At 39.5% G+C, this 263365-nt stretch overlaps 4 protein-coding genes and 1 long non-coding RNA gene across 6 annotated transcripts; 2 read left to right on the forward strand and 3 right to left on the reverse strand.

The window, feature by feature from the left end:
* Positions 1–20725: 20725 nt before the first annotated feature.
* On the reverse strand, positions 20726–33508 carry LOC129731650 (keratin, type I cytoskeletal 9-like). The gene is made up of 2 exons (XM_055691812.1): positions 33316–33508; positions 20726–22081 (listed from the first exon to the last, which is right to left on the reverse strand). Exons 1-2 carry the CDS (start codon positions 33340–33342, stop codon positions 20831–20833), a joined length of 1278 nt encoding a protein of 425 aa, XP_055547787.1. The 5' UTR covers positions 33343–33508; the 3' UTR covers positions 20726–20830.
* On the forward strand, positions 24755–26375 carry LOC129731651 (uncharacterized). Its single transcript, XR_008729054.1, has 3 exons — positions 24755–25127; positions 25203–25488; positions 25573–26375. It is a non-coding gene; the product is annotated as an uncharacterized LOC129731651 (long non-coding RNA).
* A 56468-nt stretch (positions 33509–89976) lies between the features above and the next one.
* On the forward strand, positions 89977–236928 carry LOC129726939 (MAM domain-containing glycosylphosphatidylinositol anchor protein 1-like). 2 transcript variants are annotated; one of them, XM_055684230.1, is made up of 19 exons: positions 89978–90886; positions 146479–146846; positions 190623–190746; positions 191042–191156; positions 192165–192258; positions 192707–192820; positions 204822–205025; positions 205189–205482; positions 205625–205755; positions 205857–206016; positions 220606–220705; positions 227246–227357; positions 227443–227524; positions 227799–227940; positions 234564–234748; positions 234913–235151; positions 236073–236196; positions 236271–236320; positions 236384–236928. In XM_055684230.1, exons 2-19 carry the CDS (start codon positions 146750–146752, stop codon positions 236687–236689), a joined length of 2673 nt encoding a protein of 890 aa, XP_055540205.1. In that variant the 5' UTR covers positions 89978–90886; positions 146479–146749; the 3' UTR covers positions 236690–236928. The 2 variants fall into 2 exon arrangements, with proteins under 2 accessions (XP_055540206.1, XP_055540205.1); XM_055684231.1 differs by lacking the exon at positions 236271–236320 and having other exon boundaries at positions 89977–90886.
* Positions 236929–242046: 5118 nt separating this feature from the next.
* Positions 242047–243216, reverse strand: LOC129728524 (uncharacterized). Its single transcript, XM_055686969.1, has 2 exons — positions 242815–243216; positions 242047–242436 (listed from the first exon to the last, which is right to left on the reverse strand). Exons 1-2 carry the CDS (start codon positions 243085–243087, stop codon positions 242047–242049), a joined length of 663 nt encoding a protein of 220 aa, XP_055542944.1. The 5' UTR covers positions 243088–243216.
* A 4117-nt stretch (positions 243217–247333) lies between these two features.
* LOC129726944 (uncharacterized) lies at positions 247334–248247 on the reverse strand. Its single transcript, XM_055684247.1, has 2 exons — positions 248068–248247; positions 247334–247993 (listed from the first exon to the last, which is right to left on the reverse strand). The coding sequence occupies exon 2, from the start codon at positions 247959–247961 to the stop codon at positions 247368–247370; it is 594 nt and encodes a 197-aa protein (XP_055540222.1). The 5' UTR covers positions 247962–247993; positions 248068–248247; the 3' UTR covers positions 247334–247367.
* Between the last annotated feature and the right edge of the window lie 15118 nt (positions 248248–263365).

Raw genomic sequence — 263365 nt, forward strand, 5'->3', positions numbered from 1 at the left:
CGTTATCGATATTTTTTCCACGAGCTTGTAATTACAGGAAAAAAAATTTATGTGACATCTTTGCCGCTTTGTGATCGGTGAGTGAGCCAACTTCAACAAGACAAATAGATATAGAAGGAAGTTGAATTTCTACTAAATCGTACTCAATTAAATATTTTATAGAAGGTTGTCTTTTCGCGCATTAAAGAAAATTCGCTGTATTAGAATGAAAGGTATTCATCAATGGTCCAGAAACCAACTTTAGGTGAAAATTAAGTATCTAACTTTTTTACTTTTGTAGATAGAAAACCTTGTTTTACAATTTTATAGCTCCAATAATTTTAAGTAACTTTGTAAAATAAAGTTTTTTTCTAAAACATTGCTATAGAGCTCTAGACCCAAATTTTCTCCTAAATTTGGTTTCTGGACCATTGTGAATGTTAAAGAAAATATTTTTTCTTCTAAGATAGAGTGCTGCAAAGAAATAATCAAAATACAGACCCCGTTCGATTTTGGCAACACCTCAGAATTTTTTCTGTTGCCAAAATCGAACCATGCCAATGATGAACGGTTTTTTTCATGACTTTTTTGACTTTTTAAATGGTGAAAGACGACCTTAACAGTAGAAATGGCCACCAATGAACTAGTTTAGTTCCAAGTCGTTTGAGGTGTCGCTTGATGAATATGGGCTGACGACCTAGATACTTGATATTACCACCGGAACCAAAACACCTTCCTTTTGGAAGATGTTGAGCTTAAATTGGTTAAAACAAATCAAGCAAACTACAAAAGTAAAACGAGCTCAAATCAAACATAGCTTCTAAATAAAATTATAAAATTATTGTGGTCCTACGTCAACTATGCGGTCGTGTCTTGGTTACCACCCTTCTACTATTTTTTGCCGGTTCGACGGTTTTTCATCCTGTACAACGCAAGTAAACTTCGTCAGTATCTCCATGTACAGCTTTATAGATCGTATTCTGGCCAATTTGTTTTGCATATAGTCACAATTTGACGTCACCGCCTTCTTGTAAGTCAATAATCCAGCTCGTTTTTAAATCGATTGTTGACAACACTTTCAGCTTGCTTGCGACATCTCGAAAGAATATCGTGTAATGGAATGGGATGAGCTACAAATGGGCAAAAAGTAATGAAGTGAGTAAGTGAATGAATAAGTAAGTAAGTAAATAGATCCTTTTGATAAAATAGTTTATTTGTTTTCAATACTTTTTGGAAATTTTTCAAAATATAAAAAAACAGGTACAGAGTTAAAACGTACAAAAAAATAATTTGAGGCACTGTGCATTTTATTTTTATAAAATTTAACTTAATCACTTTTCCCTACATTTTCTGCGTGGAAATATCAGCTAATTAGAGGAACGATGTGGGGGCAGGGAAAACGTCGAAAAGTTCACCTAATTGTATAATTGCAAGCAGCCCACCAGCAGCCGTACAGCGCAGCTTGCTATTTGGCTTCCTACGCAATTTCGTGCCTCTAATTTGCTACTATTTGTCTCTCGTCGTCTTCTGCAGCACTATCAATTTGCAATTCATTTGATACATGAAAAACGTTTCGCTGTTGCAATTACCATTCGCTTTCAATTGATTGTACCAACTTCAGTGAATAGGTAATGCGATCACGGAAGATGTGTCACTGTGATGTAGGTGAATTTACTATTGATTTTCGAACATGTTTTGTGATAATAATTAGCTTCACGACCTTTCCTAAACAAACAAATTATTTTTTATTCGATGTTTTATGTCGCATTCAAGGAGTCTTCAAACTAAACGAGTATTTTACTAGTATATGATTCAAAACCTCTGTCCCTGACTGTTTTTTTTTCAACTGGTGACCACTTGCAAAACTGTTAGACCCGTTGCATTATTCTGCGAAATCAAGTGCGCTCTGAAGCATGTTTTCTGTCATTCGAATGTTGTTTCCCTCGTTGCCTGGTTGTGCGCTTCAGAGCGAAGTGCCGGAAAATGGAAGCGGCCCCATAAGCACCGTGAAAATTGCTGCTAATTTTTAATTGTGTCCATCATTGATCTTCGCCGGTTTTGAATTAATTGGCCAAATACAGCGGTGATGATTCGCTGGTGGCCAACTGGCGGAACGAATTCATGCCGTGAGAATTTGGAGCTTTAAGCACAAGCGTTGTACTGCGGCACTTAAAGGAAATACTGAGCTGATGGCTACAAGAGTAGCTACTGCACCGTGAGGTGGAAGTTCATGGGTCGCCGATTTGGAAATCATACATTTTGGAAGCACCTTGTGACGATACTTGAAAGGATACTGTCAATTATCAACAAGGCCCAGCTGAGGATGTTTTTAGATTAGTTGATGTCAACTGATGCGTGCCTCATAACGTTGTTGTCAGGTTATATGATGGTAAATAGTTTCATAGGTTATCTATTATAATTCAAATAAAACTTCAAGGTTTTGGAGCATTGTTGCAATAGTAATGTGCTATTTCTATTACACGTCAGCTAGTGATTGCCATATTTCGTAGTTTTATCTTGCACCAAAAGATTGGTTAACAGTTCACCTCGGTCGTCGGACATTCACCCAGTGGCGTCCATTGTCGACGTTAAACAGTTTTGTTTCTTAAAAGTTGGAAATTAAAAGGTCACTGCGTTACTCTCAGCATTTAACCAGTGCAGAATTGTCGCGACACCTGCATAATCGCCGACAGTGGCTAATTGTCTCACTGTAAAAAATGTAGATCTTGACTCGTCGCGAACGTGAAACACAAAAGCTTCAAGTATCAATTTCTCAATTCTGACCGACAGTGTGCTCCGCACAAGTCTCGTTTATTTTGTTTTGTTATTTGAACAGCTGGTACAATGTTCAAGCTAAGCAGATTGCTATCACGATCACAACTGAATATATCACCTCTTAAAGAATCGTTGTCAAGTGTGAGAAACACGTATTAAATTAATTATGTTTGCGTTGCGAGTGATGCAAAATATTTTCCCACTATTTAGGTTTTAGTTTATTGATTAGCTAATATATCCGTTAAAAAATTACCCTTATTCTTGTTCTCGTATACGATTCACAAATTATCGAAGGTATTCTTGTACGCTCATTAAAAGTTAGAGAATATTTAAAGAAAAACAATTAGAAAATGTAAACGTTTTAAGTTTTCTTATGAAGTTTTCCTTTTAATCTCCTGAGAACTTGTTTTTTAAAATTGAATGTTTAGTTAAAAAATAAAACAGCCAGCCAGTAGATCAGTTCCGTTTTTTTACTATTTTCTTCTAAACACATCCAAGCGCAGTAACAGAAGTACTGAGGTGAGCAGTAGTAAACAAATAAAGGATACTAAATAGATGGCGATCATTATGACGAAGTTACCTTAAATTTTCATTTCGTCTTCTTCTAGCAATCCGTTTCACCCCCGCATTCAAATATAACAGCATCCCGACGGGTATCCATACCAAAAAACGCTGACTCCGAAGGTCCCTGCTCTCAGCCACGCATCGTTTTAGGCACGGTTTAGCTCGGTTATGCTGCAGTCTCTCCTTTATGGTGGTTCAGTAACAAACTTGACCTTTTTTACTTGCAACGACAAGCTGTGCCGGAGAATATAGATATATCAAACTTACACGGGATGGAATGAGCAGCGGAGTTTGCTTCTCGAGAAATTAAGCAATATGGCATTCTTAAAGCGCATACTTTGCGGTAATTTTCACGCATCATGAACGAACTTTTTGCCACGGGTAATTTCCCATCAGCTACTATGTATTGTGTGACAAAATGAAATAGTCAATTTATTTTGTAAATAATTTCAAATTTTAATTTTCATCTAATGTTGTGAGCCATCCAGAGGTAATCGTGAAAAATCAGAACACAAAAAATAAATTTTGACCTAATTTGTTTCCGCATTATTCTACAGTCCACTGAATACCTTCTACAAGACGCTGTTTGCTGGTCATTCAACAAATGAGAAGAAACTTGCCCGCGACACCGTAGCGATGTCTTTGCAAATATGAACGTATGGCGGCGGCATCGCATCGGATGGCGGGTCTCTATCGGATGGCGGGTCACCGGTGTGGCGTTAATGATGACAATGACTATGCGGTATATTTGGACGAGTTGGGACTTTTTCGTCGCGAATTAGATTGGCAGCCTCGCTTACTGCTTCATTATGAACCAAAAGTGCGTATAACGATCATGTTCAACATGCTGCTAACTCGGCTACTGTACACTGATAGACCGTTAGAGGTTATGTTCAGCTGAAGGTTACATCTAAATTTTTATGGGTTTTTTACAATCATCACCACCATCATCATTTTGCAGCTTCCCGTTTTCAGACTTGTCCAGCGAAGGGCTCGTAAGGGTTATAGAAAACTGAATAGGCTTTAATCATTATTCGATCGAATAGTCAGTGTAGAAAAGGTCACGTGAACCGACTAATCGAAGAGGTGGGCGAGTAAATTGATTTTATTCCTTACTGTTGAAAATTAACTTCCATCCGAATCTCGCTAAGGATTTGCTTCGTGTAATAATGTTATGTTGAACGCTGATAGAAAAATAACAGGTTTATGATCTACAACTGAAACGAGAAGGCCGTATGTTCATGTCCAATGCTTTTAAACGTTTTGATTCTTGAGTAATCGTGTATACACCAGAGCATATTTTCGGTTCTGGTTCACCTATTTTAACAAAACTTCGTTACAATATTCCCAAAAATTTGTTTTTTGCATACCCTGGCAAAATTTGACTTTATTTCTTGTTTTGCATATGTATAGCAACAACAATATTTTCGATATTGGTTCTTATTCAAGAACCATGGTGCAATAAAGGTAAAATATTAGGAATTCAAATGAATTCTGGCAAACTATATTACGACGGTTCACAGAGTTCTCCAAGAGCTGCAGTTCTTGTGAACAATGCAGTAAATTGCTATCCTGTGACAGAATTTGTAAAACGAGATATTCGGTTATGGTTCAGGTGCCAACCACCAGGGGGAATACTGAGGTAATTGTTGCTTCGGCTTATTTTCCAGGTGAAATAAATGACGCGCCTCCTTCTGAGATTGCTTCGTTTGTCAAGTTTTGCAGAGACAATAATAGGGCATTCATCATAGGCTGGGATGCCAAAGCTCACCATACAGTTTGGGGGAGCAAGGGCGTCAATGGTCGTGGTGAGTGCCTATTGGAGTTTCTCTCGTCGAATAATATTTGCAATAAAGGTAACAAACCAACATTTGCAAACGCTATCAGAGGTGAAGTTTTGGATCTGACGCTATGCAGTCCAGCAATTTCGGAGAAAATTGCTAATTGGCATGTGTCGGATGAAACCTCACTATCTGATCACAAGCACATTTTGTTTGAATGTATTGGTGTGAAACCATCATCTGTTACTTACAGAGATCCTAAAAAAACAGACTGGGATCAATATGCACAATATTTGCGGAAAGATTTACCTTCAAATTGTAGCAGAATTGAAACAGTTTCAGAACTGGAATCTATGCAAATTCAGCTAAATGGAATGGATAAATGCATACAATAATAGTTGTCCCGCCAAACAATCGTCATCAAGTAGGGACGTGCCATGGTGGAACAAATGGCTTGAAAGTCTTCGAAAAAATAGTCGGAAACTTTTTAATAAAGCAAAACGTACTTCAGACTGGGCTCAATATAGAAGCGCCTTAACTGAATATAACAATGAAATCCGGAAATCTAAAAGGAGGTCTTGGGTTCAAATGTGTGAATCTATAGAAAGGACTCCAGTTGTTTCCAGATTACAAAAAACTAAAATAAAACGTCACGAGGGAATCTATCCTAGTGGTCCTCGTGATACCTTAAATCTAATGATGGAAACGTATTTTCTCGGTTCTATTGAAATCATTCAGACCCATTAGTCTTTCTTCGGTTTTGTTGAAGACAAAAGTGCTGAATGATTTCATTCATACATCTTACATGCAAACAAAACCGCTTTCAAAGTTCCAGTTTGCCTATGAAACTGGAAAATCCACTATCACAGCGCTTCATACGCTGGTTATGAAAATTGAAAAGTCACTTTCAGCCAAAGAAATTGCTCTGTGCTCTTTCTTAGATATTGGAGGTGCTTTTTATAATGCGTCCTATTCTTCAATGTCTAGTGCAATGAAGAAAAAAAGATTTCACACGAGTATTGTTAACTAGATTCATATAATGCTTGCGAAAAGAGAAATCACTTCTGAGTTGAGAGGTTCGTCTATAACGGTAAGGGCAACGAAAGGATGTCCGCAAGGATGTGTTCGTTCGCCACTTATGTGGTCTTTGGTGGTGGACGATCTTCTCCAAAGCTTAGAAGCAAAAGGTTTCGAAGTTGTGGGCTTTGCAGATGACATAGTCATCTTGTTAAGAGGAAAGTTCGAAAACATAGTTTCGGAAAGAATGCAGGAGGCTGTGAAGTATACCCAGTCTTGGTGTATAAAGGAGGGTCTCAGCATTAATCCGACAAAAGCTGTAATCGTACCTTTCACTAGGAAAAGGAAATTCAATCTGAAAACTCTCAAGCTTGGAGGAGTGGATATTCCATTCAGTGAATAGTTTAAATACTTAGGAGTTATCCTTGATGCCAAGCTAAACTGGAATGCACATCTTGACTATGCAATCGACAAGGCGGTCATTGCATTATGGTTGTGCTCCAAAACCGTTAGAAGAAAGTGGGACTTGAAACCGAAAATGGTGATGTGGATATTCACATCTATTATACGTCCAAAACTGACCTACGCTGCGTTAGTGTGGTGGCCAAAAACCAAAGAGTCCACCGCTAGAACAAATCTAGATAAAGTTCAACGACTTGCGTGCATTGCTATAACAGGAGCAATGAAAAGCACCCCGTCGAAAGCTCTTGATGCAATTCTTCATCTGCTGCCGTTGTACGAATACGTGCAACTAGAAGCAGAAAAGAGTGCCTTGAGGCTCAAAAGAACAAAAACTATCTTGTCAGGTGATCTTATGGGTCACCTGACTATTAGGGTGGGTCAAAAAATAAATGTTAGCTCCCATGCACTTTTCGTGTTTCTTATGGGTCCCATAACAACTGTGTAACTTTTCAAATCGATCGGTGAAACGCCCGATTTGCGCCCGATTTTTAAAGTTTCCATACAATTTTATATGAAAAAATCCACTTTTTCAAAATTTATTCTCTATATATGTCCAGTGGGCTCCTAAAAAAATATCAATACATGATATTTGTAGGAAATTTGCCTGGAAAAAAACTCTTCTGAAGACCGTAAGGCGCTACGATGCTTGTAGAACCAGCTATTCACCCCAAACTTATTGAATGACTGACGGACGGCTCACCATTGAAATTTTCCAGCAACACTGCTACAGCATGCTGCTATTGCAAACTTGCTTAAGTATGAGAAATAATTTCGCGTGGAATTAATTTTCAAAGTGTGATTATTGCTCACAGTATCTTCGGGGAAGTCTCCAAGATAAATTTAAGTGATATCAATTCTCATCACTTGGTTGAATTTGCAACAGCAGCATGCTGCAGCAGTATTGCTAGTAAAATTCAATGGTGAGCCGTTCGTCAGATATTCAATCAGTCTGGGGTGAATATCTTTCACAAGCAAGGTAGTGCCTTGCGGTCTTCAGAAGAGTTTTTCCCAGGAAAATTTCCCATAAATATCATGTATTGATATATTTTTAGGAGCCAACTGGACATCTCTATAGAAAAAGTTTTGAAAAGTGGTTTTTCCCATATAAAATCGTATGGAAGCTTTAAATATCGGGCGTTTCACCGATCGATCTGAAAAGTTACACAGTTGTTATAGGACCCATAAGGAACACAAAAAGTGGATGGGAGCGAAAAAATAACGGCATCGCTTTTTTCCCATATAACAGTGTCCCAGTCTACTGACTATACTGAACTTTTTTAAAAGAGGGCCAGTGATGAGTATGAATGGAGACTGGATGACGCCTCAGGACAATCATGATATTCTCTACAAGTTATGCGAAACGTCGCGTACAGACTGGGAAGTCGGAGTTCCTGATGTCCGTCCCGGTTCAACGATATTTTTCACAGATGGCTCAAAAATAGGTACCAAAACTGGTGCAGGAATCTTCGGCCCAGGAATTAATGTTTCAGTGGCAATGGAACACTGGCCAACAGTGTTTCAAGCAGAGATTTTTGCAATCCTTGAATGTGCGAATGTGTGTCTGACTAGAAAATACAAACATGCAAATATTTGTATTTTAATTTATGAAGAAAAAAAAAATTTGTATTTTCTCTGACAGCCAAGCAGCGCTTAAAGCACTTGATGCTTACAAATGTACATCCAAGATAGTCTGGGAATGTATTCTCACATTGCGACAGCTATGTCAAACAAACTCAGTAAATTTGTATTGGGTTCCAGGACATTGTGGCATTGGTGGGAATGAAAAGGCAGACGAACTTGCAAAACAAGGACAGTTTATCACAGTTTATCGGCCCAGAACCTTTCTGCGGTACATCCAACTGTGCAGTGAAAATGGAGCTTAAACGCTGGGAGTAACGAAAGGTGATAACCAATTGGTTGGATGTCAAAAATTGTTCCCAATCTAAAAGATTTAAAACACCAAACGAGAATCATTCGAAAAAGCTCCTAGAGCTCAACAAAAGAGCTCTTTGTACATATGTCTGCCTAGTGACGGGGCATTGCCCGAGTAGATATCATTTAAAGAACATTGGCCGGGTTCAGGATGATATCTGTCGCTTTTGTAATATGGAAAGCGAGACATCGGAATATCTACTGCGCAGTAGTGGTGAATTATTTAAACGCAGATCAAGGTTTCTTGGCAGTGGCTGTTTACAGCCCAAAGAGATTTGGTGTTTAAATCCTGGGAAGGTGATTGGCTTCATAAACCATATTTCACCTGACTGGGAGCGTGTCGGTGCAGGTACCTGATCACTCAACAATAGTGGTCATTGTATTTTGCAAGGGGATACGTATAGCAATTGACTGCGGTATATTACAAAAGTTCACATCAATGGACAACGTAATTCTAATTCCCCCTATTCCCTAAGATGGTGTCGCTCATCTGCACACCTGCTCTTCGTATTGCACCTTCCAAAGCTATACTGAAAAGCAGCCCGTCACCTTGCTTCAGACCAGACCAACGTCACAAACGCGCAAAAATTCGCCCGCCGTCCTGTTGCTAGAAGTGAAACCTTCTAGCGTAGTTTAATTAGTTATGTTGGTAAACCATGTTCAAGCATAATTTGCCACAGCTTGTTGCGTTTCACTATATCGTACGCCACCTTAAAGTCTATAAACAGATGATGTATCTTCAAGTTGTATTTTTGAAACTTGTCGAGGATCTGTCTCAAGGTAAGCATTTGGTTCGTTGTAGGTCGTCGCCCTCGAAAATCGCGTTGGTATTCTCCAACAAAGGCTTCCTACAACGGCCTTACTCGCTGGAACAGAGCAATGGGAGAGAATATTTTAAAAACATAGTTGAGGACAGTTATGCCTCGATAATTACGACAGTCGAGTCTATGTCTCTTCTTATAGATAGTGCTTATGAGTCCTTCCCATCAGTCCGCAGATAGTTCTTCCTCAGACGGTACCCTTAGGATAATCTGATAAATTGCACTACACAGCCGCTCGCTCCCGACTTTGAAAAGCTCAGCCGGTAAGCCGTCCTTCCCAGCGGCTTTGAGATTCTTTAGCTTTTTGCAAGCATTCTACACCTCGTCCAATGTTGGTAGGTTCACAGCTTGTCCGTCCTCCACAATTTCTATCCTGTTTCCCTTGACGACTCTCCTACCTTCCTTACCGTTCAAGATCACTTCAAAATGTTGCTTCCAACGCCTGGCCACCTGCGACTTATCGGTAATCAGGTTCCTCTCCCTGTTATTACACATGGCAGGTACTGGCACGGTCCGGTTCCTGATTCCGTTAATCGTTCTAAAGAAACCTCACGTTTCTTACGGTGGTGAAGCCTCTTTTCGGTAGTTCTTGCCTCCTGGCATCTGACGCGTCACACAATTAGCTACTGCTAACGTGTTGGCGTAGGCCCGGTTCTTCTCTTCCGTTACCTTTAGATACTCAGCATCGGACCACCACGTGTGATTCCCGTTGTCATGCTCATCAATTCTCACACTGTTTCGCTGACTGCATCATGGATGTGCTTCCACTGCTCGTTCAGGTTCACTCGAGCTGGTTCACCGATCCGTCTATCAACTTTCCGAATATACTCTGCAGCAAATCCTTCAGCTGATAACCTTTGGACGTCCAGACTATTTTCCTCGCCAATTTCGATTCGAATACGTTGGACAACCGGGCGCGGATCTTACCTACCACGAGATAGTGATCCGAATCGATGTTTGGCCCTCGAAAGGACCGCACATCTATGACGTCTGAAAAGTGCCGGCCGTCGATCAGCATGTGGTCGATCTGGGGTATCTCCAGGTGTGATTCCGAATGTACAATGTACTACAGATGGCCATTCCCCTGGCCACGGCATAGTTCACAAACCACAAGGTAAGTGAAGGCTTTTCCTACCAATAACGGGACGAAAGAATTCCTCTCGTCCGACCTATGCATTCATATCTCCGAAGACGATCTTTATGACGTGTTGTGGGCAATCTCCATATGTTTTCTCAATAAGCTTATAAAACTTTTCATTTACAACGTCTCGGTTTTATCGGTTTCATTTGATCACGTATCTCCATGTCACATATTTCCATGTACAATTTCATATCGTCTGCATACATGAGTACTTTGGTGCGTTTCAGTACAAGATTGACATCGCCGACAAACATAGTAACTAATAAAGGACCCAAATGGGAACCCTGTGGAACTCCAAAAATGACTTATATGGCTGTCAAGGTTCTACCTTAAAAACAAACCAGCTGCGTTCTTTCTGATCGGATTTGATGTTGGCTTCTACTTTTGCTATAAAACTCTTCTATGCTGCTTTTTTTAAACATTATTAATTTATAATTATACTAGCTGAATGTACCCGGCCTTACTCGTGTAAAAATTTCTGCTTTTCTATAATTTTCTATATTTCCATATATTTTTTTCCAACCCATCATATCAAATAATATTTCTATTTTAGTTATAAACTTGCTTATATACCACCTTTTTCGTTGATTAACAATCGATGCGTGGGCATGCCAGTTGGGTCGAGTTCAAAAATTCCGTTGGAAAATGGATTGCCTCATTCGCATCTTCGACGGTATCGGTTAACTTACAATAAACTCAAATTACACTGAAATTACATAATCAATAGCCTAAGCTCACCTCTGATAGTTAAAATTGTTGCTTGCTATGTCTTCTCGTTTTGCTCATCCTTATAGTTAAATATCAGTCTTCATGAAATAATTAACAATTTGGAGATACGGGGACTATCTCCACATTTTCCTCAAGTTTAGAATAACTTTCAATGCAGAAAAACAACCCTCATTATACCAAACGTTCGGACACCAATTTTCGGTTTTAGGGAGTCAGCTCTGACCTATGAATTAATATCAGGGAGTATTTGAATATTTTTCTTCTTGAATTTGAAAATAGCGTTGGACGCCCGTTGTCATTTTTTGAACATAGTTCTCTTTCTAGAAATATTGACATTATTTAACCATTTTACTCAGCTTTACAGAAAGCAGAAATCGCGGAATTGATTTCCAAACAACGTTTCAATATTACGTCCAAGCCTTCTTCTGTATTCTAGTAACCTTTCCAGAAAATGTAATCCGCCATGTACGATTCAAAAATTTGCGCCGGACATGAATATTTGGATTCTGGACGTCATCTTGATATCGAAAATATACATATTGCAGAGCATATATTCGTTTTTCACAAAATTCTGAAACCGAAAGTCGCCATATTGAATTTAAAAAATGTCGTTGGACTTTTATTTCTGGTTTCTGAAGGTCGTCCTGGTTCCGGAAATAACAATGTTTGGAGGTTTGTAAACGTTTTCTACAGTTGTATACAGCTTCCCAGAAAGCAAAAGTCGCCATCTTTGTTTTAGAAAAACATCAGACATCATATTCCGGTCCCGAGACATCAACTGCTGGCCATGACCGACCGAGGGCATGAAAGTTATCGTACCTTTTCAAAAAGTTCCCATAGGACACTAAAAGACCTGACTTTCTTATAAATTAAGACCCCCTCCCTCTATGATAGCTGCCCCTTTCTCTTTTTGACATCATGTTCCGATCTCTGGAAATCAATTTCCGGCCTCCAGACATGACCAAAGGCCTAAAAACTATCGTATTCATTCAGAAAGTTCCCATAATACATGAAAAAACTTGATTTTCTGATCAATTAAGACCCCCTCCTCCTTTGGGGGTTGCTCCTTCCTTTTGCCAATATTTTTATGAACACTTCCTTTGTACAAAGAACACGTATGCCAAGTTTGGTTGAAATCGGTACAGTCATTCGAGAGTTATTCTGGAACATACATACATGCATACAAAACTTTTTTTATATGAATAGCTGGATTTTAGAAGCTCTTATCTTGTTTTATCGATACTCTTAACCAAATTTTTATTCGGTAATAGTTGAGCTTCAGCAACTTTTCCAAACATATTTTTTATCCAAAACGCTAGATTGGACTCTCTGTTATCAAATTATCCAAGCAACATATCAAGAAATCGTTCCAAAAACGGATCAAAGCAGGATGGATGTTTTGAAACACTTCTCTAGAAATATTTGCACGAAAACCGGTTTTCGGCTGTAAACAGACGTCACTACGTTTCAAAAAAGGCCAATATTGGGAAATATATGATCGATTTTCGTATGACGACGTCATTCCGATTCCGAAAATACCCATATTGCCAAGTATATAACTCAATTAATAATTTTCGCAGGTTTCCAGAAACCGGAAGTCGGCAATCCAAGTTTCAAAGTATCGTCAGACACCGATAGCCGGTTCTTAAGAGTCATTTCTGCTCCGAAAATACCAACATTGGGGGGTTTGTGAGTGTTTTCCACGGTTTAAAATGCTTCCCAGAAACCGGAAGTCGCCATCTTGATTTGAAAATGGCATCGAACATCATGTTTCGGTCTCTGGACATCAGCTTCCGGCTTTCAAATATGACCAAAAATCCGAAAATCAACAATTTTCAATGAAAGGTTTCCATTATTTATGAAAATTTATTACTTTTGACCCCCTCCTTCTTTAAGGGTGACCCCTCTCCCTATCCAATATTTCTATGACAACTTCCTTTGTACAAAGAACACGTATGCCAAGTTTGGTTGAAATCGGTTCAGGCCTTTGAGGATTATGCTGGAACATACATACATACATACATACAAATCTTCTCTTATATATAAATAGATTTTGTTTTTTTTTTTTAATTTTTTTTTAGTCTTAAGGTGCACATATTTTTCTGAAAGCACAAAATTACTTTTTGTGCTTGCCATGTGTTTGGCATGCTTACACTTTCCTCAATTTTGCCGAAGACATTATAGCAATCAAACAAACATTATGGTATTCATATTTTTTTGGAAAACTAACTTTTTTTCGTTTCTCCATGATTAGACAATCATAATCGTTTAGCAAACGTTCTGTATATACCTTTTCAAAAATAAAAAAATTAAAATGAGCTCTGTGAGCTAATTTTGGATTGGTTTTAATTTATTTTATTGAAAACATTTTTTTTTCACAGTGTTTATTTGTTTTGGAAAGACAAAATTTGCATTAAATAAGTTGCTATCAGTATGTACTGCCGCGCATAGCAAGTCCGTCCCATTCGCGTTTCCACTAGAATTGAGTTAATAAGAGAAAATGGTCGCTTACTTTGCATAGATTTGTAACAATAAACGAACTCAACAACATTGCTCTGAAAAACTTTGGAAAAACATATTGTCTCATCTTTTAAGAGGCAATTCTAGAACTAATCAAGCAAATGGAACCAAATTGGAAGTGTGAGGATTTTAGAGCATAAGATATGTTTGTATGATAATTTGACACCCCACGAAGGGGTACCCATGCAAATATAACGCATATTTCATTCAATGTTCCATGGAAAATAGATTGAAATGATTGCGATGATGCACAGAAACCTACAGCAAGCGCAACAAAGAAAAATCTGAATAGAATGCTAGACAACTGTAGTGAGAAGTAAAACTTCAAAGGCACATTGCTTATTATTTCACAAATCAAGGTTGTCAACATTTATTATCATTAGCACAAAATTTCGTTTGAGGCAAATCTACGTTACTTTATACAACTTTGCTGAAGACATCACAACAATCAAACGAACCCTTCTGACTCTAAAAGTACTAATAATCATCAATACCCTTCTTACATAAACCTTTTTGATGAATTTGTCGTAATTCAAGAAAAAAATACCAATAGCACGATATAAAAACTTCAGCCCATAAGAACATCCGCGCAAAATTCCTGCCAGATCAAAAAGAGTCGATTAAAATGGTTACCCCGTATTTTTTGTGGAATCGCACACATTGAGAGGGTCTCCTACGAAAGGCAGAAAATCAAAAGGCAGAATCAAGAAAGGTAGAATCACGAAAAGCAGAATTACGGAAGGCAGAATATTTCATAAGGCAGAATAACGAATAGCAGAATCCTAGAGAGCACGAAAGGCAGAATCAAAAAATGGTCTATTTTCTTTTTAACAAAGCACACTCGCGGCCTTTGGCCGACTCTATTGTCCAAGTATATGCTGTTCTCACTCGCTACCGCTCGTTCGGACTTAACTAAGGGAAAGAAAACCTGTTTGAACAATCCTAGAAAAACCAGTAGATCAGTTGTTTGTATGCGAGAGGCCGCCGCTTCCGACGGCGGGTCGGCGGCCAGCTCGGACCGTGGAAACCACGGCGGCTTTGTGCCGCCTCGGTTCGTTGCCCTTGATTATGCGTTTTCGCCGCATGAATTGTTTTATGTTCATTATAACCAACATGCCGTTGAGACTAGTGTAAGTTATACCTAACAGCGAAAAATTACTCTCCGCGATGCCGTGAGAGTCTTTAGGACCTGAGCCAAACCAGTTTGCGCGTTTCGGATCTAATTATTATGTTTGATTTGCACATCCCATCAAAACTGGTCATCGCTTGTTACCAGTTATTATGTCTGGTAACTAAATAATATTGAATAATTAATGTAAAGTAGCATACTTTATACCGTGACTAGGATTCGCACCAATCACGCACTTGGCTATCGTGAGTCAGGTTCTGCTACCAGTGATTCTGCCTTTCGTGCTCTTCGAAATTCTGCCTTTTGAAATATTCTGCCTTGTGTGTACGGTCATAGAGTTCTGCCTTCCATGATTCTGCCTTTCGTGCTTCTGCCTTTCGTGATTCTGCCTTCTGTGGCGAACCCCATTGAGATGCACGTAAAAAAGAAAGATCGACATGTGAACTATTTATCTTCAACGACATGCAAAAAATTAATCGACATTATGGCAGAGAAAGTCTTTGAGAAGAATACAGAGTGCATCCGTTAAGTCAAATATTATTGGCTTTCTGTTGATTCGTCGAGCCCACATCGACTAATTGATGGTAGTTGTGAGGTACAGGGAGGAAAATAAGCCCGTGGAACGATCTTGAAACCTTTATACCACAATATGATCATGTAGGCATGAAAAATCCCTACGCTTTTATTAGTTATCTTATGTTGCGCGTATTTTTTTTAAATTAATTGGAAAATGTGCTGCTAATACATGCTCAGTCGCGGTGTTTTCATTGGCGTAACTACAGGAGGGCTAGGGGGAGCTGCAGTTGATCATATCATTACTAATTTTGCTTCTCAAAATTGTACAGTTGGCACTGGAGGACTGGGAATCGGAATATATATAGTTTCGTAAGCTGTCAGTGGTCACGCACACGCCAAACGCAAGTTACTAAAACAGTTGCATCGGCAAAAACCGCCAAAAATATAATGCTTCGCTGAAGACAGAGGAAGATGATTTCGGGATGTAAAAGGAACGTTGTGTCATAAATATTCAGCATGTCCCAGAGATTTGAAAATTAGGTTGTTAAGTGATGGCAGAAGACAGTACCTACACAGTAGCTTTATGAATACAGATACAGTATAAGCTTACACTATTTGTCATTACTTTGAAACATCATGTCAAGTTTGATTGAAGGTTTTTATCTTATAGACTGTTCCGAAAATTATAAATACATCTTCTTTTTTGAATAAAACAAAAAATACAGGATTTTTCGGGTCATTTTATTCTGAAATATAGATAATAAGTGTTTTCTTTCCAGTTTCAATTCAAGTTGGGATTATTTTTCGTAGGACACGCGAGTTCTCTAACTTTTCTCTTAACACTACTCATAAGCTTATGCACAGTGTGTTCTTCTACCATTTTTATCACTTTAAGCCAATGTTTTTTAAATTTTTCAACATTGTCCGCTGGTTTGACATATTTTCTCAGCTTTGCCTTGGTCAAAGCCCAAAATGTTTCAATAGGACGAATTTCAGGGCAGTTTGGAGGATTCATCTCCTTTGGGACACATGTGACATTATTTGTTTTATACCACCCTAGTGCATCCTTAGAGTAATGGCAGGAAGCAAGATCGGGCCAAAAGATTGGTGGATTGTTATGCTGCTTAACCATGGGTAACAACCTTTTCTGCAAACACTCTTTCACGTAAATTTTACCATTCATTGTGTCATTCGTAATAAATGGACGAGATATTTTACCACATTCACAAATGGCCTGCCAAACCATTACCTTCTTGCCGAATTTTTCGGTGTAAATGGCTTTCACTGGTCCAGGGACATCCTTTCCCTTCGGTGATGTATAAAATTGCGGTCCTGGCAGAGTCTTATAGTCCAGTTTTATGTAGGTTTCGTCATCCATGATAACACACCCCATTTTTTGGTCAGAAGTTTGTCATAAAGCTTCTGAGCTCTCGGTTTCACAGATTCAGCTTGTTTTGGATTTCGTTTTGGCTGCTTCTGCTCCCGACGGGTCTGCAGACCCATTCTTCCCTTGGCACGCATAACGTTACTCGCCGAGGTTCCAAGCTTACTCGCCACATCTCGTACTGATACTGAAGGATGCCGCTTGTAGTATTCCTTAACCTTTTTGTCCATTGTGGGATCAACAGGCCCGGGTTTTCTACCACGTCTTGGGGCATCAGTAAATGTGCACTCTTCACAATACTTCCGCAATGCGGTTTGAACTGCTCCGACACTTATACCTTCTTCTCTGGCTAATTTTCTTATAGAAAGATTACTCACGGTGCCCCATTTGTGCACAATTCGCTTATTTTGCTCGGGAGAAAGGCCACGAATTTTAAAATTTCGCACTAAATGTTAGAAAAAATGACTGCATTTGTTTCTTTTGGATGTAAACAACAGGACGCAGCCAACGTTTGGTTGAATACTGCACGTTATTTGAAATGACGGTTGATCGTAAGTGTATTTATAATTATCGGAACGGTCTATAGATGTTCGAAATATCGCCATATAGTTTTCGATTTTTCTAAAATCCAACATAGGTATTATACTACAAATACCAAGCATTTGATTTGATTGAAAAAAAGAACAAGACAAATTCCAAAATCGAGGTAAAAACCGCTTAAATTCCGAAATTCGCGTAGAAAACTTAATTTGCTAAAGGTTTCCAATCATTTCTGCTATATACTTAAAAAAAATAAACAGCAGTGTTATTTTCACCTACGCTCTGAGCTGAACATAAAAAAAATGTAAAACAAACGATCCTCAGACATTCTAAAAAAGCGATTTTAAAATAAAAGGCCATTAAAAAGAGCCGCGACATAAACGACTGTTCTGAAAAATCAGGCGTTTCATGCGCGAAATTGATAATGTGTGAGGTTATACCGGAGTATCACAGAGTGATTTGAACTGCCCAATAATGATTAGGAGACATCAGTACCCAGTTATTCTAGGCTTTGCCATGACTATTATAAAGCACGGAGGCAAACTTTTGCACGAGTGAATAATTTCTGAAGTAGTTTAGTATCGTGGGCAACTATTTTGCAAATTGTTATGTTTTTATCAATCACATTTGTTTTTGTTTGTTTTGTAAGTTTTACTTGAAATGTAACATCATAGAATTTAAAAATTGAACTCTTATTTAAATTATACAGCTTAAACGAAAATTAATAAATCATTAGAATTTTTTTTCGAAAATGGTCAAATAATGGAAAAAAAGGTTGTGTGTAGTGGTACCGTATGGGAGGCAATATATTCATTCGTCTTCAAATAAACGATCAATCCAAGCATTTTCATAAAACACTGAAAGAATGATATTTCTCACAGTTAAGGTTAACATTTGAGTTTCAAATTAGCATTGATCATCTGCATCGAATTGTCGAATTGTCATAGTTGAATCTTGATTCCAGACTAGAATTTTCGATTAAGCATCATCATTTTAGAATAACTACCAGTATTTGTATTGAGTTTAAGTAATAGTCCAACTTGCATTTTTAAAGTGGCTAGCTACTACGGGTCAACTAGTTTCTAGATAATAATAATTTGTTTCATCGACCACACCAAAATAGTTGTGAATCTACTTCAACTCATTTTTGCCCTACCTTTCTGTTTCTTCCTCTGCCTTCATTGTTCAGTTCATGTCACCACTAATCAAATATTTCCCAGCAATGAAAAAGAGAGAGAACAGAAGAGCAGATATTCGGTAATTTTTTGTCGACTTCCTCCAGCTACTGCTGCAGTGCGAAATCGGATTCCACGATAAATAGAAAAAGTAAAAAACAACTTGCTATACCGTTTTTGCATTAAAAATAAGACCCCCCCTAAGGTTTTCCCAAGTTACGCCAATGGGTGTTTTTTAAACTTCCTTCAGAGCCTGTTAAACTTTTTCACGAGCTTAACAAGTCGGTTCAATTTCCTGACCAAGAACCTATTTTCTGAGCGAAAGTAAACTGTTAGCATTACTCTATGGATATTCAGATATTAAAGTTACGCTTTTCTTCATAGTAGTCAACTCAGGATACGAAGTTTTTTGGGAAATTAATCAAAATGTGTCTTCATGAAACTGCCATCTACGCACAATTCTGCTGACACCATATTTAAAAAACATTTCATTAAATAAACCAGCCCCACAAAAACCGTCTTCGTCATTGAACCCTGTCGCCAACTCAATTTTAAGTTTGACTGCGTTGAAGCCAAACGTGATAAAGTCGGTGAACACGAGGCTGCTTGAATAAAAACGACCGGATCTCAAAATTATCGAACTGCAAGATCAAGGTGGAAGAATGTTCGACTAGATGAGCCAGATCAATCTACTCAAACGGAAACCGAACAAGGAAAAATTCAAATCAGATGCATACTGTCCGATAATAAATCAACTGAAGATTTCATTGGCAAACCGAGCAGACTGCAGAGACCTACAACAAGCAGGTAATTTTAATCTTGGTTCAGAAAGGGCTAACGACCTCATTCACCATGTATCATTTGCCAATGAGAGTCACAATTTGCTGAATGAGCCAGTCGAAACATTTCAGTTTGTTTTTTTTTTATTGAAAAACAATTTGCGATCATCTTTTCCCAATGCAGGAATTGAGTTGCGGAATTACTTGAGCATAATATTAGGTGCACTTCAAAAGCTCAAACCGGAAAAAAAGAAACATAATAGCTATTCAACCATTCCTGTGAAATTTGGTGTTCTTAGCCCTCACCGTTTTATCAAAGACTTAAATGAGTTTTCTTCCTTTTAACCAAACAACTGACATTTGATCTAACTGATCATAATTTCGTAAAAGAATTTACCATTTGACAAAAAAGAATTAAATTTCGATACGAAAGTGGAAGCCTTCTCCCAAAATGTTTCAAGAATTTCAAACAAATATTTGGTTTAAAGAAATCGATGACATATTGAACATGAAATAAAGCATATTTCATGCCATTGTTGTGCCCCGGTGATATTTCATACTTTTGTCAATTAATCGAAAGCTATTGGAAATTAATATATGTTATTTCATTAAGGAGATAACTTTTGAGAAGAAAATGCACCGATGTATGAAATGCTGGTACTCGTTAATTACTGACCTTATCTACTTGTGCTGCACGTATTTATACCCACAAATATGTGCGCAGCTAAAGCTTCACGACCATTACTTTACAGCAATGTTTACATTTGACATGTTGAATCATACTCAGGAGGAGGTATGTTTTCTTGCCAATAACCTTTTCTCAAATCTACCGATTCTACTCAATCGCAACATTACTGATAGACCCCATTCGGTGGCTTGACCAGACCTCTGCCGTGTGGATGTCGCGTTCCTCGTTATTTCGGTTCACGGCGATATTTCGTCTCTTCCTCACATTCCTATGTCGCCACCACCACCGTCGGTCTCCTCAGAAGCCTAGAAGTGTATTTATCCACCGAATGCAAGTATCACTCTGCTCGAAGTGTTATTATTTATCTGGCAAGTCATAAAAATGTGAGCAATATAGTCGTTATGTAATGAAGAAGTCTAACGCAAATATGTAGGACAACAACAGTTGCCGCTAGGTTAGAAGAAGCTGTCCGGTGCTTCGGTGGTCACCTTATACAATTACCCCCGATGCTTCAGACTGGTGGGGTTAGATTAGTCAACAGCATTCAGTTAGAAGTGTGAAATTTTAAATTGGCAAAATGATACAGACTGTTGCTTAACCGAAAAAAATGCTAATGAGCCAGTGCGATCGCATTTGCATGGCAATTGATGCTGCAAAGCTTTTCATTATCACCACACAGGGCTTCAGACAATCAAGGTTCAGCGGTATTGTTCCAAGTGCCGGATAAAAAAATGTCTATTCTGTGGATTACCGAACTGGGAGTAGATAAATTAGATTAACTTCAACATGGGCGCACTGGGTTGGAAAACAATTGTAGTATATTTACAGTCATGTAACAAATTAATTGTAAGTTGAAATTATATATTCTAAAGTTTTGATTTAGTAATGACAATTCAAATCACCAACCGTGATGGTGATGATGTTTGTGATGTTTATTAAACGTTTTCTCGATAGTTATTGTTTTGCGTAATCCACCGCCGCCACCACCACCACCATGTCCACCACCATATCCACCTCCACCGTATCCCCCTTGTCCTGCACCGTTGAATCCGCCGTTGAATCCACCAGAACCACCACTGTTGAATCCCCCGGAACTTCCGCTGGAAGCGTAACTACTTGCACCAGCATACGCAGAAGCATAGCTTCCGCCGTAAGATCCGCCGCTCGAGCCACCACCGTTGCCTACAGCTACCGGAACAGCAACCGGTCTATCGACAGGAACTTCTTTTACAACCGTAACTGGAACTTGCTTTTCAATATAAACTGGGTACGGTCTGTCAACAGGAACTGGAACCGGCTTTTCCACCACCACTGGATTCGAATGAACTGGCCGATCAACATGTTTGGTTATGGTAATCTCTTTGGTGAAACCACCTCCGTGACCACCTCCATGACCACCTCCGTAACTGGCACCACCATTTGCTACAAAGCCATTACTGTTGCTTCCGCCATGCCCAAAGTGTCCACCGCCATTAGAACCAGTGAAACCAACTGATCCACCATGACCACCGGCATGTCCTCCGTATCCATTAGAACCTTCTGCTGGAGCCGAATGTCCTACATGACCGCCGCTTCCACCCTGTGCACCAGAGCTTGCACTAGCAAAACTACTTGCACTTGCACTTGCAAAACTATTTGAAGAACCACCGGAATGTGTTGCCGTGGAACCACCCGAGTTTGGTGCGTTCAAAACTGTTGACGGTGCATATCCACCCTGACCATGACCATACGAAGGTGAGTAACCGCCTTCGGAGTTTCCTCCAAAATCTCCACCGTGACCGCCGGTACCAGTAAACACGCCTCCACTGGATCCACTGAAGGCACCAGCTGAGGCACCAGCTGAAGCACCAGCTGACGCACCAGCGGAGCCACTTCCACCTCCAGAACCGTGTGGTTGACCGGAACTACCACCCACGAAAGCTGGCCCAGAATAACCATTTGAGCCAGAATATCCTCCTCCTCCTCCTCCACTACCGCCGCTACTGCCACCGTGACCTACACCTAGACTTCCACCGAAACTCAATCCGAAGCCACCACCTCCGAGAGAAAAGCTACCCCCTCCGCCATGACCACCATCTCCTTCGGAAGTGAGGATTAGTTTTTTCAACAGGTGTGGCGTTCCGGATGCGAACCTGAGGATGCAGACCACCTGTAAGAAAGTAAAAATATCATTGGAGTTATTATTAAAACTATACTAACTTCTCAAAAACTTTTAAATTTTGCCAAAATTTATTTTATAGCAATAATTGTTTTTCATTTGCTAGAAAATTAACGGCAAGAAATCTCAATTATGTTTTCTTGTTTATCCCATAGCTTTTACTCAAGCAACTAAATATTTCAATATCCAAAATTAACAAATTAATAGTAAAGATCATATACCTAGTGTTTGACGTTTTTCTGAATAGTGTATTTCCATCAAGAAAAAAAAACCTTCAGCGAGGTTTGTGTTTAACTTTTATTTCTTTGCAAAGGTTTTTCAAAAGAAGTCAGTTGATTTATCGTGGTTTTGAAATATGCTTTGCTAATAAATTTAGCATTTCTGTACAAAAGTTTAATTTGATTTACAATATTCATTTTTTCAATGTTAGTTCAAATCTTGATTAATTGCTTTCAATGTTTCAGCAGTGGTCATTTTCGATTGGTATTTTGTTTGATTCACCTCCCATCGTTACCATTCGATGATCCTGCTAGAGGTTGCCTACGGTTAGGCGAAAATTTCATTACCGTTACTATTATGTGCAACTGACAGACAAGGTGTAAACAGTTAACACTGACTAGCACGAAACTACGTGATGCCACATTCTACTATGACACTACAACGTTTTGATTGTAAAGTCATCAAACTATGAAAAATTGTTTTGTCAGTTTGAAAAATGCATCAAATTTCCAATTCAATTCCAACAAAAAAGCACCATTGGATGTTAATTTATCATCATAAAAGCGATGCTGAAGCATGACGCGAGATAATGAGAAAAGAAATAAACTTGTTCAACAGTATTGTTTTGATTTTTAATTTACACACTTGTTTGACATGGCATGATGTTGTTTTGATTTGAGACGTGTATATTCTTTTATGAGTGTTAGTGGTGCTCGTGTATAAATCATATAAAGTTAAATCACAAGTTCTAACGGCGATCACGCCTTTTATTTTGTATGGAGAAGGTGTCATTACGCCGTGTGTATAACTGAGCCTTTATTGAAAAAATTATAGTACTTACTATATACGTATTTTATCACAATCGATGCTGTTACATGGCGACACCATTATGTTTATTACCATGATTAGAATACATCTTCTACATTTGTTATATGATTTCTTAGAAGGTTTCTCAACATGGTACTTATTTTTAAACGGTTTGAAAACACTTATCACATAAAATTTATACGGATTTTCAAAGTGACAAAGCCCTTGTTTTTAGAGGAAATCGCCAATTATACCTTTTCGTTAACGTCTTAAATGCTATTTTTTTCGCTTGATTGTTTTGCACGGTTTCTAAAAAAAACACGCTATGGTTTGTCGAATTAAAACAATAAATTTCATAGCTCTTTGAACTGAAATTGTTTTAACATTTTCCCAGTTTCCCAAGTTTTCCAAACAACTGGGAACCAACTGGAGAAAAAACAAACTGCAAACAAATAATTTTGATTTGATGCAGGCTTTTCAGATTGTTTGTGATAGCTTACTGGAACAAAATAGAATCCAATAGTAACTTCAGTAAAAAATTCTAAAGATCTAGTTATCGAACGGAAGGTGACATCCTGTTCTAAGGGTGTGCGAAGTTTCATGGAATCTCGAGTTTCCCGAATTCTAAATACTAAACTAAAATCTAAAGATCATAGACTGAATAACTAAACTTATCGAAATTGTGCACATATTTTAGTAGGTAAACAGTAACAGCTCATGTTTTTTTAACTTTTTCTTCAGCTTTTTATAACACTAGACTAGGTCCGGAGTACCTTCAAAGTTTTAGTCTTTATGAAACTTTGGGAAATCTGGAGTTAACAATATTTTTCTTAATTTTCGAAAATTTTTCACTGAAGTAAACTTTCAATCAGGACTGAAACATTTCAGCGTTTCTGCATAAAAGTGAAGAGTAGCGATATTATTCCCGTGTTTTTTCTGCCATCATGAGGAAATATTTCGCTTTCATGCAATGTTTATTCTCTCTTCCTTCGTTTTTTCGGCATTCGTAAGAAAATGAAAGCCAAATCATCCGTCAGGCGCAGTGAAAGTGTATTCTTTTGATAATCACAGTTCAGAATTTTCTGAAAATTTAGAATTCTTAGAGTTTCATTATGTGAACTGTAAAATAATTTTAGCGCTTCATTATGATAACGACAGCATGCATCACGTTGATAACGGCATTTTTACGCTGTACCAAAGAAACGGTGTGTGACATTTGGATGGATTTTCAGAATATTTTATTTCGTGATCGTTAACGATGCGCGTAAATTATTTCATCGGAGTAATCGGCTGTGATTTCCAGAGAATTACGGTAGTCAAATAGCTTTTATCAGCCCTACTCTAAATATCTCTAAATTTTTTATTTTTAATAGATGAACTTAAAAATAAACCTAAATTCTATAAATTGTAATTATTTCATAAAGAATTTCGAGACTTTTTTTCCAATTTCGGAAACATCGATAATTTGCATAGCCTTACTCTGTCCCATATAACTAGCGACGGATGAATGGTAATTTGAGTTTTAGGTGAAAACTGATTTTACTGATTTTTGAAGAAGTAGGCACTGCCTTGAATTCCCCGAATCCTGTAGTAGTTGCATTGTTTATTTGAAAAATATTCGCGGCCTTGAGTCACGGTGAAACTTTCATAGTTCTTGAAATATTGGAACACCTTCTATGTATTTGTACTTGATGATATAGATTACAGCGAAGTGCGTGCAGTCGTGGACGATACAAAATAACATGATCGATCCCATGTCGGTGATCCGAGTGAATAGTTTCCAACGGGCGTCTGAAACGTTCTTTAACAACATCAAATGGCTCCCGGCACTGTTTTGTTATAGCACAATCCAATCAAATCCAGCTTTTTTACAGGACCAGTTGTCATCTCGTGTTTTGTAAAGTTATTCAGTGCTTGTTCACTTACATACGGAGATGCCACAACTTACTTATCTCGGCTACGCTCTGATAATGACTTTCCAGAAAAAACGACATCCAAATTTGGCAAGTGGGTAAGTGCTCGTGGAGAAGACGTGAACGTTTGTCTTAGTTCGTTTTGTCAGAATTCAAAGGAATGCATTTCGCAGCAAACGGGTCCAAATTTCGAGCAGTTTAAGATCCATATGTACTGACAGAACTAGCTTCGGCGGCGGCATGCGATGCTCTCACCAAGTGGAATCAAACCGACAGATAGGCCAAGTCAATTGTCATTGAATTCGTAGAGGATGAAATCTCTGAAGTTTTTCGGTAGAAGTAAACGACAGGTGAAATGTGGAGAGCTTGAGAAGAAACCTTTGCAAAAATATCCGTTTCAAGCCAAACGTTGCGTAGGAAGCAGTTGACGCGATTACGGAATCAGGAAGGAGTCCCTATGTAAGCTTATTTCGTTGCACTTTATGATCGTGTCTGAAATCTCAAGACAGCTCAATTATAATTATTCTTAACCTTACGCGACAGCATTGATTTCCCTGGTGACGGCACTCGGGAGTCTAGCGGAGAAGGATGGTAAGGCAGCGACTTCTGGCCAGAGAGAGAAGAAAGGCAGACCACAAAGATGCGGTTTTCGACGGAGGTAGGAAGAAGCAGCAGGAGAAGTTTACCGGCAAGTGCCATTGCTGTGACAAGGCCGGGCACATACAGAAAAACTGTCGTTTGAAGAAACCGGAAACAAGTGCCAATACGGCAGCCGATGAGAAGCTGAAGCTAAAGATCCTTTCATTATACATATGGCCAAGAATTATGTAGTGTCTCAGATATAACATAGTAGTGTCTAGCATACGGAAAGTTTGCTCGCGGTGGCCAAGACCGTGCGGTGAACTGATAGGTGTAATGTTATTGCCAAATTTGGATTTCATTTCCTTTGGGTAAGCAAAGATAAACGAAGCCGAGATAAGTTCGTTGTGGCATCGCCGTGTGGTTCATACAGTCAACAAGCACCCAAAGATCCTTACAAAAGCCGGAATGGCGACTGAATTTAAGTAGAAGCTAGATTCGATTGGATTTTGCTATGACAAATCAGTGCCGGGAGCCGTTTGATAGTGTTAAAGATGATACGTACCGCCGTTGGAAACTATTCATTTGGATCACCGACATGGGATGGATCATGTTATTTTGTATCGTTCGCCTTTCGCTGTAATCGCAAGCGCAAATACATAGAAGGTGTTGCAATGTTTCAAAGACTATGAAGCAAAAGCTATATCTCAGAGGCAGATAAAAATCTCACCGTGGACCAAGGTCACGAATATTTTTCGAATAAACAATGCAACTACTACAGGGTTCGAGAAATTTAAGTTCACACGCCACACAACAATGAGACGCTGGTTGAAAAGCTAAGACCAATTCTCGACTACTTTGTGATAAGGTCGTATGTCTAAACGTAAACAAAACGAGTGAGAGTTATATCCCTTGTACTTCACAAGCACTAATCATCTCTCACTCGTTTTGTTTACGTTTAGACATACGACCTTATCACAAAGTACTCCAGAATTCTACTTGATTCAAAGATTTCCAAGCTGTCGTGGTCGGAAAGGGCTCTGGTGGCATTGTACCACAGACAAACAGACGTACTACGAGATTTATTTTCGTGGATCAAAATAACGGTCAATTGGTGGCGCTAATGTGCCTTTTCCTTCGAACTCAGTTGACTCAGTATTCGAACACCGAGCTGCCAAAAACAGCAGAAAAACTGAAAGCGTACTTTTTGCGGAATATGTCCAGTAGCACAAGTTAGTCGGAACCACAATTTTCTTAGAATTTTGTATGCAGTGGTACGTCTGTTTGTCTGTGATTGTACCTCCTGAACGGTTGCCCTACGATGGCTTTGGCTTGAAACGTAACCCCTGGAGAAAAGTAGGAGAGCGTAAACTAAACTTTGAAAAGATGCAAAGTTAAGGTGGTATGACATGGATCCCCAATTGGCAGAGAAAGAAATTAGACTACAAGAGCCGGGAGATGGTAATGATTTGCTACGCACCGAATGGATACCGGTTTTGAGACAAATTGGCGAGCAAAATTGTCATTGCACGAGACGTCTTATACGATGAGCAAATTGAAGTTGGATCCCCATCTTTCATATTCTAGAGGGGAAGGCACCGAACTATGCTGATGATAAGATGCCACCTGAAATTTCTATTAATGAATCCGATGATGAAGCTCCTCATGATTATCCTGGTCTCCATTATCATGAAATTTATGCACTAGTAGCCAAGCTGACGACGATTCAAACCTCTCTAGCGTAGCAGTTGTAGCTCCTAGCTAGCTCAGAGAATTTACCACAGGGTCGTTTTATGCTGTCTGTTCGCTCTTCGCGTTCACGTTCGCTCTCACCCATACACTCTTAATTGTACCTACCGCGTGGGAGTTATGTTCGATGTAAGCAGACGATGTTTATAGCGAAGGTGTGCCACTCTAGAGTTAACAACGTCGCAATAGGGGAAATGGCTCAAAGACTGCACTAGTCTCAATCTCCGTTCGGACGACCAAAAGGCGAGGACTGAAAGCTCCTTTCTGAGCTCGGTTACCGTGGATCAAGATTATGGCTAAACACACGCAATGGATAGTTTTGGTATATATAAAAGCAATCAGTTCCTATCCTAATACAAAGTTAATTTTCTCTAATCTGGACAAACATGTAACAATTAAACAAAATGGGGGGGTGGTACTTGCGCTTTACTCCTGCCGATGTTGGTGTCCGGTTCCGCTTATACTTATATTTGCTGCTGGTCGTCTCGTTCGTGCCGACTTAATCAACCCGGTATCTCTATACACCGGGGCCGCTGTTGCCGTCTGATGGGGATGATGATTACTGCCGCCGATGGATGCTGATGACACGGCTTGATTGCCCTGTTGGCTACGATCGCCAACGCAGGCGTGCTGGCCCCTGGACAAAACCAACGCCTTCCTACCTGGTGGAAACCGCTTCCGAAAATTGTTGGGTGGTGTAACTTGCCGCCGGTGGTGTAGTTGTGGTCTGGCTACCAATAGCCCAAAAAGGCAAATTTGCCTCACCAGACCTCTCAAAAACCGCGTGCTGCGTCGACTTGAACGTTGAACCTGTCCTGGCCAGACCAACCCCTCCGGGTATTTGTTGAGAGCTATGAAAAAAAGGCCCCCAGTGGACCTTTTTCCCGATGGCTTCAATCTCTCCGTCTTTCGACACTATGCCTACGAAATTCTCCTCTCTATTGCTTCAGAAATGACTTTTTACTTCTTCTTCTAACTTTACTTTCTCACTTTAACTTCTAACCTCTAACTGCTATACCTATCCCTCGCATGTGCTATGGCTATCTCAGTCCTTTTCCGAGTCCACTTAACACACGCGCGCACTTCTATTCCTTGTGGTGGTTGAAGATCAAGAGACCGGACTCGTGCCCAAGTCGAGCCTCATAAGCCCCTAACTCTGGCTTGGAGACTAGAATCTCCGACTTTGGCCGAGCTCTGACGTTTCTTTTGCTTCCTTTTTCTTGGCAACCCTTTTCTTATAACATCATCTGCGAACAACCGAATACGTACATCGACGATGTTTTGGAGTCCGTTCACAAATTATTACCAGTACAGATAAGAGTGCATGGATGTGATTCTGACGTTTCTCTCTGAGTGTACTTCAGTTTAGTAAAGCTCTTTCGCTGGTGCCCAGGTTGGAGAGAACGGTACACTGGGGCAAATGAGCTATGTGGTGGAGCTACGTGCAATACTTTCGGAACCAACCGGTTACACAGTCGCCGTGAGAAGAACACTAGTCATACACCGGATGGATGTAAAGACGGGCTTTCTGCATGATGAACTTAACGAGATACTATTCATAGCTGTACCTAGAGGTATCGAAGCGGATCCTGATACAATTTGCTTGTTACGTGCATGGTCTCGAGCAGCTTCCAAATGTACGAAAGATAAGCTGATACAATTTCTGTCGAAACTTGGGTTCAAGAGATCGTACCTATTATGTACCCAGACCGACGAGAGGGAGAACGATGATGTCCACCTGGTTACATACCTGGATGACCTTTTGATCATGGGAGAACACTTCGAGACGGTAGAAGAAGTGAAGAAAAAAGCTTCAAGATGACGAACTGCGGTATTTCCTTGGGACTTGTGGGACTTTTAGTTGGATTCGCTGATGCTGATTGGGCGGCGGACACAGTGTATCTAAGGAACCTTTTGTCACAGGTTTACGGTAACACAGCCTCGTGGTTAAGTAAGAAGCACGGCATTGGGCGCTGGTGTGGCTGAAGCGATTTGGCTAGTCCGTCTTCTACATGATATTGGTGCTGAGATGAGTAAACCGGTGGCGATCTTTGCGGACAACCATGGTTCCATATGGATAGCTCGAAACATCTCTCCGTGTGTTGTAGGATTCTGTGTAAGTTTTGGGGCTCATCCGTTGATTCAAATTTTCAAATTTTAAACTAACAACTTTTTGCTATTTGTACATCTACAGCTATTTGTACATCCACAGTGTAGTTCAGTATATATTTGTAACAAAATTTATCTACCACCACTTGACGAAAACCTGTTGTGATTGTTTGTAAGTGTTTAAATACTGAAATAATTTATGTAACTAATTATTGCTATATGTACACTGTAAACTGTAGTTGCCCTAATGACGAGGAAATATACCTTCGAAACGTTGACCTAGAGAAAAAATAAACTTGTTTGAAAGCAATCCGTAACCAAAATTGCCATCACAAGGAATGATCGCCAGGGCTCTCAAACTACCGAAATCGACTGTGAATACCGTGCTCAAACGTTATCGGGACACTGTAACAGTGTATCGCGCTAAGCAAACCATACGTAAAAGTGGAACATTGGACCGAAAATTACGAGCGAAAGTCATCAAGGCGATCCGGAATAATCCTGGGGTCTCCCTCCGTGATTTGGCAAAAAGGTGAAATACAGCACATAGGACAGTTCGTCGAAACTGTATGCGAGCAGGATTACGTTCGTTTTATGCCAGCAATCAACCCAACAGGACGCTGAAACAGAACCTAGTTGCCAAAACCCGAGCAAGAAAGTTATACGAGCAAGTCTTGACAGAGTACAACGGCTGTATTTTGATGGACGGTCGAAATTGACATTGGACAAATCCCGTCTCGGAAATTTTACCTTGCTAACCGTAAGGGGAATGCTCCAGGTAGGTTCAAATTCGCTTTCGCGGATAAATTCGCCCCTTAGTTGATGATTTGGCAAGCCATCTGTAGTTGTGGAAAGAAGACAAAAGTTTTCATCACTTAAGCAACCATGAATTGACAAGTTCACAAGGAGTCTTCAGGAGATAGTCGTTCATCCAGTCACACGAAGGCCCCATGAAGTTCTGGCCCGATCTAGCTAGCTGCCACTACTCCCGGGATGTTTTGAAATGGTACGAGCAGAATAATGTTAATGTTATAGAAAAAAGGATTAATTAAACTGCCCACAGTTTCGTCTCATCGAAAGATATTGGGCAACAGTCAAGCGTAAATTGGAAAATTGTAGCAAATCAATCAAAACATTATCTGATATGGTAAAGTGGTGGAAAAAATGGCCGATTCCGTTGATGGTGCCACTGTGCAGAAATTGATTCGACGAAAAGTTCGATAATTAATCAAAACATAATTTTTCTTGTGTTTTTTCCATAAAGTTCAATGAAAACTCTGCAAAAACATATTTTTACGCATTTTGTACGTTATTTCTTAATGGCGAAATTGTAAATTGTATGCGCCCAAATTCTAAATGAAACAAACCTTACCAAAATTAGGAAGAACGACAATTTATATCATCAGAAAGTTGGTGGAGCTGCCTTTCTATAACAATGTTAATTATCAAAGTTTTCACATTGCTTTGAAAAATTGTATAAACTTTAGTAAAATATCTATCATCGATCGTTTGATTTAAGCAAGCAAAGCCTTGGTGCTACATTCCGATTCGGAACACGACCTTCTGTTTATTATACACAGACTTCGCAGCCAACTGTTAAGTGTACAGGACAATTGCGGGGCTAGCGCTACGATCCTATTGACACTAATAGTCTCTCCCGAGCCGAGACACGAACCTATGACGACTGGTTTGTTAGACCAGCATAGTACCGCGAGTATAAGTAGTTTATTTATAGTTTTAAGCTTTTATACGGCCTCAACACTACGTCCTTCAACGTCTCATCCATTTCTATCGAACTTCCGTAGCCCAAAAAATAAAAGTATATCATTTGCACACCTATGAGAATTAGTGCACTAAAGATTAATGCCGGCGGATTACCATCGGTTAACTTGCTTACACCCATTCAGGCGATGGGTTAACGTTTATAATACCTAATAGCTATGAGTCAACATTTTTTTTAACGAACCACTGAGAATTTAAGCTGCGTACGTGAGATGTACTCCATTCAATTCTGCCCTGGTGAATGAATACTAATTGACAAATTGGGAGAGAATTTCGCGACTTATGCGGTGGATGATTTCATAATACGAGTTCCGACCGTTGATGGGTGTAGAGACATTATTAAAATTCTTCTTGTGGTCCGATATAAATTTGTCCAAGAGATAAAAAGGCTGAATCATAATTTTGTGTTGATTGAAACAGAGTCCGCTTACTATACAGTTCAGCTTGTTTCATATTATTCATTATATCAAACATGATCATATTATTTAAAAGATTGATCAGCTGATTACTTTCCGTTATCGCACCTACTGCATTATACGATACTGAAGGATAACCTCTGATGCAGTTCATCCCACACAAAATAACCACCCAAGCGAAGTCCTCTTCGTGCAACTGGTTATGAGCAATCTCTCAATAGGTTGCAGACAGAGGAAACTTGAAAGCGACAATATCAAATTCAACTCTGCCATCTCAACGTGAAATTTGCTTCACATAATCAAAATTCATCAGATGATAAATACATTAGTGAAATCAATTTTCCCAAAGCAGCAGCATAATTTACAGTATATTTCACCTCAGGTAGTGGCACTGGGATCGGTTGCTGCACTGCAACTAAAGTAATTTGTCCGGAGTGCACTTGGTGAAACTCACCATCAACTCATTAGCGTGGAACAAAGATCAAAGTGTATACTCTTCCTAGCAGCAGGAATTCAACGTGACGCCCGTCAATCAGACAGCTATAATTTATATCACCACACAAACACAATCTGTTGAATTAAATGTCCCTTCATACCCTACGTGTGGCCACATGCAGGTTCACGCATGTGTGTATGTAATGGGAATTAATATTCAAAAAGCTCATTTGCTGGCATTATTGTTGCTCCGAAAGATGTAACCCGAACATATTGTTGAGCGGTCAATGGAAAAATAACAATTTGAGGGACACGGTTTTAAGGGACACAATTATAACTTGGAAATGTAGAGGATGGCTATTACCGTTAGCTAATATCACATGTCCGTGAAGTTATAACAACATAATTGCATGAATCAAAAAAAACTTAAGTAATTTATCGTGAGTTATTGATAGTTGTTGAAGAGGGTACACCCACGACGTCGTGGGGAGTAAAACAAGTAATGTTACTATAAAAAGACTCTCTGTAGTTGTAAGAAAATTTGAATGGACGGTTTCGTTATTTTTATTTTATAAGCTTTGCTTAGTGCGAACTATTTTCAAATGTTATCACCAGTTAAATGTTGATTCTGTAATAAGTCAATTATTACACATGTGACCTCATAATTTGAGAACGACTCCTGGTGATCGTCCCGATTTCTAATATCAAAATTTGCTTCCCACCGTAGCATTAGGCTTTGAACTTGAGATTGAATAGCGATTCGGCAAACTTTTGTTTGCACCTTTTTTAATATTTGGACTCTTTTCAGTGAGGAACAATCTTCAAATATGTTAAATATTATTTCTAAAATCCAAATTTCATTCAGTACATAAACATAAATTTCGTGATTCAACGCATTTCTAATTGTAAGCATACTTGTAACCGTTTCTTTGTTTCAATCAAGAGCAAATAAAAAATTAAGCTTTAAACATCAACTAAAACAGTTGATGGCTTACCATACAACTTCCTTTACACAGGTAGATAGTAGATGACAAAGTTATTGAAAGATTTTTCGAAGTTCTTTTTACTACTGCACACACTATTGTTGTTTTAACATCCCGATATCACGACAAAAGGAAATGCATTTTCCCAGTTAACCACTAAAATTTCCTATTATGGGATGTTTCACTATCAACTCAACTCACCAATAGGTGAAGAAAAAAAAAACTCAACTCACCAGAATAATGTTCACCACTAGCGCCATAGCGTTGTGCGAAGATTATCACTCCACGATATCAATAATGTCGTTAACTAACGTTGCATTCACTTTAATACAACCAGCGGTGTAGTGTGACGGTAGAAAACAATGCGAGCTTCTCACTCTACTGGACAACGCGACTGTTCCGTAACGAATCACTAGTCGGGAAGAACATTATTGTTCTTTTATAGAAACTTACATATCCAAACTTTAGAACCATTAGAATCCGTCAGTCGCGGGAATCGACCAGAGGGATAGTCGCCGCCGTTGAAGACGTGAGCGAAGCGTTCGTGTTGCAATTATCATATTTATAGCATCATCATCATCATCAACACCACCCTCCAATCACATTGTAATGCAACACACGACGCATATCGACTGGTCCGGAGCAGTATGGCGTCATCAAAAAGTAGTTTCACAGCTACGGATGCACCCGGGGAGAGTAGAAGGCATAAAGGGAATTGAAAATTGGGAAAATCCGATCGAGTGATTTATTCTTGTCGTCGTTGTTTTTTATTGTAACTGGGTGTACCGTACCGGATTATTGGAAAATCATTCTCGTAAAGCTTGCTTTCATTGTCTGGTGGACGCTAGTGCTGGCGATCTATAATCATCCAGCCACTAGCAAGCGGTAAATTGCTCATTCACGCTTTAGTTGCTAGTGAAATGGAAAGTTGCTTTTCCCCTCTCTTAATGATTAGTAACTTCCCATGTTTCCATCTACATTCTACTAGTGTATCATGTTGGTTTACCTGCTTGACATTTTGTCAAGTCCATAAAAAATTGGGAACACTGCCTACTTAACTTTTGTTAGTGTTTTATACCCGTTTACCCTAATGAAGAACATGAATAGGATGAATATTGGAGTAGTGATTTACGTCATAAGATGAATATGGGAGCACTGTAAAAATATATTTCCATTGCTGACCAATTCTATAAGAACAGGAAAGCTTGTTTTGTTCATTTCTTTAATGATTTCGTGGAAATTTGATGTCTAATATCATATTATATTATAATTATTAGTAATATGTACATTTTTCGTGAACGTCGACTTAATGAGATGGGAGGAGTGAAAGGAGTGAAATGAGTCCTCACAAGTTTCTATATCACGCCTCCACGAGTTAGACTATTTTCATAGACTGCCAGCTGAAACATAAATACAACTGACAGGATCATACATACACTGGGGTCGCTTTTTACGCGGGTTGTTTTTATGCGTTTTTTTGAACGTGATATTTTTACAATAACGCGGATTATTTCTACTCGATTCGGAAGATTGTTTGTATGCGGTATCTAATAAGTTTAGTATAAATATTTCTAATCTAATCTTTTGAATGCGGTACAACCAACCGCGTAAAAAGTGACCCCAGTATACATACAACTATAGCGACTTCAACGTGCTCTGCCCACACGAAAGAAGACCGACAACGACAAGGAAAGGATAGTTGTCCGCAACGAGACGTTAAAATCGTCACTGGATGATAGAAACGCTCAGGTGGAACGGTTGCTGGATCAGCTAAAACCCCGCCACTTCGACATCGTTGCGCTCCAGGAGCTTTGCCGGAAAGGAGAGAAGGTACGGAGGATTTGTGGCCACAGGGCACTGTACTACCAGAGCTGCGGCACAACCAATGAGCTGGGTACCGGCTTTATAGTGCTGGGCAGGATGCAGAGTCGTGTGATCAAGTGGCAGGCGATCAGCGACAGGTTGTGTTTGTTGAGAATAAAAGGCCGGTTCTACAACTACACTATCCTCAATTTGCACTGCCCTCACGAAGGAAGACCCGATGTAGAGAAAGAAGAGTTCTATGCACAGCTGGAGAAATTCTACGATAGCTGCTCGCGTAGAGACATCAAGATTGTCATCGGGGACATGAACGCGCAGATCGGTAGGGAAGAAATCTACAAGCCAGTGATCGGCCCGCATAGCCTGCACACCGTGACGAACGGCAACGGCCAGAGATGCGTCAACTTCGCAGCTTCCCGAGGACTGGCAATCCGAAGTACCTTCTTTCCCCGTAAGGACATCCATAAAACCACCTGGAGATCACATGACCAACGTATAGCAAATCAAATTGACCAAGTTCTCATCGACGGCCGGTTCTTCTCAGACATTACAAACGTACGTACGGTATCATTGCGCTCAAAACTGTCGACCGTATACCACGCGCGACATTGCCGAACCCCGCGGCTCAACATTGAGCAGCTCCGGAACTCCCAGGCTGCGGAGGAATACGCGCAACAGCTTGAAGCGGTGCTACCCACGGCGGAGGGGCTGGGTGCATTGCCTCTCGAAGACGGCTGGTGCAGCATTCGCACAGCTATCGTGGAGACCGCAACGGCGACACTAGGAGTGGAAGCACCGAGTGGCAGGAACGACTGGTATGACGGGTAGTGCGAGGCAGCGGTGAATGAGAAAAACCGGACCTGGGCGATATACCTGGGCAGGTCAACGAGAGAGAACAAGGCCAATTACAAACGGGCACGGAACGACATGACCAAGACTCTCAGACGAAAGAAGCGCCAGCAAGAGGATCGTGAGCATGAGGCGCTGGAGCAGCTGTACCGTGCCAGTGAAACGCGGAAATTCTATGAGAAGGTAAACCTGTCTCGCAGAGGCTATGTGTCGCAAGCCGACATGTGCAACGACGCGGATGGGAACCTTCTTACGGATGCCAGCGAGGTGGTCGACAGGTGGAAGGAGTACTTTGATGGACACCTGAATGACGAAACAGTAAACAGAAGCGGAGCAGAAACTGACCTAGGAGCACCAGCAGCGGATGACCGAGTACCAGCCCCTGATATTCACGAAGTTCTTTGTGAGATCGGGAAGCTGAAAAACAATAAAGCCGCAGGCAAAGACGGATTGCTGATCGAGCTCTTGCAACATGGAAGAGAAGCGCTGGCTAGAGCGCTGCACTGGGTCATTTCCAGGATTTGGGAGGAGGAAAAACTGCCAGACGAGTGGATGGAGGGAGTCACCTGTCCCATCTACAAGAAGTGCGACAAGCTGGAGTGCCGCAACTACCGCGGTATCTCGCTTATCAATGCCGCCTACAAATTATCACCTATCACCTTTAACCAGTCGTGGGTCAGTACCAAGCGGGTTTCATGGGAGCCCGTGCCACCACGGACCAGATCTTCTCAATCCGACAGATCTTACAGAAATGTCGCGAGTACAACGTGCCCACACATCACATCTTCATTGACTTCACGGCGGCCTATGATACAGTCGATCGAGAACAGCTATGGCAGATCATGCACGACAACGGATTTCCGGATAAACTGACTCGATTGATCAGAGCCACCATGGCGCAAGTGATATGCTACGCGCGTGTTTCGGGGATACTCTCGAGTCCCTTTGAATCGCGCAGAGGGTTGAGACAAGGTGATGGACTTTCCTGTTTGCTGTTTCACATCGCCCTTGAGGGTGTGATCCGGAGGACGGACATCGACACGAGGGGCACAATTTTCACAAGGTCTGTTCAGCTTCTGGGCTTCGCGGATGACTTCGACATCATATCACGTAACTTTGCAAAGGCGGAAAAAACTTACGCCCGACTGAAAGCCGAAGCTGGACGGATCGGACTGCGGATAAATGCGTCGAAAACAAAATACATGCGAGCGAGAACAACATCAGCCTCCCAACTCAAGTCTCTGTAGACGGTAATGAGCTTGAGGTGGTCGATGAGTTTGTGTATTTGGGGTCACTGGTGACCGCTGACAATAACACCAGCAAAGAGATCCAGAGACGCATCCAGGCAGGAAATCGTGCCTACTTTTCACTTCGGAAGACACTTCGATCGAATCGAGTGCGACGACGCACGAGGTTGACGCTGTACAAAACCATGATAAGACCGGTAGTCCTCTACGGGATCGAGACAACAACGCTTCTCGCGAAGGACCTCAACGCTCTTGGAGTTTTTGAACGGAAGGTGCTACGGACTATCTAGGGTGGAGTACAGACGGACGACGGAGAATGGCGACGGCGCATGAACCACGAACTGCAACGCGCTGCTTGGAGAGAATCCCATTGCACACCTGGCGAAAGTTGATAGGTTGCGGTGGGCCGGTCATTTCGTAAGGATGCCGGACGGCAACCCTGTGAAATCACTTCTCTTCAGCAACCCTACCGGCACCAGAAATAGAGGGGCGCAGGAACTGGCGAAACACAGCCCAAAACCGAGCAACATGGCGACAAATTCTTGATACAGTACGAGCCACCACGGCTCTCGTCTGAATGGTAAGGTAAGGTAAGGACGGGATAAAATGTACATATCTGTGATCGGGCCGAACAGCCTGCCGCATCAAAAGATACTGGCCAACAATGTGTGAGCTTTGCAGCTTCTCGCGGTATGGTAGTCAGAAGTACTTTCTCCTTCCCCAAGGACATCCACAAAGCCAACTGGAAATCACCTGAGTTGGAATTCAAATGGTGAGTTGACAACCAGGTCCTCACAAGTCCCTCTCTCACACCTCCACGAGTCATACGATCACAATAGACTGTCAGCTGAAACATGCTAAATGAGAAGGTGTGATACAATCATTGGCATGTTAACCATATTTCGGCAGTAAAGGAAATGCTTCATCCCGACCACCTGTTCAACAAGATGGTGCGACTCAAAACAGCGTCTGTTCTCCATGTTATAGACGGCTGTTCAACGTCCTGGTGAGAGCATTGGACTCTAAACAGTGGTGTCACGATGGTACTCCGGCGAGACTAGGGGTTGGTACAAGCCAGCCGTAAAAACATTCAGTACAGGAAGCAAATAATGTTAATACGGAACAATCGGTGTAGACCAAAGTCGACTTACGGTTGGAAAATCGAATCATGGAGCTGCAAGTCTCTTAATTTTCTTGGGAAGTACCCGCATTCTTTCCGGCTCATTGAAGGTCCGCAAGTTCGATATTGTAGCGCTGCAGGAGGTATACTGGAAGGGAGTATCGGTATCGGTATGTACAAAGATGGCTACACCATCTACTAGAGATGTGGTAATATACACGAACTGGGCACAGCTTTCGTTGTGATGGGCAAAAAGCAGAAGCGCGTGATTGAGTGGTGGCCAATTGACAACAGAATGTGCAAGTTGAGTGACAGAGTTCGTTTATTAAATGTTCGCATCATCAACGTGCACAGCCCTCACCTAGGAAGTAACGACGACGATAGGGACGCCTTTAACGCGCAGCTGGAGCGTACATAGGATAGCTGACCAAACATCAAAATCGTTATCGAAGATCTCAACGCCTAGGTTGGCCAGGAGGAGGAAGTCAGACCGGTTATTGGAAAGTTCAGTCCACACAGGCTCAAGAATGAAAACGGCCTTCGACTCATTGACTTCGCCGCCCTCCAAGTACATGGCTATACGTAGTACCTACAAGCATAGCTGCGCATAGTGGTACACCTGGAGATCACCACAGCAGACTGAAACACAAATCGATCACGTTTTGTTTGACGGAAGGCACTTTTCGGATATTATTGACGTCTGAACCTATCGTGGCGCAAGCATCGATTCTCACCACTATCTTCTAATGGTCAAAATACGCCAAAGACTTTCGGTTGTTAACAACATCCGATATCGTCGCCCGCCACGGAGTGACTTAAACTCCCCGAAGTCACTACTGAGTACGCGCAAAGCCTTGAGGCAGCGTTGTCGAATGAAAAGAGCTTACCGTCCCTCTGGAGGACTGCTGGAGTACTTTGAATACTATTAACAACGCAGCGGAAGGTTCTGTTGGTTTCGTCGAGAGGAATCGACGTAACGACTGGTTCAATGAGCAATGTCAAACGAGTCTAGACGAGGGGAACGAAGTGCGCAAAAACGAAGACAGCAGACTAATTTTTTCTTGGACAAAAAGCACCGTCTGGAAGAGCTGGAGAGTTAGAAAATGAAGCAGCTGTATCATTCTCAAGAAATTCTAAAAGAAACTATACGCATTCCGCGCAGGCTTTGTGCCGCAAGCTGAAATGTGTCTGGATAAAGATGGAGAGATCTTGACGGATGAACGTTAGGTGATCGATAGGTGGAAGCAGTAATGAACAATGAACAGTTGAATGGCGCAGGGCCAAAGAAGCAATACGGTAGGAGGAACAACTTTGTCAGCACAGAGAATGAGGGAGACATACCGCCCCCACGATAAGTGAAGTTAAGGATGCTATCAAGCAGCTTAAGAACAACAAATCAGCAGGAAAGGATGGCATCGCAGCGGAGCTTATAACGCAAGGCCCGGATAAGTTGGCTTCCTGTCTGCATCAGCTGATACAGAAAAGCTACCGGAGGAGGAGATCACGATTCTCAATGCAGCTTACAAACTGCTCTCCCAGATCATCTTTCGCCGTTTCTCGCCGCTAGCACAATGGTTTGTGGAAAGTTATCCAGCCGGTTTTGTGGATAGGCGATCAAAAACGGAACAAATCCTTACGCTGCGGCAGATCCTCCGAAAGTGTCGTGAATACCAAATCCCCACGCACAACCTGTTCATCGATTTTAAAGCCGACCGTGTAGAGCCCTGAGAAGTTAGGTACTAAAATGGCTCTTCTGCGAAACTAACAAGACTGATTAAGGCTACGATGGATGTGCAGTTTGGAACACGCAAGGGGCTTCGACGAGGCGACGATCTTTCCTGCCTCCTGTTCAACTTTGCGCTTGAAGGTGTTATGAAACGTTCGGCCTTTAACACACGATCTTCGATGAATCCAGCCAGTTCATATAAACCTTGTCGCAAGGACGTTCCAGGCGGTTTCTTAACAGTACACCAAGCTGAAAGGCGAAGCACAAAATGTTGGATTGAAGGTAAATACGTTGAAGACCAAGTATTTGCTAGCAAGGGGAACCGAGCGTGAGACGGCTCAAATGGGCAGTAGCGTTGTGATCGACGGAGATAAGTTCCAGGTGGTTGACATATTTGTATACCTTGGATTATTGGTAACGTTAGACAACAACTGCAGCAAAGAAATCCGCAGCCATATTGTAGCTGGAAGTAGTGTCTACTACGGACTTCATAAGGACTGAGGTCTGCTAAACTAAGTGCACCATGTACAAGACGCTCGTTAGACCGGTAGCCTCTACCATGGACCAAGTGCATTGGCGAAACATTGTAACGCAGGTAAAGTTTTGAGGGATATTTTACCAAGAAAGTTTTGAGGGATATTTTACCAAGTATCTAACGACCCGATATGAAAGAGGCGACAAGGCGCGCAGTGAGTAAGGTGGCTCGATCAAGTAAAAGACGACCTGCGGAAACCTCCGCAGACGACGTGATTGGTGCGCTATAGCCATGGACCGGATTGTATCGAGATTTTTTCGAACAGCAAAAAACACTGCGGCCTGGAGTTGAGGATTGAGGTAGAGGTAAGAAAAAAGTCCTTGGTGTTTTCACTGTAGTCAACGCGAACAGCTTAAAGGAGTTTTCGAATTTGTTTACACAGTTTAGCCGTCGTGAACAAATTACTTAACCCTGAAAAACTTGACTTCATACCCTCTCTCCTCTATGTAACGATAAATAACGTTTTATGTGACATCCCCCCCCCCCCTCTAAAATTACGTGATACTACATCACATTTCGAACACTCAAGCTATGATGTAACTTCTTGCACTAAAAAATAAGAAAAAAATGAATTTTCTCGTCGTTATTGAAGTTTCAACATGTTGGTTTTTTTTAGTTTTGTTGCAATAAGGTATTTTTTACACAGATTCAAATTCGTTTTATTTATGAAATTATCGAGAATTTAGAACTCGGCTTTGATTCAAATTTCGAACACTTCAATGTAATCACTAAGGGATAGATAGGTTAACCGTCTCGACACTGACTGTCACTTTTTTCAACGCCTGCTGGTTCTCTGGAAGTGGTCCTACAGTAAAGAGCTACCTATATTTCACTGGGTATAGAACATTCCGAGAAACAACGATATGGTATGCTTAATCATACTTTTGATTATTCTACCAATAATAATGTGATTTTTATTTTGAAATGTTCGAAGTTTGAGACTGTTCGAAGTTTGTCTCAAAACTAATTACTTATTACAGCTGCATATTGGCTAGACATAAGCACAAATTCCGATTAATAAACTTTATGAACTGGAAAAAAACTCTAGTGGGGGAGTTACAAAAATTATATCTGAAGCAACTCAAACCAAAATATATTTTTGTTTAGTTTTTAATGCCAGTTATAACTACTAAACTTGCACAGTTGGTTGATCTCATGAAATGCTAGTGATTCCCAGCAGTCTCATATTTTAAATAACTTAATTTTAGTCAATTTTAGCGAGAATATTTGAATAAAATATTACAATCATTCTGAACATCGCCCATAAAATAGTAAAAATTCAGATGTAGAGTACAAATTCAGATTACAAGCCTAGTGCACAAGTTAAGCATGGACTCTACTTTACAATTTCTAATTAACTATGACGATATCCGGTTTAGGGACGTAAAACCAAATTGATTGAACTGTCTGGCATAAAACGAGTTTTGTTTTTTTAAAGGCAAAGTTACAACAAAACACATTTTGCAATGCACGAAAAGCCCCAATACGCTTCCATCTGCCTCACGATTCTGTGGGGCACCACGTTTTATCTTTCGATAGTGATTCAATGTACTGTTCAATTGATTGGAATCATGTAAAAGGTTTCTTCGTTTCGTAGAAGTAAAGCTAAGCTCGTCGGTATGTGGAAAGTGTCAGAAAACACATAAATTATAGGCTCCGGTAGTAGTCTACCCCGATGATGGATGAACTAGACTTTGTGCACGGGGGGCTAAGGAGATGATGGGCGTTGACGTGTTTTAGTTCAAAGTAAAAAAGTATTAAACCGGTTAACCAGCTCTTGTTCGTACTTAATCAGTTGTTTATCTGGGGATGCATTCATTGGAGTTTCGAGACTTCATTACCAGATTGATTAACTTGAGAGATTGGAATTTCGATGAAAAAGATTTCATTGCTTAACTTTTCGCATTGTTTCAGGGAGGTGAGTAATTGGGCTCAAACCACTGTATGAAAACCGACTTCGAAGGTTCGGAACAACTAAGTTTAGCCAATCTGAGCTTTTAAAAATTGACATATATTTCATACACAACATTTGATTAGTTTGGCAAAAAGAAGTTAAATTAACTATACAGTACAAATGGACACTTTAGTTTGTCTAAAGAGATTTCGAACAATAACGGAGTTTTTCCTACACTGTTTTTCAATTTAGAAACAAGAACAAATGCAACAGAAACACAGTTTGTTCTAAAATAAGATGCAAAAATTGGTTTTAATATTATTCCAAATGATTAATACAAAAGTTGGCCCTATTTTCCAAGAGCTAGTACATTTCTTGAGCGTCTATTTGCAGTACCGCCCCCATTTAGATTAGTGGTAAATAAAAGTAAAAAGTAATTCAACTCAACGTATGAATTGATTCTGCTGCCAACACTTTGTTGGACATCGAAATTGAAAATGCTGCCCCTTTTCTTTGGACATCCTTCCGAGGAGGTAAAACAAATACTAGATTCCGGTATACAGTCCATCACTGACTCGGGGGCAAACGGATGGTAAATTATTATTTCACTTTTGCCCTTTTGGTCCGGAGTAGCCAGCAACAGAAGCAGCAATAGTAGCAACATCAAACTAAGTCAAAGAACGATTCATCATCGTCATCATCGTCGTTCGCCATTCGGACCGAGGTTACTCAAGGGGAATGTTTTAATTTCTGGTTTTTCATTTGGTTTCCTCGCATTCAAATGCAAAAATGCTTGCATTGATTACGTATTTACACAGCAAGATTGCTGCCACATGATAGAAGACAAACAGAGCGTAAATGTTGAGAACATTGTTTATTTAGAATTTCCCGCATGCCATGCAGCAAGCAATTGAAGTTTGTCACTAGGTGCATGCGATTAGTACAGTTTAATAGAAATACTGTTCGAGAATTGTTCTAGCAAAATTAAAGTTTTAAACTGGGTGATGTACCGCATATTGCAAAGAATCGATTGTCAACATGAACGATGTTTACATAAAGATGATGACATATTTTAAAATGGGATAGTATCAAAGTATGACGTTATTTGAACACTTGTGTCGATCAGAACCGGTTTTCATAATAGGACCTCTGAGCCCTTTGGTATTATAAGTTTTAAAACACTGCCATTCAATATAATTGGAAACCGTATCAACTGTAGATAAGAAGAGGTAATTGTTTTAGACGACTTCAATTGCAAACAAGGAACCTTTTCATTAAATAGTTTGCCTTCAAAAAGTTTCGATGTCAGGCAAACAAAATTTAATTAATTGATATTGCACTTATTGGCAGCACTGGTATGTGATGGTGTCCAAGCGTCATCTGTCGAAGTTAAAGTTGTATATTATGCAATTTTATCATGGAACGAGCGAACAACAATTCGTCCCCTCAATGCTGAAACTAGATAACTCGAAAATTGACGTTTCGAGAATTTGACCTATTTTGGTGATGACAATTCAAATGCCATTTTAAATGAATTTCTTTTTGAGCGTCTTTGTAGAATGGAATTGATTATTGAGAATAGGTTATGTTTCCATTTAATTCTACTACAAAAAATCGAATACCCTTTAATCGAATACCGTCCGCAGATACGTATTTCGGCTGCTACATTTAACCATCATCAGTGCTTATGTGGACTGTTGCAACGGTCCACTTAAGCACTGATACTACAAAAACATTTGTAGTATAATTAAATGGAAACATAATCTATTCTCAATAATCATTTAAAATGGCTCAGACTTCCTGAAACACATCCGTATCATTTCAGGTCTGTTAAAGCAACGATAAAATCAACAAAGAGCCGAGTTATTCAGTTTTAACACAAAGCACACTTGTTTTACGTTCACATATCTAGTTTTATAATTGACGAATAACACTTTTTCTTGTAATCGTATTTAAACGAGTTTTGGATATGTTATAGAGCTCGACGCGATAAATATGATGCCATACCTAACTCAGAACCGACAAATTTCGAGTTATCTAGTTTTAGCATTAAGGGGACGAATTGCCAATCGCTGCAAATTTACTATGAAAGTTCGTGCTCTGTGTTCCGTCAGTTACGATTATTCTATGGTGGTCAAAATTGACCTGGTGAACCCACAATTCAGATGTTATTATCAAATTTCGTGTGATGATCAACCACATACATGAATTCTAAACGCGGTTTGTGCAACCGGTCAAACAGTGAAAAAGTACCTGACTAACATGGATATCCATGTCAGGGAACGGCAGTCCCGTCCACTAGTCTCAGAGCTACAAGCAATGACGTAGCGGTAGTGGCTAAATAAGATGGATAAATCGATTTTCCCGGCGAATTGTGACGTGGCGGTGGTGATGAACGACGAGACCTATCTCACCCTGGATGACAACGACCGGCAGGGCAGATCACTTTTTACTTTCCCCACGAAAAAAGTAAGCTTCGAGATAAAGTTCATTTCACTCACCAATCCCCAAGAAGGTGCTACTGACAATCAATGAGAAGGGGATGTCAAAGTCGCTCTTCTTTGGAAGCGATCGTTAGAGGAGATGGAGCGACTGAATATTTTTTGCAAGTAGGCTATTATAATTACCTTTCATGGGAAATATTTCAAATTTAATTATCTGTTCAAGGTTTTTTTTATCACAATCTGAAAAAAAAATCCATTTTTAATGCAAACGTTACGCAAAGCTGGAGAAACTCTACAATGGCAACTCGCGACGAGACATCATAATCGTCATCGGGGGTTCATGTCTCCAAATCGCTAAAGAAGAATTGTACAAATCAGTGTCCGGCCTGCACACCCTATACACCTAGAGCTGTGGTTCCCAACCTTTTTGGTTCCGCGGCCCCTTTTGCTAAACACAAAGAGCTCCGCGGACCCCTTCGTGAGGCACAGAGAGCTTCGCGATACCTTTAAAGAATTTAAGATACAGCTTCTGCGATTCGAATCTGCGTTTTAGTCTCATATCGTCCTACAAGTCTAATTTGTTTCACGTATTGGTCCTAATACTCAAAAGAGTAAAAAATCTGCTTTTATAGAGATATCTGGAAACAAATTTTAGTTGCTCGTCAAATTTACCTAGAGCTTCGCGCCCCCCCTAGATGAGTCTCACGGCCTCCTTGTCGGAACGGCAACGACCAGCGATGCATTAACTTTGTAGCTTCCCGAGAATTGGTAGTTCGAAATACCTTCTCTATTCGCAAAGACATCCGCAAAGAGAACTGAGAGAACACCTAACCAACGTATAGCTACTCAAATTGAACACTAACATTACTAACGTACACACCAATGGTGGAGTGGATATTGACTCGGACCACTATCTAGTTGCTGTAAACTGTTGATCGTGTATCACGCACGGCATAGCTGAACCCCATTGCTCAATATCAAGCAGCCTCGGAACTCTCATACTGCGCAACAGTGCGCAACAGCTCGAAACGGTACTACCCACGGTGGAGGAGCTTGGTATATTGTCTCGCGGTGAATGAAAATAACTGGGTGAATATACCTGGGCGACCCTTACTAACACGCAGAGAATCCTGAGTAAGAATCCTTAGGATACCGATTGACGGAATCGCGAAAGGAATCGCAAAAACGATCCGGAGGATTCCCACGCACGATTCTAAATCAAGAATCCTAGAGCCATATACAGGGCATTCCTGAGGATTCTTTTTCAGGAATCCTTTTCAAGGACGCTCACGAGCTCACGAATCCAATGTGAGGAATCCTAGAGAATCTATGCGAATCGTATGTGTTCGGCCGGGAAGTCAACGAGGGAGGAGAACCCCAAGTACAAACGGGCACGAAACGACATGAGCACGATTCTCAGACGAAAGAGCAAGACAATCATGAACACTAAAAACTCGAGCAGCTATCCCGTGTCAGCGAACCTGTCTCGCAGAAGCTATGTGCCGCATATGCGACGACGCGGATGAGAACCTTCTCATGGATGTCAGCTAGGTGGTCGGCAGGTGGAAGGAGTACTTCGATGGACAAGCTCACAAACACAACGAGCCCACACATAACCCACTGACTTTGGCATTGACGGAGGCTTATGATACGTGCGTTTTTCGGGGAAACTCTCAAGCCTCTTTGATTCGTGCAGAAGGTTAAGGCAAGATGATTGACTATTCTGTTTGCTGTTCAACATCGCCCTTCAGGAGCATGATTTGTACAAGATCGTTTCAGCTTCTAAGCTTGGTGAATGACTTTGTCACCATAACATAACTTGGTGACGTAGAACGGCAGTACACCTCATTGCAAGCCGAAACCAGACGAATTGGACTGCGGATAAATGCATCGAAAACGAAAAACATGCGAGTTAAAGGCTGCAAGCAGAACAACATCAGCCTTCAACAACAGAAGCAGAACAACATCCAGCCTCCTCAAGTCTCTGAAGAAGGCGATTAGCTTGAGGTGGTCGACAAGTTCATGTATGATCAATGGTGACCGTTGACAGTATAACTAGCAATAGCTGGAAATTGTATCTACTTTCCACTTCGGAAGACACTTCAATCGAATCGAGTGCGACGACGTACGATGTTGACGCTATACAAAAACCTGATAAGACCAGTAGTCTTCTACGGAATCGAGACAACAACTTTTCTCGCAATGGACATGAACACTCTTAGAGTTTAGGTACAATAGGGGCTGCGGACTATCTACGGTGGAGTACAGTACAGACCGAGGACGGAGAATGGTGAAGGCGCATGAACCATGATCTACAACCGCTGCTTGGATAGTACCCCATTGCACACCTGACGAAAGACAATAGGTTGGGGTGGGTCGGTCGTATCGTGAAGATACCGGATGACAACCCTGTGCAATCGCTTCCCTTTAGCAACCCTGCTGGCACCAGAAATGGAGGGGCCTGAGCAGGGCCGGCGTTTCATGTGGGTAGTATGGGTAGTACTACCCAATCGGAAAATATCCGGACCTATCGAACAAAACCAAAAAAAGTACTGTTGCGAGCGACAGATTTTTTGATGGATATCGTTGAGCGAGAGGTTATAAATCTACAGACTTATGTACAGTTGTAACGTTATTCAGAGAAAAGGATTATTTTTATAATTGTCTCATTTACGATAGAGTTCTTTATTTCATTTAAAATAGAGTTCTAAAGTTTTGTTTTCTCGTAAAAATTTCCCATGCCAAGTTTGAGCGCAATCGGACTTTGGGAAGTAGAGCCTCAAAGCGCTCAAAGTTACATTTTTTTGATCGATGAAAGAAATGTTCGAGCTGGGAGTGTCTCTTGTGTGTTCTGATGTATCTCGAGTCTCCCAACGCAAAAGTTTCCATGTCCCTGAAATTTAATTTTTGTTTTTAAAATATTTTTTTATGAAACAACATCAGTTCTCGACATTTCATGCATTTCTAAGAGATTTGCTATAAAAACTCTAAACTACATGTTTAGGTTGGTCAAAAATGTAAGACTTTCACGACTGTAAGTGAAACCCTCTCAGAAGTTCGATTAGGCTCAAATTTTGAATGGAAACTTTTTTCGAGAAGACAAAATTGTTGAGCCCTAATGAAAGTATTGAAAAAAATGCTCAAAAGAGGGCGATTTTTCATGAGTTTACCTTCACACGCACGAAACTACCCATGCAGCATAAATCATAGTAACCCATGAGTCAGCAGAAAAAAAAATGACTCAAACTCTAACCATAATGGCGAAAACAGTGAATCTACTCCGTTCAGAAGTGTGCGCGATCAAAGAAGGTTACCCTGTCGCGTCGAAAACAGAAATCGTACGGGGGACGCCGGCTACGCTTGTTCCGGTATCTACAACATCTTGGCACTGCTGGACTACAATCAGAGTATCGAAAGAAGACCGGTTCCGGACAGTCGACGACCCTGAGCGACAAGAAGCTCTAAAGAATGCTAAAGAGGAAAACCGAGGGGGAAGTGGCTACATCTCTGCGTACGCTTTATCGGGAGGTCGGTTCAACCGGCCAAACAGTGGAAAAGTACCTGGTGAACATGGACATCAGAAAGCGGAAATCCCTTCCATTGGTCTCGGAGTTGCTCGATGGTCGAGTCGATTTTTCCGGCGAATCGCGACGTGATGATGGTGGTCCACGCCGAGACCTATCTCACCCTGGATGACAACGACTGGCAGGGCACTCCATATTTAACTTTACCCACGAAGGAAGTGACATCTGAGGTGAAATTCTTTTTACACACCAAGTCCCCAAAGAAGGTGCCGCTGTGGCTGACAATCAGCGAGAAGCTCCGCACAGGCCGTGAACGGGGAAGTTGCGTCGTTTATCAAGAAATACTGCAGTGGCGAAGACGCGGTGCTCTGGCCGGATCTGGTGTCGGCCCACTACTCGAAGCATTCGTTGGAAGAGATGGAGCGGCTGAAAATTGATGCGGTACGTGCAACGTTTCCCAGCTGCATCCCATCCAGAGTTTCTGGACAAACCAGAAGCGTGAGACCTACCTCAACAATCTTGACGCGAAAATTGAGGAGGAATTGATGAATAGAACGAAGAAAGAACTCAAAAACATGCCTACACGCATGTCCACCATGGAGAATGTTCCGGTAAACTCTCGGAAAGCCACTCGCAAGGGCGTGGAATTACTTTTGCAAATGAGCCTATATAATTGCCTTGTATGGGAAATTAATGGGAAACATGACTACTGAACGAAATTCGAAAATCTAATTTCTCTTAAACATTCCATTGGCACCCTATTGTTGATGCACTGTCGACTTTTCGTAAAATTTTGTTCAGGTATCAGAAGGTCACCCCCCCCCCCCGGCTACACCTTTATCACCCATGAACCTTCCCTATTCCTCACTACCCACTCGGGAAAATAATGTGACGCCGACCCTGGCCTGAGACGCATAAAAAACAACAAAAAAAAAGCCCAGAACCCGAGTAAAGTTGCACAACAGCTGCATTTTTCTTTTTAATACATAAAATAACACGAAAAATCTATGGGATGGGTCCCACCTGCTGGACTGATAATATCTATATTTCTTTCGAAAATTTCACATTTACTGTTTGAAATAGAAATAAAAATAGCTTGACTTGCGTTATAGTCATTAAAAATAAGAAAGACAATAAAATAACTTCATAATTTCACTAGTTCCGGCTTGGTCCAAAATATATCATTTGGGGCCATCCACATACCACGTGGAAAGCTTGGGGGGGGGATTGGCTAATGTCCATGGTCCATACAATTTTTTGTAGAATTTATATGCGTAGTTATCCACGGAGGGGGAAGGTGGGGGAAGTCAAAATCGTTAAAAATCTGTCCACGTGGTATGTGGATGGCCCTTTACGAAAAGTGTGGTCACATAAGCTGTAATGACCTAAAACGTAGACCGAGCACTTGTTTATCCGCTATTAAGATCATTTTTAGCTTTAGTTTTTTATTTATTGAAATAAAATTTTCCTGATATAATGTTTTGTTCTCCATTAGGTTTTTTACAAGAGTGACTTTCTCAAGAGTCTTATACATGGTTGTGATATTTTCGCTGTTTTGAGAATTTTCTCGTAAATTTTAAATGAAACGTATTTCACAATCTCTGTTATGAAAAAATAGCTGGAGAAAAGAGGAGCTCTAGAGCACCATTTTTAATTTCGTTTTGCTGTATTAACCCGTAAAGAATTTTTAAAACATAAAAAAACTCGTGAGCGGAGAAGGGTTTTTTTTTCTCCGTGTTGGGTATTTTTGTCACTGCCACCAATTTGATGATATTTTGTGACTTAAAGGACATCCATCTGGTGTTGAGGTACGATGCTGTCGTTCGAGTCCCGGTTCGGGAGAGACTGTTGGTGTTAGTAGGATCGTAGCGCAAGTCCCGCAATTGTCCTGTACACTAAAACAGTTGGCTGCGAGGTTTGTGTAAAATAAACAGAAGGTCGATTTCCGATATGGAATGTAGCACCAAGGCTTTGCTTTGCTTGTGACATAAAGGGGACATAAAACGGAATGGGTTACATAAAGGGGAAAAGAGGAAAGAGCCAAAAATGAATTTGAAAGTAAAAATTTATTTTGCGTCTTCAAGAATGGAATGCATTTGGTTTATGAATACTCACCGTGTTACATCTATAGTAAATATTCAATTAACGTAATGTATACTGTTTGATAAAAGTCAAGCATCTTTATTGAACTTAAGAGATAGACAATTTGGTTGTGTTATTAGTGAATCATAATAATGGGAAAATGATTTGTTAAAGCAAAACCGGATACAATAAGCACTTACTGTCGGCTCACAATTCACTTGTAGGCTTAATAATTAATGCAGACCTGAACTAATTGGTTGTTGAGAACGTGATAACTATAAAACACACGTAATTACATCTCCTTTGCAATTATTGAAAATAGCAATCGTTTCAAATCCTACTTCTAGAGGTTGTATTGTGTGAAGCTTATAAAAAATTAAAGTTGCATTGATAATAAAATAACAAGGCATCGCTAGCCATAAATAAATGGTTTGTTTACTGTAAATCCAAATCGTTCAAGATTCGCTTTAATTGAACAAAATAATTTGATAGGTACCCAAAAACCGTGGGTGCAACAAACGTAAATAAACTGCAAGTACGTAGCACGCCTCAGGCAAAACGGTCGGTGCCTATGAGTAATCGTTCTAATTAGCAACCTCTATAGAACGTTCTATTTACCCTAGCTTGGAGTCCTGTCTGACGTGTCCTATTTGCGAAAGATGGGGTGAATGATACGTCGTTTCTACATTTGCCTTTGTAGTTTTGCATTCAAATCGCTCTCGATTCCTACTTTCTTTACTGCACTCTCCACTTCCGATGCAGGGCTGAGCCTGGAAGTTGCGGCCATAATCACAAAAGTATGTGAGTCCCGCTGAGTAAATAAAAGTTCTCGTCACAGGCGGAAAGTTTTACCGACTGCTATCGCAGTGCACGCCGGCAATAAGCTTATGCAAAAGCGATTCTCACAGCTTCGCAACACAAGAACCCAACTAGGCTGTAAACGTGTAGCACCAGATAGAGAGAGAGAAAAAAAATACCCCGGCAATGCCAAGAGGATTCCAATCAAAAGGATTTTAATCATTGGAGTCCTTTTGAGTTGGAAAGGCGACTGCACTTTCTTCCTTCAACTGGGTTTTAGTGTTTTGCGTCAGATCATCGTTGAATGTCCAACTGCTGCAGGTGCAGGATATTTGCTTGCAACGAGTCCCTTTCCCTGTTTGCGAAGATATTATCAGGTGATGTAATGGTCTGGGAAGGTTTTTGTTCGCTTGTTTCAGACTGTTGGCACATGACGGCAGATTAAAACCAATAGGTACCGTGCTGGATCGAAACCCGTACAGTATCGAAATCCGCACACCTTGATGTTTTTCTTCAGTTTTAAGCATTATAAAAATGAAAATTCATATGATAGTTACATGTACATGTCCGTTGAGCTGTTGTCCTTCTGTTAGATTAAACTATGCGCCAGTAGGCTATGAAATAAAAATATTGAAAATGAAAAATCAATCGTGTATCGGTTTCAGTTGTCATTTCGTTGTCTCGTTAGAGAATTTACTAAGGAAACGTTCTTCAGATGAAAAAGGTTTTTCAAGTGGGATATGAGTGTTTTACTCTGTGAATCTTTTTGAAATTGATGGAGAAGGTAAGTCTTTGTCATTTTCGGGCTGTATATTGTCTGGTAAATAGTGTAAATTGTATTTATTCAACAAAAACTGTGCCGTACGGATTGTGATCCTTGTTAATTGCTTGAATCGAAATCCGTACAGCGTGTGTATCATGCCTATATTGTTGAACTTCCTTCTTGTTTTCAGCATTTAATGGAAGAAAACAAGTATAAATATACGGCAATCAATTTCGAAAGAGCTGTGACTGAGGTGCGCAAGGTAAAGTCGTACCGGGAAGCTTCGAAAGGTTCCGGCGTTCCGATTACTACGACAAGGCGTACCGCAACGAAACGCTACGAAAATTGCACTATTTCAGCTGATAAAAAAAATAGAAAACCGTGTGAAACTTTTGGAACCAATTAATCCTCAAAATATATATTTTCTTAGAATTAAAGATAAATTATAAATAAAAGATGTACATTTTTGTACTTCTATATCTAAACGGATTTTAATTCATTGCTGTATGGACTTAGATCCAGTCTATATCACGTGTGTGCGGATTTCGATTCTAAAGTGTACGGGTTTTGATTCAGACAAAAAACTGTGTACGGATTTCGATTCAAAACATGTTCTATTTAAACATATTTTTTTCGAGTTTCGGAGTGATTTTAATCATTTTGCTTGAAAACAGTGTTAAAATATAAGTAGATCTATAAGTAAACATGTCAGTTTACAGCAATATGTGATTTCTTGATTTTCTATTGACCGTCGAAGATTATCATGTGCTTAGGTGTTCGGATTTCGATCCAGCACGGTAGGCGTCGGAAGATGTGTTACACATTTGCACTGGATAAAGTCGTACCTGTCCAGATTGCTCTACTCAACTTCGCTCGTCCAAATAGATTTGCATAGCAATAGAGAAATTGTTTTGGAAGCAGTTGTTCCCCATAGCAATACTTTTTACTTCTGTAACATCAAAACTAACTCTTTCACCGAATTTGATTATGACTTCAAAATGGAAGTGCGTCGAAGCCATAAATGGCCGACTTCAAGCCACCACGTGATCAACTTCGAACTTTCAAATGCTTACCACTCGGTAATAGTTAATGCATCACTTGTAAAACATATCATCATGTTTGTTATGTTGATAAAAACATATAACAGTGTTTTCATAGATAACGCATTAACTATCCCCGAGTCTAGTGACGCTGAAAATTCCTAGTCGACAACGTGGTGACCACTTAGTGGCTTCTACACACTACCACCTTAAAACATAAATTAATATTACAGAATATACGTGTAAATATAATGTAACAGTCTAAGCATATTTGCAACCCAATGTAATCAGTGTTTCGCATTATTTTAAACCAATTTAATATGATGACACTGATTCAGCGATTAGAGTGAAGCACTCATACCAATAGCTATTTATGTATATATATTGTTGCAGAAATAAAAACGCACTGGATTCGCAAGCAACTGACATCTTTTGATTTCGCTGAATCAAAGTTGTTAACAGCCCCAAGCCAAATAATGTTTTTGCTGTTTGCGTTTCTAATGCTCGTCAAAAAATGAAAATCAACTTGGAACTCTAAACAGGGCGTTATACTTCAAGGGGTCATTTTCTTTTTACACGAGAAAAGTAAGGAGCGTTTATTTTTTTTGACGTAGAACTAGGATAAGAAACGGATTATTCAGAGATCTACTATTTTCATCAGTCGAAGAAGTCGAGTTGTTGATGACGGTGAGCATGGTAGCTTGTGTACCACTAGTGTTCTTATATAAAAGCTTTTTTTGTGTGAAATCAAGTGCTTTAGGTGATCTAGTGCTAGTGATCCGACGGCAAAATTGGATATTTTAACGGATAAGTAGAAGTGTCTTTGCATGCTTTTAATTTATTCTGTTTTTTACCGATTTATTTTATACCAGCGCCGACCAACGCATCTATGTTATATAGACGCTACGGCTGCTGATTGAAATTTCATTGTTGTGTTTTTTTTTTTTCATTGTTCATTTGCCTTTACCCTCCGTTGCTGCTGGACGAGTCCAGCGTATTTGTCTGCAGCAGGTTCGGCTTGTTTGCAGCGGGAAGATGGATTGTGGCAAATGTGGTAATATCATTCGCATTAGCGACGATCCAGTTATTTGCGTCGGTAAATGCAAATCTCAGTATCACAGAGTTTGCACGCCCCTTACGAAAATAGCAGCGAAAGTCGTTAATGATGATGAGAATATTGTGTTTAAATGTGTTTCGTGTTTATCAGCCTGTGATGACGGTGGGAAAGATGATGTTTTGAGTGAGTTGACAAAGATGAGAGATGCCTTATCATCTGTCTCCCAGTCGCTCACGAATAATCAAAACAAAATTGAAACCCAGATAAATGTTGCTGTTTCTAACGCGATCGAAACTATTTTGAAATCTGTCAGCGATTCTCTTCGTGAGAGTCTGGCAAACATTGAGACCAGTGTTGCTAGAAAGCTGGATGATTTCAAAAACCATATAGTCTTAAATACCGATCGCGATAGAAATAATGGTCCAATGAACAGAAAAAGGAGTCGAAATGAGAGAACGGTTCACTCTGAATCGGACTCTAACCCCAGTAAAAAGATGGTAATAGTACGTGATGACGAGGTTTTTTCGAATAGTATACCAACATACGCGAATGTTTCGACTGGGAGTATGTCAAATAAATTACAGAAAAAGGAAAACCGTAAGGCTCGGCCGGTCATTGTGATCAAACCGGTCGAGACTTCTCAATCTAGTGAAGATACTAGATGTTTTTTGAAAAAAACTTTAAATCCAAAAATCCACAAAATTAGGAATTTTAGAAACGGTAAGAATGGCTCGATAATTGCAGAGTGTGCAGTAGGGGATAATGTTGAGGTTGTTAAAAAAGACATTGAAAGCAATCTAGGTGAACGATATAATGCTGTTATTCCCACAATCCTGAAGCCTTAGTTGAAAATTGTGGGAATGAGTGATCGATATTCCTCCGATGAATTCATAGACTTGTTAAAAAGTCAAAATGATAGCATCGGCTTTAAAGAAGTAAAGGTTATTGCCGAGTATGAAAATTCACGCTGCAAATATAACAAGTTTAATGTGATAATCGAAGTTGATCAAGACACTTATAACTGCCTAATGAATGCTGGAAAAGTAAGCATTGGGTGGGACAAGTGTTTTGTACGAGAGGCCATAAATGTATTGCGTTGCTTTAAATGTGGCGAATTTGGTCATAAAAGCACAGAGTGTGTTAATCCTGAGACATGCTCTAAGTGCAGTGAAAAGCACGAAACATCGGAATGCGCTTCTACTGATTATAATTGCGTAAATTGTTTAAAACATAAAAATGAGTTAAAAATGAATTTGGACGCGAAACATCCAGCATCAAGTTCGCAGTGTCCAGTTTTTCGGAGACTGTTTGAAAAAAGGAAAAGCAACATGTTGTCAAGTAAATAGCAGCTGAAGAAAATGCAATGTGAGAGGAAATTAGAAATAGTTTATCTTAATATTGCTGGTTTATCCACAAATTATGTTGCTTTGCGGCATCTTGTGTAAACAAAACGACCAATGTTAGTATTGCTGGCTGAAACTCACATAGTGGAAGCTGATGCATTTGATCAATATAGCATTCCGGGTTATAAAGTTGCTTTTTGCCTTTCACATTCCAGACATACTGGTGGGGTTGCTATTTACGCCAAGGAATCAGTCAAGTTCAACATTCTATCAAACGAATCTGTTGAAAACAATTGGTTTCTGGGAATATCAGTTCAGAGGGGCATGACGATGGGAAATTTTGGAATAATCTAGCATTCCCCCAGTTCAAGTGACCAGCGTTTTTTGGAAATTTTAGATAACTGGTGGGAAAATTTTGTTGATTTGAATAAATTAAACGTAATTGCTGGTGATTTCAATATTGATTGGCTTGGTGAATCGAACTCGAATCAATTAAAGCAATTAGTCGGTTTTTTCAATTTAAGACAAACAGTTTTTCAATTTACAAGAATTTCCAGACACTCTCGTACCTTGATTGATCATGTGTTCTCAAATTTTGATAATGTTCATTCCATTACAGAGGCCGATTATAAAATAACAGATCATGAGACAATTTGTATTTCAATTGAAAACGATCAAAACCGAGAGGATGAAGTAAAAATAAAGTGCTGGAATAGTTATTCGAAACAAGCAATGTCTCAGCTTGTTTCGAGAAGCTTGAATTTTCATCCAATAACTGGAAATTTGGACAATAAAGCAGCTGTTCTAACCAATACGCTGGAAGAGTGTACCAAGAATTTAGTTTTGGAAAAATTTGTTGAGTTACAAAATTCGAACAGCTGGTACTCTTTAGATCTTGTGCGTTTAAAACGTAAAAGAGATAAATGTTATAAATTTTTTTGTAGAAGTAATGCTAACGATGATTGGAACAGGTACACCGCGGCGCGAAACATATATTCACGCACCTTGAAAAAGGTTAGATGTGCATATATACAACGCAAAAATAACAGCAAAGAGTTATGGAAAACTTTAAAAAAATTAATGAAAAGTAATAATACATTATCACAGCCCATAACTTTTAATGGTATTGAGGAAAACTTCGCGCGAGTTATTGCAAATAAATTTAACAGTTATTTCGTTGAAAGTGTTCAATCGATCAATCAAAGTATTGATGTGGTCAATGAACCTGACGAGATAATACAGCCGATCCATAATAACTGTAGATTTGATGGTTTTCATCCTATTACTTTTGCAGAGTTGAAAGATATTTGTTTCTCTTTGAAGAGATCGGCTGGTATCGACAATGTCAACGCAAAAGTAATACAAATTGCTTTCATGTAATTGGACACGACCTGTTGGACCTTGTCAACGAATCTTTACAAACAGGGCACGTGCCTGAAGTTTGGAAGGAATCTCTTGTGGTTCCTATCCCCAAAATTACTGGGACGGATAAAGCCGAAGAGTTCCGCCCCATTAATATACTGCACACATTAGAGAAAATTTTGGAGCTAATTGTTAGAGGCCAGCTAATGCATTATTTGAACAGTAATAATTTGCTAATCCCAGAACAATCAGGTTATCGAGAGGGACACTCTTGTGAGTCTGCATTGAACTTGGTGTTAGCAAAATGGAAAGAGAAAATCGAGGCTAATGAACCTATTTTTGCGGTGTTTTTGGATCTAAAACGCGCTTTTGAAACAACTTCTAGGCCCTTATTGTTGCAAACATTGAAGCGCTTTGGTATCGTAGGGACAGCATACAAATGGTTTGAAAGCTATTTGTGTGCTAGAACTCAGAAGACTCGTTTTTATGATTCTGAATCAGTTTCCATTGCTAATACACTGGGTGTACCGCAAGGAAGTGTTTTAGGGCTCATATTGTTTATAATTTATATTAATGACATGAAGCGAGTTTTACGGTTTTGCGATGTAAATTTATTTGCCGATGACACTGTTCTGTTCATTGCGGCTAAAAACCCAAATGATGTTGAAACACTATTAAACCAAGATTTACATTATCTGGCGAATTGGTTAAATTTAAAAAAACTTAAACTAAACATTAGCAAAACAAAATATTTGATTATTTCTTCGGCCAACTCCAGACCAGACGTAAATATTGCAATTAAGGGTGAGACGATTGATCGCGTGAATGAAGTAAAATATCTTGGAGTAATCATTGATGACAAGTTAACTTTTAAGTCTCACATTGACAACGTCATCAGAAAAATGGCTAAAAAATACGGTATTCTGTTTCGTTTAAAAAATGAATTGACTGTTAGTAGTAAAATTTTGTTGTATAAGTCAATCATTTCACCACATATAGACTTTTGCTCATCCATCTTATTCCTTGCAAATAATACACAAATATTAAGATTACAGCGGTTACAAAATAAAGCAATGCGATTAATATTAAGATGTAATAGATACACTTCCTCAAGTTTCATGCTAGACGCGTTGCAATGGCTTTCTGTGAAGCAACGAGTATATTTTTTGACAATGGTGTTTCTTTATAAAATTTTTAATAATATGCTGCCTCGATATTTGTGTGATCGAATTGATAGAGGAAGTGATTTTCATAGGTACAACACTAGAAACGCGGAGGACGCTAGAACACCACACTTTTTTTTAGTAGATCACAGAACTCTCTGTTGTACAAAGGAATTAACTTTTTCAATTCGATGCCCAGACAAGTGAAACGTGCAGCAACAATGGCGGAGTTTAAAAGGCTTTGTATTTCACACATAAAATCTGTTTTGTAGACAGATTTCAACGAACTTTTTGTAAATTATGGAGAAGATTGTAATATTTAAGTTTTTTTTTGAAGTAGAATACTTCTCTCAGGAAGTTCGGCTACATAGGGATGTGAAATGAAAATCTAAAACTGGAAAAAGTGAGAAATATGTCCAATTTCAAATGCAAATAAATCGGTTAGTTTTCGATGGATTCACTTCGTTTTTGCAGCAATCGATTAGAAAATCTTCTAAGATTCCTACCAAATGCATGAAATTGCAATTTAATTATTCGAACTATTGTACTATTGAAAATTCTTAAGCCTTGTCAAAAAACAAAATTCGACCTCTGATTGGTCGTTACACGATTGCTTTCCCAAGCACGGTCGGCATAGTTATGGACCTAGAAAATTGGGAATGCATCATTTGGCCTATTTGAAAGCTTCATCAGATAATAAACAGACATTTCATTTGATATTAAATTGAACAACTGAAATTTGAAGAACATAAATGAATATTTGAAGAGTTAATACTTTCTCGTTTTGCGCTATAATCCAATGTTAATTATCTTCATCTACATGCATACTCTGACTATTATTACGTGTTTGCGTCGCTTAGTGTTTGGCTACGGTCATGCAGAACGCAAATAACGGTGCGATGCGATTCGGCAAGACGAAATGTGTTGAAATGTATAGCTCTACTTCGCCTTAAAAAGAGCTGTACATTTCACCACGGTAAGGCGAATCGCATCGCGCCGGTATTCGCGATCTGCATAACCGTAGCCTTTGTTCCGTTCCCGTTTAATGATGTCGTATTAGGGGTAAGCGGGGTAAGGCCGCCCCCTTAAGCAATTCTGTTTATAGAAAAAAAAGTTGCGGCTGAAATTTCATTTTTTCTTTGCTAAGAGGCTTTTCAATTCAATACCCGCATCTAAAAAATTAGAACTGAAATATTTTCGTTTATTTTCCAGCTTTTCTTGCAATTTCAAAAATGCATTGAAAATTTGCAGATCTTTTTCATGCGGGGTAAGCCCGCCCACCAGCGGGGTAAGACCGCCCATCATCTATTGAGGATAACAAATATTTTAAGAGCCAAAACGGTTGATTTTATCGGTATAGTGTCTTTGGCAAAGTTGTAGAAGGTAATTTTTTTCTATTAAAAAAAATATACACTGTGAAAAATCTGAAAAAAAAATTTTTTCTGAGTTTTCACTTTTTTTTTAGTTTTTAACTATCCAAGCTCAAATCAATGTTTGGGCACCTTTTTCTGGTTTTTACAATAAATAAATTTTACAGAAATGTGGTTTTTCAAGATATATAAGTTATAATATATCTGCCTTTAAGCTAAAAATAAATACTCATTAAACCTGTCTTTGGGAATTTTTCGAAGAATTAATATATGTAGAGTAATAAAAACAATATTGAATTTTTTTGCTAATATTTTAAATTTTTTAATGTTTTTTTTTTTGTAGGACAAAATTACTATCTGAAACTTTACCAGCGACTCTATACTAATCAAACAAACCGGCCGAATAAAATCTTCACAAAATTTAAGCTATTAATTTTTTTTTCTCCACGATTCATCAACCATCAAAGTTTAGCTAACCTTTTGTAGATTTTTCAGGCAAAAATATATTCATATAATCAATTTGAATTATATTTTTCAAAATTTTATTTTTTATTAAATTTTTTCATCTTTCCTTTTTTTTACAGTGCACACTTTTTTCGGAAGGGCAAAAATACTATTTTCTACTTTGCCAAAGACGTCATACCGATCAAATAAATCGTCCTGGCTATACAATTATTGTTGCTCATTAAGACAATTTTTACACAAGTTTACTTCTTTCAAAAATTAGTCTTGTTAAAAAAATATTATTAGAAAAGTCGATTAACATCGTTGTCTTATGTGGCTTGAAATCGCTTTACTGATCCTGTCAATGTTCCCTTTGTAGTGTCGCGGCATTTGGGTCTTGAAGTAAAACAACAAACAGTTGTATACGTGGCGGTTCTACCCCATGTATAGTGGGCGGCCTTACCCCCAGTGGAACATTTTCATACTTCACCGAAAAAGCAGTCAAAATTACAAGATTACTCACGGCTTTCGATATTTCCGAAAGAAGACTTATTTAGGCAACCGATTAAACGTATATTCACAATCGAAACAATAGATTTTAAGACAGTAAAGCCTTAAGTCCCGTTGCCGCAAAACACTAGCGCATTGACCGGTTGCCAGCTGAAATGTTGTTTTTGATTATTTCTGTGACCGTTCGCGCACTATCAAAGCGGAAAGCGGTGCAAAATGTTATGTTATTATATTGTAACATGTCTATTGAGGAAATTTTTCAATTATTATATAACTTGGCAGTGAAACTACGGTGGGCGGTCTTACCCCGCAGGGCGGTCTTACCCTGTTTACCCCTAAATGTGCATATTACAATTCGGCAGCACTTCAACTTCTCATTTGCACAAAATTTAAAAATATTCAATGAACTTCATTCAAAACATCAAACAAAAAGAAATTACAATACTGCCAATGAACGGTCAACGTTTATTTAGAAAAAATGACTGACACGCAAGCAGCCGGGTTATCTTTCTTGTAAAAGTATTCTACTTCAACCTTGCGGTCGTGGCTTTGCATACAACCTTCTTGTGATTTTTTTAAATTTATCTGGTACACTAAGTTATTATGTTCATTGATGATGATGGATTTTTGTTTGAATATAGCTAATAATATTAAATAGTAGAGTTAAAAAAATGAGTTGACTACACATGTTAGAGCCACGCGCGCGTAGACTGACATAGACAATCTGGATACTGAGTACATCAGGGTTAAACCCCTGGAATTGAAACAAAAGGCATATCGGGTTGATAAGTTGCTTTCTGGTTTGTAATAGTATATATATCTTTACCAAGATTTTTAATATTTATCTGTTTACACGATTTATAACAAAGGGTTGGGAGAAAAAACTGAAAAGGCTTGGGTTTGCCTGTGGACTGTAAAGCTCGTTATCGAGAACTATAGTATCATAGGATCTCTCTCGTAGTTCTGGATCGTTATCCAGAACCAATTCTGATTAGTTAAAGCTCCTAAATGTTAGGTTCGATTCCTAACCAAATCCAGATAATTTTCGGGTTGGAAATGTTTTGGATCAGCCTTGGATCAATGATGTTATTGGAAAATCGCTTTTATTATTTTCAAATTATTGGTATTCATTTGAAGGGTTACTATGTCTGTATTAATAACCAGTCCGTTATTTGTTTGCCTACTGGTTACATTGTATGTCTCTAAATAATCTCTTTCATAGATAAATCGACCAGCTCAAACCGATGTAGGGGTATGAGGTGGGACCATCATCATCATCATCAGAAAACGCGCCTCAAACTCCCGAACTTTGATCAATATCGGTTACTTCAATGACAGGAATGAAAACAATAGTTCGTCAGAGTCTTACGAGTACATGAAATATCGTTCACACCTGAAAATTTTTGAATAAACATCAGTTGAAAAAAAAAATCAACCATAATTGTAGCCTAGGCGCCATTTCGGTGCTTGAGTTAACGCTTTGTAAAACAGATGAAAACTGCTTAAAATACGTTCAGAGGGATTCAAATAGTCTTCCTTAATTGGAAATTTTGATTGATTTTCGCAAAGCTTCTGAGAGAGGGTGTTAAATTGAAATTTACAACAATTCTATTAGTGTTTAAAAGTTACTATTTGTAATTTATCACACGAAATAAATAAGTTATAATCTATCAATCCATCTATTTATATGAATGGCCAGTTTTTTATGTATGTTCCAGCATAACTTTTGAATGCCTGAACCGATTTCCACCAAACTTCGCATACGAGTTCCTTTAACACAGGCCGTAGTCGTAGACGTACTGGAAAGGGTGATCGGTAACCCCCTTGCCTAGGTTTATAAAGAAGTCAGAATTTATCGAGTATTATGGGAATATACTCTTCGAATTCGTGGGTTTTTGGGAACTTGGTCATGTCTGGTGGCAAGAAGTTGGTGTCCAGAGACCAAAACATGATGTTGACGTTTTTACATAAAACCTAAATTAATCCACCTAGCGGTCAGACTCAGCTTTTCTCCTTCAAACTGATTATTTGTAAAAAGAGATTTACATGAATGCTTAAATCCAATAAAGGTATTTATATTCACTCTTTAAAAAATTGATGTTGTAATTGAAGTATAAAATATGAAATTTGACGTAATGTTAGTGCTTAAGAAATAGCGAAATAAAAGAAATTACTCTTAATTTCGAACAATTTAATCACGAGCGATACCGGGAACGTTCAAATAGTACGATACCACATTTAAATCATGTTGAGGCCATATATATTGATCAAAGAGGGTATAGTGTTGAACAGTCTTTGAATTTCTTTTCTTTCCAAAACTCTTGAACAGTATATCGAATTTTTATGAAGTTTGTTATTTATAAGTTTGAGAGATGACTCGTGTGTATGACACTAGTTATGTTCAAATAAGTCGTGTAATACTTGAGATAATAGACTTTCGTTGTTTTACAAATTAAAATATAACGGTTGCTTAAGTTTGATTACAATCAAATGAAAGGGGAACGTAAGGTAGAGCCAAACTTTGAAACCACGTATTCAATCATAATTCATCAGTTAACCCTTAACTAACCCGTTCATTTGATAACAATATTGTTCAAATCTGTTGTGTAGTTTCTAAGATAATGAAGTTTAGTGAGTTTCACATTTCGATACATTACAGATGAAGTTACATTCCGATTACAGCAAAATTCGATAGGGTGTTATGAGGCAGCTATACCTTTCATTTGATACTAATTCTGTGGAAATCGGGTCAACCATCTCTGAGAAAAGTGAGTGAGCCCAAGTAGTCATCAGAATATGTTTCTTTTCATAGCTGGATTTCACATTTTTAAACATAACAGGAAAAGTAATAATACGTTCCCAAAAAAAATCATTAGGGTCTTATAAGGCAACAAGACTATCCATATGACACTGATTTTATGAAAATCGGTCCAGCCATCTCTGAGAAACATGAGTGAGATTCAACACTCTCCAGAACACGTGTCTTTCTGTAACTTCTGAACCATATGTTCAATCTTCATGAAATTCAAAAGTTGAGGGTTTTTAGGTAGCCCGTTCATTTGAAACCAATTTTGTTCAAATCGGTTGTGTAGTTTCTGAGATATTGATGTTTCGTGATTTTTACATTTTGATACATAACCTCTAAACTAGAAATCAGATTACAATAAAATTCAATGGGGTCTTATGGGGCAACTAGACCTTTCCTTTGCAATTAATTTCATTGAAATCGGTTCAGCCATCTCTGAGAAAATCGAGCGAGATTGGGAGAGCGTTACACACACACACACATGCAGAAAATGCTCAGCTCGTCGGACTGAGTCGAGTGGTATACGACATTCGGCCCTTTTGAGCACTTTTATGCCTTTAGTTTTTGCAGTGATTGCTATACCTTTCTAGGAGAAAGGCAAAAAGTGAAATGATAGAAATGACTTTTAATTTCAACTTCAATCCCGAGCAAGGCCGCAAACATTGAAATAGTACAATATGAAATTTAAATGGTATTGAAACCACATATTTTCATTCGTTGTTTTGCTTTCGTCTCGATTAGACGCAAATTGTTTATCTCCGTGTGATTCGCAAAATAACAATACACGAGTTATCGTATGGGTGTTTTTTTTTCGATCATTTCTTGTGCAGTGCGATAACAATAGTCTGCAATATATCGGCAGAAACATCTTCTGCACACTGGTAGGGGCAGGCTACCCTGCCAGTGATCTGATACGCAGCTGATATATCAGCAAGAACAATTCAACCACACCGCTGTTACCCCGCTAGCAGCACGGACCACCATACGATCGAACGAGTGGAAGTCAACTACAAGTGGCATCTACAAGGTCGCGTGTAAGATACGGCCACTGTGTCACAACACGAAGCTGGATCGTCATTGTTTGTTCTGCGGAGACACTCGATTGATTCTACTATCAGCCGTGAGGTCGTGACTTAGACGTTCGGTGAAGTATTCACTTTAGTTTTTTTATCATTATTATTAATATATTACTATCAATATTATTATTATTAATATTATTATTATTGTTATTATTATTATAATTATTATTATTATTATTATTATTAATATTATTACTATTGTTATTAGTATTAGTATTACTGTCTTTTATTTTATTTTGATCCATTGTAGTTTGAAAAATTGTTTTTAAAATTTAATATCAACTACTTGTTCCCCCCCCCCCACATTCGAATATTTTTCGTTTGTGTGCGGTAGAGCGTAACGCTCCCGCAAAATGGACGACATGCAGGTGCAACTTTTCCTGGATGTGGAAACAAATGGGGAAGAAATTGAAATTTCCCCCAGCAGTTCTCCCTTACCTTCCCCTGTACCACCCCCGCTACCTAGCCCCGTACCAAGGGTACCGGAAATACAGGTAAAAGCTTACCCAGATGCCGCTAGCGGTCCCTACGTTGTTTACTTCCGGCCCATAAAAAAACCTTTGAATATAATTCAAATAGGCAAAGACCTGGCAAAACAGTTTTCGGCCGTAACCGAGATTACGAAGGTAAGGCCGAACAAACTGCGAGTTGTCGTGAGTAGCTTGAAGCAAGCAAACGAAATTGCTAGCTACGAGCTCTTTACAAGGGAGTACCGCGTGTACATCCCTGCCAAGGACGTGGAGATCGACGGTGTGGTTACCGAAGGAAGCCTCACGGTCGATGACATTTTGCGTCACGGGGTTGGCTGCTTCAAGAACCCCCTGATTCAAGATGTAAAGATACTGGATGTCAAGCAATTGCATTCAGTATCAATCGAAGAAGGGAAGAAGAAATTCCTCCCTTCGGACTCCTTCTGTGTAACATTCGCCGGATCCGCACTGCCGAACTACATCTCTTTGGACAGGGTTCGTCTGCCTGTACGCCTGTTCGTACCGCGGGTCATGCATTGCCAAAACTGCAAGCAGTTAGGTCATACAGCCACCTACTGCTGCAACAAGGCACGCTGCAGCAAGTGCGGAGGCAATCATGCTGAGACCGCTTGCAGTGAGGATACTGAAAAGTGTCTTTACTGCGAGGGAACTCGGCATGACCTTTCGGCGTGTCCCGCGTACAAACAGCGCGAGGAACATATTAAGCGTTCTCTTAAGGAACGATCAAAGCGCTCTTTTGCAGAAATGCTTAAGAGGGCTGAGCCACCCTCGACAGGAAACATCTTTTCCTTTTTGCCAACCGATGAGGGTACATCTGACGATCCCGTCGAAGGGTGTTCTTATGCCTTGCCAGAGGGATCTAGGAAGAGGAGAATGTTCAACTCTCCTAATCTTTCTCGCAAAGGTCGTAAGGTAACCCCTAGCGGAATGACCAATAAGACAACACAAAAAGGAAGCGGTGAAGAAAAACCGAAGCAAGTACCACCCGGTTTTAATTTCAAATCAAACCAGGAGTACCCACCGCTTCCTAGTTCACCAAAAACCCCTCGTGCACCCATTTCTCGATCAGAAGACATAAAAGAAACACGGTTCATAAAATTCTCTGATATTGTGGACTGGATATTTAAAACTTTCAACATGCCCGATCCCTTTCAAAACATTCTTCTTGCCCTTCTCCCTACAGTGAAAACAGTTTTGAAGCAACTCACAGCAACTTGGCTCGTCATTTCAGCTATCGTATCTTTCGATGACTAATACGTCAAAAGAGGTTAGGAATTTTGTCACTGTGTTACAGTGGAACTGCAGAAGTATCATCCCCAAATAAGATTTATTTTCACATTTGATAAACACATACAATTGTGATGCGTTCGCGCTCTGTGAAACTTTTCTCAATTCAAATGACCAACTTAATTTCCACGATTTCAACATCATTCGTCGAGATCGAGACTCACACGGTGGAGGGGTACTTTTAGGGATCAAAAAGTGCTATTCTTTTTTCAGAATCGACCTCCCCTCGATCTCGAATATTAAAGTTGTTGCCATTCAAACGAATATGAATGGAAAAGACCTTTGCCTTGTTTCGTTATATATTCCCCCATCCGCGCGGATTGAACAGAAGCAACTCCTTGATATAGCGGAATTGCTTCCCGCACCTTTTTTGATTTTGGGAGATTTTAACTCTCACTGTTCGCTATGGGGGTCGCTGTACGACGACAACCGATCTTCTATAATCTGTAACTTGATCGACGACTTCAATATGACACTTTTGAATACTGGGGAAGCGACACGTGTACCTAATCCTCCAGCACGTGAAAGCGTGCTTGACCTATCCCTCTGCTCGACATCACTAGCGTTAGATTGCCAGTGGAAAGTAATCAATGATCCCCACGGTAGTGATCATCTTCCAATCGTTATATCAATTGCTAATGGTTCAACTCCCCCGAACTCAATCAATATTTCCTACGACCTTACACGTAATATTGATTGGAAGCGTTATGAGTCTATTATAGCGGAATCTATCGAGACTCATGAGGAACTTCCTCCGGAGGAAGAATACGCGTTCTTAGCTGGCTTGATAATCGACGCCGCGACTCAAGCTCAGACGAAACCGATACCCGGGGTAACGATTAAACAGCGCCCTCCCAACAAATGGTGGGACAAAAAGTGCTCTGAGCTGTACGCGCGAAGGTCCGCGGCGTATAAGGACTACCGCGAGTACGGCACTGTCAACCTACTTCGAAAGTACGAGGCACTGGGCAGGCAGATGAAGAGCTTAGTAAAGGCGAAAAAACGCGGATACTGGTGGCGGTTCGTAAACGCGTTATCGAGGGAAACAGCGATGAGCACTCTTTGGGATACCGCCAGGCGCATGCGGAACCGTGACGTTTCGAATGAGAGTGAGGAGTATTCAGATCGCTGGATACTCGATTTTGCCAAAAAGGCCTGTCCGGACTCTGTACCGGAACAGAAAACCTTTCGCGACGCGTTTTTAGTAACTACGGAAGAGCCTCCATTTTCGATGTTGGAATTTTCAATGGCTCTCCTGTCGTGCAACAATAAGGCTCCAGGGTTAGATAGAATAAAATTCAACCTGTTGAAGAATCTACCCGACTCTGCAAAAAGACGCTTGTTGAATTTGTTCAACAAGTTTCTTGAGTTAAATATTGTTCCGCATGACTGGAGGGAGGTAAAAGTCATTGCTATTCGGAAACCCGGGAAACCTGCCTCTGATCACAATTCATATAGGCCGATTGCGATGCTCTCTTGCCTCCGGAAATTAATGGAGAAAATGATCCTCTTACGGTTAGACAAATGGGTCGAAACAAACGGTTTACTTTCTGATACTCAATTTGGCTTTCGCCGGGGCAAAGGGACGAACGATTGCCTAGCGTTGCTTTCTACTGAAATTCAACTCGTATTTGCTCGAAAAGAGCAAATGGCTTCTGCGTTCTTGGATATTAAGGGGGCTTTTGAATCTGTCTCTGTAGAAGTTTTAAGCGCGAAACTTCATTCGCAGGGACTTTCACCAAATTTGAATAACTTTTTGCTCAATTTGTTGTCAGAAAAGCATATGTATTTCTCACATGGCGATTCGACAACTTCCCGAATTAGTTACATGGGCCTTCCCCAGGGCTCATGTTTAAGCCCTCTCTTATATAATTTTTACGTCAATGACATCGATAAATGTCTTGAAAATTCATGCACGCTACGGCAACTTGCAGACGATAGCGTTGTATCCATTACTGGAAGCGAGGCTAACGATCTGCAAGGACCATTGCAAGATACCTTAGAGATTTTGTCTGAATGGGCTCTTAAGCTGGGTATCGAATTCTCTCCGGAGAAAACTGAGCTGGTCGTTTTTTTTCTAGGAAGCATAACCCAGCTCAGCTGCAGCTCCTACTAACGGGTAAAACAATCACTTAGGTTTTAGTCGCTAAATTTCTCGGGGTCTGGTTCGACTCTAAATGCACCTGGGCTTGCCATATTAGGTATCTGACACGAAAATGCCAACAGAGGATTAATTTTCTTCGTATGATTACCGGAACCTGGTGGGGAGCCCACCCAGGAGACCTTCTAAGGCTTTACCAAACAACGATATTGTCTGTAATTGAGTACGGGTGTTTCTGCTTCCGCTCCGCAGCAAACACACATTTGATCAAACTGGAACGAATACAATATCGTTGTTTGCGTATTGCCTTAGGTTGCATGCAGTCGACCCATACGATGAGTCTTGAAGTGCTAGCGGGTATTCTTCCGTTGAAACATCGTTTTTGGAATCTCTCTTACCGGTTGCTGATTCGATGCACAGTTATGAACCCATTAGTAATTGAAAATTTCGAGAGGTTGGTCGACCTTCAATCTCAAACCAGATTTATGACCTTATGTTTTGACTCTATGGCTCAAGATATTAATCCTTCTTCATACGATTCCTCCAATGTCGCACTTTTAGATACTTCTAATAATGCTATATTCTTCGACACCACCATGAAACAAGGCATTCCTGGTATCCCGGATCAATTGCGACCCCAAGAGATCCCTTAAATTTTTTCCAATAAGTTTAAACATGTTAGTTATGATAAAAGGTTTTACACTGACGGATCTAATCTAGATGAGTCCACTGGCTTCGGTGTTTTCCACGAAAATTTTACCGCCTCCTACAAACTCGATGATCCTGCTTCCGTGTACGTCGCAGACTTGCTGCCATTCAGTACTCTCTTGGGATCATCGAAACCCTGCCCATAGACCACTACTTCATCTTCACAGACAGTCTCAGTGCCATTGAGGCTCTGCGATCGATGAAGACTGTGAAGCACACCCCGTATTTCCTGGGGAAAATACGGCGGTTTTTAAGTGCTTTAACAGATAAAAATTACCGGGTTACCTTAGCGTGGGTCCCTTCTCATTGTTCCATTCCGGGCAATGAAAAGGCTGACGCTTTAGCTAAGGTGGGTGCTATCGATGGCGATATTTATGTAAGACCAATTGCTTATGGTGAATTTTATAGCATTTTGCGTCAGAAAACACTCAACAGTTGGCAATCATCATGGAACTCAGATGAACTGGGACGGTGGCTACATTCCATTTTTCCTAAGGTATCGACGAAAGCATGGTTCAAGGGGTTGGATGTAGGTCGGGACTTCGTTCGCGTGATGTCCAGACTTATGTCCAATCACTATACGTTAAACACGCATCTCTTTCGTATAGGGCTTGTAGACAGTAATCACTGCGTTTGTGGCGATGGCTACCATGACATCGAGCATGTTGTTTGGTCGTGTACCGAATACTGTGGTGTTAGGTCTGAGCTTATAGATTACCTTCGGGCCCGAGGAAAACAACCGAACGTACCCGTTAGAGACATTCTGGGAAGCGGTGATCTCCAGTACATGACACAGCTATACGGGTTTATAAAAATGCTGGCATTAAAATTTGATTTCTTTTATCTATTTGCTAGAATACAATTCTGTCACAAACTGAAAGAGAATGATACACCCGGCTGGAGACACTAAAACGAAGACTCGGCATCTCTATGTTTACGCAGACAACTCAGACCAAAACTGCTCAAACAGAACATCACTGGTTAGCCACGTACAAATGAATACATTCTGTAATATAAAATAGTTAAAAACAAAATTGTAGCACCCCTCCTCTCACCTTAAATCTCCAACAGCTCGTAGTCGGCCGCGAGAATAAAAAAAGGCCTCCCTCTTTTCCCTGCTAACTTAGAATTTAAAAAAAAAATCTACTTGGCTCAGTTAAACATAAATTGTATCGTGCCGTGTCAAATAAACTATTTAAAAAAACCACATATTTTGATCGTAGCTATAGTTTTAAACAGTCTGCGGGTTTCGTTTCTTTCTATAACTTTCAAACCACATGTTTCAATATTATGAAATTCGCCAAAACTAAAAGTTTGATTACAATGCAATTCAATAGCAACCTAAGCGGCAAATAGACCCTTCATTTGACACCAAGATAGAAAGAATCGGTCAGACCATCTCTGAGAAAAGTGAGTGCGAAAGAAAGGTGCACATACACACGTACACACCCACACACAAACATATACACCTATACATGCATATATGCAGAAAATGCTCGTTTCGTCGAACTGAGTTGATTAGTATATGACATTCGGCCATTTCAATCATTTTTCTACCTTTTAATTAGCCAGTTATCGTTAGGAGAAAATCAATATGTTTACTCTCATTATGTAATTTCACATATTTATGAACAACGGACACAGTTACAATCCTATTGCAATGGAATTCAATAGTAAATTATGGGGCAATTAGACCTTTCATTTGACACTAATTTTGTGAAAATCGGTTCAGCCATCACCCAGAAAAATGAGTGAGTTTAAACAACCTCAGGATAACTTTTCTTTACATAACTTTTGAACCATAAGTTCAATCATAACGAAATTCAAAAGTTAAGGGTTCTGGGGACAGCCCAATCATTTGAAACCAGTTTTATTGAAATCGGTTGTGTGGTTTCTGAGATATTGATGTTTCGTGATTTTTACATTTTGATACATAGCCTCTAAACTAAAAATCCGATTACAATAAAATTCAATAGCAACCTATGGCGCAACTAGACCTTTCTTTTACAATTAATTTTATGAAAATCCAGGCCAGGTTATGGTTATTTTTATACATTGCAAGTGATTCAAAACAACCAATGTGTTCTTTTTACGCAAGAGGTGGTCGTGGAAATATTGGAAAAAAGAAGTGGTAACCCCTGAAGAAGAAACTAATTGATGAGAAAAACGATAAGAAAAAAATAATCTTTATTGACGTAATTTTGAAATCCAATTCGCAACTTCCGAACTCTGCGAAACTGTGTAAAACCTAAAAATATTCTAACACTTTTTAATATTGATACTTATAGAACCAGGACTATGCTCTGAAACTGGAAACCGCCATTTTGAAGCTTCAGATGGCGACTTCAAGTTTGCAAACAGCTGATAATGCTCAGATTTTCGTAAACAGGGTGACACGTAGAAGAAAATAAATGATGCCTAGAGATTGATAGTGGTGACGAACGATATCAAGGACCAGGCACCATTGATAGTGGTGCTACAGACAAATTTGACACACCATTTGTATCAAATACTTTTTTGAGAAATGGTTTTTATTTAGAGTGAATCGGTTTTTCCGGTTTTACACGTTATTCACCGTTATTTCTATCGATAACTATTGGCTTTTTGGCTCTTTCATGTTTTGGGAATATCTAATTGAAATTGAAAAAATGTTATTTCTTTGGTTTATTTTGTGATGAAATATAGAATATGATAGCAAAAGAATAACAAAAATTATTCCAGGTTCAGCTTAACACCACCTAGACCAGAAAAGTGATGAATTGAATTATTGAAAACACTTATAAACGCGAGAAAAACAACACAATTGACTTCAAAGTCTACTCTAAAGTGATTTCTAGCAAACCAAAATTGGAGTCCAAACATAAAATAGACATAAATCAAACAAAAGACCAGAAACAAAAACGATTCAACGGTAAGACAGTATGGCTGAAGGCTTTTGCAGAAGTTGAAGAAATGAAAACTTCTTTACAGGTTAGAAGAGATTGAAAAAATAACAAATACACCAAGGTAAAACAAAATGCATGAAAACGCTCGATCAGCCAACTGACTGAAAACATTTAAAACAGAAGGTAAAAAAAATAACTTCAATTTAATTCAACAAGTTCTCAGGAAAACAGGAAAATCCTAAAAATTTAACATGAGGAAATGGTCGAAGCCTGCTATCACAAATTCATCCCAAGCTACCCTCAAAAACCTTAAAACGTCTCTTAAAGGTAGAATGAAGCATTCAAAAGTTTATGCTGAAATACATTCCCAAGATTCAGAAGAAACCAAAAAGAAAAGAAATTTGAATATAACTGTAAGTGACCAAAACACGTTGAAGGAAAAAATTAAAAATATGAAGAACGCATCAAAGGTGAGAAAAATCGGAAATAAAAAGAATGATACATTTTTCTCGAGCCGGTTTAAAGCTTTTCTAAGCAAAAGAATTGTTCTAAATTTGGTCCAAAAAAAATTACCTACTTTAATTAAACAGTTGAAACCAAAAATAAATACTACAAGGTATACAGCCCTAGGGTTTGTATGAAATGGTGACGTAGGACTAAATGTATATGTTATATGCTGCGCTAAACTGTTCATAGGCAACACTACCGTTTATTTTTGATGGTCGTTATTGTAAAACTAACGATGCATGAATACATGAAAATTGTACACTAGTAGTAGTTGCGAGAATTCTCATAACTCTTATCTTCAAGCATCTATAGTTCTGAAAAAAAAACGATCCCATAATCTTCAGTTCGAAATTCGTGCTACAGAACGCTGATAATCGCACCATCATCGGTGGCATTGAATATTTTGCTTGGCCGCGCATAATAAAGTTTGCTCTCCGCTGTGCCCTCCAGTAGCTGTGCCAGCTAAATATTCTGCAGCGTACGATAGTAACTGTTGCTGCCGTATGCAAAATAAAGGTAACATATTCCGCAGTGCCTGAAAGGTAACTCATATGCAGCTCTCGTTTCTAAATGACGCGTACCTTTAACAGCTGCACTTCACTCGCTATTGTGTAATAAACTAAACTGAAGCTGAATTCTCTACACGCAGTCTTTTGTATCGAGTTCAGAGTAGATTTTTACCATTAGGGCGTGGCCACGCAGCTTAGAGAAAGACAAACAAACCAAAACACTTTGTTGAATCAAAATATGTAGGCAGTGGAGTTTATTTCGTCCATGTTATTGTTATCTGTGCTCGGAAAGCAAGCCAATAACGAGGGAAATGTATGGGAAAGCTTGACCTTGGAACTTTTCACCTTTTTCCACCATTAAGCAGTAAAGCAACAATGTTGAACATTATATCAAATAACTGTTACACATTTTATCTATCCACCGACATATCAATGACTAAGATGCATTGAGTCGTTCGCTTGCTATAATTGTTTGAAATCTGACGCAACATTCGCCAGTTTCATTTTCAAATTTCACAAAGTGTAATCTAGTATAGAAAACAAAGACGTAATCCTACGTCAGAATGATCTTAAATTTGGTTCATATAAATAAAGTAGGTAATCCTAATTCTTGAGAAAAGGCCAAAAAAAAAAGATTGAAATTCAAATATTAGTTTGATGAAAAAAAAAGCCAAATCAAAAAATTGATTCCCAATTTAACCAAAAATGGTTCCATAGATGGATAAGACTAATGACAAAATTAAATCAAAATTGAGATCACAGCTTAGCTAGGAGTGCCTCAAAGAGTTAGGACAAAGTTTAAGAAAAATTATATGGGTAATGTCCACGGTTCATACATTTTTTCTAGAATTTATATGGACAGTCCACGGAGGGGGAGGGGGGGTCAAAATCGTTAAAAATCTGTCCACGTGGTATGTGGATGACCCCTTATGAATTTTTGACATAATTGAACGCCCAGAAACAATAGAGATAACAATGATGCAGATTTCATTCTAGAACAGCAAATATGTTTGTCGGTTTATTGCAATACTATTGATATAACTAGTTGGCCCGTATTGGCTAGCCACTTTCAAATGCGTTTTGAACTATTAAAAGTTGGTATTTAATCTAAAATGGAAATTTTATTTTTGAAATATCGAGTCGAAGTTCAAGATGTAACTATGACACTATCGACAATTCGATTCAGATGGCCAGCGCTGGTTTAAAACTTAATTATCTAAACTGCGATAAATCCTTCGTTCAGTAGATCGTGAATGGATTGCTTACTCGAAAACGAATCTGCATCTCGCTTCTTATACGGATCCACAGCACAGCTGTTTTCTCCAATATCTAAAGACTTTTTCTCCATTATTTGATTATTTTCGAAAAATTGTTTTCTAGCGAATTAATTTTTTTCAAAATTTCATAACTTGCATAATAGTGCATTTTCTCAATTTTTTTATGTTACATATGTTACATTCAAACTAAACTTACAAAATAACTAAAAATGAATGTGATTAAAAAAAAAAAAACAATTTACAAAAACCATTGCTAATGAAAAAAAAAATGGATTGCTCAAGAAAATATTCACACATGTAAAAGTTTGTCTCTGCAATTTGTTATTAACAATAGCAAAGCTTGGAACAACGAAGTACTGCCTGTTGGCTTACTGTAGCGCATTTGCGGGATAGTAGATAAACCTATGTTTAATTTTTAAAATTTTGAAACTTTTATGTCGATATATCAAAATATTTTAAATTAAAACTGTTGATCAGATTTTACATAATGTTAAAAAATAATGGCCAATAGCTTAACCCGATCCCGGCGCAGAGAAATCAGTTTTTACCTCAAAAAATGAATTTCAAACTCTTATTACTCATCAACTATGAACATAATTAACACAAACTGTATTGCAAATTAAAGATCAATCTGTACCTTACTGAATAATTTCATCGTGAAAATTTTCAAGTATAATTGTTGAACTTGAATCAAAGTTTGAATGTCACTCGTCGGAAATGGGTTTATCTTATACTCTTTTTGTTAGTTTTTTTGAAACAGCTAAAATTTTCACGTAAAATAAGGGATACTCCGTACATCTTGAACGTCGTAGTATAAGAATTAATTTGAGGTACAATGGGGTAGCATGTCTTGTGTAGGTTAAATGTCTTTTCTATTTTTAAAAATATCGTAAAAAAATTATATTGCTTTATCTTTGAGTACAACTTCTTGAGAACATTTTGGTAAATTTTGTTAGAGCTTTAAGTAATAAGGAGAAAGTTGGATAGATTTCAAGTGCGGCTTGTCACGCGCCATAAGCTAAACTTGAAACTCGATATGATGTTTTGCATAAAATGGCTTTGGCGAGTTACAGCCGGTTTTCTTCAATTTTTTATAAATGTTCGTTATTAACGTCTTCGGTCGTAATTGATACTTTTAGTAAACAAACAACTTTTTGCTATCGAATAACTGTACTATTGAAAAATTACAATTTCAATGCAAATAAAAATTGCTACACACTTTAAAAAAACCAAATTGCTTATTTTCTCGAGCAAAAAGGTTTATTTTCTTGACTTTATTTTCTTGACTTTATCATAGTCTATCCTCAATGAACTACAACAGGTACTGCCTTATTCCATCACTTGACAACCTAATTTTGATGGTAATGCCATGACATTACAGAACTTATTGGACATGTAACTATAAAGTAACGTTCTAATCAACTGACAGTGGTTTGGCTAACTTTAAATTTCATTTACATGCTTGATATCTTTGATACTATGTCATTCTTACATCTTAGAACTGCCTTCCGCCCTTTATTACGTTTTTGGCGGTTTTTGCCGAATATTAGTTAAGACGCAGTTAGCTTTGATTTCCTTACGACTGGCTTCATACCAGGCGAGAGGAGGTGAGTGGAGGACTAAAAGCAAAGGTAACTTGTAGCCAGAACAGGAGTGTTTGCGTTGCTACCCACAAAAAAATAACAAACTTTAGTGTACCTCAGCTTCAGAGTTTGCTTGGGAAAAAGGCAATTTGAGTAACTTTCGTTTGTCGTGCGCGTGACTGAAAGACAAGCAAACTATATATATATATTCCGATTCCTCATAATCCAAGCTTAAAAACCACAATGGCTTCGATTTCAGAGATCACAAAATCTAGAAAAGAACATTATGATTGTAGATTATGAATTAACATCGAATACTTCCTATGAATTGTAGCTAAGTTCTACAAACTTGCTCTCAAGAAAATATAGTTCAGAATTATACAGGAACGCGTTAAATGCTTAGTTTCAGTATAAAAGTTACTTGAATCATACGTATGATTATTTCAAGAAACCAACAAAAATCTTTATAAAATCTGTGAGGATCAAATGCTAAAAGATTTCATTGAAATTCATATAACTGCTGTTGAAAGTTGTCAGTTTGAAATGTATGATTTGAAAATGAAGGTTTTTCGCAAGACTTAAGGATAGGGGAGCTCCGTAGCCGCAAGGTTACAGAGTCCGCCTTGATAAGCGGATGGTCATGGGTTCGAATCTTAGTAGAATCAGGCCATTTGGTTGCCAAAGGACTTTAGCATGGGTTCATTTTCAGGCTTCCCACCAAGTACCTTTCCTTCAATATGAATTCTAGAGTACTTCTGTTGACTCTCCTTCTAATAAAAATAAGTCCCTGTTATAATAAAACTGGGTGCGTAACGTATGAAAGTTCTCTCCAGGGAATTGTAGTTAGGCGATATTGTTAGGAGGGACAGAGGCTCGGTGTAGTAGAGTAGTAAGCTTGAAACGAGAAGGTAAAACTTACACGGATATGAATGATAAGCGTATCACTTACTTCAATAGTGATATTTCCAATAATATAAAGTGCGGAATACAGAAAACACTTGGGCAATATCACAATAGATCTAATCTCTACTCGCAGTGATGAGCCCACACAGGAAAAAAAAAGACTTAAGGATTTTGGCTTTTTAAAGTGTATTCGAGACCGTTACTCTTTTTCAAGGCCTAGGTTGTATGGTAAAATACAAAACAATTTCAGAACTTTATAAAACTTGCTGCAACAACGAGAAGTGGGATAACAGGAACACCTGTTTGCACTGACTTTTAAATTAAAAAGCAATATTTATTATACACACAAGCGTAGTGTATCAGGTGAGAAAGCAGCGGGCTTAAATGAGCATTCCGGTTCTCTCTGAAATATTTTGAAAACTGTGCTATTAAAAACATTAAAGGTTCATTAAACCACACCAGTTAGGACGCACTACACAGAATATGAAACACAGCACATATATCTTTTACTCTAATTTCTTTTGAGAAATAAATAGCGGTTGGAAAAAGAGAGAGCCAGATAAAAAGAGAGAAAGGAAGATAGGAAAAATGAATGATAGGAAAAAGAAATGATCCAAAATGTAAAATAGCTTATGTTCAAACATTCTGATTTAAATATTCCAACATTCAAGCAACTGATAACAAAAACTCACTTAGCATGATTTTTGAAAAGGTTTTGAGCTTCCACTTGCACTTGGATACACCAAAATCGGATAATGCGTTCTGTAAGAAAGGTGGGATTTTTTCTTGTTTTTCTTTGTTCTATTTTGATATACCACACAGATGAACTACATATTTATACCATCACAAGCACATAATACACATTAGGGTGGGGAATCGTTATATGGAAAAAAAATCAAACTTGATAGCAGAAAGCCAGAACCAAGTTTTTTTTTGTTCTATAATGGGGCCCCAAACAATCCTAAACATATCGGAAGTTGATTGGTTTTGTCTCCGCTTGGCGCATTGCATTTCAAATTTATATGGAGATTTGTATGGTGAAATAAACTTTTATGCATTTTCCATTCTAAAGAGCTCAAAATGGCTCAAACCATAGGTTTCAAAACTTCAAATGGAAGGTTTTTTGATGCCTCACAACTTGGCCGAAGACATCAAAGAGCTAGGGTGTCCCAAAAAAAAAAATACTGGAGCTGTTCGAAGTTAAGTATGTCGAAATTTATGTTGCAAATCTTTTTTTCTGCCAACACTGCCAGTGTACCGGCGTCAGTCAGATTTCCATCAGAAGTAACCTCTGAAACACGTTGTAAATTCTTTCTACGCCTAGAATATTGACCTAAATTTGTTTGCTTGATCCAGCTGAGTGTACAAACTCGTAACGACAGGTTACTTCTGATGGGAATCCTACTGATGCCGGTACATTAGTAATGTTGGCAGAAAACAAGATTTTCTGCCTTTAAATCGACATACTCGACTTTTAACAGCTATAGCTCTTCTTAGGGCCATTCTAGCTCTTCAGTGTCCTTTGCAAAGTTGTTAGGCATCTAAAATACTATACTTTAACATAATGTAGTGTATTATTAGAGCATTATTGAGCTCTCTAGAAAGGTAAATGCAAAAAAGTAGGTTTTCCCATATAAATTTTCATACAAATTTGAAATGCAATGCACCAAGCGGAGACAAAACCAATCGACTTCAGGTAAATTTGGGGTTGTTTGGGGCCCAAAAAGGAACCAAAAAAACTTGGTTCTGAAAAATCGATCACTTTTCCCCACCCTAATACACATATACACATATATACAGCCAGTATTAATGTAGTTGAACTGAGTCGATTGGTATACAACACTTGGCCCTCAACAGATTCATTTGGTGTTTAATCTCCACTCAAAAATCCACTCGTTAGCTTTCTGGGGGAGCACAGCAGCTTTCATTTGCATATAAGATCATCAAAATCGGAAATTGCGTTCCATAAGAAAGGTGGGTTAGTATTTTGCGGCACATACATCTTTTTTCTCCTGTAGGAGCCTATGACCACTGTTACCATTAGTTAGATATATTACATACACATATGAGTATGTACATGAACAGACATTGCTCAGTTTGTCGAGCTGAGTCGAATGGTATATACGGTTCCGCCCTTGGGGCCTTGGATCTATTTTGCGTTTTTCGACCGATTTTATAACCTTTGTTTAGTATAACAAAGGTGAAACGAGGAGGCCACAAATAGAATGATTTCAAATTTATCTCAAATATAGCTAACAACGACTCTAAAACCAGAATATCTGTGAAGTCTTCATTAAAAGCCTGTATTTTTTTGGCAGATTTCCATCCAAAAAATCACAGGAGGGTTGTGTGCAAAGCCACGACCGCAAGGTTGAAGTAGAATACTTTTACACAGCTCTACTTACGGCTATACATTAACCTACGGCCGGGCGAATCGGTTCACGCCGCTTTTCGCGTTTAGCCTGGCAGAGGCCTAATGCGCACGGCCAACACAATAGAAAGGTGTTTTTACATTGAAAATTAGACACGGCTTTACTGGAGTAAGTGTTGGCAAATGCATCTACCGCTATTACCGCCGCTATCGTAACGAAAAATGACGCGCGTCTAAGCACACCCGAACTGTTTCGCCGTGCCGCTTTCATTTACTTCCTTATAACATCCGCCTCATGGAAGTACCGGCTGCACCTACCGCTGAGGCTGTTACCATACTGCTACTGGTACCCAAAACTATTAACTCTTCAAATTAAGTGTTTTATTTGTCCTCAAAAGAACAATATTTCAATTCCATATCGGATATAATGCAATCGCATCTCTGTAATATTACCAACAGTAATATTCTTCTGAACAAAATGATCCAACTTTTCCATTAGCGGATATGCCGGCTGATGTACGGCAAATATCTCGCCCGATCGCTCGCGTTGGCGTTCGTTCTCAGGCAGAGGCCTGAGACGTGGTGACCAACCACAGGGCAAGTGATTTGTTTGATTTGAAGGCAGCCACAGGCGCAACCCGGACGGTTCATCCAGCTCACCTTCCGACTGATGAATGTGGCTAGTTTTTCCAGAAACACTCTTTTACCATTACCTAATGTTCTTCAGACAAATTATTCGAAAATTCGCATATGATTTTTGTATCCAGCGAATAAACACCGTTGCGCTCTCACACACGCAACGGTTTTAACCCGTATCTTATTGCGGTTTGTAACATCAAGCGATTTCGTTTGCTCGCTGTTGCGTGTTGCATCATGTTGCAACTTGGCAGCTGGGAGACGACGAAATTCTGTTCATGCTGATTGATTAAATCGACTTCATATTAGCTCTGCATAGTCGAACTAACTGCTTTTGTGAATGCGTTCTAACAGGGCAGTTTATTATTCAAAGTCGGTTATGCTGATCGCAGCCTTTGCGCTGCCCCTACCGTGGGGGGTTTACGAAATAAAGTAAAAATTAGACAACTACAACAGAATTTGATTGCATCCCGCACATAATGTCTGCTTTTGCTGATGCCAGAAAATTATTAACCTTCAATTATTTGTTTATTTGCCTTGAAAAAGGCATTTTGCGGTTCAAAACCGGTTGCTGATCGCAACCTTTGAGCTGCCCTAACAGTGGGGGAATTAAGATACACGGACAAATGGCACTGTGCTATTTCACATTCAGTGAATTAGACGGGCGCGACAGATTTAAATTGCTAGGATCCAACACAGGATGCTTGCTTGCGTTGTCAAAAAATTATTAATTTTCAATGACTTGTTTATTTGTCTTGAAAAAGGCATTTTGATTTTCAAAATTGGATTTCCTGATGGCAATCTTCATGCTGCCCCAACACGGGGGGAATAATGGCAGTCTAGCGACACACGCTGAGAAGAACCGCGCTGCTCCTGAGACGTGGTGACCAACCACAGGGTTAGTGCTGTTGCTAAGGAAGGACGACTGCTGTTTTCGCTGTCTAGAACTATTATGAGCGGCTTCGGCTGTAACAGGCTCTTATATAGGCCAAATAGCATGTTTTCAATTGCAAGGTATATGATTCTGTCGACCGTGCTTGGGAAGCAATCATATAATGACCAATCAGAGGTCAAATTTTTCGTTTTGACAAGGCTTGACTATTTTCAATAGTACAATAATGCGAATAATAAAACTACAATTATCTTCTTTTGGGAAGAATCTTAGAAGATTTTCCAATCTATTGCTGCAAGAACGAAGGAAATCCATCGAATACTAACCAATTTATTAGCATTTGAAATTGGACATATATTTCACTTTTTTCGGTTTTAGATTTTCATTTCATATCCCTATGTAGCCGTCCACGTGTACATCACAACTACCCCCTTCCTCTTCCGTAAACAAGCGTGGAGATTTGCGTACCCACTATTTCCCCACAAATTGTCCTCGTGGAATGTGGAGAGCCCTGTAATAAAAATTTGATATGAAAATTTGATTTATGATAAATTCTAAAGTAGGTTAGGAAAAGTTGCTGAGGCTAAGGTATTTAAAGTAAAATTTGATCAACAGAATCGATCGAACAAGATAAGACCTTCTGAAATCTACCTATTCAAAAGCGGAAGTATACGATCCATCATCGTTCCGTAACAGCTAAACCTGTCGCTACCAAACTTGATAAAGGTATTTCTAGACATAAGACAATGGTTATAGAATGGTAAACAAGAGATTGATCCCGGTAGACAAATAGTAAAATACCCTTGTGTCACGTTAAATTGGTTTCAATTTTGCGCGACTCTATATTATAAAAACAGACTCTGCTTTTACGTTTCACAAGACTAGGGATACCATCTGGTTGAAATTAGAAATCAGGACACCTTTTTTTCGGTACAAATTTAAGCTAAGCTGTTCTTCGAAGTTTAAAATAATATACCACGTTAAATGTGATTTGCACTTCAAAAACACGAAAATACTTCTTTACTTGTTCAACATACTTCTCAAACGATCTAATATTATTAAGCAGTTTTGAAGGTATAGGCAGATGTTCAGCACATGTAAACTTTTTCAGATTAAACTTACCGTTTAGATGGGACTGACTGGAAAGTCGAAAAATAAAAAATGTGATTTTCTCTGGATGTTTAGGGTGAAATGAAGTGTTCGGGTATTTTGGATATTGATTAAGGTATGTTTGGAGATGTATTTTGTGTGTTCGTGTGTGCAAGTACCGTGAGGTGTCCTAATTCTGCGCGGCTCCTAATTCTGCGCACTTCGTACCAAAATGTTGATGCCGTTTAGTGAGAAAAGAAACAGTTAATATATAGGAAACCACTAATTTTTGAAAATCTGCTTTTGATTGATATTTTTTTAACATTTTAATACGAAGTGCGCAGAATTAAGACCGCGCAGAATTAGGGCGCCTTACGGAATAGTTAGTATTACGTTATTGGCACCGTTTTTCGTTTTTCAGGCGGTATGCGTGCATTTCCAAAATATCAAAAAACTTTAACGATGAAAAAAGTTCATATATGCGACTTAAACTGTTAAAGCTTGATAACTTATACGAGCTGTTTCATTATTTAATGCCACTCTACAACTTCATATTTGTGATTTAAAACGAAACTCTAAGCGATATATGAATATACACTACGGATTCTTTTATTACTTAGTGCGACTTCACAAGTCAACATTAGCAAATTATTTCAGATATTTATTATAACATGCGATTAAATCACATTTAATAAAAAAATAAAGCGAACAGTACAATTATTTATCCCTTGCTATTCATATTACAAGGAATAGCAAATTACAAATGTCAGTGTTTCATTTTTACCATTCTTTTCTTTTTCCTCTGGGCACACGCTGTAATATTTGGGTATCCATCCGGACTCGAACCTCGAACCCTTAGATTGTCAAGCAGCATTCTTTCCACTCCTCCGTGGTCTCGCTGTCGGAAGTCTCTGAGTTTTGGTAATAACTTTCTAGTTTCATCGTATAAATGACCAAAAGATATCGCAAAGCATGAATCTAAATAGATCTTGTATTGCGAGTTAGTTTATAAATTTCTGCGGGAACTTCCGTTGTTTATAATTCGGTTGAACTGTCATGGCCGCTCGATGAGCTGTGTCATTTGTTTAAACAAAATTGAGTGATTTTACCGCTTTCAACAACAATTGAAAGCAAGTTTCCAACAAAGATATTATGCTATTATGAACCGAGTTGTCCGCAGATGTTTTCTGTGGCTAATTTTTTAAGGAGCAGCAGCTGCGGGAAGTGACTGAGTTTATATGTGATACGCTGTAATGCGGATGCTTTTCGATTTTCGCGCATATTCGCCAGTGTGTGGATTTACTGCTAGTTTAACCAAGCATTGGAAAAGTTAATTGGTTTTTAAATCCGGATTCATAACCTATTTGTCGCAAAGATTCCGCAAAACAACGTTATATGCGATTAAATATTCACATTGGTCATACAAGGTAATGATCTATCGTAGTATCTTGTGCGATGTAAGCTGTGCAAACATTAGCGGCATCTAGTTATCATAAATTCAGTCGCTCACGGTGTCACAAAATGATGCCTTTTGCGACTGAACATGAGACTTTTTATTTTCGCGTATATTCATCACTTTGCGGAATAAAAGTTTGAATATACATGATATGAGTTTATCTGTATTGCTGTGCGAGAATGTTACACTCATCGCAAGAATTTCGCAAAACAACACCATATGCGCTGAAACACTTGCGTTGCTCATACAGCTATACGATAGTGATGTACCATAGAACTTTATACGAGGTAATCCGTACAATCTTATGCGATTTTAGATTATCTAGGCTTGTTTTCATGAATTTAGTCATTAACGGTGATACAAAATGATAGCTTTGCGACTAAATTTATATGCAATACGATGTGCTACGGGAGATTTTTGCTTCATACGTATAATCATCACTTTGTGGGTTTACTACGAGTTTGAACAGGCATGATGTGAGTTTATGTTTATTACTATGCGAGTATGTTACATTCACCGCAAGAAGTTCACAAAATAGTGACACACAAAGTAGTGACCGTTGTGTTCTAGAATCAAAACAATTTTGATTTTGAAAAATTCTGCATATTATTATCACACTACAAAATTGAAAATCTTATGAAAATCAGGACAAATGCCAGGAAATGAAAAGTAGATCAGGACGTCAAAACAGGGCCTCAAAGTCAGGACATGTCCTGCTAAATCAGGACAAACGGTATCCCTACACAAGACGTCATTTCATAGGTCACTGCAATCAATAGTGATAAAATTAGTGACATCTTAGAACACATTAAACGATAACTTTTGATAAAACTAGTTTTTATATAGTAACAAAACGGAGTAAACGGGGAGGGAGGACTGGCAACATGGCTAACAAAACAAACGCACATTAAATCGGTCCGTAAATTTTTCATAAAATTCACTTGTATTTTCGCTCTGGAAGTTATAAAAAGTTGAAAAATCTCAAGTTTATGGAGTGTCGCGTGTGTAAGATACAAATTAATTATAGTGGAGTGAAAATTAGAAGATCAAAAATGGAATTGATTATGCATTATAAATTGACACAGAAGATATAGTTCGCTCGCCATTCGTGTACGCTTTCATTTCTACCAAGTGAACGGTAGTGTTAGTGAATTGAGAGTGAAGTGGAAGCCGTAAATTGAGAAGAAATGGGCTCTATCATACGTCCTCTCCTGACATCGATTATAGGATTGTGTTTGTTTATTTCTTTTTATCCCCCATTGAGCTTTGCACGCAGCAAAGAGCAAACCTTTTTGCTTCAGCTGGCTCGTAAAATGCAACTGGAGAGACAGGAATCAGAAGCTAAGTATTGGTGTTGATAATATTTTACATTACAGTGAAACTGTGAGGCTTGAAACATCCTGGACGCCGGCGCGGGCGGTCCGGTAGGATTCTTGCCGTAGGTTGGTGAACAGATCTACTTACGGCTGTTTATTGAGCTGCGGCGGGAGTCTCGCCCGATCGCTCGCTTTGGCGTTCGACGTGTTTCAGGCCTGACTACCTATGTTAACGCACACAACTTTTCTTCCATTCGATTTGAACAGCATAGCGAGAGAGAATTTGTTTTTTTCTGCCTTTTGTGCTGCGTGGTGATTAGTGCATTCGTGTACATTTGTGTTGGCTGCGTGTGAGGCGTGAAGAGAGATGATGGTTGCTTGGATTGAAGTTTGCTTGTGTGTGTGTGTGTCGAAACATGATGAAGTCGATGCGAAGTGTTGCCGTGTTTTCAACAATTTGCTCGGCATGCGTGCGCAGTAGGATTGCTCATTATTTTCATTTTTCATGAACCTGAAACTAAAATTCAATTTATGATTTCGTAGCTTTTGAACGAATAGTGTACTCTTGGATGATTATGTTCAATTCGTGTGAGTCGGGCCAACATGAGTCCACACTGTCAAAAAGCTTTGCTTAGCTCGGTCAAAAAATATTTGTACATATACACTTTTTTGAAAAGTTAAGTTGGAAACATACAACACGCCGTCCATGATAACCGCATTTCAATTGTGATCAGTTTGGTATTTTGCTAATAAACTTAGAACTCTACTTTGTTTCGTATCCATATTTGCCTATTTATAAACTTGTAGTAACTAGTAGTAACTAGCATTGATCTAACATTTGCTTCCTTTATTTGACCGCCAGGTGTCAGTTTTGATTAGCATGCAGGCGCGAATAAATTATTATCTGGTGGACAATTGCGACTGATTCTGATCAGTAGCTCAAGCTCAGTAGATCAAGCTCAAATTCAAGCTATCTGATCCATTCCAAGTCTTTACGTGTATTTTATTCGATGGTACGCTCCAATTTTATGATTTAACTAGCTAATGGACGAATGTTGCAAAACCTGAACAACATTTTTTAAATTTATTTTGAAAATCTCGTTGGTCGGTATAACATCATACCATGCGACTGAATGTTGATGGCGATTGTTTTGGCATTTTGTAAATGAACTTCTAACTCTGTTTTGTTTGATATGCATATTGGCATTTTTCTAAGTTTTCTTGCTTTGAAGGCATGCAACTCTGCCAGTTTTTATACTCAGTAGGTATTATAGTTTATATAAAATTTTCCGCGAAGTCCACGTTTTAGGCAAATATTCTTAGCCGGTAACCCTGGTCGGTTTTCTTCCCCGAACCGCATTATTACTCAAGACAAGAATGGTGCATGAGTAACCTAGTTTTACATTAGGGTTTGCGCGCGGTATTTTGACCGCGCTCAGTGTGACTATCCTCATACATCGGTTTCGAAGTCCAATAACCACGCATCAATGATCTTACATCGTACAACGCTCGGGTGTGCCTCGTATTGGCTCTTTGGTCAGAGACTTTTCCCCCTTACGCGCTTTGTCGGTTTTTTGAGCGCTTATCCACTATGTCACGAAACAACGCGGTATGATATTTTTCACTGGTACCAGTAGTTTGCTTAGTTTGCGTTTGGCGTGCGGTTGTTGCGTTTTACGAAATCCATTCGTTTCAAGGTAAATTTAAAAAGCTCACAGGATGAAACGCGAAGTTTAGTGTGATACAAACTGTTAACGATTGGTAGGTTGCCGAAGATAACTAGAAACTTCAATTCTCCTGTATGCCGATGCAGCGATCGTGGCGTGGTTCTATTTATATCGTCTGGTGGCCGGTTGCCCAGAGACCGAGAAGTAACCATATCGTGCGCGAATTTGTATAGGAAAGATCGCTCCATCAACCTCGATGGATCCAGATCAATTCCTTTCCACTAACACTAATTCCTTCCTTTGATACTTGTGGATGATGCAGAGGATTCCTCGGTCTCTAGTAGCAACAAGTATTAAACTAACATTCCCGATATCCCTTCCTCGATTGATCTGCGTTGGGCGTGGCCAGCTACGTTATTGATCAGTGAAAAGAAAGATCACCAGGAATTGTACACTGAAAATGGCTTGCTACTCCTAAGCACCATTTTAAAGGTTCTTTGTGCAATTTCAGCTGATTCTGGTCAATCGCGGGCAACACACGGGCGATCAAATATGCTATGCTCAAATATGCTATGCTAGTAACAAAACGGAGTAAACGGGGTAAATGGGAAGACTGATTTTTTTAGCTCTTACATGCCCGAAAGGGGTACCCGGGTAGCGACAAATTGAAATTCTTGTAACTTTGACAATTTTCATTCGATTTTAGTAGTTTTAGCACCAAAAGATTCAGTAACTTCTCTACTTCGAAATCAGTGTCAACGGTGCTCAGAAAAAATTTTCCCATTTCCGGAATCCGGTTTTTTGAAGACATGTTCCAAAACTGAGAAATTTTATGAATATTTGAACAGAATCTTACAATTGAGTAATTCTCTCTGTAACTAGGTTACTAAGTGCACAAGGTCTTTCGAATTTGTTATAAATGCGCAAGATGCAATTAAAAATTGGGTGACCTACCAATTGAACCAATTTTCCGAACGAAGTTTAAAAATGATCAATGCATTCCACGCAATCAACGAAGTATCCATATGTAGAAACTCTTCCCTCCAGATTTATTTTTTAAAATGCGATAAATTTCCAGATATACATGAATTTAGGAATGGATTGCTGAACAAAATCTATTCGAAATTGGCTACTGGGTAGAAATTAGTATCAACTAGTTCGAAAAAACTGTTCATTTGAAGAGTTCGTAGACAGTTTTAGTAGACAATGCTTAGCTCATTTTCTGACCCTGAGGTAAATTAGCATAAGCAAAATGAAACTTTTTAGCATTATATCGTATTGTTCTTATAAAATCCACAGAATACCTTTCGATCTTAAACCAAATGAAGCCGTTGTGTATGCAGATTTTGCTGAAAATTATAAGTCAATGTCAATTTTTTGTTTGTTCTGCTTGGATTCAGACGATGTGTTTGTGTGTATCGATAATATGTCAGAAAACTTCATATCAATAAAGCAAAACATTTATTTTCTGAATAGAACAGTTGATTTCATTACACACCCATACCTACAGAGGCAATTCGTGGATTTTGAACCTACCAGTTCAAGTTTAAAGCAGTAATCACAATAATGTCCGCAGAAAACGCAAGTCATTATTCGTTTTGCGCTATTTAAAAGTAAAACTAAAAAAATAGTATATAAATAATATAACTAAAAACATAGTAATATTTTGCATGAGAATTTTTTTTTTTGTTTGGCGTCTCCGTGTGCATTTCACAGGTTGCACCTAGTTATAGACAGGTTGCTCCTGATACAAAGTTATTCCCTGGATGAAATAATCAATCAATAAAGAATTTCATCCTAAAAATTACTGCTCCTTGAAAAAGTAAAATTTAATTAGCTGTAGCATGGTAGAAGCTTCGTCGCCCAAACTGCAGCGGATTTTATTATGAATAATTCCAGCTGAGAACGGGACAGCAGACGGGACACAAACCCGCAATCTCCGATGTCTCCGGCATAGTGTTCCGTCTGGACGAGGGAAATTTTTTCCAAGTCTACATAATATCCTTAGCCCGTGTTCATTATTAGCATCCTTGAAAAAATCACATACATTGCCTACTTCATAATTTAGAATAGAGAAAAATTTACCTTCGATTTCTTCGGATTCGTAAAATGTAAATTCTTTTCTGATCGTCATTTCATTTTCTTCTTCATTCATTTACTCTTCTCAACAGTTTCAAATATTGTTTCTCTAAGAATTTTAAAGTTATTCAGTAATGTAAAACTAAGTTTGGCGATGTGAATGAAAATTGAAATAAAAATCTGCATCTGGTTTAGGTAATATGAGTGTCGAAATTAATCATATCACTGGATTCCTTCATTGAAGTTTTCCAAACACTGTTAAATTTATCCAGTGTTGTAACTAGATCATATAGCACAGAAGATCAAAACAATGGTCGCAGTGGTCCAAATCTTACAAAAAAAAACCTCATAAATGCAAAACATAATTATGCAGCGATACGTCTATAGGTGCAACCTGAGACGTTGAGCGAAAAATAAATCTCAAATCCAAATTTATGTATACATTCAATTATTTTTCAGCTTTATTATTTAGTAGTACAGAGAGAATGACTTGTGTTTTTTCGCGGTCATGATTGCCATCATTTCCCCAAACTATGATTTTCAGAATTTTGTACCTAGTTGAACAAAAGTAGGCTCAAAGACCACGAGTCGCCCTTAGTTCGTATTATACCAAAAAAAATAAAAATACCGTTTTTTTACCGGTTTTATCGGTTTTTATTTTTATGAATACCGAAATACCGGTTTTTCGAAAAGTCCCTAATACCGACCACCCTACCCCGAACCTATTTTAAGCAGTTTCCATCTGTTTTGCAGGCGTTTTTTTGCAGCACCCGAAGTGGCTCCTGAATGACTGCAATAGAGGTCGATTTGTTTCAAATGCTGTTTTTTCACAGATTTCTTTGTGATTAACGGTATCCCTTATATTCGTAAGACAGCTAGACAACCAAAGTTTTCGTTTCCATCATTGAAATTGTCGATATTGATCAAAAAGCAAGAGTTTGAGGCCTATTTTCTGCGACTGATTGAAATAGGCGCTACTGCTTAAGCCGTTCCTTACCCTATTTTTAAGATAAATCTTTCAAACCAAGTAGCGTGAATTTTTGTATATATGTAATAATCTAATGGCAAACATCACACAATATGAGTATTTTCGAAATCGACATGATGCCCAGAAAATGACACCTGACTCTATTTTGAAATCCAAGGTGGCAACTTCTGGTTCTGGAAAACAGTCGAAAATGGCTAAATACCACCTAATATAAATATTTCCATACCTGGGATGATATAATGCATAAATGATGTTTCAAGATTTTGGTTTTTGGTTTACGGATGTTTTAAATTTGGTTTTATGGACCTAAATTTTCTTGGTTGATGTTACTTGTTTTCGTTCCTTTTTTTGTTTTTGGTCTTTGGAATAAAAATTTGTTGGAGAATTAAACAACAGTTAACCGTTTTCTCGCGGCCAGAAATCAGTAAAGTAATTGAGTAAAACTATTATAACAAATTAACTATTTGCACAATTGCCACACACTTTATTGCACAGGAAGGATAGATCGTCATTCAAATTTATAAGTTGTTGAACTATAATCACAGTCTAGAAGATAAGAAATTCCATACGATATCACCTGCGAGGAATGGATTAATGGACAAAATATAACATTCATGAAAATACAAAGTCGCTGCAAGTCGTTCAACCAAAGTATAAAGTGGCGGATTTTTAATATTTTGAAATTTGATACATATTGTTTCAAAGATACTTAAACTTATTCAGAGCTTATTCTTTGCATCAAAATAAAACAAACATGCTTATTATGGTAATTATGCTTCATCTCACCACGCGAGCTAGAGTCATCATTTTCAGTGTACTACAACAGAGCTGTTGCACATATCACTTTCATGCTTACCACCGAAACATGAAGGACATCGCATGAAATAAAGCGAAATAAACTGCACCCCTTCTGAATAGTCAAAATGCCAGCTCTTCTCAAAGGGGAAATTCCGCGATGTCGCTGAAATTTTCCGTGTACCAACAGAGTTCATTCACTGTGCTGGCGTTTTTCCGTGTACGAGTGTAAGGTCCTGCCACTCCGACTGTTATCCCTGCTGTTGAAAATAACGCTCTCTCGCCATTTCTGCCACTCTCAACTCTCCAGCGGATCAGTGAAGTTTCAGGCTTCTCTGCTCATCACGAGGATTGACCGACGCAGCGATTCGCGAAGTTTACCCAGAGTAACATCTCAGTTTTTCTACGGCTGCTGACGATAGCATATCACGCACAACGGAGCAAGTGCACGCAGGCAAACAGGACGAAATTTTTCACCGATTCGCCAATAACACAGTGCGTCCATTATAAAAATAGCTTGCTGTTGTACATAATAAAGTGCCCTGAGGGTTTTCTTCCGTTCCTTTTGCTTGCCTTGGTGGTGGCCGGTTTGTACTGGGAACAAGTGCGGAACACTAGGAATAGGAATATCGTTGGGGGCAGTGGGAAAAGTTTTCCATTTCGTAAAAATAAATTCCCTCGCATGATTAGGCCGCGCGACGCGTCAAACTCGCGGTGTTCGGCTTCGACAGAAACAAAGTGCGTTTTTGAAAGGTGATTAGTGAATCGCTGGATTACTGCGGAGAGACCGACCGATACTCAGTACTACCATTGGAAGGTTTAGAAAGGCAAAGATACGGCGTACAGTTTTCGCAGTTTGTGAGTGAGGAAGGACGTTTCGAAACGAAAACAGGAAGGAAAAGGCGTGCTTGCATACGGATAAGCAGTGGAGCCTTTGTAAGCATGCAAAGAAAATTTCGCCATGCAAAAGAGCGATGACAGCACAGGTTTAGCTTGTGGAAATGTGGAAACGTGAATAAGGTTTTTTTTTATTTCCCGTCACTCTCGTTGTTGGTGTTACTCGCCGAGGTAGTATATAGCAACAGTACAGGAGGAAGTTCTACATATCCTTAGTACACATCGTGGTGAATTGTTTTCGCTAGTACAACACGAAACCGAAAGACCGCTGAAAGTGTGTGAGATCAAAAGTTTGGCTTTTTTATTTGTACGCATACGAACGGTGTAGCGGCGGAAAGGTGAACCGGCTCCTGTATGCGGAATCACCCGAGCGGTTTGAAACAGGAACAGGTAGGTGTATTGCATTGTAATAAAAATAATGCACGAATATTTAAGACGACCGCCCCTGGGTTAACCACGCAAGTAACTGTAGCTTAACGAGACAGATGTTGAATTCTGTGTTTGTTTAGGTGTGGGAAATTTACATGTTACCGCGAATTGTAATAGATGTAAAAGGTACCGTAGATGAAAATTCTTTTTTATTTTGTTTGCCCGGCGAGAATGTTTCTTGAAAATGTTGATTCGGTTGAAGAAATTGTTCCTGATTGTGATATTAAAGTATAGAAACTACAAAAGAATTGAAAAGATTCAGGAGTAAACCAAAACAACCGTTTTCATTCTTATACATCCTAGTTGTTTAGTGAACAGAACCCTTAAGTTGAACCGAAAAGCTTCGGCAGCAATACTTATTAAGCGAGGCAGTTTTACGATTCCTAATCAGTTGATTGGCTAGTATAGTCACTCCACAATGTCTGGAATGCCAAAAGTGACTTATACTGATAACTGATTTATTTATATCAGATAAACACAGCGAGAAATGTTGGCGATAAAATATTCCCTGGATGACTGATCCACGGTTTTGAATCCAATGCTTAAACTTTTGCGTTTCAGTAATTTTTTATAAAATACTGGTTTAGTTTCTGTAAATAATAAGAACATTTAGTTTACAAAGCTACGAAATATTTCATTTATGTTTACGAAAACTATTGATTAGTAAATATTTCCATCTGAATCCGGTAGATCAATAAACTATCAACCGCCCTCATTCAAATCTGTCGGAACAGTTCAATAATTCACTGGAGCCTGTAAGATTATCACTCAATGGATGTGGTCTGCTGACCGCACCCATTGCCAAATCTATAAGTGAATCTCATGTAAACGAAACAACACTGATGTTCTAGTCGTACTGGGTTGCAATATGGCACGTGCCTCTTGTTCTGCTTTATGGAAGTTGTTTATAAACGTGTTGGTTAACTCAATAACATATTTGGCATTCGAATTGGCAGATTCAGTGCTTTCGGCCGGTAGCCCAGAGTATCGAAAGATTACCAGAGAACGCTTGAGCTAGCCAAATAAATGATGATGTGGAATCTTTTATTTAGATAGTCTTTTATATGTACAGCAAAAGCAAAGCCTAGATCTGCCAATCTGAAACTGGAGTTGACATCACAGTCGACAGTTAGTATTCAAAATCATAAAAAGTAAAAGTGCTGTGAAATTTTTAAAAGGTTTAATCTCTAAAATTATGGACCATACATACAAAGCGTCTGTTATTTCGAAGATATAATATACACTGGAAGAAATACCTGTGGTGCAGTTTAACAGATGAATCTCAGACACAATTCTAGAGAATTGTTATTGGTATATTGGCAGAAAGGATGAAGGCTCGGTATAATGGAGAAGTGCGCTTGAAACGAAATGGTAAAACCTGACGCATAGGCATAAATATAACACATAAATATAAATATAACATATTCATAATTACTATTTTGTTATTGAAGATGTTAAATTCAATACGTAGAATTAGTGATTTAAATGACTACAGGCAATCTAAACATATAAAAATGTAGCACTGTCTGCTTGATTCTTGGAGACTTGGAAACTACTGAACCGATTTGCGTGAAAATTTGCATTTATGGCTTTTTGGGACCGGGAAAGGGAGGGCTCCCGTATAAACATAACATAAACGTCAACATAACTCGAGCATTAATTAGAAAATTCAACTATATTTAACATGTAGAAGTCTTTTAAAAGCAAGAAATATACAACATACAATATATTATTTCAAATAGGGCATCAGCTCTATTATCGTCAGGTTTTACGTATCATCGTCAGGGGGGTAACTGATGTCCAAGATTGTTGATTTTTTGTATAATGTATTTTGTTCTTCATGATGCAGATCACCTTCCTGCGAAAAATTACTTCTCTATACCTTCATAGAGACTTCATAGAGAAAGAAATTGAACCAAATTTGACATGTAGAGGTTTTTGAGAGCAAGAAATATCTCTATGGTGGTTCGACTCCCCTCACGTAGCGAGAGCACACCATTAGTTCGTTGAAAAAGAGCATATTTTATTTATATTAACTTTTCCTCTTACATATGGATCATTCCATACGAAGTGACCACGGAAAAAAATTAACTTGGACACGACCATCACGGATTTGGCTCAAAGCTGGGGGAATTATTCATCTAGGTTCACTATGAAAAAATCCCAATTTTGGTGTCGATTGGAATACCCCCCGCTCTGTGGGACCCCCCTCTTTGAGACAAAGTCAGGCAATTTTTGTTCAAAATTCCGTTTTTCTTTTTCTTACAATTCATAGATGTAGGACGTCCGCAAAATACTGATAGATTATTTTTAAAGAAAATAAACCAAGGAATCCAAAAAAATATAATTTTTGACTGGAAGTGTTGCCAGATATATTATTTTTGTATTTGAAAACTAAATTTATGTGCCAATCTCGAGATATAGCATTTTTACAAAAATGGTTTCAAATTTCGTAATTAGTTTTTCGTAAAAATGCTATATCTCGAGATTGGCTCATATTACCACGGGGTGATAAGTGTTTCTTACGTAAAATTTTCCAAGAAACACGATGAAACCTTCAAATTTAAAATAAACTCAGCTACATTTGCCGAAAAATGCAAATTTGGTTTTTAACATAGAAAAATAATCTACCTGGCAACACTTCCGGTCAAAAATAATATTTTTTCTGGTTTCCTTGGTTCATTTTCTTCAAAATTCACTCATCACTATTTTTCGGGTGTCTTACGGCTATAAACTATAAAATAAATTAATTACGAAATTTACAACCATTTTCGTAAAAATGTTATATCTCGAGATTGGCTCATATTACCTCGGGATGATAGATGTTTCTTACGTGAAATTTTCCAAGGACACGAAATTATCAAATTTAAAATAAAAATGGCTGCATTTGCCGAAAAACGTAAATTTAGTTTGCAAATACAAAAATAATTTATCTGGCAACACTTCCAGTCCAAAATTAATTTTTTTTTGGATTCCTTGGTTTATTTTCTTTAAAAATCATCTATCAGTATTTTGCGGACGTCCCACATCAATGAATTGTAAGAAAAAGAAAAACGGAGCTTTGAACAAAAATTGCCTGACTTTGTCACAAAGAGAGGGGCCCCACAGAGCGGGGGGTATTCCAATCGACACCAAAATTGGGATTTTTTCATAGTGAACCTAGATGAATAGTTCCCCCAGCTTTGAGCCAAATCCGTGATGGTCGTGTCCAAGTGGAATGTACACTTCGTATGGAATGACCCATATAGTTTCTCAACATTGTTTATCTACAGTTTATGAAAGATTTTCCAGCGTGATGCAGTACTTGTTCTTGACGAAAATTGTTTCGTTCAGCCTAAGCGCCCGTTGTTTCACGCTGGCTGCCTATGTTTCTTTTTGGCTGCTAATGTTTCTTGAACGTCTTCAGCTCCAATCTTCCTTTGGCTCGTGAAACGTTGGACTTCGAGGTAGTTTTTTGACCACACCGCGAACTAAGGCACCTTTTACCTTAGAAAAAGCTTGTTCGGGTTTGTTGTCAAATTCTTTTTCTCGTCAACTTCGCAATACGCACCACTTCTAGACAAACGTTCTCCTGTTGCGCCAACTTCCTGAGCATTAATCCTGGTGGTGCACTGTACCATCGGTGTACGATGGCACGTCGTTCTTCAACGAAAATCTTTCCCATCATTCGATGTGTGCATTAAACTTTGCTGTGAGCTGTGTTCGGTTTGACGTTTAAGTGTAAACATTGAGCAGACAGACTACGCAAATAAAAATGTGTGTTCGAATAACAGCGTTAGAAAAGTTTGCACTTTTTTTCTGGTACAGTCTATAATTTTACATCTTTCTAAGTAACATCCAAGCTTTTCATATAGATTGGCTCACTTGTAAAAATCAGACGCTAAAAAAATTGCCAAAACCTACGCCAACGAAGAATAAGGATATCCCCTTTTAGATTCACCGACGAAAAACGTAAACTATTAGGAAGGAAGGGGGTTTGGTGAACATTTATGCTTGAAATTTGTGTATACTAAAATCTGACGGAAGAGGAATGATCCTAAATGTGTCTACGTGGTTTAGGGACAGCCCTTTCATAAAATATCCCCTGAATATATTTCAAAATATGACTAGAGCTAATTTAAACATATATAAATACAGCTATGTCTGAGGACTAGAGCTAATTTAAACATATATAAACACAGCTATGTCTTTCAGATCTTTAGAGACTTCGGAAATAGATGAACTAATCGGTGTGAAAATTTTTATTTAGGCGTTTTCGGGACCGGAAAAGCAATTGCTGCCATGCAAACATAATACAAACTTCTGCATAACTCGAGCACTAATCAAGCAAATTGAACCAAATTTGACATGTAGAGGTTTCTTGCTCTCGAATTATTTGTATGGTGGTTCCACACCGCTCCCTCTTCTGGAACGGAGGATTCCCTCCACTCGGAATGCAAAATTAACGATGGTTTTTTTTTACGCGGATTCTGGAATTCACGCGGTTTTTTTACGCGGATTCCGGAATTTACAATTAAGCTACAATCAAAGTTTAGATGTCAGCTGATGCCGTACGGTATCACCCGCCGGGAATGGGTTAAGCAGTCCCATATTAGTCTCAAAATTTTCATTTTAAATAGCGAGTGTGTGCTTTAGATTTGCACTTTTCTAAGTAGTATCCAAAGTTTTCTTATTGATTGACCCATTTGCGTAAAACGAAGATAAAAAATATTTTCAGAGCCAAGCCGGTTTGTTTAATAGGTGTAATGTCTTCGCCAGAGTAAATAGTAGTTTTGTGCTTCCCAAAAAAAATATGCACTGTACATTTTTTTTTGAGGAAAAAATCGATAAAAATTAAGTTTTTAAAAACGCATTTTCTTCAATGGCGAAACAGTTGCCTTTTTCTGAAGAGGTTTTATATTTGAGAGGATTGAGGAACCGTCCGCCGGGGTGAGATTAAGCCACGGGGGTGAGATTGAGCCAAAACGGGAAATGTTTGTATGTTAAATTACTTGAGATTTCTAGAACCCAATACCTCAAATTCAATACTTTACGAAACATGACATATTTATTCACAACTTCAAATGGTTTATAGATTTTATCAGTGAACTGTTTCACTTATAGACCGTTCCGATAATTATAAATACACTTACGATCAACCGTCATTTCAAATAACGTGCAGTATTCAACCAAACGTTGGCTGCGTCCTGTTGTTTACATCCAAAAGAAACAGATGCTGTCATTTTTTTCTAACATTTAGTGCGAAATTTTGAAAATGCGTGGCCTTTCTCCCGAGCAAAGAAAGCGAATTGTGCACAAATTGGGCACCGTGAGTGGTCTTTCTATAAGAAAATTAGCCAGAGAAGAAGGTATAAGTGTCGGAGCAGTTCAAACCGCATTGCGGAAGTATTGTGAAGAGTGCACATTTACTAATGCCCCAAGACGTGGTAGAAAACCCGGGCCTGTTGATCCCACAATGGACAAAAAGGTTAAGGAATACTACAAGCGGCATCCTTCAGTATCAGTACGAGATGTGGAGAGAAAGCTTGGGACCTCGGCGAGTAACGTTATGCGCGCCAAGGGAAGAATGGGTCTGCAGACCCGTCGGAAGCAGAAGCAGCCAAAACGAAATCCAAAACAAGCTGAATCTGTGAAACCGAGAGCTCAGAAGCTTTATGACAAATTTCTGACCAAAAAAATGGGGTGTGTTATCATGGATGACGAAACCTACATAAAACTGGACTATAAGACTCTACCAGGACCGCAATTTTATACATCACCGAAGGGAAAGGATGTCCCTGGACCAGTGAAAGCCATTTACACCGAAAAATTCGGCAAGAAGGTAATGGTTTGGCAGGCCATTTGTGAATGTGGGAAAATATCTCGTCCATGTGTGAAAGAGTGTTTGCAGAAATGGTTGTTACCCATGGTTAAGCAGCATAACAATCCACCAATCTTTTGGCCCGATCTTGCTTCCTGCCATTACTCTAAGGATGCACTAGGGTGGTATAAAACAAATAATGTCACATGTGTCCCAAAGGAGATGAATCCTCCAAACTGCCCTGAAATTCGTCCTATTGAAACTTTTTGGGTTTTGACCAAGGCAAAGCTGAGGAAATATGTCAAACCAGCGGACAATGTTGAAAAATTTAAAAAAGATTGGCTTAAAGCGGTAAAAATGGTCGGAGAACACACTGAGCAAAAGCTTATGAGTAGTATTAAGAGAAAAGTAAGAGAACTCGCGTATTCTACGAAAAATAATCCCAACTTGAATTGAAACTGGAAAGAAAACACTTATTATCTATATTTCAAAATAAAATGACCCGAGAAATCCTATATTTTTTGTTTTATTCAAGAAAGAAGATGTATTTATAATTTTCGGAACAGTCTATAAATTATGTTTCAACGTACAGGGTGAAAAACATGCGCAAATAACGTTACCCAAAAATGTCCCAGGCAAACCAACCCGATCAAGAACTCACATCAACTTAATGCTCAGTTGGTACGTTAGGATGTCGTCTCGAATGTGTTGAGGAAATATTATGCATTGAATCTGTGTTGGCTCAGGAAATTATGTTTTTCCAAACTGTACACTTTTCGAGCCCTTTTGGGGTGAGATTGTGCTAAGCTATAATGAACGGTCCAGTGTGCGGAATTCACATTCACGACAAAATTATATCAGTATACACTAAAACACTTGCGTTGTTTACATAGGGTATGTTGTCTAGCTATGGTATTATTTAAAATAATGACTAAAAGCTTGAGAACAGTAAGCTAACAACTGTTAGATGGAATTTTACAATTACTGATATTGCTTATGGAATGTAACAAAATTTGTACACATATTCTATATAAACTGATGAGTTTTAAAACGAGGAAGGAGGGTTTTGGGTACGTTTCTAGCGGTTTTAAGATCTCCAATGGAATATAAAGTGGTCAATGACACATAATAATTGAAACGAAAAGTTTTCTCAGGCCTTATGTCCTATGTCCTAAGCTGTCTGGAGACGCCACTGTGTGTATAGAGACTGTCTATAAACCATGTTCTCATGACTGGTTACTCCAGCTATCGATTTGATCCAGTCATACATTTTTCTCTAATTCATATGAAACGTAGTTTCTGGTCAACCCCCTACAGCCCCTTAATAGTCCACGTTGTTTATGGTCGTCCCTATACTTACTGTTTTATCATGTTATTCATGTGAATTATTCGTAGATACACTACTGTTCATTTAACAAGTATTGAATTCGACTTTTTGTTTAACTTAACCATATTTGCGGCAGTCGTTAACTAAACATTTAAGTGTGCATTGGCGTGATTTGGATGAAAATCATTGCCATAAATGAGTGCATTACAAGCTAAGGAACAAAAACGTGTAATTTTTGGCACAATCTCACCCCGGCAGACGGTAGTAAAAGTTACGTATACTTTATATTGCATTATTTTTTTCTCTGTATGGACTCAGCACTGCGACCAAGAACATTTTTTCTTCACCTATTATTTATTTGACACGGCACAAATAGACAGAATCTGAAACATATTATCTATTGTGATATTGCCCAGGTGTTTTGTACTCCATACTTCATATCATTGGCAGTATCACTCTTGAAAGAAGGTGACTTGCTTATTAATTCTGTGCAAGTTCTTCGGGCCACTGCTCCCTTACACCGATCCTTTTTCACTCCTGCTAACATCGTCAATCCAAATTCCCTGGAAAGATCTTAACAAACTTGCCCTTTCTGGCCAAATTCATTGTGAGAGGGGCTTATTTGGTCGAGAGGATGGAGTCTTACCAAACCTCACCCGTTGTGTCAATATCACCTTTGTTTGTATGCCTAAAAGGCATACTGGTATGCCTAAAAGACATACTGGCAGAAGCGCCACTGCGACAGGAATGATTTTTTTTTATTTACAAAAAAATATTTGACAGTTACCTATATCTAGTGTCTTACATTAGAAAGTGTCATATAAACTGAGAGTAAATTCCTTGTCCCCGCTGCCGACTTACTTATTTACTTCAGCAACCTAGAGCCGTAGTGGCTCGTGCCGTATCAAGAATTTTCCTCCATTCCTTGAAGAGAACCGATTTTACCGCACTGTCGTCCGGCATCCTTTCGACATGCCTGGCCCACCGTAGCCTCCCGACCTTCGTCAGGTGTGCTATGGGAATCTCTCCAAGTAGTGCCTGTAGCTCGAGTGGCACCTACGCCACTCTCCGCTTTCGGTTGTACTCCACCAAATATTGTGCGCAACACTTTCCGTTCAAATACGGCCGGTGCGCGTATGTCCTCTGTGAGCAGCGTCACGGTTCCGAGTCCATAGAGAACTACGGGACTAATTAGGGTTTTGTACATCGTCAGTTTCGTGCGGCGTCGTATGCTTCTGGATCGAAGCGTCCTGCGAAGGGCAAAGTAGGCTCGATTTACAGCTTGAATGCGTCGTTGGACCTCCTTACTTGTGTAATAGTCGGCGGTTACCAGAAATCCCAAGTGTAAGAACTCCTCTACCACTTCGAGTTCGTCGCCGTCCATGACCACCGTCCGTGGGAGGCGAATGTAAGTTTTTTTCCGAGACTCTTCCTTTCATATACTTGGTTTTCGACGCATTTATTTCTAGTCCAACTCTTCTAGCTTCCACTTTTTGTCTGGCGTAGATTGCCTCTGCCGTCGCTGAGTTTCTTGTAATAATGTCCAGGTCTACCTTTGCTGAAAATCGTGCCTCTCGTTTCGATGCCCGCCCGTCGGATTACACCCTCAAGGGCAATGTTGAACAATGTGCAGGATAATCCATCTCCTTGTCTCAACCCTCTGCGCGCTTCGAAGGGACTCGAGAGTCGGACACGTAACACATCACTCGGTCTAGGGTAGCTTTGATAAGTCGTGTAAATTTATCCGGAAAACCGTAGTCGTGCATTATTTGCCATAGCTGGTCTCGATCGACTGTATCACACGCTGCCTTGAAGTCCACGAAAACATGATGTGTGGGCATGTTGTACTCTCGGCATTTCCAAAGGATCGGAGAGTGAAAATTTGAGCCCGATTTATACTGCCCTACGAATTCTTTCGCTAAAGGAGATGGACGGCGGAGTAGGATTTTGGAGAGAACTTTGTAGGCAGCGTTGATTGGCGTTATGCCGCGGTAGTTGCTGCATTGTAGCCGATCGTCTTTTTTATATATGGGACATACAACACCTTCCATCCATTCCTCTGGTAGTTTCTCTTCCTCCCAAATCCTAGAGATTACCCAGTGGAGTGCCGTTGCTAGTGCCTATTTTCTGTGTTTATAGAGCTCTGCCGGAAGCCTTTCCTTGCCGGCGGCTTTGTTGTTCTTAAGTGACTCAATTTCCCGTTCGATCACTAGGATATACATAAGGAACTAGGACACTACTGTCGTGTGTAGGCACTCCAGGGATAACTTCCCTTCCACCCCATTCCGTTGCTCCGCTATTGAGGTGCTCATCGAAGAACTGCTGCCACCTATCAACCACCTCGCGCTTGCTTGAGGTCAGGTTTCCCTCCACGTCCCTACACATATCTGGACTCGGTGTGTAACCTTTACGGGATTGGCTCACTTTTTTCAAAAAACTTTCGTGTATCGTTAGCCCGAAACAGTTGCTCCAGCTCTTCACGATCTCTGTCCTCCAGCTGGCGCTTCTTCCCCCACAGAATCGTGGTCAACTCATTTCGTGCTCGTCGGTATTTGGCCACGTTCTCTCTTGTGGCGATGCTTAGATAATTTTTCCATGCTCTTTTCTTCCTCTCCATCGCTTGTTGGCATTCCCCGTCAAACCAGTCATGGCTCGACGTTACCACACCTAGTGCCGCGGATGCGGCCTCTCCTATGGCCGAGCGTAACTGCCCCCATCCATCGTCGAGAGTCGAAGCACACAACTCTTCCGTGGAAGGTAGTGCCTCCTCGAGTAAGCGCGCGTAGTTCTCGGCAGTCTGCGTGGTCAATTTGATTTGTTGTCTGGTGGTAAGGTGATCTCCAGGTAGTTTTGTGAATATCTTTGCGTGGAAACAAGGTGCTTCTAAATCACTAGGCCTCGGGAAGCTGCGAAGTAGATGCATCGTTGGCCGTTGTCGTTCGTGTCGGTGTGTAGGCTGTGAGGCCCTCTCACCGGTCTATATACATCGCTTCCCTACCAACCTGGGCGTTCATATCCCCGATGACGAACTTGATGTCTCGTGATGAGCAGTCATCGTATGTTGCCTCCAACTGCGCGTATAACGATTCCTTCTCGTCGTCAGGTCTACCTTCATGCGGGCAGTGAACGTTGATGATGCTGTAACTGAAAAAACAACCTTTAATCCTCAACAGACACATTCTCTCGTTGATCGCCTTCCAATTGATCACGCGATCCTGCATTCTGCCCATAACACAAAAAACCCGTTCCCAGCTCGTTGATTGTTCTACCACCACTCTGGTAGAACTGGGCCACTCCACGGACTTTCCACACTTTTTCACCTTTGCGATAGATCTCCCGCAGAGCCACGATGCCGATCTTCCGGGGTTCTAGCTGCTCGAGCAGCACCCTGTCTTCGCGCACAAAATTTAGCGACTTGCAGTTCCAGGTACCGAGTTTCCACTCGTGGTCCGTTTTTCGTTGCCTAGATCCATGCTGAATGTTCCGAGATGTATTTTCTTGAATGTTCGAAGTGTAATTGTTTAGGTAGGTTGCCTTACTAGGGCTACGCTACCGAGTCTCGTGATGGGGCTGCCATCTTGGGTGTAGCGTTCGAGACAGCACGTTTCTTTTTTCAGCCGCCCGCTCCGGGTCAGACGCTGTTATGAGCCGCCCCTAACCTGGGAAACAGACGCTCAGAAAGGCTGAGCCCACCTCCCCCTTCCCTGTCAGCATACGACCAAGGTCCCACCACGGGTTGGTTACCATGATCTTCGCTTGGTTACTCGTATCCTGGCTGGTACCACGGGGAGGTAGGGATAAGAGTTGCTGGGCAGAATGCTATGGACCACAATGGGGTCTATTTTATGCCAACTAGTACGGATTGTACGGAGCGTACCTGCTCTGTCCAGCCGTTTACCACCGACTCCGAGCTGAAATTGATGTTATTGAAAATTAAAACTTGATGTTCTTCAAACAGAAATAAATAGGCAGCATATGTGGTGTGTTCCGTTTTGCCAGGATATCACAAACTGCTGTGTCCCATGGTTGAATTCCTTGTGCCCTGTGACCTGGTGTCACGGTAAACAGTGGAACGGTTGTATTTTGTAACTGGCCTCGATTGCTGTACCCAGATCCTAGGACGCTCAAACTAATTTATGGAGTTGAGAGACGCAAGCCTCAATTCGGTGTTACATGGTTGATGAAACCAGTGACTCTGTTAAGGTTGCTGCTCCATACGTGATGAGAGGTAACTTTCAAAGGAGTTGATCCTCGATGAAGCAAGAGTCCACGAAAATGGATCCATGAGCAAATGCACTGAGTGGGGTTAACCAACCTTTCTCGAAAGCACCATTAGGAAGTTGTGTTAAGAGTCACTTGCGTAAGACTCGATTGATTTGCATCACATTTTCCCGAACAATAAGGACTACATCTGCAGCATAATCAATGATTTCGTAGCTAAGCTTCGATAGCTTGTTATAAAACATGTCTATGACCAGTGAACATAGAAGAGAAGAAAGGATTCTTTCTGAGTATATTCCTTGATTACTTTTACTGTGACAAACATATCTCCTACTGCAGCTGTGATTCTCATTATCGAATGCATTGTTTGAATCCAGCTCATTGTAGTATTGTCGACTCCTATATTTCGTAGAGCCGTATGAATAGATGCAAGGACGTTTCATCGAAAACTTCCTCAATATCAAAAAAAAAGCGCAGACCGCTATCTTTTCATATTTTAGCAACTTCTCGACCATCATCACTAATAAATGTAGAGCGGTTTCAGTGGATTTACCCTGTCTTGTCTTTTTTGGTATACCTTTGAAACAAACACCAACTGAACGCTCCGCTAGCTGTCCGGGATATGCCCCAGAGTGAAGCTGCCTCCAAAAATGGTTGAATAGTTCCGACATGATGATTTCGGCCAAGTTTGGCAGAAAGATTGGTAGAATGCCATCCGCTCCTGGTAACTTGGTGACTGAAAAGATCTTATTGTCGAGTTGAACAGTCGACGAACAAGTACCGCGGAATCATGTGACGTCTGAATCTGAGTCGTTGGTCTGAATCCAAGGTTCTGTAAGTCTTCGTAGTTTGATCCGGAGATCAATGGCGCGCCAGGAAAGTGGAACCGCCAGTATTTCTCTGGTAGTGACAGTCAAACTACTATCTTGCTTTTTCAATTATCCTGAACCATATCGCCAATTACAATTCCCTGCAGAGTATTATTATTGCTCTGGTTAGTTTTTCTATAAGGGAACTTATCTTGTAAAGAGAAGGCCATCATAGTTCCCTTTGCAAAGAGCTTGCTGCCATAGCTCTGGTCAATTTTACAAGAAAAACTTAAATTTTATTCTACCGAAACCTCGTTACTCCTGCCAATAACGCGTCATATTCACAATTCCCCGGAGAGCACTACTTTAAGTTTTATTTTGAGAGAGCTATATCTTGTCAAGAGGAGAGTCGGTTAGGATATTGTAGAACTCAGCGTGATGTCATTAGTAAACCAGATTTGTCTTGAATATCATCACGTCTGCCGATGTGATTTTCCAATAGTATTGAGAAATCTTAAAATCATTTTTCTCCTTTGCTTGATTTGAATCATGGGAGAAATATACGAAGAACGGCAGTATTAGTATCAAATAAAATCTGCATATTTTGCAGAAGAAATTTATTCTAAAGCGAAAATCATCATCCAAATTCAACAAAAAGAGCCTGAAAACGAAAACCACTCTCGAAGCCATGGGTAAACAAATTTTCATTAGGCACCCGCCGTTCATTCTTCCTCGTTTGCCTAAAAAGGTAACAAACATCCATATACATTAATCGAACGATAAGCAACGAAACGATATAGGCTCTTAACCTAAACAACCCCATCACTTCCCAGCTTAAACCAGACCTGCTACAATCGATTCTTCATCTCCTACCTTTGCTACTTACATTTTTCCAAGCAATTTTCCCATAATATTTAATGGATCATTGATTTGGAAAAGATTTAATAAATAAAATTTTTGAATGTTTCCAAACGTTATTACGTGATTGAAATTGCAAGTCAGAGGAACGCCGGGAGCCCTGGTACGACGGTGCCGTCAAGTTTACCCGTTCATTGTTGTCGTTTTTAACTTTTACAGACGACCACATCTGCGCCGTCCTTGCCGTGCTTGGCAGTGCACCAGCCAGGAGCTGCTTCGCCTTCCAGGAGATGGTGGGGTGGTGATGGCGGCAGGCAGATTCGACGGAAATCAGAAGAAATAGCGAGCAAACGTGCGGTCGTTTTTCCTCCAGAACGGTCGCTTCCAGACAGGGGTGACGGATAGGGATATTTGCTTTCGTACATTGGGTTCTCAATATATAATGTCGCAAGCATCCACTGGCGAATGTTGCGACGATTCTGGTTGTTCGAGCTGGGAAATATTTGAGAAAGAACGATGTGAAAAGAGAAGGATGATTTCTTTTTAAATTCTATATTTAGTCACGTTTTCGAAATTACTCATTGCAACCAATTGTTAAAGTTAAGAAAAAAAAAGTGAAACCAATTCCACAAGCCACTATTATGCAGTTCGTTTGCTCCGTTTTCAGGGCAACCTATTAATCAACAGTACGTTAACGCTTCGGAGAGTTGCTCTCTGGTTTCCGGTTAAAATGGAAATTTTTCCAACCAAAGCAACCTTCAATGATGTTTTTTATCAGAATTATTTACTATTTATGAGAAGTCAACGAAATAGTATGGAAGGTATATACATCAGCTGTCGACAAGCGAAGGCGAAAGGAAACAATTGAAAAGGGTTGAAAGTTTCCTCATTCATCGCCCACACTATTCCTTTAGTTTTGCCAGGGACGAGGACAAGTTTACACTTTTCTGCAAATTGTGCTTCCTCGTTGTCAACTCTTGGTCAGACAATCTCTTTCTACCGTCCAGGCCTTCAAGATGGAGAGATAGAGCTAGGCATGCGGCACTCATTTCGAGATTGGAAAAGTGTGGCTTTTCCGCACCAAAGCATTCCACATTCTCCGGGGCAACTGGAAAGACGATGACGACAAGGGCTCTAGCAGTGCAATCACATGATATATATGTAGTTTATTGTGCCACCAAACGCTACGCTAGTCTTTCGTTTTTTTCTTTTTCTTCGTTGTTTCCGTATCTCGGTTATTTGACAGAGGGGCACTCGTAGTAATGGACTTTTGTGAGGCAGCCATCGGAGAGGAGAAAGAATAAGATAAAATGGACCTCATGAGATAAACAGTTGTCATTGTGGTAGGTACACCAGGTATTTTGTGAGTTTTTCGGTTCAAATGACACTCGCCAACCCGTAATAAAAGTTCACCTTGACCTTAGGATAAAATTTAAAGGCAGAGGAAAAAATTTCTCCATTGGCAACGGTCGTTGGTCGTCGGTCCACTAGTCCATTGTTTTATGACAGTCATACAGGATGCTACACATACTGTTGGTGCTGTTCGTAAAAAGGCAATATTGATAGAAGTGAAATCGATTACTGCTATGAAACCAAAATTTGTTTCAGTGCGATTTTCTGCTACATACGGATTTTTTTTCTCCGAGATGTTTCAATAAAAAGTTTCTTGGATTTCTTGGGTTGGTTCCATGAACAGTCGAGATTTAAACATATAACTAGGTTGCTAGACCAGTATCCTTTCTTCCTATGTACTTCCGTTGTTGAGAAGCAACGATAACCTAACACAGAACGAAATTATTAAATTGATTGATAATTCGCTTGGTTCGGGAGGATGCTGTCTTAATGTCGAAAGGCGAACACGGTGCTGTTTGATAAACTGTACATCGTTAGAGGGGTTATAAATTTGCCACAGACGGAAGGCAATACAGCATACACGTTCACAGCCACACTGAAGTCGACTTCATGGATTGGCCAAGTGCAATTGCATCAACGAGATGAACTGCTCTTCTGTGTGTCGTATCAATATTTATGAAATTGGTTAAAAGAGAGGTTTTTTATATACAGTTCTCAACCGTATGCTCTCTTTCTAACCTGAAATTGAATTCGTTCGGTGTATTCAATTTAATTCAATAGACGCTTATTTGTTCGGAATGGTCTATGCCGAGCTGCAAACGAAACAGGTGACGACCAAGATGCTTTTCGTTTTGGTAAAAGCAATTTTCGTTCGTTCAATCGATTTTGTTTCATCGAATAATGCATTCTCGGGATAACAAGCTGGAAGAATGCGGTTCTTAGCTTCGGATGATAGCGATGAACAGAGGGATTAAATCGACTAAGTTTAGGTGAATGTATGTTGGTTGGAACGAACGGTGAGTGGAAGGCAAAGCGCAAATTGTTCAGATATCGGCTGCTATAACTAGGAAAGAAATATCCAATTATTCCTAAACCATAGCCGCTTGCTTTCCTGTTGCGTGTTTTGATGTACTCTTACTACAATTGTGTTGATGGTGTTAGTGAAATCACGCTAATCTTATTATTTTGGAGGAAATGTTTCCTCATTCAGTTACGAGTGTTCCACTTGAAAACTTTACTGAAAAAGGATAGTTTTAAGATGGTATAGATTTGTATCATCGAACTCTTGTATAGTAGAAGTATGGCCCCATTATAGATAGTAGGAAAAATGCGATAATCAAAGCAATTCTCAAAGGTGACACAAAAACAAATCTTCACATGGAGCAAAAGTCTGTTTTGGACTAGACAATCAACCGAAAAGCATACAGTTTCTACTTTCACTAGTCCTGTCAGGATAACCCTCTACGTATATAGCAAACTATTTGACCGGAAATGGAATATAAAAACAAGTGTTCTCCAATCTGAACGCAAAACGGTATGCTGAGAAAACCCCTTGTTAGTATGATGATGAAGGCAAAGAACAAGGCTAGCAGAAGAAGAACTTTCTTAATTACAAACACCTATGTGCTGTTTAATCACTGAAGCAAAGTACAACTCACCATTAAGAGCCTTTTATGCAAATCTGACCCTTCCATCATTATATCGGTTAGTGCAATTGAAACAGTGGAGGGTTCACTTAGGGGAGCTTAAGGGATATTTTCGAATATGGGCTGAATGTGGCTGTTGTTAGCGTTACGTCTTTAACTACATATACATGCTTTTGTGTGAGCTTTTTTCCTAATAGCTGATAAGACAGCTAGGGCGACCTTTTTCTGGAGCAGTTCGATTTTTGTTGGTCTGTAGTAAGAGTAACAGAGTTTGACGAAAAAAGTCGTTGCATTCATGGTTAAGTTATTACCTAAGCATTCCGAAAAAGCATACGTAAAAGTCCAAAGAAAGTCCAAACGTTGCAAACTATTCGAAAAAAGCTCCAAATATTTATTCTGCTAGAAGAAAGTTCAAACGATTACTCTGCTGCCTGAGCGCCATTGGAGTTTTTGAAATGAAATGTACTATTTACGATGGAGTACTGGTGGAAAAGGAAGAATGGCGTAGATGCGTGAACCACGAGGTATACGCGCTGCTTGGAGAGAACCCCATTGCACATGTGTCTAACGTCAGTGGATTGCGATAGCCTGGACACGTCGCAAGAATGCCGGGCGAGAACTATGTTAATAGGCTTTTTTTAGCAATGCTTCCGGTACCAATAATAGATAGCACAGCATCCTCGATTAGATTGAAGGCAACTTGCGAATACCGAGACCCCTTAGATCCTGGTGACGAACAGCTTGATCCTGTTAATATTTCGCACATAATGAGACATGTCTTATAGTAAAAAAACACATATCATTTTGCGGCAAATTTATTGACTTTGAAGGAAAAATACAGAAAAAAATATTCGTCTGAGTTTCGGATGAATTCACGAACTCTTCGTTTTATTCCGCCCAACATCTTCTGTACAGCGGCACTGTCAACTCAATTCGCCATTTTCTTCCACCATCTCTGTATCAGCTGGTTTTCCTTTTCGTCACTAGAGGCACCACAGTAAATAGGTGAAGTGAGAAAACCGCTGTCAGTAAAGCAATTCCCAGGAGCCATAATCCAATTCGAAACTCAGCCTTCTGTTCATAGCGTCTCGTATTCTCCGTGGTTTCGATGAACAAGTCTGTGTTGAGGACGAGTAGACCTTCTACCGGGTACTTGTGACATAGCACCGAAGAGGTTAACTGAAAATTCATATATTAACGGTTATTCGATCGTGCTCGAAAAGGGTGATTAATTTTATTAATTACAATTTACTTATCGTTAGACTAATTTCTTTACAAACGGGTTTTCACGACAGATTTCGCAAGCGAAAATTTACGCTTTTTCACTTGTCAAATTTTTCACTTCGCTTGGAACTGTAAACTTTGCTTAAGCCTTTAACTCGCAGTTCGATCTCTCTATAAAATTAACACCATTATTCGTAACTAATTCAAACGTCGCCAAAAATTTATATATGGGTCATTCCATGTCAAGTGTCCGAGGAAATGTATCGACCATCTCAGATTTCGACCAAAATTTGTGAGTCGATGTATTATGGGTCGAAACTTATAAATACAAAGTGTTGTACCGATTGGTGGACCCCTCGGCCAATGGGACTGCTTCCACTTTTTGCGAATTTAGCAAAACTCCTTTTTTAATTTGCGGATATCTCGGGACCCAGAAAAGCTACAGGTGATATTGACATATCATTTCAAGGGGTTTTAGATGTAGAATCGAACTACGTGGTAAATTTTTTTCTGAAGTGTCGCCAACATTGCAATTTTTCGATTGAAAACTTAATTTACAATTATTCCGAAATACCCCCCCTTCGATTTTGATTGACTTTGATGATTTTACATAAGAATCACTTATCAACGAAAAACAAATGGTAGCGTTCCAGAGATACAATATTTTCAAAATCGCAAGATTTTGGAATTTGCTTACGCACGAAAGCGCTTTCACATAGATTGCTGCTATTATAATGGTATCCTAGCAGGCGTTTGTGTAATCGAAAAGATGTTACGTAGAGGAGCAAATAATCCCTGTATAATATATGTATATTAAACAGGATACGCAGTATGTTGGTGTACGGTCCTGCTGGAATCTCCGAAAAGCTTTCGTAAATTCGGGGCAGCAATTTTCACCCAAACCTCCGTTTTATAATAAACAACATTGATTTTGACGCCTCTGTCGATGATAATCAGTTGAAGCTCACATCGCTTGCAAACTGCACCCCAAGCCATCACTGAAGTTGCATGGAATCAGGGAACACTTTTTTGGGACTCTAGATTGTTGTGTCTTGCTTACTCTAAAATGTTGTCATTTTGTGCATTGTGTGGCTGCTCAAGTTGGGCTCCTTCGTGCGTGGCTGTTCAACGTATTTAAATTAGATCGAAGAGGAAGATACCTCTAAACATCCAAAGGCTATCGACGAAAGGAGTTGCTGCAGAGTACACTCGAAAAGTTGAGGGACGGATCGATGAACCAGTTGAAGTGGACATGAACGAGCAGTACAAGCATATCCATTCGAAGGTAACAGAAGACAAGTTGGAAAAAATGGACAAGCTAGGGATCCGCTAACTTCGGACGAGATGAAGAAAGCTTAAAGAAAGCTGAAGAACCACAAAGCCACTGGGAAGGACAGTTAACTCTTTAAAGTCGGAAACGCATATAAAATTTTCTTCAGCATCCAGTTCCATAGACTGAGGCCGTTACCAGTGCGGTTCTCGAGTGAGATGCTCTACAGCGGATCAGATGTTCACCTTGAGACAGACAAGTTTTAAAAACACAACTTGCAGACACATCATCACATTCCGCGTCGAACACTCGACAGAAACGGACGTGCAAAGTGGTCGTTCTATTACAATCCGGTCCGTGTGTACGAATAGCCAAACAAAAGAGTGTATTACTCGCGCTAAAGGCCAACTAGATTGTGAGTTGTGTCGCTACGTTCTGTACCCGGCTCGCAACTTTGGCTGTATTGGTGCAAAATACCAGCTGCAGTTTTGATCTGTGCACAGTGAATAGATCTTTCTAATTCAAGGCCATCAGTTGACAGTCGAGTCGTGTCGCTGTGCTGAGTGCTCTCACACGGCTCACTGCTGGTGGCTGTATTGGTGCTGCTGGCTGCTTTGGGTGCAGCTTCGAACGATCGGACAACCACTGCTGGAAGGAAGAAGTAAATAGGTACGTGTTCTTGTCGGCGCTAGTGCGCTAGTGCGCTACATTTAGCGCGATGGATATAGATCTCTCGCCTCCCGTGCCACCATCCCCGAACCCCCCTGACCCTGACCCTTCTGTTACCCCCTCCCCTGTTCATTCTCCAGTCCCCCCTCGCCCCAGGCTTTACCCGGACGGATCTCAACAGGGCAGCTATACTGTTTATTTTCGTCCAAAGGCAGGAGTGAATTCAAAGCGATTAAACATACTGCAAATTTTTTAAAGACCTGACGAAGGGGTACAAGGCCGTGACCGAAATTTCCAAGGTCCGACCTAACAAGCTCCGTGTCGTGGTCAGTGATCTGGCACAGGCCAATGCTATCGCTTGCTCTGAGCTCTTCACACGCGAGTATCGCGTTTACATACCCGCACGAGACGTGGAGATCGACGGTGTCATAACCGATTCGAGTCTGTCTGTCGAGTGTATCCTAAAAAGCGCAACCGGTTGCTTCAAAAATACCGAAACACAGGCGAAGATTTTGGATTGTAAGCAATTGCGGTCCATGTCTCTCGTCGGCGGTAAAAAAGTTTACACTCCGTCAGACTCGTTTCGCGTTACGTTTGCCGGATCTGCACTCCCTAGCCACGTCTCGATCGACCGGGTTCGTCTGCCTGTGCGATTGTATGTACCCCGTGTTATGAATTGCACCAATTGCAAGCAGTTAGGCCACACAGCCGCCTACTGCTGCAATAAGGCACGATGTAGCAAGTGTGGGGAGACTCATGCGGAAGATTCTTGCAGTGTTAATGCTGAAAAATGTATTCACTGTGGGGAAAACCAGCATGAGCTCTCCACATGCCCGGTGCACATGCAGCGCAGAGATAAAATCAAGCGGTCACTTAAGGAGCGTTTAAAGCGTTCTTATGCTGAAATGCTGAAGAAGACCGTCACCACTTCTACCATAACATCGAACCCCTTTGATCTGTTGTCCTCTGATGAAACCGATTCTGACGATTCATCAGCGGGAACATCTTATGCCAATCCTGGGGAGTCTAGGAAGAGGAAAAATGTAAAAAACCGAAGCAAACTCCTCCTGAGCTTGCAAATTTAAAGTCCCAGAAGAAGTTCCCAGCAATGCCAGGAACATCTAAAACTCCAGTTGTTCCTTTTGCACATCCAGTTGATGAAACAAACTCTGGATTAGTGAAATTTTCTGACATTGTGGACTGGATTTTTGAAAATTTCAATGTACCCGATCCAATTAAAAATTTTCTTACAGCATTCCTCCCAACAGTTAGATCATTTTTGAAGCAGTTGACTGCCCAATGGCCCCTCCTTGCAGCGATTGTATCCTTCGATGCCTAATTCAACTGCGTATATGAAGGATTCTATCTCTGTCTTACAGTGGAATTGTAGAAGTATTTTACCAAAAATTGATTCGTTTAAAGTTTTGATAAATAAAAACAAATGCGATGCATTTTCCCTTTGTGAAACTTAGCTTACTTCAAATATTGATCTCAACTTCCATGATTTTCATATTATTCGCCTTGATCGAGACACCCCATATGGAGGAGTACTTTTAGGGATTAAAAAGTGCTATTCTTTCTATCGTATTAACCTCGATTCCAGGCATCGAAGTTGTCGCATGTCAAATGACAATACAAGGTAAAGAGCTTTGTATTGCCTCAATATATATTCCTCCCAGAGCACAGGTTGGGCAACGGCTGCTCTTTGATTTAATAGAACTTCTCCCCTCGCCACGTTTGATCTTGGGAGACTTCAACTCTCATGGTGTGGCTTGGGGTTCCCCTTACAATGATAACCGCTCCTCTTTAATCTATAACCTTTGCGATGACTTCGACATGACTATTTTAAACAACGGTGAAATGACACGTATCCCGAAACCTCCAGCGCGCCCAAGCGCTTTGGATCTATCCTTATGTTCGACGTCGCTACGGTTGGATTGCACATGGAAGGTAATCCTCGATCCTCACGGTAGCGACCATCTGCCTATTCTTATTTCAATTACAAACGGGTCAACTCGCATGCGACCAATTGACATACCGTATGACCTCACACGGAATGTCGATTGGAAGTTATACGAGGAAATGATTTCAAAAGTGGTCGAGTCGATTCAACATCATCCACCACTTGAAGAATACAACCTCCTCGCGGGCTTGATTCTCGACGCCGCGTTGCAAGCCCAAACGAAGAAATATCCCGGCGTAACGATCAAAGAACGGCCTCCCACTCCGTGGTGGGACCAAGAGTGCTCCGATGTCTACACGCAGAGATCCGACGCGTTTTTGGCCTTCCAGAAGGGAGGTATACCTGGCGACTATTTACTGTATTCGGAGCTTGATACCAAGCTTGAAAGTTTGGCTAAAGCAAAGAAACGCGGATATTGGCGTCGGCTCGTGAACGAGACGTCGAGGGAGACATCGATGAGCACTCTTTGGAACACAGCCCGTAGAATGCGGAATCGCGTAACGGTCAACGAAAGCGGAGTCTTCAAGTCGGTGGATATTTGATTTTGCCAGGAAAGTATGTCCGGACTCTGTTCCTGAGCAAAACATTGTTCGCGATGCGTCTCCGGGCCACGACGCGATTGAATCACCTTTTACGATGGCAGAATTTTCAGTTGCCCTCCTGTCCTGTAACAATAACGCGCCTGGGTTAGATAGAATCAAATTCAACTTGTTGAAGAATCTACCCGGCAAAGCCAAGAGGCGCTTGTTGAACTTGTTCAATAAGTTCCTGGAGCAAAACATTGTACCGCAGGATTGGAGGCAAGTGAAGGTGATCGCCATCCAAAAACCAGGGAAACCAGCTTCTGATCACAACTCTTATAGGCCGATTGCAATGCTATCCTGTATCCGGAAATTGATGGAAAAAATGATACTCCGTCGTTTAGCCCATTGGGTCGAATCAAATGGTCTACTATCAGATACTCAATTTGGCTTCCGCCGTGCCAAAGGGACGAATGATTGTCTTGCGTTGCTTTCAACAGATATTCAGCTGGCGTATGCTCGCAAAGAACAAATGGCGTCTGCGTTCTTGGACATTAAGGGGGCTTTTGATTCCGTTTCTATTGACATTCTTTCGGGTAAACTTCACCGACAAGGATTTTCTCCAATTTTGAACAATTTTTTGCACAATTTGTTGTCCGAAAAGCACATGCATTTTACGCACGGCGATTTGGCAACTTTTCGCATTAGCTACATGGGTCTTCCCCAGGGCTCATGTTTAAGCCCGCTTCTTTACAACTTTTATGTAAATGACATCGACGAATGTCTGGCAAACTCATGCACGATAAGACAACTTGCAGACGACAGTGTAATCTTTGTTACAGGAGCCAAAGCTGCCGATTTGCAAGGACCATTGCAAGATACCTTGGACAATTTATCTGCTTGGGCTTTACAGCTAGGTATCGAATTCTCTCCGGAGAAGACTGAGATAGTAGTTTTTTCTAGGAAGCATGAACCTGCTCAGCTTCAAACACAATTAATGGGTAAAACGATTTCTCAGGTTTTGGTACACAAATATCTTGGTGTCTGGTTCGACTCTAAAGGCACCTGGGGTTGTCACGTGAGGTATCTGATGAAAAAATGTCAACAAAGAGTGAATTTTCTTCGTACAATAACCGGACAATGGTGGGGAGCCCACCCAGGAGACCTTATAAGGCTTTACCAAACAACGATATTGTCTGTTATTGAATACGGGTGTTTCTGCTTCCGCTCCGCAGCAAACACACATTTGATCAAACTGGAGCGAATACAATATTGTTGTTTGCGTATCGCCTTAGGTTGCATGCAGTCGACCCATACGATGAGTTTGGAGATCTTAGCTGGAGTACTACCATTGAAAAACCGCTTCTGGAGCCTGTCTTCTCGTATTCTTATCAAATGTGAGGTCTTGAACCGTCCCGTGATTGAAAATTTTGAAAGGTTAATCGAACTTAATTCTCAAACCCGTTTTATGACATTGTATTTCAATCACATGTCCCAAAATATTAACCCTTCTTCGAATATTCCAAATCGTGTCGACTTATCAAATACTTCTGATTCTACTGTGTTTTTCGATACATCCATGATAGAAGAAACCCGTGGAATCCCGGATCATTTACGCGTGCAGCAGATCCTCAAAATTTTTTCCAATAAATATCGAAACATCAACTGCGACAATATGTACTACACTGACGGATCACTTCTTGATGGGTCCACTGGCTTCGGTATCTTCAATAACAATTTAACCGTCTCCCATAAGCTCGATAATCCTGCTTCTGTTTACGTCGCAGAATTAGCTGCAATTCAGTACACCCTAGGGATTATCGAAAAAATGCCCACGGACCATTATTTCATCTTTACGGACAGTCTCAGTTCCATTGAGGCTCTCCGATCGATGAAAGATGTTAAGCACTCTCCGTATTTCCTGGGGAAAATACGGGAACATCTGAGTGCTTTATCCGAAAAATCTACTCAGATTACCTTAGCGTGGGTCCCTTCTCACTGCTCGATACCGGGTAATGAGAAAGCGGACTTTTTGGCTAAGGTGGGCGCAACAAACGGTGATATTTATGAAAGACCAATTGCCTTTAATGAATTTTTCGCATTTGAACGTCAGAATACGATCATCAGTTGGCAAAATTCTTTGACCAAGGGGGAACTGGGAAGGTGGTTACATTCCATAATCCCCAAGGTATCGACGAACCCGTGGTTCAAGGGGTTGGATGTAGGTCGGGATTTCATTTGCGTGATGTCCCGGCTTATGTCCAATCACTATAGATTTGACGAGCATCTCCGTCGTGTTGGGCTCGGGGAGAGTGGTATCTGTGCCTGTGGTGAAGGTTATCACGACATAGAGCACGTTGTTTGGTCATGCCCTGTATACCGTGACGCCAGGTCTAGATTAATAGCTTCCCTGCAGGCCGAAGGTAGGCAGTCGGCTGTTCCTGTTCGTGATGTCTTGGCAAGCCGTGACCTATCCTACATGTCCCTTATATACGTTTTCCTGAAATCCATCCACGCCCCAGTTTAGTCCTATCCCCTTCCGCCTACATCCAACCAAACGACAAGAACACGTTAAGACCCCGGATCCGGAAACAGCAACTAGACCCGCACGATACTCTCAGGCCCCGAGGGAGACAACCCAATATGCCAGTCCGTAATATCTTGGCCCAGCAGCGGAACATATTCAATATGCTGCTTACCTATGGCGATGGAAAACCATCAAACAACAAATCAGTGCTTTTCATGCAAAACATTCTAGCTTAAGTTAGATTTAGTTTCAGCTCGTAGTCAGCAGCGAGAATAAAAAATTTGCTTTTAGTTATTAAGATACTTTAGAAAGTAAGCTACCAGATATAATTGGCGCCGTTAAACATTGAATTGTATTTGTGCCGTGCTGCCTGTGATCGCATAATTGTAACATTCGACATTTTATGGATTTCGTGCTTTTTATTGGGAAATGCTTAGAATAGAATGTACTTTTTACATCTGGAAAAATATGCTTATGTTTGTGTGAAAAAAGTCGTAAAAAATACCAAGTTGTTTTGTCACATAGCGTAAATAACCGCATAATTGTCACACTACTTAACTTTTTCAACTTTTTTGTCGAAAAAGTTTCCATCCAAATCCACATCTGCATCCTTTGGAACTCGGAAGTTATTCTGGTCCGGTAACCAACCACCGGTGATCCGTTTCTGATGTTCAGCTCATGCTTGTTGAATACATGAAAAACTTCTTTTTCCATGTGATATATTCCAAAAGTAGCTTGAAAGTGACGGCATAAATGTATCATTGCAAAAATTTCAACCAATTTGACTTCAAAAGTAATATTCAATGTATACATAGTGTAAAGTAGTGCTTTCTTCATGATACTAAGTTTAGTTAAAGTGTCTATTTGCGAGAATATATTAGTAACAATGCATTTAAGGTCAAAATATAAAAGTGCGAATTGCTCGAACAACCAATTTTGCAAATGTTACAAATATGCGATTATGGGCAGCGTGTCAAATAAACTATAGATGAGGAAAAAAAAGACGCTGATCCTCCCGGTAGCGCTCTGCGGACATGAACCGTGAATATGGAGCGCCTGGGTTCTTCGAGCTTAGAATCTTGCGATCAATATTCGATGGCAAACAAGAAAGTGGAGTGCGAAAGCGGACAGATCGATGACAATTTTTTTAACTGAAGGTTGCCCTTTTCACCGAATACCTTCACAACTTTGACGACTTGCATATTGTAGCCCACCGGATCTTCTACGGGTCTCCAAAGAATATGTCTCCTTGTACATTTTGATGATTTTATAAACGAAATTTTGTTGATTCCCACACGATTTATAATGTTTGAACAATGTGTAAAGCCGGTCACCGGCTAAAAACCGCTTCACTGCGACTTCCCGAAATTGCCTTTTACGCGCATCAAAACCAAATCACAACTGACAGATAACCAACAACATGAGTATTTGTGATTGCATACGTAGAGTAATAACTTTCATATTATATACGAAAAAAATGGGAAAGACACACGAAGCTTGTATTAAACACGATGTACAAACGCTAGGTAAGTTCATCCAGTTCGCACAGACAGATGTTTCGAAAGTTATGCGACTAAAATTTCTGAAATCCAACCTTATAAGATGTTGATTCCTTTTTTTAACTATGTCATATCATAAATATTTGTTATTTTTGCCGTGTCTCTGTTATTTCCTTTTGTTTATTATTTCTAATCATTTTTTGTTTTTAATTTCTCCAACACAGTCAAGTAAATATTTTCAAAGTTATTTTAGACACAATTAAGTCACCTTTCAAAACATTGCGTTTTTCTGAAGAAAGTTACTGAGCTTCAATATATAAGATTATCGCCTTATTAAGATCGGAAACGTGACACATTTCTGATGCAGTCTAGAGCGATTAACAAACAAAAACCTTTATTGTAGACTCAAGTTTTCTAATCTGACATACTGTTTATTTGACACCGACTTTATGGCAAACTTTTAGTGTATAGGGCACTTGCAGTGCTAGACTATATATTTAAGAAAAAAAAGTTGGACTTCCAAGCCTCGAAAAACGATTGATGCTTCCCATTATTGTTCATTTTTTATTGGTCAATAAATATAGTTCTATTATATGTGTATCACAGAGTCGAACAAAAGAGGCACTGCCAAGTAATCATTCAATGTAAAAATCCGCAGCAATATGTCGCCACATAATTTCCCCAGTAAAATCCATATGTTACCTCATATTTTGCACCATATTTAATATGCAAACTTTGCCAATCACTATTCATATCGGATCCTGGTGTGTTCACGAGCGGCATCAGTGCAAACCGCAAGGGTTAACACTACCGTTTCCATCAACTGTCTATATGTGTGGGTAATATGTATGTGTGTGAATGTGTAAAGCGGTCTTGTGTGTCTGGTAGAACAAAAGCTCCTATGTCTTGCCAGGCTCGGTTCCTCTGTTGGTATGCTAGCTCCACTAGCAGAGCCCACTTGTCACATGACTAACGGCTTCCACATTCGGCCCCCCAACCGAGCGAAATCCTACTGGAGCTCCGAAGGGTTCTCCTCTTCTCTAGTTGACGCTCTCTATTATTGAATGGAATCGTTAACCGAACCAGTGCACAAAAGAAAGGTAATTGTAAATCAAAATGAATCGTTCTACGTGACCGCCAGTGTCGATCGTCAGCTAAGTAGCCTCCTCACTTCAGTCGCTGCAGTAGGTCTTGGACCACCGAGAGCCTTCGCTAAGGCGGAAGTGTAGCATTCGGGCTACCAAAATACAGTTTCTATCCGATTCCGATTGTCACCCAGTTAGCTCCGAATGGCACGTGACGGTTATCAATTTTAACATCTCTTTTTTTTCATTGCGAAAAGGATGCGCTGTGAACGAGGATCAAATTGGATATATATGGATTGTACGGAAGTTGAGCTGGATGTGAAAAATGGAGTGCACTGAACCTAGAATTGCACAGTCAACTTACTGCTACGGGTAAACGCAATCATCGACAGTTTTTGTTAGGTTTATAACTTTACTATGAGGCTTCTGAAGAAAGAATTTCCGTGTTTGACCACTGGAACCTGTGCAACTTGGGCTTCGTAAATAATACGTGCAAATTCAAGTTACCTTATGAGAATTCAATTGGGACGTAAAAAACTTAAGTGCTCACAGACAGCCTCGACATGAGACAACGAATAGTATTCAATAATATAGTGCTAATTACATAAAGAAAAAAAAAACAAGACATATATAGTTTTACTTATTTACGTTTCTTTAGCAACTATTCTTATTACTAAGAACCTCTCATCACAGAGTGATAAAAACCTAAATTAATCCACCTAGCGGTCAGACTCAGCCTTTCTCATTCAAACTTATTATTTGTAAAAATAGATTTACATGAATGCTTAAATCCAATAAATGTTTATCCACTCTTTGGGTTCTAAAGTATTGATGTTGTAATTAAAGTATAAAATGTGAAATTTGACGTAATGTTAGTACTTAAGAAATAGCGAAATAAAAGCAATGACTCTTAATTTCGAACAATTTAATCACGAGCGATGCCGGGAACGTTCAGATAGTACGATACCACATTTAAATCATGTTGAGGCCATATATATTGATCGAAGCAGATAAAGTGTTGAATAGTCTTTGAATTTCTTTTCTTTCTAAAACTTTTAAACAGCATATCAAATTGTTATGAAGTTTGTTATTTGTAAGTTTGAGAGATGACTCATTTGTATGACACTAGTTATGTTCAAATAAGTCGTGTAATACTTGAGATAATAGACTTTCGTTGTTTTACAAATTAAAACATAACGCTTGCTTAAGTTTGATTACAATCAAATGAAAAGGTAACGTATGGGGCAGCCAAACTTTGAAACCACGTGTTCAATCATAATTCATCAGTTAACCCTTAACTAGCCCGTTCATCTGATATCAATATTGTTCAAATCGGTTGTGTAGTTTCTAAGATAATGAAGTTTCGTGATTTTCACATTTCGATACATTACAGACGAAGTTACAGTCCGATTACTGCAAAATTCAATAGGGTGTTATGAGGTAGGTAGACCTTTTATTTGATACTAATTCTGTGGAAATCGGGTCAACCATCTCTGAGAAATATGAGTGAGTCCAAGTAAGTTGTCTTGGAATATGTCTCTTTTCATAGCTGGATTTCACATTTTTAAACACAACAGGCAAAGTAATAATCCGTTTGTAAAAAAAAATCATTAGGGTCAAATGGGGCAACAAGACCTTTCATATGACACTAATTTTACAAAAATCGGGCCAGCCATTTTGAGAAACATGAGTGAGATTAAATAGTCTCCAGAACACGTTTCTTTCCATAACTTCTGAACCACATGTTCAATCTTCATGATATTCAAAAGTTAAGGGTTTTTAAGGTAGCCCGTTTATTTGAAACTAATTTTAATCAAATCAGATGTGTGGTTTCTGAGATATTGATGTTTCGTGATTTTTACACTTTGATACATAACCTCTAAACTAGAAATCAGATTACAATAAAATTCAATAGGGTCTTATAGAGCAACTAGACCTTTCATTTGCAATTAATTTCATTGAAATCTGTTTAGTCAGACCATCTCTGAGAATAGTGAGTGCGAAAAAAGGTGCACATACACACGTACACACCCACACACAAACAAATACACCTATACATGCTTATATGCAGAAAATGCTCGATTCGTCTAACTGAGTCGAGTAGTATATGACATTCGGCCATTTGGATCACTTTTCTACCTTTTAATTAGCCAGTGATCGTTAGGAGGAAGTCAATATGTTTACTTTCATTATGTGATTTCACATTTTCATGAACAACGGACAAAGTTACAATCCGATTGCAATGAAATTCAATAGCAACTTATGGGGCAACTAGACCTTTCATTTGACACTAATTTTGTGAAAATCGGCTCAGCCATCTCTGAGAAAGATGAGTAAGTTTAAACAACCTCAGGATAACTCTTCTTTACATAACTTTTGAACCATATGTTCAATCATTACGAAATTCAAAAGTTAAGGGTTCTGGAGACAGCCCAATCATTTGAAAGCAATTTTATTAAAATCGGTTGTGTGGTTTCTGAGATATTGATGTTTCGTGATTTTTACATTTTGATACATAACCTCTAAACTAAAAATCCGATTACAATGAAATTCAAGAGCAACCTATGGCGCAACTAGACCTTTCATTTGCAATTAATTTTATGGAAATCGGTCCAGCCATCTCTAAGAAAAGTGAGTGAGAAAAAAGAGGTGCACATACATACACACACACACACACATACACACATACATACATACAACAGAAAATGCTCAGTTCGTCGAAAGGGGTCGAGTGGTATATGACATTCGGCCATTGGGACCACTTTTATACCTTTGGTTGTTGCAGTGATTGCTATACCTTTCTAGGAGAAAGGCAAAAAGATATTTAACTAGTTAAATTATTCTGAATGCGCTGAAAAGCACCGTTTGTGTTATGTTGCTATGCGTATTTAGTTTGAAAAGGCTGCGATTACTTCGAAACTTTTTGCCCAGCAAAGCGAAGGAATGTAGAAAATGTTTGCTTTCCACTTAGCATCTTCATAGAAAAAACGCTGTCCACTATAAAAGGCATGTCGTATCTTGCCAACATTTTTGTTGACTGACAGCTTATCAAGCTATTATAAGGCGGATTCCGACTGAACTATGACTCAACAAACTGTTATTCAACAGTATTGTATTGTATCAACAATAATTTCGATTTGAATCAAGCAAAGCCTTTCATTTGAGGAAAAAAAAACCGTTATTTGCTCCAAAATTTAACTAAAACAATCTGCCCAATGAATTTATTCGATAGTATCGAATTAACCAAGTTCGGCTACGCACTAGTTTTTGCCATGGCTTTCAACACTAATTACCAAGTGCTGTGTGTGTCGACCGATGATGATGATGACACACCGCTTCTGTTGTTTGATTTTAGGCTCATATTCCTGTTAGGCATCATGTAACCCGTCAACGAGCCTGGAATAGCGGTTCCTGTGATGTTGATTGTTATAATTATTGGCACGTTATTTGGTTGATTAAAATTGACGCATCGAAAAAGTAAACAAATTTCCCGCTTAAAAAAGGTTATAACGAAATTCGAGCAATGTGCGACTCGAGCTGCTGGCCGTTCGGTGTTGCTGTAGGACGATGCAAACTAAATGAAATTTGCGCTCGAGAAAGAACCGGCGAATAAACGGCGGACGGGGAATGATCAAGCTCACACCAGAAATTCCAATAATTCACAAATCAATTTAGTGCAGCGTCAATTTTAATTATGAGCGCCAAAACGATGAAAGTAAATTACGTAATTATGGCAGCCGAGCACCGCTCCAATGACGATGTGTCAGCAGCACGGAACGCCCGGTAGATTTGACGATATGCTTCGCTTTTTTCCTGTTATGCCAAGTTTTTCAAGCTTGACGTATTGGTGCTGAAAGCCCGCACGGAAGTGTGCTTGTCGGAAGAATGTCCATCAAAATATGACCTTTCTGGACCGAGGCTTGGCTTTGGGCGAACAGCTTGAAATCGAATATGCGCAATTGTCTGGTAGGCGCCGTCGCGTTAATTAAGATCGACGGAATTGGGATTGCTTTGATGGTTTGGGTAGAAGATGCCGTTCTTGTGGGAAAGTGTGATAAATGCTATTTAAAAAATGTTCTTTGTGAAGAATAATGATTGCTAGCAAGGGGCAAAGATTTAGGGTATGGGCTTTATTCTCAGGATACCAACAATCGTTCCCATCGACTGAAATCCAGAATACCTCGATTATTTCCCCTTTTTGACAGAACAAGTTTCTTATACAAATTCTGACGAGAGGAACGTATAATTGTCGTTTATTTTAAAATAATACATTATAATACACGTTTAGTGTCATAAAAAAGGATGAAAACACGTACACACGCATGTCACTTACTTTTAGTAGTGATATTTTATTAAATCACCTCTACCTTATCCCTTTCCGACCGGGTCCATAAAATTGCTTAGAAGGTGACCTAAACAAAACCTTCTCTCTAGCTTTTTAAACGTTCTATTTATTGTTTCATTGCATACAACGCACTAACACCGTTAGTGTTGACACTAACACCGCAGCTGCTACGAAAAATTCAAAACCGGAGCAAGCAATTGTTTTTATATAAGAATTGCGTCGATTTAGGATTTGTTATCTGTCATTTTTTACCTACACAATTGTGTGGACTCGGTTGGAAAGGGTTTCGACTAAATAATATTCAGTAAATTGTTCGAAATGAAATAATACTACTGTTAATAACTGCTGGAAACCCGGATGTATAATTTTCGGAAACCTCAAGCGACCGGTCTTTAGCAATATTTGTACCATGTGTTTGATAAACAATAAATAGAACTGAGCTGGAAATATAAACTGAATTTTTCTCTCATAGCAACATTAAATTACGTTTTTTTCATTACCGCAATTGCCGAAGCCATTTTTCTAGAGCATAAAAATACACCTAGCTCTGAAATTCTCATAATAATTTCTGTTTTGATGCATAAACAATGCATACTCTTACAGTTTTAACCAATTATTTATTCATAATCGTAAAAATCCTATTCTTACTTTCTGTTTACTTTCTTCAAATTGAAATTAAAAAATTTCAACAAGGATCGCGGATCTGGCCTTCCTCTCGGCTCGCACCTTCCGTGATGATTCACCGGAGGAAGTGTAAAAACTGTTGTAAAGGCTAAAACGGAAATAATTTTTATTTTTTTACGAAAGTTAGATTGATATATCACCTTCCGCTGCTATGAAAGCAGAGGAAACCGGCCTGGAACCTAGGCTCGACATCTTTTGAACCGAAATGTTGTGAAAATATATAAAACTTTGCGGGAAGATCTTATACCTACCCGATAGAACAAACGTCAGCGTTTCTGTACATTAGGATTTTTGGGAGAAGCATGTATGCTTATGCCTTTTGGCCTGACTTTTTGGTCTGATAAACCGAACGACCACTTGATTTTACAGTACACAATACCATTTAGGGGTTTTCGTTAACCGTAAAACGTTAGAAACTCAAAAAAAAAAAACTGTTTGTCAAAAATCCTCACTGAATGTCGAACGTAAACTATTGTTGTGACGACACAACTTTTTATTCGTCACCTCTGATCGCCTATTGAAACCTTATCTGCCACTCCTTTGTAATATATTTTATTGAGCCTGTTTTTTGTTAATTTATTTCTTGCAATACACACATATTCTCAAAAATCAATTCCATACTAATAAGACGCTCAATAAAAAATATATTTGAAGTTTCTCGTTCCTGTTTCCTACGTATGTTATATTTCAAAAATTCACATCGTTGGTGGTTGTCTGTCAGTTGTGTTTTATTTTCGATGTGAGATGAAGCACTTTCATGGAAAAACCGGCTTTTGCCCGATGACCACCCTTGCACAACATTGAAACGTCTCAAATTTTACCATATTTTCAACGTAAAACTTTCAATATTTTCAACGTAACACTTTGAACCAAAATCGAGAAGCAAATAGATTTACTCTCAAAAATTTGTAAAAATCACAGGAGGGTTGTGTGCAAAGCCACGACCGCAAGGTTAAAGTAGAATACTTTTACACAGCTCTACTTACGGCTATACATTAACCTACGGCCGGGCGAATCGGTTCACGCCGGTTTTCGCGTTTAGCCTGGCAGAGGCCTAATGCGCACGGCCAACACAATAGAAAGGTGTTTTTACATTGAAAATTAGACACGGCTTTACTGGAGTAAATGTTGGCAAATGCATCTACCGCTATTACCGCCGCTATCGTACGAAAGCGCTTCGTTTCATGTGGGGAATAATATCAACTACGAAAAATGACGCGCGTCTAAGCACACCCGAACTGTTTCGCCGTGCCGCTTCCATTTACTTCCTTATAACATCCGCCTCATGGAAGTACCGGCTGCACCTACCGCTGAGGCTGTTACCATACTGCTACTGGTACCCAAAACTATTAACTCTTCAAATTAAGTGTTTTATTTGTCCTCAAAAGAACAATTGTTCAATTCCATATCGGATATAATGCAATCGCATCTCTGTAATATTACCAACAGTAATATTCTTCTGAACAAAATGATCCAACTTTTCCATTAGAGGATATGCCGGCTGATGTACGGCAAAAATCTCGCCCGATCGCTCGCGTTGGCGTTCGTTCTCAGGCAGAGGCCTGAGACGTGGTGACCAACCACAGGGCAAGTGATTTGTTTGATTTGAAGGCAGCCACAGACGCAACCCGGACGGTACATCCAGCTCACCTTCCGACTGATGAATTTGGCTAGTTTTTCCAGAAACACTCCTTTACCATTACCTAATGTTCTTCAGACAAATTATTCGACAATTCGCATATGATTTTTGTATCCAGCGAATAAACACCGATGGTGCTCTCACACACGCAACGGTTTTAACCCGTATCTTATTGCGGTTTGTAACATCAAGCGATTTCGTTTGCTCGCTGTTGCGTGTTGCATCATGTTGCAACTTGGCAGCTGGGAGACGACGAAATTCTGTTCATGCTGATTGATTAAATCGACTTCATATTAGCTCTGCATCGTCGAACTAACTGCTTTTGTGAATGCGTTCTAACAGGGCAGTTTATTATTCATAGTCGGTTATGCTGATCGCAGCCTTTCCGCTGCCCCTACTGTGGGGGGTTTACGAAATAAAGTAAAAATTAGACAACTACAACAGAATTTGATTGCATCCCGCACATAATGTCTGCTTTTGCTGATGCCAGAAAATTATTAACCTTCAATTATTTGTTTATTTGCCTTGAAAAAGGCATTTTGCGGTTCAAAACCGGTTGCTGATCGCAACCTTTGAGCTGCCCTAACAGTGGGGGAATTAAGATACACGGACAACATGCACTGTGGAAGCTATTTCACATTCAGTGAATTAGACGGGCACGACAGATTTAAATTGCTAGGATCCAACACAGGATGCTTGCTTGCGTTGTCAAAAAATTATTAATTTTCAATGACTTGTTTATTTGTCTTGAAAAAGGCATTTTGATTTTCAAAATTGGAATTCCTGATGGCAATCTTCATGCTGCCCCAACACGGGGGGAATAATGGCAGTCTGGCGACACACGCTGAGAAGAACCGCGCTGCTCCTGAGACGTGGTGACCAACCACAGGGCTAGTGCTGTTGCTAAGGAAGGACGACTGCTGTTTTCGCTGTCTAGAACTATTATGAGCGGCTTCGGCTGTAACAGGCTCTTATATAGGCCAAATAGCATGTTTTCAATTGCAAGGTATATGATTCTGTCGACCGTGCTTGGGAAGCAATCATATAATGACCAATCAGAGGTCAAATTTTTCGTTTTGACAAGGCTTGACTATTTTCAATAGTACAATAATGCGAATAATAAAATTACAATTATCTTCTTTTGGGAAGAATCTAAGAAGATTTTTCAATCTATTGCTGCAAGAACGAAGGAAATCCATCGAATACTAACCAATTTATTAGCATTTGAAATTGGACATATATTTCACTTTTTTCGGTTTTAGATTTTCATTTCACATCCCTATGTAGCCGAACTTCCTGAGAGAAGTATTCTACTTCAAAATTTGACGGCAAATTGGACAAATGAGAGAAATAAAATGAATATAGGTTCACCAAGCTATTGAGATGAATAATGGAGCGATTACCCTATTATTTTGCAACAAATTTACAGACCTTTAAAAGAAAAATACAGAAAAAAATATTCGTCTGAGTTTTGGATGAATTCACGAACTTTTCATTTTATACCGCGCATTATCTTCTACACAGTGGAACTGACGACTTGATCCGCCATTTTCTTCCACCATTTTCTTCCACCAAGCGTGGAACGACCGCAGGCCTCCATGCCAGCAGATTCGTCGAAGAGTGCTGTACGGTGCCGAGAACTTCTTAGCCAAATCTCGCGAGAGGCAATCCCAGGGTTCGTCCGAACTGCTCTGCAGACTTTTAATCGTAGCTGCTTGTCGATCGTTCCACTTCTGCGATTGCTGTGATCAGCGCGATCCAGCGTTAGAGTTTCATTCAATCGTTTAAGCTCGCTGTTTACGATTGATTCGAGGATTTTGAGGCACTTCGCAATTTTTGCACCTGACCACGTCCGATTTTCAACGTGAATGTGCAAATTTTCTCACGTTTTTCACGTTCCATCGTCGAAAACTTGTGATCAACTGACTCAAATTTGATGAAACTATCACTAAACAAACCTTCCTTAACACTACGCTGTCATTGGTTTCTAGTAACCGCCACTAGAGGCGCCACGGTAAATAGAAAGCTGCGACCAAATATTGAGCGGATCTAACTTTAGCTTGTTTCGTAACACCAAAAATAATTAAGGGCTTTATTTACTTAACGGTAAGCAATCATAGTAGCACGGTGATTCCCATTTGATTTGCACTCGTCTTTCTTCAGGGTTCGTCCGAACTGCGTGAGATATTTCTTGTTGTCACCGTGAAGTAAGATCTTAAATAAGTCACTCACAACCTAGCTTATCTTGCCGACGCACAGTTCGTTGAGTGTATGGGAACGCGGGACAAAAATCAAAACAGCAATTCCAGTATTTTTTTTCAATTGGTGTGACACAAAAAAGTTTAGTACCGAGAGCTACTATTTGCATAATTGACGGATTTCAAATACATAATCGCAAATATGTCTCAAAAGCCTTTTTTTTCGTACAGAAGCATTTTTTGTACAGAAGCAATTTTCCAAGAATATTATCCATTTCGAGGTAAAAGGCTTGAAAAGCATATTCAAATAATTTCTAGGCGATGTGAAAGCGACCTAAATGCCATAACAATTAGTTTTTATTATTATTTTTTTTAATTCCCTTTTCATTATGTTTACAAACGGTTTACTGTTGCAAAACATTTTGACATCATTGATCCAAGAATTTTTTTTTGTGTTTTACACATAAATTACGTGTTATACATTAAAAAGGAACAGATGAACGATAAATTTTTCACTTTTGGTTCCAGAGGTATCATTTGAAAACGCGAATTCCGGTTGAAAGAGCAAACTTGAGCAATGGCAGTGGCTTCCAAAGTTTGATGGAAATTCCAAATAAGGGGAAAACGTAAAATTCAGAGATGTACTTTGGGGTACTGTTTTGACGATCGATTTTAAATAGAAAATATCTTTTTTCTCTGAGCATAAAGAAGCATGACCAAGAAGTCTTTAACTTCCAATTGCACTACGTTATGTCTCAATAGTAACATTTGAAATGTAGTAGTTACATACCTCTACCGTTGCCATTTTGGTTTCAACTTGAAAAGATATAGAGTATATTGAAAAATTAATTTGAAAACTAAGAAAGTTTTTTAAAAATAACGTGTCACTTGATTAGTTGAAACCACTTCATAGTAGATGCGTTTCATAATCGTATGGGTGACCTTACGAGGTTAATAATATCATTACAGTATGTCTCAAACATGTATAAAACATAATAGAATTGGTTCAATAAGAAATCCACTTTTTTAATTTTTGTCTATGGAACGTTGCACTGTGGTTTTTCGGCGTTTTTCCATATTGTTTTCTTCAAAGACGTACAAAATCGAAACGATTTTTGATTTGTCATTAAAAAGTACGAAAAGCATTTATGTTTAGGGCACCGTGCATTATGTGGGAACATAAAAATATATATAATCGTGTATGCAGATGCCAAGGTATTTTTTTTTTCAACAAAGTTAGCAACAATCTTTGACGTTTTTCCAATGCTTGAATCCTGAAAAGAAAATGTCAGCTCAGAGATAAATACTTTTATTTTGTTTTATTTTAACCAAAAAAACTATTTTTTTTCAGCCACGCCCAAGTCTTTCAGAGACTGCAAGAAACTAGTGAAACCACCTGGGGATGCTAGTACTAATCCCAAGCTTTCGAGTGCAGACTGCTGTTTTTGCAGCTTTTTGCAGCTTTTAGAGAAATTTCATTTTGAAAAAGTGCATGTTTTTTATCTAAAATGTCCTAAACCCTATGAAAAAATTGAAAATTTGCCTAAGGTATGTTCGGCAGAATGATGTGATTTTTTCAATATGAAAACATATCTAGAACATACTACGCCTCTAGAAGCACATCAGAAAAAGTTATTCAGTATTTTTCGATTTTTAGAAACTTTAACCCTTTCCCGCTCATTGTGACTCTAGAGCACCATGAATTGTATTGACCATATATTGGCAGAAAATAGTTAGTTTAGATTTCTTTTTTCTGCAAAATGTTGCATTTTTAATACACTTTTAACTTGACATATCGAATGACAGCTTAATTCAATGTTTGAATTGTTATCAAGAAAATTGTAGAAGAAAGTCTGGATTTTTCGATAAAAAATAATGTGTGTTTTTGACAACCGTTTTTATATAACATAAATCAATCGATTTCATAATAAAAATAAATTTTACGTAGATCTATTGTCTATTGAGTGTAACAATCCACCAAATTAGCATTTTTTCATTCTAATTCGCTTGTCCCATAAATTTGAATATGGTGCCTCAGAGCACCACTGGGCATACAGAAGACAAAAATTTACAACGTATGCTGGCTAAAAATATCCGTTACGATGGAATATCATATTGGCCAGCATTTAGAGATGCGCAGAGATGTTTCTAACGCAATCATCGTGATCACTTTACACTCTTTTGGTGTTCGAAGTGTAATGTTCGTCTTTGCATAATGAAAGCGAGATTTTTTTTTTCATTTCCTATCATAAAAAATCAATCAAATGGTCGTCAACGTAGTCTTTTTTTTCGGAAACTACATTGTATCTCTTTTTTTTTATTCATTTTTAAATAACTGCTTTTGCCAAAAAAAAAATTTCTCGTGTATTAAAAATAAGTCCCTTGTATGCTCATAGGTGCTCTGGAGCACCATTTCAACTTTTTACTTCAAAATATAACATTTCCCAGTAATTTAAATAAGTCTACGAAGTATTTTGCCCAAATTAACCCTTTAAGTATTTTTAAATCATGGAAAACCTCGTGAGCGGGAGAGGGTTAAAAATGTCTGTTTATAAAACTACCTGTTTGTGGCCGATTTTCAAGAGGTAGAACCAAAGTGTCTTCAGCAATGTTTTTCTACATAAAATTGTCTAAAATTTTGCTGAAGACTTCGTTTTGATTTGATAAGTAAATAAAAAAAAAATTTCATCCCACTTTTAGGTGAATTAATCAAAAATTTATTTGCATCAAAAGATGCTTCTTAAGATCTACAAAAACTTTGTCGAACTGTGCGGTAGTTCTCTACGGCCACGAAACCTGGACCATGCTCGTGGAGGATCAACGCGCCCTTGGGGTTTTCGAACGGAAGGTGCTGCGTATCATCTGTGGTGGAGTGCAGATGGAACCTGGATCATGGCGAAGGCGGATAAACCACGGGTTGCATCAGCTGCTGGGAGAACCACTCATCGTACAAACGGCAAAAATCGGGAGACTACGGTGGGCTGGGCATGTCGTTAGGATGTCGGACGACAACCCGGTGAAAATGGTTCTTGATAACGACCCGACTGGAACGAGGCGACGGGGCGCACAGCGAGCAAGGTGGTTCGAGCAAGTGGAAGACGACCGCAGACGACATGACTGGCGAGCTGCAACCATGGACCGTATTGAATGGAGATGACTTCTTCGAACAGCAAAGGACACTTCGGCCTGGAGCTGACTGGTAAGGTAAGGTAAGGTCTTGGCACTATTGGACAACAATCACAACATCGAATGAAAGACCGGGTGTAGACGGCCGACCATGGGCGTAGCCAGAATTTCAAAAAGGGGGGGAAGGTCTTCAAAATTTTAGAAGTAAAAAAATAGGTACACTAAGGTCGCTTTTTATGCGATTGTTTTCACGCGGGTTTTTTACGCAGCTTTTTTTACGCGGATTCCGGAATTTACGTATTTTTTTACGCGGCATGTATCCTCCGCGTAAAAAGCGACTTTAGTGTGTTTTGAAAAATAGAAATAAATACTAGTCTTCAGTGATTGTTACATCAAGGCAACCAGTGAAAAGTTCTCCTTGACATCAGAGTGGAAAACTTGGTTATTCTTTGTCCAACCTCGAACATAAATAGATGTTCTTTACTAAAAACTCTTAAGTTCATTTAAACCTTTTGACATATTATTTTGGCGATGAGGATCTCAAGAATCCACGAACATGGCAGAAGATAGAGTTGATCAGCAGCCGCAACCGGGAATTCAAGATATGATTCACAAGATGGTCCAAATTTTACAGCGGATAGCGGTCCAGCAGCAGCAGCGTCAGTATCATACCCCGGAGCAGATTTTGGAGTCCATCTCCTCGAACATCATCTTCGTTTGTCTTCGACGAAGAAAACGGAATTACGTTCGGACGTTGTTGTTTAACCGCTACCAGGACCTCTTCGAGAACGATGCAGGCCAGCTAAATGATGCGGCGAAGGTAAGTTCACTTCTCTGGAAGCTGGACACCCATTCGCATAGCTGCTATCTCAACTACATCCTGTCAAAGCTTCCCAAGGACGTGAAGATTGAAGACACAGTCAAGATTCTCAATGAAATCTTTGGGCGGGTTGTTGACCATCTGCCGATGAACACTCAGCAAGCAGTTAGCACTCAACCGCTGTTCAAATATTGTTGATCTCAGCCAGGTTTTCACCCGACGTAATGTGCTGAACGAGCGTTCAATCGTGCATGTTTCCATGGTAGAGCAAGTGCATTTTTAACTGCTTTCTCAGTCGCTGGGAAGAAAGAACGGGCTTTAGCTAGCAGGTCTATAAGATCCAACTCTTCCAAGTTCGTACGGTCTGCTCTCATGCTGCTGCAATGTTAATACAAAACTTCCACCTCTCCGACAAAATTGTCAACTTCATAAAAAATTACGAAATTTTCAGTTTTGCGCTTGAACTCTTCCAACTACATGCGAGTTACGTTAGCGGGATGCAGCAAGGACAACGCGTAGGCAGGTGCACTATCTTCAACAAACCGTGTTTCCAGTGAGGTTACAAGAGAATCAAGGTAAGGAATTGTCACAGCTCGGTTCCAATACTCCAAGCGCAGGCGGTTTTACCCGGTACTTTTGCCGCTGCAATATCCTTGGTGGATCAACTGATAAACCTGTGCAATTCCACGCAACATAGCGCAAGCTTTTTAATCAATTATTTCTGATCTGGCTGATACTTTACACAGATGTTTCTATGGGCTAAAGATGTCGTTTTGTGCTATTAGAGTCATTGAAAACAAAATTCTGCACCAATGTAAACATTTAGGGGGGAGGGGCAACGCCCCCCCCCCCTTGGCTACGCCTATGCGGCCGACGTTCCTGAGCGATAAGAAGCTCGCCAAACAGTAGAAAAGTACCTAGCGAACAGGATCGTTCAAGGCATTACCGAACATTCAGCAATATCGGCTATCGCATATTTTGACAGCACTTTGCTGAAAGAATTTCGCAAAGGTCTATCCGAAATTTCAGTTCAGTGTGAATTCCTCATAGGAGTTTTAAAACACGTTTAAACTTGATATCTTTTCATAACTTTGTTTTATTTTTTCATCGTTTAAAAAAAATAACGCTGATTCTTATATGCCACTGAAGTCCATCCGATGGCAGAGGAAGCACTACAAAATATCTACCATCTTCCTCTAGCGAACACCGTACTGAAAAAACAAGAACAATTAACTATTCCACTTACCAACAAGTTCCTCTACGTCGCTGCAGTCGTCTTCTAGGTCCTGCAGCACTTCGTCTAGCCCGGATCCCCTTTCAAATAAAGTTCCCGCGACACGACACATTTTTACGCGCACCAAACAAATTGATAACTAACATATTTTAATTAACATATTATAACTAACATATAACTAATTGATAACTAACTTTTTTTACAGTAGTACACTGAAAAGATATTTTAGTTTATTCCACGAAAACATTTGTTTTATACACAAAACCTTTTGTTGTTTTCTGCAATGAAACCAATGCGTAATAAATATGAAGGTACTTTCGTCAGAACTGTCCAAATTGTTACTGATCTCTATTCGTATATACGTAACGTTTGGTTTTAAAAATAAACGCGAATAATTCGTGGAAAAAAACGCTGCATAATGTAAATAGTACGAAAAATTAGCAAGCTTGCGCAAATAATTCGTACAAAGAACGCTGCATAATGTAAATAGTACGAAAAAATAGTAAGCTTACGTGATAATGTATACATTATACGAAATTAAAAATAACAGAGCTTGAGCTTGCTTGATATGATCATCACCGGTTTGCCACAACGCGATTCTAGTTCTATCGATTGCGAGAGAGCGACGACGAGCGCGCTCGTCTACCCAACTCAACCCCAGAGACGCACAAATGTTCACAAAAATTATTTCATTACGAAATCTGAGCGAAAGGTATAAGCATCGCGGCAGTTCTATCGATGTGAAAGCGACGTAGTGTATAAATGTTCCAGAAAGCAAACAGATTCGGACCAAGTGAAGTAGTGGTGGTGATGAGGAGCCTTAGAGAATAAACCCGTGCCTAACTATACTAAATCCTTTTCATAGTCAAGAATGGCCTGTTTCTATTCTATCTAAACAAAATTTGAAATCACGACCATCTGCTTATCAAAGCGAACTCTGTAACCAAGTGGCTACCAGCTCCTTTTATACGAAATCAATAATAACAGAACACATTCAAGTAATTCTTCGTTGTTATCCACGTTCATACGAAAGTACATTCGTTAATTGTACAAATTATGCGTAATGTTGCAATTCTATTCGATATTTTGCTATACGAATGTTCTATACAATCTACAAAAGTGCTGTACAATCTATGAATTCCATGTTTACGAAATGTGCATGAGTAGAAATAACGAAAAAATATTTTCAGTGTAGTGCGCGTCAGTCGACGACATGAGCCAAATATTCAGCAATCGAAGAAAGGATTGCTGAATGTCGGTAAATTAAAATGAATTGCTTAATTTTTAGTAAACATTTAGATTGCTGAAATTTCAGTACATGCTTTTTATTGTTGAATTTCAATAAAGGTTGCTGAATCTGACTTCGGGAATTTGGTGTGTACCAAGTAGTTGCTGTTGTGGCTGGCAATCAACGAGAAACTCAAACTTAAACAATTTTGTCGCGTAACGTTTTCTAGCTATTATATGGTATGATTCGGTTAGCTGATTTTATAACAGCCCTGTTAGTGCTCGCATTTGAAATCTTTTAACAATGGTTTGTTATGAAAAAGTTCATTTGACACAACACAATGCATATAACATTCTACGAAACCAGCTAAATCTTATTTCTAGGGTATCTCATAATCTAAGGGCAATTTTTCATTCTCGCTACCGATTACGAGCTCGAACTAAATCTAGGTATGACAAACTTGGACAAAAGATGTATTTTTTGGACCCTCAGGGTTTCCAAAAGTAGAAATTTGGCGCTCGAAAGGTAAATGCTTCAGTTTGATTCATTTTGTTATAAAAACTTTGTTCGGGATGGAAGCCGTGATGAAACTATTGGTTTTGAACATCCACATTGAAAATCTGGGCTGTAAACTTCCTAATTTGACAAGAATTTCGCATCTAAAGACAAAAACTCTGCGTAATGGAATCGCAAATGTTGGATAAAGATTGCCAGGCGAAACCGCATTCTCCTGTTCATTAAAGCTCACAAAGGTCCTGTAAAGTTTTGGTCAGATTTAGCAAGCTGCCACTATGGCCAAAAGATTTCTCAGCGCAACGTAGAGGTCCCGAAGTGTCGAAGCCACAGCCTTTTCCAGAATCTCGGTCTCAAAGTACGCGGCGTTGGTTTTCAGGGTTCTCTCAACGTCCCACGTCTGGGTACGGCCCCCAAACCATCACCGACGCGGCGCTACAGAACCACGGGATGCTTATCAATCATTTTGAGCATTGTGCAGCTGTTGTAAAACAAAGAGTTTCTTATCACAAATGACGCTCCTAACCTGCATCGTGCGCGGTAAACAAAAACGAATGACATCCATTCGCATTAATACCGATACACAGAGCCGTTCGCATTGATACCAATACACAGAATGAACATGGTGCGCACCTACATTACGCTTTAAAGTTGTTTTCGAATTTATTAAACACTCTGTATATTAAATATCTCCTGAAGATGTCAATAAAATGTTAAAAAACCTACATTTGCAGAGTAAATGGAAAATCTTACGATTTTGAGCTCTCGTACCACTTTGCAAAGGGATGAAATAATCGAAAAAGACTTCATCTATCACGATTCCTATAATCTCGGTTGATCGAGAAACATTATGAAATTGTAGAGCGTAAACTAAAAACGAGTACCTACCAAGACAATTCAAAAAGCTGCAAAAATGATTAGATCGTAGAAAGAATTGGTTGTCCAAGTTGACTTACGGTGTATCCAAACTATGCTAAAAAAGATCAGAAAAAAAAATTAAAAAATCAAAATCATCAAAATTGTAACGAAATAATTGTTTGTCGTTTTTTTTTGGTATTGAACAATACATAATCAATAATTTTACACCTTTTTGTGCCATTAAGTCATTTCCGAGGGCATCGAGTAATTGCGCCTTTATAATGTTGTTGTTCTCAATGCAAAAATGAGCTAGGCATCAAACAATACAGGGTCTTTAATATGCGAGAAATAGGAGAGCTATATGTGAAACACTATGCGAAATCTACAGATGAAGCATTTACTCGGAAAATATAATTGTTACACTTTTCCAACTCCTAATGAACATGCAACTCATGTCATTGAAATATGCCACACTGGCAGACCCGATAACGCTATCAAACTTATCAAATATATAACTGCACGGAAGGTACATCATGTATGCAACTCGGTTGCCCCCAGGAAGCAGGTCCATCATAATACATCTATTGCAATATTTCTAATGACCCTCCAATACCAACAATTACCGTAAAACTATTTTCAGCGAGTGAATTAAATTGGTCCGGCAACTACTGTTTTTTCTCGGGTCTTCAAAATAACACTACCCTGCTGCTGCCATCAACACTACACATATAGAACCAACCTCCAGCGCTAGGTCACTGAATTCCCCCGCGCACCCAGACTCAACAATAGCGCGAATGGCATTCCAGCCGAAGCTTATTGAAATCAATTTCGACCGATTGAATGCGCTTTATTGCCTGCACAGTCCCCCCCTCCCCTAGAGCAGTGCATTTCTGTCACATCACATCCCATCAGTGTTGGGAAAATAGAATAATGGGGTGCAAATAAAAAGTTGTATGCGTTAATGGGCACAAAATTATTGCATTATTGTATTATAGACGGCGACTGAATTAAAAATTCGATCGGCATAAAACTGAAAAGCTACCGTTGCGTCGCGTCGGGGGTAGTGTAGCACCAGTACAGATAACTACTGCACTGCATATCCGGAGAACAGTAACCGGTTTAATGTTGAAAATGGCTCTATTTAAGAATTGTTCCCAAATGATTTGATTGCTCACTCATGATATACAGATCTATTTGTCAGCTAGGGTTACGGAGTTCAATTGTGAGTAAATTTATTGGATGCTGATTTATGTTTGGCTGTTCTTTATGTGTGCAGTGAAGAAAAAAAAAACAGTCATAAAAAGATGTTGGTTAACCGTTAATTCTTTCATTAATAGTCAATAAATCACAGCCCTAACCGATACGGAGAATCTCTTTTGCTGTGAACTGCCGTAATCTCGCAGACTGACGTAAGTGCCATTTTTTGAAATCTGGGGTTTTTACGCCAATTTGTTCGTTATTTCAAAGACCCATCTTATGGTATCTTTCTTTTAGTTGTTATTTATTCGTACGTTGCATAAAATCAAGAAAACAACATGACGTATGCACTATTTCAATTCAAAAGTGACAAGTAACCCGTTCGTTTTTGGGCCGTATTGAAAAACTTATCAAATGGATGTACGTCATAATGTTATATCACCGCAGTGAAAGACTTTACAGCGGATTTTGAGAGCAAATGTCAACTGTAAAACCAGCGCATACATTGTTTGTGTTATAACGATAGTGCCTTTGTATCTGTTTGGTATCTTTTCCTACAAAAAAAAACTGGGCATGAAAAGTTTTTGTTAAAAAATCTATTTTTTCATTTAAAGTTCTGCCTGTTTGAAGTTCAAAGGCTAAACAATTTGAGATGTTTTTTTGTTTATCACTTATATGTTTTTATATCTATTTTTTTCAGTGTGGGATCTCCAATATATTTATTTCTTTTTTTTATTTTTAAAATTCACATGCCATTCCTGCACAACTTTCAGAATAATAAAAAAAAATGTTGAAATGCTTTAGCCCTTTTGAAATGTTAGTCAAGATGAAGTATGCAAAGTTAACTAGTTTAATTAGGCTTATAAACCCACAAAGGTTTATTTGAATCTGAGAGGATGCTGCCAGTCCCTCACCACTCACTTAAATGAGTCACTCTATTGATTAAAGCCGCCGTAAATGTATCGTTTTTCTTTTGGTTCCATACTGGGCATAATACTTTTCATACTTGACATAATGGTTTCGATAACTTGGAAAATTAAGCTGAAAGATTGTTTGTGAGCATGTTCTGGTGGAGAAGATACAAAAGAAAAAAAATGTGCTTCAACAGAAACAAGTGGTTTGACCCACACAATCTTGCACTCATGTCCGAATTCACTGTGCTTGCTTGTTTCAATTTCTTCAGAAATAAAGTCTACATTGGCTATGACGACTCCACCTCCAGACTTTTTTCGAGATTGAACATTGATTTAACAGTAGAATGTTAGTGCGCTTGTTCAGATATACATCATAAAATGATATGAGCAGAAGGTTAGGAGGAATTATGGCCACACTGATTTTCAAAAAAAAAACATTATTTTTAGTTTAATTGTAGCATGTAACACACTGAATTACTTCGCACTCACCCCTCAGAGATGTCAACTTTCGGGCAGCTAAATAGTTTGAATTTTCCATTAGTACCAACTACGGTTATGATTCAACCATCATCATCGCTGTCATTATCATCGTCGTCATTATTGGCGAAAGCGCCTCGGCGGCCCCAAAGTACCATCCATGCCCTCCTAATAGCATATTCATTCGAAATTGCACCACAAAGTTTCAGCTCTGCTGCAGTATGGCTGCCAAATGCATTGTCACAGCTGCACTCTATTTCCTGCTCCAGACAATGTAACTTCATGAATCGCCAATTGAGTACTGTTTTGCCGTCGGTTTTCATATTTCCAGGAACCGAGTGCCCCGTCTTACCCCTTACAACGATTGTCGACTTCGGGGCGAGGACGGGGGTGTGTGCTAGAAATCCATTGCCGTTCGAATAGGGGACCCGATTCGGTTAGCACGCCAAATCGTGGATCCTTTTATTCATTGTGGCATATTGCAGATGATTATGATCTTGGGATGCGATACAACAGTCCATTTGTTGTAGGTACAGTGGCGTTGTGCTGACTTCGCCACCGAAATAGCATGACAAATGGAGCCATTTGCGGTTCGGGGAAACAATGAACAGCTCTGAACTTGCCTGTTGGTGGAAACAGTTTGATTGGAAATCGTTTTGGATATGGTTATTATTGAATAATTTCAAACGGCAGCATATAAATAGTGTTTACTGCGGAATGTCTATTTTTAAACGGTTTGTACCTCAAATATTCTACGACTGTGCATTTGTTTACCACACGCCATGCAATGTAGATGTCTCTTTTGAAACGATTTTCAACATATTATTTTGCTTAGTCATTTTGTTTTGAAATTTGAGAAGAATATTTAAATTTATTGTTTGTGCCTTTGTTCTAGATGAAGAAAATCCTAATTAAATAATCTAATTACTGAGATACTGTTGTTGAGATTGGCGAACGATTCTTTTTTTCGAAAACTGGTATTTTTTGTTAATGCTGAATAGTAAAGCCACGCTGTTATAGTGAACACAAAATGGAGAAGAGTCTACCGTTAAAGTATCAAAATCAATCTTTTTTGGTTTTTCATAACTCTTACATGGCAGTGACTGACAAAGGCTTACGTTCGAGCGGCGTGTTGTAGCTTCCGGCGTTATTTTAAAAATAGAATTGTTCAAAATGGACGACACATCGTGTATATTTGTATGAAAGGATTTAATAAAGATAACTGAGACTGAAAATGTTGATATTAATGCCTCACGTAGTTGAAAGTTGGACTTGCAAGAGAAACAATAGATTTTCACATTTTTTCCTGCCGCACCCTGTAAGTCGTGGCGATTTCTGTGTATTATGGTTAGGAAGGAATATATTGGATAAACACGCCCCATTATCCAACCTTCTCTGACAACACCCAATAAATGGGTTTACGTAAGCTCAAAACTTCTTAGCTTAAAACTTCGGTGCGTTGGTTCTCCTGGAGGAGCAGACCAAACGGCGGTTGTACTCCTCTTGCACCAGCTCCATGTTAGACGACAGCCCCGTAACATGGTGTATCTAACACACTACGAACAATTTAAAAAAATAATCGACAACCACCTAGCCGACGAATAAAGAAGGATCATTGGAAACTTGTGCATATAACTTTAGATCACAGGAACTTTGAAGAAGAGGAGAGAAAGTAGTGATCGGACCCGACACACCGAGGTAAACAATAATGGCCAATAATGATATGTCAGTATTGCTTCTTCACTGAGAATAGTAGTTCGAAGGATACCTTTCCCCTCGCAAAAATTACCATAAGGCTGCTTGGAGATATCCCGATCAACGAACGACAAACCAAATTGACTTTGCTCTCATCGATGGACGGCTCTTCTAAGACATATAACACTCGAATGTCAATCAGAAGCTGCTAGATCCACGGTTCAGCCTCAAGCAGCTACGAAACCTCAAAGCTACTTAAGATTTCGCGTAACAGTTCAATTCGTTTCTATTCTCGACAGAGAAATACTTTTACCATGAGAAGCTGGAGAGCTGTCCCGTGCCAATGATATGTAGAAGCTCTATTAGAAGGGTAACCAATCCCGCAGAGGCTATTGGGCGCAACCCACTCAATGCAAAGATGTTAAGGGAAACCTGGTGATAGAGAGTGGAATGGTCGAAACCCTCGTCCTTCACTATTTTTACTAAGAGTTTAGAAGCCTAAAGAACAACAAAGTCGTCGGTACGGACGATTTACACGGTGAGCTCTAGAGGTATGGGGGAATATTGGCTAGATCACCGAACTGGATTATTTCTGAAACCAGAAAGGAAGAGAAACTACCGGAAGAGGTGTCATCAGAGTAATTTGCGTCTCTAGGAATCACACAGGGTATTGAGAAGTGATGGACTTAAATGTTTGTTGTTCGACATTGCCCTGAGGATGGGATACGAAAAGCATAGACAGGAAAGATGATGAATGATACGGGTCATCGGTGCCAAAACTTTGCGGCTTTCCATACCACGGTAGTCTGAAGAACCTTCTTCCCCTGCAAAGATATCCGCAAATTCACCTGGAGATCACCCGAAATTGACAAATTGATAAGGAACACGAGCAGCAGCTGGAGGTAGCGTTACCCACGGAAGAACAGCTTGACGCAGCTACTCTTGAAGACGACTGGGGGAGAATCCGATCCGCCATAGGTAGCACTGCTGCTGCGCTACTAGGTAAAAGAGCCCCGAATCATAGAAATGACTGGTTTGATGGCGAATGCAAGTAGTTAGTCGAGGAGAAGAATGCAGCACGGGCGAGGATGTTGCAACACCGTACAAGAGCGAACGCGGAATCATACTGACAGACACGGAACAGCCAGAACTCAGGCCTCCTAAGCAAGAAGGGCCAGCAAGATGTCCGAGATCGCGTAGCGATGAAAAAGCTGTACTAAGTTAAAGATATTCGAAAGATTTACGAGAGGTTGTACAGCTCTCATAAAGGCTATGTGTCGCAAGCCGATATGTGCAGGAGCTTGGATGGAAACCTGTCACGATTTGGGAGGAAGAACGCGTTCCGGATGAGTGGATAGGAGGTGTTATGTGTCCCATCTACCGGGCAATCACCCAGCTGAACGCCGCCTACAAGGCAGGCATGGGGAAAACACAGTACTCGAAAGCGCATGTGGCCCATCTGCTAACAAACACACAACGCAGGGTAATTCGTATTACCCTGCGTCGCGAGCTAAAGACAAAACTCTGGAGAGCCATTTGTTAACACACGAGCCGAGGGTTTTTAACTTCGGCACATGAGGCAACCGAGGGCTCGCAGTTTCGGGAAACACACAAGCATTAGTCGCCACGATGAGATCGACATGATAGCTCGATGATAGTCATCGCATACATCCACCTGCATTATTTTTTTCATATGTACTTTTGTAAAAATGAAGCGTTTGAGAAAACACATGCAAGCAAGCGAGCTCCCGAGGGCTCACGAAGTCGGGAACACTCGGGCCTGTGTTTGCCGAAGCTTCCGAAGGGCTGTTTTATTTTGAACACTGCGGGTTTTCGTTTTGTATAAGCACAGAAAGGCAATGAAAATACCCTCCGTGGCATCGCTTAAAACACACACGCGGTGGTGTGGTGGGCTTAGACATGCCTGCTACAAGGTACTTTCCCAAATACTCTGACACCGACTATGCGAAGCAGCTCATGGGGCATTACCAGGCGGAATTCTTGGGTGCCCGTGCCACCACGGTTCAGATATTCGCAGTTCAGCAGGTTATGCATAAATGCTACGAATACAACGTACCCACACATAACCTATTCATCGATTTCAAATGAGCATACGACACAATCGATCGTGACCAGCTATGGCAAATTATGCACGACTACGGGTTTCCGGACACACTCACGTGGTTGGTCAAACCGACGATGGATCGAGTGATGTGTGTAGTTCGAGTATCGGGGACACTCTCGAGGCCCTTCGAAACGAGAAGAAATTCAAGGCAAGGTGGTGGTCTCTTGTGCCTATTGTTTAACATTGCCCCGGCAGGTGTCATTAGAAGAGCGGGGATTAAAACGAGTGGCACGATACTCCAAAAGTTATTACGACTGTTTGGCTTCACCGACGATATCGCCATTGTGGCTCGGGCCTTTACAAAGATGGCGAATACGTACATCGGACTTAAGGCCGCAGCCAAACGGATTGGACTGGTCATTAATGCATCGAAGATGAAGTACATGAAAGGAAGTGGTTCACAAGAAGGCAGTGCTAACCTCGAGTTCAAGTTGGTAGTGATGAAATCAAGGTGGTCGACGAGTTTGTGTAACTGGGCTCACTGGTAACTGCCGACAACGATACCAGCAGAAAAAATTAATCGGCGCATTACTGCAGGAAATCCTGCATACTTTGGTCCCCGGAGGACGCTCCGATCGAGTGGAATTCGTCGCCGCACCAAGTTAACCATCTACAAGGCGCTGATCAGACCGGTAGTCCTCTACGAGCATGAGACATTGGCTATGCTTGTAGAGTACCAACGCGCCCTTGTGGCCTTTGAGGACTGCAGATGGAGAACGGAACGTGGAGAAGGCGAATGAACGACGAACTGCAGAAGCCAACTATCGTCCATAGCGCTAAGATTGGTGGTTGCGGTGGGCTGGGTATGTCTTAAAGATGAAGGACAACAACTCAGTAATGATGTCGACGAGACGATCGAGCAGGTGGAAGACGACCAACGGACCATACGTAGACTGCAGAGCTAACGAACTGCAACCATAGACCGACTGGAATGGAGACCACTCTTACGTACAGTGGAGGCCACACCACGGCTTGGGACTGTTTGGTAAGGTAAGTAAGACATAAATAATACAATTATCACAAAGCTGATTCAACCTTATGACTATGGAGAATACACCAGACTAAATGTGGAAACGAATTATCACGACAAAAACAAAATATATTGGAACAAAAGGCATAAAACCGAACAAAAACGGCCCCCACAGATCATCGTAGACTGTGACGAGCGAAAGTGGTCGTCGAGTTCTTATATTTTAGATTACTTGTTGCAACAATACCAAAAATGAGAACTAGAGACGTTTCACTCCCAAAGACTTCAATATTAAACCGAATACGTCGCCACACAAAGTTGAGTTTGTACAAAACACTTATTAACATTTATTATGGTTCTCTATGGGCTTATAATACATTTATTTTAGGATTTATATGAGCAGTTATGCAAGGAGAGAGAGGAGGGGAGTTAAAATCGTAAAAAAATCTATTTCCATGGAATGTAAATGGCCCTCAAACACGTTTAATGATTCCGAACGGGTGCTACGGGATATTTATAGTGGAGTACAGGCGGTAAAGTACCTTTGACGTAGAATAACGTCTTACTTTAGAAGAGTGGCATGCCGAACACTCGAGAATGGAGTAAAACGGTAGAATGGAAGATTTAAAATGCTTGTCAGTTTATTATCACTGAACAGACTTGCTCAATGATATCTCGTTAAATAGAAAACAAATTATTTTAGTTTATTTATTTTTTTTTAAAAAAAGTTTTTTTCAACAAAGAGGTGAAAATTCGCAACCAATTTGATTATAACTCAACTAATCGCGTGCCCTCAAGAATGCAATTTAAGCACCTGCAATTCATACCTACAAACAATGTGTATCGTCCTCTTTTTGACGTAGAACTACGTTTTTCTTTAGCCTACCACATTGGCATGTAAATAGGAAAACTATTAATGGAAAGGGGACGAAAAATGTCCCTTTTAAAATGCTTATAAATCAGTTTGTTTTCAACCGATTTTCTTGATTCTTGCAGCAATTGATTGGAAAATTATACACGCATCCACCCAAATGTAGAAAAGTGTTGTACTATTGAAAATTGTCAAGCCTTGTTGAAACGAAAATAACGTCCTCAGATTGATCGCTTGCTGCTTTTCCCTAAAAAGGTCGACAGAATAGAATAACTGGTTAGCCGCATCGTAGCGAATAGCGGAAGTAGCGGAAGCAGCGGGTTGCGTCAGTAAACAAATCACATCACGTATCTAAGCATCGAGGTTGCACCAATGTTATGCTAGTTAAGAGCTTCGGTCTTCTTCCCGCAATAAAGTTTTGCTTCATCTTGGAAACAACACATTCTGTGCTGAATCCAAGAAACCACAATCGTGGCCATCTTATTTACTGAATGCGAAAACAGCTTTTACAGATTTTGAACAGCAAAATGTCTTTCTCAAGGCAAATAAACAAGGAATTGATAATAATTTTTTAATAATAATAATTAATAATTTTTTGGCAATAACACAAGCATTCTGTGCTGGATCCTAGCAATCAAATTCTGTCGCGATCAAAAAATTTACTTCATTTATTTACCTTATGCCCCCCACTATTGGGGCAGCACAAAAGCTGCGATCAACATAACCGATTTTGAACAACAAACTGCCCTGTTCTGTTAAAACGCCTTAACAAAGGTGATTAATTCGACTTTACTAAAATAAATTGTAGTCGATGCAATCAATCAGCATGAACAAAGTTTCGTCGTCTCCCAGCTGCTCAGTTGCAACATACAACAGCGAGCAAACGAAAATCGCTTGATGTTACAAACCGCAACACGATACGGGTTAAATTCGTTGCGTGTGTGAGAGCATCATCGGTGTTTATTCGCTGTATACAAAAATCAAATGCGAATTGTAGAATAATTCGTCTAAGGAACATTAGAGAATGTTAAAACTGAACGAAAAGGCGTGACCTATTTCGTAGCAACCTTCGGCTATAGAAGAGTGTTTCTGGTAAAACCAGCTACATTCATTAGTCTGAAGGTGAGCTGGCTAGACCGTCCACAACGTTGACAGCAGTAGCAGCAGATATCAGCACTCAGCAGTAACAGCGGGTTGCGCCTGTGGCTGCCTTTAAATCAAACAAATCACTTGCCCTGTGGTTGGTCACTATGTCTCAGGAGCAGCGCGGTTCTTCTCACTTCTCAGCGTGTGCGTCAGACTGCCGTTATTGCCCCACTACTGAGGCAGCATAAAGGTTGCCATCAGCAAATCCAATTTCGTGCAGCAAAATAGGAAAATAAACAAGTATTTGAAGGTTAATCATTTTTTGACAACTGAAGCGAGCAATCTGTGCTGGATACTAGCAATTTGAATCTGTAGCGGCCGCCTAATTTACTGAATGTGAAACAACTTTTACTGCTCGTGTTTTCAGTGTCTTTATTCCCCCACTGTTGATGCAGCATAAAGCAAGCATTTGGGGACTTTATGACTCATTAATGAAACACTTACAACAATGCATTTGTTAATAGTATGCGTAGTTCTACGTCAGTTATGCGGTCCTGTCTTGGATACAACCCCCTACTGTTTTAATTTCCTCATTCTATCACCTGCGCCGCGCCGTCTATGTTGAGGTGTTGGTCCTCTCTATATTTAAGACAATGACACGTTTTTTTATAAACATGTAGCAGATTTATTCATCGTCACATCGCTATTCGCTATCGAATTTGCCAGTACAGGTCGGACTCGATTATATATACTCTCCGATTTTTTTTCACCATATATTGATTCTTATACATAGACAAATTAGAAAAAAATATTTACTTTGTTGTTGTTTTTGAATAACTAAACAGTCAAACGTAAAGATAATTTTTCATCAGTGTATTTTGATTAGTCAACTCGTTTTTTTTTATATATTTTTTTCAAGTTTTGAATTTATTTGAATGAATTTTGTATAACTTTTTGTTTTATTTATTTCAATTTGTTTTAAAATATTTTTCGAAAATTTTGATTTTTCTTAATTTTTAAAGTTTTATTTATTTTTTTTAAAATTTATGAATCATTTAGGGAACATCCATTTACTACGTATCACAAAAATAACTATTTTCGACCTCCTCTTCTTCTGTATAAATCTTCGAAATTTTCCGCATGGGTTGCAACGATTTGTCAGACAACTCCCTCGCTTTCCATCGAGCGTTACGTATTTTATGGATGTTAAATTACGACGCCGCTTTAGATAAATCATATTTAAAATTATAAAAAATACTTCTGGGTATACTCTCCCAGCTGGTCTCGAGGTACGATGCCGGCTTAACAAGCCAGTCGTCGTATGTTCGAGTCTCGGCTCGGGAGAGACTGTTAGTGTCAGTAGGATCGTAGCGCTAGCCCCGCAATTGTCCTGTACACTCAACAGTTGGCTGCGAAGTCTGTGTATAATAAACAGAAGGTCGAGTTCCGATACGGAATGTAGCACCAAGGCTTTGCTTTGCTTTTTACTTCTGGGTATATATAATCGAGTCTAAAATTATTTATAACACTGATCAACAAAAAGAAAAAGGGCACTCCAAAAGCTTAAACTGGAAAAAATGAAAAAATTATAGCTATTCAAACATTCCTATGAATTTTGGTGTCCCTAACATAAGATAACAAAAGGTACCATTTTGAAATCGAAGATGGTGACTACCAGTTTCTGGAGAAATGGTCGAGTATCATCCGAAACCGAAACAAATCATTGAAAACAGAGAGAAATGAACGAGTATAATTACTGAAGCGTATCGCTTCAGATCATTGAACTGATTAACCCAAACCTATGGCAAGAAATACATTGACATACGCCAGGCTCTCGTGATTCTACGTTAATCTTGTGGTTGTGTCCCATATACAGTCTCTTAAACTATTTAGTTGGCTTCGAGGTACGATGCTGCTCTTACAAACCAGTCGTCAAGGGTCAAACCCGCTATTGTCCTGTACACTAGCAATTGGCTGCGAAGTTTGTATCAAATAAACAGGAGGTCAGATTTCGACTTGTGATGTAGCACCTGTTTAAAGAAGACTGCATTACACAGTTGAAAAAGACTCAGTAGATCGCGATGAGCTAAACACGTTATAAGAATGCCGGAAGAAAAGTTCCCTCTGACATTAGAACAAGATCAAAGGTGACATGTGAGTAATGGAGCGCCTGGGATCCACGTAGCTCCTTACTTTGTCGGTATCTCTATGTAACAGACCAACCAAAAGCTATCGGTAATAATTATCAGCGTAAAACGATACATTATCATATGAGAAATTTGAAGCTCTAAAAAAATTATATGTACAGTTATGTATTTCAACATGCTAAACACCAGGTTATGTTGTTCAACGTAACAAACTAAAAATCTTCCAAACATAAACATACATTCAGCTGAAAAATACCAAGTAAGTATCTCTAGAACATAGTTAAAGCACCATTATTTTCAATATCATATGATTGCCCAAATTAAGACTAAGTCAGTGTCATGTACCAAAGTTCCAAACACACTGAGAGCCATCGACAGTTGTCGGTATGCTGGAATCCGTTTATATACTTGATTTAAACTGAAATTGATTTTGATTATACTGACTGTCCTGGCACTCGGCGCCACACCACCGAAATTTGCTCGAGCGCGAAATACATAGTGCACAATAGTGCACCACTTCCCAAGTGATCGCAATCATGCGCGCTTCCGCATTCCGTTCCGAACATGACAAAAGCAGGGAAAAGCGAAACATTCCCATAACATATTCTCACAACGGCAAATCTCAACCACATGTGCTTTGCTTTTTCGTTGCAGGACAAACTGTTTGCGACTGTGATGCTGCATCGTGGAGCCACCCTCGTACGCTGAGCAGCTTCCGCGTGCAAGCCATCAAGTCAAACGGAACAGAAGAAATAAGCAAACAAACATCGTGAAGCCATCTGCACGGACAGACACACCAGCGCAGAAGATCCATTGACGGCAAACGGCGGCAGATGCGAACCCATAAAGGGGTACCACCAGCCAATACCCTGTCCAGGCGTGAACAGTGCGCTGCTAGTAAAACTATACTCACGAGGAGTCGAAAATGAAATTTAATGGTTTCGTAAATGTTTTATGCTTGAAACTAACGCTAATTATAAATTTAGCAAATGGGAAATTGATGCACGAGAAGGACAAACACGGTGAGTGTATTCATGTGTGGATGTTGGTAATTGTTTGATTGTTTGCCGGCTATTCCGCCGTGTTGGGTTCCGGCCGAGTTTTGTCGGTTGCGAAGAGAGGAACACACAGTTTACTCGAAATTCGCTGATGCTAATAACAGCTTTGACGGACCACTAATTTTATGCTTATTGCGCTTCGAATCGTTTCAGGTAGATAGCAATTTTGTGTCATGCATTATCACGCGGTAATTAGAAATGGTGTAAAAGTATTATCAACGTTTGGCCGAATCGTGGACATTCTATACCGAGTCGAGAGTATTCTCAACCACTATAAATTTAATTTTCCACAATCGGAAAGCGATCCATTATGTTGATAGGAATCAGTATATGTACTGAACACTTTTTACTTAATAATTGGTTTTCCGTATAATGCGTTTTTTCTCAAATAAATAATTTTCCAGCTAACGCATTTTTTAGCATTTAACCTTCTCTTAGAAAGGTAGAGTGAAAAACGAAGTTATAATAAGGCTCAACGGACACAATGCTATATCCCACTTGATTCCGTTAAACGAACTGAGCATTCTATGTATGAGTCTCTATTGCGGAAACTTTGGATGTCACCCCCACCAGTGAAATCATTTTGTGATAAAAAATTATGAGAGTTAGCATGTTTGTTCTCAATTGCACTAAATCCACCCGTTTCCGAAAATTTCATATAACTTTCGAGAGCTCCACCTAATTGATCTCTTTAATCTCACAGATGTCACTTTTTTGAAGGTGACGTGTATAAAAATTTTCCTTATGGGTGTCACCCCCGATCTCCTTATCACATATTCGATTTAAAATGGGCCATTCTATGCCTAGTAACAAAGATGACTAGTACAAGATACCTGACTTTTGCAGTATGCAGCGGACACGGTTGTCGCTGCGTGTGAACGAAAGCCGAACTAATATGTATACTAGTAATTTGAAAATGGAGGCAAGGTGGCGAAAAGTGAAGGATTTTTTTTTTCAATATCCTTGTATGGACCTACCATCTAATTTTAAATATAATTGCACGGTGCGGCCATCTAATTTTCAATATCCTCATATAGTGCTGCCATCTAGTTTTCACTTTATCTGGCGGATTATGCACGATGAATCGATTTTGCTGAGGCCCACAGTTTCATACGCATTTATGTTATCAGATGGCAGCACTAACCGTTGTAATGGTGTTGTGGATAAAATGTAAAATGTATGTAAAAAACCTGAATTAATCCAACCAACGGTCAGACCCAGCTTTTCTCATTCAAACTTTTATTTGTAAAAATAGATTTACATAAACGCTTCAATCCAATAAATTGTATTCATTCTTTAGGTTCTAAAATATTGATGTTGTAATCTATACATATAAAAATACAGTGTGGTCTGTCTGTCTGATCCATATAGGCTCGAAAACTACCAAACCGATCGACGTGAAAATTTGTATGTAGGGGTTTTTGGTACCGATAAAGGTTCCTATGATAGTTTGAGACCCCTCCCTCTTCTGGAAGGAAGGGGTCCCATACAAATGAAACATAAATTTCTGCACAACTCAAGAACAAACGAAGCAAATAAAACCGAATTTGGCATGTGGATGTTTTAAAGGGTAACAAATATGTCCATAATAGTTGAACGCCTCTCCCTTTTCTGGAAGGGAGTGGTTCCATATAAATGAAGAACAAATTTCTGCACATCTTGAGCACTAACCGAGTAAATGAAACCAAATTTATCATGTGAATGTTTTAGGGGTAACAAATATGTCCATAATGGTTCCATACAAATGAAACACAAATTTCTACTTATGTCGAGAGCTAACCAACTAAATGGATCCGAATTTGGCAGGTGAATGTTTTTAGTGGTAACAAATAATGGCCGATTCCCACCCAATATTATAATATCCGGAACTAGAATGATACACAGGAGCTAAAATCGACCACAGATACCATTTTGAATTCTAAGATGGCGGCTTCCGGTTTCTGAAAAACTGCTGAAAATGACCAAATACCGCCCAATATGAGTGTTTATTTAACCAGTATGACGTTCAAAATCCAGAAATTGTCTCCAAATGCCATTATGAAATCCAAAATGGCGACTTTCGGCTTCGGAAAAACAAAGGCAAACGACCAAATGTTGTTATTTCGATGAAACCAATCATTTCAAACGATTTGTTATTTGACTTTGATCATATGCTATGGCCGATTCGTCGTGCATTTGCAGACTTTAAGCACATCGCAGAGAATCAATGAATTTGGAACGTTCAAATAGTACGATATCACATTTAAATTATGTTGAGGCCACATATATCGATCAAAGCAGGTATAGTTTTAAATGGCCTTTGAATTTCTTTTCTTTTCATAACTTTTAAGCCACATATCAAATTGTTATGAAGTTTGTTATTTGTAAGTTTGAGGGATGACTCGTTCGTATGACACTAGTTATGTTCAAATAAGTCATGTAATCTTTTGACGAAATTCTTTACTTCACTGCGTCCGGGCAAATCTGCCGAGCAATAAAAAACAGCATCGCGATTTACGACGCAAGTAAGAAAGAGATGCCAGATAATTGTTTACGAACTAAGCACGTGCGGTAGTGGGTTGAAGCTGACAAATTTTACAGTGCGCTTCGGGCAACAAGCCAGTTCAAAACTGGGTCAAAATCGAGCGAATAAAGAAGGGTTTTGACAGCAGTTAGTACGCTTCCAGGTCAAAACGAGGTGAGCTGGTGGAATAAAGAAATTCGCTATTTGAGATAATAGACTTTCGTTGTTTTATTAATAATTTAATACATAACGGTTGCTTATGTTCTATTATAATCAAATGAAATGGGAACGTATGGAGCAGCCAAATTTTGAAACCACGTGTTTAATCATAATTCACCAGCTAACCCTTAACTAGCCCGCTCATCTTATAATATTGATCAAATCGGTTGTGTAGTTCATGAAATAATGAAGTTTCGTGATTTTCACATTTCGGTACATTACAGACGAAGTTACAGTCCGATAACAGTAAAATTCAATAGGGTGTTATGAAGCATCTAGACTCATTAATTGACACTAATTTTGTGGAAATCGGGTCAGCCATCTCTGAGAAAAGTGAGTGAGTTCAAGTAGTCTTCGGAATATGTTCCATTTCATAGCTGGATTTCACATTATTAAACATAACAAGCGAAGTAATAGTCCGATTGCAAAACAAATCAATAGGGTCTTATGGGGCAACTAGACCTTCAATTTGACACTAATTTTATGAAAATCGGTCCAGCCATCTCTGAGAAACATGAGTGAGATTAAACAGTCTTCAGAACACGTTTCTTTTCATAACTTTTGAACCACAAATTCAATCTTCATGAAACTCAAAATTTAAGGGTATTTCAGGTAGCCCGTTCTTTTAAAATCAATTTTGTTTAAATCGGTTGTGTAGTTTTCGGGATAATGATGTTTCATGATTTTTATATTTTGACACATAACCTCTAAACTAAAAATCCGATTACAATAAAATTCAATAGGGTCTTATGGGACAACAAGACCTTTCATTTGCAATTAATTTCATGAAAATCGGACCAGCCATCTCTGAGAAAAGTGAGTGAGAATAAAAATCTGCACATACACACACACATACACACACACATACAGAAAATGCTCAGCTCGTCGAGTTGAGTCGAGTGATATATGCCATTCGGCCCTTTGGAGCACTTTTATACTTTCGGTTTTGCAAGTGATTGCTATACCTTTCTAGGAGAAAGGCAAAAACCTAGTAATCCACCTAGTGGTGCAGAAACCTTTGTTATACTAACTATAATTGTATACTTATTAGGCTGCCTATAATCGCATATTGGTCCCATCTTCATATTCATCAAGTTGAGAAAACAGCACGTATAGGTATTTTATTCCCATATTTTCGACATGATATAATGAGATAGACATTTACCATAACTTCTCTATAAGAACGTCAAGAATGCACGTGGGACTGGTATGCGATTATAGGCAGTAGGCCAGTAAATCACAAATCGTATAGCAACGTAAATCCAATTTCAATTATGAATAAAATGAATTCAAAAGATAATTTTCAGAAGGTGAACCAAAGACGATCTTTGAACTATAGCTTGACGTGGTTTTCGCAAATATTATGGATGTTATCACTGGAGTATATGAGTGTTATTTTTTCGATCGAGAACCAATTTTTAAATGCTGGATAGAAGCAACCTTTTTGCCTTTCTCCTAGAAAGGTATAGCAATCACTTGCAAAACCGAAAGTATAAAAGTGCTCCAAAGGGCCAAATGGCATATATAACTCGACTCAGCTCGACGAGCTGAGCATTTTCTGTATGTGTGTGTGTATGTGTGTGTGTATGTGCAGATTTTTATTCTCACTCACTTTTCTCAGAGATGGCTGGTCCGATTTTCATGAAATTAATTGCAAATGAAAGGTCTTGTTGTCCCATAAGACCCCATTGAATTTTATTGTAATCGGATTTTTAGTTTAGAGGTTATGTATCAAAATGTAAAAATCATGAAACATCATTATCTCAAAAACTACACAACCGATTTGAACAAAATTGGTTTCAAAAGAACGGGCTAACTAAAAAACCTTCAAGTTTTGAGTTTCATGAAGATTGATCTTGTGGTTCAAAAGTTATGAAAAGAAACGTGTTCTGAAGACTGTTTAATCTCACTCATGTTTCTTAGAGAGGGCTGGACCGATTTTCATAAAGTCAACTTCAAATGGAAGGTCTAGTTGCCCCATGAGACCCTATTGATTTGTTTTGCAATCGGACTATTACTTTGACTGTTATGTTTAAAAATGTGAAATCCAGCTATGAAAAGGAACATATTCCGAAGACTACTTGGACTCACTCACTTTTCTCAGAGATGGCTGACCCGATTTCCACAAAATTAGTGTCAAATGAAAGGTCTGGCTGCCTCATAACACCCAATTGAATTCTACTGTAATCGGACTGTAACTTCATCTGTAATGTACCGAAATGTGAAAATCACGAAACTTCATTATTTCAGAAACTACACAACCGATTTGATCAATAGTATTATCAGATGAGCGGGCTAGTTAAGGGTTAACTGATGAATTATGATTGAACACGTGGTTTCAAAGTTTGGCTGCCCTAAACGTTCCCATTTCATTTGATTATAATCAAACTTAAGCAACTGTTATGTATTAAATTGTTAACAAAACAACGAAAGTCTATTATCTCAAAGATTATATGACTCATTTGAACATGACTGTCAATTCAATGACTGTCAATGAACATGACTGACATTTGAACATTGAACTGTCTCAAACTCACAAATAACAAACTTCATAGCAATTTGATATGTGGCTCAAAAGTTATGGAAAGAAAAGAAATTCAAAGACTATTTAAAACTTTACCTGCTTTGATCGATATATGTGGCCTCAACATACATTAAATGTGGTATCGTACTAATTGAACGTTCCGAATTCATTAAGTCCTTGCGAAGTCTTTAAAAACTGCAATTGCACGACAAATCGGCCAGAGGATATGATCAAAGTCAAATAACAAATCGTTTGAAATGATTGGTTTTAATCGAAATGACAACATTCTCGACTTTTGGCTTGTGGACATCGCCTTAATTCTGAATATATTCATATTGGGTGGTATTCGGTCAATTTCAGCAGATTTTCTGGCATCAATCTGACACCGGAAATTCCAAAAACTTAAAGTGGTCGTCTTTAAATTCAAAATGGTGTCCAGGGTTAATGTTTGGTTTCTATGCATCATCTCGATTACGGAAATATCCATATTGAGTATTATTCGGTCATTTTCGACCTATAAGTTGCCATTTAGCAATTCAAAATAGTGTCTGAGGTCAATTGTTAGCTCGTTGATCATTCTGGTTCCAGAGATACTCATATTGGATGGTATTTGGTTATTTTAGGCTGTTTTTTCACAAACCGGCAGTCGCCATCTTGGATTTCAAAATGGTATTTGAAATAATTTCTAGCCTGTGAGCGTCATTCTGGTTGAAGAAACACCCATATTGGGTGTTATTCGATTATTTTCGGCTGTTTCCCAGGAACCGGAAGTCGCCAACCTATAATCCGAAATGGGGTCTGTGGTTGATTACAGCTGCTGTGTATCATTTTAGATCAGGAGATACTCATGTTAGACGGAAATCGGCCATTTTTGGCTGTTTTACAGAAACCAGAAGTTGCTATCCTACAATTCATAATGGTGTCCGAGTTCAATTTTTAGCATCTTGCAACATTCTGGCTCCGGAAATACTCATGTTGGGTGGTATTTGGTCACTTTGGGCTGTTTTTCAGAAGCCGAAAGTTGTCATTTTGGACTTTAAAATTGCCTGTGAAATCAATTTCTGCCCTCTGGGCGTAATTCTGGTTCCGAAAACATTAATATTGAATGGTATTTGGTCATTTCCGGCTGTTTACCAGACACCGGAAGTCACCATCTTAAAATTCAGGACTGTATCTGTGATCATTTTTTATCTTCTGCATCTTTCTGGTTCCAGAGATACTCATATTTAATGGGAATCGTCCATTTCAGGCTGTTTTCCAGAAACCAGAAGTTGTCATCTTACAATACCAAATGTTGCCTGAGGTCGATTATGGAACATATTTGTTACCACTAAAAACCTTCACCTGCCAAATATGGTTCCATTTAGTTGATTAGTTCACGAGATGTGCAAAAATTTGTGTTTCATCCAACTATTATGGACATTTTTGTTACCCCTTAAAAATCCACATGCCAAATTCGGTTTCATTTGCTTGGTTTGTTCTTGAGTTGTGTAGAAATTTATGTTTTATGTTTGTTTGTTATGTTAGTTTTCGAGCAAGGTTGTTAATACGATAGATTATCGTCGATAATCATCATCGCCGTTACCGATAACGTATAGTATCTTTATTTACGATGACGATAGCGTCTTCAAACATTAACGATATCGGCGATGACGATAGTCACTAGACGTTATCAGTGAGGAAACGTTTTTTTCACTTCGGAGGGTTGGAGACGAAACATCACTAGGCAACAGGAAGAAACTTTTCCATATTTGTTTATGTTTCGCGTCTCATCAGGAAAATACCCAATAACAGGTATCGTTATCGACGTTTACAATAAATTATCCATTAACAACCTTGTTTTCGAGCCTATATGGTTCAAACAGACAGACAGACCGGACTGCATATTTATATGTATAGATTACAACATCAAAATTTTAGAACCTAAAGAGTGAATATACATTTATTGGATTGAAGCGTTCATGTAAATCTATTTTTACAAATAAAAATTTGAAGGAGAAAGGCTGGGTCTGACCGCTAGGTGGATTAATTTAGGTATTTTTTTAATAATCGAACGTGGGAAACAGTAATAGATAACAAAGATGTTGATTTCGTACTAGAACAGCAAATATGTATGTTAGTTCGAGGCAGTTCTAATTTTTTAATTCCCCATAATCCAGGTTTGGATACCACATTCGCATTATTTTTAGAAATCGCAGGACCTAGAATTATGAATCAGCATCAAGTCTTTTTAACGAATTGAAGCAAACTTCTACTAACCTCAGATCAGCATTACAAAGAAAAAAATATAACCATTGACGAAAGTTGTCAATTCAATTCTATCTCAAATGCATAATCTGAAAATGAAAGTTTTCGCGACATTTGAGAGATTTGGATTTTCGGAGTGTAGACGAAAACATTATTCTTTTCGAAGGCCTACCCGATCAGAAAGAAAAAAACAAAAAAAGAAACAGAAGCTGTTAGCTTATTATGAGTTAAACCTTACAGGTTGTGTTTTAAATTTAGTGCCGTTAGGTGTTAAAATAACAGAAATTATAACAAAAATGATTCTACTAGTATCAAACCCATATTAAACTTTGTTACTAACATATCAGCTTTCTAACTAAATAAGATAGCATATAGAACAAGTTTATAACAAACATTGTTAGAAATAACTGGTTTTGATTGAGACCAAAAATTTGTTAGACTTGTTCCAGAACAACTTTATTTCAGGATTTGTTAACATATCTCTTTCAGATACAATTTTGTTGTCAGAAGCTTGTGGAAAAATACAAAATCGTATCAAAATATGTTATTCAAATCTACTGTTGATAGAATTTTGTAATAGTTTAGTTATGCTCTTCTGATTGGGTAGGCTGTACGATAAAATCCGAAATAAAGACTTTATAAAACTTCCTGCGATAACGAGATATGGAATAACATATTTGCACTTTGTCTTAAATTAGAAACCAATATTTATATCTTATATGAGCGTAGTGTATCATGTCATAGGAATAAGTGACATTCCACCTGCGCACACTAGTAAACGTGTATTATAGCCATGTGAAGTTGCTTCAGTTTCATCCAAACTACAAATGATCGCATCTCGATGTTCACAATTTTTTAAATTCTTGGTCACGAGCTAAAAGTATATTTAGAACCTAATATTAAACATCAAATAAAAGTTCAACTGAAAAATTTTCCAGCCGTTCAAAACGTAGCATTGCAAACAAAACAGCGATTTTTTTATGTTTTCTGCATCTGCAATATCTGCATCGCTAATTGTGTTACATTCGCACACTGTGGGATCAGGTTTTGTTTCAGTGCTCCCCGAAAGCTGTAAAAGCTTCTTATTGTTCGCAAATCTGGGTTCAACGTACAATTGATTATATATTTTAAAGATAGTGTGGACAGAAGCTTCGCAAGCAAGAAAAAAAGCTAATAAGCATTGCAATTTGCCTTAAAAATAATTTATTTACACCAGTTAAGACGCTCTACGAAAAGTGTAAAAATTATGCAAAGTTGTCGATGATTGTTGCTTTCCTTTGAGAAATAAATAGCGATACGAAAAAAGAGGGATAGAGAAGAAGGAAAAGCATGGAGAGAGAGATAAATTATCAAGAAAGTAAAATATCCCATGTCTAAAATATACTTTGGTCAAAACTCTACAGTTCAAGCAACCAATAAAAAATTGCACTCAGTATGATTTTCAAAGAGCTCCGGGGCTTTTATTTGAGCATGCGAACATCAAAATCGGAATATGCGTACTGTAAAAAGGTTTTTTTTTGTTATTTTTTTTTTGTTCGATTTTGATATACTACACATATAAACAACATATTTACACATCTATACATACAGGCACACATACACGTACATACAGAAGTTGTTCAGTTCATCGATCTGAGTCGATTGGTGTATAACACATGGCTCTCCGTGTCATTCATTTTGCCTTAAAGGTAGAATGTCTCATATTAAAAATACTCTTTGATCAATATTTTGAAATCTAAGTCATTAATCAAAAATCCACTCGGTAGCATTCTGGGGGAGCACAGTAGCTTTCGTGTGCGTATAAGATCATTAAAATCGGATATTGCGTTCTGGAAGAAAGGTGCGTCTGTATTTTGCGGCACATACATACAGACAACATACATACACACACACACATACACACGAACAGACATTGCTCAGTTCGTCGAGCTAAGTCGAATGGTATATACGGTTCGGCCCTTCGGATCTTGGATCTATTTTGCGTTTTTGGACCGATTTTATAACCTTTGTTTAGTATAATAAAGGTAATAGTATAACAAAGGTAAAACCAGAAGTCAGTTATCTTTGTTCAGTCATCTCTGCTAATAACCAACCGTCAAATAAAGACCATTTTTGATTTGAATGAATATTTTGTCCTGGTGTTGGACTTTGGACAAACTGTGTATTTTTCGCGAATTTTTTTTTTTAGACTCAAAAGTTATTTCCTAAAAGAGCGTCGCGTTTTTTTCATACACATGAAATGATGACGTTTGTAAAAAAATATACATTGAGAAAAAAAATTATTTTCGGCCAAAAATTCAGTCAAGCACGTACTCTTGAATAAAAAAACAAGAGCCTAATTTTACTCTTGTAAATTTACTACAAAACTCTTTTTAAAAAAATCAGAATAGAATTTTATTTTTAAAGATCATGTTTCAGAGACTCCCGCGTTTTTAGGAATAGTTTTATTTCAGTGATGTTAAATTGTTTTAGCAGGTATTAAATGAAGGAGCTTAGGTGATAAGATGCCTAAATGCATCATGTTATCTTGAATTTAAGTTTAGAAAATTTGAAAATAAGCACCAAATTTTAAATTTAAGCTGGAAATTAGGTAAATTTCTCTTGAAAATTTTTCTTTTGTTAAAACCTAGAGGAGGATGAAGAAACTAAGCATCTTTTCCCATAAAGATTGATTTAAACAGCATTTTTTTTTTCAACTTTTTCAGGATTAGTTATATTCCAATGACGCATTTAACGCAAATAACGCAGTTTTTACGCGTTTTTTTTGCACTGTCCGCATCCCTCGTAAAAAACTTTACTGTAGTGTTTATTTAAATTGTTTTGTTCAAAACATTTTTTTTCCCAGCTCCTCCTCCTAGCTACTCCTCCGGAAGTCGCTATTCCTCCGAAATGTTGACAATGACTCTGTGCACAGGTCTGGGCAGTGTTTCTTTCACTGTATTTCAGCAGCTCGCTGGGAGTCCACTGCAGCCGCTCTGTTGTTATTCAGCCGGCCTCCTCCTCCATCTCCAAGTGATCAGCCGATGAGCATCGCTTTTGCTCATCGAAGTTCTGCTTCCACCTCACGATCTCACTCTCGTCTGTAAGGAGATTCACGTACAAGCTCCAGCACATATCGGCTCGTAGGACATAGCCTTGGCAAGAGCTGTTCAGATTCTCGTAGAGCTTCCGAGTGTCGTTAGCATAGTACAGTTCTCTTGTTGGCGCTTCTTCCTTCGAAGAACTGAGCGACGCTAGCGGCATTATTGCCCACTAAGCGAAATTTCAAAATAATCGTTATTTTTCTGGTCGATGAAATCGCCTTCGAGTGGCACGTCTGTTTATCTGTGGTTCCACGTTCACCCTCGTACAGTGTTGCAGTATTTTCGCCCGTGCTGCGTTCTTCTCCTCGACTAGCTGTTTGCATTCGCAGTCAAACCAGTCATTCTCTGGATCCAAAGCACACACAGTAGTGCTACCTACAGGGTGACAAAAAAGTCCGGTCACACAGGAAAATCTCAATATTTCAAAGAATAAGAAGAAAATCTGAATCTGGCTCTCATAGCTTTATTCAGTAACTCAAAAAGATACTTCACAGACGACATCTCGGAATTACACCACCTTTCTCTGATCGAACCAGCTTCAGACATCTCAGAAAGTCGTCGCAAGCGGCGCGCACGTACTTTATGGGCATCTCGTCCCAGATTTTCGTGATAACTCGCTTGAATTGCTCCAAATTTGTTATTTTATAGTTGTTCAGCTTCGACATCATGTATCCCCACACGAAATAATCCAGTGGATTCAGATCCGGAGACGACGGAGGCTATTCATTCTTCGAAATGAAATCGGTCAAGTTTTCCTCACACCAGAGTGGGATGGGGCGCCGTCTTCAAACAATAGTTCAGCTTGAGGCAGAACATTTTTATTCAAAACCGTGTCCAGGTAGTATGCTGCGTTGATTTTGACCCCTTTATCGATAAAAATAAGAGGCAGTTTACCTCTCTTGCAAATGGCTCCCCAAACCATCACTGACGTCTTATTTTGGAACCGGGAAACGTTCAGCTTGTCCGCAGGAGCTTGCTGGAGGCTCACACTCCAAACTCGATCATTTTGGCGATTGTCTGTTTGCTCCAAAACGAACAGCTTCTCGTCCGAAAAAATTATCTCGTCATCTGCGCGCCAACCGAGCAACTCCCGCGACCGTTGTTACCTCTTGTCCTTTGTAGCTTTGGTAACCCCATGAACCACCTGTTTTTTGTACGGTGTAAGTTTTGAATCTTTGCGCAGAAGCAGGCGGATTGATTCTCGGTTCAATTTAAGGTTCCTGGCCAGCTTCCGTGCAGATTGGTCGGGATTCCGGACAACCATCTCCAAGAGTAGCCGCAACAACCTGCTCTTTCGTAGGTAGCGCTACCTGCAGCTGCTGCGCGTATTCCTGTGCATCCCCACGTCCCGTAGTTGCTCAGAATTTGGTCAAGACGTTCGACTTCGGCTGATATTATACACTGTCGAGAGTTTTGAGCGCATGCATACAGCTATTAGGCAGTGGCCCGAATCTATATTTAAACTGCACTGGTTGCGACTGCTGAAGTACTGTGAAAGTATTCATTAACAATGCAGCGGAAGGTGCTGTTGAATTCGCCGAGAGAAATCGACGTAACGGCTGGTTCGACGAGAAGTCAAACGATTCTAGACGAGAAGAATCATGCAGCTCAAGAACAACAAATCAGCTGGAAATGATGGCATTGCAGCGCAGCTTATCAAACTGAGCCCGGATATGTTGGCTTCCTATCTGCATCAGCTTCCGCTACCGGAGGATTGGAAAGTGTACAATATACAAAAAGTTGGACGACAAGTTTGAATGTGAGAATTATCGAGCATTCACGATTCCCAACGCAGCCTAAAAAGTGCTCTCCAAGATCATCTTTCACCGTCTCTTTTCACTATCACAAGTTCACAAGTTATCAAGCCGGTTTTGTGGGTGGGCGATCGACAACGGACCAAACCTTTATGCTGCGTCACATCCTTCAAATACAGCCTATTCATCGATTTTAAGGTCGCCCACGGTAACATCGACCGTATAGAGCTATGGAAAGTTATGGCTGAAAGTGGCTTCCCTGCGAAACTAACAAGATTTCCGGTTCGGTATCAAGCCCGTTTGAAACACGCAAGAGACTTCGACAAGGCGGCGGTCTTTCCTGCTTCCTGTTCAACATTGCGTTTGAAAATGTTATGAAACGTGCAGGCTTCAACATGCGGGGTACGATCTTCAATAATTCCAGCCATTTCATCTGCTTCGCTGACGACGTGGACCTTGTCGGAAAGACGTTCCAGGTGGTTGCTGAACAATATACCAAGCTGAAACGTGAAGCAGAATAGGTTGGATTCAAGATGGATATGTCGAAGACCAAGTATCTGCTAGCAAGGGGAACCGCATAGGAAGTAGCGTAGTGATCGACGGAGATGAATTCGTGGTGGTTGACGCATTGGTGTACCTCGGATCATTGGTAACCTCAGACAACAACTACAGCAGAGAAATCCGCAGACGTATTGTAGCTGGAAGTCGTACCTTCTATGGACTCCACAAGATGTTGAGGTCTGCCAAACCTAGCCCTCGTACCGGCGTTCACAATACCGGAAGTCCTTTATGGGCACGACACATAAACAATGCTCGAGGAGGACTTGCAAGCACTAGCCGTTTTCGAACGACGTATGCTTAGAACCATCTTCGGCGGAGTATGTGAGGATGTCGTATGGAGGAGAAGAATAAACCTCAAGCTGGTGCAACTCTACGACGAGCCTAGTATCCAGATAATTGCTAAAACTGGGAGGGTACAATGCGCGGGACAAGTTATAAGAAAGCCGGACAACAATCCCGCAGAAATGGTTCTCGTCTCAAATCCGGTCGTTGCAAGACGTAGAGGTGCACAACGAGCTATGTGGCTGGACCGAGTGAAGCAAATTTCGAACAGGTAGGAAGTTAAATAAACTGTGACATGCTGCCGTGGATCGAGTGCGTTGGTGTAACATTGTGACACAAGTGAAATTTTAAAGGATATTTCACCAGGGAAGTAAGTAAGTAGTTGCGAACGCTGATGACGTTGGAGAAGAACTATGTACAGTGTCTCCCGTTCTACCTGAGTATTCATGTGCCCGAAGATGAATTTTACGTCTCATCCCGGGCAACTGTCGTAGTCATGCTTGTAAGCATTGCCAGCTTAAGTAATAAAGGTGACAGGGATTTCTTGAAAATTTGAACCGCCTGCATAGGAAGCAGAATACAATGCGTACAGGAAGGGTTTGTCGTGGGTTGCTGTCACATCCCCAATGCACCTGCACAGATTATCCATAGTTAGATTACCGCACCCTAAAGCACGCAGACCGCCACACATCGGTTTTCCAGACACCAGCACCGAACATAGAGCAGGCGAAAATATAGATGACATATGGGGAGATGAAAAAGCGCGGCTACGATTATTGAGGCGAGAATTTAGACGAGGCCAATGTCTTAGGGCTACAGACACTACTTGGAGAGATTCCCATTGCACACCTGACGAAGGTCGGGAGGCTACGATGGGCCGGGCATGTCGTGAGGATGCCGGATGACTGCGCGGTAAAATCGGTTCTCTTCAAGGACCCCACCGGCATCAGGAATAGAGGGGCCCAACGTGCTAGATGGCTTGACCAGGTTGAAGCGGATCTGCGAGTATCGAGACGTCTAGGAAATTGGCGACGAGTAGCCCAGGACCGAGTAGAATGGAGGAAAATTCTTGATACGGCACGAGCCACCCCGGCTCTAGGCTGCTGAAGTAAGTAAGTAAGTAAGTAAGCAATGTCTTAGGGCAAGGAATTCCGAATTGAACGGTCACGACCTGCGGAAAACTTGAAATCGAAAAGACAAGTGAACTTAGAGACAGTTCAAAAGTGTGAACAGCAGGTAAGGCACTCTCCTTGTCCTTCAAAAATTGCCTCGTCACCAGTTAGCCTGATTTCACTTTACTTTCATGGCGACAGGTCGTTGAGCTCCTATGCCGAATCCAGAATACGTCTCCACTAAACTCGGTCTTGGGCTGCTGCTCTCCAGTCTCCTCTTACATCCGCTGCTCTGACATCCTCGTCGACAGCACACATCCAGCGCGTGCGAGGTCTGCCTCGAAGTCCTCGGCCTCTATCCGGTTCTCTGCTAAGTATTATCTTTGCCGGTCGCTCATCCACCATCCGCGCTACATGGCCAGCCCACTGTAACCTGCCGTGTTTCATCAGCTTGACAATATCAGCATGTTTGTATACTTCGTACAGCTCGTGGTTCATGCGCCTGCGCCACACCCCATTTTCTAGTTTGCCTCCGAGTATTGATCGCAGGATTCTACGCTCGAAGCCCCCGAGCGCTCGTCGATCGGCCTCCTTCCACGTCCACGATTCATGTCCGTAGAGCGCCACCGGAAGGATCAGAGATCTATAGAGCGCAAATTTCGTACGGATCTGTAGGCTACGGGACCTATGCTGGCTACGCAATCCATAATAAGCCCTGTTCGCCGCCGCAATCCGCCTCTTCACCTCGCGGCTCACCTCGTTGTTACATGTCACTAGAGTACCAAGATAAACAAATTCGGCGGCCAATTCGAACTATCCCCATCCTTCTTCACCGCAGCACCAATACTCGCAGAACTACCACGCTCTCTGCCAGCCACCATGTACTTTGTTTTGGCAGTGTTTATGGTGAGTCCAAATCTAGCAGCTTCCCTTTTGAGAACCGTAAAGACCTCCTCAACTGCTCTACTATTAACACCAATTATATCAATGTCGTCCGCGAAGCACAGAAGCATGTGAGACTTAGTGATGATGGTGCCGCTCCTCTGCACATCTGCCCTTCGTATTGCACCTTCCAAAGCTATGTTGAACAGCAAGATCGAGAGCCCGTCACCTTGCTTCAGACCATCTAACGTCACAAACGCGTCCGAAAACTCGCCCGCTGTCCTGACGCATGATGTGAAACCGTCAAGCGTCGCACGTAACAGTTAAATTAGTTTTGTTGGGAAACCATGTTCTAGCATTATTTGCCAAAACTCGTTGCATTTCACTGTGTCGTACGCCGCCCTAAAGTCAATAAACAGATGATGCGTCTGTAAGTTGTGTTCTCGAAACTTGTCGAGAATCTGTCTCAAGGTAAACATCTGGTCCGTTGTAGATCGCCCCATTCGAAAACTGCATTGGTATTCTCCAACAAAGGCTTCCTGTAACGGCCTCAGTCACTGGAACAGGACACGGGAGAGAATTTTGTAAGTGGAACTGAGGAAGGTAACTACTACAGTCGAGCCTATGTTCCTTCTTGTAGATAGGGCATATGAGTGCTTCCAACCAGTCCGTAGGTGGTTGTGCCTCAGACCATACCCTTAGGATAATCAGGTGAATTGCACTACACAGCTGCTCGCTCCCAACTTTCAAAAAATCGGCCGGTAAGCCGTCCTTCCCAGCGGATTTATGGTTCTTTAGCTCTTTGCAAGCATTCTTCACCTCGTCCAATGTTGGTGGGTCCACAGCTTGTCCGTCCTTCCCAATTTCTATCCTGTTCCCCTCGACGACTCTCCTACCTTCCTCACCGTTCAACACCACTTCAAAATGTTGCTTTCAACGCCTGACCACCTGCGATTTATCGGTAATCAGGTTCTCCTCCTTGCCATTGCACATGGCAGGTACCTGGTGTACCTGCCAATCAGGCTAAAAAACAAAACATATTCCTCGGTACCCCGCTGTATTGGATTAAACAAATGTCGAGTATACCGAGAATCGCATTGGACCATTCGCCGGTGACTGAAAATGCCGATTAGGAGCCATTTTGGTGGCAGAGGCCGCAAGTCAACGCCGGACAGAACGTCGTTGTGCAGAAACCTGGTGCAACAGGAAGGAGGATCGAACGAGAAGCTGGACAGTGCGTCAACGGTAAAACGGGGCCCCGGAGAAGTAGCAAAGTTGCAAAAGGTTAGCTAGAGATAAGGAAGTGGGGGTAGAAAGCTATAAATAAAAATTGTAAACGCATAGAGACTCAAACAAGCATTTTCCTGGAACCACGAAATTTCCCTTAAGTAAGCCGACTTTGAATCTGTCATTCAGAGAGTCCTTATAGCGCTTGCTGCTGAGGCTGGGGAATACTTACATGCTCCAGCTGCGTGTAGAATGCTTCGTCGTCGGGTCTTCCTTCACTTGACAATGCTGTAGTTGAAAAAACGACTTTTATATTAGCCACTTAGTGCTCGTTTGCCACATCTGTTCTGTCAAATAAAGTTCCTGCAGCGTTACGCTTTCGAAGTTGAGTAAATGTAGCTGCGAGATGGCATTTATATACATAATTTAGATTACGTTCGATTATAAAACAATAATTTGTCAGCAAAGGAAGGTAAAATAACCCTATTTACACAATTTAAGCAGAGCCATTATTTCCATTTTCTTCTACATAATTTGTCTTTTTTAACGAAGTTGAACAAGTTTTTACTAATTGTAACAAATCGATTTTTTCAATAGTCATCAGAGATTGTGTTGTTACGCATAAAATGCCGTTGAATCTGATTAGCACTTATTCGAGAGGCTAATTAAAGTACATTGTGTATGACAAATAAGGTTTTTGATTATTACCACGATAATACGTTAACGGTTGAGGCTCAAACCTGGAGTAGCTATACTAGCACAAAAAGCTTTTATATATAGTCTAGTTCTTTGATCGTGCATTAACGTGTCTCGCAATAAAAAAAGCGACGCTTACGAAACACAGTTAACAAGTGAAACCACTAAAGGACGCTGTCAGACAATGCTTCCAACGATGATTTCCACACTGTTTTATCTGTTTGTTCCCTGCAACAATGGTCCTGGAAACAATATCTGTAACCCAGGCGTCCTTTATTGGATGGAAAAGCTACTTTCTCCCGACTTATATACCTTCGAAATTAAACTTTTAATATCGTGTCACTACCTAAGCTTTTGTTTACACACTTTGAGGAAACTGTAACTTCCGGCTTCCCACTAAGAGGAGGAATTTGTGTTCGGGTGGCCATTGTTCTGGCAGCTTTTTGTGATGCTGTTCGGTTGCCCTTGTTGCTGCCGTTCTGCTATTAAAATGCGACAAGCAGAAAGAGAAAGGCACACGAAAGGAAGGAAAAACGAGACCGAGTACTATAAATCAAACAGAATATTAATCTTTTTGTTGTATATTGTCACATATCCTTTTCATCAACACGCGCGTATCCGTAACGTCATCATCTCCACTTACTGCCGGCACACGATGGTGATGTTGTATGGCTGCCATGTTTCAGCAGCCTGGAAGCTCGATAGCTGGCTGTCATCCTTTGGGCTCTTTTCATCTATTCAGAAAGTGATGTTGATTTGTGTCGCACGTAATTTCATTTGTTTCTTCTTGGTGGGATCAGCAGGAGTAACAATTTATTCCAGTGCAAATCGGGAAATATGAATCTGGTAATGTGATCTGTAACCGTTTTCTGCTCTGGCGGAAAGTTGTTTATTGTTGACTTTCGAAACCGCATCACAACCAACAATCACTGTACTAGACTTTCGAGGAAATGTATAACGGGAAATTATTTTCAGCTGCTTTGTTCTCTACGGCAGTAATTGTTTTTTTTTTATGTAAATAATTGCGGGTGGTATAGAGTTTATTACTCCATTAATATATACCGAATAAGAAATATTATTCTGGGGAAAAATTAATACTTCATAAATTTACAAAAAATACGGTTTTGCTCCAAATAATTATTTGTCTTTGATTTGACCAGTGTAACTTGAAGCACATTGCTATTCAGCAATTGCAAATCTAGCAGACCTCAAAAGCAGTAAACATGACTGTAACTACTCTTTTGCCACTCCCGCTACTCAGTCGCAAGAAACTCTACGAGCCCTCAGGGTCGGCTCGTCCATAAGGAGAGGTCAGTTTTACGAAAGGAGAAGAAAATCACTTGTTTGAATTCTGGTGTATTTGGCACGATAAATTCCCTAACAGTTCCCTAATGTCCCTACTCTAAGTGTCTTTATAATTTGACTTATGTGTTACGTGTGTGTGTATGGTCGTGTATGGGCCCGCCGTCTGCCGCTGTCACACTGCTGCCTGCCGCCTTGAAGTTGCCGTCGTCGCCGCGCCGTGGCTGTCGCCGCTGCTAACTCGGCTACACCTCTGCTCCCGTACTTCCTGGTAATATACCAGCTCCACCCGTGTGCTGCCGGGTTCGGCCTGGCGATGAAAATAGCCGCTCCCCCGGTTGCTACGACACCTGCTCTCCGGGTTCGGTCGGATTATGGAACTAGCTGCTCTGTCAGCCAGTAAGCTCCGCTGCCTGTATTCTGATCACTCTAATTCGAGGTTAGCGGACCCACGAGCCCGGACGGTAGGAACTTCTGATCTATTACCACTTGCTACGTAGCTCGTTCCTCACTGCCTCGAGAATATTGTTGACCGCGACGAACCGCTACTAAATTCCCTCGCGAATAAGGGCCAGGTTAGTATGATCACGATGCTCTATATCGTCTCGTTTGATATCCGAAACGTGGTCAGTGGTCAAAACCGCGGGTTTAATATGCGCGTCCGACTAACTTGACGGTCCAACACCTTCTCCTTTTGCTAACCCAGGACTTTCTCTCAGGACCCGAGTAGTCTTTGGAGCTCCCGGAACTTCTTTCAGGCGAAATAATTTCAGTTCAGTGTGTTATGTTAAGTGTACCTTGTCAGGGCTGAACAAAATCCTTATCGTGTGTGTAGAGTTTGTGTATCGTGCCATCTCCCTATGTAGCTGATTTAAGCTGGATATTCTAACGTATATTTTATTATTTATTTTTATATTTGACTTTTATATTGATGTTTATCATATTTTTATATATGTGTTAATTTTATCCCCCAGCTAGCTGTTTAAGTGATTTTCAACCCATCAGACTTGTTTTCTAATTTAGTATTGAGACCGACTATGAAAATAGCAAAAGGTCACATGACAAGCCTTCATGGGTTTCCTATCCACGCCCAGATTTACAGTATTTACTTCCTTCCTTATAATTACATTCACTTCGATTTAACTCCCCCATATGGCTGCATTTAATTGAAAGGAAAGTCACATGAGGCAACAATTTTCTTCGAAATTCACTCCCATCTTGCTAGAATGTTTCTCTTTCATGAAATTACACACCTCCGCACACCCGGATGGTTCAAGTCGCTCGCAACCTGCGAAAGCTCCTACTTATAAGATATCACGTCGATTCGACATCCGGCTTTCATTACCGCACTGCTTGAAAGAGAGAGGTTTAAAAAAAGGAAAAACCGGTGCGTTAATCTTACGTGTAAGTGTTCCCGAATCTCGTTTCTTTATATGATTGCATTAAAGAAATAATTTGTGTTACTAGAATTACAGACAGTGCACAGTGGTAACGTTGTTCACCAATGGAATATTGTTTGTTTGTTATTGCACACCTTTCAGGGCCAGGCCTACGGCATCAATGTTTCTAATTACAATACAGTAGTTTCAGAAACAAAATATTAAATGATGATCGAAAATCGATGTTGATGCTAATGATAAATCTTACAAAAAAAAACAGAATTGATTGATGCATAAATCATGAACCTGTGTGTTGATTTTTCAATAGCTACATATAATTAAAACCTTATATAGAAAACGGTTCATAAGATGCTGGAGCAGTCCAACATCTAAAAAGAAAGTGGAAAATTTAAAACGGTAAATGGAAAATGAAAAATAGAATGTTGAATATTAAATATTAAACAATAAATGAAAAATCAAATTACGGTCGCTGTGGGGAAATCTACCACAATAAATGCTTAACTTTATGAATTTTCACAAATATTCAACCCAAGTACACTCACAGTTCCTTACACAACAATATATGTTCCTTACAAACGACATCTGTTTTGGATAAAAATGTCACGCTTCATCTATCAAGTTTCCAATGACCTTTTACTCTTGCGCGCCTATCGCATCCAGTTGAACCCACTGTGAAATTGCGACCTTACAATCCAATGAACCGTTCAGTGAGCCGGAACAGTGCGCGTCACGATACTACCAATATCCGAGGTAAGTCTGAGCCCTTCCCGCTTTCCGTCTCAGTGAATACAATGAATCATCCCATAGTCAGCTTGCGGGGCTCTCCCAAACGGAAACGGAAGTTTATCGCTGTGCTGCGCTTGCGATGCGGTACCATACTGTCTCCGATTGTGTTGCTCTATTTAAGGCGAAGCAATACAACGCGACGTTTGGCCTTCCCGTCGTTGGCGGCGATGACAGGAACGTGCCGGTGGTGGCATAGAAAACCGTCGAAAAGCGAATCCAATCGTTCCTTGTCAAGATCACCTCTCCTCAGCTTACCAGGGAAAACTGAAACCATGAAAGTAAATTTAATCAATCGAAATTTCACGTTGAAGACACTTTTCTGTTTCGGAGTGGTCATGAAGAAGCTAGGCACGGCATGAAGCTCGCCCGGTTATGCTTTGGTGATTTGCGCAAAGTCGACGAAAATCGATTCTTTTTATGTTTGTTCTAAGATGAAATTGCACGCATACTATTTTGGTCACAGGGATAACAAGCGAAAGAAAAAGTATTTCCACAACTGATTTCAAGAAAATTGAGCTAATACATAATTGAATTCAGTTATTAAAAATAGATCCCATAGCTTATAAAATATATAAGAGCACTTATAGTTACTTTCCGTTGAAGAAAAAATCTGCACCCTGAATTCATCAATCAGAGACTGAGTCGAGCATTCCCTTTAAATTAAAAAAAATAATAATTATTACCCACCATTATTATTATCATCAATAATCAAAATAAAGTCCGATAATAATAATTCGCATTGCTATACTGGCGCAGACAAAAGTGCACGACCTGCCGGCTACTGCTGCGTACATTCCAGGACACGAAAATATTTTTGCTCCGTCACAGCGTTAAATGAGCATCCCCCTGCCATTGTATGTTATTTCACCACATCTCTGCCAACAAATGATTGCGTTTAATAAAAAAAAAAAACTTCTGATAAATTATTGAAATGAACTGAGCCTCATATTTCCTCCGTATCGCCAGTAGGAAAGTTGCAATTCCTACAGCAATCAATAGTCGTCTACGTCACTGCATGCATATGTTTCGAATTTATTATGAATGAAACTTTGAATCGTAATTGATTTTTAAAACACTAATAGAATCAACTGTTGGTATTAGTCACGTTGATTTTCATAGATAAACAATAATTGCAACAAAGTGTAACAGACAATAAATTATGTTAGTTTTTTTAAACATATTTAATTGCATTAAGCTATCATTTTATTTGATTTTTACACCTATAACCTAACAATTCTCAAAAGACAATATACAATTATAAAAAGATAATGTAAAATTTCGTAGTTATCATTTTCACTCTTTTTTATATAATCTGGCGTCGATGCTACGAGTTTCACTGCAGCGAACAGCTTGGGGAAAAATGAAACAAATTTCTTTTTAAATGTTATGTTGGCGTTTTCTGAAATAATACAAAAATTTTTGCCAAGTTAGTACATACGCCTCAAACTGTCTTGCAGTTCGGTAGTCTTAGACTACCGAGAAATATTGGGAATTTCCTGGTTTCAACAGGTAATTTTTTTTATCTAAGAAAAAAAAACCTGTTGAATCGTAAGTAACAAATCTGTTTTTAACATTTAACGAATGTTCAATAAGTAAATTAGTTTGGGTGAACTTTTGCTGAAATTTGAAATCTTTAGTTAAGTGAAAGTGAATTGAATTTTTGCCAGAACGCACCGAAAAAGAACGCTTTGATGCGATGCGGCTACAGGAAATCGTGTGGCTCCTTTTCCAAGTGATACAGCAATTCCAAGTTATAGGTATGATAGTCTCTGTTTCATAGATGATGATGAATTTGAAGCTTTTTGTTCTGAGCATAATTCCGATATGAAGAAGACTAAGTTTTCACCTATTGTGGTTGTCGTTGCAAATTTCAAAGCTTTGCGTTCAGAACTTCAATCATTTCTCACAGATGTAAAAGTTAACTTTCTTAATGGACGCCGAGGTGGAATTCGTATTTTAGCCACATCTTTCGATGGCCATAAATATCTTGTACAGTGTTTGACTAAAAAGATGTACAAATTTTATTCCCATGATGCCAAAAGCGAGAGACCGTTTCAAGCTGTTTTGAAAGGTCTAATCAAATGGTTGATGGAATTAAAAATATTGAACAGCATTACTTTTCGATGAAACGAAAGGCAAATGCGGAAATTATAGAAACTGGAATACACCAGGAAAATTACTTTGTACATTTCGATCGTACCAAGGTGAAGAATGTAAGACGAATTTTTGTAGCACATTTGAAATAAAAATATATCATGCTTGCAGAACAAATTACAATAAATCTAGCAGCACTGGATAGCTTATACTGTAAGGTGTCAGATGTAAACAAATTGTGTTGAATGAACGTAAAGATGTCGAAACAAGAGTAAGCAGTCATTGTTTTATTGCGCACTGAAGCAAACGTTAAAGAGGTAGTTTGGTCGGTCAAAATGTTTTCGAATTTATTGCAAAATCGAGATCAAAAGGTGAATCGAAAGAATGACAGGTGGCTTTCACTTGATCGTAATCGGGTTCCTATCGTCGTGTCAACAAGATCAAGTTATTTTTTATTCCTGTATGGACTCATCACTGCGATCAGAAACAAAGATCTTTCGTGATATCGCTCGGGAGTTTGCTGTGTTCTGCACTTCTATCATTAGCATTATCACTATTGAAAGCAGGTGACATGAAAAGTATAGTTCGTGCTAGCGTGTATGCTTTTTCACCCTTCCTTTTTACGCTTACTACTCCGAGCCTCGCTGGCTCCGGCCAATATTATCGGCAATTACAATTCACTGGAGAGGTATTAACTAAATGTCCTCTGGTCAGTTTTATTGTATAAGAGACTTATTTTTGTCATGAAGTATTTGTTCGGGTTTTGTAGAATTCAACGTGAATGAAGGGTTAATGGGGTCTCTGAGAATGCTTAAGTCCGTTGACATCGAATGGCCTGGATTCTACTAAGATTCGGTCCCACGACTACCCGCTACCCGCAAACTTGATGCGTCTCCGGATCTCTTTGCTGGCATTTTTGTCGGCGGTCACCAGTGACCCCAAATCGTTCAAGCTCATTGCTGTCTACAGAGACTTGAGTTTGGAGGCTGATATTGTTCTCCTTGAAGCCTCATGCTCGCATGTATTTCGTTTTGGACGTATTTATTCGTAGTCCGATTCGTTCGGCTTTGACTCCTAGTCGGGCGTATGTTTTCTTCGCAGTCGCGAAGTTACGAAGTTACGATGTCAGAGTCATCCGCGAAGCCCCGAAGCTGAACAAACCTTGACGATTTTCGGGCCCCTCGTGTCGATGGCCGCCCTCCGGGTCACACTCTCGAGGGCAATGTTAAACAGGAAAGTCCATCACCTTGTTTGACCCTCTGCTCGATTCAAAGAGGCTCGAGAGTACCCCGAAACACGCACGTAGCTCATCACTTGTGTCATTGTGGCCTTCATTAGTCGAGTCAGTTTATCCGGAAATCCGTTGTCGTGCAAGATCTGCCATTGCTGTTCGCGATCGACTGTATCATAGGCCGCCGCGAAGTCGATGAAGATGTGATGTGTATTAGTTGTACTCACAACATTTCTGTTAGATCTGTCTAATTGAGAAAATCTGGTCCATGGTGGCACGGGCTTTTATGAAGCCCACTTGGTATACTGGCCCACAAACCTCCTAATTAAAGGTGATATACGACAGAACAAGATCTGTGAGAGTATTTTGTAGGCGACATTGATAAGTAAGATACCGCGATAGTTGCGGCACTCCAGCTTCTTATAGATGGGGCAGACGACTCCCTCCATCCACTCGTCTGGCAGTTTTTCCTTCTCCAAATTCCTAGAAATGACACATTACAGCGCTCTAGCAATGGCTCTCCCATGTTTAAAGAGCTCGCTCGGCAGTCCGTCTTTGCCTGCGGCTTTGTTGTTCTTCAGCTTCCCGATCTCACAAAGAACTTCATGAATATCGGAGGCTGATACTCGGTCATCTACTGCTGGTGCTCCTAGTTTAGTTCCTGCTCCGCTTCTGTTTACTGTATTGCCATTCAGGTGTCCATCCAAGTACTCCTTCCACCTGTCGACCACCTCACTGGCATCCGTGAGAAGGTTCCGCGTCGTTGCACATGTCGGCTTGCGGCACATAACCTCTGCGAGACTGGTTCATCTTTTCATAGAACATCCGCGTATCACTGGCACGGTACAGCTGAATCGCGATCATGTCGTTCCGTGCCCTCTGTAATTAGCCTTGTTCTCTCTCGTTGACCTGCCCAGGTGCCTTGCACTCTCTGTCATACCAGTCGTTTCTGCCACTCGGTGCTTCCTCTCCTAGTGTCGCCGATGCGGTCTCTGATGCGAATGCTGCACCAGCCGTCATCCTGAGACGATGCGCCAAGCCCCTACACTGTAGGTAGTACCGGTTTGAGCTGTTGTGCATATTACTCCGCAGTCTGGGGGTCCCGGAGCTGCTTGAGCTTGAGCTTGAGCTCAACGACCGCACATTTCGTAGTTGCTCCTCCGTGATGGATCTGAGCTAGTGAAGCTGCACAAAGAACCACGTGTATGGCAACTTGGGATTAGTTTGCCATCTTTAGTGTAAAACAATTCAGTTCGTTTGCGATCGTTAGGGTGAGGAAGGATGTTGTAAGGAAGGTAGTGTAACAGTCATTGTCGTTCAAGACCGAGTTTACCTCTGCATCTTCACGACTGCGACGTGCGTGTCACCGTGGTTAGTGACCATATAGAACAATTTTGCGCGCGAACTCATTACGAAGACGAACGATAAGTATCTCTCTCTTCAAAGCCCACGAAATTATGTGAGCGGTGTGCCCGAGGAGTATCCGAGTGTTCGAATATCTGTCAATTAGCAATCACGATTTTCCTCGAGGAAGCAAACGCATTTGAGCAGACGCGGTTCTTTGAAAAGTATACGTCAATTAAATTAATCAAGATTTTCATCGACCGAACGAACTTTTTTCGGAGTATGCCTTTACAAATAGATTATATCGATTCTCTTTTATTTTTCTATAGAAATCCAAAAGCTAGGAAAATCATAAAATGAAATCAGGATTCGCGACACCATCAGAAAATTCCCAATATCGTGGAATCAAAACTGGCGCAAATTGAGTAAAAAGGTTATTGGAGCCAAACCCCCCTCGAATACTTCAAGACAAACAATGTCGATTTGCCGTGGCTAAAATAAACGTTGCTACTTCAACAGCAACCTATATGGCAGGATCAATTGGAAGAGCTGTTCGAACGAATTCGCGGAAAAATAAACAAGGTTGCCCTCTTTCACCTTTCATTTTCAATCTTATCATGAAATTTGTCTTTTATTCTTCTGTAAAACGAAACATCCGTAAAAAGCTTTTGTGCGTTACGTTTGAGTAGGTACATGTACATTACCTTCACTATATCAGCATGTTTGTATACCTGGTACCACTCGTGGTTCATGCGTCTGTGCCGCACTCCATCTTCTAGTTTACCGCCAAGTATCGATCGCAGAACTTAACGCTCCAAAACTCCGAGCACCCGTCAATCAGCTTCCTTCAGCGTCCATGCTTCATTTCCATAAAGGGCCACCAAGAGGATCAGCGTCCTTTACAGCGCTAGTTTTGTGTGAGTTTGCAAACTACGGGACCATAGCTGGTTACGTAAGCCGCAGAAGGCCCTGTTCGCAGCTGCAACTTGTCGTTTCACTTCACGGCTCATATCGTTGTCACATGTCACAAGCGTACCAAGATAAACGAGTTCGTTAACCACTTCAAATCGTTTTCCATCTATCTCCACCTCAGTACCAACACCACGGGGACTCCCACGCTCTCTGCCAGCTACTATGTACTTCGTTTTGGCAGAGTTTATGACAAGTCCCAATCTCGCAGCTTCCCTCTTAAAAGGTACGAATGCCTCCCCCACGGCCTTACGGTTGATACCGATGATACCGCTGTCGTCCGCAAAACCAAGAAGCATGTGAGATTCTTGATGATCGTACTGTTTCTTTCCACGTTTGCTTTTCGTACTGCACCTTCAAGAGCGATGTTAAACAGTAAGTTGGAGAGCGCATCCCCCTGCTTCAGTCCACCCAACGTTACGAACGTGGCTGATGTCTCGCCAGCTATCCGCACGCACGATTTCGATCCCTCCAGCGTCATACTACTCAGCTTAATTGGTTTCGTAGGGAAACCGTGTTCCAGCATGATCTGCCACAGCTCGTTTCTTTTCAATGGGTCGTATGCCGCCCTGAAATCCACAAACAGATGGTGAGTCGGTAAGTTGTACTCCCGAAACTTATCGAGGATCTGTCGCAGGGTGAAGATTTGATCCGTCGTGGAACGCCCCTGTCGAAAACCAGCCTGGTATTTGCCAACAAAGGAGCAACGTTATACCTCGATAGTTGCCACAATCCAACCGATACCCCTTCTTATAGATGGGGCATATGAAACCTTCCCACCAGTCGTTCGGTATTTGTTAACCGCCCAGGTCCTTAGTATTATCTGGTGGATCGCATAGTACAGCCGTTCGCTGTCCGCTTTCAGAAGATCGGCCGGGATACCGTGCTTCCCAGCGGCCTTGCCGTTTTACAGCTTGCTAATCGCCTTTTCACCTCCTCCTGTGTTGGTGGCTCCACAGCTTGTTCGTCACTCATAATCGTCATCCTGTTCCTGCTCTGCTCTTCTCATAGAATCTCCGCACGTCGTTTTGAGCATATCTGTCCTCTGCGCTGGCGAATACCTGCTCCTCGTCCTCGCGCTTCTTCCGACGGTGAGTTCTATTTTCGGCAGCTCTTGCCCCTCTGTACCTCTCTCTGTTCTGACGCGTAGCCACAGTGGGCATGCGGCTCCTGGCACAGTTCTTCTCATCTGTCGCTCTCTGGCACTCGGCATCAAACCAGTCATTACGCTGTCTTCCACGCGTCGTACCTACCACCTCTCTCGCAGTCGTTGCGATGGCGCCATGGTTACTGCTATGTCTTCCACTCCTTCCTTCTGCTGTTCTGCGATCCGTTGATCCAGATCTCTGGCGTATTCTGCTGCCACGCCATCAGCTTTCAACCGCTGAATGTTGAAACGCGTCGTCCTCTCTGTGCGAGATTTCAGCACGTTCAGTAACATCCGAAAAGTGCCGACCGTCAATCAGTACGTGATCGCTCTGGGAGCAGGCTTCACCATTTGGATGCCTCCAGGTGTGTTTCCGAATATTCAAACGTGGAAAATCGGAGCTACATAAGGGCATTCCTCTGGCCGCGGCAAAGTTTATCAGCCTCAGGCCGTTTTTATTGGTTGACGAGTGGAGGCTATGCCTTCCAATGACCGGACGGAAGAATTCCTCCCTCCCAACCCGTGCATTTGTGTCTCCGATGACGACTTTTACGTCGTGTTTTGGGCACTCTTCATAGATTCGCTCAATTTTGTCAAAGAACTCATCATATCATCGGATTTGTCGTTTGTCGGTGCGTAGGTGTTGATTAAACTGTAGTTGAAGAACTTGCCCTTAATCCTCACCACGCATATACGGTCATCAACAGGCCTCCACCGGATGACTCTTGTTACTGATTTCCCAGCACTACGAAACCGACGCCCTGTTCCGCTGCTTTGCCGCCACTGCAGTAGATGTGGTACTTGAAAGAAGTGCGTGCAATAAGTTCTACTGCACGGAATTCTCTTTCTCCGGAATTTGGCCACCGAACCTCCTGAATCGCTGCGATTTCGACTCCCTGCCGCTGTAGTTCTCGAGCAAGCAAGCCTGCCCGCGTCCGTTCATTGAGAGATCGGGCGTTCCAAATACCCAATTTCCAATCGTTTACCTTAATCTTTTTCCGTGTTCGTAGCCTAGGTTTTTGCCGATTGATCCGTTCCGTATTTCTAAATTGTTTGTGGTTGAAGAATGGTTTCGGTATGCTACCTTACCAGGGTCGCGATACCTACATCCTGCTGATGGGGCTGCCATCTTAGGTGTAGCTGGCGGGATACAGCATTCCATAATTCAGCCGCCCGCTCTGGGTCAGACGCTGTTGTACGCCGCCCCTAATATGTATGGGGATACAGCCGCGTACGACCCCCTTCCTAGTCAGCACTCGATCATAGTTTCCACCGGGGATTGGTTACCCGATCTCCGCTAAGGTTACTCGTATTCCGGTCGGCACCACGTGGAGGTTGGGATAGGAGTGGCTGGACAGAGGTGAATGGCCACATTAGGGTCTCAAGTTACATGTGTCCAGCCACTTTCCAACCTGTTCAAGTAGGTATGAGATTTATAACTGAAATAGTTATGAAATTTGAATTTAGCAATGACTTAAAAAAAATACTGTCAATTTCCTTAACTGGAATTCTCACTCTTCAGAAGCTAATTTTAATTTTTCAATTTTGTAACTGTGTGAAACATGACGTGCATGTTTCAATTGTGACTGGATATGTGACTGATAAGTATCATAGGATATGGATCGAAGCCACCAAAGGTTCTCAAGAAACCCTCAAAGTCCATTCCAATCTCGATAGATGATGATTCGAATTTTTCTAAAGAATGACGAAAAAACTTTAAAATATAAAAGCACCAGAAGATGATGGGATTTCTTTATTCTTATCAAAATACGTTCGTACTTTTTAAAATTTTTGGTAAGTTTTCTCAACAGATGCTTTAAATAAGACTATTTTTCTCCAAAAAATGAAAAATGCCATGGTCACTCCAGTTTTAAAACCTAAATGAATCCTGCTGACCTGTTATCGATCAATTAGTTTACTCTCATCTACGAGCAATTTTGTTTGGAAGAATAATTTTTAAAAGAATGATAACGCATGTTAATGAGTATTCAATCTTTTTCAATGAACAGTTTGATTTTGATTTTTTTGATTCGACTACTCATTAATTACTTGACGTATCTAATATGATTCAAAATAACTAATCTGCTGAAGGTTCTTCGACTGGGACTACTTTTCTAGACATAGAAAAGGCATTCGACGGTGTTTTTTATGTAGGCTTAAAACTAAAATTGTCAAATTTCCGTTTTCCCCTATACATCACAAAAATGATACAAAGTTACTTGACTGACAGCACTCTTCAGGTTAACTACTTAAATGGTAAATTTAGTAGATTGCTTGTTAGAGCTGTAGTACCTCAAGGAAGTATTTAGGCCCAATCTCATAGAATATTTTCAACTTTTGTCTTCCTGATTTACCACTAGGATCTCTGTTTTGTGACGATACAAGCTATTACGTAAAAGCCTTCATGTCATATAAAGTCGGCTGCGAAAAAGCCTATATATTTTCAACATACTTGCAGAAATGGAAGATTCCTCCTAATGCATCAAAAATACAATTATTTGTTTGCCTCATAAACCAAGAGCTTCATTTTTCAAACCCACCAATGATCACGTTGCACTGTTGGGCAGAACCCAGAAAAGTCGCGACAAAACTCAAAAAAACGAAATTCAGTTTTCATTCCTCATTTTATTTTCTACTTGCAGTAGACATGTTATCGACTGGGAATCACGATAATTTACTTTGAAAAATAATTTAGAAAATGTGCTATAATATTGTGGAAGTGAGGATTTACAAGGCTTGTAAAATGAAAGAAAAAAGTTTCACAGATATTTTCCAGTAGGGCATGCAAAAACAAATTAATTAGCTAACTCATATGATCCTCTTAAAATAGAGTATAAACTAAAAGGTAATGTGATATTAAGACAGTTTTGTTGAAAATAGGTTCGAAGGAGGCACAGTATGTAAAACAAGATTTTTTTGTATTTTTTCCTCATTTTCGGCAATATGAAAAACATAAAGTTTTACGTTGTTCTGCTATGACACTATTATTGTTCTAAAATACAACATATTGGCTAGTACTAACCCAAAAATCAGCTGCTACTAGTTGCGACTTACCGAGTAATTCGAGTTTTCGCAACCGCAACTGTTTCGCACCCAATCATGCATTGGATGGCTTCAATAAATGTATAATTCCCCCTTACGTTGCATTCGACAATCATTGATGAATTAATATGAAATATGAAAAATATATATGAATAAATATTAAATTTCCAGGAGTTTGCATGCAAAGGAAGAAGCCGGTGAATTGGGTAATTAATAATTGATTTTATTGATTGCTTTTGATCCCTACGGAATAACTGTCAATGTCATTTCACCAAATAATTTTCCACTACTTTTAGTTAGTGTGTCCATTGGGTTAAAAACAGTCCTGACACAGTTGTGTACGAAAATAACCCATCCAACTCTCTTCATAATAGACTTTCTAATAGCAATCCTTCAAAAAGCCATTATTTCATAAATCGATTAGTAAATATAAGTTGCTCTGCAATTTACTCTTTAAATCAAGAAATCAAAACGACGATATAATGAATAATCGAAAGCTAAGGTGAACGTGCCTTTTTATCAGCTCGTAACTGCAATCTCATGAATGAAATCACATAAAATCAGCGTTCAAAGTATGGTCTAGTAATTTCCTGATAAATCCCAATCACAATACTCACGGAAAAAAATATTGTACGCCACATTTCACATGATTTATCATCAGCAGGGCGTAGAAAATGCAACCCCGCAGTGATCAACCGCATGGCGTAACCGCGCTCTGGCGTGTTGTTGTTTACGTCGGCCGAGGACAAAATAAAATGGTTGGTTATCTGACCGTAATATCTACAGCAGCGCAGTGCCAGTGAGTCTGGTTTTTGTCGCGAACGTTTTGGAAGTAAGCCTGGCCAGACCAAAGGATAAATACCTCAAATTTCCGGAACTTACTATACATACCAACCACCACCACCCAAACGAACCGGTAGCAGAGCGGTCAGTCATCGTCGTCCTCCTCCTCCTTATCCCCTCGCTTCCAGGATACGTGTGAAAAATCTGGTGAGGAATACCATAATTTATCATTCCCATCACCACGCCATCATCGTCAACAACAGCATCATCATCATCCTCATCATCATCGACTTTAGTCCGATGTTATACGTTATGCACTGATGGTTCCGGATTGGGTGTGGATGAACTGGACAGCCTGATCTGATGTTGCGAAAGTAGCTTCACTGTATGCCAGAGCTGCAATCAAGTGCTATGTCAGAATCGAGTTTATTTAAATTGCATTTTTTTTCTAGATGTATAAAATCAAACTATGTACCAAATAAATAGATCACATTTTCAACATTTGGTACATCATTTTCAACATACAAGAACAGATCTCTTTGGAGGAATTACCGAAATCTCACAGATGGAGGTTTTTTTTAGACTCAAAAGTAATTATCTCAAAGGGCGTATGAATTTTAGTAAATGCTTCAATCAAAGCGTTGTAGCCCAAAAATCTTTGGTTGTATATAGGCGGAAACTATTTGAGAATGAATAGGAGCCAATTGATTATGCCTCGTAAAAAACTATGCATACAAATATAATAAGTTATATACTACATCTGTTTGATAACCGTTTGGTATAGTTTAAAAAAACTATAAAGCTACCCTTACTAACACGCAGAGAATCCCGAGTAAGAATCCCCAGGATACCGATTAACACGGTGACGGAATCGTGAAAGAAATTGCAAACACGATCCGGAGGATTCCCACTCACGATTCTTATTCAAGAATCCTAGAGCCATATACAGGGCATTCCTGAGGATTCTTTTTTCAGAAATCCTTTTCAAGGACGCTCACGAATCCAATGTGAGGAATCCTAGAGAATCTATGCGAATCGTATGTGTTCGTCTGGGTATTTAGTTTTTTGTTCCATACAAGGGATAAGATTATATTATTTTATTAGCTCTTGAAACCTAATTATTCACTTTTACTCAAATTCATAAATAGTTTCTTAAGTTTTTAAAGTAGAAAAAATAACGATGGGTTCAAAACCATTAGACATTCTATTCTCGATTTCTTTCGAATCTGCTCCACTGAATTGTTTATCGAAAACTTTTCAATCAAATGTTTCAACGTATATTAATCCTAAATTCCACCCTGAATCTCCCCATCCGAGTCGACAAAATGAACAACTTCACGTGTGTGTACAGGAACCGAATGTGGCGGCTTGCATTACTGCGCATTTTGGGGTTTTCATTGTACTCTTCCCCGGTTCCAAAGTTTGAACCATCAGGCTGCCAGCGCTGCACCGTGTGACGCAAAAGCTTTTCACTCTCCCCTGGCTTTTTTGTGCATAAATTACTCTGTGGTTACTGTCATAATTGTGAGCCATCAATTTCTGCAGATTACGGCCACAGATGCATCGGTCGGTTGTGGGCTGCCGTGGAGCGAGCCGGGCTGGGTCGGGTTCGTCGTTTCCGGTACATGTTTTACCGATGTTCCTTTTCCACCAGGCTTTTGCGGACAATGAAAATCCACAGTTTGACAGCCATAGCCGGTACGACGCAGTGTAATGAAGTTTGCAGATTTGCAAACGTCCATGGCCGGTTTCCGTGGTAAACTGCGAAGCACATTTACTGTTATGGACACCTTGACATTGTTCGGAAACGTGTCCATTATTTGGCGCCGCGTCGCTTTGTTGCATACCTGCGGCACTACTGCAGATGCCCACCAGCCACGGTAATATCTTTTCGGAGCGCTGTTTAATCGGTGGGTTTGGTAATCTGATTACTGTGCATCTGTTGTTTATTTTTGAAATTTTATCGATTTAAAATAATAATCGTTGTAACTATAGTATAACAGGTTTAACTCAAATTACCAATTAGCAATGTTGTTTTGGAAACTATTTGTGGTCATTAACTTTTTACAAACAATAACTTCCTTTAAACTCTTGTTGTCGCATCGAACATTATTTCATCATAAGCCAATATTAACTGGGTTCATCTCGCTAGATGAGATATTTATTAGATTTTTTCTGGTATTCTGTTATATCGAATTTTGTTAAACAGTGCTGTTTTGATTTAATAACGGACCAAAAAATTCACTGTGAGTTGGCTAAATGGTTATAACCACTTTTATTTTGTAGGATACAACGATATTTTGAGAGGAATAATGCACTTCGATGGTTCAATGTCACACACCAAACTATCGGGCAATTTGAGCTTTCAATAGATCTTCTTCATCAGCTACTCGAATAATACATAGTTTCTGCTTCAAAGTAAAATAATATGCTTCTTACGATTCATTTTCGCAAAATTATAACACAAGCAAATTGTAACACCTTTTTGCTCAGCCAGGAAAATGAGCAATAAATGTAAGTTTTTAAAACTATACACATGCAGAACTACACAGGGTACAGGTATTCTGGCTACATGTCCAGCCCACTGACAGCTCCGCTGTATTCACAATATCAGCATGTTTGTATAGCTGGTACAACTCGTGATTCATTCGTCTGCGCCACACTCCATCTGCTTATTTACCGCCAAATATCGATCACAGAACCTAACGCTAAAAAAACCGGGCAATCGTCAATCAGCTTTCTTAGCGTCCATGCTTCATTTCCGTAAAGGGCCACCGAAAGGATCAGCGTCCCATACAACGTTAGTTTTGTGCGAGTTTGCAAACTGCGTGACCTTGTGACCTAGTGCGTAGGAGGCCCAGCCTGTTCACAGCTACAACTCGTCGTTTCACTTCATGGTTCATATCGTTGTCACATGTCACATGCGTACCAAGATAAACGAATTCATCAACCACTTCAAATCAGGCGAGGGCCTAGCGTGGTTGGTAACGTCTCCGCCAACCACGCTCGAGGCCTGGGTTCGTATCCCAACGCCGACATAGGTGTTATGGTTGTGGGGTGGCGTGATCCACTCACAACCAACCCAACTGGTCTAGATTCAATGCTAGCCGACACCGGGAGATTTTCTGAGGCGAGAAATCTCTGGGATCATGCCTTCCATCGCATGAGGAAGTGAAGCCGTTGACGCCGGTCCGTTAATCAACGGGTCGTAAGATAGGGTCCTGGGTGGAGTCGCTCCCCCGGGCGTCGGTGATTGGCACAACAGCTCGGAAATAGACCGACGGAAAATAAACGAGAATAAAAAAGAAACACTTCAAATCGTTCTCCATCAATCTGTACATCAATGTACTTTCAATATCGCCCGCAAAACCAAGGAGCATGTGAGATTTCGTGATGATCGTACCGTTTCCACGCACGTTGATGTCTCGCCAGGAATACGCACGCATTTTTCGACCTACCGACCTTTCCAGTATCATTCGATAATTAGTATCGTCGGGAAACCGTGTTCCAGCATAACCTGCCACAGCTCGTCTCTTTTTACTTAGTCGTATACCGCCTTAAAATCTACATGAAGATGGTGAGTCTGCGAGTTATACTACAAGAAGTTATGGAGGACCTGTCGCAAGCTGAACATTGGATTCGTCATGGAACGCTCCTGTCGAAAACCAGCCTGGTATTCGCCGACGAAAGATTCCGTTAACAGTCTCATTCTGACCAGCAGGATACAGTAGAGCACTTTGTATGCAGAGTTGAGCAACGTTATGCCTGCAGGCGCCTGGTGTAATGATTTGGTGGATCGTTTAATTAATTAATAATTTCCGCTTTTACAGGTTCGGCCGGGACACCAGCCTTCTAGTAAAGTTGTCCTCCGTGCTGCGGAGCACATGCTCCTCATGCTCGCGCTTTCTCCGACGGTGGACATTATTTCCGGTAGTTCTTGCCTCCCTGTATCTCTCCTTGTTTTGGCGCGTAGCCGCAGTGAGCATGCGGCTCTTGGCCCAGTTATCCTCGTCCGTCGCTCTCTGGCACTCATCAAACCAGCTGTTACACTGTCTTCCACGCGACGCACCTACCACCTTTCCTGCAGTCGTTTCAATGACACCGTGAATATTACTCCGCAGTCCATTTATGTCTTTCATGTCTTTCACTCATTCCTCCTGCTGTTCTCCGATTCGTAGATCCAGCTCCGTATGTGGATCTTACAAACGATGATATAATAGCCCAAGTAACAACTTCTATACTTCAAAGCCGTAAACATATTTTAAGAAAGTTTTGTTAGAGTCGTACCGAAGCTTATTATTTTTTACACAGCAATATTCTGCATCAAAATAAATCAAATTCAGAACGTCTTAGTAAGGTTGTTAGATGCCTACTAAGATTCATGTTTTTCTTAAAAGTGTTATTCGCTGTTTATTAATGGGAACACAACTGCACGATAAAACTAATCCCTACATTGAAACTTGTGTTAAAGGTTTCTCATTGTCTTAAGATATTATCGAGAGACTATCAAGTTTTTAAGAGGACTTTAGAATCAACATTAAAACAGTTTGGTTCATTGTTGGCTTACGTGAGGTCATTGATAAAATCGCCAATTTCTTTACAATGATAACTTCGAACGGAATACCAAGAGAAGTTCTCTTCTTCAAGTTCTAAATTCTCCTCCTGTCAATTATCAACAATGGCATGACAACATTACAAGTGCCATTGAAGATGCTTTTGAGCTGAGACCGCTTTCGACGGTCTGCACAATCTTGTACGGTATCTAAATAGTATTTCTATGAAACATTGAAAATCCTTAATAGAATCACACTCTTCACTACCCGTAATTATCTAACTTTGAAAGTACAACCAGCACTAAAAGTTGCATACCGAACGATTTAGTTTACGTTTTTGACAGTAGCATCAGGTAACAATTTTTTGAGCTTAAAGAGTTTAAGAGAGACCTAAAGAACTTACCACAGCTGAACCCATTATCATCAGGAATTGTGTAAGTCGCTGAGATACTGCTCGGCAGGAATGTTACGGATGTGATTTCTCAGACATCTGCAGATGCGGATGCGGATGCGGATATGTGATTACGGATGCAGATGTTGATGCGGATGTCATTTTTCATGCGGATGTTCCGCATTCGCGGATGCGGATGCGGATATCCGTAGTATCCCTTGTGTTGTATTTTGCTTTTTTCACATAACCATGCCCCTCCCCAGTGCAGTGGGCGGGCAGTGAATACACCAAGTAAAGTTTTTCTGCAATATTTTATGAAGCGATTTTTTTTTCAATATCCGCATGGTATGATGCGGATGCGGATATGTGATAACGGATGCAGATGTTGATTCAGATGTCAATTTTCATGCGGATGTCCCGCATTTGCGGATGCGGATGCGGATATCCGTTACATCCCTACTGCTCGGTACGCCATGTTATATTCTAGAATCGAAATTTCACGTAACATTCCCCTAAAAGCCAGAAATTCGTAATGTAAGAGGCGTAGTGCTAATTGTAGTAGATGATGCTCAAACCTAGCACTAGATAAGAAGATGCAATGACCAATCACTTGGTGCTTGCTAAACTTTTTTTGTGAAAATTTTAATATAATTCCAACATATTACCAAGGCGCTTGTTTTATGTAGTACTTTTGACGTAGAACTACGTTTTACTTAAGCATACCACACAGGGATGCAAACTGAAAAACTGGGACGAAATTTGTCCCTTTTCAAATGCTTATAGGTCGGTTGGTTTTCAACCGATTTTCTTCATTCTTGCAGCAATCGATTGGAAAATTATACACGCATCCGCCCAAATGCAGAAAAATGTTGTTTGAATCTACGAACTATTGCACTATTGAAAATTGTCAAGCCTTGTTGAAAAAAAAATAACGTCCTCTGATTGGTCGCCTGCTTGCTGTGTGTGTATGATATTGTATCATGTGTGTATGTGTGTATGTGTGTATGATATGATATGATGTGTGTATGGTATAATGATATGGTATGATGTGTGTGTGTCTATGATATGGTATGATTTGTGTGTGTGCTGTGTATGGTTTTTAACTCGGCACGATCTGCTAACTGCTGAATCCGGTTCACGAAATTCACAACCCTTCATTAGTAGACATTATAACTCATTACCCAAGTAAAAATATTGGTTTTATCAAAGTTTTATAGCGCTCAAAAAAGCCAAAAAAGCGCTATAAAACTTTGATAAAAACAGTTGAGTTACTAGGGTAATGAAACAATCTATGCATTTGTTAATAGTGTACGTAGTTCTACGTCATTTATGCGGTCGTGTCTTGGATACAACCTCCTACTTTTTTATATTAAAATTTACCCAAGAATTGTCTTGGCATGCCCATTTAAGCTCAATGGTATTATAAAAAGAATATTATACGTACATAAATTGTCCTCAAATGGTTTGATGATGGTTTTAAGTTGTACCAGCGATTGAATTCATACAATTTCGTGACTACCTACAAACGTTCTAAAACCGATTTAGCAAACTTTAACAATGATCAATTGAAGTTCCCTATCGAGGAACGCTATTCCAATCACCCTGAACCTTTTAAGCAGTTTGCATCTGTTTTGCAGGGGACAACATTTTTCGTTTGATGTTTTTTCGAAGTTTTTTTTCGTGTTGAACGGAATATTATGTATTCCTAACACAGCTAGTCAATCAGAGTTCTCGTTCTCATCGTTAAAATTGTTGATATTGATCAAAATTGAGGAAATCGAAGCCCGTTTATTTCGACTGATTAGAATAGGCGCCGCTGCTTAAGCCGTTTCTTACCCTATTTGATTTTTAAATATAGGTTTAACACCAGAGCGGGGGCCTAGCGTGGTTGGTAACGTCTCCGTCAACCACGCTCGACGCCTGGGTTCGAATCCCACCGCCGACATAGGTGTCGATGGTTGTGAGGTGGCGTGATCCACTCACAACCAACCAACCCAACTGGTCTAGATTCAATCCTAGCCGACACCGGGAGATTTTCTGAGGCGAAAAATCTCTGGGATCACACCTTCCATCGCATGAGGAAGTAATGCCGTTGGCGCCGGTCCGTTGATCAACGGGTCGTGAGTTAGGGTCCTGGGTGGAGTCGCCTCCCCGGGCGTCGGTGATTGGCACAACAACAGTGGCGGAACTAGACCGACGGAAAATAAGCAAGAATAAAAAAAATAGGTTTAACACCCTCTTGTAGTGTGGGCTCTTGTAGCTGTAATAAAGTTATTTCATAGTTTTATTGTAGCCATTAAGATTTATCCTACTTAAAAGTAGATTTAAGAACACAGCCATTACAACGATGCCGAGAGTATAAAAAACTTTTAATTTTACTTGGTCGGTCAATGTTTGGTCCCCGAAAAGATGTTACATCAGTAACAAAAAGAGTTGGATCATGTGAAGACAAATTGTTATTGTGTCTTTGAGTATCTCTTATACTCTTGATATAACATTAAACAGAGTTTAAATAAGTTAATCTAACGTCGAGATAAACCTACTTTAGTATTATAGGGAAAATGGCGCAAAATTGACATGTTGCTGACATTTTACGTGGATCAGACACCTACCAATCAATTCTTGAGACTCTTTTACTCAATATAAGACATAATTTGACTACCACTTTTAGATATTAGCGCATTACAGTCAAACCTGTTTTTGTGCGACTCTTTTTTGTGCGACTTTTTTTATGCGATTATTTTTTTTTGTGCGACTGTTTTTGTGCGAATTTTTTTTGTGCGGTATATGAAAAAGGACCACTTCCGACAACATTTTCAGCCATATAGTTTTTCCGATTCTTGGAATGAATTCCAACGCATTACAGAAGTGTTGCGTCCAAAAATTATTATTTGAGCCAGTTTTACGTAGGAAAAGTCATGAATTGCTTGCCTACAAAGGAAAGCGGTTGAAAGGATTAGCATGTGTAAAAAAGTTTCGTTTATCAATCCGATGTTTTGAAATTGTTGTCATAGGTATTCTAAATCAGAATCAACAAATTTAGAGTTATTTTTAACGGAATTTTTTTTATGCGGTCCCGCATAAAAAAAGTTTTTTTTTTCAATAATGCTGTGAAAATATTGCGTGAAGTTTCAAATGATATTTTTTTATGCGATTTTTTTTTTTGTGCGGTCCCTATCCCTCGCACAAAAACAGGTTTGACTGTACTATTTATGCTCATACATACTCGATATTATTTCGCTATGAAAAATTTACCAAAACCCGTTTTCTTAGAATCGACGTTTCGAACTCAGTTTTTGTCCGATTTAAGATCCGTTTTTTTTTTTAAGATGGATAAGAAAATGCTAAATTCTTAGCATTTTTATTTTCAGCTTTAAAACAAAATGGCGTCAAAAAAACATCAAAAATTTCTTCGATTTCTCAAAAATTCAAAATGACGCCACTGTTGAGCCTTAAGGTGAAATGTGTTCAAACTCGGGGGAGATTATTTTGGCGTAAAAATACATGAAAAAATCGTACATAGAAGCCAAGGCAAAAAAAAATGTTGCACTGTGTATTCTGAAAATTCATATTTTTGACATACGCAAGAGCATCTAATGCGTTATGGCCAAAACGTATTTATTATCCATGAAATCCCTTAACAAAAGTTGCGCTAATTTTTTACAATATTGATGTGATTTCGCACCATCCAACTTTTGATGTGATTTCGCACCACTTTTGCGTGTGTTGATTGAATGTTCAAGGTTGTATTTTAATAGTGATACTGAACAGGGAAGCGCACACGAAGTATTCAATACATTGTACACTATAAGAGTGAACAGGTCCGCTAATATGGTGAATAAGTTGAAACAAAAGTTAAAAAATGCCTATATGCAAATGAAACAATATTGAATTTTAAGTTTGTTTACAAAATGTCGAATTATTCACAGTTAGAATGTTGGCGTTATGAACCCGTGTCACGTTGAATTACAATATGTCAACATTGTTTATTGAAATAATGTTTGGGTAAATCAGTATTTGTCCAAAAGTAAAATCACATACACTGAGAGAAAAACACTTAAGAATTTCATAAGTTCAAACTTATGAACATGCATAATTTTGATCTCATTAGACACTTATGCATTACATATCAACGCGTATAAATTTTACATGTCTACCTTGAAATTTTCATTAAACGTCATACGTATTCCATACGCGTAACTTATGATTGCTATAAACGTCAACATTGTGAAAATTCCATAATTATCTAAACATATAAAAATGCAGCTCTGTCTGTCTGTCTGTCTGATTCATATAGGCTTGGAAACTACCGAACCAATCGGCGTGAAATTTTGTATATAGGTATTTTAGGGGCCGAGAAAGGTTCCCATGATAGTTTGAGACCCCTCCCTCTTCTGAAAGGGAGGGGTCCCGTACAAATGAACCACAAATTTCTGCACATCTCAAAAACTAACCAAGCAAATGGAACCAAATTTGGCATCTGAATGTTTTTAGGAGTGACAAATATGTTCATATTGGTTCGACACCCCTTCCTCTTCTGGAAGGGAGGGGTTCCATACAAATGAAACACAAATTTCTGCACATCTCGAGAGTTAACCAAGTTAATAGAACCAAATTTGGTAGAAGGATGTTTTTAGGGGTAACAAATATATCCATAATAGTTTGACACCCCTCCCTCTTCTACAAGGGAGGGGTCCCATACAAATGAAACACGAATTTCGCACAGCTCGAAAACCAATCAACCAAATACAACCAAATTTGGTATGTGAACGTTTTTAGAGGTAACAAATATGTCCATAATGGTTCGACTCCCCTCCCTCTTCTATAAGGGAGAGGTCCTATACAAATGAAACACAAATTTCGCACAGCTCGAGAACCAATCAAGCAAATATAACCAAATTTGGCAAGTAAATGTTTTTATGTGTAGCAAACATGTCCATATTGTTTCGACACTTTTCCTTCTTATGGCATGTTTCCAAATACCATTTCGAAATCCAAGATGGCGACTTCCGGTTTCTGCAAAACAGCGGCAAATGACCAAATACCACCCCCAATATGAGTATTTCCAGGATTATTATGATGCACTGAAGCCACAAATCGACCTCAGACAACATTTTGAAGTGTAAAATGGCGACTTCCGGTGTCTGGAAAACAGCCAAAAATGACAAAGTACCACCCAATATGAGTGTTTCTTTGATCAGATTGACGATCAGAGGCCAGAAATTGTTTCCAAATGCCATTTTAAAATCCAAGATGGCGACTTACGGTTTCTGAATAACAGCGGCAAATGACCAAATGCCACACAATATGGGTATTTCCGGAATTTTTAAGGATGCACTGAAGCCACAAATCGACCTCAGACACCATTATGAATTGTAAGATGGCGACTTCCGGTTTCTACAAAACGGCCAAAAATGTCGGATTTCCATACAACATGAGTTTTTTGGGAACCAGAATGATAGACAGGAGCTAGAATCGACCACAGACACCATTTTGAATTCACAGATGGTGACATCCGGTATTTGAAAAACAGCCGAAAATGACCAAATAACACCCAATATGGTTGTTTCTTAAACCAGAATGACGCTCAGGGGCCAGAAATTGTCTCCAAATGCCATTTTAAAATCCAAGATGGCGACTGAAGAACCAAATACCACCCAATATGAGTATCACCGGTATCCAGAATGATGCAAGGAGCTAAATGTTGCCCTCAGACACCAGTTTGAATTGTAAAATGGCAACTTCTGGGAAACAGCTGAAAATAACCGAATACGACTACATATGGATATGTCCGTAATCAAAATGATGTAGAGAAGCCGAGCATTGACCCTGTACTCCATTTTGAATTCGAAGATGACCAAGTTCAGTTTCTGGAAAACAACGAAAATAACTGAAATGCACCGGAATAGAGGTGATGTACCAAAGCCAAAAGTCGAGGATGTTTTCATTCCGATGAAACCAATCATTTCAAACGATATAAACAAATCGCAAGGAATCAATGAATTCGAAATGTTTAAAATTATTAAATTAAACACTAAAATAGGCGGGACGAAGTTTGCCGGGTCAGATAGTATCTTATGAAACCTGTAAAATGGTGGACCAGGGTTGCATCATTCTTAATGAGTCAAGTTTAATCGCCGATTTTATTACTAGTGGACCGTCAAATAAGTGTTTTAAGTTTATCGAACTAGTTTCATTTAGTGAAGAAGCTTTTATTGGTTTCGCGGCAGGTTATTTGGAAATAGGGGATACAAAATTATTCTGGAACTGGGTTGAAAATTGGAGGGAAAAATTGTAAGTACCTATCTACAAATCATCATCATTATTTTAGCAATCACAAAATATTGTATTCGTTGAAGAGGCCAACGCTGACGCTGAAGACATTCAGCAAGAGGAATCGAAGGCAAACATGTTAGCATTAGATACTTTGAATATTTTGAGTTTTATTCGTTACATATTGAAAATGCATATTTATAAACTGTTTTGAGTACCTTCCGAAAATAAAAATCTAATTTTATAAAGTAAAAGAACAGGTATGCGTTTTATAACCTAACAGTTATGAATTTCATGGCAACAATTATGAGCTTTATAACATGAAACTAATTATATTCATATCAATATCTCCATAAAATTCGTATTAAAAGGTTTGATTTCGATATGTCTGTTCTTATAACATACATACATACATACGACCAATAAATTTTACAATTATGACTAATGAAAATCGTTAGTGTTCGAAAATCAATTTCCCCTACAATTCATAAGACAAACTTATGGCTTCCATAGGGGATCCTTGTGGCGCAAAATCATAAGGGGTTCTTATGGAATTCAATAGTTATTTTCTCTCGGTGTAGTGAAAGCGTAAAATAGAACCGTTCGTATCGTTTATGAGAAACATCGAAAATACGGAATAAAAACGATATATTTAATTAAAGCTGCAATGTAGATATGAAATGACAGGCTGAATATCCAATTCAAAACATCTCAAAGAAGGATGCTTTTAAACTTCGATCACTATGAACATTTTTATTTAAACTGCAGTGACACAATATCAATAAATTTATGTTACTGTGAAGTCACAATTATTCAATAATCGAACAAAACTACTTATAGATCACTAACCTCAACGGGTATGCGAACAAACACCGCGAAAAAATAAAATACAATAATAATCGTGCTACCCGATAGCCTGTGCATGAGTCGCATCACTCAACAAATAGTCAGCATAACATAGCAGCTGAAAAGGATACTATCGCGTACCGGGAACGCGTACGGCGTATTCAACCGCTAACAAACAACCACATCCGGCAGCGATAAATCTCTCGCCAGATTATAGCGTACTGGTTGGAATTCGTTCTACGTGGCTGTGATTCCGAAACCAAATATAGGAATTTCATAACTTTGCAAAAACAAAGTCTCCCAACCTCTCTCTTGCAACAATACCTCGATCGACCAACCGACCACTCGGATGAATGTTCTTCCTCTGACCGGGACTAACCGACGAGTAACTCGGCTGGGTTCCTCTCTGCAATCCCAAAACCGCAAACTAAATTCGAATAGCACTGGCCTCATTCCATGCATTTATGTCTTTATATTGAAATTTTACAGAGCCTTACAACGTGGAAGGCGTGGAAGGACGTAGTATCGAGTTACAATGCCCAATTACCGTTTCACTGACCGAGGTGAGCATGGTGCTCTGGTTCAAAGACAACGCCGGAATACCACTGTACAGGTACGTGTTTCATGTTTTTTTTTCGTTTGTTCTTCGAATTACAGTCTTATGTAGGGTGACAGTTGAATTTCCATCCCAAAATACGTTGGCAATATCATTTGCCTGTGAAACCGGGATATAAATGTCGAATTGTCCACAAAATGTCCAAATTTGTTTTCACTTTTTGGAAACGCATCTGTCACCCTATAGCCGGTGTCTGGCTAATAACAACTGCCCACTGCAAGCTGGATTTGATTTTGAAACTTAACGAACAAATGTCTCTCGTTCCGTTCCTGTTGCCCCATTCGGACTCCAGCGTGGACGTACGTGACAGAATATCCCGGCAACCGTCGCACTGGTCAGCGCCAGAAGTATTTGGATCACGTGCAAAGTTCAATATTGATAAATCGCCAGCTTCGCTGCTGATCAAGGTAAGTGGCGGCACGTATTTTACCGGAATAGTTCATGTATCGGTCGTGTAGACGGAAAATGGAGCGAAATGCTCCCTTAGCTTTGGACTTAACGGAGCGTTACTTTTGTGCTCTTGCAGTCCGGAGTACGACACTTTTTATCAATATTGCCCTCTAGTAGAGTCGTAGTTTGGCAAAGATTAATCCGTTCTTGGATGTTTTGCGTCGTCAGGGGAAAGCTCTTTCACAGCAACAAGCTATGGAGCTTAAAGCACTATAACACTTTCTGAGAAAATTATGTTCTGATTGATATTTTTTCTACTGAATGAAACTTTATCGAGATATGTTCTGTCCCATTTTTTAATACATATCTAATTTTACTTTACGAACTAATTTCATTTTTTGTCATATTGACTTACATTTTAAGTTTAGTAAAGCGGGCAATGTATGTAGTTTCGCGGGAATGCGAAGATGAACGGGAATAGAAGGTGTGACTAGAATTAGAAAAAAATTTCCCTCGTCTAGACGGTCTAGACGTCTCCGTGATACGCCTTCCATGGGAGTTGGCCACCAACTGACGTGTCTCATCGCTTGCGCCGCTGTAGATATAATAAGTCATTATACATAGTGTGCGTAAAGAGACCACTCTCTCAGTTGACAGAAATGAACTTCCACAGGGCAATGTGTGCAGTTTCATCGCGGCGTGCTGAGATGCGGGAACACAATAGTAGAGGGTGATTCGACATTGGTCTTAGGAAGAGTTACCCTTACCCAGTAGTTTAATTGGCCAAAACACCTTGCCGGAGACAACGGAGATTGCGGGTTCGTGTCCCGTCTAGACGAGGGAATTTTTTTCGAATTCTAGTCACACCTTCTATTCCCGTTCATCTTCGCATTCCCGCGAAACTACATACATTGCCCGCTTTACATATCTAATTAACTCAATCGTTCAGACAAATACAGTCTTGACAGCATAACTACTGAAACACATTCATATTGCTAATAATTGAACATTATTTCATTCAACAGAATCTCAAGCGCCATGATCAAGGTGTGTATCGTTGCCGAATAGACTTTCGAACTCTGCAAACTCAAACATATCGCTACAACTTAACTGTTATTGGTAAGTATTTGAGCTTTATTTACAACATCATTGTTAAGTAGTGAACAGCTATGAGTTTTCATCGTTTCCAAATTAACGTGTTAAGCTAAATGAATCGACTAAACTAACACTAGAAAGGTTAATTAATGGACAATTTCATCTTCAACCGTCAACCACTTACTAAATTGACGGAATACTTTCCTTAATCATGTTAAAAATAGCCGCCTCATTCAGTTGAAATAGGAGGTCCGCCTATTCGTGTAATCTATCCCTATATTATTCACTACAAAAGCTCTAAGCATGAGCACGGAAAATTAATACGCACCGGCCGCTGTAATCAACAATGTATGAAGGTTTTTCAAAGCAGGCACACACACTTACTGCTCATGCACATATCCACTTTGCTTCGCACACGGAGAAGCACCCGTATGGCTTCGAAAGGTTTCACCTGTTCGTTTATTATTTACAGTACTTCCGGAGCAACCGGTGGTTTTGGACCGCTGGGGACGACTAATGAACGGAACCAAGCTCGGACCGAAAGAGGAAGGCGATGATGTCGTTATCACGTGCCGCGTATCGGGAGGTAAGTGAATATTAAGCTGCGTGCGATTTCAACAGCATTGCGGAGAAGCTGATTGATAATAGCGCGATCCTGGCGAGAAGATCAATTATTGATACATTAATGAGTACATCGATTGACTTGACAGAGGGCTATGTTGTGAGAGCGCCAATCCAGCACGAAGTGTATATGCAAATGTACTCAAATATGCTTGCTGTCGAAGCAAATAAAGGGTAAACTACCCATTGCTGATTTTCTCTCCAAATATGACAACGATAACTAAACCTAAACTGTGCTTCTTCAAGGGTCAGCTCGATATAATATTTCTTCACAAAACCACATACTGTGCGACATTAGTGCAGCTTTTGATTCAATTTGAAACCTGGATTCCTTATTGCTAAATATAGCAGATGCGCCTCCATCAAGCATTGAAGTAACCAAGCGCTTCCATTGACGAGTTGACTTTTCCAATGGAGGCTTTCGGTTACTACATTGTTGATATGTCTAGTTTTAGTGTTTTTTCTCGAGAGACCTACTAAATACTTATAACTTAACGATAAAAAATTAATGGTTCAAAAGTAACAAATTTTTGAGAATCGAACATTTTGAAAAAAAAAGTGATTTTTGGGCCACTTTACTTAAGGGAGGACCCTACTCTGAAAGCTCAAAGGGGGATGTTTTTTACATGTCGTGGCTGCATATACAGTAAGTGTTACGCTGTAGGAAGCTGGATGATCTCTCTAAATGAGTACCCAACTGGTTTTTTTTTAATCAATTAGCATTTATTTGACACGGCACAATACATATTTATGTTTTACAGAGTCAATTATTTTTAGTGTCTTACTTTATGAATTATCTTATAAACTAAGAGCAAATTTTTTATCCTCGCTGCCGACTACGAGCTAAAATTGAATCTTATTAAAACATGTTAACATGTTGTTTCTGATCAGTGGTTCTATGTTTTTGTCCGTTGGTGTTCAAGTAGCCATATGGTGTGTGTCACTGAGCCACGATGTCACGGAAGGCCTCGGGTTCTCGGTCCTGACGAATTCGTGTGGGGGTCAGATGATAATTCCAATATCGAGGTCCAACGTGTTTACCCAACTGGTGGTACGTTTTTCTCAGCTTCTAGAGAATCAGTTTTTTTGAATTTTTTCAGTGTATAGAAATGTATTATCTGAATTGTTACAAAGCCGTTTTTGAAATAGTTTTTTTTCCCAAAAAAAATCACTATTTCAATAATCATAAAACATTGAAAAATTCAAATATCAAAAAACGACGATGTAATAAGTTAGATAATCCATTTTTACGCGCTACAACATTTCATTCAAATCGGTTTAGTAGATCCTAACACCAATGGAAATGGCTAACACCTGGAAAACCATAAGAAAGTCAGCGAATTTTGCGTTTCAAACAAAACTTTCTAATTCTAATTTTACTTACTGTACATCCGCATTAGGGTGGCAGCGAAAAGGGTCGTGTCAAATTTCTGAACCCAACCATGTTTGGTTTTATTGGCACAAAAAACCACAGGGAGATTGCGGGTTCATGTCCCGTCGGGATGCGGTATATTGTTCCATTTTAGCTAAATCGGACATGATTTTGGGATGCCTCAAAGCACTCGAAGTTGTGATTTTTCAACCCTCGAAATCAACCAAGGAGGGAGTACATGAAATTGGGAAAATCCAAATTTTTATTTCGATGCCAAATGTCTTGAAAATGAAAAAAAACGGTGTTGTCTTAATTTTTTTTTTTTTAAATCGGCTGTTTTTTGGACAACCGAAGGCATATAAGGAATATTTTAGAACTGGCTTCTAAAAAGACTCACAACTCATTCCAAACCAAAATGAAATTATTTCAATGCTCATTAGGTACCTCAAACATGATTTTCATCTATTTTTTACAGGGTTCATCTATTTTTTACAGGGGTGGTTCCAAACTCAATAGAAATTCAATTTGAAGTGGTTTAGTAGGAAAAATACTCATATTTATCTTCCTATTTGACATCTTATACTTGATGTACCAAAAAGATGAAGAAAGAGAACCATGAATTGATTCATGAAATTTTATGATATTTAAAGGAAAACAGAAACCTAACCCCTTAACCCTCCGCTACACGCACTGTTATATTTTGTACAAAACTCTTTGTGATTTCCCATTTGAAAAATATTGCTAGTGATAGCGCGAGCAACGCAATGTTAATGATTTAAATTTCCTACTATGATTGCTTTTTTTCTATTCAATAACAATAAATTTCATTTTAATTGATTTTGGAACCATCCTAGTAAAAAATAAATGAACCACTCTAATGAAAATAATGTTTGAGACACCTTATGAACATTTAAATAATTTACATCTGGTTTGAAACGAGTTGAGGAAATGCTTGTTTTAGAATATTCCATATCAAGCCTCCGGTTACCCTAAACGCGGCTAAGACCCAGAAGGTCAACTTTCGGACATTTTTTTTTTTTTTCAGGATAACACCAGATCTCGATGTTCTATGCATTTTTAAGACATTCAGCACCAAAAAAAAAGTTTCGATTTTTCCAATTCCATATACTCCTTGGCAGATTTATGAAAGTCAAATAACACAACTTTGAGCGCTCCGAGACACCCTCAATGGGGGGGTCAATGAATTGTTGGGTTTTTTTTTAATTCGATGATGAAATATTTTTTATACATTTATTGACACCAAAAAAAGCAAAGCCTTGGTGCTACATTCCGATTCGGAACTCGACCTTCTGTTCATTTATACATACACAGACTTCGCAGCCGACTGTTTGGGGTACAGGACAGGATACGGGTGGAAGATTCTGTTTTCTACAGTGGTTCGTTTGCTATGGAAGACAGCGAGATATTTGAAATCGTCGCCTACTACAGTACTGCTCACTGCTGGTCGATCCAGTTCGCAGAAAATATATCTCTTGCAACAATGATCGGATATGCCGCTGCTGCTCTCCGATACCGCTGCCGCTACAGGTGCTACTCGCTGCTACTTAGTTAGAACTGTCCTAGTGGCCATCCACTAGTGAAATAATTGGTTTGAGCTAACTAGCATGTTTTTTTTATCGATGGGTCAGTTTTGTTGGTTGTTAGATGGGTACCCTAATGAATTTCAATTAGCCATACTGCCGGTAACCGCAAGTCAGTCCCATCTGTAAAAATGTGAAAACGAGAAAACAGCTTCGAAAGATATTTCATTCACGCATAGTTATCACTTATTTAAGATGAACTATTTTGACAATATTCATGCTGAAATATAGTTTGCATACTAGCCTGCACTAATTACGTTGTAAAAACCATTGATATAATTGATTTTATGATAAAAACCTTAAGCGTGACTGACTTGCCGTTACATTCTACACCGAAGAGAAAAGTAACCGCAAGTCAGTCACATTGCCATGTTGAAACTATAGTGCGTGTTGACGTGTTGTTATCTGTTGCCGTGGAAAACTGTCAATTCTTCGCTGTTAGGAAGTGTATGTCCATGAGAACCTTTTAAGAAATGTCGACGTTGGAAAATCTCATGATGTAAGCTTATCCGGTGAGGACTCGGATAAAGAAACTGAAGCCGGGACTGCAGTTGGTTCATCCGACAACAAATGTCAAGATGATCCAAATCCATTTGAGGTTAGAGCATCACCTTTGGAGATTTCTTGGAACGATTCCCAGGATTCTGATGGAAGTTTTTTCGATACTCAAGATTTTGCGGATAGATCCACGAAGAAGCGAACCAAGAAAAAAAATTGACTTGTATTCGTATTAACAGAAAATTGCTCCACATAAATTCATCACCAATTCAAACTAAAAAATAATCCCAATAATTGATAATTGTTACTAGATAACTTATTTTCATCTAAACGGTCGTATCGAACTATTTTTTACTCCCCATTTATTTTTCAGTTGTATTATGCATGTTTTTTTTGTAAATCGGGACTGACTTTCGGTTATTTTTCCTCTGGGACTGACTTGCGGTTACTTTGCCTAATGTGACAATTCGACTTGGTATTGATTTCCACTTTTGTTGAACAAACCACTATTTTTTATCGGTACATCTGAAAATATACTCAAAGCTAGGCCAAAATACGATGCTAACTCAAAATTGACAAAATTACAGATGGGACTGACTTGCGGTTACCGGCAGCATAGATCAGTACTACGTTTGAAGTGTTCTGTTGGGCCAAGATATCGTGGATCGGGACGTAAGGTTGTATTCTTCGAGCCCTGAGGGTATTCTTCTGTACAGATCTGGCGTCACGGAATTTGGCACACACCCAAACTACGTGTCCGATGTCATGATACCCCAATCCACAAACGCAATGATTACTATCCGTGAGCTCAATACGCAGAAGATGTTCGTATAACTCGTAGTGGTTGGACATAACCCGAGACATCACACGAATAAAGTCTCGTTCTACATCCAAACCCCGGAACCATGGTTTGATGGAAACCTTGGGAATTATGCTGTGTAGCCATCTTCACAATTCTCCCTTATTTCACGAGATCTGCCAGTTGACGAGCGTACTTTGTCGTGAGATTCGCAAAAACTCATTGTAGGCAAAAATAAATGAACCATCGCAAATATCACCGTTAATTGCACCCACCTTAGCCAAACTGCCCGATTTCTCATTGCCCGGAAAAAAACAATGAGAAGGAACCTAAAATATAGTAAGAAGAGATTTTTCGGATAAAGCACTCAAGTGTACCTGTATTTTCCCTAGGAAATACGAAGAGTGCTTTGCACTACTCATCGATCGGAGAGCCTCAATAGTACTGAGATGAAATAATGGTCGTTGGTCCATTTTTTCGATAATCCTTAGGATATACTTAATTGCAGCCAATTCTGTGACGAAGCCAGAAGACCCATTAAAAAGTGATCCGTCATATAAAACGCATTGTCGCGGTTGATGTTTTTATATTTATTAAAAAAATATTGTGGGGATGTGCTGCACGTGTTAATGATCCGGAATTTTACGAGTCTCTACTATTAGGGATATATCAAAAAACAAAAAAGAATTAGAAATATCTAACATGTACACATGGTTGGAGATGCATGAGGAAGGATTTATACTTTGGGACATGTGATTAAAATACACAGTCATGAAACGGGTTGAGAATGAAGTTCAACGAGCCTGTCAAGTTTTTTTTATTGCCAAGGGGTTTGAAACCTTTCTTTTGATGAGATTACGATCCCAAAAGTGGTCTTCCAATAAGAGAAGCAGGCTCTTATATAGTTTAAAGAGTGCATTCCGGATTAACTAGATATAATATTCTGTCGACCGTGTTAGAGAAAACGAGTATTCTACGATCAATCAAATCGATCGAAATCTGCATTTCAACAAAGCTTTACCATTTTTAAAAGTACAGTGTTTGCACAGTTAAGTATTTACTCAACATATTATTACGCAGCTTTTTTGTGTAGAACATTGTTGAAGGCAAAGAAAATCAAGTTCTTGCATAGATAAGGATATGAAGTCGAATTTACATTCGTTTTCGTAAAGGTGTATTGACATTCAGAAGGAATTCTAATGAATGAACGAGAAAACATTGATATCTTAAATTAAGTATTCAATTCGTCCTCAAAAGTAAAATTTGTTGTTTATTTTAATACCGGATATGATGCCAATCATTTCTGTGCTATCCCCGATAGTGGGACTGAGGCCAGGCTTATGAAAAAGACTGGCGAGCGACACTATACTGACGACTTTTCTCTCTTTTCACTCTAACAGCCTCATAAATAAGCTATTCATGAGAGCTCACATACAGCTGCAGCTTACACAAGGTAACGAAACTGTTTTGTGTTGCACACGACAGCTTATTCTCGCGCATGTATTTTGTTCGTTCGGACATGACAGCCTATTTTGCTCATTTTGAGGATGTCCTGTTGCGCTGTTGACAGCCTGCTGATCGGTTTCTCCTTTTTCATAGGCCGGTGGTATATTGAATACAAAGCAAACCGTTTCATATGTGTTTCAATTGTTGATATTATTTCCCACGTAAAAAAACGTGTCTCGCACCATCTCTCTTTCATTCTTTCATCGGCCTTACTGTCGTGAATCATAGTCACCAGACTTCCCGCTCGGATTCGCGCCGAAATATGTCGAAGACTATAGGCTGCCATTTGCGACAGCTTGGTAGAAACATCAGACATAAGGAGCCGAAAAATAACAGCCCGTTTGGAATTGCATGTGTGCGCTGTCGTTTGTTACTATCAGGTTTTGTACCGGATGTACGGGGAGCAGGGAGAGCTGTGCAATGCAACCGAATCAGTTGAAAACTTGCTGTCATGCATATGCAGTCTTTTTCATAAGCTTAACTGAGGCACTCTACTGATAACACAGTTGAGAGCTGTGTTCAGACTGTAAATTTGATGACCGACAGATTTTTATTGTCAACCGCTGTGTTTATTTGTCGCCAAAATAAGGTAGCCACCGCTGATGTTGCCACTACCGCACAAACATAGACTTTTACGAGAGGAAGTAGTGCCGCTGCACCTACCGCTGGCGCTGCTACCACTACCCCGCTGCACAGTGGGGCGCCTTTATACAAAGGCTCGCCAAGCAAAAAAAGTGTCGATAAATGCAACAAAAACATGGTATTTACATGATTTTGGGGTGCTGAACACGAATCAGGCATCCATTTTCTTTTTGGGCGCCCATAAAGCACGTGAGACAAATTTTATGATTTTTTTGGCACTATTCCTCTTACATTTTTTATTTTTTATAAGATTATATGATGTTCGACCACGAGCAACGACTCTGGGCTTTCTTTCTATTCAGAAAAATTGCATAGTTTAGGGGCGACCCCTGAAGTCTAACAAATTTTGTAAAAATATGTGTGTTTTTTAATAAAATTGAAACAACATAGGTAATACAAACTACAGTCCCTCTACAATTGTGGGTCAGTCAACGTGTTGTCTGAATATTCAAAAATGGATATAAAATCGAAAAAATTATCAACTACAAATGTTTTACTATCTCTCTGTGTTATGATGTGTACTTTCGATCAACAATTAGTTTCACTGCAGTTGATACGTGTAAATCGGTTGGGAAGAAAAATATCACTTACATAGCCAGAGACACAATTATGGGTCACTTTTGTCATTCGAAATCATTTAGACTATAATATCGCCAATTTACATAACGCAAGTTATTTTATTGTTATAAAAGCTTGATAATAAGTTATTTTATTCAGTCTTGTCGCATAATTATGTAAAAGTAATAAAAATAGCCAAAATATGGACTGACCCACAATTGTGTACAGCAAGATGTAACATTATTACAATTATGGGTCACTTCACTTATTGCAACGAGCATAATTATAGTTTTTAGTGACATTTTCAACTTTTAATCATTTTATTCGTATGAATGAGGTTACGAGTGAGTTGCAAAAAATACCACTGCTAATGAAAACTGTTCAGTTTCGTGAGAATAGACGTATTTGCGTGAAAGTGACCCATAATTATCATCATCATCTTCCTCTTTTTTTTTCTTCTTCTTCATAACTGTGATAAGTTCATCATCATTTCTCCCTAATTCAACAATTATTCTCTTCAATAGAAATATTGCTTTATCTGACTGTAATATAATTACTTTTATTATTTAAAAATAAGTATTGACTGTTGGATCTATAGAAATAAGAAGATGATTGACTACATCATGGTTAGTATTTTATCAACTATTTTTGCGAGTAAGATGTTCTCAGGCATAGTATAGGTGAGCCAGTTATGGCAAGTGCACCAGTTATGGCAATATCGCATGAGCGCAATGGTACCAATTTTGGCAATACTTCATTTAAACTTCACTGGCCATAAGGGACTGTCCACATACCGTGTGGACAGCTTGGGGGGGGGGTGATTGTGTGATGTCCCACGGTCGTTACAATTTTTTTATAATTTATATGGGCATTTGTCCACGGAGGGGAGGGGTTTCAAAATCGTTAAAAATCTGTCCACATGGTATGTGGATGGACCCTAACTGTTTCATGATAAGAGTTTGCAAAACTAGTCGCTGGTTGAACAAGTTTTTCGAGCGGAAAATTTATGGCGATCTGTTGAACCTGAATATTCTTCATTTCACAGCAGCTTTCTTCAAATATATTTACGATGGCGACCTCTCGCTATCAATTTCTTCGAAAACACGACAATTATTTTTGAACCACGTTTCGTATCTCTCCAAAAGCTTTTTACGACTTCACGCACCATTCGCCCAACGTAACTTGAACTGAAACTCTACAGGGTACGCCATAATTATTGCAACAAGAAACAGAGGACCATCATGTTTTTGGCAAGTAAGAAAAAACTTTTGAAATAAAAATATTTTTTGAGTGAAAACAATTAAAAACAACAACAACTGTTTCAATACAAACATCAGAAAAAAAACAGGCTCTTTTGGACGCGCGAACAATAAAAAGGCTCGTGCGATGCAAGGATCTTTTGCCCGGACCATTCGTCACGAGCACCTGATGGCGCTCTTCAACGACGAAAAACTCTTCACCGTTAAGCAAGCTCACAACCCGCAAAACGACTGGGTGCTCGCACTAACATCAGGAGATGCTGATTCATTTAAAAGAATGATCCTTCGCTTGTCTCACCCAGCTTCTGTGATAGTTTTTGCTGGAGTGACCGCCGATTCGCGAACCGAGCTTTTCATCGAAATAGGAGTAAAAATCCATGATGACTAGTTCCTGGATGAGGTTTTGAAGAAGAATGTGATGGGTTCGGCCCAGAAGAAGTCTTTGCACAATGTTTGAAAGGAAATTCCTTAAAATGACAGTCGGTCCGCCGTCGAGTCTTACCCTAAGCGTCTCCGAGCTGTCACCAGAGCTTTTTTTTACGTGGTTTTATTTTAGACGTTTTTTTTACACGTAGCGGAAGATTTTATCACAACGACGCAATCTTTTTTTACACGATTCGTTCAAAATTACGCGATTTTTTATCGCGATTCTTTTTTTGAGCGGATGCATCAATCGCGTAAAAAAAGAATTCAGTGAACTCATTTTTTTTATTTCAAAAATGTTTATCTTACTTGCCAAACACGTGGTTAATGATCCTCTGATTTCGTTACAATAATTCTGGCGCGACCTGTATAATTTTTATTTTTTCACGCGGCTTCACTTCACAAATGATTTTTTATTTCAAATTAACAAGAATTACGGAATTGCTTCTGCCACTCAAGAGTTGATCTACGATTTATTTAAGTACGACTTGAATTTGATTTTTGCGACCAAATGATTGACTGTAGCTTTTGAAATCAAAGGCTTGCTACACGTTCATTTAATTCAACTTTAAACTGAGTATGATATCTCTCTGTTTCGTTAAAACTGGACGTACTCTAAATAGAGTATTTCTACGATTACTTGTAGTAACACGTCTATCTGTCAGAAACTGAGTAAATTTTACTCTGTCGTCATTACCCACAAATCAATGATACTGAGTAAAACTATTTTTCTCACCTCTTAGCTTGCGCAACGGTTCTTAATTTATCGATTCATTAATAACAACTTTGAATAACTCTAATCTTTAAACACAATTTAAAATAAACGTCGAAAGTAAGTGTTGAAACAACTGCTGCTTTGAATACTCGAAAATTTTCGTCATTCACTTATATTACGTAAAAATAAAAAATTAAGGGGTTGTGTATGAGACACGACCGCAAGTTTAACGTAGAATTACGACAGTTTAGGAACTCTGGATATCATTCCGGTTCCGGAAATACTCATAATGGATTATGATCAGCCTTTTTAGGCTGTTTTCCGGAAATCGGTAGCAACCATCTCGGTTTTGAAACTATCCATATTGGACGGTTCTTACCTTTGCTTTCCACTCTGATTGGTCGAAACAAGAGTCCAACAAGCGTTACAATTTTCAATAATACAACAGTTAGTATCACAAAACCACGATTGTGCGCATTTTAGTAGACGCATAGCTAGTTTCCCAATCGATTGCAGTAAGATTTAACACTTGCGTGTTCCTTCCAAAACCGAAGAAATGAAAATTCTTTTACCTGCCATTCCGCCAGATCTAAACCGAATTTGATCCAACCTTTTTCAAAAAATCACAAATTCATCATAGTTTTTGTGAGAGTAGGGTTTATTTCGAAATTTTCCGTTGTTCTGGATTCATCGAGGGGACCGTTCTAGGGACACAGGTTGGATTGAACACGGTAGTGAAACCTTACTTGCTACATATCAAACTTTATGTTTTTGCAAAACAACACTGTTGGCGCTCGGTATTTGGCCTCTTAGACGTTTAATGGCCGCTTTCAAATCAAAACTGGATTTATTTGAGTTAACCAAATATTCACTCTTCCAAATTTACATATCTTGAACAAGAAAAACGACCTTTCAATCGACCTGTGCAATCTGCTATTTAGTTAGATAAAAAAATTCAAGAAGGGCGTATTATAAAAAGAAAAATCTGATAAATTTTCTTGTGAACTTAATATAAAATACAGATACAAAGAAAATGTGCGAGTCCTAAAAGTTCTTAGAATACCTCGTTTAAAAAAAAAACATAAATGAAAAGTTACATTAAAATAACTTGATTTTTTTGACACACCCTAAATCGTTAGGGTTAGGGTGAGTTCATAATACCGTAAAAAGGATGCAAGGTAAAAACTAGTTTTCTTCAGAACTTTCTTAAAATAAGTAGAACTGTATCTTTTTTGTGAAAGGAAATTTGTTTCGCAATTTTTGATAAAAATGGTTTTTGTTTTTTTGTTTTTTTTTTGTTTTTGTTTTCATACATGATACTATGAAACTCTCTAAACAATAATTTTCAATCATTCTTATTACATGAACATATCTATTTGGAAAGATGGAACTTGTTCGATAGTGAGAAGTAAAATATAATCTGGCTCCACAAGTAGTGAAGGCTAAATAATAACAAATGGATTAACCACCGGAACTATCTTCTTTCGTTTTATTCTAGTTTGCAGGAAAATTGCGTCGATCAATGTTATTTTATTATTACGCTCCCTTTCTGAAACAAGCAGAAATTTTGTTTTTTTTAGTTGCCTCGGATGAAACTTCATGCAAAAGCGCAGCTTGAAAAAGTCAATTGTATGAAAATAAGAATAAAAAGTACTGATTGTAAACGACGCTTGTAAAACGACATGCTCCATTAGGCGTAACTTGAGTCCTACTGTGTCTGGGCTGGACCAACTTCCCAGGGTGTAAGGACTCGGTCCTGTTGATTCAGCTAACGTCCACAAGGATGTGTTTATTTTAGCTGGTTGAAACTCACGTATTACTGTACCATGCTTCCACACCGAGCAGGGCAAACGGTTTCTGAATAGCACTGCTGATTAGACCAAAACATGGTCTGCTTTCGGATTTCTTGGTCTCGCATTATAGGTTCCGCTCTGGGTGCACGAGGCAACGGCAGCAGCGTGAGCCGACCGTGGTAGTAAATTATGTTCATGTGTCTATTTAAATTGGACCATATTTTGGCCTTCCTGGCCAAGCACGACACACATGCGGTATTTTCAATTCCAAGTAAATAGTTCGTAAAACGTAAACCATGGGCAAAGTAAAACATAGTTACAACACATGGGTTGTTTCTCATGCGAAAAACAATCTAGCATGTTTTCGGAATCAGGAGCGTCTGTTTAGAGTTTTTATCAAGTTTGGCCAATTTATTAGCAGGTCATAAATTGTTTTGTGGTTTAGTTTTCCATGCAAACATTCTCTAAAATCCTTGAAGCTAATTAATTAAACGCTTTCTTTCACATTACTGTCTAGTCGGCGATTTTTTAAGGAAATAATTGAAATTAAGTAACATAAAATACACTTTAATATTTAATAATAATCATTTGTAGAGCTACAAAAAGATATATAACATATATTGAAGGTTCTGGATGAGAAGGGATATAAATTTCTGGATTTTTGCAATCAGGAAACTTTATTTGTAACATTGACTATATTACAACACCGTTTTTTAGTGATTATTTCCTTGTGATGCGATTACAACCAAGAAACGCCCCTGACACTCACTTCCTATGAATATTTCATCCCGTTCCTGTAGGTCGACCACAGCCTGAGGTGCGATGGTTGATTAACGGTGTTACCGTGGATGACCAGTACGAGCACAATTCCGGGGACATCATCGAGAACCGGCTGCTGTGGCCAACTATCCAGCGCAGTGATCTGAATTCCATATTCACCTGTCAGACCACGAATACCCGGCTAGCGGAGCCGAAAGAAACCAGCTACGTGCTGGACATGCACTGTGAGTACGAAAACAAGAAAAATTTTAGTTTCTGTTTCACGTTTCGGACGACTGCGCCAAAAGCTAGAAAGCGGAGAGCGATTTTTCCGTATTTTTCTATTCAATATTTAAACTAGGATGCTAACTCCAGAACACTTTTTTTCTACTGTTTTTTAACCCTCAGTAAAACCACTGTCAGTTAAGTTAATCAACCCGCCTGAAACATTGATGGCGGACAAAAGGTACGAAGTCACCTGTCAGAGCAGCGGCTCCCGGCCAAATGCCATCATCACTTGGTACAAGGGTAAACGTCAGATGCGCCGCACCAAAGATGACATCCAAAGTCATAACACAACCATTTCAACACTCAGCTTTTCACCAAGCACTGAGGACGACGGCAAATCACTGACCTGTCGAGCCGAGAACCCAAACGTTAACGGTCTGTTTCTGGAGACCACCTGGAGGATGAATGTTGTTTGTGAGTAAAACCCCTACAGACTTTAACTTGTATTCTTTAATTGATATTTATGAAATTTATGTATTCTTCAATTGATATTTATGAAAATACGCAGTATCTGGATAGGGCATCGTTAAATTGATTTCATTTCTTATTTGTGTAGATCCGCCAATAGTGACCATCCAAATCGGATCAACACTAGCTCCCGATGACATTAAGGAAGGTGATGATGTGTATTTTGAGTGCCATGTAAAATCGAACCCTACCTGGCGAAAGTTGCTCTGGTTCCACGATGTAAGTCGATTTATCGATGATTACGAAAAAATGCAACTTATTCATAGCCATGTAATTCTCCTATTTCTTCCTTTCCCAACGGCGGATGCACGGACCTGCAGGACACGCTGCTGCTGCATAACGCATCCGCCCGTGTCATCCAAACCAACCAAAGTCTGGTGCTGCAGAAGGTGGTAAAGCAATCGGCCGGATATTACGCTTGCAGTGCAATCAACGACGAAGGGGAAACCGTTGGTAATCAGCAATTTCTTCGAGTGAAGCGTAAGTTCTCTAATTTCATCTCATCATCGTCCATCCGTCCATACCTCCGTCCGTTCCGACGGTTAGCATTCCATCTCACGTCCATCTCTGGTCCACCAGCATCCGCTAAGGTCCACTCAATTTAATATTTTTTCCCTCTGCTGAGGAAATGACCGGAAACTTTATCCACGTAACTCTATTTTATCGGTGGAGATTACGAATCAATCTCCGATGATTATTAGATGCTTAAAGATTGCATATCAGATTGAGTAAAGGAATATTATTTTAACAGGTACAGGGGATTAATATTAGTCTTTTTTCTCCAAATATTCTATACGTGAGAATTATTTTCAGCTATTTTAACTTCTAGGGTGCAAACCGTAATAAATTATATCATTCTAACGGTTCCATAATCACAAGCAAAACACATATTTCCTACAAATCCGGAACATCTCAGAAATAGTAATAAATCATTTCCGCATAAAATTGCTGAATGATAACAATAAAGCTCAACCGGAATTTTCACAACTCAGTTACCAGCAATTGCACCTGCCCGATCGAATGCTGCTCCCGTCAAATATAATCTAGCCAGACAAACAGTTTTAGCAAAATTCAAATCACATGCAAAGAGTAATTATTGAGATATTCAACCTGCACAGCGTACTCCCACAGCTTCGGCCATCGGTTAATCAGTGACCGGAGGCCGAAAACAAGTTCACAGAACGGCCGCGTGGGGCCAACCAAAAGGCGAAATTGTAGCGCAGATTGTACATGTTTGATTAAAATGCTATTAAATTTAATTCTCGTTTATACGCATCGACCTCAAACGGCATAAATCAATACCTAGATGCGTGTGCGTGGGCGGTGGATCGGCTAGGTTTTCGATTCATGTGGGATATTGGACGGTGATTTCGGTGCCAACACGTATAGAATTACGGGAAATACACCAGAAGCACGAAACATCTCACCCGTGATGACACGCACTAACATCAGATTCACCGGTGTAATACCGAGTATAAAGTACGCTGGGGTTTGTCCTCTGACTTTTTTTTTTTGTTTATATCAGATTTAATACTCTACCAAACTTAGTGGTGGCTCTAGCGTAACCTTAGTATAACTGAATATTTGATAAGTTTTCAATACCGAGTGAAGCAACTTTCGAGCCCCAACTTCACGTATGACTTAGACATGGTAGTACCTGCTTGCGGCTCAAAAACATTGACACAGGCTCAGTTGGTATAGAAAGGAAAATTTGCGTAGTTTATTTTTAAAGTTGATCACCCAGAGACTCGAACATGAAAGAGGCTGACCCGCATGGCCAATAAGAACCATATGCCTGCAACGAACTAAAAACTCAAATTTTAGCATTCCTGTTTTAATCATACGCAATAAATCCAAATATATTAGGATTGTTCACATGTGTACCAAATGTGATACAAATCAGCCTAATCACATTTGTAGGCTAACTACGCATAATTGATCATCACTCATTCTGTTTAACTCAATCTTACACTGTCTCAAAATCTGAAAATGAGTGGTCAAAAGGGTAAGTCCACCAACCTCCCAAAAACGGTTGTTCGCTTTTGATTCTCAAAAGTACCGCGGGTGTGCCTTTCTTTCCAGCTGACTTGCCATTCTCCAGCTCTTTAACTATTTCCTAACCTCTTCTTGGGTTGGTGGATCTCCAGATTGTAAGTCCTTCTCGATTTCTATTGAGTTTTTATCCACAGCTTCTTCCTTTAGCAGTACATCGATTAGTCCCCTTCGATTTCTCGGTAATTGGGCACTCAATCCAATCGAGTCATTATACATAACAGGTGTTAGCAAAGTCTGTTTTCAGACATCGTCAATCACGAACTTCACGTGTCATAGCTGTAGAAAGTATCCTCCGTCTGTCCGTGAACGCGTTTTTAGTGCTAACGTTCCTTGCAATGATAAAGTCGCCACCCCTAGTCTCTCGGTAATCGATGTAGCATGTAGAATGTAGCTCGTTTTTCTCTCACTGGTATTCAATGCCAAAATACACATAATATGCGGGCATCGAATTTGTGCTTAGCATATTTTGCGCTGTAGTACTGACCGTTCCATGGGTGTACCTCCATGTCAACTCCTGATAACCTCTGAATCTTCAACCGTGTCTTCGTCGTTGACTTCGGATATTGTAGTGAACAGTCTGACACAAATGTTGCACACATCTTTGATATAACGCATGTCTATAATTTCTGGCAAGCGCCGACCATCTATTAGATCAAAGTCGAACTGAAAATAGACTTCTTTTAACCGGGCTCTACAGATAGTTATTCCTTTGACTGCAACAACATTTATCAATTGGGGTTATGGTCTGATCATTACTGATTCCGATACGGTAGAGACTTTTCTCGATGAGCTTTGGAAACTCCTCTTTTACATTATCCCGTTCCATGATTTTCGAAATTCAACGCGTGATTCCGCCATCTACCACCTGCACTCAACCGCAGATTGTACGTAGCACCTTCCGTCCGCAAACCCCAAGGACGCATTGGTCCTTCACGAGCATAGTCCACGTTCTCGACCATAAAGGACTACCAATCAGATCAGAACACATGTAGAAGGTCAACTTCATGTGGCGGCGAATTTCATTCGAGCGGAGCATCCGTAGGAGTCCAAATTAGGATCGATTTCCATTTTTAGGCGTCTGCTCGTGTCATTTTCAGCAGTCACCAGTATTCCCAGATACAAGAACTCGTCTACCACTTCGATATCATCACCACTAATCTGAATTCGTTGGTCTCGAGGTACGATGCTAGCCTAACAAGCCTGTCGTCGCAGGTTTGAGTCGTACCGCTAGCCCCGCAATTGTCCTGTACATTAAACAGTTTGAATGTAGCACCAAGGCTTGACTTTACTTTCAATCTGAATTCGTGTTTGGAGGTCCTTTCTTCTCTGGCACCACTTCCTTTCAGTTCAAATCAGTCCATTCCAGCCGGCTTCAATCTTTAGTCTGATGTACGTCCCCGTGATTCTCTCAAGAATTCGTGCGACAATGATTGTCATAGGAGAAGTCAAAGAGCTGACAGACTTCCTTAATGTCGTGGCACCCGTGTCGATGGCTGCCCTATGTATCACAGCTTCAAAAGCAATGTTTAATATCAAGCAGCAAGGTCATGGGCTAGAATTCTGTCGTCATCCGTGCGTACACCCAGATCTACTGCCGTGGTTTTCTGCTACATGGCTCGTCATAGTCTTGCTTTCAATTTTCAATAACCCCACACTTGTTCGTGAGAAAATCTTCATCCTGATCTCTGCACATGGCTTGCGGCACGTAGCTTTTGCGGGAACTGTTCAGCTTCTCGTAGAACTTTTGTGTTTCTACGGTACAGTTTCTCTATCGCCTCGTGATCTAAATCTTCCTGCTGGCGCTTCTTCTTCCGTAGAACCGAGTTTTGCCTATTCCGTGCGCGTCGGTAGCGCTCCACGTTCGCGCACGTTTACACGCGTTGTCGAACCATTCATGTTCGGAGACATTGTACCCAACGCCGCTACAGCAGTGCTACCTATGGCTGATCTTCACGAGTAGCTGCACCAAGCTACTCTTCCGTGGATAGTGCTGCTTCCAGCGCTGCGCGTACTCTTGTGCGCCTCCGGCGTCCCGTAGCTACTGCGGACAGCTATTATACACTTGCCATTGTTGCGCATAGAACGCTTCTTTCTCGTCGTCGAGTGTTCCTTCGTGTGGGCAATGCACGTTGATAATGCTATTGTAAAAAAAGCTGGCTCTAAATTTTCAACTTACACATTCACGCACTAATGACTGCCACTGGATCTCGCGTTGATGGATCCTACTCAGCACCATGAAGCCGGTCCCCAGGTCGGTAGTGATGCCACAGCTCTGGTAAGAGACAGCCTCTCGATGTTCGCTTTCCCATACCTTCTGTCCTGACCAACAAAGTTCCAGTGTGGTTTGAGATCATCATACAGTAACTGTTCGCTAACTGGGCAACGAGCACTTCTCGCTTATTGAAATCGGCTTACTAACTGGAATATCATCTCAACGTCGAGGGGGATTCCGATGAATAACGCAGCTCGTGATTCATGCGCCTGCGTCACACCCCATTTTCTATATTACCTTTGAGTATTGATCGCAGGATTTTACGCTCGAAGGCCCCAAGTGCTCGTCGATCGGCCTCCTTGCACGTCATGTTCGTAGAGCACTACCGGGAGGTTCAGAGTCATACAAAGCGCAAATTTCGTACGGATTTGTAGGCTACGGGACCTAAGCTGGTTACGCAATCCGTAATAAGCTCTATTCGCTGCCGCAATCCGTCTCTTCACCTCGCGGCTCACCTCGTTGTAACATGTCACGAGACCAAGGTAAACAAATTTGTCAACCACTTCGAACCATGTACTTCGTTTAGCAGTTTTTATGGTTAATCCAATTATCGCAGCTTCTTTTCTGAGAGCCGTAACGGCCTCTTCAAGAGCTCATCAACACCAATTATATCAATGTCGTCTGCGAAGCCCAGAAACATGTGAGACTTCGTGATGATGGTGCCGCATCTCTGCACACCTACCCTTTGTATTGCACCTTCTAAAGCTATGTTTAACAGTAACTTCGAGAGCCCGGCACCTTTCTTCAGACCATCTAACATCACAAACGCGCCCGAAAATTCGCCCGCCGTCCTGACGCTTGATGTGGAACCGTCAATTGTCGCACGTAACAGTGTAATTAGTTTTGTCGGAAAACCATGTTCAAGCATTATTTGCCACAGCTCGTTGAGTTTCACTGTATCGTATGCCGCCTTAAAATCTTTAAACAGAGAGTTTGTCTTGACCGTCCTTTCCAATTTCTATCCTGTTCCACCCCGACGACTCTCCTACCTTCCTCACCGCTCAACACCACTTCAAAATGTTGCTTTCATCGCCTGGCCACCTGCAATTTATCGGTAATCAGGTTTCCCTCCCTGTCATTACAGATGGCATGGTCCGGTTCCTGATTCCGTTAATCGTTCTATAATCGCATCTCGTGTGGTGCCTGATGAAGTACGTGGACGCGATCGTAGTGCTCTCGTTTCTTACGTCAATGAATCCTCTTTTCAGTAGCTTCATTTTATAATTTTTTCCATTTTAAATATGCTCGGCTCATTGTTTAATTTTTGTTCCCAATCCACATTCGCCCAGCTTGTTTTGATGTTTGACGTTTGTTGTCTTTTACACTGGGAATTCTCACAGTTAGCGAATGCACAGTTAAAATAACCCCAATTAAAAAATGCCCAGTTATAATCCCAGTATATAATCCTATCGCAGAGACATTTCGATACTTGCATAGTCGAATGGGTCCATAGCATGCTCACAAACAAATAAGCTCAGAGCTGGCTTAGGCGTCAACCATCGTGACTACAACTAAAGGTTACCCGCAAGGGGGGGGGGGGTCTTCTCTCTTGCCATGGTCATTGGTAGTTGACGACCTTCTAAGGGGCCTTGAGTCAGAAGGGTTTGACTTAGTTATGGTGGTTCGTGATAAATTCGACAATGTAATATCAGATAGGATGCAGCAAGCCTTAAACCATACACGCTCTAGGTGTATAAAAGAAGACCTGAGCATCAACCCAGCAAAAACATCAATTGTTCCCTTCACAAAAAGAAGAAAACTGCACCTCCAGTCTATACATCTTAGTGGGGTGGGAATCAAATACAGTGACTCAGTTAAGTAACTCGGTGAAATCCTAGATGCTAAATTAACCTGGAACGTACACTTAGATTGAAGAATAAGCAAGGCAAACTCATCGTTGTGGGTTTGCTCCAAAATGGTGGGAAGAACTTGGGGCTTAAAACCAAAAATGGTAATGTGGGTGTACACCGCATTAGTAAGGCCTCGAATTTCTTACGCTTCGTTAGTAAAAAACCAAGGAGACCACGGCAACGAGGAAGCTAGATAAACTTCTGCGGCTAGCTTGTATTGCCACTACCGGAGCAATGCGAAATACACCTTCTAAAGCATTAGATGCTATCCCCCATCTACTTCCTTTGAATCAACACGTTCAACTGGAGGCCAAGAAAAGTGCACATAAGCTCAATCGACAAAAGATGATACTAGACGGGGATAAGATAGGTCACTTGAAGATCTTGAATCTCCTATCTGCTGAACCAGTAACGAACATGAATAGTGATTGGATGGAACCTGATCCAACTACGACATCCCATATTCAGTGTATGAACCCTCTCGCTCAGTATGGGATGCGGGAGGACCTAGCGTTCGTAATAGATCGATCAATACTGACGGTTCAAAAATGGATCGTAACAGGAGCGGGAGTGAACAGTCTTAGAACAAAAATATCAGTAGCTATGGGAAACTGGGCAACAGTCTTCCAGGCAGACTGAAAAGAATGTGCAAAAATCAGCCTGAAAAGGAAGTATGGACATGCCAACTTCTGCATTTTCTTGGACAGTCAAGCGGCACTTAAGGCCCTGAAAGCCTACAAGTGCATTTCTAGAATTATCTGAGACTGCATTTGCCTTCTACAACAGATAAGCCAGTTTAATTCTGAAAATATTTACTGGATTCCTGGTCACTGCGGAATAGATGGCAATGAAGTTGCAGATGAACTCGCCAGATTTGGCTCCCAATCAACCTTCATTGGTTCAGAACCGTTTCGTGGTATCTCAGACTGTGTCCTGAAAGCTAAGCTGAAGGAATGGGAACAAAAAGAGATTACAGCCAATTGGAAGGCAGTGAAATCTCTTACCCATCAAAAAGATTCACAACACCAAACCCCAAAATTTCCTAAAAACTTGCTGAGTCTCAATAAGAACGATCTTAACATATTCACTGGCTAATTAGACGTAGACTTCAGTACTTCAATGAGGGCTCCCTATAAGCCGAGGAAATCTGGTTTGCGCCGCCAATCAGGGTAACTAGTTTCATAAAACAAGTTATTCCCAATTGGCACCTATCTCGCTATAGCTCGCTGTCTATCACTTCCTCAATAAGTGGTATACAAGCTTGGAGTGCAGTACAGAACCGGGGCATACCACAATAGTTCATTAGAGTAAACAAGCACGTTTTTGTTCTTCTACCTTTTTACGTGGTATTAGTTCCATTTCAACGTTCCAGAGAATGTCCTCTTTCTGATACTAATAAAACAAAAAAAAAGTTTATTCATATTTACAATGACAGATAGAACAGTAAATGCAGAACTTTTCTATTGTTAAGAACTGCTTGCAGTGTTGCAGAAATGTTTCAATCAGCTTAATGTACAAGAAGATCATCATATTCTGGACACAGGAAATATTGTATGATTATGACAGCACTCAACCGATCGTTTGTTTACCTTCTCGAAATGACGATTCAGAACAAATTCAACAAGGGTCTTTATGCGTTGGATGTACCCAGAACTAAATTTATTCAGCTTATACATAAACTGGACTCGAAACATTTTTGTTAACCATATTAAGTTATTAACAAGTTCAATGGTTTAACAGGCTATTCTTGGTTGATTAGATGGATGTCGATATCGTTCGTAAAACCTAGAAGCATGTGAGACTTCGAAATGATGGTGCCGCTTTGCCGGCCCTCCGTATAGCACTCTCCAATACGATGTTGAATTATAAGTTTGACAGCCCGTCTCCCTGCTTCAAACCATCTAACGTCACGAAGGAGTCTGATATCTCACCGGCTATCCTGACGCATGTTGTAGAACCTTCAGGGGTGACACGTATCAGCCTAATTAGTTTTGTTGAGAAATCATGTTCGAACATAATTCGCCAAAACTCATTACTCTTAACTGTATTGTACGCTGCCCTAAAGTCAATGAATAGAGGGTGCGTCTGCAGGTTAAATTCTCGAAATTTATCGAGGATTTGTTGCCAGGTGAACATTTGGTCCATAGTGGAGCGTCTTTCTCGGAAACCACATTGGTAATCGCCAACAAAAGTCTCCGACAACGGCCTCAGTTTATGGAACAAAATACGGGAGAGAATTTTGTAAACGGTGTTGAGAAGGGTTGCCCCGATAATTACTACAGTTCAGGCGATGGCCTTTTTTTGTAGATCGGACATATGAGACCCTACAACCAGTCCGAGGGCAATCCTTCATCGGACCACATTCTCAGCATGATCCGGTGTAACGCACGATACAGCTGTTCACTCCCGACTTATAAAAGTTCGGCTGAAATGCCATCCTAACCAGCTGCCTTGCAGTTCTTCAGCTTTTTCACTGCTTTCTTCCATGGATGGTGGGTCCACAGCTTGTCATCATCCTCAATCACTATCCTGCTTCTTTTGACTAGGCTGTTTTCTGAATCATTCACCAGCACATTAAAGTGTTCCTTCCAGTGCCTGGCCACCTGCGTTCTATCGGTAATCAGGTTCCCCTCCCTTTCGTTGCACATGTCAGGGGCTGACACGTTTCGGTTCCTGACTCCATTAATCTTCTTGTAGAAGTTTTTTAGCATCGTGCCTGAAGAAGTAACCTTCAGCCTCTGCAAGAATCCACTCCCAATGCTGTCGTTTCTTACGGCGATGGAGTCTTTTTTCAGCAGCTCTAGCTTTCCGGTATCTTCCCACGCTCTGACGAGTCACAGCCGTGGCTTTTCATCCGTCTCTCGCTGCCACTCCTCGTCAAACTACTCATTGGACGTGGCTGTCGCAGCTGTACCCAGCACCTCTCCCGCTGTGATGCTGATTGTACTGTTTATATGCCTCCACTGTTCATTAAAGCTACCTCCAACATGATCCTCGATCCAGTCATCAACCTTCTGCAGGTACTCTGTAGCCACCTCTTCAGTTGATGGCCGCTGAATATTCAACTGTATCCTCCTTGTCGTCCTGGATTTCAACACGTTGGACAACCGGGCGCGAATCCTGGATACCACAAGATAATGATCCGAGTCAACGTTTGGTCCTCTGAACGACCTCACGTCTGTAACGTCTGAAAAGTGCCGACCATCAATCAGAACATGGTCGATCTGAAAGCAGACCTCTCCATTAGGGTGCCTCCAGATGTGCGTGCAAAATAATTGCTACAGATGGTCATTAGGGTGGGATAAAAAATAAATGTTAGCTCCCATGCACTTTTCGTGTTCCTTATAGGTCCCGTAACAACTGTGTAACTTTTCAGATCGATCGGTAAAACACCCGATTTGCGCCCGATTTTTTAAGTTTCCATACGATTTTATATGGGAAAATTCACTTTTTCAAAACTTATTCTCTAGAAATTCCCAGTTAGGTCCTAAAAATATATCAATACATGATATTTGCAGGAAATTTTCCTGGGGAAAACTCTTCTGAAGACCGTAAGGCGCTACGATGCTTGTAGAAACAGCTATTCACCCCAAACTAATTGAATGTATGACGGACGGCTAACAATTGAAATTTTCCAGCAACACTGCTACAGCAAAAGTGCATGGGAGCGAAAAAATAACACCATCGCTTTTTTCCCATATAACCGTGTCCCAGTCTAATGGTCATACCTCTGGCTGTAGCGAAATTGACAAGCCTCAGGGCGTTGTCGTTCGTAGTAGAGTGGGGGCTTTCTCTACCAATCACGGGGCGGAAGAAGTTCTCCTGCCCGATCTGCGCCTTTGCATCCCCGATGACGATCTTGATATCGTGTCCTGGGCACTAATTATACTTCTTTTCCAGGAGCTCATAGAACTCCTCCTTCTCTTCATCGGGTTATTGTTGGTCGGTGCGTACACATTTATTAGGCTGTAGTTGAAAAATTTGTCCTTTATTCTCAACACGCATATACGGTCACTGATCTGCCTCTGTAGTAGATGTGGTACTTAAATGAAGTGCCTGCAATAGGATCTGCTGTCTGGAATTCGCGTTCTCCCGTTTTCGGCCACCTAACCTGTATGGCAGCAACCTCCACATTCACCTTCTGCAGCTCTCTGGCCAGGATACCTGCACGTGCCGGTTCGAGTAGAGTCCTTACATTCCAAGTACCAAGTATCCAATAATCTCTACCAACGGCAACATCTTGACGTGTTGGTCCGTCATGAAATATTTATCTTTCTTATTTTTAATGACTATAATGCAAGTCAAGCTATTTTTATTATACGTCTTGCGGTGGTGTAATCGGAAACGCATCTGACCGGAGATAAGAGGTTGTGGGTTCTAGTCCCACCTGCTGGACTATATTTTTCGTAAATTTCTAAATAACTATTTCCCCAGTTAGTACATTTTTCAATCGTCAGATCCACATTTACTGCTTGAAATAGAAATAAAAATAGCTTGACTTGCATTATAGTCATTAAAAATAAGAAAAAATAGAAATATTCATAATATCACGACACACAAAAGGCTCGTATTGTGTCATTATCACTGAAACCGCTTAGTTGTTTTGTTGGTTCATATATACCTGCTACCCTTAACTAGCTTACTTACCTTTACCTTTTTTTCTCTTTTCAAGTAAAAGCGTTAAAACTTTTACGCTAAATGATCCTGAATCGGAAGTCCATCATTTAAAATTTATCCTGATACATATTGGTTGCAATGTATTGCATGAAGCTATTTCGGTTGAAAATAAAAAATTTTTTTCGCTTCGAAAAGCAATTTTTTGAAAATTTGTTTTGCTTTTGTCGTCGAATGTTTAAGTAAAAATCTGTTTTTTCATAACAACTCCTATGGTAGTCTACACCAGAAATGTTTAATAAAATGAAAATATAGGAAACAATTTCGTTTTAGAAACCTATTCCAAACCAAATAGAAAAACAAATGGCGTAGTCTCTTCAAGCCTGTTTTCCTGTTTTTCGGGAAGCCTCAGCATCGCAGCTAGAGAAAGCCAGCTATCTAGATGTAACATTTTTACTGAATAGGTATACACTTTCACGGCTACCTTTGATTTTTCCTAGCTATAATGCTTACTGTTACCCGCCCTGGAAGCCAAAATTGCAATCCCGGTACTCACTAACCCTCCTAACCAGCTCCAGACACTGTACGGATGACCCGGCATGAACGGTGTCGGAAACCAGGTTGCTGTCTGAAATCTGCAATATGTATCGATAGGATCATGTTTTGTTTTCGCAATTCCCTACCACATAGCATCTCATTTCCAGTCGAATCGGTGCACGATGCTTTGAACAAAATACCACGGAAAATCCGTGCAGATAAAGGTGGAATAGGGTAAAACTCCCATTGCTATTTTGAATATAAAAAGAAAAACGTTTTCTGTTCAAAATGTTGTATGGTTTTGCCTTTCTCCTAGAAAGGTATAGCAATCACTGGAAAAACCGACGGTAAAAAAGTGGTCTCAATGGCCGAATGTCATATACCACTCGACTTCTTTCGACGAACTGAGCATTTTCTGTATGTATGTATGTATGTGTGTGTGTATGTGTTTTTTTTCTCACTCACTTTTCTCAGAGATGGCTGGACCGATTCTCATGAAATTAATTGCAAATGAAAGGTCTAGTTGCGCCATAGGTTGCTATTGAATTTCATTGTAATCGGATTTTTAGTTTAGAGGTTATGTATCAAAATGTAAAAATTACGAAACATCAATATCTCAGAAACCACATAATCGATTTCAATAAAACTGGTTTCAAATGATTGGGCTGTCTATAAAATCCTGAACTTTTAAATTTCGTTATGATTGAACATATGGTTCAAAAGTTATGTAAAGAAAAGTTATCCAGAGGTTGTTTAAACTCACTCATTTTTCTCAGAGATGGCTGAACCGATTTTCACAAAATTAATGTCAAATAAAAGGTCTAGTTGCCCCATAGGTTGCTATTGAATTTCATTGCAATCGGATTGTAACTTTGTCCGTTGTCCATAAAAATGTGAAATCACATATTAAAGGAAACATATTGACTTTCTCCTAACGATCACTGGCTAATTAAAAGGTAGACAAGTGATCCAAATGGCGAAATATCGTATACTATTCAACTCACCTCGACGAATCGAGTATTTTCTGCATGTATGCATGTATAGGTGTACATGTGTGTGGGTGTGGGTGTGTACGTGTGTATGTGCACCTTTTTTTTCGCACTCACTTTTCTCAGAGATGGTCTGACCGATTCTTTCTATCTTGGTGTCAAATGAAGGGTCTATTTGCCGCTTAGGTTGCTATTGAATTTCATTGTAATCAAACTTTTAGTTTTGGCGCTGCGTCAGAATGTGAAAAACGCTCTTATATCACCGAAGCTATGAACATAGTTAAATTCAAATAAATGGGCTTTCAAACCCTTAAACACTGAATTTTATAATGTTTAAACATGTGGTTTGAAAGTTATAGAAAGAAACGAAACCCGCAGACTGTTTTAAACTATAGCTACAATCAAAATATGTGGCATCAACATCATTTAAATTAAATATTGTACTATTTCAATGTTTGCGGCCTTGCTCGGGATTGAAGTTGAAATTAAAAGTCATTTCTATCATTTCACTTTTTGCGTTTCTCCTAGAAAAGTATAGCAATCATTGCGAAAACTAAAGGTATAAAAGTGCTGAAAAGGGCCGAATGTCATATACCACTCGACTCAGTTCGACGAGCTGAGCATTTTCTGCATGTGTGTGTGTGTGTAACGCTCTCCCAATCTCACTCGATTTTCTCAGAGATGGCTAAATCGATTTCAATGAAATCAATTGCAAATGAAAGGTCTAGTTGCCCTATAAGACTCTGTTGAATTTTATTGAAATCTGATTTCTAGTTTACAGGTTATGTATCAAAATATAAAAATCACGAAACATCAATATCTCAGAAACTACACAACCGATTTCAACAAAATTGGTTTCAAATGATTGGGCTACCTAAAAAACCCACAACTTTTAAATTCTATAAAGATTGAACATGTGGTTCAAAAGTTATGGAAAGAAACGTGTTCTGGAGACTATTAATTCTCACTCATGTTCTTTAAAGATGGCTGGACCGATTCTCATAAAATCAGTGTCATATGAAAACTCTAGTTGCCCCATAAGACCCTAATGATTTTTTTTGCGAACGGATTATTACTTTTCCTGTTATGTTTAAAAATGTGAAATCCAGCTGTGAAAAGAAACATATTCTGATGACTACTTGGGCTCACTCACTTTTCTCAAAGATGGTTGACCCGATTTCCACAGAATTAGTATCAAATGAAAGGTCTAGCTGCCTCATAACACCCTATCGAATTTTGCTGTAATCGGAATGTAACTTCGTCTGTAATGTATCGAAATCTGAAAATCACGAAACTTCATTATCTTAGAAACTACACAACAGATTTGAACAATATTGATATCGAATGAACGGGATAGTTAAGGGTTAACTGATGAATTATGATTGAACACGTGGTTTCAAAGTTTGGCTCCCCCATACGTTCCCTTTTTATTTGATTATGATCGAACTTTAGCAACAGTTATGCATTAATTTGTTAAACAACGAAAGTCTATTATCTCAAGTATTACACGACTTATTTGAACATAACTAGTGTCATACAAACGAGTCATCTCTCAAACCTACAAATAACAAACTTCATGAAAATTTGATTAACTGTTCAAAGGTTTTGTAAAGAAAAGAAATTCAAAGACTATTCAACACTATAGCTGCTTTGAACAATATATATATGGCCTCAACATGATTTAAATGTGGTATCGTACTATTTGAACGTTCCCGGTATCGCTCGTGATTAAGTTATTCGAAATTAGGAGTCATTTTTTATATTTCGCTATTTTTGAAGCACTAACATTACGTCAAATTTCATATTTTATACTTTAATTACAACATCAATATTTTAGAACCCAAAGAGTGAATATACCTTTTTGGATTTAAGCATTCATGTAAATCTATTTTTACAAATAATAAGTTTGAATAAGAAAGGCTGAGTCTGACCGCTAGGTGGATTAATTTAGGTTTTTAAACATATTTTCGGAGACATCCTAAGGGAATGCCTGAAAATGTGATGAAAAATTGTCCTGAACCTTACACTAGTGCGTCAGCACCAGATGGGATGAGGTTGACAACATGAAACATGTATTCAATACATTTGCAATCAAGTGAGAATTTTATCGAACAAACTCGGTTGTATCAGAGCAAATCTGGTTTCGTGAACTCGCACAAGTTTCAGTTACGATCGTTTAGAGAGATTCAATAGTGTATGACCAAATTTGCGTCGACGATTCAGACGAAAATTCAACCGCTTCAGGTTACTACAAAAGTTTTGCTCAATCACGAAATGCAGGCGTTATCAAATTCAACACTATGAATTTTCTGCAATTTAAACAGTAAAACAATACTTATACTGTTAGTATTATCGATTTTTGCCTTTTTATAATATAACAGAGCCAGTAGAGTAACTATCAGTGGCTTTCTGTATTGCAGAGCATTTTTTATATATCAAATTGGCCGAATTATATTGAATTCTCATAATTGTCAAACACACATTCTCCGTACTATCAATTATAATAAAAAACCACCCAAAATATATCAAAGTCATCATTCTCTCTGTTCATGTTCATGTGTACGGGACGGCAAAATCATTCCGCCAAATCCGTCCCGCAACCCGCCGCGGAAAACACCATAAATTAACGGACGGATTTACATCCCGTGCAGTATCGAACGCGCATGTATAAAGTTTTCATCCAGCATCAACAATTGTTTCGCAATTCCGCAGTTTGAGAACCAAACTAAATAAATCATTCCACCCATTACAGATGTCCCGGTGTGCGGCCGTGAGAAAACCGTCCTAATTGGTGCATCGAAAAACGAAAATGTGGAAATTTTATGCGAGATTTATGCAGATCCGCCAGCAAGGTAAGAGCCCATTCTCGCTTGCAATGCCAAAACTCCCAACAACCAACCTATCGTCCAACCTCCTCACTCATGCTCTTGTAGTGTACGGTAGCGCTTAAAACTAATTGTCAAACGGTGTACGATGTATTTGTTGTCACTACTGCCACTGATACCTACTTTCGCTGCAAACCACAACCATTTTTTTCTCTGCTCTGCGATTCCGCCTATTTCGTGTGCTTTAAGCGTTTATTCAGTATCCGCCGGTATGTTTTGTCGCTCAACATTTCTGTCGATTGTGCTGTGGCAGCGACTGTCGGAGGATATCATTTTAAGTTGCACACAGAAACGCGTAGTTTTCCGAAAGTCATTGAAAGTTAGTTAGTGAATTTGGACGCATGTTAGCCAGGACGTGATAATTGGTGGAGAGCAGGTTTACAGTACTGGCTTTTTATTTTTATTTCATCTGGAAGGTTTTGCAGTGTCATTTGATATTTTCAGGTTATTTTTTCAAACTCATCACCGTTCTGATACGTTCCGCAGTTACATCAAGTTATATCGATGTTAGTGGAAATACTCAATCATACTGATGAAATGATAAATTAAATTTGTTGAAACTGTATAGAATTAGCATCCAATCCAATTGTGACAATTGTATTTCTATTTGTTTTGAAACATCTACATTATTTCAAACTCCAACGAATCCCATGAAACTGTGGAAATGATATCGTGATGAAACCGAAACAGCATACATTAGGTTTGAACATTGTAACTGTAAAGTACGTTTTGTCTCAACTTAGCGAGGTTGGTAACGCCTTCAACATTCGAGCTAATAACTTGTGGTCGAACCCCATCAGCAAAACCAGCGTTGGTGGAGGTGGTGGTTGTGTTATTGTTTTTCAACTCTGTATTTCTAATAAACTTACTCTATACAAGGTTTCTAAGGTTCTAAGCAATAATGCTTTGAACAAAAGGCATGCTGAAATACATACGTCGTATTAGAAAATTACTCTTGGGGGCATGCAAATAGTTACGATTAAGCGATTTTTCTGCGATAAAGCGATTCTTCTGCCTCTGACTTTCGCTAAGCTCACCAATACATTCTTGAAAAAAAAATGTAAATCGAATGCTTGCTACCGCGACATCTTTTTTGTGAACCTGTTTGGATTTTTTTAGCAATAAGAGCTACGCACGTTGTGTGTGTGGATTTTGAAAAATACAATCTTGTAATAATATTTTTCGACAAGTAGTTGAAAAGGTTGTTTGTAAGACACGACCGCAGGGTTAATGTATTATAATTTCGACAGTCTGTTTTATGTCAATTTGTCCCCTGCAATAGGTTTGGGAATACACTCGGTTAAGGTCAATCAATTTGATGGTATGAAGCGGTTAATTTTTAGCAATAATTCTCTTTCAACGTTCTATTCTAATAAATGATAACCTTGAAGAGAAGCGTTGCTTAATTGACTTGAAGTCGATGGAAAATAATGTTGAAAGTTTCTGGAAAACAGTTGTAGGTAGAATACCCACATCACCATCGAAACAAAACAATGTGGCTGGTCAAAATTATCTGTTCTCCTATACCGAGCATCGTTCCTCGTGTCAAATGTCATCAATTATCATTCCCTGGAGAAGTTTCGTCGTGCGTCCTTCTGGCCAGTTTTATTGATAAGAGGGACTTATTTTTGTTAAGAGGAAGTCACGCAAAGGTGTTGTAGATTTCAGCGTAAAGGAAGGGTAACTGGTAGGGAGCCTGAGAATAAACCCGCGCTTTTGGTCCTTCTTGGCATCGAATGGTCTGATTCTATCAAGATTCGGACCCACGACCATCCGCTTGTCCTTGCGGTTACGCAGCTCCCCGCAGCATGGGTGATGGAATGAAAAAAATTGACACACAGACAAAATCACATGTCCGGTCACGTGCAGCAGGTTTCACAGGCATGTATGACGATGCTTCCTTCACAGATGGGAGATCCGGAATCTAGCGCTGTGGAAAGTGATCTTTAATCACTAGTGTCATCCTCCGCTTTCCCCTGTTGGTCCGCCCGCTATGGTCGGGCTTGGTGCTTGCTACTGATCCATTTAATCATCCTCTTACTACAGTGATCGGAAAAACTACAATGGAGGGCACCATTAACCGAATTTTCTGCGACGCTAATCGCTAATCGGTTAATTGACAAATTTAACTCTTGCTAATCGCTAACCCATTATTATGTACATTGTTATATGGAGAATCGATCATTACCCTTGTTAAACTTATTACTCATTAAAATAAACGAAAATTATTGCTTTTGAATGCTCTTGCAGCCGCTTAGCCCTTCAAAATTCACATAACAATTTTTATACCTGAGGGTTCTGCTTGTATTTTATTGAAGTAACTAGATGAATCGAATTTTTCAGGAGGGCGGAACTAAGGTTACTTTTTAGGCGATTATGTTCACGCGGGTTTTCGAATGTGTTGGCTCTTTCGCGTGGAGTTTCAATTCAATTTTCAAATTTGAAGCCCCAAATATTTACAATTTTTCTCTTAACTTTCACCGTGATTAGTAGGTGAAAATAACCAAACAATTCCAAGCCGTGGTGTGGCCTTTGCTATACGTGAAAGTCATCTCCATTCCACTCGGTTCATGGCTGCAGTCCGCGTAGGGTACGTAGGTCGTCTTCCACCTGATCGATCCACCTTGCCGCTGTTCACCTCTTCGTCACGTCCCTGACGGATTGGTTAAAAAAGAAATCTTTACCGTCCGTCCGTCGTCCGACATCCTTACGACATATCCAGCCCACCGCTACCTACCAAACTTAAATGTGTGCATAATTGATGGCTCCCTAAGCAGCTCCTGCAGTTCGTGGTTTATTCACCTTCTCCACACTCCGTTCTCCATCTACACTCCACTGAAAATGGTAGGCAACACCTTTCGCTCGAAGACCGCAAGGTTGCGTTGGTCTTCCACAAGCATAGTCCATGTCTCATGACCATCTAGGACTACCGGTCAGTGTTCTGTAGATGGTCAACTAGGTGCGGCGGCGAATTCTACTAGATTGGAGCGTTTTCCGGAGTATGCGTGATTTCCGCCATAACGCGTCGATGAATTTCTCTGCTGGTATCGTTGTCGACAGTTACCAGTGAGCCCAGGTACACGAACTCGTCGAGCACCTTAATTTCATCACCACCAACTTGAGCTCGGGGTAGGAGATTAGCACTGTCTTCTCGTGAACCTCTCCTTTCATGTACTTCGTCTTCAATGCATTGATGACCAGTCCAATCCGTTTGTCTTCAGCCTTTAATCCGATGTACGTGTCCGCCATCTTCACAAACAGTTCAACCGACTTTTGAAATATCGTGCCACTCGTGTTAATCCCCGCTCTTCTTAGGCGTCGTACACAAATTACGTAACGCATGAAGGGGGGGAGGGGGGTTGAGTCTGCGTTATTTATTGTTACGTAGGGGGGAGGGGGGGGTAATGTAGAGACAGTTATGTAACTGTGATGTTTGCTCGGAATTGAAAATTTCGGAGGGGGGTCAGGCTGATCAGCGTTACATAATTTTAGGGGGAGAGAGTCATTTCGTACGTTACCTATCGTTACATAGGGGGGAGGGGGTCTGAAATCTAGATTTTTAGCGTTACGTAATTTGTGTACGACGCCTTATGCGAATTCCAGGGCAATATTGCACAGTAGGCACGTGAGACCATCACCTTGCCTTAAACCTCTTCAAATTCCGAAGGGGCTCGAGAATGCCCCCCATACTCCAACTACACACCTCACTCTATCCATCGTCGCTTTGACCAACCGCGTTAGTTTGTTCGGATAGCTGTAATCGTGCATAATTTACCATAGCTGGTCTCGATCGATTGTGTAGTATGTCGATTTGAATTCGATGAATAGACGATGTGTGGGCACGTTGTATTCGCGGCATTTCTGTATAAGCTGCCGAACTGCGAATATCTGATCCATGATGGCGTGGGCACCCATGAATCCCGCCTGGTAATGCACCAAGGACTGCTTTGCAAACGTTGATAGTCGACGGCAGAGTATCCTGTAGGCGGCGTTCAGCAGGGTGCTTGCCCACTCCAGCATATCGCCCTTTTTATACACGGGACACACTATACCCTTCATCAACTCCTCCGGTACTCGTTCTTCATCCCAGATATTGACAATCTATCCAGTGCTACTTCACCGTATTTGAACATCTCGCTGGGAAGTTGGTCCACTCCAGCAGCTTATTGTTTTTCAGCCGGCCACCTCCAGGAGATCGGGGGCTGGAATCGTCCTTGAAGAGGTTACCGTTCAAGCTCCTGCACATATCGGCCTGCGGCACGTAGTCTTTACGGGAGCGGTTCAGCTTCTCTGTAGAACTTTCGAGTGTCGTTAGCTTAGTACAGCTTTTCCATTGCAAGATGATTTCGATCCTCCTGCTGGCTGGGGCTGTTCCGTAACCGTCGATATCGTTCCGCGTTCGCTCTCATACGGTGTTTCAGTATTCTCGCTCGTGCTGCGTTCTTCTACTCGACTAATTGCATTCACCGTGAAACCAGTCATTTCTTTGGTTTGGAGCCATTGTACCTTGTAGCGCTACAACAGTGGTACCCTGGAACGGGGCGAAATTGATCAATTTTTATAACAATTTTTTTTATTCACATTCCAGAAGTACCTACTCAAACTAGGTGGTATTCGACTATTTTAAGTCGTTTTCTAGAAATTGGAAGTCACCATTCAAACTTCGACATCAATTTTGCTAGTAAAATAACAGATCGCTCAATATGTTTTGTTTTGCTACTGTAAAAATAATCTCACTGCACTCTCGGCTGATTTTTGTAAGACAGAATATCCGGATACAACTAAAAACGTTTTTTTTACGTTCTGTTATCTTACATAACCAAATAAAGGAAGGTTCTGTGGTATTTTACTAATTATTGTTCGGGGCTTCAACAGTTTTGGCATAACTTGCTTTACGACGTAAATGCCGCGTCGATCAAGCCAAATTCTCCTACTATCGGTGTTTTTCGGATCCGAAAAAAGCCCAGATGCTAACATTCCGTTTCTGAATTTGACCTTCTGTTCATTCGACACAGGTTTAGTGCGTAGGCAAAACTAGCGCTATGACCCCGTTGACGTCAATGGTCTCTTCCAGCCCCTGAAGTAGCATGGTGAGGGCGGAGGATACACTTTCTCCTATTGCTTGCAAGATAATTCCACTTCAACTTTAAGGGGTGACACCCAAATTTTCAGTTGGGAGCTTCCGAGAAAATGTACATTCGGTGAATTTTGTATACCGCTTGTTCAGCGATTTTAAAAACTTTTCTATCAGTAAAGTTTACTGGGATACATGAATATATATGTATACAACTCCACCAACGTTATCACGATTGTTTCCACTATCAGTGTTGTCTTGGTTTGCCTCCGAGCAATACTACAGTTTCACTTTGTAATGTATCCGTGGAACTGCGTTGATATTTTGTTGAAAACCAAGAAACCATTTTTTCGCAAAACAACTCCTGAAAACATGTCCTGAAAGATGAAGAATGCCTCGTTTGACGATAAATTTAAGACTATTTTGGTTTGAATTAGGAACGAGCTCAGTTTTTAAGTTTTTATTCGCGAAATATAATAAATTCCTTGAAACTTGTTTCTAAAAGTTTTCTTTTGTATAGGTTTCCAGAGTTTCAATTTTTTTATGAATATTTCATGCATACGAATGCAATTACTATTTTTACTATCACAAAATCTTACTGCCTATTCAACATTGAACTCATTGCTCAATATTGTATTAGAATATGCATTACGAATTCAGTTGTAAAAACGAACGACGATGCCAGGAACGTTTTCATACCAGGAATAAATTGAAAATATAAATCTCGTGGATAATAACTGACACTAGATGTTCAAAAAGCAGCATATGTTAGCCGGCAAACATACCGTTGTACACACCCGAACTGCTAATTGAAGGGTTCTGTTTCTATAGCCAACTTTCGACTCGAGTAATATTATAAATTTGCCAGAAAGTTGCTTTCAAACATCAACATTTCGTTTCTCGCACAACGCTCATTATACACCAGTTTCAACTTCCCCCCGACCTAATCAACAAATCGTTTTAAAACCGTGTATTAGCAACGTCATATAAAGTTATTCTTTGAAGGTAGCGAGTTTCTGTTTGAAAACGAAACTTCACTTTCCTGGGCCTCATGGCTTTGCGTTCCATATAAAACAAAACTAAAGAGCGTGTTTATTTATTAAAAGGTTTACTTCAGGATGGTATTGCGTTGAGATTTTTCCGAGTAACTGCCTCGGAAAGTTTTTTTTTCATATCTTTTTATAATGTTCTATATGTCAGCTTCACACTCCCATCCAGTGGCAAAGCCACATTGCGCGGAAGCACAAAAAGTAACAGTAACTCACGGTTCAGTGAAGGAAGATTAGCTTATTAAAAATTTTCTCAATGTATGGTTAATTAAACCTAAAGGTTCTGTTTGCAAACTTTTTCACTGCTTCATTCGACGTCAACCAGCCGAATTAATTACTAACTAGCATCATTTTTATGTTTTCTACTATTTCCTTCTTCGGCAGGTCCTTTCACTGGCGCTTCAATAATTCCGCGGAAATACTAACAGTCGACTCGAACAGGTACTCCAACTATGGAAACTACAGTGTACTGCCTTACACACCCGTAACCGAGCAAGTAAGAATTTCACAGTTTTAGCGGAAAGCCACCATCGTCATTATTTAGGCTCAACTGAACTAAAACTTGCTCATACTATTCACAGGATTATGGAACTCTTTCGTGCTGGGCTTCGAATGAAATTGGCACCCAAAGTGAACCTTGCTTATTTCAAGTTTCCTTCGCAGGTACAGTACCTTGCTAGCAGAAAACATGTTCGCTTTTCAATCCATTCACCCTAATGTGACCATTCCCTTCACTCGCAATTAACTTTCCATCACACTCTTTTGTTTTCAAAACATTCAACCTACGTTGGCGACTTTACTACGATGTCCCTGACTACCCACGAATGACCGAATGCAACGACTGGTGGCCATCGGGATGGGTAACATCCGCACGCAACAACACCCACGCAAAATGCTAATGATTGACTGCGGCACCGGCTTGCTTGGCATCCGCCAGATCTTCCGGCACCGGTAAGCAACTGCACCCTGTTCAACCGGACGCAACAGTTTGCCGAGATCCAGTGCGCACCTGGCTATGACGGAGGTCTACCGCAAATGTTTATGCTGGAATTAGTCTCCAAAAGGACCGGAAATAGAAGGTGCGTACATTAATGCGTATGCTTAAATAGGTACCGCACAGACACCCTCGAAGAACGGTACCACTCGTAATAAACTTAACGCTGGGGATAGGACTGTATAGTGATGGTATCACGGTCGTTTGGTCAGCAATTGTTGTGCATCAGACAGTACCGAAAGCTTAGAGCTGAATGCTTATGGGGAATTATATTTCATTTCATTCACGGGTTGACTCGCGACATAGGATGGATGAACATAGGCACTTTACTAGAAGAGTAATTCCACAAGAAATGTCCCAGTTTTATTTTTTTTTTATAATTGTTATTTTTGATTTGGCTGAAACTTTACATAGACGTTTCTATGAGCAAACGATGCCGTTTCGTGGTTTTATGTTTAAAATATAAACGACTCATTTTTGAGAAGCTATTTAAAATTGCTATGTTGGGAAGGTAATGATGATTACAAATATATATTTTTAGAGCCGAAACGATTCGTTTGATCGGTTTGACGTCTTCGCAAAAATTAGTTTTTTTTTATAAAACCAATAGCCCAAAATGGCATCTTTTGCCCACAGAAACGTCTGTGCAAATTGGCTGCCTGATTTTTGGGGAATTGCACAAAAATAAAATTTTCAATAATGGATAATGATATGCATATGCGTTGCTTCGTCTATGAAGCAAATGCTTTTATTTATACGGCCTAATATTTGCTATGGTAATCAAATAATCAAACATTCTTCACTGGAATCTAGTCGTACTAGTCTATGTATAACATTATGCATAGAAGCATTATAGATTACATCAATGGAGGCGCATTGTTCCTTACAGACAATTTCCGAAAACGAAAAAAGTACCCAATTCATCACGGATAGCTAGAAACTAACTTTTATGTTACAGACTTGAAAAAAAATACGTTTCGTGCTATCACGAATGCGGTATAAAAATCAATATCTTCTAAAATATAACGTCTCTAAACCGGGCATTTCAAAACATCTTTTTTGAAAAATAAGCTATTTGAAATAGTTAATTTTTGAATTTTTTTTTTTGTAAAAAAAAGTTTTTTCAACGGTTTTCCGCGAAGTTATTATCTGCAACTTAATAATTGCATAATTGCATCAATTGAAAACACGTGGTCGTCCTTAAACAAGAGCGATGTGACGATGAACAAAACTGCTACTTGTATGATGAAACTCGTGTGAGTGTCATAAATACCTACGGGGAGGACTAACGCAACAAGCAGGATGCGCGGTACAGAAGAACGTATAACCGTCAACAAGCAAATCGTTAAGATGACACAGAAGATGACTATGGCGGCCCCATACGAACGACGAGTAAGTTCTAGGTTTAGGAAATTGTTCCAACCTCAGAAGAAGGGCACGTGATTGCTAAGATAACGGAGTGTTCTACTGTAGTTGTTATTTCTACCGAAAGGTTCATCCAGCTGGTTGACCTGTTATCCATGGAGCTAACGGGCCTAACGCCGTTGGTGGTGGCGGGCGACTTCAACACTTGGGCTGTTAAGTGGGGAAGTCGCTTTACGGACCAGAGGGGTCATCTTGTTGGAGGATCTGGCAAAGCTCAACCTGGATCTGGCCGTTGGGAACAGATGTACATACAGCAGAAATGGTGCGGAGTCGATCATCGACGTGACGTTCTTCAGCCCAGGACTGATCTAGAACTGAAGGGTAGATGATGGATACACTGATAGCGACCATCAGCCTGTGTGCTATAGTGTAGACAACAACGAGAGGCGACAAGCGACGGGTGGAACCAACACTCCGACCGTCCACGGGTGGAAGACATCGCAGTTTGATGCCGAGGTATTCGAACTAATTGCCATGCGTGGGACGTGTGACGCCACTATACCTAGGGCTCGCTAACCTAGGAGGACGCCACCGGGTTACTAGTGGACTGACGCGCAGTGCGTGCTTCCGTGAAAGACGAGGGATGCAGCGTGCGCGAAACGAAAAACAGAGTATAGAGCGCCGTGCAGCAAACGGTTCTGCAAGACCGATGCTAAAAAGTGCGATAAAGGCAAGCAAGAAGGCCTGCTTCGATAGACTATGCGCGAGAGCCAGCACGAACCCGTGGGGTAACGCATGCAGGATCGTAATGGCAAGACCAAAGGCTCGCTGGCGCCTGAAAAGCTATCACCAGCGATGCTGGAGCGTATCACCGAGGGACTCTTTCCACGCCACGAGCTAAGTCCTTGGCCTCCGGTAGTAGAGTCTTACGTCCGACGTCCCAGTATCTCAGACACAGACCAGTGATGGTCGGCCAACCAGCCGAAAACTTACATTCTGTGAGCGACGGCAGCCGTATCGAGATCGAGGGAGATGTAAGAGTAACGAATGAGTAACTCATCATGATCGCCAACTCCCTTAAGATGAGCAAGACACCAGGTCCGGATGGAATCAGGCTGGCGATAAAAACGGCTCCCGGGCTGATTCGGGCAGTTATGCAGAGGTGCCTGGATGACTGCCTTTTCCCGGAGAGGTGGAAGCGGCAGAGATTGGTCTCACTTCCGAGACTGGGAAACCGCCAGGGGATCCAATGCCATACAGGCCTATCAGCCTGCTGGACACTGCGGGGAAGGTGCTTGGGAGGATTATCCTCAACAGAGTGCTGTATTGGAAAATAAAAATATTTCTACAGCCAAAACGGTTTACATGATTGGCATAGTGTCTTCAGCAAAGTTGTAGATATCAATTTCGTCCTTCCAAAAAAAAAATTGCTCCAAAAAAAATTTTTTTTTAAATTTAAAATTTTTCAAAAAATTATACCTTGTTTTCCTTGATTTCCCCATGATCGGCCCGATTGCATCGTTTGTAGTTTTTATGAAAAAAATTAGATTTTAAAAAAATGAACTTTTTTAGATAGTTAATTTTTAATTTTTCTTTCAACTTTTTTTTTCAAAAATTCAATGGTATTTTTTAGAGTGTACATTTTTTCTACAACTCTGCCTGAGACGTCACACCGATCAAACAAACCGTTTTGGCCCTGAAAATATTAGTAATCATCAATACCTTCCAAAAATAGCATTTTTCAATAGCTTCTCGAAAATGAGTCGTGTCCAAAAAAATTCAACCAATAGCACAAAATGGCATTTTTTGCCTATAGAAACGTCATTGCGAAGTTTCAGCCAAATAAAAATGATCAATTAAATTGGTTGCCCGTTTGTTGTGCCGGAATATAGCGACCCTCCCAGACTCCCAGACAGATCAGCAAAATAAGGGCAAATAGAAGTCAAACTTCTATTCTCTCCACTTTGATACAATATCATTTATTGTTCTTGTTTTTTGGAAGATTTAGGCTATAAGAGAACACGAAATTTAAAAGATCAGTTCAGTTAAAATAAATCATTCGAATCGTTAACATCGTTTTTTAATCGCATTTCGCCCGTTCACTGCCGCTCTGTTGAAACCCACATTAAGCCCGTTCACTGTCGCTCTGTTGAAACCCACATTAAGTTTTTTTGTGGAATTGCTCTTTTTCTGTAATAAAAATTACACCGAAGATAAGCGTCAAAGCAGCCAAGCTCAAACATCTTTATGTTTGTTGTTACTAGGCGAGCTAACTAAACACGCTGGGTCTAAAGTAGCGAACCTATACATTAGAGAAATGACAAGACACTCACCGTTAAGGCAACTGTCAACATCAAAACGGGCGAGTTGTATCATTTTGCATTGCCGTTATCCGTTTTGATGTTGACAGTTGCCTTAACGGTGAGTGTCTTGTCATTTCTCTAATGTATAGGTTCGCTAGTCTAAAGGCTACAAACAAACTAATCCTGTTACAATGAACGTTAGCCGAAAGTAAAGAGTTTCATTCCTACTGTCAAGTACAAATTACAATCGACCCCTCTCAGGGAAAAAACACGTTCTTGAAGCAATGCTCAATTTCCTTTAGGTTTGTTTCGTTTAGAATTTGGTCGCATACAATTTCCGATTTCTCCATGAGGAAATATTGCACAAAATTTGTAAAAATATGTTTTTGCAGGATTTTTTTTCAACTTGACGGAAAAAATACAAGAAAAATTATTTGTCTGCAGTTCTGATGAATTCTCGAACTTTTCGTCGAACACGTCGAATTTCTTTATTTCACCAGCTCACCTCGTTTTGACCTGGAAGCACACTAACTGCTGTCAAAACCCTTCTTCATTCGCTCGATTTTGACCCAGTTTTGACCTGGCTTGCTGCCCGAAGCGCACTGTAAAATTTGTCAGCTTCAACCCACTACCGCACGTGCTTAGTTCGTAAACAATTATCTGGCATCTCTTCCTCACTTGCGTCGTGAATCGCGATACCGTTTTTTTATTGCTCGGCAGATTTGCCCGAGCGCAGTGGAATAAAGAAATTCGCTATTAGTGTGACTGGATAAACGGTAGTTGATGGCTTGTCAATTCATCAACTTGCGGGAGTATTTATCCGCGAAAACAAATTCAAACCTACCTGGAGCATTACCCTTACGGTTAGCGAGGTAAATTTTCCGACCCGGAATTAGTCCAAAGTCCATTTTGACATGCTCGTATAGCTTTCTTGCTCGGGTCCTGGCAACCAGGTTCTGTTCAAGCGTCCTGTTGAGTTGTTTGCTGGCATGATACGACCGTAATCCTTCACGCATACAGATTCGACGAACTGTACTATGTACTGCATTGAACCTTTTCGCCAAATCACGGAGGGACACTACAGGATTATTCCGGACGCCCTAATGACCTTCGCTCGTAGTTTCCGATCCAATGTTCTACTCCTACGTTTGGTTTGTTCAGCACGATCCACCGTCAAAGTGTCCCGTTTGAGCACGGTATTCACAGTCGATTTCGGTTATTTGAGGGTCTTGGCGATCATTACTCCTGACCATGTTGGGTTTTCAACGTAGGTGTGCACATTTTTTTCTCGTCTCTCGCGTTCCATTTTGGATAACTTTTCAACACATGTACCAATCCCAACGAAATTTCCACCACTAAGTAAACAAACCTTCAAAACGCTGTCATTAGTTTCTCGGTGCGACAACTAGAGGCGCTGCAGTAAATAAAAAGAACGGCCAAATACTAAATGAAACAAACCTTTGCTTGCAAATTATAAAATGTGTAGCCAAAGTTCTACATTTATGCCAAGTGATTAAAAAAGGACACTAAAAGTCCAAGAAAAAGAATTGTTCCTCACTAAATGCGATCATATTTTGATTACCGGGCTAGTTTGAAAAATTAAATTGAGTCATGGGTAACACAGAACTAACTGCCGAATGATGCAACTATACAACATAATCGTACGATAATTATGTTAAAAGAAATAAACTGCTGTAAATAACAATCGAACGAAAATCATCCCGCGTTATACTTTAATGGAAATTTCCAATGAATAGAAAGTTAACAGAATTACCGGGAGTCACTAATGTGTATACCATCCGTCCTGATTTAACAGGACATGTCTTGATTTTGAGAGCGTCCTGATCTATTTTCCATATTCTAGCATTTGTCCTGATTTTTCTGAATAATGCTGGATATTCAAAAAAGCAGCAGTTCAGTATTTTCATCTTGACTCCGGGAAGAAACGAACTTATTTCGAACGAATTTTTTCTTAGGTTGAATCTTGACGAGAGAAATTGCCTAGTTGTTGAAACTGTTAAACGTTTTTTGACAATTGCTGAGTTTTTCCAAACAGTTTGCATTTTTTAGGTATCTACTAACGCCTAATAAATCAAAATTGCAAAATTGAATCGTTCGAGAAATACGTTAAATATAAGTCTTTTGGCGTATTTTTAAGTGCAAATCTTAAAATCCGTGTTTTATTTATTGATATCTCAAAAAATGAAAATAGCTTAGATCAAATTTTTGCTGGAAAAAAGTTGTCTTGTCCTGATTTTTAACTCCAACCAAATGGTAACTCTACTAATGTGATAACACCGATGGCGCTTTAAGCACCCCGAAATAATTTATTTTAGGAGTAAATGTTACCACTTGCCAAAAAAAAACATTGCTGACAAACGGCAAACAAATTTTTCGTTTTTTCGTCCAATCTGTAGTCTTCGAGATTATTCCCCTACTGAAAGTTTGCTTATGTAACATTTTATCGCCGTGCATCGTTTGTGCCTTGATTGCATCATTGTGGACACGCAATTGGCTGAATTATAATCGAATTAGCTATGAACTTTAGCCACTCTCCAAAAAACAGTATTTCAAATTATGATTCCATAAACTAGAATGACCGAAATCCGTTCAGTGGTAATAAATTTAGGTACGTTTGAAATGTTTCATTCTGTTGTTTCACTCCATTCTCGATTTTTTGACATGCCATTCTACTTAAATAAGATGTAACTCTACGCCAAAAGTTTATCTCTTTTTCTTGTATAGTTTGAGGTTTTAATTGTCATGTTTTTCGGAATAACATTTTGCGTACATACAAAGTAATGTAGCAAAAAAAATCTAAAAAGTCAAATTACATATTTTTGTTTTTAATCTAGTTTTAATTTACAGATCAGTTTTCCTCCTAGCTACATCTAATATTGATAAAATGTACATATTATAGATTGATGTACTAAAACATATGCAATAAAAACTGAAAAAAATACGAATAGATTCCAACCTGTATTACCTTCTAGAGATAATATATTTAAGAGAAATCCATCTACATGAATTGCTTTTCTAGGTTTAACTTCTCCAACAAACATGAACCGTACTTTTTTCTGGACCGACTAGAAAAACTGGCCGTTTTGATGTCGCTGGAAAACAACTCACTATCGTGTGTGGTGTATGCCATCAACCCAAAAGGACACAGCCCTGGCGTGGTTATTTCCAACTTCGAAATTGGCCATATCCATCCTTTCCGGATAGGTACGTACATATCCACTGATCATTGTTTGCGAGGGCGCTTCGCCCGCTTTTATTTTACATAGAACATCGCGTGCCTATTACTTCTCTCGCAATCCTGCTCAATTGTGTGCTCCAATCCTAATCCTCTTCATTCGCCAAACTGACGGATTGACCGATAATTGCAGCGAGCAAACACTCGACCGAATGGCTGCCAATAGCTCTTGGAGTCCTGCTTACCATCATAATATTGGCTCTCTCGATTTCAACCAAAGCGTACCTCACCCGATGCTGGGCCAACTGCTGCTGGCGCCGACAACGGCGACTTCTGCGAACCGACAGCAAAACGGGTGATATTAAAATTGCACAGCAAACAAAAAATATTGTGATATCCAGCGATTTCGAGTGCGGAACTAATTGTTTGAAGGTAAGCACCCCATCCAAATCGATTTGAACAATTCATCCCGGAAGCTTGTAGCGTTGGGTTAAGGGGTCAATTTGCATAGTACTATGTTGCATCGAGGAATATCGGAGAGGTCAGATTAAATTTATTTTTTTTTTTTTAAATGTACAGTACAATTTGTTCACTCTATCACTTTTTTGTAAACACGTTGCAACAGGTGATAATCCATTTCTGAAAAAACAACAACAAATTTCGCTGAATAATGTTCTAAAGCAAATAATCATCTGCCTTATGAACGATTGATGAGTATCATCGACATTGTGCATGTAGTGCTAGAGAAAAGAGCAAAGGGTTTTGATTGTTTTCGAAGTTTTGGAACACTGAATTTTCCCGTCCAACTTCATCCGCGACTTCTGCACTTCAATTATCAATTACATTGGTAATCTGCATGTCACCGGATCTGATGCGTTGCACGGCTCAGTAAAACCAAAACAAATTGTATGACGCGATGATTGGAGCCGTATTTCGTTTGTGAACATTTGAAAATGCTGCTGTAAACAAAAGCACAAGTGGATGCGGAAAGATAACAGTGACATGTTGATTGAGCCGCAGACACAGCAAGCTGAAAATATAAAAGCGTTTATTAGTGCTTCCGGTGCAGATCTGGATTCACTTGGGTTTAATAATATAGAAGATCTTAGTTCATTGTGTAAATGAAGAACCAGTCATGGCAAGTGCACCAGTTGTGGGTATACCGCGTTCAATACTTCCCATTCATCTGCGAATAAAATATATAGAGCCAAGTATCAATGTATGGTTTATCACATCTTTTTTCATTACGTTTGCATAGCTTCGACGAGAAGTAATCATGAAAAAAATTTATTCTTCCAACAACTATCGTTATTAAACTAAATTTTATTATTTCGTTTCTACGTTGTAAAACAGCTAAAAAATGCACAAAGCCAGCACCAATCGCAACAGCGCACAAGCTTAAGAAGAAAAAATTCGTCAAAGGATTCGAATGAGGACGAGCCCGATCCGGACGTAATTCCAGCGCAGTTCAATATGCGTAAGTTGTTTGAACAGCATTGTTAGGAACTTTCAAAATTTGTTACCATAACAACTAAGTCATTTTTTTAACAGTTTCCTCCTCATCAATGGCATCATCGCCAATCCCTAGTTCTAAGGAAAAGGTTAGCACCCTTCAAGTGAGTTTAAAAACACTAAGAAAATATACCCTTTCCCCCATCCCACAGGAGCAGTCATGTTACGCATATTCAAACTATTCTGCCAACTCGTACTATCTCAATCCAATAGATTCAGGTGACCTAAGCAACAGTATTGGATTGGACCGGCATCAAATTTCACCGTCAGCCGATCGTCACAAATTTGATTTTCACCAGCATCACCAACATCATCATCATCCAGACGTTCCGTCAGTTATTGAATACAACAGAAACGTTCAGCCTACGCTCGCAACCACATCCGGTGGTTCTGATCTGGACATCAACATTATCAAGGATTGCCTCATGACAACTCGCGTGCCGGAAAGCTGTGTTTGACCGGTATCCGTAACAGACGGATTCAATTCGTGGATGCGATACTGTGTCTTGGCTTTCTATTCAATTGCCATACTAAAGATTAAATCGTCTGAACGTAGCTGCTACGCAGTCGATGACGCAGAAACACTGGCCAACCTTTTCGTCCCACTGTGGAGCTATGTGAAAATGTGAAACGTGTTTTATTGACAGTAGAGAAAAATTATATCAATATTTTACATGATTATAGAGAATGATTTTTACGTCGCCCATCATTTATTTGAAAGAAAATTATCAAATATTACCCGCTCGGTAATATTGCCAACCAAAAGTTTTGTTTTTATAACTGAGGTGGAATAGTTGCGCGTTTTTTCTCAGTCATTCGGCTTAATTTCCAATCATTTTCTTTTTTGGCCTTTAGAAAGGGGTTTTAGACGATTCTGAGCCTAATTTGTGATCATTTTCTTTTTTGGCCTTTGGAAGAGGTTTTCGGCCATTCTGGGCTTCTTTTTTGGCCTTCAAAAGGAGTTTTCTGGCGATTATGAGCTTAATTTGAAATCATTTTCTGTTTTGGCCTTTCTGACATTTAGAAACGGTTTTCGGCGATTCAGGGCTTAATTAGGGATCTTTATATTTGCCTTTTCTGGCCTTTAGAAGAGGTTTCAGGCGATTCTGAGCTTAATTTGGGATCATATTCTATTTTTACCGTTTTTTGGCCTTCAAAAGAGGTTTTCAACCATTTTGAGTTAATTTTGGGATCTTTTTCTGTTTTGGGTTTTTCTGGCGTTTAGAGAAGGTTTCGGCCCCTCTGAGTTCAATTTGGGATCAATTTATATTTTGATCGTTTTCTGGCCTTCAGAAGGGTGTCTCGGCAATTCTGAGCTTAATTCGGAATATTACACATCGTAATACACCAGAATACCAACATTACCCACTCTCCTTTTCTAACAGAAATACATTATAACATTACTTGTACACTAGCGCTGCTGAGTCTTCAGATTCTGTGGAGATAAGATTCCGCTTACGATCCCGACGTCTATGTATCTCATTGTTACTATCTATCGCTTTTGCAAACATCAAGTTTTGGGATTACAGTGCCTCCACAATCATGGGTCAGCAACAATTATGGGTCACTTTTAAGCAAATACGTCTATTTTCACGAAACTGAACAATTTTCATTGGCAGTGGTATTTTTGTAACTCAATTGTAACCCTAATCATACGATTGAAATGATTAAATATTGAAAATGTTACTAAAAACAATAATTCTGCTTGGTGCAATAAGTGAAGTGACCCATAATTGTAGTAATGTCACGTTTTGCGGTGCACAATTTATTTATATTTTGGCTATTTTAATTACTTTTGCATGAAAATACATCACGACCTAATAAAATAGATATTAGGTTATTTTACTAGCTTTTACAACAATGAAATAACTTTTGTGATGGATTTTGATGGTTTTGAAAATTAAATGATCTTGAAGGCCAAAAGTGACCCATAATTGTGTCTTTTGCTATGCAAGTACTATTTTTCTTTTCAACCGATTTACACACATCATCTGCAGTTAGGGATACCATCCGTCCTGATTTAGCAGGACATGTCCTGATTTTGAGATCCGTTTGGAGCGTCCTGATTTATTTTTCATATTTTAGCATTTGTCCTGATTTTTCTGAATGATGCCAGATGTTCAGAAATGTTGAAGATTGTTCAGTACTTATATTTTGACTCCGGAATTGAACGGACGATTTTTTTTCTTTGGTTGAATTTTGTCGAGAGAAATTGTAAAGCTATCCAGTTTTTTTGCACCATAATGGCGGTCGCTATAATGCGTGTTCGTGATATGCGAACCTCTCTGCTTACATCAGTTTTGGGATTTCTGAGGAATTGGCAACACAAATGTTGCCAGATTTATTTCTCTTTTGATAACATACGTGAAGACTTCAAATTGACATGAGCAAAGTTGTCAAAAGGGTGGATGATTTAATACTTAATTTTGCATTTTAGCGTCCGCCATTAGGGCGTGTAAAAAGCTGGACACCAGTTTCTATATACCATTTGAAAAAGCCGCGTTTTCTGAGCAAAGCGTGATTTTAAAAAAATGTTTCTCATTTTCCTTAGATTTTTAAATGAAGAATAAAAATTTGCTCGAAATGTCTTAAATGACATTTCGCATACGTACGGTATATGGGAGAATTGTCATTTGAGGTATTTCCCCAAGCAACCAGAAGTTCGAATTTCACTTAACAAACGAACTTAGAAGTTCACATAAAGTTCGGATTTAGTTCCGCGGAACTTTCTTGCTGAACAACAGGGCCCATTACTTACAAAGCGAACTTCATTCTAAATAAAGCACCGTCAGTACTAGAAAGCAACTTTGAAGTTCATGAGAAGCTGCTTGCTCCTCTTCATTGGAACCTTAAAGTTCACACAAAGTTCACACGTGAACTTCGAAACCACTAGAATTGAAGTTTGGTTAGCATTTTATCCGTACCTTTAATCAGCACGAAAGTTCATGAGAAGCTGCTTGCTTCTCTTAATTGGAACTTTAAAGTTCACATAAAGTTCACACGTGAACCTCAAAACCACCAGAATTGAAGTTCGGTTAGCATTTTATCCGTACCTTTAATCAGCACGAAAGTTCAAAAGAAGCTGCTTGCTCCTCTTCACTGGAACTTTGAAGTTCACATCAAGTTCAAACGTGAACTTCAAAACTACTAGAATTGAAGTTCGGTTAGCATTTTATCCGTACTTTTAATCAGCACGAAAGTTCAGGAGAAGTCTATGTCGTACTTCATTTCCACTTTAAGGTTCATATTTAGTTCTGACCGATACTTTGCTCGGCTTTGACGCAAGTGAAGTTTTCAGATGTGAAGTTTAAATTCGTGCTTCAGGACTAGTGACAAAAAATGAGTTTTTCAAAAACAATAAAAAAAGTGGTTTGTTTTATTATCATCGGAAAAAAATTTGTCTAAATGGGAAAAAGAAAACAAAGCTATAACTGCAATAGGTAATATTGGTGTGCTTAAATTCTTTTGCTATGTAAACATATTTTTACCTTACAGAAAATCAATCATGCACTCAGATACCCAGAAATGTGCAGGTCAGAAGAAAATTCGAACCGGGTGCAAGCCGTGAATTCCCGGTAGAAGAAGATATACTTCAAAACCACGACAGTGATGTTGATGAATGTTGGGCCAGTGATGATGAATCATTCGATGATTTAAATTCATCATTCGAAAATAAAAAGAGCTGCGATGTACTGGATCGAATGGATTTGAGTGAATGCTGCAGATATTGGGCTCTCAGAACTAACCAGTCTCATGAATCTATAAATCTAATTATGGAAATAATCAGAAGAAAAACTGATGGAAAAAGATTGCCTCGCTCCGCAAGAACTTTAATGGAAACATCTCGTCAAGCAACTTCCGAAATCATTGAAACTGCTGGTGGACAGTATTGGTTTTGAGGAATAAAACGGTGTTTGGGTGATTTTTTTCGGTAAGATCCTTTTCTTTTCTTGCTTTATTAAACAAGCCTTCAAATTTTCATTCTCAGATTCACAGATCGGTCATTAAATATTTCAATTCGCATAAACATTGATGGGATTTCGATTTTCAAAAGCAGTAAACTTCAATTTTGGCCTATCTTGTTTAATATTGTTGAAATGCCTGAAGTTGCACCGATGCCAATTGCTATATTTTATGGTAAAACCAAACCAACCAGCCTTGATGAATTTCTAAAACAACCAATCGAAGAACTGATTGATGTGCTGAATAATGGCTTTTCAATCAACACTTACAAGATTATCGTTACGTTAAAATGTTTCATCTGTGATAATCCCGCACGTGCGTTTCTCAAAGGTATATTTCGTTGAATATTTTTCGATAGCTAAAATAAACTTCAAAATAATATTATTCCAGGTGTTGCTAATTTTAATTCCTAAAATGGTTGTCTGAAGTGTGAGGGTGAAGGGGAGTACTCACATGATTCACGGACTGTTGTTTTTACGTCTACAAATAGTGCTAAGCGGACAGACGAAAAATTTAGGCAAAACGCTTACAACCACCATCAAAAAGCCATCACACCTTTGGTGAAACTACCGAACCTAAATCTAATTGAAGACATTGTCGTTGGAGATCGGTTGCACCTAATTGATTTTGGCGTCATGAAACGTTTACTTCTTGGGTGGAGAGATGGAACATTAGGTTATGCAACAAAATTATCTTCGCAACAAACTGATAAAATTTCAAAGATATTGGCTGGTATTCGATTGCCCTCTGAAATCCATCGTAAACTACGTGGAATGGAATACTTGTCGTATTGGAAAGGCTCAGAGTTTAGTAGTTTTTTACATTACGCAAGTATTGTGACACTTAAAGAATTTCTACCATTCGATGCCTATAAACACTTTCTACTATTCTTTTGCTCGGCTACTATGCTATCTTCAAATATTTACAAATCCAACTGGCATGTTGCTAGAAAGATGTTGGAGAAATTTGTCATGGAGTTCATAGAACTCTATGGAGAACAGTATTTGACTAGTAACGTACACAATCTGCTACATATTGTAGATGAAGTCGAGCGTTTTGGATAGTTTCAAACATGTTCAGCATATCCGTTTGAAAATGCTTTACAGCAAATAAAACACCTTCTTCTAAGCGGATGGAAGAGCCTCGAACAGGTCGTGAATAGGTTATCCGAAATCAATTCCACAGAGTATTACACCTCTAAGAGAGCCAAAAAACAACAGCGAAGCTATCCTTTTGTCAGATCCTGCCGAAGAAATGTAGTAGATGTAAATGAAAACTTTTTCTTAGATAATTCCGATAGAAACGGATGGTTTCTTACCCACAGAAACCAAATTGTACGCTTCGATCATGTTTTGGAATCCTCTCAGCTGGAAATTTATGGAAAAATTGTGTCTTCGAAACAAGATTTCTTTACCTATCCATTTGATTCATCGTTTTTAAATATTTATATAAGTCGTAAGAATAGTTTATCTAAGATAAGTTCGAAGATTAACTGCCAAGAAATTAAATGTAAATTAGTTGAAATGGAGTGGAATGATAGTTACGTGTTCGTCCCATTAATTCATACAATAAATAAATAAAGTAGTTTGCAAAGCTTAAATTTGTATGTATTTTAAAAGAAACAAATATAATTAAATAAATAAGCCATTATTATTATTCGGCAAATTCAGATACCAAGTCAGTATGGTCTAAGGCATCTGATGAATCGACGATCGAACCGGCACTTGTTTCAGTCTCGGACTCACTGCAACGCTGAGCCGATTTATTAGCCCATACTGCTTGCAGCCCGCTTGTTGAAGCATCGTTTGGCCCCGGAACAGATTCTATCTCCAAAACTTGGTTGTCTGATTTATCAAGTTTTTCTTGCTGGCCTTAAATAGCATCGTTTGGCGCAAGAGCTGATTTTCGATCCACTAGTTAGATTGTTAGTCGCTTTCTTTCTAACATGTCTGGTTCCTCTGCGTTCCCCTGTAGCGACCAGACGTTTAAGGGAGTTCTTCAGCTTTTTCATAAAAAAGCTGGCCAACTTCTGTTGGGTAACTACTTCCAAATCGTCACTTCCTATCTCTTGGAACAGCTGCAAAATGTTACGATTTGGCATGATTGCCAGTTTTGGTCCTAAACGGCTGGCTCCAGTCCAGGTGCATTGCGTTTGCATTTTTTTGCTGATCAGCATGTCAAGAATGCCTAACATGCGATTTTCCGCACAGTCGCCGGTACAATTCACACGCAACCATTTAACCTATCAAATAAAATATAATGAAGGTACAGATTTTTTGTTTCGTTTATTTTATTAAGGTGATCGTTGTTTATGGTGGAAAGCTCTGGCCAACTGTAACTATTGCTTAACTGTTTTGCTATCAACATAACTGTTTTTGTTAGGAAGTTTTTAAGAAATGCCATGATCATAAACAAGAACAAACGGGGGTAGCGAACGGCTACGGTAGTGGTTTTCTACGGCAGGTTCTCTGCAGCAATCTTATGCATAAACTTGCCGAAAAAAACCACTACCGTAGCCGTTCGCTACCCTACTTAAAAAAAAAAAAAAAAAAACAAATTAATAAACGCGGCGGCAGATTGCAAACAACCGCAAACAACGATACTGGTAGTTATCTCTTACCATCTTCGATCTGTAGTTGTTATCCGCCAACTGAAGCTCCAGTTTCGTGAGTTCTTCCTCTCGTTCAATAGGATTGAAGTAGAATGCTGGAGGTTCTTCAAAGGTCGCTTTCCTAGAGTTTAGGTTCCGTAAGGCATAAAGAATGTATTCGTTCTGCGTAGCGATGTCTGCTGTCCGCTTCTCCAAAAGATCCAACCGATAATTAATCTGGCTGAAAAATTCACTTAATAATGCCTGTGTTGTGGTATCTGTCAGCACATTCGGGTCCGGCATAGCTTCGTAAGTCACATATACGCATTCTTCGGGTGACTCAATGATGCCTCCTGATGGTGTGACACAGTGAGCTACCGCCGCGTGGTTTTTTGATTTGGTCGGTTCTACTTATAAGGGTGCTGCTAGTGGTTGTTTTGTTCTGGGTGATAGTTGTAGCAGAGAAAAAGAATCTGGATTCTGAGACGGTGGAGACGAAGGCATGTGTTTTCCATTGCCGTTGTCTAGTACCAACATGTTTTGAAAGCTATTTAGTCCCCTGCTACTAGCCTTTTTCTTCCGTTTGATTACATACTGAGTGTCTGACGAGGATTCACCAGACAATTCTGCCGACAATCCCATCGCCACATCATAAGACGCTAGGTTACTTCGCTTCACCGTACATTTATACTTGAGCCACACTTTTTTGGGCGAGATACTCTCATCCCTTAGCATTTTGTCCAAATCTTGGGTTCTCTTCACGTTCGGCCACAGCATGATGTTGCCGGTTTTGGAGGTCCGTATCCATTTTTCAGGCACCACCGAGAGTTCTCTACGTCCCAAAGCGTTGGTCGTTTCGACTACGGCAAACGGCATATCTATCGACCGAAGAAGTTTTAATCGATTTTCAACATTTATCATATTCTGTATATACTGCTTACCAGAATATTTTTTAATTCACGTTTGGAACGAAAAAGATGCGTACACAACCTTTTTTGTTCACAACAACGTTTTTCAATCACATTACAAGCGAACTGCAGCAAAATCAAAACAAACTAAAGAACTGTCAGACGTAAGTTCACATTGCGCTGCGCGTGTACTTTTGCCGAACTTGAAAGTTCGGAAAAAGTTCCGTGTCAGCTTTATCTGAACTTCCGAGTTCACATAAAGTTCCGTGTGTACTTTATCTGAACTTTCAAGCTGAAAGAGAGACCCGGTATGTTCCTAGCAATGACCATGTAGGTAATGACGAGAAATCAGCACATCGAGTAAAATCGATGCTGACCTCGTATAGCGGGGACGGTGCAGTGGTATGAATCTAGGCTTCAAAGAGGTAGGACTTGAGTTCGAAGCTAGTGTGTGGTGAGTTGCAAAAATATCTTAAAATTTAATAATAAATAAACCAGGCATTATTCTTCTGATCTAGAATTTCTTCAGTACATATGCTTATCATGGGATTATACCAACATTAATAATGATACGTTAGGTGAGGTTATAATATAAGAACACAAGAAATCGAAAAAAAAATATTTTGAATTTTTTGAAGTTTTGTTTTCAAGCTGAATAGCGTTCTATGCAGCGCGCTAACCGAACTTAATGTGAACTTTCTAGTTCGGTTTAGAAGCTGCTTTGCATGCTATTTGAAGTTTAATCATCAAATGCGAACTTGAAAGTTCGGTTAGTTACTTAAAAATCGAGCTGAATAGAATTCTATTCATGATCGGTAGTTTAGCTGATTAGGCTATGAAATCTACTTTTATCCGAACTTTTGGTTACTTGGGTCGAGCGGTTTGTTATTCTTCATTTAAAAATCTAAGGACAACGATAAACATTTTTAAAATCACGTTTTGTTCAGAAAATTGATGTATGAAAATCAAAAAACCGTGTAATTTTAAACAGTTTTAAACAGTTTACGTGTGCTGTATTTTTTAGGTATCTACCTAATGCCTAATGGATAAGTTGCAAAATTGTATCGTTCGAGAAATACGTTGAATAAAAAAACGAGTGGCGTATTTTGAAGTGCAAATCTCAAATTACGTGTTTTATTCATTGATACCTCAAAAATAAGAACGCCTCAGATCAAATTTGTACCGGAAAAAGTTGTCCTGATTTTTTACCCCGACCAAATGGTAGCCCTATCTGCAGTGAAACTAATTGTCGATCGAAAGTATACATCAGAACACAAAAATAGATACTAAAACATTCGTAGTTGATAACTTTTTCGATTTTATATTCATTTTTCAACATTTAGGCAACACGTTGACTGACCCATAATTGTAGAGGGACTGTATTCCCCAAATTTTATTATAGATAAAAAACAATTTTAGCATTCAAACTGCTTGATTGATCGGTATAACGTCTTCGGTAAAATTGTAGATATTAATTTTGTCTTTAAAAAAATGTATAGAAACAAATCGCGCCAAATGACCTATGGTCGAATATCGACCATTTTTGATTTGAATGAAACTTTGCGCACGTATTTGGCTTAGCAAACTGAGCATTTTTCACAGATGGAGAGGTTTTTCACACCCATGAGTTACATTTTAAAAGGGCGTATGCTTTTAGGCCTAGGTTTTATTCGAAGCATTGTAGCCCAGAAACCGTTCGTTGTATAGAAAAACAGTCTGAGAATAAGTTCTAGGGAATTAAAAATGCATCATAAAAAAATATACACTGTACAAAAAAAATTCTTTTGACCTAAAAAAGTTGAAAATAAACATTAAATTTCAATTTCAATGAAAAGAGTTGATTTTTTTTATTTTTTCTCAAGAAACTTGACGTTAATACGCAACTTTAAAAATAAGTGCAGGATGGAGAAATGGAAAATATTTTTTTCATGGTAGATTAGTTTTTTTATAAAAATTCTAATTTAAACATTTTTCAAAATATTTGTATTCTGATGATTTTCAAAGATGCAGAGAGTCATTTTAAATCAAAAAGCTCTTGGTAGTTAACATTTTAAAGGCATCGGTTTTCGAGTTGTTTTGAATTTAAGCTCGAAAAATTATTCATATTTAGGAAAATACACCTTTTTCTTAATTTGTCCGTGGTTCTCCACCAAAAACCATACTTGAAAATGCATTGCGGCACCAACTTTGACAGCCCATATCTTTTGATCAAAAAATAACATCACTGCGAAATTTTCAAGGAAGTTTCGAAATTTCGTCAAAAATACTTGTGATTTTTTCAGATTTTTCAGTGCCCAAGAACATAGATTTTCAACATATTGTTTTAAATAGTTACTTTTGAAAAAATATTTTTTCTCCAAAAAAATATTTTCGTAAACTACAACTTGGGATGCATCTGTTGTGAAAATTTCATCAAATTCGATGCAATATTTTCAAAGCTACGTCTATTAAAAAACAATTTTGGCCTAAATTTCAAATGACAATAACAACTTGAAAACTTACTCAAATTCAATAAAAATTAGAAAACCAACTTCCCGAGAGAAACTCTTGAAGTTTTTAATACTCATTTGAAAAAATCAAACATCGTGATTTTTAGTGATCCGTTTCACGCATTCTGACCCAAAGTAACTAATTTGAGTGCGATGAACTATTTTTAAATGGTTTTAATACTTTTAATGGAGTTGATGGGTATTATTTCTGATAGCAGAGCAAATTGGAAATAAATCAAATTTACAATGTATTTCCCTCGTCATTCTAATCACTTATTCACCTTTCTAGTATCCAATTATTTTACTGCCAAACTCGAATCTCGAACTCATGAACGGGTTGCCGATTCGTCTATCTTGACATACATGCATACGTATCGATTTAACCCGTACTTCTATTTCCAGTTCATTTCATAAACAATGTTACATTGGCTGTACATATACTGAATTGTAGCTGAACAAGTGCCTCAGCATTTGTATCGTTTATGATATGTTTTAACTCTCACTAAAAAAAGAAACCCTTCAGTTTTCAGTGTTTGACTTGCGAGTTGCTTTCAAGAAGCACAAATATTGATAGCAGGGCATATAGCATTGTAAATCATTATTCAACGATGCGAAAAAAAATTTTTCCAGAGGCTGTTTATAAATAGGCTGACCAGACGTACCGTTTTGAACGGTACAGTACCGTTGCATTGAAATTTTCCTAAATGGAAAAAAAGTTTCCAAGCAGCCAGATTTTTTTTAATATTACTGAGTACGATTTGTGCCTTCCTGACAGTACCACACCACTGGAAGGGCATCCCCTATCGTGAACTGAAGGAAAAGTCGCGATTAAAAGTTGAGACCATTTTCTCGTTTTCTCGATCACACATTTCAGGAACTCATTTAAAAAAATACACTCTTCAGGATCAGGTAAGTTCAACAAAGCAATGAATAAATATTTGAATGCTTTGCTTGGTAAAAATTTTCAAAAATCAATTTTATTATGTGTCCCGTTTTCTGAACCTATTTGTCCCGTTTTTATCCCGAGAAAATCTGGTCAGCCTTTTCATAAACAAACTTCTTCGCAATCAAATCTGTCTCTAATATGGCAGATTCTGCATTTGACATACCGTTACACCATGTCTCTATACATCATGGAACTAACAACAAACATTTTCATTGTTTAAATATGCTTTATTCATGAACCTTACCTACTACTTTTCATTTGGTTGTATTGATCTATTAGTTTGGAAACTTTTTCCAAGTTATGCTTAAAAACTATCGGTTTAAAGTCTTGCTGTTCCAGCACGTAGTTGATACAGCTTTTCAGCATTGCGATATGTTTCATCAGATTTTTGTTAGAATCGTTCGACGGTTCTGCACTATTATCATTTGGTACAGAGAGAATCGTAGTTTCTTCAAAAACAACATCATCGACCTGTTTTGGTACGTGATGACTCTTCCGTCTACTTGCCTTGGAATTTTGAGCGGTTTGCGATGAGTACATCGGAAGCGGCTGCTGCGCAGAGCTATCATTGCTGTTTGTCGATTGCCTATTTGAAGATAACCGTGAACTTCGATCAGCATCGTATCCGACCTTATCACTTTCCGCTACACGGTTTTCTGATTCATCTGCTTCGGATGCACTTATTTCGTAAACTTCGTCTATCATCAGATTTTGATTGTCTGAACTAGACTCGGAACCGGATTCATCAGATACCGGAAATGTTTGCAACGAACGAACGTTTTTGATTCTTAGAGGGGGTACGGTCTTAGGTGATGGGCTCTCTAGATTCTCCATTTGATTAGTAACTAATAGAAAGCCTGAAAGGTCTGAAAAATAAAACCGTCAAGTTTATCAAAGGTGTACCAGATTACAAAACCTATTTATCAAGTTCACAATTTACCTATTCCAGTTATCTGTATTTTGTATTCAATGAGCGTGGTCCACTCTAAATTATCGACCTGCCAATAGAATGTACACCTGGAAGTTACACGAACTACTAAAACCGTTGATTAATATCAATAATTTTGATATTTTATCTTTAAGATCCAATCTAAACCGGCGTGAAATGAGCGACAGTTTTGCTCAGCGACACATTTATCCGACCCCAGCGCACGGTTGGCGTAGCGGCCGGTGTTGAAACTAAATAAAACTGGATATTATTTTATAAATTAACTAAATAAATTAAGTTTTAAATTAGTTTATTTGACACGGCACGATACATTTTCTGTTTTACTGAGCCAAGTACAATTCGTTTTAATTCTACGTTAGCAGGGAAAAGAGGGAGGCCTTTTCTTTATTCTCGCGGCCGACTACGAGCTAGTGGGGATTTAAGGTGAGAGGAGGGGAGATACAATTTTGACCTAAAACTATTTTGGAACTTTGTTTCTCAACTGGTAGAGCAATTGTATTCTTGTTTGTTGTGGGTTCAAAATATTTGTGTAAGCATGGTTGCGGGCTCTTCGTTTCCGTGTCTTCAGCATAGCATATTTGTATCCTTAATCTGACAAATAGACAAAGAAAATTTTAAATTTTAATGTCAGCGTTTTTCAGAAAGCAGTATAACTGTGTCATGTACTGGAGATCACCGCTTCCCAGAATGTCTCTAACGGGTACGTTCGGTTGTTTTCCTCGGGCCCGAAGGGAATCTATAAGCTCGGACCTAACACCACAGTATTCGGTACACGACCAAACAACATGCTCGATGTCATGGTAGCCATCGCCACAAACGCAGTGATTACTGTCTACAAGCCCTATACGAAAGAGATGCGTGTTTAACGTGTAGTGATTGGACATAAGTCTAGACATCACGCGAATGAAGTCCCGACCTACATCCAACCCCTTGAACCATGCTTTCGTCGATACCTTAGGAAAAATGGAATGTAGCCACCGTCCCAGTTCATCTGAGTTCCATGATGATTGCCAACTGTTGAGTGTTCTCTGACGCAAAATGCTATAAAATTCATCATAAGCAATTGGTCTTTCATAAATATCGCCATCAATAGCACCCACCTTAGCTAAAGAGTCAGCCTTTTCGTTACCCGGAATCGAGCAATGAGAAGGGACCCACGCTAAGGTAACCCGGTAATTTTTATCTGTTAAAGCACTTAAAAACCACCGTATTTTCCCCAGGAAATACGGGGTGTGCTTCACAGGCTTCATCGATCGCAGAGCCTCAATGGCACTGAGACTGTCTGTGAAGATGAAGTAGTGGTCTGTGGGTAGGGTTTCGATGATTCCAAGAGAGTACTGAATAGCAGCAAGTTCTGCGACGTACACGGAAGCAGGAGCATCGAGTTTGTAGGAGGCGGTAAAATTTTCGTGGAAAACACCGAAGCCAGTGGACTCATCTAGATTAGATCCGTCAGTGTAAAACCTTTTATCATAACTAACATGTTTGAACTTATTCGAAAAAATCTTAGGGATCTCTTGGGGTCGCAATTGATCCGGGATACCAGAAATGTCTTGTTTCATGGTGGTGTCGAAAAATATAGCATTATTAGAAGTATCTAAAAGTGCGACATTGGAGGAATCGTATGAAGAAGGATTAATATCTTGAGCCATATAGTCAAAATATAAAGTCATAAATCTGGATTGAAATTGAAGGTCGACCAACCTCTCGAAATTTTCAATTACTAATGGGTTCCTAACTGTGCATCGAATTAGCAACCGGTAAGAGAGATTCCAAAAACGATGTTTCAACGGAAGAATACCCGCTAACACTTCAAGACTCATCGTATGGGTCGACTGCATGCAACCCAAGGCAATACGCAAACAACGATATTGTATTCTCTCTAATTTTATAATGTGCGTGTTCGCGGCGGAGCGGAAGCAGAAACAGCCGTACTCAAGAACTGACAATATCGTTGTTTGGTAAAGCCTTAGAAGGTCTCCTGGGTGGGCTCCCCACCAGGTTCCGGTAATCGTACGAAGAAAATTAATCCTCTGTTGGCATTTTCGTGTCAGATACCTAATATGACAAGCCCAGGTGCATTTAGAGTCGAACCAGACCCCGAGATATTTAGCGACTAAAACCTGAGAGATCGTTTTACCCGTTAGTAGGAGCTGCAGCTGAGCTGGGTTATGCTTCCTAGAAAAAACGACCAACTCAGTTTTCTCCGGAGAGAATTCGATACCCAGCTTAAGAGCCCATTCAGACAAATTGTCTAAGGTATCTTGCAATGGTCCTTGCAGATCGCTAGCCTCGCTACCAGTAATGGATACAACGCTATCGTCTGCAAGTTGCCTTAGCGTGCATGAATTTGCAAGACATTCATCGATGTCATTGACGTAAAAATTATATAAGAGAGGACTTAAACATGAGCCCTGGGGAAGGCCCATGTAACTAATTCGGGAAGTTGTCGAATCGCCATGTGAGAAATACATATGCTTTTCTGACAACAGATTGAGCAAAAAGTTATTCAAATTTAGTGAAAGTCCCTGCGAATGAAGTTTCGCGCTTAAAACTTCTACAGAGACAGAGTCAAAAGCCCCCTTAATATCCAAGAACGCAGAAGCCATTTGCTCTTTTCGAGCAAATGCGAGTTGAATTTCAGTAGAAAGCAACGCTAGGCAATCGTTCGTCCCTTTGCCCCGGCGAAAGCCAAATTGAGTATCTGAAAGTAAACCGTTTGTTTCGACCCATTTGTCTAACCGTAAGAGGATCATTTTCTCCATTAATTTCCGGAGGCAAGAGAGCATTGCAATCGGCCTATATGAATTGTGATCAGAGGCAGGTTTCCCGGGTTTCCGAATAGCAATGACTTTTACCTCCCTCCAGTCATGCGGAACAATATTTAGCTCAAGAAACTTGTTGAACAAGTCCAACAAGCGTCTTTTTGCAGAGTCGGGTAGATTCTTCAACAGGTTGAATTTTATTCTATCTAACCCTGGAGCCTTATTGTTGCACGACAGGAGAGCCATTGAAAATTCCAACATCGAAAATGGAGGCTCTTCCGTAGTTACTATAAACGCGTCGCGAAAGGTTTTCTGTTCCGGTACAGAGTCCGGACAGACCTTTTTGGCAAAATCGAGTATCCAGCGATCTGAATACTCCTCACTCTCATTCGAAACGTCACGGTTCCGCATGCGCCTGGCGGTATCCCAAAGAGTGCTCATCGCTGTTTCCCTCGACAACGCGTTTACGAACCGCCGCCAGTACCCGCGTTTTTTCGCCTTTACTAAGCTCTTCATCTGCCTGCCCAGTGCCTCGTACTTTCGTAGTAGGTTGACAGTGCCGTACTCCCGGTAGTCCTTATACGCCGCGGACCTTCGCGCGTACAGCTCAGAGCACTCTTTGTCCCACCATTTGTTGGGAGGGCGTTGTCTAATCGTTACCCCGGGTATCGGTTTCGTCTGAGCTTGCGTCGCGGCGTCGATTATCAAGCCAGCTAAGAACGCGTATTCTTCCTCCGGAGGAAGTTCCTCGTGAGTCTCGATAGATTCCTCTATAATAGACTCATAACGCTTCCAATCAATATTACGTGTAAGGTCGTAGGAAATATTGATTGGGTTCGGGGGAGTTGAACCATTAGCAATTGATATAACGATTGGAAGATGATCACTACCGTGGGGATCGTTGATTACTTTCCACTGGCAATCTAACGCTAGTGATGTCGAGCAGAGGGATAGGTCAAGCACGCTTTCACGTGCCGGAGGATTAGGTACGCGTGTCGCTTCCCCAGTATTCAAAACTGTCATATTGAAGTCGTCGATCAAGTTACAGATTAAAGAAGATCGGTTGTCGTCGTACAGCGACCCCCATAGCGAACAGTGAGAGTTAAAATCTCCCAAAATCAAAAAAGGTGCGGGAAGCAATTCTGCTATATCAAGGAGTTGCTTCTGTTCAATCCGCGCGGATGGGGGAATATATAACGAAACAAGGCAAAGGTCTTTTCCATTCATATTCGTTTGAATGGCAACAACTTCAATATTCGAGATCGAGGGGAGGTCAATTCTGAAAAAAGAATAGCACTTTTTGATCCCTAAAAGTACCCCTCCACCGTGTGAGTCTCGATCTCGACGAATGATGTTAAAATCGTGGAAATTAAGTTGGTCATTTGAATTGAGAAAAGTTTCACAAAGCGCGAACGCATCACAATTGTATGTGTTTATCAAATGTGAAAATAAATCAAATTTGGGGATGATACTTCTGCAGTTCCACTGTAACACAGTGACAAAATTCCTAACCTCTTTCAACGAATTAGTCATCGAAAGATACGATAGCTGAAATGAGGGGCCAAGTTGCTGTGAGTTGCTTCAAAAAGGTTTTCACTGTTGGGAGAAGGGCAAGAAGAATGTTTTGAAGGGGATCTGGTATGTTGAATGTTTTAAATATCCAGTCCACAATATCAGAGAATTTTATGAACCCTGTTTCTTTTATGTCTTCTGATCGAGAAATGGGTGCCCGAGGGGTTTTTGGTGCCCCAGGAAGCGGTGGGTACTCCTGGTTTGATTTGAAATTAAAACCGGGGGGTACTTGCTTCGGTTTTTCTTCACCACTTCCTTTTTGTGTTGTCTTATTGGTCATTCCGCTAGGGGTTATCTTACGACCTTTACGAGAAAGATTAGGAGAGTTGAGCATTCTCCTCTTCCTAGATCCCTCTGGCAAGGCATAGGAACACCCTTCGACGGGATCGTCAGATGTACCCTCATCGGTTGGCAAAAAGGAAAAGATGTTTCCTGTCGAGGGTGGCTCAGCCCTCTTAAGCATTTCTGCAAAAGAGCGCTTTGATCGTTCCTTAAGGGAACGCTTAATTTTTTCCTCGCGCTGTTTGTACGCGGGACATGCCGGAAGGTCATGCCGAGTTCCCTCGCAATAAAGACACTTTTCAGTATCCCCACTGCAAGCGTTCTCAGCATGATTGCCTCCGCACTTGCTACAGCGTGCCTTGTTGCAGCAGTAGGTGGCTGTGTGACCTAACTGCTTACAGTTTTGGCAATACATGACCCGCGGTACGAACAGGCGTACAGGTAGACGAACCCTGTCCAAGCGGACGTAGTTCGGCAGCGCGGATCCGGCGAATGTTACTCGGAAGGAATCCGAAGGGAGGAATTTCTTCTTCCCTTCTTCGATGGATACTGAATGCAATTGCTTGCAATCCAGTATCTTTACACTTTGCATCAAGGGGTTTTTAAAGCAGCCAACTCCATGACGCAAAATGTCATCGACAGTGAGATTCCCCTCGGTAACCACACCGTCGATTTCTACATCCTTGGCAGGGATGTACACGCGATACTCTCTCGTGAAGAGCTCGTAGCCAGCAATTTCGTTTGCTTGCTTCAAGCTACTCACGACAACTCGCAGTTTGTTCGGCCTCACCTTCGTAATCTCGGTTACGGCCGAAAAATGTTTTGCCAGGTCTTTGCCAATTTGGATAATATTCAATGGCTTCTTTATGGGCCGGAAAAAAACAACGTAGGGACCGCCAGCGGCATCTGGGTAAGCTTTTACCCGTACTTCCGGTACTCTTGGTACAGGACTTGGCAAAGGGGAGGGCACAGGGGAAGGTAGGGGTGTGCTGATGGGAGAAATTTCAATTTCTTCCCCGTTTGTTTCCACCTCCAGGAAAAGTTGCACCTGCATGTCGTCCATTTTGCGGGAGCGTTACGCTCTACCGCACACAAACGATAAATATTCGAATATGGGGGGGGGGTTCAAGTAGTTGATGTTAAATTTTAAAAACAATTTTTCAATCTACAATGGATCAAATAAAAAAAAAGACAGTAATACTAATACTAATAACAATAGTAATAATAATAATAATAATAATAATTATAGTAATAGTATTAATAATAACAATAATAATATCAATAATAATATTAATAATAATATTATAACATAGTAATAATATTGATAATAATAGTAAAAATTCTAAAGGTAATACTTCACCGAACGTCTAAGTCACGACCTCACGGCTGATAGTAGGATTAATCGAGCGTCTCCGCAGAACAAACAATGACGATCCAGCTTCGTGTTGAGACACAGTGGCCGTGTCCTACACGCGACCTTGTAGATGCCACTTGTAGTTGACTTCCACTCGCTCGATCGTATGATGGTCCGTGCTGCTAGCGGGGTAACAGCGGTGCGGGAGAATTATTCTTGCTGATATATCAGCTGCGTATCGAATCACTGGCGGGGTAGCCTGCCCCTACCAGTGTGCAGATGTTTCTGCCGATATATAACAGTCTATTGTTATTGCGCAGCACGAGAACTAATCGACAAAAAAACACCCGTACGATAACTCGTGTATTGTTATTTTGCGAACTCAAACGGAGATAAACAATTTGCGTCTAATCGAGACGAAAGCAAAACAACGAATGAACTAAATAAATTAGATTTTCAAGATATTACGTGTTTATTTACTGTTTTAAAAAAAAGCCAATAGAATAAGGAATACAAAATTACTTTAAGCGAGTTCTGAAATAGGCAAATCATCGAGAAATTCAAGTATGAGATAACCAGATCTAAGAAACTGAAAACAAAGGTTTATTGCAAGGAACACTAAAAATACCTATCACCGAACCATGTTAGAAAGTTAGCAGGCATGCCAAGCTACCATCTGACAAAATCTTACGGTTAGCATCAGGGTCTGACGGAAGTTATGGGGCAGAAGGTGTGAATTTTGTCAGAGGCACAGCGGAAATGCTCTTGTTGATGTATGAAACATGAAAAATACCTATCTCTGTTTTGAGTGTAGAATCCCTTCTCCCTTCTAAGTAATAACCGTGAAGGTGTTAAGTTTCATGTTTATGTTCAATTTAATAGACAATTAATTATTATTTCGTTAACTATACAAAAGGCTTGTAACTCTCCGATTAAAGATTACTGTGATCATATAATTTTGGATCATTATTAATTTATTGTTTAGCGATAGAACACGGAAATCATATAAAAAACACGTCCTTCATTGTACCTGATTGCAATTCATCTCAATGTGGTGTTACCTTTCTTGTTCTCTGGCTCAGATTTTTACGGTTCGTTTGGTTCATCGCTTATCTCTAAGGGAAGACAACTGGGTATAGATTTGCATCCACTTTGGAAACCACTCGCTGATTGGTTGAAATTGAAAACCCCGAGTGCGTTGAAATTTATCCTCAGGCTTGCTGGCAATGTTGCTGAAAACCATGCTTCGTTATTTTGATTTATGTTTTTTATGATGTCACCTGTTATAATCTAAAATATTTTCAAGTGAACATTCAAAATAAAGTACGAAGCCTAGAAGAGATCCGCTTGGATCATCACTTATATCGATTACCAAAAGATCTAAAAGTGCGCAAGGAGATAATACGGTTTTGCGTAAAGCATAAGAATAGCATACCGCTGCTCAATGTCGGGAGTAAATAGTGTAGTGTAAGCTTATTTCTACTTTTGTATCCGTTTTGGATTAAGTTTGGAACATACCTGTTGAGGCATATTGCTTGTGCGGAGAGTACAATTCAGATGGGTCAATGAATGAATCATAATCATTGATTGATTTTAAGTATATTAAAGATGCAGATTCTCCGGTAACCCTCAGGCGGTAAAACTATCGCCTGCAGAAGGAATGGTACATAATGCTGATAAAAAGCATTAAAAACATTCAAGTATTTTCCGAGTGAATGGCATCACTTACGAAAAATACAACAGGGATCATAGAGGTGAGTGAGTAAGAAGCCAGATGTCTCCCCTTAGGTTTCTACTTATGTACTAAGAGGAGACATCTGGCTTCTTACTCTTTTTACTCACTCACCTCGATGATCCCTGTTGTATTTTTCGTAAGTGAAGCCATTCACTCGGAAATACTTGAATGTTTTTAACGCTTTTTATCAGCATTATGTACCATTCCTCCTGAGGCGATAGTATTACCGCCTGAGGGTTACCGGAGAATCTGCATCTAGAATATACTTAAAATCTAACGTGTCATCCATCAATGATTATGATTCATTCATTGACCCATCTAAATTGTACTCTCCGCATAAGCAATATGCCTTAACAGGTATGTTCCAAACTTAATCCAGAACGGATTCAAAAGTAGAAATAATCCTACACTCTATATTTACTTCCAATATTGAGCAGCGGTATACTGTTCTTATGCTTCACGCAAAACCGTATTATCTCCTTGCGCATCTTTAGATCTTTTGGTAAATCGATATAAGTGATGATCCAAGTCGGATCTCTCACTACACCCGTATTTGTATGCTTTGTATTTTATTTTGAATGTTCACTTGAAAATATTTCAGATTATAACAGGTGACATCATAAAAAACATAAATCAAAACAACAAGCATGTTGTTCAGCAACACTGCCAGCAAGCCTGATGATAAATTTAAACGCACTCGGGGTTTTCAATTTCAGCCAATCAGCGAGTGGTTCCCAAAGTGGATGCAAATCTATACCCAGTTGTCTCCCCTTAGCTTATGTATAGTTTGATCCCGGTAAGCGTGTGGTGACATGTATCGATGCAGCGCTGCCAAGGATACAGACTTTTCTATATCATAGATTTTTCGACCACGATATAGAAATGATACAGAATAGAGAATTCAATTTTGATTTTTAATACAGATTTGTACAGAATTTCAGCGATTGAATTTTTAAAGTTTCCGTTAGAAATTGTGATGTTCCATAAAATGTTCGAGCTAAAGAACAAACATACAACTGCCTCACAAACATTCAATCCGAATCAGTTTTCAGTTTTTCGAATGCGTTTCACGGGTGACGTTTCCCCGCTTGTACGTTTGTTATTGTTGTTGTTTTTCAAGTTGCAAAACCAAAATACAACCGAAAGCGAGATCTTTTAATGTCGGAGAAAAAAAAATCTAAAATAATATTTTATTGTTGTTTAAAGGATTGCCACTTGCAATACTAGAGAAACCAATCGGGCAACGTTTGTTTTTCATGGCTTTTTCGAGCCCCAAAGAAAATCCCATAAGGAACTGTCAAAAAGTTATTTTAAAATAGATAATTGTTGGACTGTCATTGAAATGGATAACTACTGGACTGTGATGCTCTTCTCTTTCTGTAGTTCATACATTGGTGTCTGGTTTAAGACTGTACTTTATTTTTCCAACTTTTGTTTCAGGAACTTAAATTCTACTTAACTCTACACAAGAATTATATTAAACGGAATCAAGTATATAATGTATGCATAGTAAGGTTATCGTCATGAGCTGAGTTTACCAATCACGCGCAACACGCATAGGCAGAGTTGCCAATAAAATTTTGGATTTAACTGGAAAAAGGCTGAAGAAAAAACTGGAAAAAACTGGATCCCAACTAAATTCAGAAAAAAGGAAAAAAAAGGATTGTGAAAGAGCTTTTCTGTTACGGGGATTGAATCCAGTGTCAGTTTTGGATACAGCAACTAAAGCGAAAACTATTCGCAAAAAATTACTCATTTTAATCAGTACTATTTTGTTATGGGCTTACATTTTGTTAAAATTATGGACTGAAAAATTTCCTCTAACAGCAGCAAAATTTAAAATTACGCAATCAATCTATCTCAAAATTAGGATATACAGCTTATCCATTTACTTTTATATTTAACAAAAGTATTAACGCAACATTTCCTTCCGTTACATCAGTAAAGTTTAAATTTCAATTATTTCTGACTTCGCTATCTTTTGGTATTTAAGTCCTCTAAAATTTTTTTAACTGCCACGCAACAGAAAATAAATAGAAGATTTTTTTATGGTCTGGTAAAATCTATTTGTTTGGTTTTATCTCAACCATGTCATGCCGTCTTTTATTTGACCGTGTTTCGTGCGAGAAGATGGTGTACTGAAAATGCGGTCGAAAACCTGGAAAAACCTGAAAAATCAAGGAATGTCAGGGAATTCATTTTTCCATCAAGGAACTGACATATATTCGGGGAAAATTTTTCAAACCAAGAAGTGATTTTTTTAAGCGGCTCTTTAGTGCAAAAACTGATTTTTTCAGCGCAAAAGGTTAATTTGGGACATCTACTGTTGGGCAATAGATGAAGAAAAAAAAATCTACTGTTGGGTTTCATATCCGATTGAATACTTTATTCATTGTGATTTCGGATTTTCGTTTTACTTTTTTGTGCCGAATGCTGAAAAATATCAAGGAAATTGATGTTAAATTTCAGGGAAAATCAGGTTATTTTATTTTGAAAAATTTTTCGCCACCCTGTGTTAAGAATTGTCAAAATAATTAATCAATCTACAAAATATCCGTTTTAAATTTTTTTCATAAAATCCCGAAAACCAATCGGGGCTTGAGTGAATAAAAAACTGGATTAAACTGGAAAATATCTCAAAAAACTGGAAGATTTTGGAAATAAACTGTTTGACTGGATCACTTGAAAAAAACTGGAGGAATCCAGTTTAAACTGGAACATTGGCAACCCTGCGCATAGGTGTTGGTAAACTCCATAACGTACGCCCCTTTCGCACGCGCATCATGATAACAGCGCGACAGTGGTGCGAAAAAGGTCGCTGAAAACAAAACAAACAGAACTAGGCCATCTGGCAATATTGTTGCTGTACGAGTGGTGTGCTTGTTCTAGGCCTGCATTCTTTGCTAAGCGGAAAAGAAACAAGCTCAAATGTAGAAAGTTGATATTTGATATTGGGAACACAACAAGGAACCAATTGCAGTAAACACTTAACTTGTTGTGTTATTGAAAAAGAAGGTCTAGCGGTACTGTAAAATAAGATTTCAGAGTCCGTAAATTAAGTACCAGGATCCTAAATATCTAGGCTACATTTAAGGCGTGGGAATGGAAAGACGTGGGAACATTTTACCACAATTTACAAAATCAATGCAGCATTTTTCGAGTAGAACGAGACAAATGCAGGGCTGCGCTAGTACACTGCCTTCAAAAACAACTCAAACAGTGATTTTATTCAGAGTGTGGTACCATTCGAGTAGTTCATTTTGTACCAACTTTTTTGGAAGATTTCTTTCTGAGTGGTTACGTATGTCTTATGTATGTGGTAAAACTATGTACAATTACAGTAGCTTTTAAGGTTTTTTTGATGTAATTTTTTTCGGGAGAGCTAGCAGTTCTTTAGTTTGAACATTTTTTGAAACATCACGATTTTAAACCGAAACTTAAAAAATTCGATTGCTGAAATTCTGTACGAATCTGTATTATAAATCAAAATTCTGTATTCTGTAGAATTTCTGTATCATGGTCAAAAAATCTGTATAATACAGAAAAATCTGTATACTTGGCAGCCCTGGACATGTGAAGACATTTTTTCTCGAAACGTGAAGACATTTGAAAAAATGACCTGGCATCGCCCTGGGTAGAGTGCCTGTAAATATGTAGAGTGGCGACACTGTCAAAATTGGAATGAAAATTATCTGTCATCTGTCATTCCAATTGAGCGAACAACCTATTAAACACGTGTGGGGAAAAGAGAAAGGATGTTCAGTGTTACCAGTGTTACCAGCGTTACTTTGGATGACACGGCGCCACTCTAGTAATAGGCACTCTAGCCCTGGAGTATCGCCCATTTGTATCGTGCCCGTTTGGTATTCAGCACGTGTTTGCTTCAGACAAATAGCGAATTTCTTTATTCAACTGCGTGCTTTTCCGCGATTTCGGAGCAAGAGAAGATTTTATTTGAATTTCGTCGTGCGTGCGCCTGCAAGCCATCATTATTAGTTGCTTTTTCTGCTTTTGTGTGTTCTGCTAGCTGTGAAGCCGTTGTCTGCTGGTCGAAATTTGGTAAGAAAAAAAAAACCTTCACGTTAAATTTTGTCAGAATGTTCCGTCGTCTGGCTCGCATAAGAAAAACTTGCCCGAGCTCGCAGTGCATTGTCGCCCGATGAGCCCTCAAGTGACTACCTTGGGTCTCCGGTGTGCCGCACCCGGTGACGTCATCTGCCGAAGGGTAATAATTTGTTTTGACGTAGAATACGTCTAACGGCAACATATACAGGGACCCAACTTCAATACTGGGATCCAATTTCAAAATCGAAAAGATCGAGAGCGTCACGAAAATTGTCCAATTTCAAATGTTTTAAACTCAGTCGGTTGATTTTCAACGGATTTCTGTTATTTTTGCAGCAATCAATTGGAAAATCATTGAATCATCCTTTCAAATGCAGAAAATTGTAATTTGATTGTTCGATCTATAGGAATTCTTTAAAAAAGCGTTGATGAAATATCGGTGAAATATTTTTCAAAAAGTGTTTTTTGTTATGGAAAAATATAACTTCCAAGTGAAATGTGAGCGGTGAATGGGCACTGTACGGTGTAAATAGAATTAAAATGTTTATAAACAAATCTGTAGATTTTACAATACTACCAACTCCTACGCTAGGGAATATTGCTGTGTGAAACTGTTAAATTACCTACCCATATGTTGTACATTTATTATTTATTTACTTTATTAAAGACACTACACTTATTGTGTGCATTCGTGTCTGATATGTTGTGCAACGTTGTTTAGTGTATTTACTCAACCCGGGTGTTATGTCCAATAATATTAATCTATTACTAGCGAATTCAGAAAAGAGACGAGTTCAAAACATTGACCCAACCTACGATTAACACGATTCGTTCAATTTTATACGAAATTAGGTAAAATTATACTCGACTAAAAACGATTATGATATTTGCTTGTCTGGAGACTAAATAGCATATGCCATGCTATGCTAATGAAAATTATACATATAGTTTTATGATTTCACTAGCTTTTGGAAAAATATGGCTAAATAATATAATATCAGCTGACTGGTTCGTACGTATTCTAGCTTTCGCAGGGCATTTTTACAGAGATTCCGCTAGCGCTATTATATTTGGGCCTAGTTTGACCATTTTAAAAACATTGACATCGGTGACCGCGCAAAAAGTTTGTATATTTGAACACACGAAACACGCACACGTGTGCCTGCCAGGCACTGCCTGGCCCAACAACATCTCTTAATATTAGTGTGAACCGGATTCGAATCACAGAACCTAATTCACTTCTGTTATTCTCTAGGCTAACCACGCAGCAGATTTTGATTGTTAGTTAAACTTGATTGTAAAAACGAAAATTTTATTGCTTGTATCCCTCTTTAGTAAAACCCACAAATTTAGGAATGGCTACAACAGCCTTACTATGGTAGGCCGGTATAAAAAGAATTCACATCGTGTAGTGTAGTATTCTGCAGTTGACTGAAGTATACCTTTTTTTTTTGACGTAGAGCTACGTCTTTCAGGAAGTTCGGCCACATATGCCAAATTAAAATCTAAAACCGGAAAAATGAAAAACATGTCCAATTTCAAATGCTAATAAATCGGTTAGCTTTCGATGGATTTCCTTCGTTCTTGCAGCAATAGGTTGAAAAATCTTCTAAGATTCCTCCTAAATTTAGAAAATTGTAATTTGGTTATTCGGACTATCCTACTATTGATAATTGTCAAGCTATGTCAAAACACAAAATTCAACTTTTGATTGGTCGTTATATGATTACATCCCAAGCACGGTTGACAGAATTATGGACCTAGTAATTTGAAATGTGCTATTGGGCTATAAAAGAGCCTGCTTCAGTCGAAACCGCTCATATTCGTTCAAGACAGCGACAGCAGCAGTCCTCCCTTAGCAGCAAAAACAGTACAACGGATACCAATGGCAGGGGATAGCGGCCACATCTGTGGCATGGCAACGGACACAGCTGTGTTATCGATCACAATGAAATATACGCACTGTCGGTGGTAACGCAAAGATGTGATCAGCTTCTGACCCGATATTGATTTAAATTGCAAATTTTCCTTTTCAGATTAAAATAAATGCCTAAACGAAGAGTTTATATTTTCTCTTAAGTTAATTACACCTTCAGAATTGAACAGTTATAAATTTGGCTTCATCTTCATGCTCCACAACGTACTAAATTTCCTTTTCTTTCAGTAATAAGTACAACACCCGAACAGCTTTCATTTTCTGTATAAAAAATAAGTTATCGCATTATAAAACCTTGAAAATTGTCAAACCTAATATAACAAGCAACTATATTAGTAAGTCCGTGTAATTCGAGTGTACCAAACCAAGGAGGACGCTTCAAAATTATTTTCAAAATTTTATTCTGAATCCTTTGAAGCCTTTTCTTCCTTGTTGAACAACAACTTGACTAGATCGGTACAGCATAAAGCATTGCTGGTCTAAAAATTTGTTTGTAAATCAAAAGTTCATTATTTAAAAAAACTTGGGAATTTCGACTAAAGAGAGGATATAAATATCTTGTATATTTGATGCACTTTGCTTGTATACACAATGTGCTCTTTGAAAATAAGTTTTAACTGAAAATAAGTTTTGAAGTATAGCACTTACTGAGCCCAACAGCACATCGTTTGTGATTTAATTCAGTCCTCAATCAGAATACTGAACAATTGTGTGCGCCGGTAAAATAAATAAAAAATAAAAAAAAATAATTGCGTGGCCCCTACAGCATTATTTATGTCTGCTAGTTTAAATTAGTATCAAATATACATAAATTAGGTGTGCCTTTCTAATCAGTCGATCGAACGAAGAATAGCTCAATAGAGTCGGTTATAAAATATGTGTATGATCGCATCACTTATCAGAGTGAATCCTGTGTTCAACGTTTATATTACCGGAACATATTCTGGCTATGTATCCGGAACCAGTTGAGCGATTCCGGCCATTCTCCTTGGCAATATTAGGGACCATAATACCTTTCTCTTGGCGGTTATTGAACTTTAATTGGTTAAAGGAAAATCGAGAAAACTAAAAAATATGAAAAAACGTTCATTTTTGGCACATGTGCCAAGTTCGAACAGTTGCCAAAATTGATCCGTGCCAAAATAAAACGGAATTTGTGGTTTACTGGCATAAGTTTATACCGTCAGCCGGGGTAAGATTGTGCCATCCAACCCGTGTCTTGTCAGCCAGCTCTTAGTAGTCAGAAGACTAGTCTTTCTTGGTCTAGTATTGGAGGAAACTTATTCATGGAAGATTGGTCTTGTGATCGCCATAAAATGGTTGACAAATAATGGGTTTATACGACACAATCTCACCCCCACTGGCACAATTTTACCCCGGCTCACTCAGTAACAATTATTATAACAAAGGTTTCTGCGCCGCTAGGTGGATTAATTCTGTTTTTTTTTTTCAATTTATTTTGCAGCCAAATTGAAATTTCAACTATGGTGAAGAAACGGTTGCGGAAACTAAATAGTACGTCTGGTGAAAGCAATTCATTATTGAGATCATTGCACGAAGCGGCCTCACCTTTTTAGACA

Source organism: Wyeomyia smithii, chromosome 3 (assembly GCF_029784165.1).
Source record: "Wyeomyia smithii strain HCP4-BCI-WySm-NY-G18 chromosome 3, ASM2978416v1, whole genome shotgun sequence".
Classification (NCBI taxonomy): domain Eukaryota; kingdom Metazoa; phylum Arthropoda; class Insecta; order Diptera; family Culicidae; genus Wyeomyia; species Wyeomyia smithii.

Bases quoted from the DNA above. Each gene is read 5' to 3' on its own strand.
- LOC129731650 (XM_055691812.1), bottom strand. From the start codon at position 33,342: ATGGCGCTAGTGGTGAACATTATTCTG. The intron at 22,082-33,315 runs GTGAGTTGAGTT...ACTTTCTTACAG, and splicing joins TAGTGGTGAACATTATTCTG to GTGGTCTGCATCCTCAGGTT.
- LOC129726939 (XM_055684230.1), top strand. From the start codon at position 146,750: ATGAAATTTAATGGTTTCGTAAATGTTTTATGCTTGAAACTAACGCTA. The intron at 205,756-205,856 runs GTAAGTCGATTT...ACGGACCTGCAG, and splicing joins AGTTGCTCTGGTTCCACGAT to GACACGCTGCTGCTGCATAA. The intron at 235,152-236,072 runs GTAAGCACCCCA...GTTGTAAAACAG, and splicing joins GCGGAACTAATTGTTTGAAG to CTAAAAAATGCACAAAGCCA.
- LOC129728524 (XM_055686969.1), bottom strand. From the start codon at position 243,087: ATGCCGGACCCGAATGTGCTGACAGATACCACAACACAGGCATTATTA. The intron at 242,437-242,814 runs GTAAGAGATAAC...TTTATTTGATAG, and splicing joins ACAACTACAGATCGAAGATG to GTTAAATGGTTGCGTGTGAA.
- LOC129726944 (XM_055684247.1), bottom strand. From the start codon at position 247,961: ATGGAGAATCTAGAGAGCCCATCACCTAAGACCGTACCCCCTCTAAGA.